Source organism: Buteo buteo, chromosome 8 (genome assembly GCF_964188355.1).
Source record: "Buteo buteo chromosome 8, bButBut1.hap1.1, whole genome shotgun sequence".
Classification (NCBI taxonomy): Eukaryota; Metazoa; Chordata; class Aves; order Accipitriformes; family Accipitridae; genus Buteo; species Buteo buteo.
Window position 1 is genome coordinate 14,789,341 of NC_134178.1, and position 288,358 is coordinate 15,077,698.

Genomic DNA, 288,358 nt, shown 5'->3' on the forward strand with positions numbered 1-288,358 from the left:
AGTAAAGAATACCTTGTATGAGTTTTTTGTTGCATCTTCTGTAATGGCAAATTGTGTTTGCAGCACACATGGCACACACAAATGTTCCTACAGTTTTGTTCCCCGACAGGCTGTTCTTCACTGCGGCTCCGTCGGCCGGCCCCGCCAAGCCCTGACTTCATCTTTCTTGTTTCGTGAATCCAACGAATCGGCTGAAATCAGATGCATCCCTTTGTGCCCGCTTTGCCCTCTGGTGGCTACGCTGGAAAAGGTATGGGACCTGGAGACGGGTGTCTCCGTCTGGTTCTGTGACGGAAGGGATACTGCTCCTCTAGGGTACCGTGGAGCCTGAAAGAAGGTCAGGTGGCAGCGTGGAGCCGTTTCTGAGGAAGATGAGATCCTTCCCTGTTGCTGCATGGGAAAGAGCAATGAATGCTTTGGCTCTCACTGTTTTGCCTACCGGGTATATAGTTTTCTGTGACCCATAGGGGCAGGATCAAATGCAGCTGACGGGATAGCAAACGGGTCTCTGCAGTGGAAACGCGAGCTCAGTTCCCTGCGTTGCATCCACACCGGGACGTACAGAGCTGAAGGGCTGGTCCCACAACCCCTGACCGCAGCACTGAAGGGTGACATTCGTCCAAACCCGTTGTCCACCAGGACAGCGTTGGCTTTGGAGAGCAGAGGCTGCAGGACTCCCTGAGAGGCCGGGTCGCGGTGCCCGGGGCGGGAGGACATAGGCCGCTCCTCCTCAGCGCCCCTCACGCCGAAGCCTGGGGACAACTAACCCGGCGCGAAGAGACAACTCCTCAGGCTGGCCCTTTCTCGTGATTTGTTTGTTTGTTTGTTTTCTCCGCGCGTTGTTTCAAAGCAGAATTCTGTATTTTTTTGCAGCACCGGCCGCTCCTTCGCGTCAGCGGCCACCGACGGCTTGGCTCGCGCCGGCCCCGCCCCGCCCCCCGCGCCGACCAGCGGGGCGCGAGGCCTCTCACGGGCTTTAAAAGGGGCGGGGCGCCGAGCCCGCCAGGCCGCCAGCCAATCAGAGCGGCCGGCCGGCTCGCCCAAACCGGCTCGCCCCTTTCCGTTTGGCGCTAGGCGGGGGGGCGGGGTCCCCCCTCCCCGCGGCCGCTCGGCCGCGCTCTGCCGGCCGTTGGGAGGCCGGGCCGGCGGCGGGGCGGGGCGGGGCGGGGCGGGGAGGGCGCGCGCGCCATGCTGATCACGCTCTGCTACCTCTACCTATGGGCGCGCTGGGGGCCTCGCTCGGCCGCGCTCATCCGCCGCACCGTGCGCCGCCTCCACCGCTCCCGCTGCTCCTTCACCTTCTGCTGCTGCGCCGGCCCCCCGGCGCCCCCGGCTCGGCAGCCGCGCAGGCAGGTGCCGCCGGAGGAGCGAGTGTGCCTCAGGATAGGGAACAAAGTCTTCTTCACGGACGAGGCGCAGGTACCGCCCCGCGCCGTCGGGGCTGAGGCCTGGGAGGCGCTTCGACCGGCGGTGCCCCGGGGGGGGGCGGCCGGGCCGGGCCGGGAGCGGCCTCCCCGTGTTGCCGTGGCGACGGCCGGCCGCCTTCCCCGCGGCGCCCGGGCGCGCCGCCCGCTGTCGGGGGTTCGGCGGGGGCTGAGGTGGCGGAGCCCGGCGGGAGAGGGGAGCGGCGGTTGCGGGGCTGGGGGCTGCGCCGTCCTCCTTCGGCGTCTGACAGCGAGCTCGTCCGTGGGGCTCGCCGTGGCAGAAGTCACTCGGGTAGCTTCCCAGGCCTGTCACAGCCCCCCCTTGCCAAGGGTGAGGGCCGGGGAAGTGCCGTGACAGAAAACCTTAGCGGGGTTGGCCTTCTCTCTCCTCGCTGCTATAGCTTGTTGCCCTAGGGAGTGGGCTGAGGGGTGTTTTTTACTACGTGCGTGTAAAGCGCAGCTTTCTAAGTGCCGCCGCGGCAGTAGGAGCTCCTGGCTACAGAACTTGGTAGTATTTCCCTATCAGTAACGTACTTTGAGCGCATGTAAGGCTTCAGTCCAGAAAGGTGTGCTGTATTTGTGCATTCGAGATGTGTGCCAGGGATTTAAAACGTAGCGGAATCTTTAATGGAGGCTGAATTGAGCTCTGGGTTACGGAGAGCTGCGTGCTTCTCCCGATACAAAACGCTGTTTCAAGTGAGGAAAATGACACGAAAAACACGGTCTGTGAAAATCACTTTTTTTGCAAATGGGCAGTGAGAGAGGAGGGTGGGGTGAGGCTGTCCTGGTCCGTGACAGTGGAAAACACTGTGCCTGAACAATTTTCACTTGTCATCACATGAGGCGAAACTAAAAGTAAGCTCGCTTCTGACTTTCAGGTTTAGAAGTGGAACTGCTCTGGCACTCCCCCCCAAATCATCTGAATTATTTAAATGAATGTTGGCTTTGTCTAAATTTGTCACTAAATACCAGAATTCATGTGGATAAGAATCTTCTTGATCTCTCCTTTTTGCTGATGTTTATATGTGTCTGGAATTTATGTCAGCTGTTACACATTTTACTTAAATGGGCATTACTGAAATGTATTTATGAAGCATGTTGTTGGCCAAGTGCTACTCTTAAAGAAGCAGAGGAGCTTTTCATAAATTCAGTGGGTAAAGAGGATGTTTCAGTGCAGAGAACATAAGATCACAAATGCTAATGGGGTTCGTTCAAAAACAGTCTTTTTGCTATCTGATGAGCAGATTATTTCATACTTGGTGACAACCTCAGAATCTCTAACAGGAAAGTTAAATACTTAATTCACATTTCGATAAAGCTCTTAAAAACAAACCCAAGTAATTGTCCATATGTTTAGAGGAGTTCTGCCTCAATTGGCCTGGATTATTGTTTTGTAAGTCATATTTCAACTAATTTATGCTGTTCTTTGCTCCACTTCTGCTCATTTCTGAAATAGCTTCTCCTCAGTCCTTGCACAGTAAGCACATTTTTTTCTGTCTGCAATGTTATTCATGTAGACTGACTTCACAAGCTTGTCAATTTATTTGTGTTTATTGGGAGTTGGGAAGCCCTCTAGGGAACTGTATTTTGGTTTGAAGTTTGGCATAACGTCAACACTGTTATTCAAAATGTATTTGTCTCTTAAAAATATGTATTGAAAGTTACCAGTTGCATTTGACTCTGAGAATCCCTGTGGAAGATGCCTGCCACGCTGTACCTCGGTAGTGTGGCGTATAAGGGCTCTGATCTGGCTGCATTAAAGGTAGAGGCAGTATCAATGTGGAGCTCTCTAAATCGTCTGTGAACACTGTGAAGAGAAAAAGGTTAACTAGCATGCTTTTTGGCTTCAAGGAAGTTATGTGAGCTACTTTGCTTTCAAGTAGATAAAACTGCCTCTGGACGGCGATCAGTAGCTTCCTTAAAATAAGATAAGATACCAGCAAGTCATAAATTGTAACCTGTAAAGTTTTTGTGTTTGATCTTTAATCAAATTGGATGCTTAAGATAATAAAATAAGCTTCATGAATTCAGTTCACTTTCCTGTGGAAGGTAGCAATGTTTACTCTTGCAGCTTCTGTGCTCAGTAAAGCTGGTTGGATTGGCAAGCTAGCCCCATAGACTTAGTATTGTGCCATTTCATTGTAGATGTAGAGTGATGTACACATTTAGTGTGCTACAGAGAAATTCTCTTACGTTTCCATGTAAAATTACCAAAGGTGTACAGAGCATGTGTTTTTAGTGTAGTAGTAGCAAAATATCTATTTCTAGTGTTTGCCGTCTTTAAAATATGGCAGAAAATTAAGTTCAATGCAGTATCTACATAAAAGTTGATGTAATATAGTATGGGAACAGATTATGTATTGAGAAGCTTTGAAGTTCTTAAAACTGTTCCTTGGTCTACTGATTCCAGCTTTTGACTCCTTTCTGAGGAAGAGAGAAGGAACCGTTTTCGTAATTTAATGAAGAAAATGTTTGTCCAATGGTGTGATAAATGGATAGGCTACCTTATGGACAAATTTAGTTTGAATGAATTATTTCTTTAACTCTAAACTTAGAGTTACATACTGTGTGAGTAATTTTGGTGCAAATGCATGAGGGCGTAATATATTTTTTAAGAAGTACCCTCTCTTTTTATTTCAGGTGATTTTTTTTAAAGGTTTTTCAAATCACTTTTTAAAGAATTTGTCCTGAGGTTGTACATGTCCACAAAATATAACTGTCTTTTTATAACTGGCTTTGCAAAGGAAGTCCTGAAACTTTGTAAATTGGGTCTAAAAGTTAGACCTATGTAGTATATAGTTCTTTGGTCACCTGTGGCTCACAGTTTCATTAGTCTTTTGGCAGTTGGATGTAGAGACAGCATATATGACTGAGCAGTGGGACTGTATGTTACCTGGAGGATTGTTATCCAACTAGAATGAATGCAGCCTGGACTGCTCTCCAGTTAGAGGGGCTGTGGTGACTGACCAGGCAGGTTGTGTGTTGTGACTGCTTTCTCAGTCCCTGCCAAGTAGCAGACATTGTCCTTCAGCCACCAGAACTGGGGCAGCAGGGCCATGGGTTGTGTAGTCAGGGGAGAAGAGGGAAGGAAGGAGGAGGCAGGGTGAACTGCAGTGTGAATGAGAGAGGAGGATCCGGTTGAATGAGGGATGTTGCTGGTGGCAAATGGCCCACAACAGTCACAGTGCCAATGGCATTCGTCTTGTGCCCCACTCACTTTTGCGCTCTTCCTATAAAGCTGAAAGCTGAAGTCTGAATTGACTTAAAAGGTTGGTTGTCACTTTTAGTTTTACTTGTGATGTGTTCCTGCTTAATGGTTCAGACCTTTACCCCCTTTTTTTCCCCTTGTGGGTAGTGTGAAATGGTAGACACCCTTCATGTAAGGCTGAAGGGTCAGATTTGAATTTAGGCTGGGCATAATTTAAAACTGAATGGCTAAATTGGATGCTTGCCATACAGACTTACTTTTCTTTCCTGTTTCTTTCAGTTCCTTGATGACTTAAATAGATGGAGCCTACTTCTCATTTCTCCTTTTATTTATCCCGATAAGTTACTTAAAGCAGAACATATAGCTTTTGTGACAGAAGGCATTTCAGCTCAGACAGATAACTTGCAGAAAGTACCTGGCGCTTCAAAAGAGGTAAATAGTTCTCTTTGTTTCTTGCATAGAAAGTAGTACATATGGGTCATTTGCTGAGTATAAACCTAAACCACTTGAAGGACAAAATCTATCTGCCATTGATTTTTTGTTGTTGTTTATAATGTTTTGGGGAATAAAAAGGTAATATCTTCATTAAAATGAATCACTGTTAATACTGTAGTTCTATTTTATGCTTTAAATAGACCCATAGACGTTTTAACTGCGATTTTTTTTAGTAGCACACTTCTCTGGCTGTGGATGGGAGCTGCAGAATTCCATCGTGACTTTGGGTAAGGCATGTATGGTTAGATACACTGAATAGGAAAAAAATGCTTGAGAGCTGTCATACTAAGGCAGATCAGAAGTCCCTTTACTGCAGTATCCTGTTTCTGACACTACCTGAAACAAATGCCTCAGATACAAAGCAAGAATATGTAATGATTTCTGAAGAGTTCTTCAAGCCTCCAACCAAGTGGTTGTGAAAAGTTGTAATTGAAATAGAAGTCTCTCTTGGAAGCTTCCTTTCATTGTGATTTGTAAGTACAAGTTAAAGTATTATGTGTTTGGATTATTTTGTCAATCTGCAGAAGTAAGGCCAAAATCAAGCTTTTAATCTCTTTGTTTTTCTATAAAATGCACTGGGGGAGAGGCAGTACTTCTTGGTTGGAATTTTATAAATTGTGTTTGCCTTTTAATGCGTTGTTGTGGTTTAAGCCCAGCTGGCAACTAAGTACCACGTGGCCACTCGCTCACTCCTTCCCCCCCCCCGCCCCGCCCTGCCCCACCCCACCCCTGTGGGATGGGCAGGAAAATAAGAAGAAAAAGGTAAAACCTTGTGGGTTGAAATAAGGACAGTTTAATAGGACAGCACAAGGAGAGAAGAAGTAATAATAACAATAATACTAATAAAAGAATGTATAAAGCGAGTAATGCACAATGCAATTGCTCACCACCCAGAATCTGATGCTCAGCCTGTTCCCAAGCCTCAATCCCTCCCCCAGCCAGGCCCTGGCCAGCTCCACCAGTTACATACTGAGTATGATGTCATATGGTATCGAATATCCCCTTGGCTAGTTTGGGTCACCTGTCCTGGCTGTGCCACCTCCTAGCTTCTTCTGAAAATTAATTCTATCCCAGCCGAACCCAGGACATGCATAATTACAAAATGTTTTTGAGGCATCCAAGGATATAAATTAAACTAGTACTGAAATCCTTATGGCAAGCATACTTAGAAACTGTTCATGGCCTAGATACTTAGAAATCTAAAAAGTGCCTTCTCCACTACTATATTGAAATTGCGATGATGTGGATTTAGATTATGTTCTAAAACTTGAACTACTGAATATATAATATCTCTAAACAGATTATGCATAAAAATAGTATCCAGACACTTATCAAAACTTACTATGAACTTGAGATAATGTCTCTCTCTCCCCTAAATTTTGTTGGCTTTATAACTTTTTCCTCACATGAGGAATGCTTGCTGCCTAGGCGTCTCAGCTTGGATGCAGGTCTGAAGGGGGAGAAAGGTTGTAACCCAAAGCAAAAGATAAACTTACCTTACAGGGAGGAAAAATCTTCCAAGCAGTACAGGTTGTCCTAGTTCCTTCCTAAGGCAGTCAGTTGCTACACGTGCTCTGTGCTCTCCTTACTGAAGAGGACAGAACGGACCTCATTCTCTACTGGAAAGAGGAGAAATGGAAAGACGTGCATGCCAGGATGTCTTTGGGTAGGCAGTAATAAAACATCTGGCCTGGTCGCTGGGGTACCATAAAATCGACAGAGCCCTCCCATTAAACAGGCTACGCCACAAACTGGGATCACCACCTGGGGGCAGTGGGTAAGGCGTCTTCCTGAGCGGCCCCTGCCTAGCACCCTAAAGGGCCATCTGTCATCCTAGCTTTCTGGCATCAGGTTTCAAGCTCCTTCTTGGAGTTAAAGGAAACCTGTCACATACACGGGTGCCTGTGGCCTGTCTGTTTCACTGGATAAGGAACATATATTTTCCAGGCAACTTGTTCTGGGAGATGACCCAGGAGTCCTCTGCTGGTGAGAACATTGAGAACAGAGTGGTTGATAAATAGATTTAGCTAACCTGAGTGCAGGAACAGAAGGACAGATTGGGAATGGGCACAATTCCAGATTTGTGCCCGCAATCAAATTTTTAGTACCTTCACCCCCCATGGAGGCCTCTCTAGAACAGAGCATGTTTTTGGAGCATGTTAGTATTTGCCCTCTGGAGGAATGATGTCCAGGTGAAGTGCTGCATCAGGCAAAATCATTATCTCCATGAAGCTCAGTGTGAGGACTGGAGGCACTGAAAGCTTGTTGAGACCTTTTCTGCTGAAGTGTTCTGACCCTCCTTCCACTGGCCTCATGTTTCCTTGAAGCACACAGGAAGTAGCCACGTTAGCTAGATTGTAAATGTTTTTATTGCCTTTGATGTAAGACTGTGGAATCCATTCAGGTTGGGCTGCGCTTCTGGGAGATAAACCAGGTAGGATACCTGCTGTGCTCTCTACGTTATCTCAGAGTGTACCAGGGGAGTGCTGGGCCAACTCAGACAGAAGAAGATTTTTTATTTATTTTTTTTACTTTGTAGCAGAGAGGTCCACAAAAACATCAGCGTTGAAGCTCTTGTTTGTTGTTCTTTTGGGGTTTATTGTTTGGTGGAGTTTTTTAATCTTGTTGGTTTTGTTTGCTTTTTCTTTAGAGTGGAAAATGTTTACATTCTTATGGAGACATTAATAATTAATTTGATTTATTAAGCTCAAAAGTGATAGTCCAGGCAAAAGACCAAAACTAAAGAGGGAAAGGACTGCTGTTTTATTTTGCTTATTGTTCTTCTGTGTACATGTAATGTCTAGCAAAGTGCTCTTAATTCTGCTACCTCTGGCAGGCAGCTGTTGACATAGACAGAGGCTGTAAGAACAGATTGCTCCTGTCATCTGTGAGAATTTCTAGACAGAAAAGCCATTCTTTGTAGAGCTATCAGTGATCTGTGACTGGTTTCTGTTGAAACTGTGGTGGACCCAGAAAACAGGAGTATAAATAATTTCTTATCTCTTGCTAAGAGCTGGCCTTTCATTCTATATTCTAACAGAATTGTCATGATTTCTAGTCATAGCAGGAAAGCTTGGCCTGTTTGAGAATATTCTCTGTGGATTTTTGTTCTGTTGTGAAGCAAATGGATTGTTGCATGAGCAGGTTTATAGGTCATATGTCTTGGCAACAGTCTTTTTTTGGGAGGTTCTTTTGTGTATTCACTTTATTTGCACTAGACAGCAATTACTACTTTTCACTTGTTAGCATGTCTAACGTTTTACTTGGTGCCATGAAAAAAGTTCAAGAGCATCAATATATCTTCCTCACAGTTTCCAGGTGACATGTGTGTTGTACCTGCTTATGTCTGTTCTCTGGGTAAGAAAGCATATCTAAATATGGTGTGAGTCTCTTACCCTCTACCACAGAGAGTAGCCCAGAGTCATATGCTAAGGAAAATAGAGAAGGAAGCTGGTATCCTATATCATAAATGTATCTGCCATGTTTGTCCTTGGTGATTGTGAATTGCCAACAGTTAGCAGCAGGCCCTTAGAGTTTTACACCTTAGGACTACAACCGGACACTTCCATTCCAGCTGTGGATGTTGTACCAGTAGACTAAACACAGTTGTGAATACCTTCCAGCTGGAAAGTGATGATGTTGTCCAGGACATCACTCAAGGTATTGGTTGCGGCAATTCTGACTGACATGGTCACAGACACTTCTCCAGTGACAGTGGGGTGAAGTCTGACTGGTCCAACTACAGTGATTCAAATCTGTCAGGGTCTGGTATGGCCATCTTCCAGAAGGAGATTTTGTTCTGTTTCAGAACTGGTCAATATTAGTGTGCCCAGAAATATATCCTCTAACTTTGGAGCTGGTATTTCTTTGTGTTACAGTCATGGAGGTGACTTTTCAGAAGGTCCTGGAGGTAGAAGCTTGCTGTTGTTGCTTTGACAAGTGAGTGGTTGTTACGTCCAGGAGTTCAGGACCTGAGTGATACATCTGTCATGAATTTGAGGGCTGGCTCTCACCAACTGTGTGTTCTGGTATGGCTGGTTGAAGCTGTTACTTGCTCTTTTGTTACAGAGTTGGAGTTTAACCCATAATTTAAAGCACGTAGCTGACCTTGTGGTAAACATCAACACACGGCCCACACACTGCTATCTTTTTGTCTTTTTGAAACTGAGTTTGTTCACTAAGGATTAGTATAGGTGATGTATCAGAAGAAACCCAGCCAGTTTCCTTGTTAGGTATCCAAGGGCCACCAATATGAATGTAGACTGGATGGTCTCATTTGGGTTGCTCTAATCAGAGACTGTCTTTGAGAATGACTTAGAAAGGAGACGTGACCATTAAGGTTGTATGAAATCTGAGTTTCTTCTTTCTTCTAGTTCCCTTGAGAAATACTGTAAAGTCAAAAGTTGGAAATAGATTCATTGGTTATTATGTAAACCACTTAACTGCAGTAGATAAAACGGTAAATTTATCTGATAGTCTGATAAAGTTATGAACAAGTAAAATATCCAAGAGCTCACCCTCATTTTGTGCATTCAAAAGTGGTTTTTTCTTACTGTGTTTAATCAGTGTGTTACATCTTGTGTGTAGCGATAAAAGGGTGAACTTCATGAAAGTGGTTTTGTGGTGACAGCTTCAAAGTGCTGGAGTTGCTATGTGGGAATTGTGCTTTGTCTCCCAGTATTTGGACCATATTACATGGTGAAAGATATTTTTTTTTCAGTCATGAAAACAAGTGGTGCTTCATTGTCTCTAAAAACACCTTCACAGGAAAAAAATTGGTTTGTGTATCCTAAAAGGATAAAGGCAGTGGTATCATTCACACAACTTTTACTGAAATTGGGTGCCTTATTCGGTTTTTGCTTTCAGAATTGACTCTTAAATCACTGTGTGTGTCAATTGTCTGAATATTGTCTTGTTGGGCACTGTTTTATGAACATAAGATTTAAAAGGGGTCCTTTTCAGTTGTGAGGCAGAAGGCAGATTCGTAGTCTTTATTAATGTGCCCCCCTTTCAGAAGGAAACCAAAACTCTTTCCACTTTTCCTCCACTTGTGGCTTTTATAGTTAAACTTGAAACTTGTTCTCCAAGACACTACAGCTGTATAGCTTGGGTTTAACAAACCTTCTTGAAGAAAACAAACCCAAGTGTGTCACTCTCATAAAGTTCCTTTTCTGGATAATGGAATTTTTGATATAGATAAACAGGTTGAATCTTCTGTGTTTAGTTAATGCTTTTGATGGTCAGTGTGTACTTTTATTAAACCCTAGTAGTTTACTTTTGCTCTTATCAGCATTCTTTTTAGAATTTTTGCTGAAAGCCATGTATTGGAAATTGAGACAAATAGAATTTTACTTATAGAATGTGATAATGCTCTCCTGCCATTTTGTGTGTTACTTGAAGCTTTCATAGCATTGATCTTTGGGAAAGATGCATTTGTGCTCCCAGTTTGCTTTCAACACTCAGTGTGGATGTTGCTTTGTTTACTTCTCTCAGGACTGAATCTTGTAGCAGGTATTGCTTGCTACAAGACCCTTCCTCAATAGGTTCTTTTGGTTGTATTCATTCTCATACATTGACCTTTGTAGTCATAAAGGGTGTGCTTTTGTGTGAAAGGAACTGTTAACTGAAAGCCTTCTCTAGTTGAGACCTGTTGTCTCACCATACTACTAAGTGTAGCAGTTGTTTTAAACACATCAGGCATCATAGAAACAAGTCTTAAAAGTGATTCTGCCAATTTAGTATTCTATAATCCTAGTAGCTACACATTTATGTTTTTTTAAAGTACTTTCTTTAACATTACTTCCAGTCCTTGGGTTTGCCAGTTGTGCATTTTCAAACTGAAAAACATGCATATGCTTTATTCTAGATCGTGAAGTGGTCAGACTATTGTTCACCGTTGGCCTATAAACCTGGTGACCCTTATAAGTTAATTGCTGAAGCAAGTGTGGATAATTTCAGTAGCCTTGGAATAGCATTCATGGAAGACAGGCTTCAAATGGATAATGGAATGGTGCCACACAAGATTGTTTGTAAGTATCTTCACAAATTGTTTTTAATGGTAGAACATGTTTTTTTTTCACGGTTATTTTAGGACTGTGCATATAGTCTTTATACCTACATAAAAAGCCATGCTTTTATTTTGGCACAATGTTTTCTTCCTGTTGTCATTCTAAGCAGTTCATTACTCTGTAGTGCTACAGTATTTTATACTGTATACTGTCAAATACAGAGATCCTTGAAAAGTTAGACCACTTTTTGAGTGAGTTTCTCTCTTTACAGAAAGTCTTACAAGTGCAACGGCAGAAATAACAGAAAAATGTTGCAAAAGATTTTTTTAATAAAACCCCCTCTTTAATACCTCATAAGCCAATAATTAACCTTAGTATGACGAGATCTCTGAGTATCCAAGATGGTGTTTAACCTTTTGCAAATGCATGAATGTAGAAATGTCAGAAAGGTTAGACAAATTGTTTCTATAAGTCTTGTCTGTTAGATTAACTAATCTATTTGAAAAAAAATACAGAAGGTTTTAGGCAAATGTTCTCTCTTCTCAGATTTGAAATAAAACTGTATTCAAAGCTAAACGTTGGTTGAGAACAATTGCTGTAACTTGAGCATCTTAATCCTTTAGATACTGAGAGAAAGGCTCACAGATGCTTTCTAAACAGGGAGAGGGATAACCAGGGGAAGGAGGGTGGTGTCACTGCTAATTGAATTTTGAATTTTTGGTGGATGCTTTATTTCTTTAGGGGGTGATTTTGATGATATCAAAACTATGAGCCATTGTGTCCTCATTAGTTTAATAGTTTCAGCTAAGGCAGGGAGGGAGTTCATGGCTAATTCCAGAGAGAGAGGAAAGAAGTAGTCACGGCTGCACTTACAACACCATTCTTAAATAGAATTGTTGTCTGGGCTGTGGGAAGTCCAAGCTTCACCGCCCTTTGCTGCATGAAGTTTAAACTTCTTTTCTCCAGCACGGTTCTAGAGTGCCATAATATGCAGTCTGTAGGGTATTGTAGAGTAGAGGGCTCTCAGGGATAGGGCCACACTTTTTTTTTTTTTCCATTTTTTGTTTGGCAACAGTCTCATTTCTTCCTGCCTTAGTTGTATCTTCTCAGCTGTGTTGATAAAACTGTAGGTCACCTAGAATAATAAAATAATGATTTGGGCTACCAGAAAAATCCCTCTCCCCAACCCCATGAAAAGGGTGTGTGTGTGTTGGGTTTTTTTGGTTTGGTTTTTTTTTGTGTTTGGTTGCAGGGGTTTTTTGTTCGTTTGTTTGTTTGGTTTTTTTATGTAGCTCATAGGGCATTGGCAGAAGTCAGGGAATGACAAGATTGAGAACAGCTAGCTAGGGTGCAAGAGGGTAGGAATATGCTCACAAATGTATCTGATGTGAAACTCTCTTGGTGCGGTTCTGCAAAAAATATTCACGCAAGGAGGGGATGGAAGCTAAGAGAGTGCCCCAGTCATTTACTTTTCAGAATGTTTTGGGGCTCATTTTGCTTCAGGTACTGTGTGTATGCTAGAACTGCTCCAGGAGAACAGGCTGATGGAGGTTTTTGATGGAATAGCATATAGGCTGGTAGCTGTGAAAATCTGTTGGGATGTGAAAAAATCTTGCTTCAGATTTCTGCTCCAAACTAGGCAAAGGGGATATAGTTTCAAAAGAATGCAAATATTGTTAAGCAAGAAAGTGATTGAACTTGGATCTGGTATATTGTGTGCCAGTTGACTATTTTGTTAATCGAGTTCCTCACTGAATTTCTTTGAGAAATCAGAAACAAAAACATAGTTTATTTGGCCTTACAGGAGCGGAGAGGGATTCAGTAAAATTTTGCACACTTTGATTTGAAATATTTTCATGGCTGAGCAGCTGAAAAAAAAAAAAATCACCTTATTAAGAGTAATTTTTCTCTCCTGTTTCTCATTTAGTTTGCTCTGTGAGTTTCACACTGACAATAATCATCTTTGCCCTTCTTTTCTCACTCGTATTTGCCAGAAATTTTTTATCTTTGCATTTCCATCCTTTTCAGGGGTAGAAAGGGGAAGGTTTAATACTCTTCCTATTTGCTACTTTTCCCTTGGATTCTTAGCTCTCAAGTCTTGCTATGGGTGGGTATATCTGCCTTTATGCAGACTGAAAGCAGTTCAGATTTTTACTCCCTTTTACTTGTGCCAAACCTTTATATGCAGCCTTCAGGACTGCAAGAGACATGGTTCAATGTCTCCATCTTACCCAGTGTCATCACTTTATTAGCTTATTTCAAAATAGTTTATTTTAAAATAGCACCAAGCAATTTTCCACCCTGTCCTCCCTAAAAGACCAGTATTTTTCCGAAGGTACTTCCCTTGCTTTATTTTATCCTTTGCTGGGGACAGAAGGACAGGCAAAATAGCATGCTGATAAGGTGATGCGTTTATGAGAACTTCCTCACCTTCCCACCCATAGACTATTGTTCCATTAAGAACACATCTGCATTGTGTACAGTAGCAGTCACATTTTACTTTTGTGCAAATAGTTTTGCACTCACAATAAAAGTTAGCTTGTTTAAATGTGCCCTGTAAATATTGAATGTTGTGCTCTTGGTCAGACTTTCCTGAAACAAAGAGTCATTAGAGTAAATGACTTGTGTTATGAGTGCAAATTTATTATGTTCTTGGGGAGGGGGTGGTGGTGGTGTTAGGATTTGGTGTGTCAAACAAGTGAAATTCTTGCTATTATAGATTATTTGTACTGAAAATAAATCTAAACCCTGCTGTGATAGTGATATTCGTCATAGCTCTTTTAATATCATTTTTATAACCCCTTTTTTCTTACTCTTTAACTCCTCCAGCTGTCCATTTACAGGAATCTACTCTGAAGGAGTTGGCACAGGTGGCACCATCTGTAAAAGAGCAAAGTGTAAGCAGTACACAAATGGATGAACTAACTCCTGCTGCTACTTTTGGGACTACTGGTATATCAGGATTAGGAGTAGCTGGGTCTGCAGGACAAAGTGAAGAGGAGAAATCCAAGCTAGGGAAAGAAAGTGAGCATGAAGATGACTCTAACAGTCTATCTGACAAAGAGATAGGTGCTGGAGAACATCATCACTTGCATCTCTCCAGCTGTCATGAATGCCTGCAACTCGAAAACAGTACTATTGAATCGGTCAGATTTGCCTCTGCGGAAAACATTCCAGAACTTTCTGATGATTGCAATAGCAAACTGGAAGAGAATAATGATGACTGTCTAGCAAAAGGAATAAAGAGAGTAAACCTTGCTGGAAAGCCCCCTAATGTACTAATTTATCTTGGCTCTGAAACTGCAAAAGTGGAATTTGAGCAGGTAAAATCAATCCTTCAGGAATGCATTGATGCAGACAGCTATACCATCTACCAGCTGCATGAGGAACAAGTACTGAAAGCTCCATGGATTGATAATTCACTGCTGTTGATCATTGCCACAGAGGAGCCTATTTCTGAGGAGAACCACAAACAATTTATGAAGTTTTTATCTAAAGGTGGAAAGATTCTGGGGTTTTCTTCATCTTTTACATTTGATGGCATACAAATAAAGAGAAAAAACAAACTGAAGAAGACTGTTCATGAATTAGTGGTCTCTAAAATGGACAGCACTGAAATTAAGTTAAATCTTTTGGTCAGTGGCTGTATTTTTGAGGAAGTGATGAAGGAAGATACTAGCAAAGTGAAGACATTGAGTCGATTAAATAACGCTGATAAAGATATAGTTATTGTTCATCTGACTTACGGAGACAGTGGAGGAGAAGCCATTCTTTCTCAGGTACTGTGTGTGCAGAAGCATTCATTTGCTTATTGCTACAGGATGATGTGGTATTCTAAAAAAGTTCACTTATTCCCATTGCATGCACTTGGGAATGCTTGTCAAGGGGAGGTATAGTTGGATGTCTCAGTGAATGTACAAGGACTCTGAATGCAGAATGGTTTTCACTTGATCCTCAGGAAGCTTAAAGAATGGTAGAGAATGTCACTGCTGTTCCACTTCCTTGTTCTCACCATGTAGACATGGACATGTAGATCATGCAAGATCACAGTGGGTGGTAGAGGAGAGAACAGGTTTGCATAGTAAGCAAGCCTCTTCACGAGCAGAGCTACCCTTTTCTGCCTGCTAGAAGTTGTGCAGTGATACAACTGCGGATTTTGCAGATTTGGGGAGGTGGGAACAGTATAAGCCTTTACCCTGAGTCCACCAATGAAGGCACTTGCACATTTTGAGTTGGCCTCAGTAGGAGCAGAGGTAAACATTTTCTTTTTAGCGTGGCTGTTCAGCACAGTGGGAACAGGAAGAGCCGAGTTGTTCGTGGACTCGGGGTGAAAGCTTATACTGGCAAGATAAAAAAAGAGACATACTTGCAAAAATATGAAGTATGGTAAAGCAGAGAGTCGGGAGAAGATATAAAATAAACCTTGCAAGAAACTTGAAAGATGTCTTCTCTTAAGGTTAAGGTAGCCAGCACTTCTGGAAATCTGACTAGCAAATGAGAGAGTCCCAGCCTCTATTACTTGTTGCATGCCATGTCTAGAAAAACTACTGCACAATTTTTGCTTGAGCAAGTGACTATGCAATAAAGGTTAGTCTCTGACTGCACTGAAATGCCATTGTTGATTTAGGTCTGTTGGTTCTTTTTTCGCTAGTATTGCTACCATTTTCTCAGTTATGTTCTGTTAGTATCTTAGCGTTGCGAATGAAGTGAACCATTTTGTGGATTCTTTAGCAGTTTTTTGAATAAGGCTAATACCTAGATGGATGTTAGGTTCATGATGTTGGCCTTGCTGTTCCGTGTCGTGGTTTAACCCCAGCCAGCAGCTAAGCATCACGCAGCCGCTCACTCACTTCCCCCCCCACCCAGTGGGATGGGGGAGAATATCAGGAAAAGAAGTAAACCTCCTGGGTTAAGAATGGTTTAATAGAACAGAAAAGAAGAAACTAATAATGATAATGATAACACTAATAAAATGACAACAGCAATAATAAAAGGATTGGAATGTACAAATGATGCGCAGGGCAATTGCTCACCACCCGTCGATCGACACCCAGCTAGTCTCCGAGTGGTGATTCCCTGCCCCCACTTCCCAGTTCCTATACTAGATGTGACGTCCCATGGTATGGAATACACCGTTGGCCAGTTTGGGTCAGCTGCCCTGGCTGTGTCCTGTGCCAACTTCTTGTGTCCCTCCAGCTTTCTTGCTGGCTGGGCATGAGAAGCTGAGAAATCCTTGACTTTAGTCTAAACACTACTGAGCAACAACTGACAACATCAGTGTTATCAACATTCTTCTCATACTGAACTCAAAACATAGCACCTTACCAGCTACTAGGAAGACAACTAACTCTATCCCAGCTGAAACCAGGACATTCCGTCATTTAAAAACCCCCTTTATTCAATTCAAATAATTTTTTCTATTTACAGTCAAAAGTGAAATTCTGAAACTTGTTTTTTTTGTTTTCTAAACCTTAACATGTTTTCAGTCAGTTATATATGCTCCTATTTTTTTTTTGGGGGGGGGGAATCTAGTCTGCTGGAAACCTGCTTTTTTGTTTCTTGAGTCTTCTTTCAGGCTTTAAACTTTTAAATGTTTAACATTCTGCACCTAACAAATAGCTCAGAGCACCTGGGGGATAGAAGTGGGGGAGTCTAAAGTGAGCCAAAATCCTATTCATTCCACTTAAGAATAATAATATCCTAGCAAATAAGTACCTCTCCAGTGTTACGGTATTGTGATCTCTGTTAAAAACAAACAAACAAACAAAACCCCCCAACAACCCAAGAAAACCCACACCCCCTCAAAAAGTTAAACAACTGATAAGTTTAAGTGTTTATAATCTTTTTTGTTATTGTTACTTTCTGTCTTCCTGGATAATGGGTGAGGAAGCTTCCATGGCTGTATTAAAGGTAAATGTTAGTCACTGATTATTTAAATATTCACAATATATCTAGCTAAAGTTTTGAGTGAAAGGCTGATAAGAGGTACCATTAAGTTTAGAAAATAAGTCTATGCCCTGGTAGTATGCGTTTACCTGGGTGTATAACTTGTGCTATTAAATCTAGAGAGATTTCAGCCATTGCATAGTAAAACTTTTGAAGTGAGCCTGAAGACAACTTGCACATTTTGACTTAGCCTCAGTAGGAGCAGAGGTAAATATTTTCTTTTTAGCATGGCTGTTCTCAATTATATCACTTCCCTTACTCTGTGTTTGCTTTCATGCAGCACATTGAGAAAAGCAGAGCAAGATTTATTTACCAGTATTTAAGTAGATGGGGACTATAATGGAGGCATAGCTGAACAAACTTTATGAAAGGTTCTAGGACCTGTTTTTACCAATATTTTAGTTACATGAGAACTTTCTCAGGAGTCCAGAGTACTCAAATTTAACTGCTCACATATCAGGTAGTATACACTCTTCTAGCAATTACATAATTCAGATATATTCATCAGGTTTCTTAGGAGTGTTTTCATCTCTTATCAGTTTATCAGATTAAATCTGCTAGCTTTTTGGAAACTCTGTTATACATAGTAGCATGTTTATAGCTTTATGTAGGAAGCTTTGCCACCCATGTGTTGTACGCTTGTACTAGAAAATTGATTAGATACTGTTGCTATCCGTTTCTGCAAGTTCCATGGTAAAACCTGCTTTGCTGTACCGTTTAAATTGACCCTTCTGCTGTAGTAAAACTTAATACTGCAGAGGTTTTCCCCAGAAAAAGGGCATTACAGTGTAGCTTCAAAAAATCAGATTAAAAGGATTAGTGTGTCATTTTATAATTTTAAATGACTTCCAGTCTGGATTTGAAAAGCCTTATTGTTTTCTCTTCAGGGGACTGACAGTGACATCAGCCATTAAATATTCTGTTGCAGACTTGTTGTTTCCCTTTTTTCTGTACTCTTCTGTTCCCCCCTTCCCCCCCCTCATTTCAGCATATTTCCCTGAATATTGAATATACTTCAATAAAGTAGATCATATATGAAAGATGAAGAACATCATTAAAATGTGCAAAATTGGATAAATGAATGAAGATAATAGCTTGTCATTTTCATTAAATGAATATATATGTAGTAGGGTACAAAGGCTTCTAAATATCTTGGAACGCTTATTTAAAAAACAAACAAAACAAAAAAATCACAAAAACCACCAAACACAAAAACCCTCACAATTTCTTCTGCAGTTCATTTCTACCTTTAAGCATCTGCTTCAGCCTTGAGAAGTGATTCTCTACAAGGTGGTGTTCTGGGGTTCTTCGTTCTCTTTCAGACAGAAGCATTTCTTTATCTGGACTGATTGCAATTTAATTCATGTGACACAGTAAGGACGTGCTCAGCCTGAGTTCTGCATATCTTGTGCAACCTCTGATAAAGCTCTTCCAATTTCAATGTAATTCTGCTCTTGTACAAGCCAGAATATGACCAATGTTGCTGTTTGTTCTAGGTGGTTAGCAGACACGAAAAGCAGAAGGAGAAGTTTAAGTTAGTAAATACAGGTTTGAACAACTCCTCCAGGAGAAGATCAGTTTATTAAGAAGGGATATTTTGTGTAGGCTTCAGAGAAAACTCTCGTGTACTGGCAACTGTGATCCCCGAATCAGAAAATATAAATATATAGGTGTTCCCTAGTTTATAAAGATAATAAAGCCCTACTTTTATAGATATGATGAAGACATGAGAAACTTTTAAATTGCACTAGTAACACTGGATATTTCGGCAACCACAGTCAGGACAAAGCTGCTTTTGGAACTGTTGTGCTTATCTCTCTGCCACATTAAAATGTGTAATACCAACAAAATACTTTTTTTTTATTCCCTTTGCACATATCCTGCCAGGCACACTTGGAACTCGATATTAATTCTATGGATGTCCAAACTGAAGAGGATTTTAATTTGCTTAAGATAAGCAATACTAAGAGATATGAAGTTCTCAAGGAGATCCTGACATCACTTGGCCTGAGTTGTGAATTAAGTGAAATTCCAATGTTAACACCTATTTACCTTCTCTCTTCTGATGAGGTAAGGCTTCTGCTTACGTTTCAGTTGTTTGAGATTTACCCTACAAGACAAATTCAATGTTCACTTAAATATACCTTGTTTCTTATGTGGTATTTTTGTTTGGAGAGGTTTACGTATGACAGGTAAGCAAAAAGTTTAGTTTCTACTCTGTCACTGTTTTGTTACCTGCTAGTAGTCGTTTTGAATTTAACCATGGGGAAATTGTGCAGGGTTAAGTTTTCAGATATATTTGCTATATTTATGTTAAAAACTTATATGCTTATTTGCATGCTTCTGCAACATCAAAACACAAGGCTGTGGTAAGCTACAGAAAGAACAGATTTAAAAGACAGGATTTGTTTCTCTTTTAGAATCATAGAATCGTTTAGGTTGGAAAAGACTTTTAAGATCATAGAGTCCACCTGTCAACCATGCCCACTAAACCATGTCCTGAAGTGCCTTGTCTATGTGCTTTTTGAACACCTACAGGGATGGTGACTCAACCACTTCCCTAGGCAGCCTGTTCCAATGTCTGACAACCCTTTCAGTAAAGAAATTTCTCCTAATATTCAGTCTAAACCTCCCCTGCTGCAACTTGAGGCTGTTTCCTTTTGTCCTATCACTTGTTACCTGGGAGAAGAGAGTAACACCCACCTCGCTACAACCCCCCTTCAGGTAGTTGTAGAGAGCGATAAGGTCTCCCCTCAGCCTCCTTTTCTCCAGACTAAACAACCCCAGCTCCCTCAGTCGCTCCTCACAAGACTTGTGCTCCAGGCCCCTCACCAGCTTCGTTGCCCTTCTCTGGACACACTCCAGCACCTCAATGTATTTCGCATAGTGAGGGGCCCAAAACTGAACACAGGACTCGAGGTGCGGCCTCACCAGTGCCCAGTACAGGGGAACAATCACCTCCCTGCTCCTACTGGCCACACCGTTTCTGATACAGGCCAGGATGCCATTGGCCTTCTTGGCCACCTGGGCACACTGCTGGCTCACATTCAGCCGGCTGTCAGCCAGCACCCCCAGGTCTTTCTCTGCTGGGCAGCTTTCCAGCCACTCTTCCCCAAGCCTGTAGTGCTGCATGGGGTTGTTGTAATCGAAGTGCAGGACCCAGCACTTGGCCTTGTTGTTTTAAACAAGGTAGAAAGTTCTGTATAAGCTGACAACAAAAGATCAAACCCAAACTATGGAGAATGATGTGGCAGACCAAAAGTGGAAGACCTGAGGGAGTAGGGAAGAGTGTGTGTTTACACAAAGAACAACTTTATTCCTGTGAATGTTGTAATATTTCCTGTAAATAGAATAGCTTCTTGTAATTCAAATAGCTGACTGTTGGGGACTTCTCCATTTGAGACGTTGCTTTTTAGTATTGTGAAGAACATATAAAGCATTAATTTTAACTTTTTTTTTTTTAAACATGACTTCAAATACATGATATATTGATCTGAAGGGGTAAAGCAGTAGGTGATTAAAAAGCAATACAGGCTGCTCAGGCTCTTTGAGGTTGTTGTTTCCAAGCCATATAGCGCTGTCACTACTTGCTCTTAGCATGCTTGTCTGATTTCTGCTCCTTTCCTGTACCACCCTTACGTTAGCACAGAAATGAGATACCTGTCTTTAGTGGAACTCAACTATAGAAGCTCCTCCTAGGATGCCTCCTTCCAGCAGTATCATATATAACATCCTTATTTGGCTACAGGATCAGTCAATGAACAAAGTGACATATTACAGCTGAATGTTCTTAAATAACTTGGATAATATTTAGATTTAGATTGTACTTTTCAAAACACTCTTCATTAATCTGGAAGGTGGGCATGATAAGCATTGCACAACTTATAGTTTGGGAATATGTGATATGTGACTTCATTGTATGGCAGGCAAGTCAGTAACAGATCCAGACAAACTGACTGAAATACTATTAATAGGTGTATCTGTAAATTCAAATCTGCATTTGTTTTCTATGTCTCTGAAGATACTGCCTGTCTTGGTTTAACCCCAGCCGGCAACTAGGCACCATGCAGCCGCTCGCTCACTCCCCCCTCACCCAGTGGGGTGGGGAGAGAATTGGGGGAAAAAAAGTAAAACTCCTGTGTTGAGATAAAGACAAGTTAATAGGACAGAAAGGAAGAAAATAATAATGATAGTAATAACAGTAATAAAATGACAATAATAATGATAAAAGAATTGGAATATACAAGAAGCAAGTGATGCACAATGCAGTTGCTCACCACTTGCCGACTGATGCCCAGTTAGTTCCCGAGCAGCGATCCACCCCAGGCCAACTCCCCCCAGTTTATATACTGGGCATGACATCACATGGTATGGAATACCCTGTTGGCCACTTTGGGTCAGCTGTCCTGGCTGTGTCCCCTCCCAACTTCTTGTGCCCCTCCAGCCTTCTTGCTGGCTGGGCATGAGAAGCTGAAAAATCCTTGACTTAGTCTAAACATTACTTAGAAACAACTGACAACATCAGTGTGTTATCAGCATTCTTCTCATACTAAATCCAAAACATAGCACTATACCAGCTACTAGAAAGAAAATGAACGCTATCCCAGCTGAAACCAGAACACTGCCAAAGCTTTATACTGGTGCATTAAGTAATGCCCTCATATAGTAACTCAGATTGGATGTAACAATTGATTAAAAATGCAGAGAGCTTTTTTTTTTTTCCCCCTTGAATGATTGCCCTTTCATGTTTGCCAAACTCTGCCAGATCCATCTCCACTTTACAAAGGTGAAAACACTGTTGGAAGTGCTTCTATCCAGCCTTCTGCTTGGTGCAGGGCTGCTGCCAATGCTAGATCAGGTCAGCCATGACCTTTGTCTGGTCGAATCTTGACAACCTCCAAGGGTGCATGCTACAGCCTGTCTGTGCAACCTATTCCAGTGCTGCTGTACCATTCTAGTGAATTTTTTTTCCTGATGTCCAGCCTGAACCTCCCAAGCTGCAATTTATGGCTGTTGATGCTTTATTATATTGTCTGGCACTACAAAGAAGTATTTGGCTCTGTCGTTCTTTTAACTCTCTTAAGTAGTTACAGGTTGTTATTAAATCACTCCTTAGCCTCCTCTTCACCAAACTGAACAAACCCAGCTTCCTCATCCTCTTCTTATAGATGTGTAGTGTACCCCTAACACCTGTGTGGTTGCTTTCCAAAGAATCCTAACTAGCAATTCCCTGCATAAGCTGAAGTCTGCTTTCCCAAGACCTAACCCTGCTGCTTTCCTTCTCAGTCTTCCTCCAGATCTTGGATTCTCATGGTTGCTACAGCCAATGCTGCTGTCTGTGACCAAACAAGAAACAAGTTCTTCCCACTCTGTGAGCAGTAAATTGTTAAGAACTGATTATCTATTTGTGTGGCAGATGTGGAAACAAAGCTAAAACCATTTAGCCTTTTTTACTAGTATTAAATACATTCTATACAGAAGACTTGTAGTTTATTGAACTCTTCCTTTTTCTTGTTCTCCTCCTTCACTCTTTTTTCACGATTGTGCAATTTTCAAACATGCCATGAATAAAAAGTTAGCTAATTTCTGTCCAAACTTGCCATCTAGTGGCTTATTACAGGGTTGCAGGCTATCTATCAAAAGATATTTTTGCAATGTATGCTGACTGTATCGTTAAAGTTTATACCACAATTAGTTTTTTAAATGGTATTTTTCCACAGTTTGGGTTTGTTTGTTTTTTTAATGGTAGTTTTTCTGTGCTGGTATGTGTAGTCATTGTTTCAATGTCTTTTGCTCTAGCCATGACATACTTCCAGAACACTCTGTGAGAGGAAGTTGCAAGTTGTGTGTAAAAACCACTGTTAATAATTAAGAGATAGCATATTAAAATGAAGAAGGAGTATGTAATATTTCAGCTTTCTAACAAGTTATTTACTTTTCTCCATACATCATGTTCTACATGGGTCTTCCTGCTTTCCTAGAGAGCAAGGAGATACCAGAAATGTACCTGACAGGTGAATAATTTGAGGAAATACTTGAACTTGTTTAAGATCAGAGTGAGTCAGTAGTACTGGAAATAGAGGAAACTGTCTTGCAAGCTCTAGTACTCTTGAACTTCCTTCTTTTTTTTATCACTATTTGTATGGAGAGCTTGTCTAGTACAGGTCACTGGGCATGTACTGGATAGTATATTCCTTCCCTGAGAGATTATCTAATTAATGCTCATTGACAGCAAATGATTTTTGGATTATTTTCTTATGCTTCCCTGCAATAAGAAATGTCATAATGAGTCAACTAATGATCAAGCAAGCTCAGTGTCCTCAAGAGCAAACACTCTTCTCCTTAAGAGTTGGCAGTTCACTAATGATTCCTCACCCGCAAACTGGAGGCTGCATCTGTACTGTTTAAAAACTGCTGCAGACCTAACCTTGTCAGATTTTTCTGATTAATTTTAGAAACTACAAGCTCCTTTTGCTTATGTGGAAGAAATAATAATTGATTTTGCTCTGCATTTTCTACTCTATTAAGGAAAAATGTAAATTTTTTTTTTTTTGTTTTTAAATTCTTTAAATTTAAAGTGCTAGTTTCATTAGGTTTTTTCTTTCTGATTGGTAAGCTTCATTTTACAGTAGAGCTGTACCCTGTTCTGTGGATTTCTGTGATTTCTCTTCCCCATCCCCTTTCCTCCTTTATCACTTCAAAACTTCATCAGACCTATTTTCTACTACATTGTGGACATGAAATAAATCTTTCTACAACTTTATTATATGAACAAATAGCTTCTCTAGTCTTTTCCTCTGCCTGCAATTCCTGAACAATCTGTCTCTTTTTGCATAGTTGTTGCGATGCTGTTAACAACCCCATCAAATCCATTATGCTGATTGGTATACATTTGTTTATCAAGACTTTCAGATCTTCTCATCTACTTTCTGGGTCTTGGATGATGCTTTTTGCAATGTAATTTTTAGCTGTTTCTGAAGGGTGGATGGAATTTTTTTTTTTTCCTCCTTAGAATTCACATTTTGAAGTTTTAGTTTCCAGTTTATATGGTTATCATGTATCTTAAAATCACAGTCTTACTATGTAGATTTAAAAAAGCCAATGAAATATGAGCAGAACTGGCATTAGCTTTCTGAAAATCAGTGTAACTTTAGGATTTGGGGAGACAATTTCTTTAATTCCTTAAAAAAAAAAAAAATAAAAGCAGCTAATTCTGGGGAGAAGAGTTGAATTTTGACTTTAAGTGTCCAGGATTTCATATATGTTATCTATTACTTTTTAAAATTTTATATATAATAAAAACTGGGGGTTATTTTGATGTATGAAAAAATAAACAAAGGTATAATTAATGTTCACATAATTAAAATTGAATGTAGTGTCCTTTCTTGGAAAAAAGACTCAGAAAGGCAGTTGTTAATATTTTGTGAGGAGTTATGAACTTTGTAATGCACTTTTTGCCTTTAGCATATGAAAAGAAAATGTAGGAGACTTGGGAAGAAATATTTAAACCTTGACAGTAGTTACTTTGAAAATTACACAATTCGATTGTATCACTCAAGAAAAATACATTAGGAACAGGATGGTCAAGCTTTTAAAAAAGTGATATATTGACTGCATATGGCTTAGCCAGACTAGATTTATGTTGCTGATACTGTTCTAAAACAGGCAGAGATTTCCAGCTGTGCTATATTCAAGTTGGAGATAGGATGAGTTGGAGGCTGTGCTAAATAAGCACTGAATCTCATTTTAGCTGTTGAATATCTTTCTAAACAGCAGAAATTAGATCCCATTATTACCACTGTTGGGGTAACAATATTTGGGTTACTTGTCAGTAAAGTTAAAACATCAAATTGAGATGTCAAACTAGAAAACATGATTTATTATATTTTTGTATGTATTGCAGTTCTCAAATAATGTTACTGCTGTGATTGATTCCCATATCTTGGAGATTTTCTCTTTTCCTTTCTCTCTTTTCCTTTCTCTCTTTTCCTTTCTCTCTTTTCCTTTCTCTCTTTTCCTTTCTCTCTTTTCCTTTCTCTCTTTTCCTTTCTCTCTTTTCCTTTCTCTCTTTTCCTTTCTCTCTTTTCCTTTCTCTCTTTTCCTTTCTCTCTTTTCCTTTCTCTCTTTTCCTTTCTCTCTTTTCCTTTCTCTCTTTTCCTTTCTCTCTTTTCCTTTCTCTCTTTTCCTTTCTCTCTTTTCCTTTCTCTCTTTTCCTTTCTCTCTTTTCCTTTCTCTCTTTTCCTTTCTCTCTTTTCCTTTCTCTCTTTTCCTTTCTCTCTTTTCCTTTCTCTCTTTTCCTTTCTCTCTTTTCCTTTCTCTCTTTTCCTTTCTCTCTTTTCCTTTCTCTCTTTTCCTTTCTCTCTTTTCTTCACCTGGCTTTTTCTTAAAATGTCTACAGGCTTTACCAGTCTGAGATTTAAATTCTGGTAATATTATGGCTTTGAATTCAAATAAAGGCCCTGGTATCTGAGTAATGGATGATAATGTCCATCTGTTAAGAGGTCTAGGTCTTACCATGTAGAATTATGCTAGTCGATCCTCAGCTAGTGCTTGCTGCTGATGGTGTTGAATGATTGCTGTGATGGTGTGCACTTTTTATTCCTGATCTCCTTTCTTGTAAATAGAGTGTAAAGTAGGGGGCCTGGAAAGTAACAGCACTTGAGGCAACTCTTTCATCACAAGACCTTTTGCACTAAGGCTTGCAAGTATGGTTTGCTTCAGATACACACATACGGACGTTTTTAAATTCGGTTAACTGGGAAAAATCTGTATTATATTGATACAGTGCTACAACAACAATGAAGGCAGTGTTTGAACCAAGAGCAATATAGTATGAAAGACAGGTTACTTGCCTTTAATTAGTTTAGTGCAGTTTAGTTAAATCCACAGAACTTGTTGGTGCTAAATGTAATTTTAGAGACAAGTATTGGTATTGAAACACAGCACCTTTTTCTTTTCTTCTTTCCTCAACCCGGTGTAAAGCAGTTAAGCAAATTGTAGACTTGTACATTTCTGTAAAAAGAAAATTCTGCGTCACTGTGGTGCAGGGTGAACTCAGTGTTGAAACAAATGGTGATCACTCTAAGCCTGTTGTCTGGCACCCATATGTTCAGTGGCAGCTTCAAGCATAGAGATCTGATTTTTTCTGCAGCTTTGCCTTTAAACGCTCGAATATTTACTCTTTCACATTGCCATCTTGAAGGATAATTTTTCAGACATAAATGCTAGGATTGTATTTTATTGCTGTAAGTTTCAGCATAACATCTTCTAGGCTTCAAAACAAGAATTCACTCCTTGAAGAATGAGAGAGATTTGTCAGAAGAGTGATTATTTCCATTAGAAAGTGTATTATACCCATACAGTTGCTGATCTGAAGCCTCATAAACTTGACTACTAACTCCTCAGGCTGTGTTAGGCTGAGTCACTTTTTTCAATATCTTCCAAATGGATGGCGGCCAAATGATGAAATATAATCAGTCTTCATTACTTCGGCTCAGCTAGTAACTGTCTTTTAAACGGTACGTTCTTCCAGAATAATAAACAGTCAATACAAACATATTGGCTGAAGCTTGAAGTTGAGGGGTTTAACTCTTGTTTATTAGAGGTGGAAAGAATAATTAAAAAGTACAATTGAACGTACCTCTTTGAAATTCAAACTTTCCTTTAAAAGGCACTTTGAGATACAGAATACTGCGCTCACAAGGGTAATGCAGTGTGAAGACAACTTTGTGTATTTGAATAACTTGGTACACTACAGCACAATCAGAATTCAGTCGGACCGAATTTACATGTCTTGAGCTGCAGTTTTGATTCTGTGATTGCATCGGCTGTTTTTAAATTCCAAGTCCATTATGTCAGCTAAGAGAGTATGAAGTTACTTTATCCTGAATAAATCTTTCTTTGAGGATGGGAAATTTGAACTCTCAGCTAACACTATAATGAACCTAGATTTCAGGGTACATTTTGAGACAATTGTTTCTGAAATATTTCCGTGCATATTAATGTGTATTGTAGAACTTGAGATTCAACTATGAAACTTCAGAGTTTTAAAAAAAAATTCCAGTGCTAAAATCATGGATAGTTATACTGAAACTCCAAAGCCTTATTTTTATTGCTATCCAAGTTTTCACGCTTAAAAGTGAGCCAAAAATGTATAATCTACAGGACAGGAGACTCCCTTATTTTCTCCTATCATCCTCAAACCATAAGCATCATCCCTGCCTTTTAGGCCATAAGACAAAAGGCAAGAGCCCTTTGGAAGTATTTATTCCAGAAATGAAATTTGCTCTTTGGTCTAGCTCAGAAGTAACCCAAGAGCTGAGGAAAAATGTTGAATGAAAAGCACACCACATGAGAGATCTGAAATGATTCTGTTGATCACTGATAAATAGTCTGTATCTAATTTTTTTTACTTTTGTTGACATATTCTATGTATTATTTCAAACAAACAGTGCATTGTTGCCAGAAATCTTTGTCTGTACTTGAAAGGTTTGCCAGTTTGTCTCTTGGCTAGGAATGAAAATGTCTTTTATGGCAAAGTTGCTTCAGGAAAGAGAAAAAGTAGATACAGCAATGTAAGTGCATCTGTACCAGTAAAAATGTGTATTTGCTGGAGCAGCTTATTCTTTTTGGGAAATGGATTTAATGTATGCCATATGTGGAACTCTTTTTGCTGTTAAAAGCTGTGTTTCTACTAGGCTGGTTAGGCAATGCAGTGCATTTGGCAAACCATTTGAGTTCTGACAGGTAGTATGCTTTTTCTCTTAAGTGGCTTTCTGAAGAATTTGTCTGTAAAACTTAACCCAAGGACTGATAACAAAGTACTATAAATTAAAAAAATATTTGTAATTTAACTCCATGTGTTTAGGGTTTTTTTCCCACAGTAAATGCAAAGTTATTCGTTAGCTTGCAAGGCTTTGAGCTGCATGCGTGTGCAGGGAGAGTGGGTTTGCTTTTGTTTGTTTTGTGTTCTTCCCACTCCCCTCCTCAGATTAACTTTTGTTTCTTTATAACAAAACTTGCAAAGCCAGAAGGGTCACACCAATCATAAACCAAAACTATTTCAGTGTTGTTGTCATTCATTGAAAAACTCTTTGTATCAATGTCTGGATTCTAATAATAGTCCCTACTGTTTGCTGGTATTTAAGTGTGTGGTTCTGGAAGGAATGGCCCTCGAAGAGGGGATGGTTATTTGACAGTCAGTAGCTCCTTCCCCCCCCCGCTCCGTCAGCACTCAAGATAATGAAGGTACATAGGGACTGTCTCCTACTTTGACAGTTCAGAGCCCTCTTGGTCAGAGGAGCGCAGAAAGCCATTCTTCTGAGAGCTAATGCCACCCTGACTGAGGTGTGAGCCCCTCCAGGTTCCTGGTTTGTGCCCACTTCCAGAGGCAAGAAGTTTGCCAGCTAAATCCTCTGCAGGTTCAGCATGGAAAAAGGCCAGTCTCAGAAGTGCTTAGGCTGCATAGGGCTTTTTGGGCACCAGCTCTCTCATAGTGCTGGGCATAAGAAGAGAGAACTCAATGGTATGGTGGAATAAATTGTAGAGATTTAAGATGATGTGTTTTTACTTCACACTTGTGAATGGCTAAGAGAATTATTACGGGAAGTTACTGTGGCTTACTAAGCACAGGGTAATTTCTTGATCTGTGGTAACTTAATAGAGTAACCGAGAGGAGGGATGCTCCTCTGTTTTCTGTCCTTACCCTCTTTAGCATACAGCGGTAGGATGAACTACAGGACTTGAAGGTAGGTGCAGCGTGAGTGAGGATGGATAGAGAGGGGAAGAGAAGGAAATCTGCAGATGGGAACCAAGATACTGGGTTTTGTTTCTTCAGTGATATTTCCTTTTGTACCTCAGTGAACAGTTTTGTAACACTTGTCATACAGTCAAGTAGTAGACGGAGGTGGAATACGTACTGTATATTTTAATGCATCTTTCTTCTTTCTCCTCAGTCTTCTGTTATTCTGTGTATGTTTATTAGTGTAGTTCCCCAATAGATCTGCCAGTTCTTCAGTAAAATTTTTAACCTTTTAGTTCCAGTTTAAATAGTTCCAACTATTTGTTAGAGGTAAAAGCTTAAAAGAAGCTGAGTTTCTGTAGCAAATTTTATGACATACAGTCCAGGGCACGATGCTTTTCAAAGCAAGTTATATGCGAAGGCAGCCTGTCATTCTTGCCTGGCAATAAAGGGATGCTAGTGGGACTGCCAGTCTGCCTAAACACTGCTCTGACAGAAGCACCCACCCTCTTTTGCTCCTCTTCCAGCTGGCAGGGCAAGGGGTAGTAAAGAGGCAGCAACTTGTGAGGGACTGTGTGTGTTGAAGGGAGGAAAGGGGTGTCATGGGGAGTTGAGGTGTGGGAGCTTGGGGATGCAGGGTAGATGTGGTAGAGTGATACCAGGCTTATGTATAACTGCATAGGTGATCTTACGGGGAGCTGCAATGACATGAACAGCAACAGGTAACTACAGATTGACTGCCTCACACCTATATTCTTCCCCATAGCTGAAAGAGGTGATAAGAGCGTGCCAAGGGAAGCAGCACGCTGCTCTCACAGAAAGAACATCGGTGTGATATTGAACTGGCTCCTTCTCCTAACACCTCCCCTTCCCCAAATAAGGGAGGAGCACAGGGAAGGGCAATGCTTTCTGAATTTTCGGGTCTCTGCTGTTGACTGGAGCCTTGCTTGTTTTGTTCTTAAACGTTTTGCCTATGCTGCTGAGAAGCATTTAGCTGACCGTGTTGAGAAAGCATAGAGAGAGAAGAGAAGAGAAGGTGTGGGAGATATTGGAAATAGTAATAGTGACTATATGTAGAAAGCATGGAGAAAAAGACGATGAGGGCTATTGCAGTTGAACTATGAGACACAGTTACAGCAAACTAGGCTTTCCCAGCTCTGTGCTCAGAGGCTGGGTTTTTTTAACCAATCTTACAGAGCAAAATGGCTATGAAAATATAAAAGGTTTTTTACTAACTTCTGAGACAAAATTAGTGTTCAATAGAGATTGTTTTTCCTGGGTCCTAACTCAGTAGCCCAGGCTCAGGATCTGACTGACAGTTGAGCTTTGATCATGCTGGCTCCTGCAAGTATTAGAAGGCTAAATTATCTCTTAATTTGTTCACTCATAAAAGTTTCTTCAGACTTCTCCCTGGAGCTGTTTATTGAAGAAAGGCTAGCATGCTGCAGATATTTTCAGTGCATTCACCAGCACGATGAGACTCCAGTATTGATCAGCGTCTCTGCCCAGCTGAGGTAAATTAATGTTGGTATTATATTGAATCACCAGGAATCTCTATTGTTCTCAAAAGCTGGATGCAGTTGTGGCTTTTAATATAGCTCCTTTAGTGAGGGGAAGGTGTTTTACCACTAGGGGTCACTTATGAGCTGGATTTAGATCACAGTAACGCAAAAATTAAGGAAAGGATGGAAAACATTTTATGCATAGTGTGTTGTATATAGATTTGCATTAAAATATCTTTGCATGTTTGCAGAGACTGTCCTGTATAATATTTCCTCAATTTTAAAACTGCATTTTAAATTCCACAGGAATTGATGGTATGTAGTGTCAAAACACAGTAAACCATTTTCAATTAAGAAGTCTTGATGGGAGGTGAAGGGGATTCCAAATGTGGAACCACGTAATTCCAGGTGGTTGCTAAAGCTACCTTTTGCTTTTCGGTTGTTTATCTTCAGGGAATATTTACCATATATTTGGGGGAGAGGGGAAGAGAAATCTGGCAAACATTGCCTTTCTTTTACATTTTTATAGTTAAAAACGTGTTTTCCTTCTTGCATGATAGCAGCAAGCATGCGGTTTATGTTAAACAACCATGAATCATGTTTGTAGGCACATAATAATGAATAGCATACTTATGTTGCATTATGGTTTGTAAACAACTTTTTGGCTATGTATTGATTCAATAAATGTTTTTGATGATCATTTGGAAAATGCAAGAAGCTTTGAGGAATGAAAGAAAATATCTTGTTTATAGCAATCTCCATAAAAAGGGTCTTCATGCTGCTGTGAGAACTAAAAGTTAATGCTTTTTGTACTGAGTAGGGTTTAATCTTATTGTAAAGCTAACTGTGATATGAAATTATTATGTGCTGGCACCTGACCAAAGTGCCACTCATTGAAGTGTATTCTATCATGTTTCAAGGATTGCTTCAAGTCAGTGTGCATGACACTTCACAACCACTTTCTTCAGTAGGCATGTTCTTTCTGTACTGTAGAGAATGGAAAATTTTATTATCCTTTCAGAATGGCTTACGTAATATATATTTAAAACATTTGTGAGCTTGATGTTCATGTCTTCTGCTAACTTCTTACTCCTGAAATGATAAAGAATAGCATTAGGGTTGAGTACCCTTTCTTGAGTATAGGTCACTCAGCATAAAGGATTGCTAGCCAGTATGTGAGGCTGAGTTTTCTCAGTTTCAGTTTATCTTGGAGTTTGTAATAGGAATCTAAATTAAAAAAAGTAAAATCCACAGTGGCAGACTAATCCAAATTCATGTTGGCTCTGTGTCTAACACAGGCACACATTCTATCTTAATGTGAAGGCAGTAATTAAAGTGACTGGTCTTGGATTTTGTTTCAGCACTCAGAAGTTGTAACCAATAAACCTCTTGCAGTCAGGGTTCAGGGTACTGCCTTTGAGCAGATGGGTGATTTTAGATAGCAAGAATCCATAACTTGTGACAAACGCTCTGGAGATCCGTGGCAATTTGGCATCAATTCATTTACTATGACCTCACTGGTAAAGATCTGACAAAAGTGGAGTATTTCCAAACATAAAAAACTTGAGATTCTCTGACTGTCAGTGGGGCCTGTAGCTAATTTATGTAAGTGAGACTGGGAAAATGAGAACAGGCTTGGCATCAGCTGGAGTCCTGTGAGATGCTATCATGTTACCGTTGCTCAGAAATGACGATACATTTCCACAATGAGAAATCGTTATACTGGTTATCTAACAATTTAATTAGTACTTCTTTTGTATCTTTACTTTTAAACAAGTTATGGGTAGTTGATATAACATTATCTATTTTAATTAAAGGGAAACACTGAATAAAAGTATATAACCAAGAGGAAAAAGAAGTGTCTCCTTATATTGCTCTTCAAAAAAACATAAAACTGCAAACTTTAGCTGTTTTTGAAACAGTGCATTTACTACATTGAGGTCTTCTGAATGTATTTCTTTAACTCCTAACTATTCTTTGACAATTCAGTTACACAATAATGTTATCAGAAAAAAATTGTCCACAACATGAAGCTTATTATTTAAGTTTATCAAGCTGAATTTATTCTGGAAAATTAAGATGGGACTTCAATTACTGTTATTGTTAATTTAAAAGACATTCCAGTATTCTCAGAGTTTGTTGTTAAAGAAGACAAAGACTGCAAAAAAATTATCAAGCACGTCTTATGTCAGCAGTTGATAGGGAAGGGACTGTCTTAGAGATTCTGTTGTATTTATCATTTGATGGTTCATTTTGAGAAATGATTTGGGGTTTCTGACATGTTGAGGAAATCCTGACATTCCAGGTGCAGTGGGAATGGAATTTGGCATGTGACTATCTGGCTGACATTATGCAGTTCTTATAGTGAAAAGCTGATTAAAGAACAGCTGTTAGCTTAAATCAGAAAGTTTGCTGTAGTTTCTACTACAACTTTTATGTGAAAGCTTTTTTTATTTGGGTTGTAGTCAGTCTTCACAACAAGTGGAATGTGTTCCAGTTAAGTAAATCACTGTACTCAGTTACTTGGCAATTGCAGTGGTGACATTAATTACAAAGGATTTACATGTATATTGAAGCAAGGTTTTCTTAGAAGAAAAAATCAGAGTAAATTTGTTCTGTCTGTTCTCATGGTACGTGTATTTTTCTTCTGCCAATAAAAGTATCCTCTGTAAAAGTGCTGTTGTAGCTAAGTCCATCAGGGCAACCTGTATTCTTACAGTTAGATTATAGAAAGCTGTGTTTCACAGGATTACATGATTTAATTTTAAGAATTTCATCTGGTCACCATTTTATCTGTGCCAGTATTTCCTTGTGCAAGCACTAGAGGATCTAAAGCGGTGATGAAGTTCTAGACTTAAGTATGGCACTACGTCTGTATATAATTATATATACAGACTTGTATAAGTCTGTGTATATGTGTAGACGTGTGTTAATATGTATATTTTCAAAAAGTCTGTATATAATCTTATTTTATTAGACATATTGGCAACCTCAAGTTTCAGATATTGTCATCTTCTTTCTTTACCCCTTCATTAATAAATGCATAATATAGTAGAAATTATGAGAGTGACACAGGCCCAGAGAAGATGACTGGCCCTGGAGAAGAACTCCAGCCCTGAGAAGAGTTGAGATGGGAGTTACTCATCTAGTGTGTAAATTGGAGCATGCTCCTTGACTGATGAGGGTAAGAACTTTTTTGAGAGAGAAAAATCTCAGGAGGAAGAGCTAGTGGATCTAGTTTGATACCAGATGAAAGAGAAGACAGACTCTATGTGGGAGGAGGAGAGAGGGGAATGGGGCAACAGCTGAAGAGGCAGAGGTAAGGAGCAAGACTTGACCATACAGAAAACAACTTGCATTACTGCATTTTCTAGCATTCCCTACAGCTGCTAGTTATTATAATGCATATCTAATAATTTTAGCTATAAAATTTGTGCTACTTTGGACTGATCATTTCACTAGGATATAAGATACAGGACAGCATTTGATTTTTACAGCTTGTTTTATTGAGAATCACTTTCCTTATCTAGCGTGGATTGTTTCTCAAGTGTGTACTAAATTGTACTGTTGAACTTAGTTAAGGAATATTTTAAGTACTACTTCAGAAAGCATTTCAAAATACCCTTCTTAATTTGTAAAAACTGAATAAATGTATAATTAAAATAATTGTTAAAGCCAGGCCTTAGCAGGATCAGTTTTGAGGAGACTAATAGTCTGTCTCTACTTGTTTTAACACGGGTGAGAATCTCTACTGCAGTTTAAGAGTACTAGAGGCCATAATAAATTTACAATTTTAGCACATGTTGAAAACTAAGATTTGAAGACAGAACAATAAATAATTTAAAAACTTAAGTCTCTAGAAGTGGGTACACAGACTGCCCAGTCTTAAAACATTCTTCAGACAAACCACCTAGATTTTTGCTCAGCTTCTTGCCCTTCAATATAGACTTAATATAAAGGGAATACCATGCTTTAGCAACTCCAGAGAGAGAATCTAAATAAAGATAAGGTGACTTTTATTTGCTAAGATCCAAATGTGAAGGGAGATTATGGATATAATGTGTATTACTGAATAGTATGTATATGCTTCCTTTTTTCTGTTTGTCATATCTTTTTTGATGTTACACTTGCAACAAAGTAATTAGTCATCATTTCTTTGTAACTTACCTTTCAACTGATTAAGTAGGTCATAACTTCAGTAGAAAAAGTTACATTGTTCTCATTATAAAAATTATTTGAAAGGAAGAGCAATATTCAGTTGGAGAGGGTGTATCACCATCTCTGCTTTAAAGAACTGTGCCTGGATGCTCTCTACTTACTGTGTAAAGACAACTTTTAGGAACTGAAAAACATCTTAACATCCTCTGAATTTTAAGATGGAGAGAACTATGTTGTGGGAGCGTGTCTCAGCATTTCAATGTAGTCAAAATTGACGAAAATTAATTCCAGGAGGTATTTCTGAAATTCTTTTGCAAGATAAGGAAAAATAATTGTGTTTTGATGCATAATCATCAAGATTTAAGTAAAAAATTACATATGGCATGTTTTGACTTTAGAACTCATTACATGAAATAAGCAATTATCCATGCATTTTTCTTGCCTGGAAGATATACTTTTTTTCTTTCCAAAATGGAATTGTTGGTATTACAACTAGTTCATGTACCATAGCTACCTGACAGGAACAGCAGCTGCAGAGATAAAAGTTATCTAATTAGTTTTCCATTTTTTGACTGCATTTTACATATTGGTGTATTAGTACAATGTATTAGCTGATGGAAGAGAAAATACAGTAGCTGAAAGCAAATGCTTACTCTTATGTTTTGCTTCCTATTGAGAGAGGGGCACTTTCCCAAAGTTACCATAAGCAGTATAAGCTGCAAATTACCATAAATATTTGGGCTGCCTGTTTGAATTCCTGAGGTTTTGTTAGAAGTACCTGAAAATATTTAAGCTTGTACTTTTGTCTTTAGAATACTTCTGTCATTATTTTAAATGAGTGTAGTTGATATCAGGAATGTTTTGAACTGAGTTCAAAAGATTACAGTCTTTCATGGTAGAATACTTCATTGGAACTGAGGCATATGCTCTTTGGCTCACAAATCCTTATGATGTAGATTGCTAGAAGATGAGTTAGTTACCTTATGCTTGCTGTGTTTTTCTCTCGTGCATCTGCTGCCGGCCACTGTTGGAAAAAAGGTGCAGATTTAAAGGGGCATATTATATTGATATGGCTGCTGCTTTGTCCTTGTATTCATATTGTTTGAGCAGCAGCGGCTTTTGACATGAGCTGCCCCTTTCTGCCAAGCATTAGTTGCTTTTTCATTTGAAAGAAAAGTTCATCAGCTCTTGCAATTATGGGAAGCTTTTCCTTCTATCTGTTTAGCCATAGGCAACATCTGGAAAGCAACAATGTTTAATTTGGTATTTCAGTCAAATGGTACGTATCAATAGCTAGCAACGATAAGGATATGCTTTTGTTATCTCTGTAGCAACCATTTCCTTTTGGAGGTGGGAGTGGACTTCAGTCTTCTCTAAATATTTTCAAGTTTTTTTTCTATCCTATGCGATCCACTCTGTCTAATCATGGTCTCCAATTAGCAGTCCAGGAATAGCAAATTAGACATTTTTGAACCGCAGTAAACCTTAATATAATTACTGCTATCCCTATTGCTGCATACAAAACAGTTTCTCCATCTTCCAAGGATGTCTCTTCCTCTTAGACGCATGATTATTTGCTGGTAGAATGTTACTTTTGCAGCCACTGTCATATTCCTGATTTATGTAATAACACTAGCTTGACAAACTGAAAGTACACATCAAACTTTAAACTCAAAATTAAATAATAATTGCTTTGTTGTCAGTATCCTGTTTCCCCAGCTATTAAGTTCAAGAAACAGAGACCCAAATTGTCCCTATTTAACCAAGGATAAATTAATCACTAGGTGTCACAGACTGAGTATACAGACTTTGTCTGTAGCTTGAGTTCATTAGTTTGTGTGCAACTATTCTGGAAATGCATTTTAAACTCTTTTTTTGCTTTTTAGTACTGATTGAAGTAATCCCTGAAACTTTTTCCCTCAAGACAATTTGGTTTTAGAAGTTAATCCTCTGGTTTGGGACTATTAATTAAGGGCCTTCAACAAAGGTGGTTCATATTTAATCAGTTAAAAGTTCGTCTTTGGAGTGGATGTGTGCAGAGCTCGTTTTCAGTCTTTTAAAGCTTTTGCTTCATTCTGACCAAGTTCTTGATTTCAGAAGTGTAGTCTGGGTAGGATGTCATAGTCTTAGTCCTCATTTCTGTAAGACTCTCTTGCCCAGACCTTGGCTATTTTTCTTTTTAGCATTCAAAAGTTTAAATTCTACCGCTTTCTATAGTCAGTCAGGGGCTAGGAAATGCACAATATAGCCATATGCCTTGGGAGCTGGAATCCCCTTTCACTCACTAGCTGCTGAGCTGGAATGAAAAATTACATTAAGCTCTACTCTTACTCCACTTAAAAGCTTTTATACCTACCTGGTCAGAAGTTTGAGGCTTGCACTGCAGTCACTAACCTTTGCAATAGACTACATTAGTGCCCATATGCAGCAAGCATTTACCGTTTATATAGTTTTCGGCAAGTATTTCTGTAACGTTGTGTTTTGTTGTACCCTCCAGACTGCTGCCCCTCAAGACATTTCCTTACATGCGTTAATACTAAATTTTAATGGGAAAAGTCTGAAAAATGAAGCCGCCATCTTTTTCAGGTGTACTATTCAGTTGAGCCTTAAAACAGTGCAAGAGCATGTTTTCGAGCATTGTGGTTAGATTTTAGTAAATAAGTTCTCTTTGGACTACATTCTACATGAAGTGTTACCATTTGAATTAACAAATATTGCAAAGTTTTGTTTGACAGATTGGGTCTTCCCTCAACTCTTTTGACAGTAATAGAGCATAAATATCCCAAAGCACAGAAACAGGTGGTTATCCTCAGAGACAAGTCAAGGGAATCCAAAGTCCTTCAGAATAAAGAATGTGCCATTGTCAAAAATGCTTCTGACTGCCTGTATTTGCTTCTGTTGACCGCTTCTCATACACTGCCTTGGTCTCGAGTCTGTTCTCGTTTGCTTCTTTGAGTGCCTTGTTTCCCAAAGTCACTCGTAAACCCCTGAATTTCAGGCATGAGCTTTGACTTCTGGTGTGTTGTCTGCAGTACTCTAAGTTCTGTATGCCAAACGTCGTCTTTTGGAGTAGAAGCTAGTGATGTATATAACTTGACTAAAGTGAACTCAGCCCTGGAGTAGCTAAAGGGTTTGTCTAGATAAATGTTTGGCCTTATCCCTGTGAGGGTTAAGCATGTTGTATGTCCATCTTTAAAGGACAAATTAAATTTGTGGGTTTTTTCCCATTTATCCCTGACAATTGCAGAAATGCTTTCAGATGACTGCTCTTTAAGGAGGCTGGCTCTGAAGTTTGTTCTTGAAGCTGCCTGTGTATGAGGACACTTATAGCTATGGGAAGGTGTATTGTATGATTTGCTTACTATCTTCTTGGTTTTCCTCTGAGGAAAAATTTTTACCTCTTTTGTTCTGAACAAGGTTTCAATCCCAGCAGATGAAAGTAAGTGTTACATCTGAAAGGGCTGAAAAAGGGAGAGAAGAATTACAGTGCATTAGAAAACATACAGCTAGGATAACTGTAAATGTAGTTTGTATCATTCACTCTTACAACCTAGCATTGTAGTACATGGGTATGAATACGGTATTATTTCCCCATGTTTTGTAAGAAAAATATATTAATTTGTGATAAACTGAATGTTATTGAGGCTTCCTTCAGAGTTCTCGATTTGATATCTAAATTTTACATTGCTGTATATGTACGTATATGACGTATTTTTGAAGCATGAACGCTAAATAAAAAGCATTGGTTTACTTTTTTTTTTTTAAATAATCCCATACTGTCATGTTAATATTTTTTAGGATCCTTGATTAGCAAGGAGATCTTAGTTAACAGCGAAAGTTAGTAGTTGTTATCTTAATACTGTTTTTTATCTTCGGAGTAGGTATACTATAAATAACATACCAAGCATGTTCTTGTCATTATAGCATATAATTTCCAAGAAATTCTTCCTTTCTAAGATGTTTCTTTTAGTATCTTTTTTTTTTATATTTATAAACTGTTTTGTCAACATGAATATGTTTTAGAAAGGATTATAAAATACATGATACATGTTGAACAGTAGCTGTGCAACTTTAGAGACATAACTGTATTGTAATCTCTGAGTTGTGGTACATGTGAAAATGTGTTGTGGTTTCACCCTAATATTTCACAGACATTTCTTTAGCTCAAAAACCCCTGCAGTGTGACAGAATTGGGAGTTCTTGCTCAGAAGAAGCAAAAATGAGGTACAGCTGAAATCTTGTCGTTTGAGTTTAATGCATGTTTGCAGTACTAAGAGGAGAATCTTTGGCTCCTGTTCCACTATTTCATATTCATGAACACTAAATTCACTCACATTTTATATATATAAACCTGCCGAAAGGTGAAACAAACCTGATGGAAAACCTTAAACTAAGAATTGTGTATTATCAGTGCTAAGAAAAAATATGTTCTTAGGTTTTATTTACTTAACTCATTCTACTACTAATTCCAAGACTTTCAACAAACAATTTTTACCTCAATTTAAAAAAAAAAAAAAAGAAGAAAAAAGTTTTGGTACCAAATAAAAATACTATTATGTGATAGCTGTTTAACAGAGCCAGTTTTACCAGCTGAATATATTGCATCTAATTTATTGCCCTATTAGCTGAGAACAAAATTCTCCTGTATTTTTTTTCTAGTCAATACGGAATACTTTTGAGAGTAATTTAAAATAAATGTGTACAGCATTTAGGGTTAGATTTATATCTTAATTTATTCTTCTAAACATGAGTTTTGGTTTTGTTTTTTTTTTAAACCCACTTTAATATGCATAATGTTCAGATTTTAGTGCGAAAGTGGAATGTCTTTTCCCTTCTGCCTGGTTTCTCTATACTTATTTTTAGCACAGTTGCACTTATGCTCAATTTACTGTAGACTTTTCTTCAAAAAAATAACAACAGTTTTGTTACAAAGTAGGTGTCATGAAGAATTAAATGGTCAAACCATAATTTATCACGCCTTTTTCTGGTAGGATAAATCAACACCTACTAGTCCTCTGATTTATCAGCCCTTTCATTGCAACGCTCATTTTTGTGAAGTGTTATGTAGTGATGTTATGTCAAAGGTAGACCTTGTTCTTATTGATCCTTTACCCTCAAAGTCAGCTTTATAGTCTGTTGCAGCAAATGTACCCCAATTACTGTGCTATGTTATGATACCAGTTTACCTTGTGTAGGTGGTCATATACTGTTTAATTTCTGAGATTAAGAGCTACAAAATACCAAATGAGATTTCGTCCTGTAATTTTTAGTATCCTTTAGTTTAAACTAAAACTTCATTATGGATGTTATGAAATTATGCTAAATATGAGGGGGTTTTGATGCATACATTCTTTGTTCCTTTCTTTTTGTGTGTGCATTTATGTGCTTAAATGTAGTTTTATGGTAACATGCGATTACAATTTTTAAAGTATGCTTGGCTTAAAACCTGGTTAAATTCAATCCTTTAGTGATTCTTGACAGAGCTGGATGTTCTGGAATAGGTTTTGACATCTGAATATGGGCTGTTACATTCAAAAGTTTTCAAATAAGGTTTGAAACTGACTTGGCAAGTGTTTGCAAAGGATTTAAACATGTGTTTAGTACGTCATCTTGCTCTGCTACCTGCATCATAAAACCTGCAGTTTTGTTTTGGTAAAACTGATACTGAGCCTAAACCTGTTTTTTCAACTTGCATCATGCATTGATGGTGCATTTGTAATTGTTTGAGGAGTACTTATTTTGCTGTTGTTGTATGTGAATATGGAGCTGACTTATTCAGTGTTAATAAAAGTTAATAAAATATTTTAGAATATTTTTAATACAACTCTTTTTTTTTTCACCATAAAACACAGATGGAATTTTAAATAACTTTTTTTTTATTAGAAACGTTGCACGGGTCTCAAAATCAACACAGGCCACAGTAAATTAGTGCAATGTTGTAAAATACTGCTTCATCAAATTAAGGAGTTTTTGTTTAAGTAGACTTTTGGCCTTTCAGAATGGAATATGGTTCGCTTTCATATGTAATGTGCTTTTTTCATATGCATGGATGGCTTCAGGTTTTTTTAAAGATACGCTTTCAGTTCTGGATGACGTTTAGCCTTTGACCCAGCCACTTTTTTACAATAAACAGTTTGTTGATGAGAGCAGCTGCTGGGAAGATTGCTTCCAGACTGTTCTGTTGCAGCTGAGTAAGAAAAGCGAAAGCCAGCATGCACCTTACGGCGTTGCTCTGCTGTCCCCCTGGTTCCTCCGCTCAGCTCTGGTTTGCGTTGAGGACAGTGCAGTGGGGCCTTCTGCAGCAAGCCTGGTCCTGCGGCTGTGAAGGCTGTTCCGTGAGGGACCGTAAATGGTAGTACTTTCTCAAAACTGAGAAATCAAAACAAATGTCTTCTGCTTAGGGCAGTACACATTCACTCGTTTTCATATTGTTCCCTCCTTTTAAGAATTTTTGATGCTTTTTTTGCATGTAACAATAAAGAAAAAATGCGATTGCCTCATTTCCTGTATTTGTTTTGCATGACTGAATGATAGCATGTGCCTTCTAGTAACTTAATACCTAAGCATAACACTGTGCTAAAAACAACAGAGAGATACTGATACAAAAAACTTGACATGAAGACCATTTTCCCTTTTCATTGCTAGTTGATTTCCTTTTATCTTATTTTTAACCTTATTGACAGCATTCTTTTCTCTACAGAAGGTAACATCTGATATATTTTTCATTAGTTGGTGAATTCTGACCTGGGCCCTGCAGCCTGTTTTTAGAATGGACTGCTGCACATTGGATAAATTAATTTTCTGCCTACATACAGTGCTTTTTAAAGCTAAATTTAATTTTGGATTCAAATTTAGGCACAGATTTATGAGCAGTTGCTGGACATGTAGACTGGGAATGGGTTGAAATCTAAGATGCTTCATGTTCAAAGAAACGTAACTGCAATAAAAAGGATAAGGATACCTTGCAACACTTGGTTAAAAATCTTTCCCTTTTTTGGACAAGTTATTCCACGTTATCAGTTGGCAAAACAGACCCACTTCTATATGTGACTGTTTCTACTCCCCATACTGCTGAGATGTTGCACTGTATAACTGTTTATGTAATGTAATACTTGTTTTTAAAAACACACTGAAGCATGGAGACAAAAATAAGGAATGATCTTTCAGAAATGATTAGCTTTTTCTGCCTCTCTTTAGAAAGTATATCATAGATTAAAATAACTACCCAAACCACTAGAGACTCCTAAAAATCTGGCTGGGTGTGAATTTAAAAAGTTACCAAACCCTGCCATCTTTCTAAATGCCCTTCCATATTTTAAACAATCGACTCATGTTTTGCACCGTATCTGGGTTTAGAAAATATAAAAAGATTATTAATAAACTGAAACAGATTTCCTATTTATGTAGTATCCTGAGAACGCATAGCAAATATCAGCCAAGTAACTACAGAAGTTCATGAGAACATGAAATGAGAATGCACCTTGGTTGTACTATAATAAAATCTTTATGAAGTTCTTTGGGGGATGGGGAAAGGAGGGAGTGGAGAACTGGGGAATTCTTTCCTTCCTAAGATTTTTGTGCTATGAACTAAAACACCAATCTTGAAAATAATGGCCCTCTGTGTGCTGAATAGCATAAGAGAGATGCACAGATTCTCCCCTGACTTAGCCTAGAAGAGTGACCTCAGCTAAAATATGTCTTCCTATTAATATAATGTGCAAAACAAATGAAAATATTGTAATTAATCTGAAGATAGATTAAAATCAGCCAGTGGGGCCATGGAGGGAAACATCTAGCTTGCAGAATTTTTATCTATTTCCTTGAACAAGGAGTGAACTTTGAAATTAATTATAAGCAGTTAATATTAAGAGAAAAGTTTTGTATATGCTTTCTGAAAATGAATTTGAATACTTTATATATTTCAAATCATATTTTGAACATGTTGTGAATAGCCTGTGTTTTACAGTTCTGTTTATTCTTTTTGTTTCAGTTGATACAAAAGTCCATCTTCAACTTTACACTTAAGTCTAAAAGGGCAACTATTAAGGACTCCAGGCATTGATGTGTACTTTGGTAATGTTATTATATATTAATGACATCTGAACAGTATTGAAATAATGATTAGGACTATCTAATAAATTAACCTGGTTGTCTGGTTAGAGACGCTGGCTTTGACACACAAACACAAATAATACATCTGCTATCTACAGCTTTCCTAAGTCCTGCTGAACTTTCAGAAGATGGCTGCTGCAGCTTAATTGCCAGTATTGTTTTTCTTGAGATGGAAGAGCAACCTTTCTCCCATCTCTGTGATTGTTTCTGTGGAAGAGGTTACAGCAGGCCTATTCTTCATCCTCTTCCAGTTCCTCTGTAAGACTATGATCGCCAAGAGATTATCCTCTTTCCTCATCTGATCTATCAAGTTTTGGTTTTTTTTTTTTCTCCTTTCTTCAGTCTTTTCCTAAGGATAAAGACATTGTACTGGGTTTCCCTCCCTTGTAAAATAAAGTAATACCTTTTGATGAATGATTGTAGTACTAAACAGTATTTATAAAATGTTTTACAAAGCCTCAGTAAAAGGTAATATATACATGCTAAGGTTTAAAAACAATAAGGATAGTATGTAACTTCACATTTTTTCTGCACCTTCTGTATATTGACAGTAAGGTTTTTTGGTGCAATTTAATATTTATTTATTTATTTATTTATAGCATTTTTCTGTATTGACTAAGTATGAACATGATTTTAAAATGGGGCCATGGTTGTGTTATGAAACTGTCATCAGCTTCAGATCTCAAAGTATGGCATTATTACAGGAAGTAAAAACACAGGCAACATCAGAAAAGCATTTTGTGTGCCTCATTAGTCAGAAATGTCTGCCAAAACCTTGCCCTCTTGTGCTAATAGCTGACTTTTCCTGCTGCTGGCCTCCTAAGTCACTAGCATTCGGGGCTGGAGTTGCCACTGTAGATGTGTTTTTCGCTGGCACCAACCTACTGCTTACTACCACATTGGACTTCAGTTTGTTTCTGTTGGATTCAAGAGATACTATGGAAGCTCTCCAGTGGCTAATTTAACACCTTCAAACTTGTAGGCTTGTTGAGCAAAGCTGTGTAATACAAGGAGGATGTATTTTTTTTGTGTATACGTATATGCATGTGTGTATTTTTATAATCTACAGTTGAAATCAGATTCCAAAGGCCGTGGACTCTTTATTAAAATATGTTCTTTTCTATCAGTGCTGATACAGAATTCATATGAAATATATACATTTGAGATCATACCTGAACCAAATAGCACTTACTTGGAAACAGCCAATTCAGAAAAAAAAGGTTAGCCATATTGAAGGTGTGATGTCTATAAATGTGGTTGTGCTCCAAACGGGCTATTCATGTGCTCCTCTAAAAGATTGGTACTTTATGCTTGTGTGATCTTCACTTGTCTGCAGTTGTTAAATATATATGCATATGTGATATAGTCAGTACATCAACTGGTAATATATGAATCAATGCATCAACTGCAAACTTTTTTAAAGCACAGTGAAGCAAAAATAGAGGTAGTTCATTGGAAATTATTACATTTTATGCAAAGGAAGGAGAAAAATTATTAAATTTTGTTCTACCTATGTATCCAGAAAGTGAATACTTGGCCTCACTTACTCAACAAGCAACAGCTAAAATAGAGTATTATATTACAGTCACAATATTGAGTCACCGGGTAGAGCATCAGTAGTTAAAATTATCTCATTTTTCCTCCCAAGAAAGGAAAGAGCTGACTGATGTATAATGTTTGTTTGGTTTATGGCATTATATTTTTAGCTTTCATTTAGTTTTGCCTCCATGTTTTTAATAGAAACCAAATGAATTTAGGCTGTGACTGAATTTTGTCTTAACAAAGAATTCCATTGATACAGAGTTTAAGACCTATCGTCACAGAGTTTGATAGAAAAGAGCAGCTCCCAAACATGCCCAATGAGAGAGATACTTGCATATATATGTGTGTGTCTATGAGCGTACATATAAAAATAAGAAAATACATCAAAATTCTCTCTCTATATAAATATAATGTACAAATAAAGTCTTGGATTTGGGATTATTTTGAACCATTATAGCTGAAAGTTTATGTGCTTTGTGCATAAGTCTCATTGGTTGATAGAGCCCAGGTGCAAATAAAATCTTCTCCATCAGGAGCTGTAATTTTCTGTTATTTTATACTACAACAGAGAAGGGTCCTTATGCAGCTTTTTTTTGTCTCTTATGTCTCCCTCTTTTCTCCTTTTTGTTCAGTTTCAACCACTAAGTAAGCATTAGGAAAAAGTGAAACTAATTATTACAAAAATAAGAAGAATTTTAAACAGCAAAAGAAAACTTCCGTTACGTAACAGTTTCTTCACACACCTGACCAAACTCTTAAAATCATAGAAAGCAGATGTTAGATCATAAACAAAATACAGCTTTTACTCTTCCTTCTTTACGTTACAATTACCATTTAAACTTTAGTTCAACAACTTGCAATGTCAGACCTCCAGTCCTTGATACAGTGACCCCTAATAAATCTTTGTGCTGATCAGTGGAGGAGCTGAGGGTGTGTAGTATGCAGTAGCTTAACTCTCTATTTCTCTGAATTTTGTGACTTAACATCCACTATATCTCCCTATCCACTCAGAACAGCTTTTCATTCAGTGACACTTTCAGTCTGATAATCAAAATTCTGCTTTTTTGATCTGTTTGTCTGTGGGTACCAGATCAGTGAGGCTGTCACTGCTTTGAAATCTCTCCATGCTTCTGACTGAGAGGATTTAAGTTGTGCTTTGGAGTACTGGGGAAGAATTTGTTAGTGAGAAATGGTGGTAGTTCCTGTTGGTCTAGTGCTTTTGGTAATTGTTTTTTACAATGCATTGAAAATATATTGTGCTTTTACCATTTAAAATCTGTGTAAAAAAATTTTCTCGTTATAAATATTAAATTTATAGTTGATTATTTTAACTGTGAAAAGCCAATTAGCTCTCTTGTTGCCAAGTTGTTTGGTTGATGTGTCAAATTTCATTCTTACTTTAAGAGAGAAGGCAATATCTTTGCCTTAGAGAATGTACATGTAAAATGTCATTTGAAAAATAAAGTTTTAGAGGACGTTAAATTTGGCTTGGCTTCAGTTCTCCTATCCAAAACTGATGCAGTAATGATGAATAACAATTTCAGAATACATTTGTGCTGCCCTGAAACAAGTTATATTTACAAAGCATGTTACTGGTAATATGCGTAATACAGATTTTAGTACAATTATCTGCAGCTACTTACATATATATTGTTGTCTGTGCCTGAATAAGTGACAGCTACAGCTTTTTTGGTGGCATACTCCTTTAAAGCTTGTACCTGCGTGTTTTCGGATTTTGATAATGGTCAGGGTAAGCAGTGGCCAGGAGTTTGGGTATTCCTTACCTTGTGTTGGGTGCCTTGCTTGACACACCTGATCTGGTCCCAGAGGTGTGGAAGGCCAGACAGTTCCTGAACCAACCCTTTTCATTTAAATGGCCACCAGAGGTTGCTGCAGAACGGCAGACGTGGCTGGGGATGGGTTTTGAATTCAAAGCTCAATCCTGAATTTAGCAACAAATCGCACAGTTAGGTTCTGACGTGATTATATTCCTTTTAAATGGAGTTGTTATATTCCTTTTAAATGGAGTTGAAGCAGAGGTTAACCCTGACTTCTTATAAAATGTGATTATTTCATTATACAAAAATGTACTTCTCTGTGTGCTAGTATAATTGTGGGGACCAAAATGCATTGGTTCAGCATCCGTGTTTCTGTAACTTTGTGTGAAGGAGGTTCTTAAAACGAAAATTATTTTTTCTAGCATGAACTTAGACAGCACTTGAAACTTTGCTTTATTAAAAATGTAAAAACATATTTTTTAGGAATTTTTAAAAATCAACTGTTCTTGATTATGTATTACTCATGTTTATATTTTTGATCAGCTCAATAAACGTGTACATTATGGGAAAAATTAGCTTCATAATTATACACATGTAACAATTCTTAAATGGTTCAGTATGTGTTAGAAACAAGAAAATTAAATCAAGAAGTAAACCTAAAAACTATGGGGAAAAACTCACCTGAAAGAATATACTCACGAGGATAAATGGTAGGAATTGTGTGGCATATTTGTAATAATGTAACATCACACATAAATATATCCTATTTCAGTCTTTTCAGAAAGTGTGCTGTGGCAAAAGTACACCAGACATTCTGACACATAGAACTGAGCACTTTCATTGTTTGTTTAGAATGTAATAATACTTTAAGCACCTTTATTTTTTAACTTAATGTCTGTTTTTGTAAGTCTGTAAACCCGTCCTTAAGTGAGTTAAAATTATGTTTTTGTGTCTAGGAATTGCATGCTCAATTATACTAAGTGAATTTCTGTGTTTGGAAAGCAATAGGAAAATGCACTTTCTGATTAAGCACAGTTTTTCCATATACTCCCTGACAAGAATGAAAGCTATAATTTTTCTAAATATCTGTTACAGCTAATACGTTAGTCTGTGTGTGTGTAAAACAAGTAGGATAGTGTGTAAAGAATTTAGCAGCAGTCTTTCAAAGCTATGATATTACGCTAAATGAAGACAGAAGTGCTTCATGCAGATCAGTCAGAGAAATGCTCATAAAACCTTTAATGCCACATCATCATTTACGATGCATACACACACACACAAAAAGGGAAGAAAATACTTAAAGCATATTTTATCCAAGAAGTTAGATAGAAAGAGTTCAGACGGAGTTTTAGAAAACCAAGAAATGAGAAGTAATTTCTCTGTAACTAAAATTTTGCTACTGAGTCACTCTTAGATCATCCTCGGGCTTAGAAGCTAGTGCCTGATTGCATTTGGAAAGAGGCTATTCCTTTCTTCGTGTTATGCTCTGCTGCCCGTACTACAGAGCTGCAAACCAGTAAGTCTGCTGACATTCAAAGAACGTCACACAAGAAGCAGTGTCTGTGTGAAACTTGAGAATGTGTAGTTTCTGAGGATGGAAAAATCTATAAAAAGGTGTTAGGAACAGGACCACTTTTCTCATTCCTTCTTAAGATATAACAATGGGATTTGGAAAATTGGAGCAATTCCTCAGATAGATAACTATTTATATAGGAAGTTTGCTCTTAATTGTGGGTTGTGGGTTTTAAAGGGTTGGGCTGGAGCTCAGAGAGATCTTATTCAAGGGCAAGAGAGCTTAGTCCTGTCTTCAGCACTCACGTAGGAAACACTCATATTCTGGTTCCCAGATATGGCAGTAATGGGAAGGAGGGGCATATATTTGGTCAGAAGTTTTTTATTTAAAAGTCAAATGTCTTCCTCTTAAAAATTTAAAGGCAAGAATCACTAGTACATTATTTTCAGTAGAATAGAAACCACAATTTTTGTAGTTTCATATATTGTATAAAAGACCACTCTGACTCTAGAAGGAGAGCTCTTCGAAATTTAAGCTACACGCTTAGCAAAAAGAAGTCCCAGCATCTGTGTTCGTGGGCTGTTAACTTACGATTTCTAAAGACATGGCAAATGTTTCATATCAAATCTCTCAGAATAGAATTAGATATCTCCAGAAAGAGTTCTATGAATGTGTAACAGTTGTTTCAGGGTGTCACCAGACAGGTAATAATCCTAGTAATTCATCTCTTCATTTCACATTCAAAAAAATGTATTTCTAAATAACCTAAAATAAAGGAGAGAAAAATCAAAGTTTTGCTATGTAGCCATATAAAATTATATATGTATGTACATGTATATTTCACATTTAAAATCTTTTGCACAGAAATGTGTGCTAGCTGTGCCACTGACTGGGACAAGGACAACAGAGCATATATACGACTGCATTTCATACACTAGTAGAATTTTCGTAGTTGTGTGCATTCTTGAGTTACATGCTTCTCTTAGCTAGCTAATTAACAGCCACTTTTGTCTATATTTAAGGTAATAGCAGTGAAGCTTCTGTTAGCTGACGATATGAACACTTTTAGTAGGTATTCTACTGAGAAATCAGTAAATGTTTTTCTTGGCTGCTGCTTTATCCTTCAAATCGAGTCTTAGCAATGGACTAAAGGACTTCCAGCAAAGAAACTTAGCATGTTGAAAAACCTGCATAATACAGATGAATGTGTGCACTCCATGCTTCAGTATCTAGGAGAACCACTACATATGCTGTTACAGGGAAAGATTAAGCCTAATTAATCTGCAAAGGAGCATGGTCTCAAGTCTAGGAAGACAGTACCTAGTAGTCAGGCCAGGCTGGACTAGAACAAGCAGCAGAAGTTGATCTTTGAAGAGGACATTGAGTTAATTTTCCTATTTTGCAGTAGAAGATAATTGCTTGAATAAAAATATTCTCAGAAGAATGTATGTCTTCACATGTGGTGGTCTGTATTTTTATGCCTTATTTTATTTCCCTTGCCCACAGGAAATCCATCTTGCTTTTCTGAAATGGCTCGAGGGAAATGTAGATGCTGAAGGATTAAGAGCATCCAGCAAGGTGTCTCTTAAATTTGTTTCATCCTGTGAATCAAAAATGGAATTAACTCCATCTCTCATGCCAGTCATCACTGAGATGGGAAGGTTCTCATCAGAACATTTCAGCCTGAAGACATATCAACAGAATCTTCAAACAAAGAAACTTGGAAAGATTCTTCTTTTTACTGAAGTTACCACAACAACAATGAATCTTCTAGATGGGTAAGGTAGTGATCTAGACCATCCTGAATAAACTTTCTGATCTGGAATTCACAATTATAGTAACACACAATGTTCAGAAAGAATCTTCTTTCTCTTTGGTTTCTTTTTTGCCTACAAGTTAGCCAAAGGAAAAAAAAAAAGCCGATTATCTTCTAGATAGGACACAAAATAGAGATCTTGGTGTTGACAGAATATTAATGGATAATGTATAAAATACTAAGCCATAAAGGGTAGAAATATGTGAATGTGACAACTTTTTACTTGGTGGTGGATTTTAATCGTTATTCCTCTTGCAAACCATGAACATCACCATAGGAAAGTTTAAGGTAGTAAATATGCACATTTGGGAGATTACATGCATTTTCTAGTACAAGTTATCTTCTAAGCTAGTTGTTTGACAAAAGTAATACCAAGTAGACTGCAGCATTAATTTTAAGATTACTGCGTTCTCTTATTCCCTTTACTGAATATTTCACTAAAATGCTCTTTAGTGGTTTATTTGGGTTTTTTTTAAACATCGATTAGGGTTATGCTAGACGTTCTTTCATCATCACATAGATGACCCTTGTGAATGTGTCGCAGTAGAGACGGACACGACAAGTAATAGATCATGCAAAATGGCTACTTTATTGTTCTAACACACCTTTTTATACCCTTCTTTTGAGTATGTGTTAGTATATGATTGGTTTGGTTAGTAACTAACAACTCATGATTGGTGAGTTCGTTAGGACGGTTCTTCTTATCACTATCTTGTTTTTGTACTGGTCTTCTCGGATCTTTCCAGACTCTCAAGGATACACTACAAGCTGCTCAAGGTCGCACTGTTCTCGAACTGTCAGGAATTCCGTAGGCTCGTTGCATCCCCCGACAATTCCCCCTTTTTGTATTTGTGCTAAAGATATTGTCCTGGCTGCCCTCTGCAGGGCCCTTTGCAGAAGGCTGAAAAGACAGGGTAACATCAGGAGCATAGTTATCACAACCAAGATCACTACCCCCACAGTCTTGAGCAGAGATATCAACCATCCAGACAATCCCCAACCCTCGAACATCTTCGTCAGCCAATCTAATTCATCGCTTTCTGTCAGCTTCCTGACTCCCTTCTTTAATTGTTGAATACTACTGAAAATGGATTCTGAGTGATCGGATAAATTCATACAACACATCCCTTCAAACTCATCACAACCATGTCCTTGTGCTAAAAGCAAGAAATCAATTGTAGCTCTATTTTGTAGTGTAGCATGTCTGACACTATCAAAGTCTAGCAGTAAATCAGATAATACTACACCAGTCTGTATTCAGGGACCCCAGAATTTGTGATTCCTGGGGTGGCAATGAGGGTGAATGCCCGATTCGTGGAAACCAGGCATTCCCATCCATTGAGTCCATGACCTGCTGCACAGGGGTCTCCATCAATAAGTTCTTAAACTCTGTTGATGTCAGTGTAACCCCCTATTAAACCTGCAAAAAAAGGATTGCTTGGTGTTACTGTACTAAGGTATAAGCAATCTTGTCCGGTCACATCAGCCAGGGTCATCCAGATGTTTTCTTTGGTTTGCGGCGGTATCCATGACTACGTCCATCTGAGGACTGTGAGGTAGATGAACCATCTGTACATTCTTGTGCTGTCTTGCTCTGCGAACTCAGCCCAGCAATCGGTAGGTGCCAGCTTTGCGTGGGCGTCCCCACGGAGGCAACGATGGCCTTGCTGTACACCAGCCCGATGCTCTTCGGAAAATCCCGGTATTTATACATTTGCAGAGGAACGGATTTCAACACACGTGGCCAGCGGGTGCCAAAATCCGCCTCAGTTGCAACCTATGACACATGCGCTCGCTGGCCAGGCGCGCTGCACGAGTCATAGCCATCCTGTCTATTGGTTCATGGGCTTTGTGGTGCGGTTGCAATACACAGAGAATCTTGACCTGTTATATTGGCCAAGGTGACCTACACTTAGTTTTTTGGTTGAGGTGGTATTTATATTGCCGCACCCTCTGGGATGTTCCAGATGATGACGGTCGCACAAATCGAGCGGGAGTCCATTGTGGGCCTGTATCTGTGGAAACACAAGCATAACCTCGCCCCCAGGTTAATAGCTCACATGGTCAATTCCACTGACCAGTAACTAAATCTTTAACATGTACTTTGATACCCTTTTGTAAATTCTGTGTTGAAAAGAGAGAAGTGTTGAGAAAGAGGAGGTAGGGAAGAATTGTCCCCATAACGGAGAAAGTTAAGAACATAAACTGCTTTATCTAAGCATGCCTATGGTAGTTCCCCAACCATTCCCCCTTTTTGTTTTTTTGTTTTTTTTTTATTCTGGCATTACCTTCCGTATAAAAACCTGGTGAAGTGGTATGACTCCAGATATGCACGATAAAATAAGGTTCTGTTCGTAGTTGAATACTTTTCCAGAGTTCTAAAAGCACATCAAATAATAATTGATTGTCTGACATGGTCAAAGCCACTTTGTCTAGTCGAGAAACCAAATTAGCTACATACGCTGAGTCAGTTACAATATTTACAGGAGTAGAAAAAATAGAAAAAGCAACAGCCATTGCACGCAGCTCTACCACTTGTGGAGAACCATTTTGATGTACTACTTTGCCGTTCCAGTTGTTGTTTTCATACCATACTACTGCTGCTTTACCCGGTATTCCAGAACCATCTGTGAAGACAGTAGGGCCTTTCACAGGTTCCGGCTGGCTTAAGTTTTTCTGACCAAATGGTATTTCTCGAGCAAATTTCAGGAGCGGGCGCGACGGTAGATGATACGAAATCTGTCCTTGAAAACCCGCCATAGCTGCTTGCAGCTCATAATTGTTTGCCAGACACCATTCAAAGTACCAATTTTGAACAGGTAAAACAATCGTAGCTGGATCACGTCCTATTAGTTCTACACAGCGTTTTCTGGCTTTTATGATTACATCAGCAATAAGTTCAAACAAGCCAGGAGCAGTATTTCATGGCTGGAATGACAAAAACATCCATTCTAAATTACGTAATGGGTCATCCCACTCAGAATTCCACTGCACCAAAGCACCAAATGGCACAGTTTTGGCAATTAGCACAAAGAATTGTACCAATCGAGACAGATCAATTCGAGAAACAAATTTCTAGTATATACATTGTTCCACCATGTGAATTACATTTAACGCTTCCGTATTCAATATTCTGGGTTCTGTTGGATCATTGGAATGTTTTAATAAGTCCAATAGAGGTTGTAACTGCGAATTGGTCAGTCCAAGATAGGGCCTGATCCAGTCCAAGGATCCCATTAATTTCTGTACATCATTGAGTGTCTTAACCGCAAGATTAAGTTTCACAGGTTGGGGCACAACCTGCATGTTTGTAATTGCCATTCCCAAATATTTCAAGGGTGCTATTTCTTGCACTTTTCCAGGGGCAATAACCAACCCATATTGTCGTAGCGAATTTGTGGCCAAATTTTTCATGTCATTCAACTGCTCCTTGTTGTCTGATGCTAACAGAATGTCATCCATATAGTGATAACAATAACTAGTGGGGAATTTTTCCCTTACAGGTGACAGAGCTTGTGCAACAAACCATTGACAAATGGTTGGTGAATTTTTCATGCCCTGCGGCAGAACTCTCCATTGATATCTTTTTGCTTGTTCCGCATGATTGATAGAAGGCACAGAAAATGCAAATTTTTTTTCATCTTGAGAAGCTAATGGAATTGTAAAAAAACAATCCTTAAGGTTCATGACAATGATTTCCCAATCTTGAGGGATCATGGCAGGTGAAGGCATGCCTGGTTGCAGAGCCCCCATCATGGCCATGACAGCATTGACTTACCGCAGGTCATGCAAAAATCACCATTTACCTGATTTCTGTTTTATCACAAACACTGGAGTATTCCATGGGCTGTGAGATGGTTCAATGTGTCAGGCAGCTAGTTGTTCTGCTACCAATTCTTGCAGGGCCTTTAATTTTTCAATTGGTAGGGGCCACTGATCCACCCACACAGGGTTATTTGTTAACCAGGTTAAAACAAGCATGGGTTGTCTAACACCCTGCAGCACAGTGGCCCCCGTTAAAAATCCGTGGTAATCCTCACCCCCCACTGCGACAAGCAATCCCTCCCCCATAAATTGCGGGGAGCTGCCGTCACATATGGTTTAATAACTGCTTGTTGGCCCTCAGGATTGGTAATCAGAACTGGTGTGTCTGCCGTCTTTGCTTGCGCAGAGCCTCCCAGCCCCACTACTCCCATACCAGCCTCCTCTGTGGGCCAGGTGGACAGCCACAGACAATCGGCAGTAATAGTCACATTGGCTCCGGTGTCCAGGAGCCCTGCAAGCCTTACTGTAGTCGGCGATCTTCCGTGATTCGACAGCGTGCACGTCATACATGGTCGGGATGACGAGACAGTCTGAGACCAGCAGAACTGAGGGGGTCCCGTAGAGCCGAAGCCTCCATCGCATCGCAGGTGCTGTCCTGCTCTTGAAATAGAACTCGAAAAAGGAACAAGTTGAGCAATACGAGTACCTTTAGGGATTGTCACTGGTGGGTAGGGGGTTGAAACCATCGCACAAATGTGACCTGGTGATGTTTTGTGTGGAGAAGGTACATTGATGTGCCCTTCACTGCCACACCCACAGCACTTTCCAGAATTTCTCATAGCATTGGCTATGGTGGTCACCGTGTGTTCCAGTGTCCCAGCTTTAGAACATGCAGCTACCATGTCAGGGACAGAAGGATCTCCTGGTAAAGCCTGTATGATCTTTTGACAGTCCTCATCAGCATTATCTCTTGCCAACTGTTTGCATAGAATCTGCCTTAAGACCTCATCTTCTACCTGTTTTTCCAGGGCGGCAGATATTTTTTCTACAAATTGTAAAAAGGGTTCTGTGGGGCCTTGGCAGATAGTGGCATATTTTTGCTTCGGAGCTGCCATGTCCATGGTTCGCTTCATTGCCATAAGGCCTATATTTTGTGCTTGTTCGAGAGCCATCGGAGGCCATGTAGCCTGCAGCTGAGGGCTACTATACTGCCCTGCACCAAGCAAAGCATCCTCTCCAAGGCCTAATCTCACGTCACCCTGTAGCAGTCGTAAATTATGCTGTGCTGCTGTGCGTGCCATCTGCCTCCAAGTAGATTGAAATACGTGCAATTGTACGGGCTGAAACAGCACGAGTGCTAGATGCATAATGTCATAAGGACACAGCAGATCTGTGCTGATTATACGAATAAGTTGCATCACCTCAGGAGAATTGATTCCGTATTTTTGTACTCTATTCTGCAAATCCTGCACTACTCTCCAGCCGATTGGATTGTGCTCATCGTGCCGGTTTGTGCCTGGAGCAGCTCTGAAAACAGGAAATGTAACAGGAGCCTCTGCTGCTTTATCTAGAGGCTTTAGAAACGCCGGTGTTAGAGAGCACGGGCTGAGGCGTTCTACTAGATCCCAGTTGCCAGAGTCGGCAGCATATTTTCTAACTCCCTCCCAGAACTGATCAGGGGATCTCAGGACCACAGTTATTGTGGATGGAGGGAGAGCCCCCAGCAGGGGTTCCTTCGGTATGGTTTTATCTGTGAGCTGCAGAGATCGCATAGTGTCAGTTAGAGATTTTTCTGCCTCAGTTTCATTTTGGCTCTCACTTTCCGTTCGGCCCTCACACTCAGTTTGACTCTCACCGTCCTTTCGGCCCTCAATTTCAGTACGGCCCACACTGTCCGGCTCGGTGTTAATCGCCACATCATTCTCCTCGGCGGGGGCTGATGGAGTCACCCCTTCTGCCGCCGCACCAGTAGGTGAGGAGGGCCCCTCATCGCCCGGTAGAGTAATTAATGGCATAGGAGGAGGAGGAGGTGAATAAGGGTATGATCTGATTTTGCCCATGAGGGGTTTTCTGCCCGCAACTGCTGAGATTGCAGCATTGGCTGCAGCTGTTACTTGAGCAGAAACTTTTTCATTGCTAACATTGTCAGAGTCCTCAGCTTTCTTTTGCTGATCTTTCGCATCACATTCTGCTGTCCATTCCTTCAGGGTCTCGCGTAATAGACGCCATACGATCGCCAACATACACAGCTCTTTCTGTCCTTTAGAGATTTCACCAAACATTTTCCATCCCACTGCTTGCCACACACCCACACTGAATGCAGTAACTGTTGTGGCTTGAAAGCCTTGCATCTTACACCATATTAAAATCCTTTTCAAGCTTTGTTCTGGGGTCTTAACCCCTTTTCTTTTTAATAGGGCTTTCCAGGTAGACAAAATCGTCTCCTTTTCCTGTGTTAATTGCTGCCCCATTCTAACAGTTTTGTCCCCGGTGGCTCACCTTATTAGGTGTCTAGGCTCAGGTCCGGACCAGGCAGATTCCACTGCTCTCAGCTTCACCGGGCTCCGTCTCCGCAGCTTGTCTCGCTGCCCGTATACTCTTTCGCAGCGCTCGTCGCCGCCGGTATACTTCTTGCTAGTGCTGGATTTATTGCCTTTAAATGATCTGTTCGCTCAGACGCATCGGGGTCACCATTTGTCGCAGTAGAGACGGACACGACAAGTAATAGATCATGCAAAATGGCTACTTTATTGTTCTAACACACCTTTTTATACCCTTCTTTTGAGTATGTGTTAGTATATGATTGGTTTGGTTAGTAACTAACAACTCATGATTGGTGAGTTCGTTAGGACGGTTCTTCTTATCACTATCTTGTTTTTGTACTGGTCTTCTCGGATCTTTCCAGACTCTCAAGGATACACTACAAGCTGCTCAAGGTCGCACTGTTCTCGAACTGTCAGGAATTCCGTAGGCTCGTTGCATCCCCCGACATGAATGAGTTGTGGGATACCTTTGAGAAGGTAGTTCATTACAGTTTTGAGTGGGATTAAGCGATATGAAAATCACAGTTACTAAATCTTAGGTTGGAGTCTATGTACAAAGACTATACTGTTTCATGAACAGTCTGATGGAAAAAACTGTCTTTGGGAAGTTGTTGCTCTTCAGGACAGATTATTCTATGTGTGTTTCTACCTGCAGCTATAACTTTTCTTGGCAGCTACTTTTGAGTATCAGTGTTAATTTATCTGCAGAAATTGCAGATGAATTTTACTGTTGAAAATAACCTCAGGAATTTTGGTTTGGATTTTTTTTTTTTAATAAACATCATCAGTTAAATCATCTTGAATGTTATTGTAACTGATTAGTTAACCAGCAATAATAGCTTCAGTTCTCAGCTAGAGAGCCTAAATTGTGAGACTGATATAAGTTACAGAATATGCCTTCTTGCAAGTGATAAAGGTGATTTGTTTTAGAATATACGTGCACAAAATCTGTGAATGAGGATGCATTATAACAGTATTAAAGTAAATCAGTTTGTAGTCTTACAGTTGACACTGATAATTTGTGCTGAAGTATTGCAATTTAGAGACAGTTGGAATCAAATACAAATTTCTTTTAATTCCAAGCTATTCCCTGTGTGTGCATATGTACTCATGCACACACATTAAAAAAATGTTGCTATCTAATTTTGCCACTCCCTTTCCCCCAGATCTACATCCTCATCCTGCAACTGATTTTGTAGTGGCTTTTGGACATAGACAGACATGCTAGTTCAATAAGAAGCCACATAGAAAAGAGTTATTTTATAGAAGCATTTGTAGCATTTGCTTCTTAATTTTTAGTATTCACAGCATGTTCAGCCCACTAGATTGAAAGCAGAAGTACTGTGAAGAAACCGACAAAGTGATAATTTAATAGGTCAAGACCTTTCTTCTCTGACAGTTGTTTTTGGTTGTGGTTCTCAGTAACATTATTCACACATCTCAGTAAGATGAGGTATATAATTCAGAGGTTTGTGAATTTATTTAGATATCACAAGCTAAATAGAATCATGTCTGCCAATTTATATATGTTTATATTATCAAGAAAGGCAAGACAGCTAAGAGAAGTGGTCTTGGTTTTCCAGTGACTGTGGAACCTTTACTCTCTTATCTTTAAAGTGCTGTACCAGCAGAGTGGTCAGCACTCAGGTTGCTTTTTTACATTAAGTAGTCCAAATGTAATGAAGTGTTTACAGATGTAGGTCTTCAAGATTTTCCCCATCATGATGCAGCTTGAGTAGTCAGTTTTCAGGTAAGGTGTAAACTAGAAGTCCTGGCTCTAAGTAGCTTATACTGGGAAGATGATCTCAGTCAGATTACAGTTCAAACAATTAAATTTATCTTACAGAAAGACCTTTGTTTTAGTAAATTAAAATACTTGTCTTAAGTATTATGGTTGATGTTATGGTAAATACTTTGTTGTCATGGATAATAGAATAATGTAGTCCATGTGATTTGCAATTCAGCAAAGTACCTTGAGTGTTCACAGATGATAGCATTCATAAATCTCTAGAAATTGATGCAAATACCTATTAGGTAATTTTTATTGAAGAAAAAAGTTGTCAGGTTTTTAAGGTACTTCCAAATGAACCAATATGAATTTGTTAGGATATGTGTATGACACTTTTTTCTAATTACCAATTCTGAATGAAAGGAAAACATATATCAGGAAAAAAGATTTTCTTTGCTCGAACCAAAAATAGGTATCTATTGTTCATTCGTGATTCCCAGAAAAAAAATTGCAATACTGTGTTTATGTAATCATGTATTGCAATAAGTGCTTGTTATGTGATAGACTCTCTTAGGGTCTCTCAAATTTTACCAAGTTTGTGATGATTGAAAATACCATACAGACACCTCAGGAACTTAATTAGTGTGATTAGTATAAATTTAGTTAGTAAATTATTTAGTTAGTAAATCATAAATAAATTCAGCATTTAACTTTCATGATTTTACATTTTCTTATACCTTGCGCAACAGCTGAATATCAAACTTTTGTCTCTCTTTCTTTCCACTTCCCCAAACCTTCATAACCCCCCCAAAATTAAGATGTGGAAGGAGAAAGTGGGCTGGAACTAATTTAATGGCTGAGCAACCTCACAGTGGAGAAACAGCCGGAGCCTAATAGGGGTCTTTGTCTGCATTTCCACCCTGGCTGGTAACGTGCCAGTCAAAAGTCAAGCAAGAGAAACAGGTGGAAACTATTAGACCTGTCATAAAGTTTGAAAAATTGATTCTGGAGGCTAAGTGAATAGATTGAACTTGACAGTGTTGTCCTAAAGATTCTAAGGGAAAATTCTGTAGTTTAATTTGGGATCTCTTGATTGTTCATTAGCTCTCCAGATGGCAGGTCTTGGCAGTTTCCGTATTAACGTACACACTGTATTATCACTGGTGTCCATTTACGTGTCCTAAGGTAACAAACGAAGTGTGAATTCACCTGTAGGTGTCTAAAACTAAATGGCATTAGTCTAATTGTAAAATAAAGATTTGTTTAAATGTCATGCAGTTTTAAATGATCAATATTGCTTTTATGATTTCCTGTTAAAAGCTTTATTTGAACCATTTGAGGCTATTTTTAAAAGCATTTCCATTTTTATTTCTTAAACTAAGATTTTAAATCCTTACCAAAGATTAGAAGCTTCCTTGTTATTTCTCTAAAAGGAAATTCTTTCTGTAAGTTTCAGTTCAGAAACCTTGTCTTCAAAGACATTTATCCTAATGCCATCTGAACAGGTTAACCTTGCCAGAAGCGGTTCCACTTTCTCTGTCTCCTCTCCTCAGAGCATGCCTGGAATTGCATGATTTAAGATGAAACCATTATTTTTTGAGGATGCATCTGGTATAGTGATATAGGTGTTACATTGTAGAGACATAGTTATTAGACTCACAAGACCTGAGATTGATAAAGAAATATTTCTAGCACATTCTTAATTGGCTGGAATGGTTTGACAAGCATTTCATTAAAAGATAAACTAATTAGATATACATTTCAGTTTTATTCTTTACTGGCACCTTATATCCTGTTTTAATGTTTTAGTTGGCAGAAGATTTGATTTATACATGATTAAGCCAGCATGTGATATATTCTATATGAAATGCCATTGTGGATCCCTTTTCCCCAATATTTAAGAAGCACAAAGTGCCGTTGTTAGGAAGAGTTTGACACAAAAATGGTGAATTTTAGTGGAAATGAAATGTGGGATGAAGTTGCTTTCATAATTGCTGAATAGGATATTTAAATAAAATGTCAGCTTAGAATAAACAATTTCCAAACAGTTAAAAGCTTTGAAAAAGAAAATCCTTTACATCATTGGTACCCCTTTAGTTTTTCTTTATGCTTTTCTAGATTAATATTGTTTAATTTTTTAAAATTGTACTACGGCTCTAATTTTGGAAAGGGAGCATTAGGACTCACTTTAAAACTCTTGTTTTAGTTGTATTCAAAAATGTGTGCTGCTAATGCAGGTATGAGTTAGTGAAAGGTAAGAGCAGCGTGTAGTTGAAGGAGGTCAGAATGGCACTTCAGAGGCACAAGCAGACAAGTTGGGATTGACAAATTATATTTTATTCTTAGTGATTATTTTTTTTCCCAAATCCTTGGGATGTGTTACTCTATGTAAAGACAGTGGCCTCATGTTTAATCATTGCATGCACCTCGGTGATCTCCCTTATTCTCTCTTCAAACTATATATTTTAGAAAACAAATTAAAATCAGGTATGTTGTGGGGAGTGGGTTGAAATGTCATTTGAAGGTAGAAACTTGGCACTAATGTAGCCTTTGCAAAATATGCCATACAGTCACAATGCTTGTTTTCATTTCATCATCAGGCAGGCGTACCTGTTTAAAGCCTCCCTTCTCAGATACTTGTCTCAGAATTCCACTAGGACTGTAACTACAAGTCAGAATCATTCCTCTTACAACTATTGGCTCAACTTGATTGACCATTTTCTTAAAAGCTATGGAAATTGTTTACTACTTTTAATATTATTTTAGCTAGCCATGCCTCATCATCTAGGTTCAGGTGGGTGGAGGAAGCTGTTTTGCTGTAATAGTCAAAACCAACTGCAAGCTGCGTCACAGACCTTGTGGTTTCCTTTCTTGAAGACGTATGTGTTGTTGAACTACAAAGTCTTCAAAGAGTAATCTTTGTCTTTTTAGCATGGTGAGACTATCCTAGTACATTGTCTGCTATAAATAAATGTTTTATCCCCAACATTAACAGTTTGTAAAAATTAACCCCCTACACCCTTGTCCCTCAAGAATGCATGTTGGAGAGCTGGAAAATATCATGGTGGGCAGGAAGGATGCCTTTCTCTCAAGAAAGAGGCATTGATGGTGGATAGTTTAAAAATGTGTGCTGATAAATTGGTCGGTTGCATTTAAATGGTGTATGCATTTTACAGATTATCTTTTCTACAGATACATAACCAAAAATATTTTATCAGTTTGGATAATGAGTACTTCTTTGTGCAGAGAGCTCTCACAATAATTCAGATTGGTTTTAAAAGCTTAGATACCTTGGGTTTGTTTGTTTGTTAAACTGTCATGTGGGATAGGAATGCTTTGCTTGATGAATGTCTAGCTTAAAAACTGAAGTTAAATACTAGTGGCAATAGATCTGCTCTTTAAGGAATTTTATGCTTTTAATCTACATCCCTCCCATTTAACTTAGCCTTGATATAATATCATCTTCCTTTGTTCTTTTTGTCATTGGGCTTACTAACTTTTAAACTTCTGGGTTTTTTATTTGTAGGGTTGAAGGGCTTTTTATTCTCAAAAGACGAAAGTTAGTGCATTGGAATAGCTGCTTCCATGTCTGTTTTCCTTAAGGGTTTTTTTATATTCAATATTTTGTGCCTTCCTTTGGTGATAAAGATTAGCTCAAATAACTGAATATGTTTGTTTCCCTTAAATCAAATCAAATTAATTTCAACAGTAACTTTTGTTAATTTAGTTTGAAATGTATAATATTTCATACTTTATTCTTCCATTCACTTATTGGTAGTGTTTTGCATCATCCAGTGTTGGAGAAAGCTGTCCTTCAGCCTGATAATAAAAGATCACGCAGGAATTTTTGTAATACAGCCAAGAGTCTGTTCCCTTCCTCGCCTGTAGAAAGGGAGGAATTCGGAAGTTTTTGGCACTGATTTGGTTCTGTGCCATTCCCAGACTCTTCTCTGCAATACCATTTTTCATTACATGCTTGCTGAAAGATTTCTGTATTAGGATTTGTCATCTCCTTTGCGTCAATTTTCCGTGCCTTTCTTTCCACCTGTTGTGAACAGTTCTTGAGGGTGCTAAACAATTAGGTCCCTATTTTCCTGTCACGCACCTTGTGTGTCTGATTTTTCATGGAATTGAAGACAAAATATGTTCCTCTTTATTTTTTTGTTACGTAAAATTAGTAGATTTTCTTCCTGTTAATGAAGTGGGCCCCCTGCTTGCACGGTTTCTGTCAGTGCAGGGGGAGGTTTGGCATTCCCGAAGGGGATTGAGTCACAAAAAAAAGATACCCGTTTTGCAGAGCAATTAACCCACGTTGAACTCTTATAGTAAGTATATTGTGTTACCCTGCTGCTGGAAGTTCCTAAACAATTCACATTGTCGTATGAATACACATGTAGCCTTGGAGCACTCCTCATTTGTTAAATATGAGAGGAAACCCTGTAAGACTGCACAGTTAAAATGAGAGCTAAAGAATGGAAATGGAAGGGTTTCAGTAACATCCTACTGTTTTGTTTTACACGGTGCTGTTTTCATACACACATTTTAAAACAGACTTTTTGTGTTAAGATGAAAAAATTGAATGCTGAAGTCACAAATCATCACATTTTTTTGAAGAAGAGGATTAACTTGAAAAAAGTATATAATATAATACATGTAATAGAATACAATATATCATAATAATATATATAATCTATTGTTATATATGTTTATAATGTTAATTACAACATATTACATGTATATTGTTGCTATTTGGTTGCTAACTTTGTGACTGTCAAGTCTGCGTTTGAATTTTAACTTTTATTTAGTAAAAACTGTTGATAAGCTTAAACTACGCAGAAGCACGGATTTATGTTTGCACTTCATTGAGAAAGAGATTTTCATGCTTTTTCAGTTATCGTTTCGTAGCATGTTAAGTATAACGGTGTCAGTTCTGTAGTGTCAGTGTGAACGCATATCAGGTAGGGCTATCCTTGTTCATCAAATGGCTTTCTGTGCACTGGGAAACCTGCCACCTTATTGCCACCGATCTGAGCTCAGATCAGAATACAGCCTCTAATGAAGTCATGTGCTTATAGTAATAAGTTAAAAAACTCAAAGACAGGCATAAGTCGGTGTAGGACATAACCCATTGACTTAAAAAGGGGAGAGTAAGTGTTATAGGAGCTTAAACGTAATCTGTTTTATAGTCACTTCCTAGCTCAAATGAAATTCATTGTATAGCATTAATAGAAAGACTTGCTAAAGCCTTAGGCCACAAGCAGTGAAATTCTACTTAGTTACATGAAGGGGGGCCCTGAGAAGGTGCATCATGGCAAAAATAAGGTAACCACTTCTGTCAGCAGAAGCTGCCTCTTGGAGATAACAAAAGGAATGGCCTGCCTGGAGACAGAAGAAGGATCCAATGAGGAACAAGACCCCAGACCCAAATATTACTACTGGACCAAACCGTCATATGAGGGGAAGGGAACTTAGATTGTAAGGGTATAACTGCCCGGACATTTCTTTGTTCGGGGTCCCTCTCCGGAGGCACCCAGCTCGAGCTGTCCTATACCGCCGTACCGCTCAATAAATTCGTCTGATGTACATCACGTCGAAAACTCTGCTTTACAAAACCTAGGGTTGAGCCTGGGGGAAGAGTGAGCGCCTGAGGGTGAGTGTGTGTGTGAGGAGTCGGAAGGGGCATCCCTCAGCTCCCTGGAGCCGCCCGCTGTGGAGGGACTCCGGTCCGAGCTGTTAAAAGACTCGGGTGGTGTGTGCGCAGCTCCTTGAGTCACCGCTGTGTGAATGCTCGGGCAGTGGCCTCTCCCTTAACAGTAAGGCATAGAAAAACTACATATGTTGATAATGTGGTCAGATGAAACAACCTCCCCGCCTCCCTGATTAACCCCATTGAGTAGCTCGGGGCTTGGACAAGTCACGGATCTGCTTTTCTCCTTCATACCTTTTTACTGTAATTGTTATAATGATCAGACTAGTAAAAGAATAAGTTGAAGATGTTACATTCAAATAAAACAGAATAGCGGTTAGGTATCTAAGTGACTTGATAATGCATTTGATTAACGGGTTGCCCACATTATGTGTGGCTGAGGAAGCCCCAGTTTAGGAACTAGTAAAGAGTCCACTTGGCTGGGCAGTACACGTTTCTTACACTTGACCTATGTTTAAGTTCCAAACAGACTCCCTATTTTTTTCAAAAAATGGGAATCTGGAGAAGAAGGGGAGCCCAGTATGTGTTGCTTTGGCAACTTCTCTGGCCATTACACTTGCTTTAAGTGATGCATAGTGCCTATCTCAGCCTTGGAATTATGTCTACAGAATAAATTTTGTCTGATCGTTTTAGGAAGCTGACGGGAAGAATCACTGTTGTCAGCCATGGAGACAAACATGCTGTGTGCTAGCTTTTGCCTTTAACTACTTTTATTTGAAAAGATCTGAAGGCTGAACTACAACTAAGTGCAGTTGCACAAAGTCTGAATTATTCTCTGGAGGTGCCAGTTTCTCATTCTGACTACATAGGGAGAAGAGAGTAATCAGATTTCTTAGAAACTTGAAGTTGGATCATGGCTTTCAGTTTTCATTTTGCACATCTCCATCTCTTTGCCCTTGTTAGAAAAAAATGAAGAAAAAGAGGTTAGACTTACAACAGTATGGGAGCTAAGGTAGGAGCTAAGAAACTTATGGTATAGCTGTTTAGAGAAGTTTAGACAGCACCTGCTCCAGTGGTGTTAAGAATAAATACACTGATTTTTGTTTGTTCCTATGCTGCCAGTCAGAAGATAGTGATTTAATTTCAGAATAATTCCCTGATTGTTTCCAGAGCCAAAAACTTGCAAAGCTTGTATAATTTCTAACTTAAGTAGTAAACTAAGAAAATCCCACAGAATCTGAATTCTTTAGCTAAATCCCACTGGCCTAATTTATTTTCACTTATACTCCTAGTTAAAATATTTTAAGAATCTGTTTGTATTCAAACGAAGGCTTGCGTTTATCACACCTCATATCATTTAGCCTAAAATGTCATGGCCTGTAGAATGGTGTGTAAAAGAAGCGAGGTTCCCCCACTGCAGTTTTGTGATCCCCAGGATTGCTATAAAATGCTGTACCTCATGTTGCTTTCAAAAGAATTTACTGGCATTGTTCTTGTTGCTTAACTGTTAAATGTGGATGAACTTCCAAATGTTTTTTGTAAACTTGAACTGACACTATTTTTACTGATGATATTATCTTACGTAAAAAACCCAAAAGTATTTTACAGGATTCTTTGCAAACACATATGGCATATTACATTAAGCAGTTGCGGAATACAACTATAAACTGCCCTATAGACATTTTTCATTTGATCTGTATTTGAATGGGTCATCAGTCTGTCCATTCACAGAGGAATATGAAGAGGCATACTGAAGAGAAAACAAGAGGAGAAAAAAAAGTAGGGAGATGGAGGCTGAGACATAGGAAAGAGGAAATAAGAATATGGCATTCAAGCCAAACAAATGTTATCTGTATTTAGTGAATATTTCTTTAGCAAATATGCTAAGCTTCAGGTAAAATAAGTGGGATGTAAGAAGATCACAGTATTAATTGGGGAAAAATCTACATGTTGTCAGCATGCTTAGCAAACCAATTACTGATCAAAACCCCAGTACTCCCTTGTTAAAATGACAAATTATCTACTGAAAGATAATTTACATGGTGTTTGAGTTTGATTTCTTCTGAAGTCATAAAGACTGGTAATAGCTCCACTTAAGCACATGGTGATTCCATTTCTATTTTTTTTTTTGTTTGAAAATTGGAGAGTATCAGGAAAGGGGAGCGCTTTATTTTGTGGAGGCTAAATAATAATTTTGCTTACAGTCATAACTGAATCTTTAAATTATGATGTCCTGGTTTGCTTGTTTATTTTTAGTCATCCTTTTAATCTTTCCTACCATCATAACAATTTTTTAATACCTAATGAGAATCTCACAAATTGCTTATATTTCATGCTTTTAAAAATGCGGCTTACAACATATTACATTGTACTTTTTGGATATCATCTAATTCATTAAATTGCATGTTACATGACAGTAGAAAAGCTTCAGAATTCATTCCACCTGACTGTAATGCTTTCTATCCACTAATTTACTATCTTCATTCAAATCCTTGGATAGGCAGTTAAAATTTCAAAATGGAATTTCATTCACCCGTTTCTAAGCCCCTAAAACTTATTGGTAGACTTAGATAGGCTCTGGGCTTAGTGAAAGAGAACAATATATTTTTATACTGCTGCATCATCTGCTGCTAAAATATTTCACCCATATAATCAGTTGCTTTGTTTAAATGTAAACTTGATTTTCTTGTATGTCAAAATGAGAAACTAATTTGGTCTTGCAAACTAGTTCCTACAGAACCAGCTTCCTTTTAAGGATGTGAATTGCGCAATATGACTGTTGCAGTGAAACTGAGATTTATGAACACTGAAGGAATAACATGCAGATAATGTTTTAGTGGCTAAAAATAATATTTTACTCTTCACTGGAGTAACCAGGGCTTGATGCCCTCGGAAAAAATAGTTGTTTGATATACTGGTGTAAATGCAGGTGTCAGGGGTATCAAACAGGCTTACAAGCTGTTTTAGAACTGTTTATTACTGGCATTGGATATAACTCTCTGATGAAGTACTGATCTTGTACCAAAAAACATTTTCTTTCCTTGTTGAATATAGAAGCTCATCCCAGCCCTAGGAGAAAGAAGAATTTTTCTATTTTATTAGGGTTTTTTAACCTTTTCCCTCCAATAAGCTCTGTGCTACTGGCTTCTGAAACAGAAGTTTTGTCAAGATCATACATTTATGAAGTAATACAGAAGAATGCTCATATAATCTTAGTAAGCCATCTGTCAGGCTTCCCTGAAAGAAGAAAATGGTTTAAAATACTGTCCACAGATGCAGAAAAAAAGAAAGAATATTATTTTACAGCTTTTAAGTTTCAAGACTGGAAATTAGATAAAGAGTTCTCACTCAAGTCTTGATTTATTAGCAAAGGATAATGTGTATACTTTATATGGAGTATGGTTCCAGATGTGAGATATAAAAGAAATTGCTGGTGGCCACCTGCTTTAGTGCACATTTCAAATCTTGTGTGGTAGTTGATGTCATGTAGAATTCACGTGATAGAGAATAATATTGTTAGTAGACCATGTCAGGTTAGCAAGGATCAATGCTTGTGGAATGTTTAATATTTTCCACCACGATTTATCTGTCTGTTTGAAAAAAGTGAAATAATCACCTTTTGCCAAGGTTTTTGAAAAGCAGCTGTGAGTGGCTTGGATATTTCTTGTAGTAGAATTTTTAATGCGAAGGGGTTGGAAAGTCAGTAGAACGCTGTGACTCCAGCTTATTTGCTTGTCATTTCATTTCTATCTTAGCATCAGCATTCTGCTGCCATTCAGTTGTTACGTTTACGTGGTTTTCTTTGGAACTGACTGCAGAGTTCTTCTGGGGCATGTTTTCTCCATCAGAATACTGACTACATGCTGACAGAAAAAATAGACAGAAGATGCCCTTCTGCACCACAGCACCAGCGTGCTATAAAGCCTCAAGTAGGAAAGAATCCTCATCCCAGGAGGCTTCTTGCTTTTAAGAAGTAATGACAATTAAAGATTCTTGGTGTAGCCAGTTGAAATGTCTGCTGTATGGAAACATTCAGCCTAGGAAACCACATTCAGGCACAGGATATCACCTTTGCAGTGAAATTAACTCACTATTCTAATCTTGTCCCTAGGAATTGAAGTTTGTTTGATTAACTCCGATTTCCACAAAGCCATGTGCTGTAGCCACAGAGCTGGAAATTGATTACAGAATATATTGTCATAGGTATTTCACTGCATGCCATGTTCCTGAGGGTTTTTTTAACCCTGCTGACAGAGCAAGAGGAGAAATTATTTTGTTTAACAGCCAAACATGGCCTTCACAGCACCATAAATGGTATTATAAAATGGTCTTAATTTGATCTAGTAATTTATATAAGCAGTTATAACTTTAGGTATACAAACCATATTAAAATCTTCTAGGCAAATTTATTCTATTTCTTAATCTTTGTTATTGACAAGGATTGCAAATTCATGCTTATCCTTTGAGGACAATAAAAGGAAGATTTCTCCTTATATTATGTTTATTTCTATTCCCAGTAGTTTCCTCACACATTTCCAGTATTTTGCTGTTATCAGTAATTTTTATTTCCTTATTTTTTAGGTTTTGGTTCAATTTCATGTTTGAGATGGATAAGATATAACTTCCTGTTACTACAATTTTATTTATTAGTACCAATTATTAAAACTAGAAATTGCAGAACTCGTGTCTTTTTTTTGAAAAGCAATTTCCTGTTAAAATAATTCTGATAGTTGCTGACCGATAAGTATAAAAAAAAAAAAAAAAAAAGGAGAAATCAATCTTATTTCAGTTAGGAGCTCAGATGTTGACCTTGTATATGCTGGAAAAAAAATTGTTTTGTTAAATTGCATTGAATTTAGCTTTTCCTATACTTTGTTGTCTCAAAACTCTTCATTGCTCTGCTTTAAATCCAGCAGTTCTGAACACAGTTTGGAACGAGTAAGTTGTAATGATTAAATAGTTTAAAAAGAATGAGTAATATTCTAAATCACCCCTTCCCTTTTTCTGTAAGTGTCAGCTGACTTGAAATGTGTAAATTGCACATATTTCTGATGTGTGTTGTCAGGAATTTGCATGCTGCCTTCTCTACCTTCTCTGTTACTTTTCATCTGCTTGTTCTTCCTAAAAACAATTAAGACATTTTTTACGCTAAAGAATGGATTCAAACTTCTGACTGTTTTCACAGTATGACTAAAGAGTAGTATCAAGTATGAAATTCAGTGCAATTCCACCTTCTCTTTAACTAACAACATAAATAGTTCAAAAAAGGTAAAACCAAAAGGAAAGAATGAACTTATAAGATTGAACTGTTTTCAGCTATGGCTTGCAGAAATAATTTTTTTATCTAGTGTTTTATGCAGAAATAGGAGTAGACAAGAAGAGATAGACATAAATGTCTTTTTGGGACATCTGCAAGAATAGGTGTAACACATTGTATACTTAATGCTAATTGATACTATTCTGCAAGACTAACCAGAAAGTTCAACCCAGAATTCTATGGAAACCAGCTAGTAAAGGGAACAGAGAAACCATTTACTCTGAAGATTTTAGATACAAGATAGTCAGATTTTTGGGAGGAGGGTGGAAGGAAAAGGGAAGAATAAGTAAACTTAGAGTAAAATTGAAGTTTTCTTTTTTATGAAGTCCAGGTCAATCAATAAGCAGGTCCTGTTACGTGTTGGCTATAATGTAATTCAGTCTGGGAGAATGTCTGCTGGTCATCATTAGCTCCTTGCTGAAGGTATGTTACTGTTCTAGACTTCTGGTTTTTATTTCGACATGGCATGGACATAGAAAGTATGGTAGGTGCTTTTGGGAGTGCAGATAATTGGCACATTAGGATTCTACCTGATAACCCGTTTTTCATCTAGGGTACTATTTGGAGGTTTCAGCATTTGGTGATGATCAGAACAGATAACATTGGTAAGTTATATTTCACTAGTGACTGGGGAACAACTGGACAGAAACTGTAGCCCTTTACCTGTGAAGGAATGAATACTCTCCAGCTGGCTGAAGCTGTAATACAGGGTGTTCATGACAACAGAATTATATTGGTTTAGAGGGAAAATGGTAATTTGCTATGAGGCATTAGCTTAATAAACTGGTGTGCCAACAGGGGAGGTTAAGAAGGGTGAAAATGTTCTATTTTGATGTTTTGCCAAGTTAAGCAGTGAAATATTGCAAACATGAACCAAGTGAAATGGAATGCTTTCTACTTGGATTTGAAACCAAAAATCTCGGTGAGTGACTGATAATTCATAAGTCGTAGAGTGAACAGTAGATAAGTAGATAAGTACTCTTCCTTCCTTGCTTCCTCTCCCACTGGGCAAAAATTGCTGAGCAAAAATCTGAAGTGCTGTTTATTTTAGCACTGGGAAAGACTTTTACTTCAAATATTTGGCTGCTTGTATATCATATCTATTATACCAGATGTGCCACATACAAATTAGACATGGCTCATAAAGCGTGGTAACCCTAGATTTTTCAAGATTTTGGATGTAAATTTTCCTTTTATTTAACTGTTCTCTAACTCATGTCAGGGAGGCTTTCTAATGATGGAGGGCTAGAGCTTTTTAATTAAAATCCCCAGCAGAATTCTTCCCGTACTTTACACTCACACTTTATTCAGTTCTTTAAAAAAAGAAATTTTAGATGGTGTTAAAACAAGAAATGTAGAAATGCAGATTGCATTTACTGGATCCAGAACCAGGTTTTCTTAATTACTTGGCTAGGTCTGCAGCTGCATTTATCTAGTACCTAGCAAAACCTTCTTGGAAATATGGAAGGTTTTTTTAGAGTGATGGTTACTATACAAGGAAAGCCTAAGCTAAATTCAGGTTACGAAGTACTAGGTCAGAGATTAATAAAATACAAAAAACCCCGCCAAGAGTCAGAGATTAATAAAATACAAAAAACCCCACCAAGAGTCAAACTATGCTATAATTTCTTTTTCACTTTTCCTTGTACTGTGAGATAATTCATATGAACATTTTATGTGTGTGATTATCTTGTACTCTATATCTAATGGATGCTGGCATTGGAGAGTACACATATCAATTTGACTGAGGAGAAAGTTGGGGTTTTTTTACAACAATGCTCCAGGCACCCTACTCTGGACTTCACAAAAGAGATTCCAGGCAGCTTTGCAGGCTAGCCTGCTGGGACTGCTCGCCCATTCTAGCTGGTTGTGGAGCCAGCTGGTAGTCACAGCCCGTACAATGCTAGGTGACATGAATGAGCTGCTCTTCAGTAAACTAGGGTGGTTTTTTTCCTGTATTTAACAGAACTGTTAAACACTGAATTCCAAAAAATCATGTTGTGAATGTTTTTACAAGCTTCAACCACATAACTATTAAAAAAACTAAATTTTGAAGGTTGTGTATTACAAACTGTACCTTAGTTTTTTTAAAAAAAATCACAAACTTTGATTGTTTTGTTTTCAATCTGTCATGTACTTCAGTATTTCTAAAGGTCTTTTTTTTATTGTGTGATATTAATATCATCAAGGGAACGAGCTGTAAGGCAGAAGTATTTGCCTAGTCTGTGTTTTCAGTTTTATGTGTTCTAGTAAATCTGAGGTGCTTCGTTCTGGTTTTCAGGTTTCAAAATACATTAACCATCTCTCCATCTTATGCAGTGGCTCATACAGACCTCATTACAAGAAGAGTAGGAATATGATCCCTAGATGTGGTTTTTCCTAAGTAGGTGATTATTGGAGTGTGTGCCATTTTTGTGTAGATTTCTGCACTGGACCATATTATATAGTGTATTAGGTCTTCCTAGCATTAGTTACATTTACATGTAGTTTTTTTTCTGTGTGAACACATTCTGAAGGGTGGTTTTGAAACACTGATATTCATGTTACTAGGATATGTGTGTTGTCTGCATTATTTGCCAGTAATCTGAGTTGGATTTGGTTTCAGAAAACGTGAGCTAGTTTTATGCCCACTCTGATTTTACCTACGTCTGTTTTAAAGCGCCAGCTGTATGGCAGATGCTCACATTAAGGTTTTGTGTTTCAAGCAGAATCAAGAAGTTCTCAGGATACCTTATGTGCTTCTACTACAGATTTTTCTTCTTCAGATTCAGCCAACCCATAATCATGAGTGTATAACTGTTTCAGTCTTTTGTCAAAATCTACTGACTAGAAGCTGTTTCCCTCCTTAAATTTCTCCTCTTCTCTGCACTGCTTCTCTTCTGCCAGGCTGTAATGGGTGAGTATGATTTACAGTGGAAAAGAAATTCTCTTCTGCTTGTTCATCTCTATCAACTCAAAATTTTGTCACTACCTGCAAGAAATGATGATATGTTTATGTTTTGTTTTGCTCCTCATTATATCCATGTCCTTAATTCTTTTGATCGTTCAGGAGTCCAGCCTACTGTTTGTCAGTCTTATGCAGCTTGTATAAGTAAATGGCACAAGTGATTTAATCTCTAACAACAGAGGCTGTTATCCTGTCCTTCTTGGAGAGCAGCTTCTTTTTTTGGTGACTGCGATCAATTTAGTTGACTTTGCATTTTTTGTTTGTTTCTCAAATCAGAATCCCCTTGCCTTGCCCCCCCCCCCTCCTTTTTTCCCCCCAAATAATTGCATATCATAATTTAAAGCCTTCTTTTTAAGGTGGTACAACAGTTCTGCCTGGAAGTGGACTCATAAATTAAGGTCAGAAATAGTACTGGCCATGAAATACTTGGTATAATGTTTTCTCTGCAATATTCCTGCTGCTGCTTCAAGACTGACTTGCTTGTGTTTTTACTTGCATGTCGAATCACATAACTTTTTGTTGAGGCTGTGTGTGGTTTTAAGGATACTTACAAAGTAGAACTTGGTACAGGACTGGGGCTTAAATTTACCTGTCATATTTGAGCCATTTTCTAACTTTGTTTTTTTTCTTTAAATCTACAGTTGTTTTGAGCAGGCTCTAAATATACAAGTTGAGACTACAGGCTCTAACTGAAAGTATAATTTGACCTTCCCTAATGTGGGAATTTAACAGTCCTGGTTGGGTTTTCTTGAGTAATTTCTTCTTTCTTCTCCATGTTGTTCATAATTTTGCTTCCAGAACAAAAAGCACTAGTCCTCTAAATATATTTATTTTCATTTTGTAGGTATTATATTTTTAACAAATATACCTGGTAGAAGAATTTCGGTTTAGAATGTTGTGGTGGTTTGACACTGGCTGGATGCCAGGTGCCCAGCAAGCTGCTCTATCACTCCCCCTTCTCAACTGGACAGGGGAGAGAAAATATAACAAGAGGCTTGTGGGTCAAGATAAGGGCAGGGAGATCACTCAGCAATTACTGTCACGGGCAAAACACACTCAACTTGGGGAAAAATTAATCTAAATTTATTACCAATCAAATCAGAGTAGGATAATGAGAGATAAAAACTAAATCTTAAAGCATCTTCCCCTCACCTCTCCCTTCTTCCCAGCCTTTAGTCCCGAGTTTGCTATGTCCTCCCCACCCAGCAGCACAGGCAGGTGGGGCATGGGGGTTGCGGTCAGTTCATCACACGTTGTCTCTGCCACTCCTTCCTCCTCAGAGGCAGGACTCCTCACACTCTTCCCCTGCTCCAGTGTGGGGTCCCTCCCACGGGAGACAGTCCTTCACAAACTTCTGCAACGTGGGTCCTTCCCAGGGGCTGCAGTTCTTCACGAACTGCTCCAGCATGGGTCCCTTCCACGGTGTGCAGTCCTTCAGGCACAGACTGCTCCAGCGTGGGTGCCCCCGTGGGGTCACAAGTCCTGCCAGAAAACCTGCTCCAGCGTGGGCTCCTCTCTCCACAGATCCGTGGGTCCTGCCAGGAGCCTGCTCCAGCACGGGCTTCCCACAGGGTCACAGCCTCCTTCGGGCACTCACCTGCTCCAGCGTGGGGTCCTCCCCGGGCTGCAGGTGGAGATCTGCTCCACCGTGGACCTCCCTGGGCTGCAGGGGGACAGCCTGCCTCACCATGGTCTTCCCCACGGGCTGCAGGGTAATCTGCTCCAGCGCCTGGAGCATCTCCTCCCCCTCCTTCTTCACTGACCTGGGGGTCTGCAGGGCTGTTTCTCTCACATGTTCTCACTCCTCCCTCCGACTGCAGTTTCTGTACCGCTGCAGCTTTTTTCCCTTCTTAAATACGTTATCCCAGAGGCACCACCACCATCGCTGACTTGGCCAGCAGCAGGTCCATCTTGGAGCCAGCTGGCATTGCCTCTGTGAGACATAGGGGAAGCTTCTGGCATCTTCTCATGTGAGGTACCCCTGTAGCCCCCTCGCTACCAAAACCTTGCCACGCAAACCCAATAGAAATGTACTCATGTACGCTTGAGTATATGAAATGTATTTGCAGTTGCGAGCTTTAATAACGTAAGCATGAGAAGACTTCTGAAGCAATCAAGTATCTACTTCTAGTCTTTTATACGACAAAATTTAATCTTATGAAGTGGTTTTGTGATGTTTTAAGGCATCTCTTTCATACATCTATATGAATAAGTTGATAAAAAAATTGTACTCTAATTTCTTTACGCTTGGGATTTGAGCAGGTTTAGTCGTGTTCTGGAAACTAGCTAGAATACTTTTCAAGGGTCTTCCCCAGCCCTTTTTAACATGTGACTGTTATGCTGTGTGTTTTCAGGGATGAATTACAACTGTCCAGTAAAGTTGGATTATAACGTATTTAAGAAAAATATAATGTAATTTGTTTCTCATCCTTTAGTTCTTATAATTCCATGCTTCTTTGGTTCATAAGGTTTATGATAGGCTAAAATAGGAAAAATTTTGAGGGAGCTGTTTCTTGTTGTGTTGACAGAACATATTTCAGAGAATTACTAAAATTACATTTCATTTCAACACTTAGGAGGATTTGAATTGTTACGTCTCATTTTCAAAATTAGCTAAAAAAATAACTAAAATGAAATTTGCTTCTCAGATTCTAAGTGATATCAGATGAGTTGCTTTGTCTATGGGAGATTTTATAGCTGTATGTGTATTATAGGATGTTGAATAGAAGTTGCAAAATAAGCCTGAGCATAAATGTTTCTGGAAAGAAAAAAAGTAATTTCTTGCATAGTATCATATCACAGAAATAAAAAGCTAGAAAGCCAAAGGTACATCCTTTTGCATTTGAATGTAATGGTCAGCAAGCATTTTTCTAAATTTTATTTATGTTGTTAGGCTGCATGTGTTGAATAGGAATGCCATGAGTAACAGATGTGGTCCCTATGGAAACCAAAAGTTTATGTGAATGTGAAGGGAAGAGCTCTGCAGAAGATGGTGAAAAATGAGTGATACTGAGTTTTTCTTAATAGGACACAGTATGATATGTACTTTCTAGAGCTACAGTACTGTGGATTCTACAAAATAGGACAGAGAGGATGTAAAACACGTGATTTTTTATTTGTAACATAGGAGATTTCTGATTAGCTGCACTTAAGTGACTACAAAAGGATAGCAGCACTGTTGATATAAATGAAATATTTGTGTCATGCACAACAGAAGCATGAGCAAGAAGAAGGCCTTGCAAGCTCAGCTAGGAATACAAATTGCATCCTTTGACCCACTCCCCACCTAATTGAAGTGGGTTTTCTGGTAACAGATTCTAATTTAATTCCACAGCAGTGTCACAGAAAACTGCTGCTGCTGGAACTGTTTCTGCAGTCCTTCTGCATGGTTTTGCAAGCAATAAATGAAGCTTTCTCAAAGTATCCTGGATGTGTCTTCGGTCATTCCAAGTATCTTTTTAAATGTAGAACATCAGTAGGTCTGGTTTCATCAGCTTTAAAATTCTGGTCAGAAATTATCCCCCAAATACCTCATGCATCAAGTCAGGCAAGACAACGCCTTAGACGTACTACTGAGGGAAAGAACAACAGGTCTTCCAGAAAACTCTCTGGGCACTGTGAAATGTGGCCTGAAATTTTCATACCTTGTCGCAATATCCCCTGAAATGTGCTTAAATAGCAGGGATGCCTAGAATTAGGAATATAGTCAGCGGCTACTGTACTTCTGGCAAGTGTAGCTTCCAGCTCCACTTGGATACATCTCTACACATACGAAATTGCTATATAAAATAGATGTCTCTGGAGGCCCAAGTTTCAGAGACTATAGCTTGTAATCTGGTAAGGGTTGCCATTTGTTATGTTTGTATTACAGCTTCTGCCAAGTACTTATGACAGAATTATGGAAGTATGAAGTGCTTAAACAGAGACCTTGAGAAAGAATTCCTCGGAGGAAACAATATTTCCTTACTGTGGTTAGGTGACTGGATGACTATAGACCACTATTTCATTTGCACTGCATTGGGTAAGTGCTGGTTCATGTGGGTGGTTCATTGGTTTATTTTGCTAAAGATGCAGTATTTCCTTTTCAGGCACTGCTGCTCCTGATAGATAATTTAAAGGTTGATGTGTGATAGCTGTTGCTCATTTACTGTGATGTGAACACTACTTGTCCTTTTTAGGAATTAATGTCACAGATGAGGATACAACCAGCATGCCTTTTTTGTGGGCATGTACATTGATGAAATTATGTATGAGAAGAGCTAATTCTGAGAAATTCAGCTACCCTAAGATAGTAGAAGATCAGCCATTTCAAGAGATATAATTAACAGCTAGCTGCACTCCCAATTCAGACTGCTGTAAATAGTTAAAACTCTGTTTTCGTGATCTTAAATTAAGTCTGTTTCTCAGGAGGCGGTTGTCTTCTGTTTGGAAGATGTGATGCCCACTTGCTGATTCTTTCCCAATGGAGATTCGTGGGCTGTAATTTCAATTCAGTTGTTTGAACAGCTAGTCTTTGCATGAGCTTGTGAAAGTGTCTGTATTTCTGGCTGGGAGTCCAGTTGACAAGCTACAGAGACTTTGACCTGCTTGATTTTTAGTCAGCCTCAGCAAAAGTAAAATTTTCAGCTGATGAGAACTCAGTTATCTTGTTCTCAGATGAGTCTGTTCAGGAAATGAACTAGAACTTGAACAGACATCTAACTGAGGTGAGAGTGAAGGACTATGTGCTCTATAGGGACAGGAGAATGAGGGACTGTATGTGTTGTGTATGTGGGGGAAAGCCTGATTATTTTTCCCTTTTCTCCAGCATTCACAAATTTATGTGATTGTTCAAGCACCACACTTTTAGCTGCCATTTGCATCTCTCGTGTTTGTGCAAAGGATTGTATACGATGATAGAAATTTGCCTTCCTTACATTAGTTCCAGATAACTCATAGTTGTGAAGTTTTATTCAAGAAGCTGCCACTCTTGCAACCATGTAATAAGCAGAGGACCAGAGCTGTCAACTGGGATTAGAGCCATGCTATTTTAAAATAACAGTGTTATGATGATGAAAGTCAATAAATTTTCATTAAATATCTCAGTAAGGTGCTCAGTAAACTTGGTAGCTGTGTAGGTGACAGTAGCAGATAACTCAGCAATATTAAAATCTAGTCACTTTATTTCAAAAATTTGAAACAGAGCAAATTTGTATTATTCCTTTATGGTGGACTGTCTATTTTAGAATCTGTTGATTTAGTTCATATTAAATGTGGGCTGATGCAAATGATGCCCTGCTGACATTAGAGGAGAGAAGGGGGAAAAGAAAAGAACTAGATATTTCAAACACATGTATAACAACAAGAGAAGAGCAAATAAAAAGATTCTTGCTAACTTTCCTAGTCAAAATACCAACATGAGGGAATGCTTTATCTGGCAAACTAGTTTCAAACCAGCATATGCAACACTGTTGTATGTGGTTGAGCCTGGATTCCTAACCTGAGTTAGCTTGAGTATTGTGCTTTGCTGCCCTTCTTACTATTTACGATACTTGAGCTCACTAGTGAAAGCAAGTATGGGAATCCCACATGAATCTTGATTGCTGCTTTTAGCTTGCTGTGCACATAAAGTCTTGGAGTACTGACTGCATCAGCTGTAAGGATGTGACTTGATTTTAGGAAATTCACACACCAGAAAAGAAATCTAAAAATTCTACCTAGCCATGATACTTACCAACAGCCTGGTCAGTTATGCCAAGGATATCTTTCCTAATTATAAACAGATGCCTTCCTTTCTGTCTTGTCTTTAGAGCATAGTTTTCCTAAAGTCGAACCTAACAGTACATTAATTTTAACATTAAATGTTCAAGTCGGCCTTTCTAATAACTTGGGGGGGTGAACCTGTGCACTTCTGCAAAAACTTCTATTTGGAGATCGAGAGGAGAAGAAAATCCCACAGATTTCACTGGGTTTAGGTTCTGGTTTAAGTTTGTAAATCACACTTAGAAATATAGTTTCAAACCTGCAAAAGATAATAGTGGAATAGCAAAATCCAAAATATGGAAGATTTTAACTTTAGAAAGTAGTTGTGTGTATGCAGTAGTGTACATACTACACTTGTTAAACAAGAGGTTACATAAATACTTGAGATTTTAAAGATCTATTGCAATCTTTTTTAAAACCAAATGTTGTATTATCCAAATTTGTGTATAATATCTTATTTCAGGAGTGATATTAAGTATGTAAATGGCAGAAATGTGGACTTGTCACATAAGTAGTCATGGTTCTCTCTTGTTTCTTCCTTGGTAAATCCAGCCTTGCCAGGAGACGAGGCCAGATTATTTTTGTGCTATAGAAATCGTTCCAAAACAAACCCTCTCTGTAGTTACATTATCCTTCAATGTAAGGAACATGTTTGGCTTGCATACTGCTGACATCTGCCAAATGTTTCTTTACCAAGTGTTTAGTGTAATTTGCAGTGAGCTGGTGAATACTTAATGGTCTTTGTAGAACTTCATCTTTTATGTCCTCCTCAGCTAAAGCAAATCCTTTCATCATCAGTGTTACCTTTGTGCTGGTTTTTTGCTAGTTAGATCCTTGCAATTCCCACACCCAGTTTCTTTGGGATTTCTGGGATTTGATTTGGAAGTATATAAGCTTTTTTAATTAAGTGGTCCTGAATAATATCCAACAAATATAAGTGGTATAATGAAGGGACACATTTTTCATTTAACTCCTAGTAAAATGTAAGGATTTTACCTTCTTTGGCATCCCATTTTAAGTTGCATAGGTGAAGTTGGATCAGTATTGAAATGGGAAATTTAAAAAGTTGCTGGATGTGGTAATGGTAGCTTTTCTTCTCTTCTAAGTCTTTATTTGTAGGTGCCCCTAGTTCTGTTTTTATTAGGAAATGTTATTCCTTTCCCTCTCTTCTCTCTCCTTCCTCACTTCCCCAGGCAAGAAAAATATCGCAATCAGTTCAGTAAAAGCAGGATAGGCCACTAAAATTAGCTTTGCACTGTGAATCCAAACCATTTTTTAAATGGTTTGAGTTCTGAGGGGAAAGTTGGAGGTGGGGTAATTTATGGCACTAAACTTTTCCCTTTCTGGTATGAAAGGTACCTGGAGTCTCTGGAATTGCCACAATGGGGTTGTGGATTTTTAAAAACAAAGAATAATGTTAATTCTATTACCTACTCAATCTCAAGTATATCATTAATGACATTCTGCTCAGCTAAATTTAATGTGAAGATTAAAAACACAGGAATCAAAAAGCTTAGTTTACAGATTATCAGTGGTAATCTCCAGACTTCTCAGCCCTACCAAATTAAGCTACCCACTTCCTTTACAAGAAATAAAGAAATCCACAGTCCATTTAGACTCTTCTAAATGCTAGATGAAGGAAAAATGGCTTGGAAGAAAATTTGTGAGACATTGAAAATATCCTTTCTAGTAAGTCAGAGAGAAGATGGATAGGGTGATAAGTTTTTAAAGCAGGCAATATTGGGCCAAGCTGAGTAAAGACAAGTCTTTATTGATGGGAATGTTTTCTGAAAGCTCTGATGTTTGCTTTCAGATTTAGCTGTTGTTTGGACAAGAAGGACTCATATTACTTTTTCAGATCTATATGAGCACAGCTTCAAGGTTGCAGCTATAAAGAACTTTTACAAATTTTACACTTTCGTCTATACTATGCTTAATTTATTTTTAATCATTTCAACTGTGTACTACTACTAATAGTAGAAGGTGCTGTTTAGTGTTTATTTCCTGAGCTGGGTTTGCTGTAAAATGTGAAGAGTACTTAAAGTGGAATCTTCTTCACATTTGGTGCAAGCCACAAAATTCAGAAGCTTTCAAATGCAGTTTTACTGGAGAATCATTAATTTTGCTGTAGTGAATTATAACAGGTAGTAATAGAATTGTCTTTTTTAATTGCTTGTAAGGTTTTTTTACAAAATAATTATTCTTGCTTTTTAATAGATCAGCACTTGCCATCAGATTTATGAACTTTCATTATAAGGATCCAGGCTGTGATTTTAATAGTGGCTGACCTCTACATCAGAGCATTTTTCCTCCTCCTTTTCATAAATGTCTTCTCTATGTTAAAATCTTTAAAGGTTTGTGTGTTACAAAGAGTACTTCCCATGTATAACCAATATAGTTCCAGGTGGCAAATGGGTTCTTGGGAATGTAACCAAACTGGTTCAGGAAGCCTTTTAGCTGCAGGTTGCTATTCACAATTGGGCCCATTTCACAGAATGTCCCACTACTGCAGATCTGGTTTAGTGCAAAGTCACCTGGTTAGTTCAAGCTGTAACTCAAGAAGTTCACTGGATGTCTTCTCAAAGAACCAGTCTTGGAAATTCCTGTGCAAGTTTGTGTTTCTGAATTTTGGAGTACTAATTAACAGCTGCAATGGAAACATTGTGGCTCCTTGCCGCTGTTGCTGGGACTATGGTCAAGGGATTATGTCTTGAGCAGTTCATCAGAAAATGGTGTTACTGGGTTGTTCCAGTTTGAGGAAGACTGATGAAGAGTATTTCCGGTCAATAACATGTTTTAGACCTACTGAACATCTGTGTTCTTGTTCTGACACTTAAAGGGGCTACTGACTCCAGTTGTTAAGAATAATTTGCATATCATAACCATGCGCTGTAATCAAACCCCATTTGTCTTTGGTCCAACAAATGAAGATTTCCTAACAAGATTCATAATTGGTGTTTAAAAGTAAAATCAATCATTTCTATATAATTGCCCAATTTATAACCTTTCCTTTACCTCGTGCTTCACCTTGTAGAACCATGGCAGTGTGCTGTAGGTAGAGAGGAAAAAGAGGAAGGAAAATGGGTTATTTGGTGAAGCATAGGGCATGCAATTGTTGTTTGTTGTTGTATGAAATCACAATCAAAATTGACACAAGTTGCTATTAAACTCTATTTCCTGTGTTAAAAAAAATCAGTATTAGCTAAAAAGAAACCTGCAGCAGTAGATTTGCACATAGACCTTAATGAGCCCAATTGACCTTCTGTGCTGTATTTACAATTGCCTTAAAATTGTAAGCAGATGTTTGAAAAACTTTTGTTAATAGGTCCCTAACATCTGTTTCACCAATGATATTGCCCACCAAAGCAGTTGTAATTAGTAGAGCACCTAGTGCATGCATCTTTTTCTTATTGGTGCAGATGATCGTATTTCTCCCTCGGGTATTAAAGTAAAATCTTATTGGCACTATTGTTTTAATAAATTCTACAACATTTCTTCTGTAAAGAGTAAAGTTTTTCCACCAAATGCAGAGCAATGTAATAGTTTTTCCCTATGAAGTCTTAAAAAATGCAGTACAGTACCGATACATCCACTAACACTAGACAAAATGCAGTGGATGGTGAAAAAACAGAATATGAAATACTGTGTGCAACTGAAACTTTTGATAGCATTTGTCCATTTGTGCTGCTCATATGCATGATAGAATGTGTGTTTCAAGTGGAAAAAAAAGGAAAAATGAAAGGAAGAAAATCTTAAACTCTCTTGCAAAAAAAAGCCAATGTCATTTGCCCATTAAAGTTCTTTTTTATGACATAGTTTCCATTTATGTGAGAACACAAAAACCTGTCTGCTTGTTCAGTTTATATAGCACTCCTTTCAAAGAAATTGTTATGACAGTCTGCAAGGGTAAAGGTTCAGCTTTATCCTTGTATTGGTTGCCAGCCTTCATAGCTCTGACGGCTTCATTTTTTAAAAAAACCTACAATTTGAAAGTTATTCTTTAACTCCTACTTTATAAAATGTAATATGGAAAATGCAACTTGGGGAGAGCTGTGCAAAGCTGCCAATAAAGTTTCCACTCCAGTTGTTTCCATGTGGACCTCATTGGAGATAAGTCAGTGACAGAGGAATAGTCCCTTTTCCAAAGAGAAGAATCTTTTTGGAAATGTTCTGCTAGCTCCCAAAGCAGCTGCTAGCCTTTACAATTATAGGAGCTTTCTACAACATCCCCCATGTCTTGTCAAACCTGTGAAATGAAGACTGCATTATGCATCAGTCAGAGTTTGTCTAAATAGAATGGATTTTAGCTACATCATTTGGACAATACCATAGGTACAGGCTGTATAGCATTGTAAACTCTCGCTTCCTGAGAGTAAGGGAGGGAAGAATTTTAGGAAAAGGGATTCTTACGAAGTGTCACATCCCCTGATGGTGCTACGGTTGAGTTGTGGAATATAACTTGAGGTGCAGGACTACATTATTACAGAGAGGTATCCAAGTGTCTTTTGCTAGCTTACCTGTATGTTGAATTAATGCTTAGATCAACATTATCAAACTTACTGAGGCACTAGTCTTATTCGTATAGAAGCTATATTACTAAGGAGTATTATTTTGACCATGATTTTCGGTGCTTGTAAGGAGCAGCAAGACTAGTAGAGAGAGACTTTTTAGACAGATAAGTTAGAAAAAGATTTGGGGCTCACAGTCCCACAATACATGGTGATTTCTACCAGATGTAGAAAGAGTCTGGGGTCTGTTGCCTTCTCCATCCAAGGAAATATCCAGGGCTGCCATTAATGATAGTCCTTTACTTTTCAGCTTGTGTTATGGCTTTCTGGATTTAAAAAAAAAAAATTAAAGGAATTTTTTCCATCTTCCCTTCCCTGTAGTCTTTGTTCACAAAACGAATTAAGATGAGAGTACAAGAATGTGTTAATTATTTTCTGCTAGCAACACCATTCTCCAGAATGTTCCAGTGTGTTGTTTATTACAAAAGCTCATTTTCCACAATTTTAAGTTCAGTTTCTGTAATGACTGTGCAGATGTACTGTTACTTTTTTAAAGAACTTGAATAATCTCTCAAGTCCTGTTTTTCTTCCAAGGATGAAATGTAAACCAGCTTATTTCCTATTCTTTATGTGGACCTGAAATCATGTGGATAGTAATGAAACAGGTTTTGTCTCAAGACACCAAAAAGAAACATATTTGACTTATCGCAAGAGAGACATTTGTTCATTGTTTATATAGACAAATGTAAAAATAGAGAACTTCATTATGAAAACCAGCTGATACAGAGAGGCACTTTTGCAATACACTTCTTTTTTTATGTGGTGAAGATTCTTTCATTGATGCTTAGACTTATGAAATGGAGGCACTGCACATTTACTACTGTAAGTAATTTCCAATGTCTCTCCTTTCTAATTAAAATATTTTTTTCAAAATAAGTGGTAGAGTTAGTACTCTATAGGTAAATGGTATGTGCAGTTCAGCTTTTAGAACAATTTTTTCACTGTTTTATTGGAAAAAGCGTCACTTTTTACTTGCTTGGTTTTGTCAGCCTTCTCTTTTGAAGTAGGCTAATCTAAATTTAATCGAAATTGTCAAGTAAAAACATTCTTATACCTAAAATAAGACTAGAAAGATTTCTGTTGTGAAAACCCCAAAGACTTTTTGCCAAGTTTGAATTCAGTGTGGTGTTTATGTAGTGCTTCTTAGCTTTTAGAGGTAGCCTTTAAGGGGGAAGGATGCATGGATGTGCCCAGGGAGTGTAAGAGCCTAAATCCTCAGTAAATGCAGACAGACTTGCTCATAGGAATTATTGGGAAACTGTTTTGCAGTTGATATTTTGCGTTCATTTGAGTGTCCTTGGCACCTGTGACTTTGTAATGGAACTCATTCTGAATGTCAGTCTTCTGTAAAGATCATCAGATTTTAAAACAATGAACAATACACAGAAATATTCTTTAGAATTCCACTAAGATTTATCAAATGTTTCCTTGTTTAGTTTTCACAAATATCATCAATAAATGGAAGCTTGTGCTGTGTTAGTATCAAAGGAATACATTCCTGGAGCAAACTCCTCCTCCCCCCCCCCCCCCTTTTTTTTTCCCCCCTTTTTTTTTTCTTTTTTTTTTTTTTGAAGGTAATATAGTATCTGTGAATATTAAACTCATTTGATACACATTATCAATAAGTGATCACACTCCATATATGTAACAGATTGTAATTCAAAAATTGCATATTTTTTCTTGATGTCAACAGATACATAAAATCCTGTAGATATGCTTTAGATCAAATATTCATCCATTTAACTTTTCCTCCATTAAACCTGAAGGAGAATCAGATTTTTTTATATTTAAGCTTTATTTTTTAGATTACAGATAAGTCATCTGAAATTACTTTTGCTCTCAGACAGCTCATTGTACAGCCTGGAGAAACAGTGAGAACATCTTCTGTGAACATTGTATAGGTCACTAAAGATTCCACCAGGGCCATTGTTTTTTTTTTTCCCCACCTCTAGTTTTTGTGGACACTGAAGATGCATGTAACATGTTTCTTATTTTAAGGAAAAACTGCTGGATGCAGACTTGAGAGTTCTAAAATTATTTGGTGTGTAGAAAGTGTAGAGCTGTTTTAATGTTCAAAATTAGAGTTCTTGCCAGAAAACAGAAACAGGAACCTGCCAAATTTGAAATAATTTAGGACTGTAGTCTAGTCTGGTAGATTTTTTTTTAGAGAAGACTGTGTACAAGTTTCCTTTACAGTAGCAGTGTTATTGACGATATATATTTCCAGTACCAAGTCTCAATACTCAGCTCCCTGTGGGAGTCGGTAGGAGGTAAAAGAGTGGACACTTTGGGGGAGCTGGGCATTGCAACCATGGTGGCCTTCCCTTATCTATCAAATGTTCATCTAATGAATGATAGAGACATTTATTCACATACAGGTATTGTGCAGCCACCACAATCATGTTTTACAGTTTTATAATTGAATCAGTTGTCCTGTCTATCTTAAAGTAATGGCAGTGTTCAGCCTACAGTTAACAAGTGCTAAATCCATTCCAACTGTAGCTTTTGAGTACACATTGTACTGTGCTAGCTATTCTGCACTTTGTGACATGAGCTACTTTAGTGATGTACAAATTATTAAACCACTTCATTTGGTGATAATGCCAGTTCTCCCTTTCTCCCTTTATGTTTTGCTGCCTTTCCTCTATGTCATTTCAGCACTTGCGCTTCTAGAGGGCAAAAAATTACCCACATAGCCAATCTTGAACTATACTTGTACAATTCATGACTTCACTTAAGAATTTTGGCAATAAGGAACAGCTGAAAAAAAACCCAAAGCAAACAAACAATCAAAACAGAATAAGGTTAGGACAGCTTTAAAGCTATTCCTATTCTTACTTATCTGATAGGCAAGATGTTGAGCACTGGACACTTAGATTTATTCTGAGATATTGAAGTTTAAAAAATATTACAAGGGTTCTTATGAAATCATTGGTGTTGCTAACACTGTAGTACATCCTGGTGAAGGCATCAATGTTCCAATGCATTTACATGTTCTTAGAGCCAAATGGGCTGCGTAAGGAAAAACAGATAAGCTACTTGGAGAAAATTTGTCTTTATTCTTCACAAACATTTTTTTATTATGAAGCTTTTTGAGATGAAGATGGGCTCAAGTCCCATTGCAATCAACTTTCCTTTGTAGATTTACAAATACATCAAATCAGATGGCATGAACTAAGAACCTGAACTTTCTTTTCCTCCGAAGTCATACATACGGGAGATGGTTAAGTACATCAATAACCACTGTATATGTATTATGGCTAAAGATAGCTTTTGGGTTTTTTAGGAGATAACCTAACTTTTTATTTTCCTAATTTATATGCTGCTTTTTTTTAAAATAAAAAAATAAAAAAATAAAAAAAAAGGGAAATGCTGTAGAGGGAATAACCAGCAATTTTGAGTGTACAGAGTATAAAGTCTGACTGAATGTATAGAATTTCATGGTTTCATGTGGGCTGTATGGAAAACAGTAGCATTCATTATATAGTTTGACAAAACGTTCATGATTGCAGTTGACTTGCAAATTTCTCTAAAATTACACTTCTGTGAGAAAACAGCTCTTTCAATGTGTAAAAATTACCATTTGTTTCTTTAGTTTTGACCTCTGTTGATCTTACTAATTCTTAGTTATTCTCATATGTTCTAGTTTTGCTGGGAGGAATAATGGGACTTTAAAATATATTATATTCTGTTAGAGATTTGGGGAGATTGTTTCAGAGAGTTATAGCAGCACTCATTAGCTAAGGTAAGATTCAGTTCCAGTTTCTATTACAAATCTTTGAGAAAACTCTGAAACTCGGTTACCTGAATTCCATTTAAAATTGAATGTGCCCACCATGAGGCTTTTTTGTACATCTTTAAAAATTAACCCAAAATTTGCTTAAACATTTAAAAAATTACATGTTTGAAAATTCAGAAAACACACTGTTGTATTCATGCTTAATTGTTATCATAATATAGCAGTTCTAAAAATCTTAATATGAAAATGATATTCTCTAAAGGACTAAAGCAAGATACAGTTGTTTCTACATTTTTAATGATACCTGAACTTTTTAACATTTAACGTCTTGTAGTTGACAGGTTATTTGGGGAGATACTGGTGCATACAGCTAAAAACTCTGAACTGGTCAGAAGAATTCTGTATAAAATCTGGTTTGCCTCCACTTGCTTGTTTCATGAGCCAGTGGAGTCTTGATTTGAAAGAGCCATGCCCTGGGAAGGCAGTGGGTGCATCTGTGTTACCTGTTTAGATCAGGAATGAGCTTCCGAAAGAAAAGCAATTACCCTCACTTACTGCACTTTGGTTCACGTTCCAGTGTTCCCATAGTGTGAACTGGATTCCTCTCAGGTTAAACATAACCAGATGATGTGCTCCAGAAGTGCAGCTAGGACGTTTCAACCAGTCCTTGGCATTTAGTCCCTGGAAGCAGGCTGGAGTTGCTGCAAAATCCACCCCCCAACCCCTTTATAGTGCGGACGTTGCATCCTCATCACCAGCTGTTCTGCTCCACAGATCTGCTCGTACTGTGTGGCACTACTTGCTGTTTACACGTAGCCAGTGTTACCTACAATGACAGAGAGACCACGCAGTTTTAAGAGAAGCGCAGTGTTATCAGACTGACTGATACACCTCAGAGGTTCATTCCTCTGGAGCTGGACTACAACAAAACCTACTGGTGTCTTACAGGTGTGGTTGACTAAGTGACTTCCCTTACTGCAGGTGGCTGGTGGAGCAGACCTAATTTTTAGAGACTTCAGCTGCCTTTTGGAGGGTCTGTAGATTGAGTTAAAGCTGGATGAATAAATATTTAGCAGTTTGAATATTGAATTTATCTATGTCAGTTTGTGTTAAGTTTTGATATCGTAACTGGTTTCTTTTCTTGAAGTGAATGATAAAGGATCTTTTATCCATTTATTCATGTTTTCCACTATGTATGAGGATCTCAAATGTCATGACAGGGTTTTTTTCTGGATTTTGATAATGCAGGTTCTGTTGTATCTCAAAGCCTGTCAGTTCCATTATTTAGGGGTTTGTAGCAATGACTACATAGAAAAATCAAGTTGTGTTTTCTCCCAGCTGACTTAAGAAGAGAACAAAATAATTGGAAAGAATTCTGCATTTCCATGTGAAGTGCATTGAGTTGTCCTAAATTTCTGTACATTAGTGCCCATAATTTATCTGCCTTCACTACAGCTATTATTTCCATAAGTTTTGAAGTGCAACAATTTCAACTTGACCCATCACAAAACTTAGAATTACAGATAAAAATGAAAGTCTGTATGCCTTTTAACTTCTCAGTAAAATGTCATTACCTACAACTAGAAAACAGTTCACTTTATTCTTAATTGAATGTAATTTCTTTTTTTCTTTTTTTAAATTAAATACCATATCTCACTAACTGTCATTTTCATGCTTCAATTATTGTCAATTAGCAGCACTTACCTACTCAGTTTAAAGTCTCATATTCAATACTAAGGTTTGATCTGAACAATTTTGTACTATTTAAACCTGTCAGTCAGAAGTGTGATTTTTTTTTTTAACCAATGTAGTTGTATTGATACAATTCCTAGAATAAATATAGTTATATAGGTATGAGGATGTATTTCCGCCAGTTTTTCTTATTTGCCTTTCCTGTCTAGCAGTATAGTTGCAAAGCAGTACAACTTCGTGTACGGGCAAACTCTTAGGAAAAAAAAATCAACAACAAAAAAAACCAAACAGAAGAGCTTATTGCCCTGTTACATATTTCTTATTTCACTGGCCAACCTCATTGTGTGTCAGTCCCATTTCTGTAGTATCAAGAGGACATTTCTTGATTTGTGTATTGTCAGCACTGCGCCAGTGAAGTTTCGGTATCTCTGTAGGAATACATTCTTGAATGAGAAAATCTTGTTTTTCCATTCCTGTCTAAACACAGATATGATAGTTTTGAATTTTTTTTTAGTAAGAGCTGGATTTTCATCTTCTTGTATTTGTAAATTATGCTTATAGAATACTTTAGTAAACAGGATTTACTCAATTAATCAAATTTACAGATTAGCTTATTGATCACAACTATTTCATGCTGGAGATCAATGCTAATGTACTTCAAATCTTTTAATTGTTAATCCATTTTTGAATTAATATTGATGTTTGTTGGTATAATCCCTGCTCATTTGATTTTTGGGGGGATGCACAAAAATACTTTCTTATCCATTAAGGCATTTATGGGAAGAAAAGGACAAAAAGCAAACAATTCATTTTCTGCATATAATTGAAGATGTCGCTGTTAGCTAAAGAATTAATGTTTGACATAATAGTTGTTAGACATATATTAGGATGTCATCTATTACATTTTATACAGAGAGATATAGAAGGTATGGGAAAGGTAATAAAATCTTTACTGTTTAAGACTGGGACTTTATTCTCATTTTAATCAAGGAGATGGGTATTGTTCTGATTCCTGCAAGCCATTGCTGCAGTTCTATAATGTTCCAGTGTGAATTGCTAGCTATGTCTGGATGGTATTAAATGTAATACTGGACAAAATGATTGTAGATTTTGTATCCCTACTTTGTGTACTGTCTTGCTCTTAACTGGGACAGTGGATAAGAAACGATGTTGACAAACGGGATGAACAGCAGCCTTAATAGTGACTTACGGGACCTCTTCCAGTCAGTGTCCAATACAAGGTTACTGGTTTCATCCACAGTTGACTAGAGGCACCAGTTTCTTGGTGTGTTTGGAGAGTGGGTTGAGAATAACAGGAAGGAAGCACCTCAGTGTGCTGATTTCCCAGTTCCTCACCTGTCTCTCCCCCCAGCTAAAGGTCTGCCAAACCCACACTCCATGATTTATTATTGGCTGATCTTCTTTGGCCAGTTTTTCTATTCCAGAATGATGCTGGAAGGAGGTGGGAGAAAAATGGAAACATCCCTCCAGCTTAGATCAGCCTGACCTGCTGGATCAAGCAGGCAGGCAGCAAATCCTCAGCACAGCAAAACATATGGTAGCAACACAGAAAAGGAGAGAGAGGGTAAGTTAGAAAGGCCTTTAAGCTGCCTTGCCCACATAAGCTAGAAATAAATTGTGCAGGAGCTTCAGACAGGTTCCTGCTTTATCTGGCAATTAATCTGGTGACATTATCTCATTCTACCAGTAATTTTTCTGAGGGTGGGAAAATGAACTTTCAGGGGATCAAAAGTTAGACCAGTATTGCCACCGAATCCTCAGGAGCAGCACATGCTATTAGATCCACAGTCTTTTTTTTTTTTTTTAATAAATAAACTTTCTTAGCAATCATTTATATATAAACTTTTAAATCTGAAACTCTAAAAGGGGATTATTTAGATGGTAGAGTCAAGCACTTAGGTTAATAGATCCCACATACACCATTTATTGCATACTTCTGTTTATTGCTTAAGGCACTAATTCCCTCAAGTGAAACACAGTATTTTATAGAATTAAATAAAATAATATAAATTGTTTCTTTACCCACTTTTAATGTGTTAAACAGAAAGTCTCTCTAGCTGATGAACATTAAAGACACAGCAAAGTCTACTGTCGTCATTGGTATTGTTATTGCTAAAAACGTAACCATAAGTTAAGTTAGCTAGAAAGCAAGCATCATAGTAAAGGCAAGGTAGTTCTACATTTTCACATGATTTAGCAGATGAATTGAATGCCTGTCGAGTCAAGGAAACAAACAGCATCCTTTGTCAGCATGCTAACTTGAGGTATGCACATGCTGGGCTTTCATAGTCAAGGGGAAGCCTTCACTGGGCCCTGGTTCACTTGTAGACTCCTCTCTTGGCATATGCCATGCTGTATGGACGGAGGGTTTGCCCAGCTCTGTTTTGTCCATCAAGCGTAGTCTTCAGCATATAAGAAAGAGCAACGAGCCTGCATTTGTGGCTTTGACAGAAGGACTGTCAGGTGCATGCAGAGCGCGCTTTAGCTGCTGAAGCCTCTGCAGATAGACTCATTGCTGTACCCATGGAAGAATTTGCTATTTTACAGGACTGGGTGCTAAACCAAATAGGTTTTGCTCTGTTGTAAGAGCTGGAGTTGTAGGATGGATTTAAGTCAGTGAAAGTGTCCGGCACTTGAACTGGATACATTTTGCTAGATAAAGCTGCTTGTTGATACTCAATTATTGAAAAGCAGCATTGGCCAAGCAGTAAAAATCTGATACCATTTTAATATGGTTTATGCTATCGTGTGGAAAAAAAGCCTTTTATGATTGTTGTTTAAAGTAGATAAGAATTGAATGTGCTAAACACATGGTCAGAACAATCTCTCTAAAACAGCTTAACTGGTGATCAGGAGCAGATTCTCACTGAAGTGTCTGCTGTTTTTTAATGACATACTTGTCAACATGTAACCTTAGAATATAGACACCATGGTAACAGTTTTAACACTGTCTTTTTAAAGTGCATAATTGTGTGGAGCACAAATAGAAACATCTTGACTCTTGTAGTCTTTTAATCCACTTAGAGAAATGCTTTTCAATCCATCAAGCAACATTTTCTGGATCTTGTTGAACATCTGTCTGTCTTGAAATGACTTGGAATAAAAGTCTAAGCAGGTCCTCCCATGCTGTGTTTGCTGTAGACCTTAAAATGAGCATTTAGACAATGTTAGTATTTTGATATTAGATTTGAGCTGAAGAACACTAAACAGAAAGAATTATTAAATTCACTTGGCTATATTATAATAAAAACATGCTTGTAACTGTTCCCATACACTGAAATGCTTAAGCGTGTGCATTCTTTTAAGCATGTGAGTGGCTCAGATGCCTGGTATCTTGTAAAATTCATACACTTAGGTACTTACATGCATTCTAACACACCTTTGCTGTGTTAGAGTCATGGTGGCTAATAACTGTCTGGGCAGGTTTTGGGCAGTAAAGCCAGTAGGATAACTTTTTCTGACACAGTGTGAATGCAGAAGTGGCTGCGTGTGTTGGCAGCTGTGTATTGCTGGATGTTTTGCATAGAACCTGTCTTTCTGTTAAATATCAGAATACCATAGCCATGTGGGTGTCTTTGGGAAGAAGCAGTCCACTGCTGTGCTCAGGGCCATCTGAAGGATAAGCACCGAGGTTCCTGCCTTTGGGAGATTTTCAGGACTGATTATGGAAGAGCCCTACAGGAAGGTATTCAGAGTCTGCACTGGTTATACTGCCCTTTGGAGAGCTTTCAGGTTTGCCTGTGAACAGGCTCTGGTATGCAGTTATCAAAATGCAACAGAAATGAGTAACATTTCTGCTAGGCATGGCATAAACAGAGTGCCTTGATATGGTCTCATCTGATATCTTCTGTAATTGTGAGCATGCTTTTACCAAATGCAGTTCAATAACTTACGCTTTCTAGAATGTGATGACCCTCTTCTTTAGGGTGATAGTAGTAGTTTATTTCCTATAACTGGCTTATCTTCATAACCTGATAATAATTGATATTCTAGTATGGGAAAGTAAGTGCAAAATGGCAGGCAATGCAAAAAGATAAGTCTTGAAAATTACGATATCACTATCGTCTGCATACTTTTTTAAGTATAGACTTAAATTTCCCCGAAATATTAGATATGTAAAAAAAAAAAAAAAAGAAATTATGTTGGATTTCTATATCTATGTATATGTCTTTTTTGTGTGACAATAACATTGCCTGAAAAACATTTGCTATAAAAGATCAGAGTCTTTCTGTATATATGTGACTTTTTCCATGGTGGATTACTGTGGGCAGTATCTTCTAGACTCACTATATATTGTTGGTCAGTGTAGTCTTTACTTACACAATAGCAGCATAACCTTTTCATTCCTAATGGAATTTAATTTCACTCCCTAGTTTAACAGTTAGGACCTAAAAACACATTGTCAGTTTAGCAAGTGGAAGTGCTGTCAGGTTCCCAGCAGCAGGAACATTCCTTCAAAATCTGATTTTCAGTCCAGTTGTACAAAATCACTGACTTTTCTACAGCACAAAGTTATTCTATAACTACAGCAACATTTTCAAGTGTTGTGTGCGTCTTTTAGGTTAAGGGAAAATGAGGCATTTCCCATGAGCTGCCTTTCCAAGCACATGGCATAGTTTTGGTGTAGTATCAGACTTAACACAAGTGCATGATGTAACTCCTCCCATCTTATTACTTGATTCAAAATACTGTACCCTTCCTACTTCTTTGCCTCTCCCCTAGAAAAATCAAGTTCAGAATACACAGCGTTTTATTAGAAGGTATAGTTTCTTGTTCCTTTCTCTTTACTTCAAACTAGAGAATAAAAGGCTCGTAATCAGTTATTATCTTCTTACTTCAGCTTTATTTCATACTAGGAGTTGTATTGTGCAGCTTCAGTGCTGTCCTGAAGAAAACTCTTACGTCTTTTCTTTATGCATATTTGTGCAGGTTTTCTCACAATATTCTTTCACAAATATATTTACATCTCATAAAGTGTTAGTTTCCAGCTTTGTATCTTTTATGGAAAGAAATTGATATAAAAAGTTTTGCAGAGCCAAATTCTTACCAACTTCCTTTTTTAGCAGTATTTTAGGTAAAACCAATTCATGTTTGCTATGCTGTACAAATTAGTTACATTTATTGCTTCCATCTACTTTTGGTCAATAATACCTTTTCGGAATTCTTCTGACAAAATATTAAGGATGGAATCTGGAAATTGTGGAAGACTGAGACACATTAAGTTTCTGCAGAAATTTTTATAAACCTACATGAAGATAAATACTGTCACAATAATATGAGAAAGCCATTACCATATTTTCTGGATGGAAGTGTGTGTCAAGAGCTATTCAGCTATAGGATTTTCAGTGAAAAGTCAGTCCTTAGTTTTTAATTGCAACACTGAGTACTAAATTAACTTTTAATTTAGTTTTCATTTTTTACTTGATTGTTCCTAATGGCCTTTTTTTGTAGCTGTTTCTCGTGATTCAGTTATTTTTGGAGCAGAGACTTTATCCCATTAAGCTTAGGTGAACTTATGCCAGGCCATTGTATTGTGGAAACTATGTGTTTGGTTCATTTCCTGTGATTTTAGAGTGTGAAACATTTTAATGTCAACATTGCAATCTTTCACTGGCCCTTCAGTTCCCTTTTTGAAAGACTAAATGGACATCATTTTTGTTGAGGGGAAAAAATGCGTTAAAACTTTTTTTTTTTCCTTCTTCGTCTTTAAGTAGGTCAGTTTGTGGTAGTCAGAAATAGTGGAAAATATTGGTTTGGATTTTTCATCTTCTCTTAAAGTATCTTCAAGATGGTGCTTGTGTGCTGATTGTGGGATTATATCACAAAAGCAGACCCAACCAAAAGTTGTGTGACGGCTTAGCAAAATGTGGTGGTACAAATCCCTTCCCCCTGCTTAGAGTGAGAATTGCTCGCTGCTGAATTGCTTGCTTGTCTTGCATGTTATATTCTGAGTTTGTTTACATGTAGATGTCTGCAAGGCATTTTAATGAATACTGTTGACTAAAAAACAGCTAGATGAAGTATGATCTCAAGCAGCCATAAAATTCTTTTTGCCAGAGTCTTTTGGCCTAAAAAACTGAATTCCATTCCTTTTCTCAATTGAAGGCGGTTGAACTCTTGATCAGTTGTGCTAGCAAAATCACAGCACATTTTAATCACCGTGCTAGACAGCGTATATGTGTGATGAGAGGATCACAAATGAGTTTGTGGAAATGACACTCAGCTCTATTGGTTTTTCTTCATTTACCCTGTATCAGATTTTATCAGGTTACAAATGAGGTGGGACCTTTCTTACCGTAAAATTTATTCTGGGATCTGATAATCAAGAAATATTCTGTGAAGTACAGTTCACTATTATTGATAAGTTTTATGAGATATGTAGTCTTTAATTAGGAGCAATGGGCATGTGTTTCACTTTCTAAACTTTGAGGAGTAGAAAATAATAGAAAAATATATTTTTAATGCAGTTTTCTAAAATGTTTTGTGCCTAATGTGCTTTTTGTCAGGACACCTGCTTAATTCAGTTTTGGTGCACACTTCTTAACCTGCTTCTATTATATTTTATGTGCTGAAAACACCAAAAGATTCTAGGTGTACAGAAGGCAAAGGGTTTGCTTTGTCGTTCTCCCAATCTCAGTTCAACCTCAAGACAGCAATAGTAAACAAGTTTGTAATGCCTTTTGGTATCCACTTCATCTGGAAATGGATAATTTTGTTTCACAAAGATTAATATAATCTATATTCAGATAATATGGTTCCACTACCCTCTCATAATTACTAAGAAAATTTGCCTCATGATATGAACTACATCCATTTTCTCTTTGTCCCCATCTTCCTTTATTCTCTGTCTTTACTGATGAATAAGGATTCTGGTTTTGACCTTTCAAACTTTTGATGTTGCTGCCTGCAGAGCAGAAGGTATCCAGATGATATTTAGCCTGCTCAGGGGTTTCCTTGCTTTGTATTGCTCATGGATGCTTAAATTGCTGACTTGGATACAATATTGAGTTAAAAATTCTAAAAATTGTCTAACTGTATCATGGCATACAGACTGAACGTGCATTTGACAATGTTATTGGCATTTGTAAAACTCAACATTGGTGTATTAGAAGCGCCACTGTGTCAGGTAGTAACTTGATAATTTACTTTTAGTTCTTTTTGAAGTACGAGCAAACATACCTAAACATATTTGCATATGCTGTATCGCTGTAACAGATACTAAGTAAGTTTTGTACATAAATATTTGCTTGAAGGAGTCTTGACTGTCCTCTTTTGTAGGGGATTTGCAATGTCATGGAAACTGTGACAATTTCTATTTAGAGTGGTAACATTAATATGTTTATTTATTTGAATTTTTAACAGTTTTAACTGAGATGATGCAGGGATAAAGATGCGTTGAATGTTTTCTATCCAACATATTGTAACAAAAGTCGGTTCTTTAAGACCTTGCACTTTTAATGAACCATCTTATTGTCAACTCTCAGAATCTACTAGTGTGCCTTTTGGTGACGTTGTTGAGAATTTTAATGCATTTTAGTTCTCATTCGGCACGGCCTATGTGCTCCTCACGGGAGGGTCTTTAGAAATAGGATTAACTTCTAGAGGAATGCATTAGCCATGCCACAGAAGTAGGCAAAGCTCTAACTAGCCTGATAGATTGCTCCACGCTTCAAATCCTTCTAGCTACCCCCTCCCTCTTTTTATTGACAGCTTCTCATTGAGCGGCTAGAAGCATTAGTGTATTTAGGAGTTAGATGTTTTGTATGATCCCAGGCTGATCTCATATTCGCTTTCTGAAATTAATTCGACACTGCTTTACATGTTAATCCGCAAAGGATTGATTTTGGGAAGGTCAGAGCAGTGCAGCCTCAGAAAATGGAAGAAAAGCTCCACTTAAAACAGCTCATTTCAGTTCCCAGAAATAAGTATAGATGCCTTTTCATTGTGACACTTAGCCAGCTGTAGGAGACTTGGTCATCTTACAGAATACATCAAATAATGGCGTTTGATGGGATCTGCAAGGAAGTTGAGCTAATTAAATTTAGCTTCATTAACCAATTGCAGCTTGCAAATGGCACAACTATACTTTGAAAACCTGAGATATAACAAAAAGTTCCTGTCTTCATTAATCACCAACGTAACTGCATAGTAAGAGCAATCAGGAACACAGCTTACCATAATTTGATGTCTTGTATTTATTTTTTCTCTTTCTGACTGCATATTTATAGAGTTTTCAGAGTTTCTAAAACTAGAAATAAATACACATGGAAAAAACCCTTTGTTGTGGGATATGCTGGTGTTGGACCATTACGGATAAATAGTATGTTTTATTTGGAGCTACACAAAAGAGCAGGCGACTTGAATGGCAAAGTATTGTAGCAAGAGCAGGATAAAGACATCTAATAAAAGAAAGTATTACAAATATTGAGAAAGTGTAACTGAGTTGCAGCTGCAACTTGCTGTAATGATTCTTTTCATTTGAAAGCAAATGTCTCTGACGGGGTAGTAATAGCTTTGGTATTTAACAACGTAGTATATTTGTATGAATTCAAAAGGCAAGCACAAAAACGGATTGTTCGTTACTGTGTGAAGTAGTTTAAAAATAAATACTGTCTATTTTATATTAAAATGCAAGAGAAGTTTTAATTATAATTCACTTTTTACTTGTAGATTCATTAAACCATCACAATTAAAAATACCAGGAAATTAAACATTTTACAGTTTGTATTTTCACCTTTTCTACTTTAACTTTCATGAGTGCAATGTACATATAACTATTTTACAAGAAAAAAATTTGGATTCACATTTGGTTTGCAAGAGTTCAAACTGTTTCAGGTAAAATCTGTCCCCAAAAGCCTATAAATATCTAAATTTGACTGCATTGCTCCCTGAAAGAGTAGTGAAGTCTTTTATGGAGTTCAGATGTGCTCCATTTTTGTTTTCTTTTTCTTTTAATTTTTTTTTCTGTTATAGTGAACTGAACTTCATTCACGTACATCTTTTTGTTAAGGTCAGAGATGATTAAAGGTCCTTGTACCCCTCCCCACCAAATATGCCAAATCAGCTTAGTCATTGTGAATATTACTGTACAAGGATACACACACCATGGGTCAAATTTGGCACTGAATCTGTGGGCCTTTTCTAGCTTCAGTAAAAGGTGATGCTTTTTTATTTTTCATGATCTATGGGCTGTACCGGTGCTTCCTTTATCCAAGAAAGGACTGTTATTTGATGGTTTCCTTTCAGAAAACTTGCCTTATGCAGAACCTTATGATTCCAACTATGTATAGGTATAATTTGCATTTAGGTGTTTGGGCTGTCAGGAATGAATGCAGTGTCCATATTCACCTGATAATATATTTGGTCTGAAAGTATAAGCTGCTTAATCCCATAATAGCTTAGTATAAAGAGAAAAAATAAATTCAGATTTAAAATCACTTCAGATCATCAACTTTTGTGATTTTTATAGCCTAATTTATTGGCTAGTTTTCTGAGTAATTGGTGACAGTAAGGCCATTGATAACGGGAGCATGTAGAATAACAATGACCGTGCTGTAGCTCATGTATTGATAAAATAGTTTAGGCCAAACCTCAGGTGAAGTGTTTATAGTGGGGAATCAAAGCCTTTTTCTTTAGACTCCTGTAGCATAGGACGTTAATCTAGGAAATTGTATTTATTGTTGAGAGTTATTTTTGCAGTTTAGCATTTCACAGAACAAAAAGTCCGCAATTAATACATAACTTGCTTTGCAAAGTTTGACAACCGCAGGCCTGAGTGCAGGCAGAGTGAGGGTTAGCTTGTAAAACACCAAGTTCGGTCACTGGAGTCTGTTCAACACTGTGTCAGTCCCAAAATGGCACAAAACGTTAATGATAAAGTTAGGACTGTAATTCAGATCTGATAAATCTTGTTCTGAGAGTAAACATTCTAAATTAGCATTTGTAAAAACAAAAAAAAAGTGGAAATGTCAGCCCAAAACATCTAACTTTTTTCAGTGTTATTTGAGAATAAAAGTTTTGCATCGAAACTATAGCAGAAAAGGTCTTGCAATATTAAATGGGGAACTTGTGTCAAGATATAAAAGGTATAGTGCTGTTAAGTCTGTCATGGTGTTGCCTCTTGCTTGGTTTTTAGTGTAGCTCCAAACTAAGTATGTTCTTTCTTCATAGAAGTGCTAGCAAAATCCATGGTATGATACTTCCAAAAATATAAGTTGAAACCTCAAGCAGCAAATAATGCATTCAGGGATGCTAATGGAAATTACTTATCAAGACCTGATTTTAAGAATTTTTGAATTAAGAGTCTGTATGAAAATGAAGGAAGAAAGAACAGAGTAAATAAATTCTTTTTTTCCTGACTTGTCTATTATTATTTATCCTTTAAAGGTGATTCTCCCCAAGTACATATAAGTGTACCATCAGTTTCAGATCATGTTTCTTTGTTGAAATAATGAATGGGCTACAAAACTTGTTTTGCATGAGAATATTGTAGTAGGTTTCCTATGCAACACTTTAATGTAAAAGTCCTCTACTATTGCAAAATACTTCACTTTGATAGTGTGAGAGATCACAATGTGAAATTGGGCAATCTGATGTTATCATCCATCCTTTAGAAAATGCAAGTAAGTAAATATTAATATGACAAAAATTAATTTTGCTATCAATTTATTTCAGTAGCAGAAGGCTAGCAGTGCAGATTAGCAAACTTTCAAATGTCTTTTTTAACTGGAGTATTCCATTTGAGTGTAAAAATAAAAAATCCTCATCTACAAGAAGAAAGGTAAATCTTACTTATGACAGATTCATGCCTTGATATTGTATCCTTGTTTTCAAGAAAGGAACAGTTATGGGGTTTTTTTTGTTTGTTTAAGAAATTGTTTTGAGCTGTACCCCACATCAATAGAAGTTACAGGGTTTTGGCTGTGAAGCTCAGTATAAAAGATTTATTCTTGAATACAACTTGTAAATACACACACAGTAGTTCTTGGCCACTTCTTAGGATGCTATAAATTCATTGAACACATCTTACTGTAATTGATATTTATATACACCTGCATAAATACAGAGAACAGTGATGGCAGGATGGTTAGATCATTTGTGATGGCAAGACTGCTGGTGCATGGTAAGATGTAGAATTAATTATAAAGTTATGTAATATGCCTCCTTATTTTTTAAAAGAAAAGATTTGGGGACTCCCTTTTTTGATTTGGGAATCTAGTAATATTGAATCTTCATTTCTTTGTCTAAAACAAAAGCAAACTTTAAAAAAGCAAATGGAAACATTAAGCAGACCTAAGCAGTCTTCTGAGTTTGGGGCTTTTTCCTTCCTTTATTTCTCATGTAGTGCTCAGTGACATGAAATAAAGAATAAAAATTGAGACTGACAAGCCAAAACGCACAACTGAATGCTTTGATTTTAAATATTCATTTGTATTTACAGGAAATTTCAGTAATATTGACTAACATTGAAGTCAGTAGTGTGAATCTTTATTGAGTACTTCGTTTTAGAAAATATACTTCTGGATTCATTTGAGAAAAAAATGAAGAAAAACCGTCACATAGAAAATACTGGTCTGGACTGACTCTGAAAATCCCATGAAAAGCGTGGAGCATTTCAGCCTAGTATAACTATTTGGGTTGCATTGCAAAAATCAGAATTGTGTGCCACATCTCCCAACTAAATGTTTTGAGAGAATTTAGGAGTGTGGCTTAAGAGAAACGGACTGTCAGTGTGTGAAAGAAACCAGCTTCAAATGAGAAAGATGTGTAATGAGCAGTGTGTGCATATAAAGTATACCTTTTCCAGTGACAAAGTATATAAAGACATAAAAATCATTCCTTAAATGCAAATAAAATCACTGCACAGATGAGTTCATAGAAAAGAAATCCATTGGGGCTTGTTACATGGAAAGATACTGCCTTTGGCTCAGGAAGCCTCTGAGCTGCAAATTGTTAAAAGCAGGGAGACTCTCCTGGAAAGGTGTGGCGTTGTGCTTGCTCCGGTCATTTATTCTACCCTGGCTGTGCTTTGGGTCATTGTCGTGGTTGGGACACTAACCCAGCTGAAGCTTTGCTCTGATATGCGTCATTTGCAGCATCATCTTTCTTATGGTACTGACTCACCAAGCAGTGTGGCCAGGTTCGAAAGAATTATTCTACAGCACGTGGCACAGTTTAGCGTAGCTCTTGGTGGATGTTTACATGAAAGTTGAAGATGAAATGCTGCCTGAAGGAGGTCTTTCTGATGTGGGAAGGAATTAAACTTTCTCTCTCCAGAAGAAATGAACCTTTAATCAGTCAGACCAGAACCTGATCCTTTAACTACAGTGTTGCCTCTGTGCAACAAGATTTAGTATGAAAATTTTCCCTCAGAGTTTCTTTTATATTTTTTCCCTATAAATTATTCAAGAAAAATATCTCCCTGAATTTGAGAGAGATAATTTTGAAAGTATGTATGCAGTTATCTACATTAAATTTGCCCACTTGCTATTAAGAGCCGTTGTTTTTGCATTTGTTTTGTAGGCTGTCGATTCTGGTAGAAATTCATTGATGAACTAACTGAGACTAATTATTACTTTAAATAGTGTTTTGACTGTGTAAAGTAGTATATGTGCCAAGTACACAGTACAATGGTCTAACATATGGCATGATATGGAGTGCCATAGTTTTATCTGGAATGCTTTTTGGAATAAGAGGCATTTTTCAATCCCCTCCTTGAGCCCTGGGCTGTACTTTTGATGTCTGCCACCCTAGCCAGATTCTGAATTTTTTCCTTTCACAATTCCCTGCCTCTTATATTTGTTCAGAAATCTTGTTTTAAGTCTGTTCTTTCTTTTAACAGTTCCAGGTTGTGGAATATACCTTCTTTTAGCCTGGATGCAGCTGTTTCCCATCGCAAAAAGAATTACTGGTTGTATGGGGAGACTTGAATCGCCTTCTTCCCAAAACTAACAGATGGCTTAAAGATACCTTTAATTGAGGCTGTGTTGCCTTTGAGCACTTACCAATGGGTGATTTTGGAAAAAGGGCTTGTGTGAGGAAATCTGAAGCCCACTACAACACATAATTATGCTCCTAACTGAGGCCTGAGATTCAGTATGCAATTTTCCCTTCCCCCTTTGCCCTCATCCAGAAAAGGTAGAGAGATCGTTTGACAGAACAGGAGTCATAACGAATAGGAAACTTTTCTAAAGCTGTGGTGGAAATGTGGAAAGGGTATGAATGGAAGTTACTTGTTAAAAGGTGATTTATGTGCAATCTTAAACTACCATTACTCAGGACTTTAATAATAATTACTATCCCTCCTATAAACTAAAGAGGTTTATTGGGAAACTGAGGTAAAAATCCTCCATGTCATCTTCTATTGCTGCCCTTAAACAATGTCCATTAGAGTTTAGTTTGGGATATGAATGTGAGAGAGAACACTTACTTATTCCGGTGGAAAACCTTGTACTGAAAGATGGCCATCATAGGCTGTTTCCATTCTTTATGCTGTATTTCACAGTTGAAAATGGTCAGTGGAAACTTACTGTGCTTCTGTGCACCCCTCCCATAGAGGCAGCTATTAACAACGGCTCATGTTTTTCCTTTCTGATTCAACTGATTCATAGGTACTTGCTCTTTGCCCTCCAGCCCTCCTCCTGGGGCTCCACAATGCTTGGTTCCACATACGAGAAAGTTTTTGAAAAAGCTGGAAGGAGAGAGTTGAAACTATGCAATTAGAAAAAGAGAGTCAGTTCTCTCCTGTTTTTTACCAACATATAAGGAAAAGAAATTATGTTGGTACTAGCTCTGTACATTCACTGATACTCAGATTAAGAAAAATAGCTATGGGAGTACTTATTTGGACTTTTGGGTCGTGTTTTTCCCCCTAACCTATGGACCCATCATGGCTGGTGTTTTGATTTTTAAACTGAAGTATATATTTGCAGGGTTTCAGAAGCTGAGGCACCTTAAAAAATACACACATACCACCACTGTGTGAGGTTTGCAGTAACATCTTACCACCACTAAACTATTGTGATTAACCTGAATCCTCTCCAAGTATGCTGACCACTGAGGCATCTTTTATTCTAGTTGAGGTTGAATGTTTGGTTACTTTTTTGCAGTAAGAATCATCTCAGAAGGAAAATAACCCAAATAATAATCAAGTGAGGGTATGTATTACAAACTTTTCAGTCATACAAAACATGCAGTTCACATCTCATGTATATGTGTCCAAGTATTTGTTTCTGGTGTTTTTTTTCATGCCAGTGAAACACATGTGAAGATGTCTTTCCTTAGGCACTTTATGGAAAGATTGGCTTACTGTTCTGATTATATTCTCACTTCTTTTTTTTAAAGTGAGCAAATCTGTATTGCCTGCTCTCAGATTTTTGTTAACATCAGCTACCATGAAATTAAGGCTTCATACAAGATGTAACCAAAGGGGGGGAGAGAAGAGAAATACAAGGACTGAATTGTTTTAAAATGTATTTTTTAGCTGAGGGAAATGATTGTTTCCAATCATTATAGCTTTTTGTGTTCTTTTGTCATATCTGCTTGATAGTGTCTAGCACAGAAGGGTGTAGTCAAGCACTTTGCAGATGTAATTATTTCTATATGTAATTATTTCTAATCACTACTTAATATAATAGGCCATACTCATGTAAATATTTTAAAATAGTAATAATTATTCTTACAGCTCCATAAGCCATAACCCAAGTTAAGGCTGACAGACACATCGGATCTTTGTACAAAGATCAGATTCTGAAGCAATACAAAGGAACAAAAAATCACCGGTTTGTGACTGTGGTGTTTTAGTATATTAATACACAGTACTTCTGCTACTTAATTATCAGCTTGCTATCCATTCTAGTTTTATCTGGAAGTAGACTTCACTTTATGAATTTGATTTGGATGTAGTGTTAAGTAAGCTGTCCTGGAGTCTGAAATCCCATGCAGAGTAGGTACAGCAAAGGTAATGTCGAGCTTCCTGCCATTCCTCTTCTAGTGTGTTCCATGCCAAGTCTTCAGGGAACGCCTCTTCAGATGGGCAAAATCCTGCTAACCTGCGGGAGTGTCAGCAGACATGCCGGTAATTTGTCAGTTGGTGCTGTATGCTGCGATAGTAACATTGAACGGGAGTGGGTTGTATTTTGTGGAGAATTTAGCTCTGTGTGTGTTTTATAGGGTAACCTGTGCTATTTATACATGTGGAACGCCCCTTTTGAATATTACAAAGCTGCACTTCTGAATGCATCCTAGAGATTTAGAAATGAAATATCAAATCAGTTTTAATACTATGCTTTTTTTCACAAAACCTTCTACTGTGTCATCTTCAGCTTTTGTTGTGAAACTTGCTTTTTGTAGCCTGATTACTGAATATTATTTATTAATTTTGAAAGCTCTGTGAACAAATTATATTTTAGCTTACCTAATAAAATATTTCTTACAAAATTATTCACTATCACCTCCTGTGATTTTTTAGTTCTGTTCACACAGTTCCCAGCTGCATTATCTACCCCCAATATAGAAAATTAAGTCAATGTAAAAGTATACTCTGCTTTTTAAAAAGAGGTCACGAATAGCCTTTCTCCCCTCGGTAGTCACCAGTGTTCTTATTACACTTCATTTATATAGTTGGAGGATTTGGGAGAACCAGCTGGGCCCCCTGTCTGCACTCATCAAGAGTTAATTTCTGAAAGAGGTGCTGTTGTCATGAACAAGTGCAGAAGGTACTCTGGTGGTCCTGCCAAACAACAAGAGCTCTTAATTAGCAGCAATGTTCAATCAGACTGCTTAACCTGCCACAGAGCGGAGGAGGTCATGTTCCTTCCTGATGCACTGCCAGCCTAAAAAGCACCCAAGAACCGATCCCAAATGTTTTTTTTTGAAAGCATGTACTTGGTTCCTAGAGGCAAGGAAGGCAAGGCATGATCTGTTCTTGAAAATTGTCATCAGTAGAGGGAAATTTTATTTCTTTGAAGGGTGTAGGGATTTCTTCTTCTGTATAGAATGCTCTGTGGTTTTTGAGGGAAAAATATTTTTTGTCATAGTACTGAAGAATATGAAAATTCATAGAGTTTCTGTGGCTTGATTCTGGTCCGGGAGGGATTGCCCTGGACTCTAGTTATTTTGTAGAAGGTTTGCTAGTCTACAAAAATAAAAGTGGAGGCCAGTGATGCTTTGCAGTGCATCCTTTGTTCTCATCAGCAGATCTTGTGATACTTGAATGCTTAACTGCTAATGATGTACAATGCAGGTCTCTGGGTTGTCGGAGGGAAGTTTCTGAGAGCGGTATGGCTGCCTTGGAGGCCATTAGCTGTAATGTACAGCTCAGGATGCAAAGTGCTAGCTGATGTATTCCTTTAAAAGTCAAATTCTTGAGTTACTACTTATTGTATATAAATGATGAGTGCTAGATGTCTCCATATGTAGTGAAGTATTTTGTAGAATGCGGATAGATAGCACATGAACAAGGAGCCCAAAGTAAATAGTTTGTTGCTGTATGAGCAACTCCAAGTGAAGAGGTCCATTAAATAGACAAAATTTTTTAAAACAAAACGCAGCAAATGCCAGAATATCAGTAATGATAAAGTTTCAGGAAAATTTAGCACCTGAACCAGTGAAACTACTTTTTCGCCCTTTTCAGTGGCAATCAGTAGTTGAAATAAGAATAAATAAAACAAGCAAACAAACAAAGTTACTCCTGAGCCAGATCCCAAGGATCCATATCTTTTGGTTTATATTGATTATTTCAGTTGCTGGTCCTCTTCCACTGGAAGGATTTTGATTAATGTTGGGGGGGTTGAGGGGGAGGTGTGCATTTCCAGTTTTTTATGCATTCACTAATTTTCCATTTTAGTGTTCAAAAACTGAAAACTGACATATATGATACTGTATTGATGAATGCTCATTACCAATAAAAAAGGAAATAAAAAGCTGAGGCCCCATCTTAAAGTGAAAGAGTGTCATTTTTTAAATTAAAGATCTCATTATACTGCTTACATGGAAAAATATCCTGCTATTCTAATAGTACAATTCCAGTCAGTTGGAAAAGATGCAAAGTTAAGGTTACGTTCAGCAGGAATAAAAGTTGCAGTTGCAAATGGTTAACAGGAAAATCACCAGCAGGAGGAAACTGAAACTGTAACTACTGTTTGTATAGGTGTGCACAAAACTTGTTAATAAGTTTGTGTGAAACATTTCAGTTCTATACTTATTCCAACCCTCCCTTCTTTTTGTTTTAAATATATGAGGACTTTTGAATATGGGAAGAAAAGATCCCAGAAAGTTTTTTTTAGTTTGTTATAGCACGGGAAGATGCTGTACATCACCGAGCTAAAAGAAACTAACTACTTGTAAGCTGAATTTAATAAGGAGCAGGCTTAATAGTGTAGAGATCTTTTTTCCTAAAGAATAGTATTTTTTTGTTTCTCAAAATTCCCTATTTTAAATGATTGAGATAATTGTTGAAGTAATTCATTAAAACAAGAAAAAGATTTGCAAGACATGATAGTACAATTTATTTAAAGATAGGAAAGATTTTAGTGAAAATTTAACCTCAATAGGATGTGAAGCAACTAATAAGTGAAATGGCAGCAGATGAACTGTGTATTTTTGTGGTTCAACAATGATGGGAATTTAAGAGAATTAATACCAGGGACACGTATTGCTCTTTGGGAAGAATGAACTGCAAATATGGAATTCTTATTTAATACATATTTCAGAGTTTTAAATGCATGATTCCTTTTTTATTCTTAAATTTGGAAATAACCATACGTGCACATATAGGGGTATATGCATACAAACACAATGGGACTGTTTTTTTGGCTTTCTGGGAAGTCTCTTGTGCTGAGAAGACTCTTTGATTTGAAAGTATAAATGATTACTGTTTACAGTAGTAACATTCGGGACCAAAATGAGTACCTGGGCTGAGATGAGCTAAGTAATTTCTCCAGTGTTGCTGCTTTGATGTTAACAAAGTCTCAAAATACAAAAAAAAGTTCATTATTGCTAAAATAGTTATCTTACAAAACTGTAGCTGTCTGACAGCTGTTTTCTACCTGTGTAAGAAAAGGTTGTTTCAGCGCTTGCATTGCATGATTACTCTCCCAGATTAACTCCCGAGATTGATGCATATACTGTGTGCTATACCATGTCTTACAACATAGCAGTGCTATGCACAGGTGAAATAGAAAGGACTGTTATGCTTATAGAGGTGCTTTTTTTTTGCCCCTCCCCCCCGCCCCTTTTTTTTTTTCTTTTAACTTAAAGCCTTGGAGTTTTAGGACAGCTGCCTGCAGTGGTGATCATCCAACTACTTTATGAGAACATTAAATTAAAAGAACCTTTTAATACATTTCCAGTGCAGATAGTTGTATATGTACTAGCATAAGTCCTAACTGTATCAAAAATAACTTTTTAAAAAATTGGTTACATTTAGAGTAAAGTGAAATTACAATATGAACAAAGGAGTCACTCTCTTTGGGGAAGAAAAGACAGGTGGTTGCCACAAGCCCCTTTTATAAGATCTTTGCTTTGAGGGGAAAAACCTGGCCCAAAGAGGCTTCTTATACTGAAGATGTGTAGATGAAGTAGAGTTTAGTGTATGTACCATTTTTTAGTCTTTTTTTCATCTAATTTACATCTGTTGAAAATAGGACCTTTAATGTCACTAAAAGCAAGAATGACTTACATAAATGTAAATAAATGCAACCTTTCATTTTTAAGTTTGTATGTAGGACTGAATCCACAGCATTCAGAGAGTAAGGTTTTTTCTTTTTACTTTTTAATGATTTGTGAGATTAAGTAGATCAGAAGTGTGCTTGGACATGTTATTCAGTATGTCTTTTTCAGCAAGATTTGTAGGTGCATGCGCTCTTAAAATAGAAATAAATAACTATATATCTGCCATCACTGCTGAAGAAATGTCTAATTACAAAAGGTGGCTGACTGTTAAGACTCTTGCACTAATATAATGCTGTGTGATGGCAAAAGGAGACCATCTATTTTCATAGTGGAAAAACCTGTTGGAAGTCTTTTTGTCTTACTGTGTAAGTGAAGATGTTGCATTAATGTTTTCGTACATGTATGTTTATCATGATGCATACATTGTTCTGATGGCTTTCTACAGCTCAGAAGAGTGCAGTGGATGTCCTGAGTAAGGATTTGAGACAAGAATGTCTGCTGTCTTCCTGAGAAGTGTGAGTGCTGGGCTCTTCGTGAAGCCAGTCAGCTTGTTACTTGTAGGATGCCAGTTATTAACTTCTGGGGTTTGTTTTTCCCCTCTAGTTGCCATTTTGTCTAATGGTATGTTTTTATAAGCTCAAATTCTGAAAGATAAGGATGGGAAGATGTAGGTAGAACTGAAAATAATTTCACTGCTGAACTAAGAAATTTTGTAAAAAAACTTTTAAACTTAAGTCCTACTTTTAACCTAGTTGCATGTACACGAATCTTAAAATGATTGTGTGCATTTTGTTTGCTCTTTTCATAACTGTCATTGTAAGCTAGGACAGTTAGATTAGGATAATAATTCTTCGTGAAAGACTGGATTTCAGATGTCAAGCCCATGAAGTGAAACCTAGATTCAGTGGAAGGTGACAAGAAAAAGAGCATATGAATCCCTGAGGCAGTATAGTTTTCTTAATTATGCTAAATGTTGTGTGGGTTAACCAGACTACCAAAAAAAGGGAAGGAGAAGGAAAAAAAGTCTTTTTAGAGTGCATCTTATGAGCCTAAATATACATGTAATATTTTGAGTATTCAGATTGGACATGATGTTGAGGTTTTGACCACCTTTTCCTCTCAAGGTCTTGGGAAGTCTCTTCTAGCCTTGAAATCTTTAAGAAAAAAGTTAATCCTTGTCAGCATTGTTGCCCATCATCTTATTCTTGTTCTAACTTCTCATCTTATTCTTAAACTGTAGTCTCTGTGAGACAGAGACCGATTTTACTGTATAATGAGTTCCATAATGAGGTCTCCTTCATAACTGAGAGAGGGTAATTACTTTCTGCCTGAACTTCTACTGCATTTTTCAACTGGAAAATATTTTCCAAATTCCTTACTGTGAAGTGCAAGGTAATACTGTGTTTTGCTGACAAACAGCTGCTGTAGTTTGCTATTGAGGTGATTTCATATAATGAGTAGAAGTATGATGTTTCGCATTGAGCTTTGTTTCCTAGTTTCTGAATTCCAGTATTTGCATGGTTTTAAATACACACCAAAAAATGTACCTTTAAAAATTAAGGTGTTGCATGTGCAAATTTCTCAATATATTCTCTTCAATAAAGTGAGATGCCTACATTTCTAAAATGAAGGAGGGTATTCCTTAAGCAGAAGTGGAGCCAAGCAAACATTCAGGATGGAACATGCCAATTACCATCACTAAATGCAACTGCACTGGAATTTTCGATAGGCAGAAAGTAATTGCACAGTTGGCATTTAGCCAGGGACCTAATATTACTATTCTGTAATATCATGCATCAATTATTTCATAGAATAAAACCAGAATATTCTGCATATGGCAATGCAGTTAACAGTAATGGCTTCAAAGGATATTTGCACTGAATTGTCCCCATGATTCACAAATAATTAAAACTTCAAGACCTGAAAGTATCTTACAGCTCTGCTCAGAGAGGAACCTCTGTTCAGTTGTGTCTGTAACTTCACAGTGAGATTTAAGCATTTTTTGCTGTGGCTGTACATGGTTTTTGCATCAGTATATTGGGACTGGGTTGTGCGCCTTGGAATGCACTTGAAATATCTTGGGTGGTTCCAGATGTACTTGATCTCATTTGCGTCATTACAAGCAGAAGTTATCAAAATAATTTTTTCAAACTTGATTTGATGAGCATCAAATGCATATTTAAGAAAAGGAAAAAATGTCATGAAAGTTCAGTTTTGATTTTTCAGCTTGAAGAAAATGATTGAACATTTGATTAGCTACCAAAGACCACAGGCTTTTTAAAGGTGGGAAGGCATGACAAAGTCAATAATTTCTTTTGTGCTTGTATATCATTCAATGTAGTTTAGCTTAAGCTGTTTTGCTGTAATCAATCTTGGATCTCTACTGCATGCATATGAGATCTGGATGTTGTATAAACACCACCTCCAGGAGTCCGAGAGCCTTCTAAAATTTCCTGTGTACCTTGCCTTGGATTATTGGACATAATAGATGTTGTGGTTTTACTGTGCATCTGTTGCATGACTACTGAAATATTAGTTGGCTTTGACAGTCAGTAGGTGGATGGAAAATGAAAGTCCAGGTGACTGCTATACAGAAGCCTAGAACTAGACCTGGTAATTTGTGAGTGCCCTGAAGCTGTTTCAACAGTGCTTTTCAATGCGTAGCAGTAGATGAGTTTATGGTTAGAACCACTGTCAAACATTCATTGTACTCTAAGGCAAAAGCACAGCATATTTGAGCGCATGCAGATATCTTGCACTTTATGCCTGTGGCTGTGGGAGAATAAGAGGTTTTACATAAAACCTTTTCCTATAATAATTTTGCAGTCATTTGCACATCCACCGTTTGATTTGTTTCTCTGACTCCCAAGTGCTTTCGTCCCCAGCCATGGGGCATGTGATAAACATGATAGTTACAGCTCATAGACTGTCGTGCTGTTGTCTGATTTTTAGAAATACACGTTACTGATCCGTGTCACCTATGGGATTAGAAACAGTACGCACAGGCCTTCACTGCCTGTGCAGTCAGAAGTTCAGAGCCCAAACAAAGCACATCCTTCAAGTTGCTCCAGACGAGGGACTTTGGTGAACATGCAAAGCTCCTCATAACATTACTTAGGCAGAATAATAACATAGAGCAGTAGAACAGTAGTGCCCAACGTATCTAAGTCACTAAGCATATCGTTTTTCAGAAACGGCGCTATGCTTCTTGTGCTTTTATAGCATCATCCATCTCTGGGTTTTGAAATGCTTTGCCAATAGTTATCATTTAGCTTTCCAAGATCTCTTAGAAACACTGTAGATAAATAGTGATTAAGTGCATACTAACATGGGGAAACAGAACCACAAAAAATTATGATTTTGCTTTGGATCCTACAAAGGCATACATGAAAAATTGTTTATGGGAAGATCCCATACTGTCAAAGTAGGATTGAATAGCAAAGACTGAAACCAAAGTTTTAACCATTCCTTGCATGCAATCTTGAATATTCAAACCTACTAGAAGGGGGGACCTTGATCAAAATTTCAGTGTTATTTTCCCCCCACTCTGAGTGACATAAAGTTTTTCTTACAAAGTGCAGACTGGTACTGATAGTTTATCCTATTCAGCTTCTTGTTTATTTTCTGGGATTAAAAAAAATTAATAAAAATATATATATATTATTTTCTTTGCTTATGTAAGTGATGTCATAGCCCAATACACAGCTCTAACACTGAAGTAGAAGAATGCTTGTCAGGACTGCAGTGTTTTTGTGGCAACAGAAACTTAATCCGTTTGTCTGGGAAAGAGGCAGCCATGCGAACAGCTGCATTTCATGAGGCCTCATGGCAAACTGCCTTGCAGATAATGTTTTCACTGAGTTGCAAGACAATCAAAACCATCAAAATATAGTCCAGAGATGTTAGTCAGCCATGCAAATAACTTTGTGTTCACATGTGAAGGCACATCTATAATTATGTATTACTTCTTTCAAGTCCTTCGATTTACAGTGAATGCTGTTTAACTGGATTATCAAAAATTCTTCACTAGAAAAGGCCTGTGGGATTTTATTGATGTGCATGTGCACTGGGAACAAAAGGGGGGCTAAGGGAGTAACTTAGTTTTAACTGCAAACATTTTTTTTTCAGTTGCTAAAAGGAGTTCATTTTTGTGTGTTTATGTACACCTATAGGATATTAAAAGCACTGTTTGGACTTACTCCTCACAGTGTCTGTTCCACCTGGAAAGAACTGCTGAAGTTATAGTGAGTTTTGCTTAATGGACAGATAAATAAAGTGTTCTTCTGCTGTCACATTTTATATTTTATGATATCCTTTCTAAAATTCAGTCATCTTTTCTTTGTGGAAGTATCCTAAAAGCTAATGAATGCAGGGAAATTCAATTATAGGAACTCTTCAATAACAAAAGTAAATGTTCATGTTAGAGGAGGGATAGAGTGTGATAAATAATCAAAGACATATTTTATGTTAACTTGCAAGAAATTTTTTTGACAGTAGAGTTTAAAAAAAGCATTTGAAATTGAGAACTTGACAATGCGTTTAATGATTTTAGAAGCCACCTTACTTTATCTGATATTGGAACAGCTAATATAAGTTTTATCACTTGAAATATGTAACTTGAGGGAAGAATTTTTTTGCTATAAAAAAGATTTTATAGTAGCTTTTAAAAATACATAATTTATTTAAAAATAAAAAAGCACTAATAGGCAATAAGCAAATGTAACTTGACAATATCCAACCATTCAGTTGCTGCATTAGATGCAAAGATTTTGGTTTATTAAAAAAAAATCTTTTTGTCTGTTGTTGTTGCTAAACCACTGAGAATTTCCAGGTAGTGTCACACTGTAAATATGTGCCTCATACTTTCAGTTTGAGAGTTAGGCTCATTTTGTTGTATTTGGCTTGCATCGCTGCATGTCTCAGCTTTCAGGATCTGTAGAATAAAAAACCCCACTGGAGAATTAGGTTCTGCCCTGCGTATTGACAGAGGTCTATTTGATCATGTCTGCATTTGATTTTGGAATGAATGTTCCATTTCTTGCTGCATAAGAGTATCTGATACGTAAAAGTATTCTGCCCAAGTTGAGCACTTAGCATATATCTTGCCTGTTAGTAAACTTCAGCCTCTGCTTATGTTCTGATGTATAGCCATGGAATTAATGTAACACTTCTGCAACTCGATACGTGAAACAGTTTAGTCTCTATACATGGGAAGTGCCCCTAGAATTCCAGAAAACCTGTGTGTTTATGATCTGAACATGTTCATGATAAGAACCCATATGTTGCGTGATAGTCAATTCATTTACTGCTCTCAAAAGTCAGTTCTTTCTGTCTGTTCTGCTAATACTAGTGGGAATTTTGTATGTAAGAGAGAATCATTTCCCCATGGTGGATGGACTGCAAAGATAAAAGATGTGCCACTCCAGCCCCACTTGAATTTCTCTTGGTGAATCATTTGAGCCACCCTAGTGATGGCTCAGAGGCCAGAAGTTATACAAACACAAAATGATGGTTCCTGACCCAGAGCTTACAAATTGTGAATGATAAAAAGACCTACAGGGACAGGATGACAATGGGATGTTAGATTGAATGATAGTGAAAAGGGTCTCAAAAGTGAACACAAGGAGCTTATATTTGCTGCAATAGAGAAGTTATCCCATAAAAGGAAACAAGGGTGATAGGAAGATGAATTTTACAGGTTTATTCTGGATGGATAGGAATATAGTTTTCTGTTATGTTAGTCTGGTATGTCCATGGTTGAAAAGTCAAAATTATTTATGGAGTACTTGTTGAAAAAGCCACTTTTAAAAAAACACCTGAAAGGAAAAGTATTTCCTCACCTTATTCTTTCTCAGTTATATTCAACACTAAATATATTGTGAAAGGTGGAGGAGGGAGACAGCTGCAAACACTTGGCATTTACAACTGCAACTTTATTAATTCTGTGAAGAGTTTCTTGTTAAAATTCTGTTAGTGGAGAAAGGGAAAGGTGATCATTTTTTCTTCAGTCATCTTTCTCCTTTTAGATGCTTAACTCACAGCTGAAGTGTTTAAACACCCTTCTTAAAACTAAGACCCATGTGGAGTGTGCATTACCAAAGATCTTCCAACTCTTAAAGTGGGTTATGACCTATTGGATCTTGTTTTATCCAAATCCATGATCATTTACAGAATCGGGTTGCCTGTTGCATTAGAGATTCTTGTTCTTGGAAAATAGCTCTGACTTTTCCCAAAATCCAAATGCTTCTCCTAGGAATGGTATGTTTACCATAGGCACTCAGAAAGAGTGAAAAGCAGTTCCCTAAAATCACTTTTATCTGGGCCAATATACCAGTTATGCAATTGCTTTATACTTTTTCTTGGAATAAAGGAATTTAAGGTGCTACAGCTAAGGCTCCTGTTTTAACTAGAGCACAAAGACCCATTTAACTTGCTCACTTGTTTCTGTTTCTACTGTATTTGTAGTTGTTCCTTTCTTAGTCATGGTTTAGTTTAATGTGCTTTGGGCAAAGTGGGTGGCATCCTGGGTTGTTGAAGATTGCAGTTATTGATCTCCCTGCTTGGAGCTTCAGCATCACAGATCATATTTTCATTATCAGATGTATGCATTTGAGAAGATTCCTTGTGTTTTTCTGATTTCACTTAAGCAATGCTCATATTTGTTCATGTTGCATGTGACTTTAGTGGTTCTAGGCCAGATTGCTGAGGCTTCATATCTGCCGATGCTTCAGCACTACTCAGTCATTTTCATTAATAATTTGGATGACAGAGTTGAGGGCATGCTTATCAAAAAGTGTAGGGAGGAGCTATAAGGTTGTAGGAGGGTAGGTTTCAAACACTAAATAATCTTAATGAATTAAAGAATGACCTAGAATAAATAGGATGCAGCTCTTTATGGATAAGTGTGACATAGAGTAATAATCAGATGCAAATCATTAAATGAACATAGGGAGGTTAGATATCAGTTTTCAAGAGAGGTTCTGGAAGTTTAAGTCAGCAATTGAATATAGGTTTTAAAGAAAAGTCTTACTGTTGTAACAAAGGAGGTGAGGACTGAGACTGAAATTCATACAAAAGTGCTTAAAAATAAAAAGTGCTACACGTAAAATGTACAGAGTAATCCTTCCAGTTCTACTCAACACTGGGAGTGCTTAACTGGAGTTATTGGTCCAGTTTTCAGCACCAGGCTTCAAAAGGTGTGGATTTGCTGGGCATAGTAGAAAGCAGAGAAAAGGGAATAGTTCAAGGTCTAGGAAACATGACTCCTTAGATGGGGAGAGTGGGTTAGAAAAGAACTATGTTTCTTTCATCAAAAGAAGACAAGAGTGGTGTAAAGAAACCTTTACTCAAGTCAGTGGTCTCTTATGGGAAGAAAATGAATAAGCATTTCTCTCCATTTTTGGTGGGTATGGGACAATATTTTAATGCAGAAATGCAGGTATAGTAATTTTTCCTTTAAAGTTGCTAAAGAAAGGTAGTTTGCTTAAGTAAGCTGTCATTTCTCCTTCGTTGTAAGTTTTTATGAATAGTCTAGAGAATGTTTTACCAGACATAGAAGAGGAAGGGATAAAGACTTAGATGGTGCTTGAGGTTGCTTCCAACCCTCTGTGACTGTGGTGTAAAATTGTATCTTAGACTTACACTGTAGCTGTCAGCATTGACCTGTTGTCAGAGTAGTGTTTCAGCTTGCTACCACACAGCTGTGGCTCATTTTGCTATGATTACAAATCTGAGTACTGGGACATAGCCTTCTGCTTGTGGGGTGGATTTTTACTTTGCACAAATCTGCTAACTACTGATTTTTTTTTCTTCCACATATTTATTAATTTTATTAATCTCTGACTATTTCTGAGTGGTTTTGCATAGTACCGTATATATGTCTGTGCTGATGCTTCCCATTTAAGACATTCTTCCCAGTCCATTTTTCTCCTTCTCCAGAACAAAAGGAATTATTTACTACAGACCACCCTAACCTTGGATAAAACCTTACTGTTTCACTTAAAATAAAATACCACCATGTCTGTCTCACAATTTTGGCTTGCTTAGTGTTAAGTACCACTAAGAGTCGTAGTATCATATAACTAATCCTCCAAGTCTTCCTCCTTCTCTTTGATGCTTGCTTCTGTTGCATGTGATCCGAATGGTTCTGCTGATTCACTTATGAGCCCAGAACACCTCTGCTAAGGCTTCACATCTGACTAAGCTTTAGTACAACTCAATTCAAGTGTCAGGGTCTACTGAACACCTGTTTTGTAGAAATGTATCAGTAAAGCTGAACAAGAATGTTTCTTTGCTATGCCTGTATTTTGCTTTTGCTCTACAGCTAAAGAATGCACAAAAATATTAGGCAAAGGAGGACCCAGAGGTCTGTCAGGAGGTTCAGAAATTATTTATGACAGATTTCGTCTATTACTGTATGAATACTGACTGCATATCTGATGAGCAAATGCAAGAATGGCATGTCATCAAACACATCCACTGAGAGCTAGTAACAGACCACAGGACTCACCACCAGATCCTGGCTGTTGAGATACTACAACAGAGTAACGCTGCAGCAGCGATGGGGGAGAGGGAGAAATGGCAGGGGGTGAGCCATCCTACAGTTTTCTTTGGTTTTCATACAAGAAAGTTGAAATACCATTCATAGTGATATACAGTTAGAATTTGATGCCTTATATTCGTCAGTATTTGCAAGTAATTCCTGAGTTTACTAAGGTAATGTGAGAGTGAAAGGCATTTTTTCTTTGACGATATTTGGTATATTCAGACTTCATCCACTACGTGCAAATGTTAGCGGTCATTGCTGAGAAAAGTGGCAAGATGCCAAGATCCAAGTATAGCTTTACCTGGGGACCTATATGGTTTCTTGCCCCCTAGCAATTGCTGCTTAAGCAGCAGGCGTGATCCAGGTACGTGATTCAGGATGGCTGTGCAGCCCTCCCCACTTGGATGTCAGTTCTCTCCCGTTCAGGGCTTTACCCATCCATCCACCTCTCATGGTAAGAGGCATTTGTATGTATTTTATTGTCTTAAACTGGGCATTCCTTTGAACTTTACAGAAGTAGGAAGTTACTGTTTTTCTTGCATTTGAAGAACTTGAAGTAACGAGGCTAGGTGGGGACCTTTGGGTTTTCTCCTACCCACCCTGACAAAGAGAATCCACTGTTTCGGGATTTGAATATCAGCTACATTTCGTGTTGAGTCTGTGGTTAAAGTCTACATTATGATGGCTGTTTCTGGAGTCTACAGAGGATGCTGTGGCCAGCATAAAGTAACTTCCTTATTTTGAAATCCATTCTTAATCACCCATGAAATTAACTATTGGAGTCTGCCTTCAAGTTGGCACAGTCTAATAGTAGGGGTTTTAAAAATATTTAACAACATATTTGGAAACAGAACTTTTCTGTTCTTTATTTATATGTTTTTGGATGTTGGCTCTTGCATGAGAAAAGTGCTGTATGCTTTAATACTGAATTTAGAAATCTTGTGGTTTCTGTTGGCACTGTGAGGGAGCAGCTAGCATAAGACTCCAGTACTTGATGAGAGCATTTTTGCGTTTTAATTATTAGACACATGAATACAGATCCAACTCAGTTCAGCTATTGTGTTTATTGCCTTTTTTTATTCACAAAAAAAAAAAAGCAATAATTTTTCTGGATTACTATCTCTAACATGATCTGCAACTTGAAATCAGAAAAAAGCTGAGGTATCGTCAGTTCTTACTCAACACAGGGAACAAGAAATTGCAGGGAAATTTTAGTTTGGGATGTTGAAGTGTAATGTTCAGGATTTATAATCCAGCTCAATGCTTCGTTTCAAGTCAGGTCAACAATGAATTAGAAGTGCATATAGGACTTTTATGCCTTGTAGAGGTTCTAGTTAGGATAGCCCATGTTGCTACTCTGGCCAGTAGGCCAGACTCCTCACCCAAAAGTCTGTCACCTGTGCAGCACCACATGGCTTAACAAAGAGGAACCACAAGTTGGATGGGAAATGTAGCTTCTTAACGGAACCTGAGGCTTCAGGGGGAAACTGAGGCCTGTGAAAGCTCGGTTGTGGTACTGTGGGTAGATACATTTCAAAATTTAAATAATTCAAAACTTTAGCATTTCCATATATTTGAAGCAACTTTTTTACTTCACTAGGCTGAAAATACCCTAAAAAAGTGTTAAGTGTTTTAAAGGAAAAATGGCATTGTTTCAGACAAATTGATTCCTCCTTCTCTTAGAGAATAGTAGCTTTTCTGAACTGTATTTTCTATGAAAATTATGTATGTGGAAAATGTCTGATCAGGTCTAATAATGCCTTTTAAAAAATAATATTCTAAACTTTACTTGCTAAACAAAGTATTTCAAATTATAACTAAAATCTTAGAGCTAAATTGCCATTTTCTAAGAATTTCTTTAAAAAATGGCTCTCACTGGAACAGTTTTTATTTAAACAAAAAAATGCCTTTTTTCCCAGGTTCACATTAAATTTATCCTTTTGCATTAATCTCTTACATTATACTCAAGAAATTTCTAGGTGCTACACATCTAGGTTTTTTTAATACAGAAGGAGAAAAAACCTGACATTTTTGCCTGTTGGAGTTTTGAAATTAAATTCTGGGCTTATTGACATAGAGGGAATGTCCAAAGCTTTGGATTGCTTTTGCACAGCAAAAACATGTTAGTAATACTTTTTTCAAAGATTTCATATTTCACAGTGCTTAATGGAAAAAAAGACATGCAAGTAAAATAATTGTGCTTTACCTGCCAGTTTATGAAGCCATAGTTGTTTTTATAATAGTTGTAACACCTGGGCAAAATTATAAAAATTTGATTTAATGCCAAGTAACGAGTCAAATTACCATCTTCATGACGGTGCTTGTAATATACATTGTATAGTGTACCCCATATCATAGAAATAAGAATATGTATAAACTTTTAGAACTTACAAGAAGTTCTGTGTGTATTTTTAAATTACATGGTGAGAGAGGCACATGGAAATTTTAAAATTGAGACTCAGATGCTTTTGGCCAAGGAAAACAGTGGTAACAAAGAAATTTGTGTGAAATTTTAGTTAATTGTTTTTTGTGTTAAAAATATTTTTCAGAAAGAATATTAAACTAACTAACAAGTCCCCCAAAGGTAAAATCTAATCTATAGACCAGAAGAAATGTCAAACGATGTAAAAATATGCTACCTCTTGTTTTAATGTAGGAAAACTATTGAGTGTACCTTTAGAAAGAGGAGAAAAAATAAAATTATTTTTCAGTTAGCATTGGATTAGGAAGACTAGAAATTTACTACATCCTTAGGTTTATAGCAACCACCACATTACCATTGGCGTAAACCGCCAGGATCTAAATTTGGAGCACAATGTGTTGCAGGCATAAAATAAAAGAAACAAAAGCAAATGAAAGAAGAAAATTTAAAGCCTTTTAGAGTATTCTCTTAACTATAAATTACTTCTGTGATTTTAAGTATGATTGGTTTTGATGAAACTTTTGATAATAAAAGGATAAAAGAAAAATTATGAATCTAAGGAAAATAAGTGTTATTGCTAATTTTTTAGGTCTTCTACAGTTACTTAGCAAGGAATGGATGTTTTTTTGTTGAAATGCTTTGATTTTTCCCAGTTTGCAATGGAAGCCTCTGTGAAGGGTCTGGGGAGGGCAGCTAGTTTCTGCTCACATAGAATTCTTTTCCATGCTCACTTTAATTTACACGGTATGTCCAGTGTCTTTTGTTCTCCATTAACCCTAACTGTTTGAGTAGCTACTTGGGAACAACTTCATCACTTCTCTGGTGGAATGTGGCAACTGTTTAACACCCTGTGTGATTTAAGACAGGAAATGAAGTGCTGTCTTAGTAAATTGCAGAGAAATTTTCATAAGGAAATGTAATTACCCAGACTAGAAGTTGGCCGGAATATCAAGTTAGAATCACTGCGTATGCAAAAATTTCTTGGTTTGCTATTTTATCTGAGAGGTGACTTTAAGTAATATTGTACGAATTCAGAATCACGATGGATTACTTTTGAGATCCTAATGTTTGAGATGCCTCACACTATAAGTTAGTGAATCCAATGCTGATTTAAAATAGATTTGCCACCTTACTGAAATGCTGTTGTTGCTTGCCGTACTGTATGGGTTTACTTTAAGGTTTCCCTCCAAGACAGTGACCAAACTTGTACACTCTTACAGAATCATAGAATAGTTTGGGTCAGAAGGGACCTTTAAAGGTCATCTAGTCCAAGCCCCCTGCAATAAGCAGGGACATCTTCAACTAGATCAGGTTGCTCAGAGCCCGTCCAACCTGGCCTTGAAGGTTTCCAGGGATGGGGCATCTACCACCTCTCTGGACAACCTGTGCCAGTGTTTCACCACTCTCAGTGCAAAAAATGTCTTCCTTATATCTTGTCTAAATCTACCTTCTTTTAGTTTAAAACCATTACCCCTTGTCCTATCGCAACAGGCCCTGCTATAAAGTTTGTCTCCACCTTTCTTATAGGCCCCCCCCTTAAGTACTGAAGTGCCGCAGTAAGGTCTCCTCGGAGCCTTCTTTTCCCCAGGCTGACCCCCAACTCTCTCAGCCTGTCCTCAAAGGGGAGGTGTTCCATCCCTCTGATCATTTTTGTGGCCCTCCCCTGGACCCACCCCAACAGGTCCATATCCTTCTTATGTTGGGGGCCCCAGAGCTGGACGCAGTACTACAGGTGGGGTCTCACCAGAGCAGAGCAGAGGGGCAGAATCCCCTCCCTCAACCTGCTGGTCACGCTGCTTTTGGTGCAGCCCAGGGTACGGTTGGCTTTCTGGGCTGCAAGCGCACATTGCCGGCTCACGTCCAACTTTTCATCCACCAGTACCCCAAGTCCTTCTCCGCAGGGCTGCTCTCAATCCCTTCATCCCCCAGCCTCTATTGATTCGGGGGTTGCCCCGACCCAGGTGCAGGACCTTGCACGTGGCCTTGTTGGACTTCATGAGGTTCACACGGGCCCACTTCTCGAGCTTGTGAATCTAATGAAGTGTGATGAAATTACTGTTAAAAGTGACATCACTACAGGCTGCATTGATCTGTATGTTTTAAATTTTGTATAGCATCCATACTGTGCTTTACTTTGGACAAGAGTGGTTAGATCTGGTTTTGATCAATATGTTTATAACTTTTTATTCCAGTCTGAAGATTCTATTCTTAACATGTTATGATAAATATGTTTTACTGCATTGCAGTAACTATTCTGTTTCTTAAATCTTGGCACTGGAGTTCATTTTTTTTAATGAAACCTGTTTCATTTCCATTTGTCCTATGTTAACTTTTCAGTATGCTTCAGGTAGCGTTTTCAAATGGAGAAAGGTCATGAATTGAAAATATTACTTATTAAAGGAAAAAAAATTAAATAAATTGTTCAAAACAGTAGAGGTTTTTGCTTTTCAAATTAAAAATTGAAACAACTTAAACTCCTAAACTCTCCTCACATCTCCCTTGGAAACTCCCTCCTTTACTGTAACTTTGTGGTCTTGATGATATTCACAGAGAAGCTGATTTACTGAATAAAGAAGTTCTTTAAGTTTTCAGTTTTGGAACATTACCAGTGTGTCTGAACCCAGGTTTCAAATTTTACTGGCATTTTGTTGGCAAACCAATTTTTTGGAGTCCTTTCTTATTTGGGTATGTTTCCTGACACCTTTGGCTGTATGGTACTGTGTTTTAAAATTCTCTTTTTCTTTTTTTAAGAGGAAAAGCCTATAAACATATACAAAGGACTAATTATAAAATATCTGGTATAAAAATAGAGAGACAAGAAAATTACCAGCTGAAAAATGCAGTGAGCAGAAAAAATGAGCGTTTAATGGTAGAGTTTTACCCTGCCTGTTCAGCAGGCCTGATTCTCAAAGCAATTCCACAAGCAAAGCATGCACTATTCTGAGGCCATAATACAGTAATTTAAATCAAGCCTAAGTACATAGGTGGTAAGAAAGAGGTGGCTTAGTCTTCCCTTCTATCCACTGGCCTTTTTTACTGTTGCTTCCCTTTTGCCAACAGCAGTGTTCATTTATGGTAAGCCAGATTAGAACATTGATCCAGCTGAAAAATAACTCACATGACTGCCCTACTTACAGTCTTCCTATATACTGCAGTTTTATTGAAACTATATTGTTATTAGTACACTGCTCTCAAAGACTAACCAACTAGCCAAAGTATATATAAGTTGCTAGCCTGTGTCATTCATAGTATCAATAGATTATTCCTTGCTGAAAATGTCGTGACTAGTATCGGACAATCTTCTTTTTGTAGTATTTGTTGAAGTAAGGTACAATAAACTAGCAGACCAAGGTTCCAGTACTTTTTTAGTTTCCCACAAGTCTGGGACATTGTAATCCCTTAATGCTTTTCCTCATTGATGTAGGACTTTAATGTATCTAAGGAGTTCAAAGAGAATTTGACACTAAATGGTCTTTTCTGTACTAACATTGCTATAGGGAAACCCACTATAAAGTGAAAGAAGCTATGAATTTTTGCAATAGAACAGAAGAGCACATTCATGTAATAGTGTATTCTGGCACATATTTTGCCTGCTGGATATAGGCAAAGTTATAACAGTGCAGAGCGGCAAGATTCCTATCATTTAAATAAGCCTCAGTAGGATTAACAGTTTAGGTGTTCTTCTACCCGTCTCAACTGTGGGAGTCAATCTTCCAGGAGCATGCATATTGCACCTGGTCATGTATAAAATACTGCATGGAAAGTGGAAGATTGATAAAATTAAATATTTAGGCTAGAAAGAGAGTGTGAAAATGCCTTTAATGTAGGATCCTACTTGGGATAGGGGATTCCAGTGAACAGCCTTTGGGCTAAGTTGCTAATTTAGTAATTAGTAGCTAATGGCTAGTTTCTGACTGATTTCAACCAAACTTAAAGGACAGCTGGAAACACCAGAGATACCAAGTTTCTGTACATTTCCTGGAGTCAAAGAATCACTCAGATTGGAAGGGATCCCTGAAGGTCTCTAGTCCAACCTTCTTCTTTTAAGCAGGGTCAACAACAAATTCAGACCACCTTGCTCAGGCCTTTTGCCAGTCAGATCTTGAACACCTCCAAGGACAGAAATACTCCACAGCCTCTCTGAGCATCCTGTTCCAATGCTTAGTTATCCTCATAGTTCAATGTTATCCCCAAACTTGATTAATGTGCATGCCATTTCCTCCTACAGGTCATTGGTAAAGATATTAAGATATTAAATAGGATAGGTCTCAGGATAAACCGCTGAGGAACTGCGGTTGTATCCAGTCTACCGGTAGCGTACAAACCATTACTTTTCAATCTCAAGATCCAGACACTTTTTGCTCATCTGGTAGTGCATCCATCTAGACCACAATGGCCAAACTTAGATACAAGGATGCTGTGAAAGACCATCTTGAAGATGGTTGCAACATTTGCCCTTCTCCATTCATCTGGGACTTCCCCTGATCTCCATGACCATGATGACAGAAGACAGCCTTGATGTGCCATCAGCCAGCTCTCCCAGCACTCTCAGATGCATCCTATCTGCTCTCATGGACTTGTACAAGTCAAGTTTTCTCAAGAGATTTATGAGATCAATCCTATTCTACTGTTGGTATTTCCTCTTCTTGAACCCTGTCTATATCTCTAAAGGCCTGGGAGACCTTGTTGGTGAAGACCAGGGCAAAGAATGCATTAGCTCAGCCTTATGTGTGTCCGCGGTGCTTTTGTCTCAGTCAGCTGCGAGCCCACATTTTCCTTGTTTATTCTTACCGTGTAGCAGTAGAAGTTCTTGTTGCCATGTTTCTTGCCAATCTCTACTACAGTTGAGCTTCAGCTTTCCTAACGTTAGCCTTGCTTGTCTGGACAGTGTTTCTGCGTTTCTCCTTCGTAGCATTTCTCCTTGCTTCCATCTCTTTTCTACATTCTTTTTACAGTCATGAATTCCCTTTTTAGCCAAACCAGACTACTTGTTCATCTACTTATTTTCCTCAGTATTGTGATGGACCGTTATTTTGTCTGTGGGAGGCTGTCTTTAAAGACCAGGTCTGTTGAGCTCCCTTGCCCTTCAGAGCTGCCTCTCATAAGATCCCATCTATCAGGTCCCTGGAGAAACTAAATTCTGCTCTTGTAAAATCCAGGGTTTGTACTCTGTTACTTGCCTTCCTCATTCCTCTCAGGATCCTGAACAGCGTTGGTTCATGGTTGCTATGGCCAGAGCTGCCCCAGTTTACAACCTCCCCAGTCAGCTCTCCCTTGTTTGTAGCAGGTCAAGTCGATCTCTCCAGTTGATAATCTGATGTTTGTGTTAAGAGCTTGTCCCTAGCATCCCCCACAAGTCAGCTGGATTGCTTGCATCCCACTTTGCCTTTTAGCAGATATTGGGAGATGGGAGTCTCCCATAGGAATCAGCAGGGTCTGTGATCTGCAGATGTCCTCAAGTTGCTCAGAAAGACTTCCACTTCCTCCTCCTGATGAGGTGGTCTGTAACAGACTCCCACCATGATGTCATTCTTGGTGGCTTCTCCTCTGACGATGGCCCAGCAGCTCTCAGTCAGTATACTGCCTGTTTTACAGAAGACCTCCATATCTCTGAGCTCCCCCAGGTATTCAAGTTCTCATGAAAACAAGCTTCCAGGTAGGAGAGAGAGACCCAGATCAGTGCTGCCAGCAAGCAGTCTGCAGTGTGGACTCGAGAGTTACCTATTCTGCTTGGCCAGCACGGCTTCTGGCAGGCCATTCAGCACAGAGCTTGGATTCAGACACAGCGTCATGCAGTTGAGGGCTATGAAAAGGAGATGGAGGGCAGCGGAGGAGAGTTTAGGAAAAATATTAGTCGGCACACTGCTTGTTTTCAAATTGGACATAATGGACAGAAACAGTGAATATAAAGTAGTAAAGCAAGTGCTCAGGGCACTTTTTTGTCCAAAATAATACAAGAAACTGGTCAAAAGGCATGTTCCTTTCCATTCGACTAAAAATTGAAAGGGTTTTTTATGTTGCTTTTATAATACTCTATAAACAAGCTATTTGAGAGTGAGATTTTCAGACAAGAAACTTGAAGTGAAGGGAGAAATCTGTTCATAACTTACCCTCTTGTGCCCAGGTATTTTAACATCTGGAATGTAATGCTGCCTGTTGTAATACCTCTGCAATACTGTAACACAGCAGGATGCATTAATGAGAGTTTCAACCTTAAACCCACAACATCAATGAAATTTATAGTTGTCAGGCCGTTAACATTATTCAAACATAGTTTTTGTGGTTTCAATTCCCATTTTACATTCATGTAGGAAGAAAAGTCATTGTGTTGACTAGCCGTGAAGACAGAGTTCTCCTTAGACTTGAAATTTCTATAAAGCAATTAAGTATTGTTTATTACTCTTGACAGCATTCATAGTATGCACTACAGGGTGGGAGGAGGGTATTTGTATAAAAAATTGTGCTAGAATCTCTCTCTTAATATTTCAGCTGGTTTAATATTCTTGAATACCAAAAGTGTCTTGCTCACGTTTTGGAATATACCACAAAAATGTTCAAAGCAGAAAAAAAAAAATACATAAAATTCTAGTATCATCTTCTATGGTCATATAGGTGCCGTCTGATATTCTTCCTGATGGGTAAATTTGTCTTCAGATGTTTCATGTTACCCTACTCTTGTATCTCAGTGTGGTCTTTTGACTTAATATGTAGAGCAAGTTAGTTAAAGAGTACAAAAAAGAACAGAAAATTTCTTGAAGGAAAAAATTTCGGGGGGAAAATGTGGTGAGCACTGTGATTAAGTTACTCTGCAGAAAAATGAAATCATTAAATCTGCAACTGATTAAGTTGAAAGAAAAGAAGGGAAGTCAATATGTTAAAAAGTGCACGTACGGTTACACTTTCTGGTAAGGAAAATCCAAATTGTTTCTCCCAGAAAAAAAACTAACAAGCACACACAATTTACAAAGCTCTGAAGTTTAGGGGGGTGGTTATGTGGGGTTTTTTATTATCATAGGCTTCATGGTAGTTCCAGCACAATCTCAGGAAGTAGTAAAAAAATAAATCTATCTGTCTCTTGCTGTATCAGTCTGGGTATTAACAACTTCCCCATGTTGTGTCCATTAAAGAATTTCTTCATGGCCCTTAAAAGTACAAACTCGGTCTCTGCATTTAATATGTTGTTACCTGCTGCCAAGCCTCTAATAGCTACATTCGTATGTTCTGTTAATCATATCTCTTTGTTCTAGAAGCCTGTGTTTTGGATTCATGATTAACTTTTTTTCCTGCTCTGATTATTTTCCTCCCATCATGGCAGCACATGACTTTTTTTTTTTTTCCTATTTAAAAACAAATATGTGAATGGAAAAGTAACAGAAATCAGTGTATTTCAACAAAGCCTGTAATCTCTTCCTAACTGTCCTTCCAAATTTAAATTAGATTTTCATGTTGCAAAACCATGAACTTGGTCTTGTAACTGAAATCACACTGCTCCCAGAAGCCAGGGCTGAAGCCTCATGGGCTATGGAGGATTTTCCCCTAGGTCCCAGCATAAGAAGAGGTATATTTTTAATGTTAAAGTTTGGTGAGGATAGGTGAGCCTGGTCTCCGTGTGCAATCTATAGGGTCCAAAGGAAAGAATTATCAAGCTGTATTTCACATGAACTGGAAGGGGACTGGCAAAGAGATCTTCTGGCCGTTGCTCTTTGACAATGTCTCACCGATTCACGAGTAATGTGGGAAAACCTTGTGGAGCCTGTTACTGCTTCTGTCAGTTTGGGTTCAAGTATTTCCAATTAACGAAGGCATTTGTGGTGCAGACTTTGCTTGGGCCCTCCAATAACCTCCCATTTTGATCTTTATGAAAGCAAGTCAGCCATTTGAAAGATATTGTGAAACCTTGGGGATCCTACTTGCATTTTGCTACTGATACAGCCCCAAGAGTTACTGAAGCCCTGCTTTTCAACCTGCGAAGCAGGAATGGATCGGTCCTTAGCTTGTCACCTGCCTAAAAACGGGTGTCTGTGGGTGATGGGGGGACACTTCTGCTTGCAGCTGGTCCCTGCTGCCCTGGGACACTTGCCTGATTGCAGAACTTGAAACATCTTTCATATGTATCTGAAATTCAGATGAAATAATTTTGAATGGTACCCTTTGCTGATTTGGACTGCACTTATCTCCAAGACAAGATTGCTTTTATATGAATGAACACGATATTTGTGCCCATATTAGAAGTAGATTTGTAGGCTATACATCACTTTCTGGGTTTACCTTGCTGGCAACGTCTTGAATATCTGTTTTATCTCTTAAATAACTCTTCCTGAAAATGTGAAATGGAGGAGGATAGTAGTACACTTCAGATCTGTTTTAAACTGGCTTGAACGAAGTTCTCACAGTAGGGTTTTTTCCTTCTTTTTTTAAGTCCAGCATTGACTCATTTGGTGGTGTTAAAGTGCACTTTCTACTTATCCCCAGAGGAAAGTTAGTATTCTTTTAAGTGAAACTATTTTAAAAGCAGAACACAAGCCTAAAATAAGCCAGTGTTCTCTAGAGTTCTCAGAAGGTGTAGATTTATTTACTGTAGTTAAATCATAATTAGTTCTCAGGGGATAGTGTATCTTTTAAACTGGCTTTATTGCCACCATATTGGTTTTCTAAATAATCAGAAACTGCTGCTTTTATATTCTGTAGTATGAACAAAAATTTGCTGTAAGTAGAAACAAATGTCTAGAATTGCTAGTTGTCACTTACTGAAGATAGTGACATGCAAAAAATAAGCACTTCAAGAAAACGTGAAGAAATACAAAACGTATGTTATCAGATGGCACCTTAAATGAACTATAGCTATAACTTTTTCCAGCATAATAGATATAGTAATGTTTTACATTATCATTTTTCAGTTAATCTTTTTCTAATATTCTAATGCTTTTTGGTCAAAAATAAATGTTAACTGAAAAAGGAGAAATTGTAGTGCAATGTTAACATAAAATATTACCTGATATTTAAGCCTAGATTTTCATGAATGTAGCTTAGTGTTCCAGCTGATAAGCATGGGGTTTTTTTTTCCTAATTGGCAGGTTAATGTTCGAGTTGCCTGAGGAGATGGGTTTAATAGCAATTGCTGTTCGACAAACACAAGGGAAAGGTGAGTAAGTTTCCTTCTAGTGCTAATATATGTGCATTAAACATATGAAATAGGACACTTTTATGTCACCTAGCTGCCTTAAAGATACATTATAAGTATTTTTGATAATATAATCTATATTCATGTCGTCTTCTCCTCCCACTTGAACTGTGGATTCAAACTCAAAACCTAAGTTAATAGAGAACAAAGTAAACACTTTCAGGATGTTTGGTGGCTTTTGCAGAAATGATTTAGTGGTCTTCTAGTTTCTGCCAAAACGTCTCCCCAGTCATGGAAACTGCCATCACTACATTTAGTGTAATACAAGTCAGACTTCCAAATCAGAACTCCTTTTTGACTTAACTGGAACAAGACCGGGTCTTGACTTGCTCTGGGATAGAGGGTTTTTGAGTCTGCAGGACCTGCCTGAACTGTCATGTGGGCTTTCACAATCTTTTGCAGATAAATATAAGCAAGTTCTGTCTCTTTCCCAGTGTTGTGGTTTAACCCCAGCCAGCAACTAAGCACCACACAGCTGCTCACTCACTCCCCACCCCCCCCACAGTGGGATGGGGGAGAGAATCAGAAGGAAAAAGGTAAAACTCATGGGTTGAGATAAGAACAGTTTAATAGAACGGAAAGGAAGAAAATAATAATGATAATAAGAACAATAATAAAATGACAATAATAATCAAAGGATTGGAATATACAAAACCAGTGCACAATGCAATTGCTCATGACTCGCTGACTAATGCCCAGTTAGTTCCTGAGCAGCAATCCCCTCCAGGCCAACTCCCCCCAGTTTATATACTGGGCATGACATCACATGGTATGGAATACCCTGTTGGCCAGTTTGGGTCAGCTGCCCTGGCTGTGTCCCCTCCCAACTTCTTGTGCCCCTCCAGCCTTCTTGCTGGCTGGGCATGAGAAGCTGAAAAATCCTTGACTTTATAGTATAAACACTACTTAGCAACAACTGAAAATGTCAGTGTGTTATCAACGTTCTTCTCATACTAAATCCAAACCACAACACTATACCAGCTACTAGAAAGAAAATTAACTCTATCCCAGCCAAAACCAGGACACCCAGGAAGCTGCTAGCACTGATTTAAAAGCCACATTCATTTTATTAGAAGAACACAGTGCCCAGCCTAATAAGCTCTTTTGAGCACAGCTCTACATGAAGATGGTTACCTGGCTTTGGGTACAGATCTAGCTTCTGTCAAGTTGATTCCCAATGTGGACGGTTTTCTAGATGCACACAGAACATGTTCACAAACACTTCTTCACTTAAACAAAGCAAGAACTTTTGAAATGTGTATGTTACTAGATACCAGGAAAATCCTGGAAGCAAGTCATTTAGGACATTCTAGGAAATCGAGTAGCAGCATGCACATTAAGCAACCTGCTGTCTTTTTAAAGGAAAAGCTTTGCACTTTAACCATTTTTCTTTCAAAATTAGTTTGGAAACTCCATTACAGGACTTACGGTAGATTCTTGGATGGATACTATTGAATCTTTCTCTTTTGTAGTTGTCTACATTAACAAAGTGATCTTTTTTATAACTATTTTTTTCTTGAGTTGAAGTTAAATTTTTTTCTCTACCTCCACAGGTCGTGGTGGAAATGTTTGGCTCAGTCCCATGGGCTGTGCACTAGCCACTTTACATATCACCATTCCTCTACATTCCAACCTGGGCCAGAGAATTCCTTTTATTCAACACCTGGTGTCCTTGGCAGTGGTAGAGTCAGTTAGATCAGTACCAGGATATGAGGTATGTCATTCTAATTTATCTCAAAATTCCTGTTTCCATTTTCATTAAATTCAGATTTTAACTATGTCTTCTATGTGTAGAATGACTGAATGCATAATATAGTTCTTCAGCACCAATATAGTGGTAAACTTAGCCTCCATACATGCTTGATTATTTATATGTTTTAAGAAATCTAGTATACATATGATGAATACTGTCTTTTACTGAGCTGATTAAGTATACTACACTCAGTTCACTCATAATCTTATGAAACTTAAGACTCAGTCTTCAGCAGTAAAGAAAACGTCAATTTTGTTTGTCTAACAATCGAGTTAATTTGTTTTGATTTTGAAGGAGTTGGGGAAGAGGGAGGAGGGAGAAATGAATAAAACTGACAAATCCTTTTCTACTTTTTTTGTTGGTGCTGTTTCAGTGGTCACTTTATCCCTTTTAAAGGATTTTTCCAACCCTTGTTTAAGGTTGAAAACTGATTTCTAAAGTAAGAACTTAGGAGTATTGCTCTCAAGAGGGAATCAAGTGTCCTGTCATCAGTATTAAAATGAAGAACCAGTCTTCTTCATCACCTCATATATCTCCTTTTTAATGTTACCATTTCCTAATATTTGCTAACTATAAAACTTTGGTATTTTACAGAAGTAGTTAACTAAAGCATATGTTTCCTATATTACAGAAAATCAATGACTTATACACATTTACACATGAACTTTATTATAGTGGCACCCAGTAGCTTTGCTGTAGTTTAGGGTCTGTCAGCCTTTCTATTAAAACCTTCTAACTTCAGTGCTTCATAACTTGACTATAAAAACAAAATGCTTCAGGCTAAAATTTGCAATATAAAATATTTGGCTAGAGTGAATAATTTAACCATTTAAAATAGAAGGGACAAGAGTTAGTTTTATAAAATATGAGTCTGACTGGGGAAGGAGTTAATTTATGAATGGAGGTGGTTTTGCTTCTGTATGCCTACTCTGGTATACATTGGCATTTTTTATTTTATTCCATTCAAGAGGTAAAAGGTGACTGAAGTACTAAATATTAATATAAAAATAGTATGTATCAATAATGCATGTACTGTACATAGCACATATACAATACATAGCTTGCTATGACCAAGACAAAGCTACTGAATCTCTTTGATAGTACATCCACTCTAGACAATGGATGAAACCAATGTTAAGGGACTGGACTCAGATACGTTAAAGCAAGAAATTAAAAGATTTATCGGAAACTCAATGCTTAAATTTCCCCTTTAGACTTAGGTAACACAGGGCTTTTCTTTATGTTGGATGAACATCCATGCCATGCAAACTGTAGTAGCTGCAAACAGTGGGCTAATCTGTAGATGAGGCTTCATTCTCTTCTCCAAATTTCCACACCTCTGTGGGGCTATGTCAGAATCTTAGTAATACTTTAACACACTTTAATGTCGTTCGCTATGCTCAAAGTCCATTTCAGGATTTCCATTCAAAAAACTGAAATACCTGTGTCTCAGTTTATCAGCCAGTCATCATTTTTAGGATTGCCATGAATGTTGACTATGCTAAATAGGCAGCAACTGAGGCCTTTGTTCTGGGTCTTCCCGGAGAAAATCTGACCACTCAGTTGGAAGTTTTACTGTCAGATGTTAGTGCTGCAAATGCAAATGGGCCTTATATCCAGAGAACGCTTTACTTTCCCATTCTGAGAACAGCAGACATCTCTAGTAAGTGAAGATAAGAAGGTGCTCCATTTCCAGCATATTTTGTGACACCCATCATTTCTTTAATACGGGGATAATTGTGCAGTACCTTGTAACCCTGTTTTGTGGCAAAGTCTCTGCTGTGTAGTTTATGTCATGAGAATACCCAGTTGACCTGGTTGTTCTTCATGGTTGCTGTTACTTCAGTTGCAGAGCTAGTCTCTGGTGTCTTACAGGTGTATGTTTTCCCTAAGTAAGATCTACTGAGTTTCTCTTCGGAAGATTTCTTAGCTCTGATAATACTGTTTAACAACTGTGTCATACTTTGCATGTCTCAAGAGTCTTCTATAAATCTTTTCCCAGTGCGAAGAGTCGTTTTCCATAATGAATACGAATTGGTGATACTCTCTCTTAGAATGCTTTGATAGCAAAATCAGGTAGTATTTCCTGTCAATGTACGTGTAATGGACTCCTCTCTGGCCTTTAAATCTGTCAGGAAAGTAGACACGGACCCAGGTGCAGTTTTCACACATCCTGTAAAGGGATTTCATAATCTACAATAGGAGGGAATGCGACTCTTGTAGTCCTGGAGCACCTCCCATAATTTGCCTCTGGGGATACAGTCATATGCAGTTTTTCAAACTACAGGAAGCACATTTGCTTTCTTTTTGTGTTTAAGTAGCTGGTGCAAAGTTCAGTTCAGTTCTGTGGTTTCAACAAAAACTTCTCTATTGCGCTGGAACGGTGTCATACAGCACAGTTTGTGTTTCCAGCTCCATGGTGTTGCTTGAGCATAGCTGCCGAAAGCGTGAATATATTTAGGACATTACTGAAGTATTTACATAGTTGTGAACTGGAATTTCTCCTGTCTGCTAAATTTCCTTTCTGAAATTCAAGATGTCATTGTCTCCTTGTCTGGTTTCTGCAAGGATCCTCAAATAGTGTTGATGTTACTGTGGGCTTACCCTGACTGTTTATCAGCAGTGAGCCAGAGCAGCTGCCACAGTTTGCATCTTTCTTGAACAGATCTTTTAAATCTTTAATGGGCACTTGTGAATGAAGGAAATGAATTCTATAAAACCTCACAATTTGAGACTGAAAATCTCTAGTATCTTTAGTCCCCCTTTTGGTCGCCCTAAGCCTTTATTTTCTGCCATAACTTTTGGGGCGTTTTTAATAAATAGATACTTTTCTCTGACAGCTGCCAACCTCCTTAGTAAACCACGTAACCATGTTACTATGACTTTTTCAGTAACATTTGTGAAGCACTTAAGTTCTCTTTATGAAGAGCAGTTGACAGTATCACATTTGGTGTGGCAAAGAGGTACAGAAAATACAGAATATGGAGTGATAAATGAGCCATGTTCTTATAATCAGTATCGAAGGGCAAAGTGTTTCTAAATGTATGTTTTTGTTTCTTTAGGATATTGATCTGCGAGTAAAATGGCCAAATGATATTTACTACAGCGATCTTATGAAGCTTGGTGGAGTTCTGGTAAACTCTACGCTTATTGAAACAACATTTCATATACTTATTGGTAAATGTCTATTTTCAAGTTTTTCTATACTGTTTTTTTCTGAAGAAATTTGTTATTAATGTCTCTATGAGTTCAAATGATAAGGACAAGAACAAATAACGACAGCAGGCATAAGGAAATAAAGCACAATATTAAATCAAAAGGAAGCACAAAAAGTAAATGTTTTCATTCTTCTTAATAATTCCATATGCTTGACAAGAAAAATGTAAATGGAAGCATCTGGGCCGATGTAGTGGAGTTCAAAGAAAGAGCATTACAGGAGAGAGGGAAAATGTCCTACTTAATCTATTGCAAAACTAGTAGAATGTACTCAAAAATGTATCAATTTTTTCAATTTTCTTTTTCTTTTCAACATGACAAATAGTTAAATAAGAACATGCCTTTTAAATCAGGACAAAAATTGCTACGTACACATAGTAATGTTTAATTTCTCCTTTCATCCTTTTAAAATTTATTCATAACTTGTTTCTGTTGGTACCTTTCTAGAAACTGGAATATTGCTAGTGAAGCAGCAGTGAAGTAATGATTTGATTAATTAATCATTTTCTTTAGTTCTCTCAAAAAGTAAAATTTGCAAAGTAGTTGGGAAGGCTGGGTCAGGGAGCAAAGCGTGACAATCTGCTTGTTCATTGTGAAGACAAACAGTCTACCTGGAAAGCTGGTTCCAAAAAGGTAGCACAGCCAATCTCATAAAGACTGTATATGTATTTTCCAGCGAGTCTCAGTGCTGTAACAGGGGGAGATATTTAGGTCCACAAATAAGTATTGAGATGTTTTTATCATTTCAAGTCTGATAACCATCCTGCTATTTGTTAAGGAAAATTTTTCTCCTAACCAGCAGCAGCACAGATCTGTCAGACAGGCTTAGAGACCTGCCAGCAGAGTTCTAGGTTCTGGTTCCAAAAATAATTCTCTCTGCTATGTCTAAAAAATTAAATGAAAATTCCTTAGCAAGTCTAAAAGGTTAAAGAAGAAGAAGATAATATTTGGTTTGTATTTGAATGTAGCACAGTAGATAAGTAAAGTATCTTGCAAAGAGAGTGTGGGCATGATATCGTTTCTGTCAAGGTGCTGTAAATTTTAAGGCGCGAACAAGCAAAACAGTTGAAGTAGTCATCACCTCCTTCTGTGAAACATGCCCAACCATTAAATTTTCTGTTCAATTGTTATATCCTCATTTTGTAAATAATCTACATGTACAGAATGGAAGTTGCACCGAGACACTTAAAAAGTCTCTCTGTGCCCCATCAACCATTTACTGCTTCCATATGTTTTTCCAGAGCCTGTTCTGGTTAACACAAGAAAAGCAAAAATGGCTCCAAAAATAGTTCCTCTTATCAAATATCTCTTTGCACATTACATATTTGGTTTGGACCTTGTGTTTCTTACCCTAAACACAAAACCATTCAAATTCAAATGGAAACTTTCTGTATGCATTCTCTCTGATGTCCATAGGAGTCATCTTGGTGGCGATAGGTCTGAGGTATATACAATGATGTACATTTTCATCAACTTTCTTTCACCTGGAAGCTTCTAATATTGAAATTTACTTGCCACATACTAGTCCAAGGATCTTTTCCATCATTTCAGTGATGTATGTCACTGAGTAGTAGGGGTGACTCGTGACATCTAACTTCTTGTATTAGTAGTAGCAATGAGATCGAACTTCCACAACAGGAAAGGTAAGCCAGATGCATCATCCCCTTTCTACAGCCATGTAGATTCCTTACCTCCCTGTTTACATGGCACTCATGAAGAGTATCCCATATATGAGGATAGTGATCAAAATCAAAGATCATTTACATGGCTTCATTGCTCTGAGAAGTACCTCAGAAGAATATGGCAAAAGACAAACCAGCCTTTTCACCTGTACCGTGTGCTCAAGGCCTCACAGACAACGCAGTTCATGTTTATACTTTTAAACATCTTTTTTTAAAATTTTTTTTTTTAATTTTTTTTTTTTTTTTTTTAAGAACTTAACTGTTGTGGGACTTTTGGAAGAAGAGTCCTGTAGAAGAATATACTTCATTAATGTAAGGGCCAGACTCGGAACAGACATAGGTAGCCAAACACAAGTGGAATGCAAGGGACAGCCAACGTGCTTGACCTGCAAAAGCTCTGTCTGCCTCTGTGTGCAGCTAAGGCATGTCCAAACAGTGCGCAGATGCTGAAGGCAGGACTAGCTCTAGAACTGGAAGATATATTAGCCACATCAGCACACTGCAAGATCAGTGCTAAATGTTTATTTTTCTCTCTTCTCACACAGGCAATGCAGAGATGCCCTAAGAGTCATGAGCACCTAATAATTTTCAAATTAGCTGGCTACATTTTTGCCACTGCATTTATTCCCAGGTTCTTCTGCCTCAGCTGAGCTCATCATCTCAGTATGTCTCTTGTGTCTGCTTCAATTTTTGGATTGCTAAGTAGTGATGTCCATACATAGAAGCCTGAGTGCCCTGAGCTCCAAGGCCCCGTGACACACCCTGACAGTACCACTCACAGCTTAACGGCCACAGCCACTCTCTCTTCACTTGTACTGTATTTGGGTGTAAACAGCTGAGTCGGGATTTGCTGGCATGGCACGTTATATTTTCCAGTTCATTTTCCTTTGTACCTTTCCAATAATACATTTCACTTCATTTGCATGGGATCGATGCATTGGTACTGGTATCACTGTGGCTTTCTTTGCATGCATTCTCTGACTAGTTAAAAGTCAAAACCTCCTTTTCACTGAAGAGATCCTTCTCCTCACAGTTAATACAAATTAATTCCATACATAAATAGTCTCATTAGTAGCAAATTTACAAAACAGTGTATCTGGACCTTGTTGCACATGGAGGTGTATCATGTCTAAACCCGACTGATAGACAGGGGTTTTATCCTAAATGTCTGAGGAAAGAAAAATCCAAATTATTGAGAGAAAAAAATAAACAGGTAATACAATATATTTCTTTACATCCCTCGAAGCCTGTTTCAGCAGGCTGCAAAAAAGGCCCCAAGAGCCATATTTAAATAAGAAAGGCGTTCTGCCAACGTTATGGAGAAATCTCAGTGAGAGACTTGAGGCTTCTAAAGGATATGCTGTGGTAAGACAGATTAAGCAAACTGGAGTCTTACACAGCAAAGTTAAATCTTCTGGGCTTTTCAGAGCATGCCAAACAAGGCTTATCAGCTGAGTAAAAAGGCTTAATTTTCAGAAAATACAATCAGCTAACTGGAGTAAACAGAGAGGTCTCTGAATTAAATTTTAGACTGAAAAATAAAACTCCATCTTAGAGTATGATCAGTGATTTACTCTCAATTAGCTAATGACCTGTCAGCTTTTAGGGAGTAAAAAAATTTCTCACTTTGATGTTACTGTAAGCAACGTGCAAGTTACCACTTACCATCTTCCTAACTGTCATTGATAGGGTGGTCTGTTTTGAAAGACTGCACTGGATTTGCTTCTACAATTCTGAGGAGGCCCTTTAAGGGCAAGGAACAAGTAAAATCTGGACTGAGATTTGTAATTACACAAGTAGGAATATTTAAAGGTGTAAGAGACTGAAGAAAAACAGCTACTGGAAACATCCTTAGAGATAATAGTATCAAGTGGTTGAATAAAGTACTGACTTTCTGGTGGTAACAAAGTGTTGGTATTTACAGATCCTGTTCTCTTCTTTTGGTTTGTCTTCTTCAGGCTTTGGAATTAATGTAAATAACAGCAACCCCACCATATGCATCAATGATCTCATCACAAAATTTAATAAGGAAGAGGGTACAAAGCTGAAGCCTTTAACTGCAGACTGTCTTATTGCAAGAACTGTAACTGTGCTAGAGAGGCTTATAGATATTTTTCAGGAGAAAGGGCCCAATGGAGTTCTTCCCTGTTACTACAAGTACTGGGTACACAGGTAAGTATAATGTTCTTCTCAAACTTTCTTTTAAGAAAGTTGGAAAGAACTCATGGATATTTTGTCTTTTTCAACTAGATTGCCTTTAATACCAGTGACTTAGTTAAAATATACTCCCAAATAGGATGTAATTTTTTAAGGGATAATAAAAACAGCACATAGTAAAATCAATGGACTAGCTTGAGTTAAAGAATGATTCTAGGTATTTTACATGTATCAGCTCAAAACAAAGGGAACTGGGAATGATTTGTTTAGCTAGTGATGAAACTGGTGTACTCATGTCTTTCATTAAACAAAAAAACCTCTTTGGGTTGATTCCAACTCTCTTAATTCTACAGAAAGAAATTAAAGCATGTAGAAAATGGTGCTGAAAATCATTCTCTGTAAAGAACCAGTGAAGTGGGAAATAAAAATATTCTGCTAGACATTAGTCCTCTAAGTTATTTTTAATTGTTTGTGCAGTGTCCACTAATTAATTCCTAACCGTCTGGTTCTCTTTATTTTCAGTGGTAAGCAAGTCCGTCTCCACAATGAGGAGGGCCCGATTGCATGGATAGTCGGGATAGATGATTATGGATTCCTTCAAGTTCATGAAGAAGGCAAGGGTGTAGAGTCTGTGCACCCAGACGGCAACTCTTTTGACATGCTGAGAAACCTCATAGTCCCAAAGCATTAACAGTCCTCGGAGCTCACAGCGCGGAGGGAGGCTTTTTAGTATTTGGCATCAAGCAGCTAAACTTGCTTAAAGGTGGGAAGGGTGGTGGATAGCTTGATTTTTTTTCTTCTGATTTTCTGATATCTTTGTTCTTTGACACGGATAACTTCAACAGTTATGAAGAGGTAATTCTCTCATTGCCGAAGGCTTTTATTCCTTCATATTAACTTTAAAACACATCTATGTTGCCATTCTTTGTAAGCATCTGTTCTTTCAAAGGAACCTGATTGCAAAGGAATACTTTGCAATGAACAGAACTTTCTCTTCATTTACACACTGTATTTGAGAAACTGAAGTGGCTAAATATTTCCTTTTTGTGTCTCTGTGGTTTTGTTGTACTTTAGCACAATGCACTACAATATTTACATTTTTACTGTGGTTTTTTAAACTAAATTCTGGTTTATGCATTGTCTGCAGTGGAAACAGCTGGAAGAGCTCATCATATATTTCTGAATTACTGGGATTACCACTGTGTTTAAGTTCAGGTCTAAATGTAGAGCCTTACTGATTTGGTTCTTCTCCATGTGGGCCTGTACAACAGTTTTATCATCCTGTGCTTTGGTCTCAGGTCTGCAACTCTCTCATGGCTACCTTAAGTTTTTGGAGAGTTTTCCATCAGCACTTAAGAACTGTGGCTGGTTATCCAAATTATTTGTACGCTGCTCTTCTTAGACAGTTGGATCCGAGTAAATCATCTCATATCTCCTTTGAATCATAGTCTTCCAAGACACTTTAGGCCCCATAAGAATAGCCCACCGGAGTAGTGTATCACCTAGTTGCAATCTTCTTATCCAGGTTATTATAGAATCCCATGTCAGGAGAGGGAAGTCCTAGTAGTTTAGAATTTAATAGCAATTCTATGTAATAGCAATGAAGTTAAGCGAATAAATAAGAGAAAATGCCCAGCTCTTAAAATCCCTGCCATAAACAACTACTGTAGTGAAAAAGAGAAAACATGCAGCTAACCTGTGTACAAATTCTGCTCCATTGTTTCTGTTGTCACCCCCTTTCCCCAAGCAGGGCATCTGGTTTTGCTGCTAACCATTAAAAGCAAGAAGTTTAACATCTGCTGACCTGAAAGTAGCTTGCTTTGGGGGCTGGCTGCACAGTTCCAGGTTAGGTGTAACAGCTTGGTCATGACTGGAAAGCCTGCGGGATCCTCCGTGTGATGGCAGCTTGTCGGGTTTTTCTCCCGGGCAAGGCAAATTTGCACCAGGAGGCTTGGCCACCACAGCACTTCAAACAGTTCTCTGCAAATGAAAAGTTTGTCGTAGGTGTGATGTGGCCAGCTTCATTTCCTCAATAGGCAGCACTGCTTATTACGTTACCTTGTCCCTACTGAAGGTGGATCAGCCAAATTGGTTTCCACAAAGGACTTCTGTCTGCTAGCCAGAAAAGGGTTTTTTAGGTTAAAGTTCACCTCATAAACAATCTGAACATGTTAGTAGATTGTTTCAGTTACAAAGCCAAGAAGTCTTAAAACAAGGAAACTAGTCTGTAATGGTAATTTAGAGTAATCCTCACATATTAGGGTTTAGGTGGTTTGGCAGCAAGTGCTAGAAATTAAGTTGTCCCTATTACATTTAGGATTTTATGCTCCATATCATAGTAGATTTGTCTGTGTGCCTGGTTGTCCGTACCCTGCTGTTTTGTTTTCCCCCATGATCCACATCATATGAGACTGCACACCAATATTTCATAGAACTGTACAGTGGAGTGTAGACAGCTGTTAATTGGCATCGTTAAAATGATACACATGAACACCAGTTTTTGCTTTTTCCCACCAGATGCTTTCCAAACTGCTTTGGGCTGTTAATTTTTGGCAACTACATTTATTTCATAATCAAATATTGATGCATGTTATAATCAAATGAAACTTGAGTCCGAGTTTAAAAAGTTTAAATAAAAAAAAGAGACCATTTATATATACATAATATGAAAAAATGTGTGTGTGTGCATACCATTCCTTGTGCATCTTCACTTTTTTTCTTCAAGCAGCTTATGAGCAATGTATGCTGCTGCAGGTCAGCTGTGGAAAGCATAGCTCTGGTACTGTTTTTCCAGACACAGAGTTTTACAAAACTTTAGATCTGTACCTCAATCCGATATTTGTAGCTAAAACACTGTCTCTGTTTTGGTACTGTAGGGTGTGCCTGTAGGAAGCACCTTTGATTTCGCTCATATTCCACATAGACCGATGAGTGCCTGTAGAGATTTCTTTTAATGACCAGTTCATGCATCCCTCAGGTTTTGACTTGAATTGCTTCCTTAAACATGTTCTCCCGTAGCTAGGGACAAAGAATGATGGAGGGGAAATGATAAAACATGCCCCTTTGTGAAGGGCAGGATGGATCTGCAAACCTTCACCCCGCTACGCTACCACAGTGTCTGAGCAGCAGGCAGATGAGTTTTTAATAGTAAAATGCTGCAATATTTCCTGGTTGCTGTTGTTACTTTTGGATTTTTTCATAGCTTTCTTAATGAAAAGCTTGTTCTATTCTCACTTTGAGTTGTAAGATTATTCTGAAAATTTTTTCATTGGAAAGAAACTTAGCATTGAACTTCCTTTCTGCAAATGAGAACTAACCGGGTGTGGACGTGTTGTAGCGTAGGTGGGTGCTGTGGGAACGTGTCGCTTTGCCTCTACTTTTTAGGGTCCTGTTCTGTGTGTACAAAACTACCTGTTGTCTTGAGGAAACAGCCTTGAGTTGGATGAAGCGTATGTTACAAACCTGACCTTTCCTTCAGAAGAACCAAAGAACATCACAAAGAAAATTCCCATTGTATTGTGAGCAGCTGCCTAAGGTCCTTCTGACTGGCAGCTGTTCCTGTGGAGAAAGGCAGTGAACCTTCCTGTACCACGCTCACCTTAGGGTAAACGGGGAGCACAGCCAGCAGTCTGACTCTTTTTATGCCAAACTTGGCACACCCAGAAAGCCACAACATTTTTGTATGAAAATCATTGTTGTTATTGTTCTTTGTGTCGGACAGACAAATGTGGTGTAGAGTGTCTCTGGACATAGGTATGGAGAGAATCAGACAACTCCAGATCCAGAAGTAATGCACTGAAAATGTTTAATTTCATTCACTGTCTAGATTAGTAAAACACCTCTTTCATTGTGAGGCTGATGTCATATCTTAAACTATTTTCTTGATGAAGTGCTTTCAAAAAACATTTATTGCAGTGTCCATATTTCTGTGACTTCATTTTTTTCCTCCTGGACTCTGTTATAACATTTCTCATTACACATTGTGAAAATATTTGTCGAGGTTGTTTATTGATAGGAAAACTTCTGCTGAGCAGGCTGGGTGTGTTGGCACATGTCTGTGTTCAGAAAGAGTAAGCAGGTTGTGTCCAGTCAGCACCGATGCTGTTTCCAAAGATTTGAAAAAGTAATAATGTACTTAACATTTAAGAGTTCAAGCAGTACATCTCACTTCTAGTAAAAGGTTTTATAAGACTTCAGAGCATTTTTAAAATACATCCAACAGAAATAATCTACTTCAAGGGCTATTACCTAGAAATAATATTAAAGCATTTAATTCTTTATGATGCTGCTTCATTGTACAACAATTTTTTTTATTTCTTTGCTTTTTCTGATACAGCTACAAGACATCAGCAGTCTAAAAAATTACTCTCTGCAACTACTTTGGAATATACAGTAGCTATATTTAAAAAAAAAAATTAAGTACAGCTTAATATCTGTCATGAAAAAAGATTTGTGCCACAAAGAGCTGATTCCTGGGGGTAACTGGTTTGATAAAAGCATTTGCATGCATAAGTTACTGCAGTGATGCACCACACTGATCAGACACCAAAGAAATTAAATCTGGACTGAGGAAAGAACAGAGGTCAAAAAATGCTGGCGTGCCACAGGCTGCAGTCATGTATCACACACTTGAGAAAAAAGAACTACAGGGAAGAATTGTAAACTGATGTCATGTTTGAGTATCTTGCATTAGTGCATTTCATTAGTGATTCTGTGTTATTTTCAGTTCTCCAAGAGTCTTCCTTTAAAATGCAACGTGGCTAAAATACAGTAAATAAAAAGAATCCTTGTATTTTATAGTACATTAACTGTCAAATATAGTACAGATGACAATTGAAATAAATTTTCAAATATGCAACATTATTCCTTGTGAAACCCTGTGTTTTGTAGTAAAAGAGAAATCCAACTCACTTTTCCTTTGGCTACAGGATTTTATTAACATTTTAACAGTTTAGTTTTACATAATAAATAAGCAAAAATGCTTTACATTTTTAGGGAATACATATATAATTCTGAGCATTAATAGGTTGTTTGTTTTGCTTGCTTTTTCACCTACATTTGCCAAATAGCTTTTATCTGCATCATATAAAAAAAGCAAAATCTAATGTTCAGGAAAAAAAATGGAATAATAAAATTTTCTCTCTTTGAAGTATGACTGAAATGTTGAAAAAATACTTGGTGTCCTGTTTTGTGATTTTTTAGAGAAATACTGGTATTCTGGCAGGTTTCCCATTCATTTGCACTTTCTCTCAGTGATATATTCTCCAATTTTACATCTATTGTCCACTGTGCTTAATTTCATTAAATTATTTTAATACCCTTCTTCAAATTACAGGGCTACTGCGACTGGGAGAGAAGTCTGTTCCCTTATCACCTTATTTACATTGCAGTGTTTCTGTTAATAGGATAAAAACTTTGAAACCTCAATATGGGATTAACATGTCCAACTTTACATTTCTGTAAAATATTCCCCCTCTCACTCTCTTTCTCTCTCTTATTCTCCATATCATTTACTTGCTAGATCTGAACTCCCCTAAGAGTTAAAATCCTACCAAGTCGCATGACAAAGGTATCTGTAGTGGCTCAAACAAGTACAGTAGAGAGAAATGAGGTTATTTTTCATAATGTATTCCAATTGATACTCCATTTCTGTGACGCAATTTTTTCCAATTATTAAAAACATTGCCACTGTAAGTGGCTGTGCCGCATTCTGCAGTATGATTGTGCTATGAACATCTGTAGTTTAACTGACTAGAAGTCGTATTTTTCTCTCAATATAATTCACGCACATTCCAGATGTGAACATGCAATTGCTGTTTCTATTTTGGAATGGCAGGAAAAATGTTTCACACATTTGCTTTTTTAATCACAGGTCTTTTCTAAAGCCTACCCTGTATTATCATATGTGAATGCATAATTGATTCATTATTGCCTAACAGGGAGAGTTCATGTACCTGAATATCACATACTGTAAAACATCTGTGGGAGAATGATGGAACACCTCCTCTGCTCGGGCTCATTGAATAAAGCCTGAAGTGTGAATAACAAGGTAGACGCTGGAAAAATATTTTGTGGTATTTTACTGAAAAATATCAATGGCATTTTTTAACTGAAGCCTAATTTGTACATTCCTGAAAACATGTTTTTATAGTGACAAGTACTTACAAGAACAGAAAAATACACCAGATTGACTTTGTGTGCAGCAATGTCACTAATGAGGTATAGAGAAAAGTGTAGCATAAGAGTTGTGCATCAGGTTTCTTTTTAATGATGCAAACAATGTCAGTTACTCCTTTATAGGGCATGGTTTTAATTTAACAAAATTAACATACAAGTCAGCATAATTGCATCTTCTAAGGAGTTGGGCCCATTTATTAGTAACGCTGGCTGGGAAGGCTATTAACCAAAGCTACTGTAAAACCAACTTGTGTCTGATCGCTTCAATTTATGAAGTCAGAATGACAATAATATTCATTCATAACATTTCTATAGGCTTGCTAACTTCTCTAGCGTTAGACAAACCGAGGAGCACAGTTAGACTGAGTGAGTGAATATGCTGGTTTGGTTCTGCTTTTGTTTTTTAAGGCAGTATTCCGGTAATGGCTGATCAGGTATTTTTTATTTATCATGACATATATTTTTCATACTTTTTTAGCAAATGAAAAAGTCAGACAACTGTGAGCTTCCAAGTCAAAATCAATTTAAATTCATAATAAAGCCTTCTCTGTTAAGCCTTTAATAGGAAGCAATAAAAATACCGAAAATGGTTTTGAAACATATGGTTTAAAAGTATTTTTGTGTACTCATAGCAATAAATATTCATACATACAAGGACGTGACTGAATATTATTGCTGCATATAAAAGATGGAGAACATGTAATTTTAAAAAGTATATTTCATTACATTTGTATCTGACAAGGTGCAATCCATGAGCAACTGTTTTTCCATATTGCACAAGCCAGGTAAGCATTTTCTTCAGCGAAGGTCTCTATAGAGAGAGTCTGATAAAAGAGAGAAAGTTTTAAAAGTGTAAATTAGCCTTGAGTTGGGCCAAGAAATACAGCAAAGTATAGCTGACTCAGATCTACAACAACCTTCACTGTTGGTATTTAGAGCTATTATTTAGGGAGTCATTCGTTGTTTCATCAAGAGCACACAGTGTTTGGGGAAGTGGTCAAAAAACAAAGTGGACTGCCTGTTATCAATTAAACACACAGAGATCCATATGTCTCCTTGTTTGTAAACTTTACAAAGAAGTGAAAAAAGTGGGGAATTCTATTCCTAATAGGCTAGACAAAATGTCAATGTCTGCTGTATGCCTTTCTCTTGCTACAGTTTATTAGCACAAATTGAGATGTGTGCAAGGCATTCAGTTCCCGATGTACTCAAACTCTGCTTTACTTCAAGTGCAACTTTGGGTTTTGTGGTTGTGCAATGACTTTTGACTTTCCGTATTCGGATTGTCCACTGACATTATTTGTGAAGTGCATGAATCAGTCAAATATTAATCTTACCTTTGTGTTGTCAATGAGATTTATGCTTAAGGAAGTTCAGTGCATTAAAAGGTGAACGTTTCAAACTTCAGAAGTCTACTGGTAAGTTTAAAATAAAGCATAAATGATCATTATTCCCTTGACTATAAAGAAAACATTTCTGGTGCTATTATTAAGATGTATTTTTGACTAGCTGGTTTGAAAATCTGCACAGCCTTCTCCCAGAATACTTAGTGAAACACACAGCTTAGAAGCTTCTTTTTCTTATTACAACATTTTATGGGGAATAGTGTCTAGTTCCTGCTATGGGATTTGTCCCAATTTGCCATGACAAGACCTGTAACCCTTTAATACGTATCTTTGTATGTATTAATTTGTCGTATCGTTCTTTGTCAAGATAAATGGTGGTGGTAACAATCTCAGAACACTGAAATCTATGTTAAATAAATCAAATTTAGGTTTGATTTATTTAGTTTAAAAACTTTTGGATAATTAATAAATAAGCTTTTTCCAAACTGAGTTCTGCTTAGTTAGTACAGCTGCATTATGGATGCTAAAAATCACCACTCTTTAAACAAAGTTCATTTGTCAGGGTGTTTAACACATAGGTGGAGAGTTGATGTGAGGGTTCACACAGTTTGTCAAAAATACCTAAACTAGACTGTGTAGTTAATGATAAAAAAATCTTGAATGTATTTTGAGAAGGAGGGGTTGAGGAAAAAAATGTTCTTCATATAAATCTCTGCATATAACACCTATCATTTAATTTTGTTGCACACTATAAAATAACAAAAATAAGATCTGTAACATGTCTTCTCAGTGGCACCAGAGCTTAATCTGTGACAACAAAGCACGGAAGCTAGATGTAGGGTTTTTTTCCTGACCTTAAAGGTACCGTTACACATGGCTTGCCAGGAACACACAAGTCTGTCCCTCATTGACCTTCAGCTATGCTCAGTACATGTAACCATGTTTTCTCATGCTTTTTGCAAATCATTACAGTTTGGCTTCTTAATTAAATGTAAATACTCCTCTATTACTGTCACCTTCCATTGGCTATTATTACAGAAGTTCCAATATAATGGGGTAGTGTAGATTCCTTGTGGGTTTCTGGAGAAGCTGATGAGGGGCTTTGGGTTTTGTAAATAAATGTATTTACTTCCTCAGAATTGTATCCATAATTTTCTCCTACATGTCCTGTTGCTGTACATGATGAAGTTTGAAATGTGCCATGTTTGGCTAAAACATGGTGATAATTTAGAAGCACAAATGGAACTTGTCCAGAGGGTCTCACATCCATCACACGTTCACTTTCAGAGTCATGATCAAGCTTTACAGTCATTCTATCATCACTGTCCGGTTCATCTAGATTTGTAGCGTGGTGACTAATATGCCCATATTTGGGTTCTTTCATACAAATCCTTCTTGTTTGCTCATATACTGAGGGCACTGGCAGGAGATGACTTAATTGTCCTATAGATTTAGACTGGAAACATTCTGATTTTGGCAGCAAGGAGTTAGCTATTGAATTTGAAAAAGAACTTTCATTAATGCTCATTTTTTCTTGTAGGTCTCTGTTAAAAGCTAATTTGTTTTCTTCTTTAATGAGGTGGTGAGGTGGCTGAATCCTGGTTTCTATTTTGTTGGGTTTCATGATGCCGGAATCATAAATCTCTTCTTTGTATCTGCTGCCTGGCATGGGTGCTGTGCAGCTTGTAAAGTTGTCAGACAGAGTATCTTGGCTGTATCTTCTGTTTGATATGGGCACTTGCAGGAAAGAGAAGACATGTTAATTTCTGACAATAAGCTCATATAATAGTTAGACTCTAACACTTTTTATGACTGAACTTTAACACCCATTTGGTTTGGGCCAGATCCAAGTCCCAGTGAAGACATCAGAGACATTCCCATTTGCCTCAGTGGCTTTGGATAAGTCTTTTTAAGACAGTGCTGAAAAGTAAAAAAAAAAAAAAAAAAAAACCCAACCCATTCAGGAGGACCAACAGTGTTGAACAATTCTGAAAAGCTTTTCCATGTGAAATGCCCATTTGTTTATTTGACTGAATAATTGTAAATCACTGTCATTATTAATATGGTTAAATCAGGGAAATTAAACCAAAGAAATATTTGGAAATGTGACCTGCTATCAAAACCCTTGACCTTAAGTAAGCTCATTTCAGAGATTTATCAAATGATTTACCAAAGGATGGATAACATTTATTACATATCAGTGATTCAATGATTAGAGTAAAACAGAATTTATTCTTCCTGTCACTGTGGAAGTGTATTGGACATGTGCCCTTGTAAGGAAAGAAGAGAGTGAGTAGTATTAGATACTGATGTGTTGGTATCTAATTCATGATATCTATTTGTGATATATGTAATATCTGGATTGTGCCACGTTAAAGGCTTTGCTTTTTCTCTTTGAAAACTAGCATCAGATATTAAAAACTTCTATTGAAAAGCAACATAAATACTTCTTGAGTAATGCTGTATCTCTGCTGCTAAGGTACTATCATGTAATAAAACTATATGTATAATATAAATGTAATTTACAACGCATACTGAGAATGTTTGTTTGAATGTGGGAGTACTAAACTGGGTGTGAGTGGAGAATTAGAAGCTAGATTCTTAAATTTTCAGAAGAGTATGAACCTAGGATTTCTCTTCAGGCTCTTCCTCTAAAATATATTGAGTAATCTTAGTTTTCTCTTAAGTTTCTACATGGTAGTTGAACTCTTGAAACAATTTGAATTGGTTTTATGATTTTCTGCTTGGCTTACGCAGCTTTTCCTTTTTGTACATACCTATCTACAAATGGTAAGAGAAAAAAACACTGGTTTACTCCTATACAGTATGGCCAAAATTAGACAAGTACTAATTTTTTTTTCATTGTCTTGTGTGAACAGTTTGACAGTTATACTACTCCTCCAAGGCATATTTGAAAGTTTTATGTTAAAGGTTGAATAAGGCACTTAGCAAATTAAACCTGAACTCTATTTTGTGTTATGCTCACTGAAAGCCCTGGACACCTAAGTGCTTTTTGTAAAAGGGATTTTCTGTTTTTCTAAAAATCTCATTCAACATCTTAAAAGTTTTGGAGTTCCCCTGTAGTGGTTGCTGACGTAACTGTACCTGCTAATAATTAAATATTCCCTGTGCTATAGTAGACTGGCAAAGCCTTCATGTATAACAGAGGAAGCAGAAATAGCTCAATTGTACCTTTTTTTATATGCAGAGCTTCATTAATTTCAGAGGGAGTTGCACCACATAATTACCAGAATTTAAACAGGAATCTGGATCCAATTTCTTCTTGATCAACCCACCACCCTCCTAGAAACAACAACCTTTCAAGTTATTCATTTTAATTTCCATGTGTATATTTTGTACAAAGTATATGCAGTTCTAAGTAAAATGAATTCTCATCAGCTGTTGAAAAATGGCCCTCTTAGATCACAAATCAAAACAGGGATTCAGCCACATGCTTGAGTATAACTTGGAAATTTTACCAGTGTAATTATACTATGATAATTTTAACTTTATGTTTGTCATTTTTACTATGAAATAACTATACATGCTGCAAGCTACTGACATGTAACTAATATGGTTTGACTAATCTGGTATACTGGTTTTAGTGTTTTTCCCACTTGAGACATCCACAGGAGTGATGGGCTTGTTCTCTTACTGCACCATGGAGTATTGTTAGTTTATGGCTCTACTCTAATCTCGGAACAAAAGATTGTCCTCTTTCATTTTCAGAGCCCACACTTGTAAGAAGCTGAAGCATCACAGCAACCAGTTGGCCCCTGTCTTATTATCTTCATTTTTGTAAACTCGAATTCTGCTGGGCTGATGGATGCCTTCTTGGTACCAAGAAGTAATTTGCATACTTGGGAGATTTATAGGATATTATCCATTTTGTGCTATCCTGTTTCTCAAACATGGTTTTCATCTCTTTTGTTGATGAACAAGGTAAGCGTCTGGTTAATTGTTTGCAGGCTTCCATTGAAGTTGTCAGCACATTTGTGGAGTTACACCAGACAGTTAAGCAAGTCTCATCTGCAGTGTAACAAAGCACAGTCATTCTTGTCCACTCACATTCAGAACAGTTACTGGAGCTAGACTTAAATCTTCTGTTGTCTTCCTTTGCAGACAGAAGCACAAGAATGCCCTGGGACAGGCTCCTCCTGGGGAGTTTTTCATACAGAAGTTAATAGAAAGCTGACCAGCAGCTTTGTATTGCTGTAGAAGGGCAGCACCCTAGGATTGCTTCCACCCATCTGGTGTGTGGGCAGTTGCCAGAGTACCTGCCTCAGCAGGTGCACAGGGATCCCATGCATTCTGCACTTCCCCAGCTCTGAAAACACTTTACAGCCATTGAAGTCAGTGCATCAATTTGGGATACTTTCCTGACCACTATTCTGCCAGAGCAACTCAGCTATGCCAAGCGAGGTGGACACAGTGCACATGCAAGGTTGCGTATCACACCAGAGTGATAGCAGCTTTCTAGAAGGCCCTTTATACTTACTTACACTGCCTCCATTCATAGCAGCCTACAACTGCAACAGTGAACTTGGTCCTTCAGGCATCATGTCTCTGGTGATTCTTGCCAAGTAGCTCTGCTTTCCTGCTGGCACACAGGGTACAGTTCGGGCAAGTTGAGGGAAAACCTGGAGATAAGATCCCCATCACCTGGCAGCCTGCTCAGATTTAGCATCCAACTATCCAAGTGGGAACAGGAAAGCTACTCTAGCAGGGATTGGTCTTTGTTTAAAACATATCATGTCTATTCATAGATCACTCAGTATACTAGAGGAATCTTTCCCCTGTCATAGTGCTGCAGCAAGGAGCATTCCCTCCTTACCTTTAAGTAGTGCAGTCAAAGATCAGATGGTGCTCATCAGGGAAAGATGCTTGCAGAAAAGGTATTATTTCATTCACAAACATGCCTTTCTGTACCAAGATATTAATGGGTAGAGCTGGTCCTCATTCTCCCATTGCCCCTGTCTACTTCAGTAAAAATGAAAGGCAGGCATCTTGGAACCAGGTTAAAACAAAGCAAGACTGGTACTCAGCATTGATCTTCATACAATGGTATGCAGTCCTTATCAGCAGAGTTTTGCATCCTGTCTGTGAAAAACCTTGTCTGTTTTTAGGGCCCAGCTGAAGCCCTCTTCATGCACGCTTTGTCTTGCATAATTTTTCTTGGGCTTTCTGATCTCCACTAATCTCAGAAGAGTGTACTCCTGACACTACATGTTTTGAAAAGACAACATGCCAACACTTGAATGTCGACATGTAGCCCATGATGTTTCAGTATGTTTCCTAATCCTTTGTAAAAGAGGACCTTCAGAGAAGAGGAGCAATTAGTCAATTGCTCTGAGTTTTGTTGAAAACCCTAACTGCAAATCATCTGAGGCATGGGGTGATGTTGTAATTACTATGTTCTGCATTATTGTCCCTCCAAAAACAATAGTAAGACAACATGATCTTCAAGACCTCTTTGTCCTAGTGGAATACACTTTTCAAAGAAGATGTCATGTATTTCTTCTAGTAGTCCCAGGCTAAAACTGGGGAGTTGGTTTGTGGAAGGAAGATAGATCAGAGCTTTTTCACAGATTTTCTTAACACTCTTCATCATTTCCTGAGTTTTGGCATAATTAGTGACACTAAGCTTCACACAGATAGTACAGACGGGGCAACAGCATAATTTAATGAGAAGTAGGTACTGTGGTACTTACAGTAGTAATGTATCCATTCAAGTGTACAAAGGAAACTTCCCTGACTAAGAATATGGTTGCCTTCTCTGAAGTGAGTTTCTTTTCTGATGACTAGGACAGCTGGAAAAAAGTGGAAGAAGCTTCAAAACCAGATTCTGAGGCAGCAGCATCTGATTGGCAGGCAGTTTTATCTGCTACGTGCTTTTCCAGAGCTTTGATGGCTTGGCATGATCATCTTAAAATCTCTGATCTCTCCAAAAGAAGCTATTTTCCATAGAGAAAAATGTCTCTGGCCTACGGCATTTTTGGCAGATGCTTCTATGGATGTGATGTGGAATAGCCCTTGCATCCAACCCGGTTGCCAGATGTCATATTTGGCATCGCCTTTGGATTTAAGATAATGACGCTAAGCAGATCCTCTCTGCTTTGAAGCTTACTGGCTGTCAGTTTTTCAGTGAACTACTGGAAAAAGCAGCAGTTGACAATGTAAGGAAGATCAGATGCCCCTTTCAATTCAAAGAAAAAAGTTGCTTCCAAAGGTTCAGATTTCTCTTCTGCCACAAGCCTCGGCAAAAGTACAACAGGGCTAATTCTACCTCAGGAGGAAACAAACTCTGGAACAATTAAATATAAATCTTCTTTACAGTGGACGTTATGTTTTTCTTTCCCCCTTTATAACACTGTGTGTGAACTCAAGCAATGATCTCTGACAAGGCCCGAGTTTGACCATATTCTTTTTTCCTTCCTAAATAGTACAACTGTAAGTGCTTTTGCAGAGAATTAATTGTACCAACTCAGTTTTAATGAAATGCCCAATAGCTAAACATCCATTAAAATACATCTGTGCTTAAAAGAGAACCCACATATTCCAACTTAAGCAACAAAATCTTAAGTAGACGTAGAAACAGAAGTAAGAACTGCTGGTATCACAGCTCCATTTTCCTGTTCATGAGGAAATGGTGAAGGTATGCATGCATGATGAAATTTAAAAATACCAGCAGTTGCTTGCAATTTTTTGTAGAGATATTTTTTTACCCTAACATATTTAACAGTATTCCTGTGGAATCCTTCTGACTTAATATATTTACTAGGAGTTATCTGCCCATATCAACCGACTGATGGTAAATTGCTTGTCTGCTGCTATGCTTACTGGGCTTTTCTGGCAAATGTTATGGCCACAATCAATTTTACAGACTGTTCTCTGAACAGGCTGTTCTTTCCACATCCATTCTCAGTGTATCTGATGGCACCCTCAGACCAGCAAGGGGTGGATCTACTTTCTCAGTCAGTCTCACAGCATCTGTTAGTCTGGAAGCAGAGGAGAAAAGCTGGGCTGACTTCTGGACACCTAGAATAGCTTTGTTCCTCCAGATTTACTGGGGATCTGCAAGACTTACTTCAACCCTTATACTTATCCTCAAAAGATGTAGGGTTTTTGCTTTTCCACAAAGATACAGCATCTTTAGAAAGGACAAAAACATTTCTTATTTTTGGTCTAAAGCTACTCCTTTTCACACCCAATCCACAACAGCAACAGAAGCAAGCCAGCACATTAGAGGTGCATGAGCTCAGAAAAAGCACTTAACCTGCACTAGACTGTAAGAAGAGCTTCAGTCTTGCTCATTTTCAACATAAACATAGAACCATAAAATAAAATGCTGTAGTCAGCTAGGTGAAGTCAATCAGCTAGGTGAGGTCAAATAGTCCTATGAAGGACAAAACCCTGGGCAGAAGTTATTTGCTTCTCTGTGGGGGACACATTCAATGTCTGATACCATCTTCTGTCTGATGTAGCAAGCTCAGCTTTTAACATCTGTGGATATTACCTTCAGAACTAGGATTTCTAACGTTATGTCCCTAAGTGAATAAATGCTAGTTTCTGGTACTCAAGAATCTTAAGCCTATCTTTTCTAGCTCTTTTATTTTAAACTTCCACTACTGCTTCCTCTGTCCCATCCTCAATGAAGCTAAAAGAAAGGAGTGTTTCCATCTAACTTTATAAAAGTATGTCAACCAGTCAGTCTTCATCAGTGATTTTTAACTAATCAGAATGGTGTATGCAGGTAGGTGTGATCTACATGAGATCTAAGGATTAGAGTGTATCTTGAGCTTGTTTACATTTAGTTACTTTATAGCTTTGCAACGTTATTTCTTATAGGTTGCCACCTCAGAGAAGTCAATGTCTTCAGTGCTTCCTTCAAAGTATTTGAGCTGACCATCTGTACAGAGAGATAATGCAGTTGATCGGGGAGGAGCACTGGAGATATTTTCAAATAAAGCAGAAGACAGTGCATTTCATTTACTCATTCACTGTAGTAACTGTAAGGTAAAGACATTCAGAATGGCTTCATACTCAGAAAGGACAACCTTCAATTTTTATGGAAATAGATCGCGTTTATTTTAATTTCTGTATGTGAGCTGAAGTACATTTGTTTCTGACTTCAGCAATGACTTACCTGAGCAATTCCACTAAATAACTCTGATAGTGCAAGACATGAAGGTAAACAGTGTTAAAGGAGGTGGTATCTCTGCCCTGTTCTAAAAGTGATTCTGGTGAATACATTTTTGCAACAGATGCTTTGATAATATTCCTAAACAAGTGCTGATGGTAATGGGACAAGGGATGAACATGTAAATACTATAAACATAGTGGTTGTTACACTTCACTGTTTCTGATTTTCTGTATTTCCTAAACACCTTGTATTCCCTGTTTTCAAACTACAATTACAAATCTTACCCAGACACCCCACAGCTTTGCTTTTCTTTTTTTTCTTTTTTTTAAAGTGACACCCACCTTCATAAGTCTGTGCAAGATTATGTCGGATGATGTTCACTGGTTGATCAGGAAGATTTTTGGATGGTGACTGGCTGTTGGGTACCAAGGAGTTGGCATAATGCCACTGGCATTCTCCATTTGTCTGCAGCGTACTCAAGAAAAATCGAGCCACTTCACAAGGTGCTCCTTGAGACTGCCCAAACTTTGAAGGCAGCATTTGCTTTTTGCTACTGAAGACATGAGAATCTACAGGGAAGTGTCCATAATGGTAAGAAAAAGGCAAGCTATATGACGGGGCATATAAAAGTTCACTGTTTTCTGAATGGAAGTTTTGTTCTTGAATGGTGGCAGCATTCACTGCAGGGCTGGATCGCCAGTTTCCCACCTGGCTGCATTCCAGTTTGTCTGTTTGGAATGAGCTGTATTGCTGGGGGAAAGAAAAAAAAGGGGGGGAGGGAAGAGAGTTAAATGACTAACTTTTATATGAAACCACATAACATATCATACAGGCGCCCAGAGCTGGGCCTCCCTGAACTGCGATCTCACTGGCTAAAGGGACCAGTGCATTTAAAGTTCTTTGTCTTCATGGTAACTTTACCTTCACTTAACATGGGAACAAAAGCCTATTTTGTCATCCTAATGTTAAAGGTTTATTTGATAATTTTGCCAGTTGGATTTTAGCTAGTAAGTGTAGGCAGTTGTAAATACCAGAGGGCAGAAGTTTGCTGCAAAGCACTGGAAGTCACTGATAAATGGAGTAGCAGACCATGAATATGATTTTGCGTATGTTGGCTTGTCAAGCTTTAGAATGGTAGGAAGACAAAATTTGTCCTTTGCATCAGCTTCTCCTCCCACTCTCTCCCACCCTCCTCTCCAGACTCCAAAGGCTTTTTGGGCTCTCACTGTTTTGAACGCAGTATATGTGCTAGCTGCATTCACTGCTGTTTAAGGTAACAGTAGCCCCTTCCAGCAATATTCATTGCAAAGTCTCAGAATGTCTCATGGTGGGTGTCAGTCACACCAACTCAGTTTTATGGATAGTCTCCATAGTTTCCCTTCACACCTTGTTCTAGCTTACCCAGTGACAGCAAGAGATATTCCAAATCCCACTCCAATGCTCTGTTTGCTAGGATTCATTCTTATGATGCATTCTCCAGCATAAGGAAACTGCTAATACCTATGTGACATTAAGAACTCTGCATAACAGTGACTGAGATGCATTCTACACCAGCCAAATTTTCACAACACAGCTATTCTTAGTAATTGTTTTTCTTCTTTTTACCAAGAAAGCACATTGTTTTTGAAGTACTTTACATACTTCATATCCAAATGTTTTTGTGTTTGCATCACTCGCCAGAGTAGGTTTGTACTACTTGTGCTGTCCACCCCAAGAACAAAAAGGTCTAATTGTATTCTGGCCTACAAGGGAGTTCCTGCAGCAGAGCATACTATAGTCAGTCTTACAGTAAGTTCAGTTCTGGATGATCTCTATCCTGTCCCAAGCACTCTATGATAACAATTCTTAAATAAATATTGCTGAAAAAATTACCTGTTGTGGGTAAGGCGTTGTTCTGAGTTTTGCCTTCATTTTATTACTTTTGGGTTTTACTATTTTCCTTGTTTCCTGTGAGGTAGATACTGAGTTTCTGCATGAAAACTGTGACTTAGAAATGGTAACCTGGTCCAGTGACAACTGAAGTTCCTTATACTCAATATCTCTGCAAAAGAACAGGCCAATAAATTACATACTCAAACATACCACACAAATCCAAAATAGCTCCTTTGAAAATATATGTTAGCTTTCACACTGTTTTCATTTTCATTCTTCCAAGATTTTCACTGAGTCTGCAGTGCAAGTCTGGGGATGTCAGCAGGCAGTGAATTTTATGGTCTGATCCCGTCCCCACGCAAGTCTATCACAAATGTTCCACTGGGAACCGCGTTAACATCTGTACTAAGTATCCCCACTCTCTGAAGCTAAGCTCTGCCAACTTCTTCTCAGCAATCCGTGGCACCCTGCAGTTTGGAATCAGTCATGTCAGCTGATAGAAAGACACAGATCAATTCATCTGTCTCCTCCTCAACCAGGAATTGGTCTCTACCTTGGCTGTCACAATTATGCCCGAGGAAAGGAAAAGGAGCGATGTTCCTCTCCTGTCAGCACAATTGCCTTGTAGCTAGACCACAGGAGCTGCATGTAGTTTTTCTAACAGTCTCTAGACTTACATTTCTGCTCTGTTATCTTCAGTTTTATCTGCCCCACAGACAGGGCAGATTTTTTTACAAAAGAGGCTAAAAAATCAAGATCAGACTATGGAACATATTTTGAAACATCAGTTGATACAGTTCTGATGATTAAATGGTCTCCCCTGCTTTTGTCAGTAGCAACAGTGGAGCACATTTTTTAAAGGATAACTAGAAAAAAACCTACTTCTCTCTCAATTTCTATCTAGAACTCATTTCCATCACTTTTTGTTGGTGAGTAACCTGGAAGTAAATTCAACTCCAAGAATATGCTATTATATCCCTGGCACAGTGTCCTCTTTTTCACTCAAATCACTTGCCCCAACTCATGGGACTCAAGCAGGTGGCAAGACTGAGTCCTTCCCTCATGCTGCTAGCTCTCACATCTGTACAGGAATGAGGGCAGCATTAGCCAGTGTGTCTAGGGCTGAGTACCTGCTTCAGGTAGTTTAAGGAAACACCCTATGGTTTCTCAACTCATCCACTTTAACTCCGCAAAGTCAGATATCAGAGACAACATTGTAATATGCAAACACACATGATCCTACCACACACATCATGCAAACACATCTTACTTTCAAGTCGGATAGAAAATGGACCAGTCTAGACAAAAGAGTGTATAGATCCCTTCTTTTTTTACACTATTCAACACAAAGGGTGCCCGCTATCCCTTCCCCCCCCCGATAGTCTCTTCAGTCACAGTCTGTTTCACTATTACTTATCCTTCTTATTCAAAATAGATTTCTGTCTCTCTCAGATTTATATCAAGATAGGAATTTTGTAATGCCTTCACGACTTGAACTAGAATTCATAAACTACAGGTCCAAACCACTGTACATTCACCAGCTCAGTGGGAGTGACTTGCCATTGTGAGAATGTAGTTTTGCCCTGAGTGTCTGTGCAACCCAAGGCAAGTGAGGGAATCCTTGGTGATTCACCCATCCCTGAAAGGAATAATGCTTCCTACCATGTCTCTGTCTCCCAAATTCACACCGTGATCTCTTCTGGGTCGCAGTGTCTTTCACTGTGTCTGGACAGCCCCAGCACAGTTCTGATGCCAGTTACGGAACTGGGGTCCAGGTCTAACACAAATGGCTACAAGTGGTATTACATTCAAGCATGTAGTGTACGAGGTAATCATCAGGAATACCAGCTATTTTTAGCTCAACATAACTAAAAGAGGAAGGATATGAGGAGAGAAAAGTGGCTGTAACATGCAATACCAGAATGATACTGGAAGACACAGGTAAAGCAAACTTAAAGGATTTAATTAGTAATGAATCAATTACTGATAACATGCAAAATGAATCGATTACTGATAACACGTAATGGTACAAAGTATTTTGACTTACGTAAGGACATAATTGACACTCACTATGCAGTGAGGCCGTGATGAACGGCTGTTATGCACAATAGTAGCGTAGCTCTGTACCCAAACCCAGCCTCCATGCTTGGACAGTAGTCGATAGTACTTGGTTGTGACTTGGCCTTTCACCAGCACTGTGAATGCAATAAAGAAAAGCATTTTGCATTGCTTGGACTTGTGACCACTTCCTGGAGAGATTTATTTGCAAGGCAGGGACTTTTCTCCCTCATTCCCCTCCCTTAAACCTCCTTCTTCTCCCACCAAACTTTAAGTAGCTCCCCTGCAAAGGTATCTGTCCTGCCCCTTTACGTAGTTTCACAAGGTCACGTTATTGTTTACAAATAGTATGTTGCAAACTATTAAGGTTTGTCTTCCTTATTTTCCAGTTTACCCTGCTCTCTGCTTACATTCTGCAAAAACACTTACTGTTTCTAATCTTCTAACTGAAAAAGAAAAGTTCAAGGCAGCAGAAGTATTTTGAAGCCGACACAACTAGCTTAAATTTTTCCAATGTGTTTGGAAGCACTTTTGTCATTCATAGCTTGATTGATTATTGTGTATTTTGCAATGTATTTTATGCTATAATGCTTTTTCCTCTGTAAGCTCTATATTGTGAAGATTGATTTAAAAGGGTAAAATTAAACTGCTATTTGGTTCTTAAGCACACAAATAAAGACAAGGACAGAGAGGTGAATCAGTTGCCTGATAGATTTCACTAGAAATGTAATCCTCTATACACCAGTTTGGATTCTCTGAACAAAGATATTTTGGCGTAAGGCTATGCTACATTAGGAGTTGTGCAGCATCTCTAAATATTTAATCTACCCACAGATATTTCTGGTTCAGTGCCAATAATTGATCTAATGATTCACTGGAAGATAATGCCCAGCCTTCGAAGGTGGTTCTTCTGTTGTGTGACCCTGGAACATTCCTCTAGGAAACTCCATCTTCTTACTTTTCTGTACAATCAGTTATTTCTTTTAAATAGGAAATAAAGGACTGAGCTTGCTACACAAACAATGTCCAAAAAAAGTGATCAATAGCAGCAATTCTTTTATTTGATACATGATTAAGAAATGGAATTACTGCTTGCAAATGTAGGTCTTGTACTAGGCTGAACTTAGTAGCAAAGTTCACTGTAATTTTGTTCTCTCACTGTACATACTTGGTGCAGAAGCAGATACATAATAAAGAAATCAAACAACAGCTTTTTCTTTCAGCCAACTCTAGTAGGGCAAATGACCACTTGAAAAGAAAATATATGATCTTGTAATTAGTATTCATAGAAGATTTTTCTGACAGGGAGGACATCCAATATTAAATTGGGAACTAAAGAGTGCATAATCTTTGGGGGTTTGGTTACTGTTTGGTAATTAACTATATGGTTATCAATCATCACTGGGGTTGGCTTTTTTTGTTCAGTTGTTACTTGGAGGAATAAGGGTTTGTAATTTCAATAGTAGTCAGAGACGGCAATAATGTGAATAATGTGAATAGCCCAAGGTAAGACTGACAGAAATAGAAGAGCAAGAGTTCTTGTTCTTGCTAAACAGTCCTCTAAGTCTGCAACATATAGGTCATCTCTCTGGACTGCTTACTCTCCAATCTATCTGCACACATCACATGTTTAAAATTTTCTTCAAATCCACTTAATCTCCTAAAGAAAATCAGGCTCTTACAAAATGGGTATAGACAGGTCTTTCTGAAAGTGTCAGTTCTTCTTCTTCCATTACAGGATATGGTATCCATTTGTTCAGAAAGCAACAAGATAAACAACAACATCTTGCAGGACATTCAAAAACCCACCCTTGCTGACACCAAGCCACTGCTATTTAGAGTTTGAAGTCTCTCTTAGATATCAGCTTTTTGCCTCATACTTGCTGGTGTACTTTTTTCATGCCTACATTTCTACTATGGGGTGCAGGTGGTGTGCATATGTACAGATATTTAATAAAATCTTGAGGAATATGTGCGTAAGTATGTAAACACACCTACAAAATATAAAGGCATGTGTACTCTTTAAATGCAATATATCACTCCAAGGTAAATGTCTTGTAGCTGCTACTCAAAGATTCAGCATAACAATGCAAATAGGAGTGTTCTAAAAATATTTGTTAATAATCAGCTATATTCCATGGAATCACTATGTTTCTTTGTGTTCCACAATCCAAATGGTCCAATTCTAGGAAATGATGGTTACATTTTGGCCTAGATCATCTAACAGATATTTTTTGCAATGTGGTCTAGGCTTTTCAGAACTAAGTCTTCCTGCTATCTTAATGGTCACGTTTTCCTTGAATTCAAAATGCCTCGCTACTCAGTCTTCCAAAACAGAAATTAATGCTGTAATGGATCGCTAGCTATAACAAAGTTCTTCTGTGTGTTTTGGGACTAGTTTTGACTTTCTCTCTTTCTCACTCATTGTTTTTTTAAATCCCTGTTTTAGCTCTCCAGTTAAGACAGTATTTTAAAAGATGTGAAAACCACTGAGGACTATAGTGTTCAGCTTTCCTTCCTAATTATATGGATAAACCAATATTTCTCCTGGGATGGGGGAGGACTCCGTGTCTCCTGCATTTTTAGCAATCTGGGGAAAGCCTGACCTTGGCTAGGGGACAGTAACTGTGCTTCCAATACAGTAAATGAGGTCAATTTCCATTTGGCCCTGTGTTAAATTACCCTGTTTGATGCTGACTGAGAAACCTCAGAAATGGGAGTGAGGTAAATCCACTACCAAGACAATCTGTGCAGTCTCAGACTTCTTGGTGGCCTCTGCTGCAATCAAACAGGGAGGATTCAGTGGCTTTAGCCTTAGCTCTTAGATGAGCCATTTTTAACTGGGTGTTCCGCTGTTGTGGTTCCCTCCTGGTTTAGCAGGCAAGCTGAAAAAGGCACTGGGCTGGCTGGGCTGGTCCTTTTAGTCTGTCATAGATGGCTATTTTAAAAGGCTCCAGCAGACTCACGGACATGTGGCTGGAATTCCTAGCCTGCACTTAAGGATACCACTAAGAGAAATGGACTTCTTGGTTCCACGCTTGCAGCAGTTATTGTTTTAACTTCCCTGGTGCACACAACCTGGCATGTCATTGGTCCAGCCCTTGAACAGCATGGTCAGTGGATTGTGCCCTAGCAGGCTCTACAGTTCTTTTGCTCTCTTAAAAACTAGTACAGCTCTGCCAGAAGGCTTGATTGCTGGGGCAGCAAAAGTAGACTCAATGCCACGGACAGAGTGTAAATTATAAATACATAGGTTGACTTCCGGGAAGCAGCAAAACTGGTGATGACATCAGCTGGGGCTGGGGCTTGCCCTGCCAAGGCACAGAGATGTGACTCTTGTAAAAGTTTATGTGGGAAGAGCAATGATGTTACAACATGTGGGATGCACAAAATCCTTCTCATGGAGAGTTGATGGTACAAATGAAGTGTTTTCTCTGAGGCCAGAAAAATATTTTGTCTATACTGGAACAGTGGAATATTTTGTCTGTACTGGAACAGCTTCTTTATCCTGTCTTTCAGAATGCAAGATCCTTAGGCAGCGACTCATTATTTGTGTGGCCACATTTCCCCAGTTGCAGAGCAAACAGTGTGTATATTGATGGTGCCATAGAAATAAATAACACTAGTTCAAATGCCAGAAGCTTTTTCATATAACTGGAAGCTAATCAAATGTTTAAAACAGGAAATACTGTTTGCTGCCAGCACACCTTAGGCAAATATTCACATCTACATTTTCCTCATAGTCGGATGTTCTTGTTATATCCCTTCTAACTTGTTCTCCTTACTGTTTCCTTTGTTTTGTTCTCTGTGCTGCCTAACCTAAAGTTCATTTGCTTTAGATCTTCAGTTTGGGAATTTTTTTTCCTCTTTGAAAAAGCAATTTGTTAGCCTAGTTTAGGGCTGCCTTTTTTTTTTTCTTTACTTTTTTTTTCTTAATACCCTTATTAGGTGTAAGATGTTTCTCTCCAGATTTTTTCATCAGATGACACTTAATCACCAGATTACTTTATAGAATGCTATGTCAAACTTGCCAACCTTTTACTGTTCATGTTTCTAAGACATTTACTGATGGATGGTGGGGGAGTTATAACAGTGCTCCCCAGAGGAAGCTTGTACACTTTACATCTGTTTTAATAATTCCTATTACTTGGTATTCTAACCATGATTCTGCACTGTTCCCACTGTTGCCCAAGCGTAAGCCATTACTTTTTGTTTTGTGGCATTTATTTGCTTTGAAACTTTCAAAAATTTCTATGTATATATGTGTCTTGCATTTTTTTCTGGTTTTAAACTTTACAATAATTAATCTTCGTAATTCAGATACAGTATCTAGAGAACTGCTTTTAGTTCTTCTGTTTGTTTGAGGTTTTGTTTCTTGTGGGAGGAGCGGGGGGGAGTTATTCAGCAAACATGATTTGTCTGTTTATTTGAAACTCCAGTATACATAGATCAAACTGACAGCCAAAGTACAAGTCTTTTACCACGCACACAGAATTATACATTGCTCTGCTCTGAAATGGAAAACTGTTTTCCAGAGATGATTGTGGCTATAATGGAATAATCTCCATACTGGTTGACACAGGTATTTCAAATAGTCTTGTGAAAATAATGAGTGATATTTTTTACAAGTCAACAGTCACATCCAGATGCAGATGTTAACACTACAAAGAGGATGCCCCCGACAGGACATTACCATGTACCTTAGTCATTCTAGTTTTTAGTTTGGAATGGCCCAGAATATGCAATGGTGTTTTGGTAAATATGAACTTGCTGTAAAGATCAGTTTCTGCTCTTCCAGGTGTAGCACACACTGCCATCAGCATTCAGCACTTGGAATTTCAGCACTGACTTGCCAAATGCAGTTACATCCTCCTTTATATTCCAGATCCTCATCCATGAATAGCTCATATTAAGGTGAAGAACTGACTGCTTTCTCCTTCAGGAAGCCTAAGAGAAGGATTTGACTCTGGCTGCTTTCAGCCCACAGGAGCAATCTGGAAAAAAAATTCACTGACATTGTTTTTTGGATGTCATCTTTGCATCGTATGGGCTGCGGCAGACTGAGCCAAATCCAGAGTTCAGCTATTCCCTCAATTTGCTTCTCAAATTAATGTGCTACTGAATGAACTACTTCCCAAATCCAGATGTTTGAAGATATGATTAGTGTCTCTGTTGGCAGATGGGGAATTATTAAATGTGTAATTTTTTTTCCTGACACTCCATTCTCCAAACCTCATCCACATGCTATTAATGAACATTCATCTAAGGATCTTTTGGGTCTGCATTCACTTCAAACATGGGATGGTTATTACTAACATATTTCAGAGGAATGGGGAACTATTGCATAATTTTTCTTTTAACAACAGAGGCTAGTAAAGTTCAGATTTTCCCCTCTCACTCACTCACTTGCTCTTTTGGTTTTTTTCCTTCAAGAGTTCACCACCCAGAATCATGTCCAAATTTTCAAAAGAGCCTAGATCCTTTAAGTAGAAAGATAAAAGTGGTCAGATATGTTTTTTTCAGAAGCACAGGATATTGAGTATCTAGCTTATTTGCAGAACTAATGGTTTCCTTAAGTGATAGCCAAGCACTTTTGAAAATCTAGCTCCAGTCAAGATTTGGAAAGCTTTCTCTACTTGCCAGCATAGCGCCTGTTGTCTGCAAAACTTCTCACTCTACTTAATAAGTTTCAGTCTAGCATTCTTTTTACTTACACAGATGATGAGCATATCGCAAATGGAACACATCACAGCCATGAACATGGTGGTAGAGGGTTTTTTCTATCAGATCTTGGGGCTCATATCCAGTTAATTCAGTCACCCTGGAAAAGGAAGAATCCATAATAAGCAAAATCTCTAGGAATATTCAGTTTCATTAACCTAATATTTGACTGTGCCAACAAATCAGGTGCCTAAAAACTGCAGGACAAAATATTAGTTTTGGAAACAGAATCTTCATCTTTATAAGAAAATAAACCCTCTCAACCCAGCCAAAGCAAGGTGCAGCTATTTCCTGGCCAGCCTTACACACAGGCAGGAAAGAGTTCTTTTACTTATTTCCACTTTGGCTTTTGCCACTGCCAATGCATGATCCTTTGCACAAAGATCCAGCTGAGGAGCCTTTTACAAAACAATAAAACTGGTCTTGTGGACTGATGACACATTGTCATTTGCTTGTACAAACATACAAGTGTAGCATGTATGTCAGTCCGTAGAAGCTGTGATCATGGTCTATAAATAAATTCAGGCTAACACCTAACAGAAGAAGGACGCAGGAGCTTATGGAAAGACAAGGAGCTATGAAGATCACAAGCTAAGAAAAGGAAGGCTGAAGCTAGACTTCAGAAAAATATCCTTACATGATGATAAGTAGAATAATGGAACAAATTTGAAACAGCAGCATCTCTGCAGATGTTAAAGAACCTAACTACACTGGTCAGACTTACACTGCGTCAGACCTGAAGAGTCAAACTTCATGGTTCAAAATGGACTTTTGTTTATTTAGCACTGTTGCTTGAGAACAACAATCCTTAAAGTACATCGTGCAACTCAGTCATAATGATGTGGCTTGTTTACCTAGTGTTGCTGGGGGTGTTTTATGCTGTCCTAGGCTTTCATCACCTAAAAAGGCAGAACAGAGGTACCATACAAAGGCACATCTACATGAACAAGCAACACAGTCCATTAGCAGGCAATCTGTAGAGTAAAATTGTTACTGCTGAGGATCTACTTCTGCAGCAGCAGATGCATCTGCATATTTAAATTTGGGGACTTTAACTTGGGACTAGCTCTAATCTAGGCCTGTGGACTGGCAGCTTTATAATAGTTGGAGTGCCTTAGACATGCTCTTGGAGGTTGTCTTCCAGTTTAAATTCATCCAGGAGTAATCCAATTCACATGCCTAAGGCCTCTTCATGACATGAACTGCAGTGCAATGAGTGGGGACAGTCAGGACATTCACTTCAAAAGGATGCTTCTGGTCTGAGCTTAAACACTAATGAGGATACACTGTATCAGAGAGTAACACAGTAGTATCTACAGAAATTAATACAGGGGTCTCAAGCAAGATGTGTCATTGGGGGTTGCAGATAATGTAAACTTTGATTACTTTTTTTTTACTTTTGTAACTTATGCATCTTCTTTACTCTTATCCTAATGCTAAGCAATCATGTGGACCCCACAGACTGGGGACTTTACATTCTACTTGAAAGAGAGTGTTGGGGGGGGTGGGATCCTTCTGAAGAAAATCAGAAAAACAAACCAAAAAAAAGGCCTTTGTTGTGTGATTTGTTATAAATACAGTACAAATACATCCATACCTTCCCTAGCTATGCCTTCATCTGGGAAAATCCTGAATGCCTTTTCCTCAGTCAGGGATTGCCAACATGGAGTGAGCACATGTGGTCTCTTTCTGCAGGAGGATATGTGAATATATGCTTGTTTCTTCTTGGCACTGTGTGCTGTCCCTCCTGGCTTACAAGTCTATGGGCCCAAATTCTCACTTAAGCCTATAGCATGGTGAAACACTGGTGAAAGGTCCTGTTCAGGTTTCAGTGCTCCTTCTGACTTCAGTGCAATTAAAACAAGGGTCGCAGTTTCATCCTGCCCACTTAATTGGTCAGTACAGAAACAGCTAATCCAAAACCAAACAAAATGCCACAAACCTAAGCCAGGTATTAATTTTTCTGGAGTTGCAGCCTCCCTTTGATGCTGGTCTTCCCATGGGCCAAAAAAACATCGTTAACAGTTACGAGGACACCCAAACTTTTGAAAAGTTTGAATCTGGAAATAAACTCAGCTGCTTAGCTTCCTTAACACAAACCCAAACCCTCAATAAGCCACTGTAGGGACCCCGGGCTCTGAAGATTGTTCTTTGCATGTGACAGGGCACACAGAAGGAAACAGAGCTTGCCCCAATGATCAGTTCTGCCCTCTAGAGTTCTTTAAAGCCTTTATAAACCACATAGTAATGGATGCATAGGCTGCAGTACGAAAATCGGAAACAGCAGATCACTTTGGAGGTAAGTAAGGGTCTGTTTTTTCCACTGACCTTGATAAATGAACTCTGGTGTGTTTTACATTGTATCAAGTGCCTAGAAAGGCTTATTTAACTGCTGCTTCCTACGGCTTTCATACTGGCCTGCCTGCTGAGACTGTTACCTCTAAAGATCTAGCAACACTTTTCCTTGTATGGATACCAGAAACAAGCCTGAAAACAGTTTTGTCTTATTCCTAATATGTCCCTGCTCTGAGCAAATATAATTTGGTTTGCTCAGCTGGGAGAGCAAAGGGCTTTGGTAATGCTTAATACCCCTGATGTCCTGTGAGTGGAGGACACTCATCTGCTCATTGGTAAACACAGCTATGCAACAGTACTGGTTCTATCTGTGCTCCTGTCAACACCTCTGGTTATGCTGTCTCCTTTGAAGACACTTATGTCTCCAGGCAGTTCCTTTTAGGCACATCATTTCCGTTTTTCCACATGCAAAGACATGTTGCTAAACCCCTTGTGCTTCTTTGTATCTGTTACATTAAGTAAAGCATGCCAAAAAAAAAAAAAAAAAGAAAAAAAAAAAGGAAGGATTCCAGAAACAACTAGTTCTTTGTATTTTAGCAGCTGATGGCCCACTATCTCACTGACTTAGCATGGAAAAGTAGCATGTTCTTGCATGGTTGACCTGCCATGCAAAACTTCCCCACTGTCTTTGATACAGACTCTTTTTCACTGCTACACGTGAATATCATTTCTGCTTCTTGCAAATTCAGCATGCCAGGAAAATGAGAGAGTATGTGACATACTGCTCCGCATGCAGGGATTTTAGAAGAATGATCATCTTGACAATAGTAAAATCTGTTATATAGCCTGGGAATTGGGCTTTTCCCCTCAAGGTATCTTGAAGTGCACTGTACAAAGTATCATTGTATACTAAAAGAACTCCTTCAGTTCTGGTTTTGTGCTCTTCTGTTCTTAACTGGCATGTGAGTGTATCAGCTGAGAGTGGAGGCAGGGTTCTCCTTCCTCAGCAATAGCTGTTTTCCCAAGTTTTGTTTAAGAAGGCTGTGTTTTCATGTAGTAGCCAATTGAATTCATTTTCATTCTAACAACCCCATTAGGAGGGCCGGTTTCATTGTTAAGGCATTAGACTAAAGCGCAGAAGACTATGTTTTCTTACTACTCTGTCAAAAGCTTTCTGGATGACCCCAGCAAGTCATTTGGCCTCAGTGTTTCCGTTGTGTTTTTTTTTAAATTATGGATGGTGGTACATCCTCATTCCTTTCACTAGCTTTGTATGTTAAAATTTATGTCCTTTAAGGTAAAAATGTACTACTGGCTCATCTGCCAATTACTCACAGCAAGGAAGCTTTAGTTGACTCTCTGAAACTATAGGTAACTATAGGTTAAATGGTACAGGCTCTTATATGTTGGCATTCAAGATAAAGTATGGTCTATCCAGCTACCTGAAGGGCTTTGAAGACCCATATGGTCTTTGTGTTCCAGATCTATTTTGGATCGCTTTATTCTTTCACAGATATTTTGATCTGTTTGGAAACCACTGTAACTTATGATAACACTTGACTTTGAAAACATTTTATGCTAGAAATTAAATAGCTGCTTACCTGGAATCTAGGAATATTAATTTTAAGTCCAAACTTGCTCTGAACATAAACATGTTACTGTGAAGTTTGATCTCAGTGATTGCACTGGGAGGTAAAGATTGACCTACAGCCACCAGTCCAACGATTTGGTAACAGGAATCATACAAAGACATATCTAGCATATACTGCCGTATCTTCAAATAGCCACTGCAATGGATCACCTGGCATGAGAAGAAAACACACTCAATATCTGATGGCAATGGAAGACGCTGCAAGTCAGCTGACCACCTGGTTTCAATGAGGTTATAAAGCAATACACACTTATAACACAAAATACTACATAGTCTGTTAAGGCTTCAGAAGTGTGGTTAATTTATAAACAGAGATTAAAACACAGTAAATGCAGTTGTTGTGTTTACTGCCAACATGATTAAGCCAGTATTAAAGCACATACTCTTTGGGGACTGCTTTCTAGTTAATACTTTAAACTCTTTTTGATACAGATTTCTTGTAGGTACAATCAGAATTCCTGTCCATTAATCAAAAAAATCTGGAAGTTGCTTTTTTAAATTACTCTCTCTCACACACTCATTATTCTGATGAAAAACAGACACTTTAAAAGTCCAGTGGAGATTAATGCATCACATTTATAAAGATTAACTGCTGTATATGTAAATGCACTAGAAATGAGTTTTAAGTTCTCCAGTCAAGTTCAGGTGATGTTCTTTTGACATGTGACCTAGCCCAGGGTCTTGAGACCAGATTCCTGAATCCCCATATACAATTCCTAATCACAGGAATGCTAACTTCAGTGTTAGACTGTAAAAATTCACAATGTCAGCTAGAGTGGGGAAAACTGTAACCTGGGGATGACTCCAGAACATAAAATTTATTTAATGTAGTGCTGGTGTTTGGAAATCCATTTGTGCTCCTGCCAATTTTCTAGTCCAAACAGCAGACATACTACACATCCTTCCACTTAATTTCTGTATTTGTTTGACTTTTAACTGTATCCAGTGGAAAGAAATTAATTTCCACTGCATTTAGTACTCCTGAACAACCTACTAAACAGTTACCTATAAACAAGCTCCTCCTGTAAACCTTCCTTCCTCCTTTCCAATCACCAAGTGATAGTACGTTTAGCAAAAGTACAGTAGCAAGTAAAACTTATTTAAGATCTCTCAGCAGATCCTACTAATTCCCATACTATTTGATTAATGAGTTTTTCCTGTGCTTCAGCTAATCAGGTGATATTTTCAAAATTATTAAGTCCTGACTCTAAGTATAATCAAAGAGAATAAATTTAGGCCATCATCTCTCTAGTTGAATACATCCTTAAATGTTTCACTGCGTAAACTGTCAATAGTGAGCAAAAGAAAGAAGGTGATCCCTCTGATTAGCAGTCATAAATGGGGAGGGGAAAAAACATACAGAGATACCACCACTACAAGCTCTACTCTTTTACCTGATTTCAGATTCAGCTTTGGAACAGAATCATTTTTGCTGGGAAGCAGCTGAGCAAACAGGGCTCCATGTAATTAAGAATTATCAGTCTAACCAGGTAGATAGCAGTGTAAATAGATATATGTCTGGACCTTGAACACATTCCTTAAAAGAGCTCTGCTTCTCTTGCATCCTTTTCTTTTTATTTTTGCATGACTCAGACAAAATGAATCCTCACCAGACTGTATGTGAAGTACCCTTCTCTCCTGATGTTTAAGTGATAGAATTATACTGTGTAGCTCAAAGAGCAGCAAATGCACACTGCAGAGCTGAAAATAAGAACTACCTGAATGGCAGGTATTATTATAGAATCTCAGCATTTGCTGTGGCTTCTGATTTCATGTAATAAATAGAAAATTAATATAAATTATAAGATTCATAAACAGACTTGGTGGTTTAGTACAATTCAACCCTGACTTGATAGTAATGACTGTTTAGGATAACATTATGGTCTCATATGTTGAGACCTCATAATGTTGAGGTAATTCTGGTCAGGCCAATGAGGTGACTTGTGCAACTGGGTGGCCACTCAGCCAGAGCACAGTAACACCAGGGCAGAGGGATGCAGGAAGACTTCCAAGTTACTGTCTCTGGGTTCCTGCCTCACCTGCCTCCAGTTCCACAGGGGAATGAGACCTAGCTGTGTGCTCTCCTTGAACCTCCATGGCTGTGCTCCAGCCAATTCCCCAGTCTGGAAGATCAGGGATCAGGATGCAGGAATGTGCCACAAAGCAAACTCCAACTCACTGTGAGTCTAGACTTGCATTACTAAGGGAAACTGCAATCAGCAGTGGCATTTGTTGCATCTGTTCTGATTCTTTCCATCACAGACTTTGCTTTCAGCTACACATATGTAAAAAAACCCTAAATAAATAAACTTGTTGCTTGTTGAATACTTGGAGGCAGGGGTGGGGGGTGCAGCACAAGCTTATATACATTACCTTGTAGCCACTGCATGTCAATCCTGCATTCCTCTTGGCTAGGACACACTTCATTCTCAGGAAAAATGACCTCTCAATTTCATATTCTGAAAGCATAAACCATATTGCTTATTTATTACTGAAGATTTCAAAACTGTCCATAACATTGCCTCTCATGATTTAACAGATGTGTTTATGTCTCAGCCTTAGGCAGCAATAGAAGCCAGCCATTCTAATTTCCCACTCAATGTCTGCCCTCAGGATTTATTTCACCTTCATGTTAGGATTCCCTGTGAAATTTCCCTGACAAATCAGCATGACTAGGTCTCCAAATTTATGTTTTTACCACCCTTCACAAGGCAATCACCTTGTTTCTGAACAGCTAGCTACCTGCCCATATTGGTAAAGGGAAGGAAACATGTCTTTTGGAACATAGGTAAATGAAGGTACTCTCCAAAATAATAGCAGAATGGGAAACAAGAAAATTAATTGGTTTTGTAATAATTTGAGTATACACAGCTAGTCATGCCCAGACTGGTGAACTTCTGGCCTCCATATGCAATATTATTACCTGTTTTACTGACTTCCAAAACCATCTTGGTAGAGGGTTTTTAAACAAATGTCTTCATGGATAACCTCCAGAAATGTTTTAAAGTTAAATATTGCTCAGGTACAGACATATTTTCTGCTAGGAATAAGTTACTATTATCTTTAACATTAATTACTCCTAATAACAGTTCAGACAACATTAATATTTCTGACTTTTTTTACTGAAAGCTGCAGTTTGGCAGAACACAGCTATATTAGGAAAAGAAAACTCATTTGGTACATTTGTGAATAGGAAAATCAGGGAAGCAGAAGCATTTTTTGATTTGTTGCAATGTATATTACCTCCTAACTCCCCGTAGGGTTTGATCCAAAGTCCACTGTAATCATTTGGTGTCTTGCTTTAATTTGATTTAACTGTTGAGTTGTATTCTTGATTTTTGTGCATCCACCACTCAATTAACACCTCTTAGCCACACACCTGCAGTGGTTGGAACCTCAGACCACTACCTGGAAACCAATAAACTCTCTATATAAAGTTCTGAGTTTAAAGGTCTGAAGATACAACCACAGAAAAAGGATTTAGCGAGGAGGGAAAAGAAATGCAATATGTAGTGCATCTCAACTAGTTCCTGAGTATTTGAATTTTCCATCTATCTTCCTAATGTAAATTAGATCCATATGGGGAAAAAGGCACTTAAATAAACTGGCACATCTACTATAGAGTTTTAAATACAAATGTATACGATTTGGTGGGAGAAGGCATACAGTACAGATTGCTATTGCTGAAGCATGACCTCATGAGTAAAGAATGGATCTGGGAGTTGCGAACATCAGTGCAAGTCATGGCTTCAATATAGATTTTCTGTGTGACCTAACACTAGTGCTTGCTCTCTTTCTGCTGCAGTCCCATGCACACAAAATGAAGGTAACTTTCTCCCTTCAAAAAGGCAAGGGAGAAAAATAATTAATGCACAGTAATGAGGGTACAAAGACCATCTTTGGACATGGACTGAGTTGCTAGCAATTTTAGTGACATATTCTTCTATAAAAAGAGATGATTAGTGGAATTGGAAGCAATGCCTTAAACTTCTCAAATGTCCTGCCACAAGACCTAAAAGAGTCTCTTTCAGTAACAAGCTCCTTCCAGGCACCTTATTTGTTAGCCCTCTGTTTGCTGCTTCCTTCATTTTTAAATGTTACTGCAGACTAGTGCACTGCTACAGAAACACTCAGTCAGCTCTAACGTCACTCTTCCACCAGGACTAGGTTATGATGCACAGTGTGGTCTTTAGCTGTCTATAAAACTAGAGTAGAACCCAGACTGTATGATAACATTTTTTTCTTTATTATTTAAAATTGGTAATTATTTCATTATTTATGAAGAGGTCTTGTCTCCCTGATTTCATGATGGTAGATTGTAAGCAAGAGGTCCCCCTGGAACACCAGTCCTTGTAACTAGCTACAGGGTCTCTAGGAAGGAGGGTGATTAAAACAATTCAAGGGCAAACATGCTGTGTAGTATAGGAGGACAGAGCAAAGAGGGATAGAGCTGCACCTTAGTGATAAGTGGCATGGGGAGGGAAGGGTGATAGAATTGTAATTCAATAGTAGCTGCATGTGATTTGTGAGACTGAAGAGTAATAATTAGTGGTTTTGTCATGTGTAATCAAGTGCAAAATTATAACTGTAATTTAATAATGATGTGCTTATTAATTATTGATCATTGAATTATTAGGTTTTTAGTAGTGTGTTGCTGAAGCAAAAAACACTAGTCTCTTAAATCAGTTACATCTCATGCCTGCAATCTAGAGGGAAGAGTTACCCACAAGGAGCTCATCTGTGAGCTTCCATTTTTAAGGCTTGAGCTAGATGATATTAAGATGCCTTCAGTAAGCAAAAGGAGAGAGATGGTCCATGTGGCCAAACAGAATCTGGGCCCTGAGTGACATACTGCCTTTTTACCTGAAGAGGTCAAAGTAGTATATACATGATGATACTCCTCCTGTGTGTATTAAGAATGAGTGTTTGTGTGTGTTTGCGTTTGTGTAGGAGCCCAGCATTGCTGTAAGAGTTGCCATTTTGGGGTGGAGGGAAAGCAGAATAAGTCTAAAGGAGAAAAAGAGAGCCTGACCATTCTTGGATGGTCTGGGGCTGTAACAACTGTTAATGCAGTTATTTAGTAATGCAGCGTGTCCCATAGCACAGGTGGATGCAGAATGCCACAGCATTTTTAACCAGCAAGCTGGGATTGTTACATGGCTGGTTAAGGCTAATGGTTGTGTCAAGGTGCCCAGTGAATAATGTGCAGGTGCTACATGGCATCTGGCATCTTTTTTGCAGGATTGGAGCTGGAGAACACAAAAGCTACCAGAGGGAGATCTTTGTGAGTGTGTGTGTGAGTATAAAATCTACTAGCAAGCTTTGAGACTGACTCACTGGCAAGGAGAAGCAGGACCAGGCCATTCATATTGTTTATGCTTATGTGAGTGCTATTAGTGTGTATGTGGTGCCAGTAGAAGCCCTGTTCTGCTGTTCGTGTTGATCTGTCATTGGTGGACTCTGTGCATGTATGTGTGTTTGTGTGTGCCTACTGGGAATAAAACCATCTCCAGACCTGATCAAGAGACTGCAAAACAGAAAGGAGCAGTAAGACCACAACCCTCACATAAAGAACCTAGATGTGCAAGACCGTGAACAGTGAGAATTAGTATTCATATTAACTGATACCTCTGCCAGTGTGACTCCCCAATACCCTTGAAAGTAACAGAAGGGGGTAGCAAAGCAAAAAAGAACTAAAGTATATTTGTAATTGTAAAGCTGACTGGGAAATAAAGAGGACAGATATCCTGCTGGATGCTAACACTCTCATCAATATAATGCAAAACTTAAAATGTCACATCCAGGCTGTACCTGATGCAATTAAGATAGTCTCCTCTGATGAAGAAAATGTAGAAAGAAAACGAGACACTTAAAGGTTTAGCAAGCAAAGAGGGAGACACTGAATATTCAAATAGGAGAAATCAGATGAGCTGTGAGAAGAGTGATTACTAATGCAGGTTGTCCTGCTGCAGAGGTTAATCACAAAATTGTGGGGAGATAGTAGGCGAGAAAGCTCAGTTATAAAGCAGGAAAAAAGCCTGTAGCATAAAGATCCAGCACCTGCTGTAAAAGCAGAATGACTGGAGATGTCCAGGGATGTAGCAAAAATCTCGAATTAGGGAAGACAGAAAAACAGCAAATGTAAAATAAGCACTCCAGACTTGAGTAAGAGGTGAATGTAACCAATTGTTCTTAAGAGCTAAGTGATTTTATCAAACAGAATTGTTTTGAAAAACTGCAAAAATATAACAACATAAAGCATCTAGACCTAGTAATGTAAATATTAATATCACTAGTGTTCTTTCAAGCAAACATGTAAGAACAGCACATATAAATAACAGAAAGAATCTTAGGCTATCAAGAAGGTAAAAGCAGTTTGAAACAGAGAAGAAATCAATCAAGTGCTACCAGTTCTTAAGTAGTTAAAAGTTGAGAGAACTGTGAGTTAAGCACATATATATGAAACATAAGAGAGAGAATAATGAATATTAAAATGTTATGACTGAACCAGAATATAAGCAACACTGACGGAAAATAACCTTCTTAATTATAAGAGCATCTTCATACCATCTAACAACCGAAGCTTAACCACTGTATTTAATTATTCTGAAATGTTAACTATAGAAAGGCATCACTGTAAGTGATGTTAACACCCGCCCTTTAAGTGTTAAGAAAATAATAAAAATCTATGTATATACTATGTCTGTTTGTTATAGAGAAAAGAGGAAACCAATAGGTTGCAGACATCAGCCAATGAAGGATGAGAAACGAAATGCTACTGAGTAGTCCAGGAAGTCTTATGGAGATGTTCCAGCTGAGTTAACACCAAAACCCAAACTATTAATAACAATCTTTGGGTTTTTTTGTCTTCCATATGTATCACAGAAGAAAAAGTAATCCATTCAAACTCATGGATATTGATAACTACATATTGCTCAGCTTTGCTTTTTTTTTTTCTTTTATGAAAACGGAGAAAAAGAAATAAAACCAGATCCAATGTGAGGATATTTTCATCTCTAACAAAAGAAACCCCATTTCTCTGGATAAGGATGTACTTCATATTATTATCAGTAATAATGATTAAAAGAACACTATTATTGTAATCTCTGCATATGTATGTACTCTGTGTGTGTTTGTATGGACGTAACTTGATGTATTTACAAAATAGCATTTTTAGAGCTGCAATAAACAAAGGATATTTCATTAAATATAGCAGTGGCTCCCATGGTGAACTGTACTTTCCAACTACGCCTTCACAGCGCCTGGAACTGAGACAACTGTATCTTCACACAATGTGGTATTGGGGATATTTTAGGTTGCAGTAAAACAATCTCATATGTAAATTCACATTTGTCACTGCAGAAGGTATTATATATTATACTGCCCCATTGACTACAGCTTCAGAAGCAAGCTGAAAAACTGGAAAACTGACAACAAGCTGAGCAGAGTAGAGTAGAGTAGTTCAGTTGGAAGGGACATACAACAACCATCTAGTCCAACTGCCTGACCAATTCAGGGCTGACCAAAGGTTAAAGCATGTTGTTACGGTCACTGTCCAAATGCCTCTTAAAAAGTGACAGGCTTGGGGCGTAGACCACCTCTCTAGGAAGCCTGTTCCAGTGTTTGACCACCCTCTTGGTAAAGAAATGCTTCCTAATGTCCAGTCTAGACCTCCCCTGGTGCAGCTTTGAACAATTCCCATGTGTCCTATCACTGGATACCAGGAAGAAGAGATCAGCACCTCCCTCCACTTCCCCTCCTCATGAAGCTGTAGAGAGCAGCAGAGTCACCCCTCAAACTCCTTTTCTCCAAACTAGACAAACCCAGGTTCCTTAGCCGCTCCTCCCAGGACACGCCTTCCAGCCCTTTCAAGAGCTTTGTTGCCCTCCTCTGAGTGCATTCAAGGACCTTCACATCCTTCTGAAATTGTGGGGTCCAGAACTGCACACAGTACTCAAGGTGAGACTGCATCAATGCTAAATGCAGTGGGATAAACACCTTTTTTGACCGGCTGGTTGGTTTGCCCTCTTGGCTGCCAGGGCCATATTCAGTTTAGTGTCAACCAGCACCCCCATACCCCTTTCTGCAGAGCTGGTCTCCAGCCACTCCTCTCCCAGCCACTTGAGGTTTCAAAAAAGTGAGCAGTCACCACATGGAGATGGCAAATTTTGCTGCAACTCATGCTAAATTTCACTGTTGTTATATCTCTTACTTAGCACCATTTCCTTCAAATACCTACTATTCTAGCAAGTCCACCACATATGATGAAATTTGTTTAATTGCACCTTCTCTAGCATTTGCCATAGTCATCTGTAATTCTGACAAACAGCTGTGTATTGCTATGAAAGGTTTTAACAGTTTTCCTTTATGGGTGTAAGTATTGCAGCATGGGTTTGCTTTTCCATCTTTGCCTTTACTGTGTATGTCAGCATCTATTTTCCCTTTTTACCTGAATGTGACTTGCTTCCCTCTCCCAAACAATTTTAAAGTAATCAGGAAATTGATCCTTCTTTTCATATGTGAGTTAAATAATTTTCAAAGTTTGTACATTCTTCTGTTCAAGTTTTTTTCAGAAGATGAGTCCACAAAATGTCTCAATCACTGCTATAGCTAAAAAGAAACCTCCGTCCCTACTCCTAAATTGCTAAGTATCTTGAAAGGCTCTGATGATAGCCTCCTGAACAGTAGACCAACCCTCTTAGTACAGCTTTTAACATTTCCCAGATCTTATTGACATTGTGTTTATCTTCTACAGGAATTAAAGATGAAAAGCAGAGCTTTAGGGTTCTTTCTAAATGTTTACCCTCCCATTTTTGGCGTAGTGCTTTTTTTTATCCAGTTACGTGGAGCATGATCAGAGGCACTATTTTTCTGTTCCAGCCACTTCCCATATTCATTGTAACTTGGATTTACTTTTGATAGCAAATTTCTGATTTTGTTTGTCCTGTATCAATGTTTAACATTTGAAAGCGATTGTCCTCTCCCCACTGCTTCACAAACTTTTATTGAAATGTTTTTAAGGATGACCTGTGAGACTCAGTTTTTATCCTGGAATTCCAATTTTCCATTTTTCCCTAACTGGGTGATTGGTAATAGCTGGAAATGAAAACTGATGCAAGTAAAATACTGATTTTGATCAACATGTTTATATACTTCAAGCAGATTTCTCTACCTTTCCTGCTTCTTTGGAAGGGTATATCTGAGGTTACTGAGATCCTGACTTTTTCAATATGCCTGCTAGCAGATATTTTGATAAAATTGAGGTATCACTTATAATGAGTTTTATAGGGGGAGGCACTGCAAGTCAGAGTCCATATCCACATCCAAAATGTCCATTTCAAATGCATCACTATTTATTTTTTAGCCAAACTCCAAGTTTCCCTGATCACAAAGTTTTTCTATTCTACTAATATATTACTATATTGCCTGGTCACCTTACAGAGGCTCCCTCCCTGAAGCACTGCTACAATGTAGTTGAGTAGGTTCAGTAAAAGCTAGAAATGAGGCAGAGAGTAAATGGCTTCATTCAAATCCCAGCCCAAACTTATCCATATGTTAACAACCTCACAGAGCTGAAACACAGCAACCTGTGAATGAGAACATAGAAAAACATTGCTGTCCATGGACATACAGAAGAAGCATTTCTTTCTCGTAGCACTGAGTACCATTTCTACAAAGTATGCCTTCTCCGTTAATCTCTTCTCTTTTCGTAGCTTAGTATACCATGCAATACAGTTTGACTGCAAGAACTAGCCAAGAATAAAACAGCCTGTTTATATTTTACAGATTTGTATTTTCTTACTCTTGTAAACAGAATAAATGTCATGGTAAAGAACATGAGTCTTGCTATTTTGGATAAAGAATTTGTTCATTTGTTCACTTATATTGCACATGGCTGCCAAACAGGATTCTCCAAGCATTTCTGTGAAATTATGTTTAGCTTTATGGAAGCCAGAATTGTCCATCCCTGGGGGTGCAACTATGAAATCCATCTTTGCTTTCCACTCCATCTTTCATCTCCTTTGAAAGAAAACAGTCACAAAGTTCTGTGGTTTGCATGCTGCTTGCACAGTGGACTGAGAAAAAAGATCATCATAGTTTTTTTCCACAGCTTCACCTCTCATACCTTTATTTTCTCTAAGGTAAAAAGTACTATTTTATATCTCTTTCCCAAAGCTCCCAAGTCTTGATATTAGCAAAATATGGCATTGTTTTGTTGTAGAACCACTTTGTAAATTAATATACATCAGCATGCAAACTGCACACTGCTGCACCATGTGCTGTTTTTAGAATGTACGTCTCATCTGTCACTACAAAAGATATGAAGCAGCATTAAAACCAGGAGCTCTTAACACAGCTAAAGATTCATGTTCCTTCTACATGGCAGCTTGGATGCAATGTAAAATTTCAGCTATAGTGTAGGAGATGAAAACTATTCTCAAAGGGCACATTTAGACCAAAGCACTGTGCAAGTGGTCACCTGCTTCTAACTTCCCTCACATCCAACTTGTGCAGATACACACACCTGCCTCAAGCTAGTGCATTCCTCTGGAGACAAGGCATGCATGTGTGATACGCTGCACTCCATGTCCCTGCTGGACTGTTTTACAGGGTGGAAACACAGATACCACAAGTTCATGTCTGGATAACACTTTGCTGCCCATCCCCCAAGCACTCTGCATATTTTTGCCCTTTCAGTTAGTTATTTTCATCTTACGTCCTCTATATGATAAAGTTGCACATGTTCTACTCTTATTCTTGTGTAATCTGCAAAGCATCTGGGTCCCACACAGCACATTGCTGACTAAAAGAGCATGCAAGTATCTTGGCTAGTCTCTTGTGCACATAACAAGGCTATAGCTTTTGTGAGACACAGCAAAGAGAATATCACAACTTCTATCCTTCAATTCTGAATGAAGGTGACACCAACTTCTAGAACAAAAAAGAGGTGAAAGCACTGTAGGGTGCATACAAAAGAGATGCTTGCATAATAGCACACAGAGTTTTAAGGTAGTCCTTGAAGCTGGGAATCCAGGATTGACCAACGGGACCAGCGTGAAAAGGGGCTTGCAAATGCCTTTGGTGGACTTTCCTCATGACAAGTTCAGAAGTGGGCCTGGAGATGAGTTAGTGGAAAATGAGGAGTCAGACCTGCATGCCTGGTGCATACTGACCACCTTTATTATTGCTATGCCAGAAAGAACAGCGCAAAAGTGAGGTTGTGACTAAAACTATTCTGCAAAATTAAATACTGCAAGCAAAGGGATTTATGAAAACAGCATTTCCCTGTCCTTCCCTGATACATGTGGCCAAAACTGATTCCAAGTAAGAGAGAAGAAAAAAAACAGTTAGACATACTTTCCCTCCTCCCTAACACTGCAGCCTCATATATACACATGCAGGTTACAGGCTTAAGTATTTGAGAATACTTATCTTTTTAGCAAATGAGTGGCACCAGTTGAATGATAAAATATAAAAGCCTTGCATGGCAAAATTGCAAATTATATGTATAGAGAGAGCAAGTTCCTATGTACATACTAAGTTGAAAACTGTAGTTTGTGGGCTGACTTGGTTTGCCCTGATAATGCTCTTGTTGTGGTAGAGAAGCAGTCAGTTCTGTTGTTAGCCTCTGTTGTAGAGTTCAAAGCTTGCACAAGCTGCCCAAATTTCCTCCCCATTTGCACAGTTTGTTCTGTGTCCTGACTGTGTTCAGAATCCTGTCAGTGCTGCAGAGGGTAAATTGTCTCCATTATCATTCCTGTCATCCAAACTCAGCTGTTTGCTAGGATTTGCCCAAATTCTCCTTTGGTCCTGTAAGTGATGCTTCCAAACTTTTCCTAGAGAAGAAACTCAACAGGGCACTAGGCAGAGAGGAGACAAATAGCTTTTGCAGTCTGAGACACTCTACTCTTTTTGGTATACTTTACTGTTAATCACCAATGAAGATTTTTTAATGGGGTGACAGCAGTCTGCCCTGTTTTCCACTTTAGTACATCCAAAATAATAATATTTTCTAGGTTTCTCAAGTTTAAAATAACACTAACGAACAGTGGTAACAGGATCATCATGTTAAACCATTATCATTCAATAACAGTTCTCCTATAAAATATTTTTTAATTAATTAAAGCAAAAATTCCTATCAACATTTGTCTTTTGCATATGTACTACTAGCAAAATTTCTGTAAAACTTAGTGTAAAAAAGATCTTTCCAGATGTAAAATTCTCTATTCCCTTCTTTTAATATCAAACAAAATGTATGTAGGGAAGATGTTCTTCCTTGAGAGGAAAAGTATGCACTGGCATTTACTTCTTAGCTGACTGAAACGGTGCCCTCTAAAGCATCATCCAGAGTGGAGAAAGCCTGACACAATGTATTCGACATTCCTTGTGCAACTTAAATTAGGCTTATAACTAATCATATAAGAATTATCCAGTTATTAGCAGACAACTGGAATGTCTACAATAACTACAGTATTCCTTTTTCTCTTTGTCTGCTCTGGGGAATGTTAATATACTGTTTTTTTTATACCATGCCTTGGTGTGCAAGTCAGCAAAAGTTGGGAAGCTATAGACATTTTAAAGGATTAAAATCTCAGAAAAAGCATATGAAACCAATAAAAGACACACAATGTCTGACTCCAAAAACACACATGGAAGAGCAGCACACAATGCTGAATACCTCTCAGCATTGCTTAATTGCTTGTCTCAGTTAACCTGCAGTGCAAATATCTCTTATTTTGCTTGCTTGCTTGCATATATTCAGCTGCAATGATGACAGATGGACTGACTAGTCATACCCAGCTTGCACTACCCTGATATTTCATGCAAAAATTTCCTTTTTTATTCTTATAGATATGGTTCAGGAGGTACAACATCTCCCCAAAAAACTCCAGATGGTTTAGTAAGTGTTACTATTGTGCTACAAGCCTACCCCTCTATGCTGCTAATTGTTAAAGAAAACTTTCTACAAAAATGGTTGGTGCAGACACACTTTTGACAGCAACATCATTTGAGGGCTTAAGGTCCCAACATTGTAGTATGTGCATCCCAGCTTGTGTCAGTATGTTGTTTCCTCTAAAGAGCATGCTAGAGGGGAGTGGGGTATAGTCAATAATCCTTGTGTAATCCTCAATATTCAGTCCCTGAAAGCCAGCCTCTATTTCAGACACATTCAGAATGCTTATCACCTCTGGACAAGGAACTTTGTAACAGTCACTTCACAAACTTCTGTCAGCATTGTACCCCCCACCATGCTAGTACCAAGATGCTGTGCTGCTGAGCTGTAGCAGCTTAGACTTACTAGCCTGACAAACATTTAGTTTTATGCTATATGTAAGGTGAGGAAAGGGGCAAACTCCTCACATGGCTCCATGAAGTTCTGGAGCTATTGTTGGCTAGGCAGAACTTTGCATGGCACCACAACCTGCTAGGTCTCCTGCACTAAGCAAGGGAGATATGCAGCATGCACTGAGTCTTGACATAGTCATAAACATAACCTTGCAGTCTTCCAAGATTCAGAAACAACTGTTACCTCACCATCCCCACATTTTGGAGCCCAACTGCCCTGCTGGATGACTACCTTCTGCCCCAGCAGGAGAATCTCATCCACTGAATCCAGTTTGTTAGTTCCACAAGTTGAAGCAACAGAAAAGAAAAGCTTTCAGAGGTGTGAATGCTTAAGAAAAGACAGCATGTATCAAAACAACTTCTCTACATCCTAAGAAATCAGTTTCTCAGCCCTACACCATGAAACAATTCCCACTTCCCTGTTAGTGAAGTGTTCCATATCTTAGGATCGAGACCCATGAATCTTGATATCAGTCTATGCAACAGATACAGGTGGTATAGGGAGTGCAAAACCGAGGTTTAAGGCTTCGCAGGTACAAAACTAAGCCAGAACACAATAAAATGCTGCAGACCAGAAATACATTAAGCAATGTTTGAAAAGGCGTGAAAGGCCAGTGGAGTCATCTGAGATCTGAACACAGCCAGTACATGTCATTTGGAAAAGATATCAAATTATTCTCTTTTTTCTTTTTTTTTTTCTTTTTTTTTCTTTTTCTGCTAACCCATGCCAGTTGAATATAATGGATTCATTTTGCTACAATTGGTGCAAAGTTGGCCTAAAGACTCATGCGAGGTGATTTGCTGAGGTATACCCTACCTTTAATGTGTATGTGAGAGAAATTACTCTTTTTCGCCACCCCAGCTACCATCAGAAAAAGAGTCCAGCTGTTGGCTTCTTTCATAGCAAGGGATCAGTACATATTGCTTTACATTTTCAATGTTGGTCATGCAAGTAAAAAGGCAGCTTAAAGACTTTGTAAATTAAAGCTGAAATTCTCCAAAGCCTCCACAGATCATGGGGCTTATGGCTTTCATTGAGTCATAGTTTGAAGACTTTAAAGGCCAGAAAGGAGCATTAGATCATAGGTGTAACCTGTACATTGTAGTTCATTAAACTTCAGTCAGTTACTCCTGTGGTGAGCTCAGTAACTTCTGGTTGCCTAAAGCATATCTTCTATAAAGGCATACAGCCTTGATCTGAAGACATCAAAAGAGGAAGAAACCACTGCTTCCCTCAGTATTTTGTTCCTGTGGTTAATCAAACTCCTAGTTATAAATGTATGCATTATTCTAATTTGAGCTTTTGTGGTTTCAGTTCACAGACATTGGTCCTTGATATGTTTTTTCTTCTAAAACAGTCCTTTAGTTCCCAGTATTTTTCTCCCTTGAAAATATGCACACACAGTAATCAAGTCACCTCCCAATCTTCTTACTGATAAACAGATAGTGTTGTTTCATCTCTCATTGTAAGCCTTTCCAGTCCTTTGATCATTTTTGTGGCTCTTTTCTGTACTTTCTCCAATTTGACACTTTTTTTTAAAAGTGGACAACAGAATTATACAGAAAAATCCAATGTCCATTTCACTAGTATTGTATAAAGAACACAGTTATTCATCCCTGCTATTCCTATTCACTATTCCTGTGCTTATATGCACAAGGATTTTCCATTACTCCTTTTTGCCACAGCTTCATCACAGGAGCTCACACTGAGCTGTTTGTCCTTTATGACTTTTAAATGCTTCTCAGAGCTCTGCCTTCCAGGTTCTTGCCCCAAAAGCTTTCCTTACCATAACTTACTGTAGCACCACGTTGGACTTATCTAAAGAGTAATAACACAACAGCTAGTTCACCAACATCCATTTTCTCAAATTTTATTACATTTAATATGGCTGTGAAGTCCCAGCTTCTGGAAGCAAGTGATTATTCAAGAATTTTCACTGTCTTTTAAAAAACAAAGTATCTGCCCTCTATGTTTGAAGATGTGCCTTGTTGTACCTAAAATATTAGGAAGCCCAGGGCAAATTTAAAAAAAATTTAAAAGTTATAATTTAAGAAGGCTTATGCCTTTAAAACTAGTATGTCATTTTTTGAGTACCAGGCTAAGTTATCTGAAGAAAAACAATGTGACAGTGAGCATGATATAAAGAAATCCACACTATATCTGATTTTATGCAGTGAGCAATAATTTGCATTTCCCTGGGAAATAAAACTCATGCAAATAAGATTTCTAGAGCTCAACAGCTGTAAGACCTCTACATTTGTCATGTTGTTTGGTCTTTCAGAAAAGCTTTTATGGAATTGATGAAGCACTGGAAATACAAGAGAAGGTTTGAAGAGAATAATGAAGGACAATGAGGAAGATTAAAAGCAAATGAAGATATAAATAAAGGGATAGCAAAAAAATTTACGAAGACTGTAAATCTAGAAGTCAAAAATAATCTGTACTCTGGGTTATTCAATACCAGTAACAGAAACCACAAAGTATAGATATGTATGTTCACATTTGTGACTTTATTTCTATCATAACAGACCTTATCCAGCTACAACTGCAGAAATAGCAACTGATCTAAAAATGTATATGCATATCTGAGAATTAGCTGAAGAACACATCTTGAGCAAGTAAAGTTACATGAGCCAAGAGCTAACTGTGTTATAAATGTCTATGTCTGCAGTGCAATATTGATTTTACTCCTGAGTAATACCACAGATTGGAGAGATCTATAACGTAATAAAGTTATAAAAGGAAAGTTTTTATTTGACCCAGTGACCTGATGATTCGAACATGTTTTAAAAGATTAAAAGAGATAAAATCAAACCGAAATGACAAAAAAATGGTCTTTAAAAAGTCTATTTTCCTTTTTATTGGAAAATAAAGCCACTTTTACTCAACTTCCCTCAGTCCTAAGTTATTTGTAGAACTCCATGTTTTATTTAAATATTCAAAATACCTTCTAAGATACAGATAGAAGTTGCTCCATTCTTGTCATTTATTAAATAGGTTTCAGAGCTTCACTGAAGGAAAACAGGAAACCTATTTTGATTTCTGTAGGCCAGGTGGTTTCAGGTTATACCTCAAGATATAAATGTATAAAATGTATACACTGCAGAAAAGGGAACTACTGGCACAGGGAAGACAAATATAAATAAATATTTGGTCACTCTGTTAATTTTTAAAAGATTTAGCTATGTATTCCGGATATTTTAATATACCCACTCCATGCATTTTATGGGGAAGAGACACACAGAAGTAAGATTTGCATAAAATAATCCCTATACAAACCAGAACACAGCCTAACTCCTTTATTTATGTTCTCCAAGTCTAGGAATCCAAATAAGATGCTGTTGTTTTGAGGTTTTTATCAATTTTCTCTGCTACACAAAATTTTACACAAAATAAAACATATGTAAATGGCTCACATTTCAAAGTAAATTTTCCTTTACCTTTGCAGTACTGAGAAACCAGAGCTTGATGCTAATAACAAACAGCATCTATGTAGAATGAAGTAAAGAAAGCTACAGAGAATAAGGCATATATCTGTGGCTAATTATACCATCAGCAGAATTTCAGACTGAAATAGTTGCAAGTAAACTGAAATCAACAGTTTCAATTGTGTGTAAAGTCTTTTCAAACACAACCAGAACAGAATTACACTTCGCAGTGATGAGAATTTGTTAAGGAAATAAAGAATTTGACCGTAAGTAGCTAAAATGAAAGAGACCTGATTGTTTCAGAAAACAAATGCTAACAGGCAAGATAAGCATCCAGAGACATCTACATGTAAGCAAGAAACAGACCTAGTTCTGAACAAAAAACCCCCCACCCTTCTGGAATTGCAGTACTAGTATGCTGTCTCACTGCTTTTAGTAAACCAGAGTCATGACACTAAACAAAGAATAGGAAAAGCTGGGGGCTTATTTGCATTTGACATAGAAATTAATACCAATCAGTTGTCCATAACTTTAAATTTGTAAAAAATCTTTGACTAACAAATATTGTAACAAAAACAGGAGGCTATTGCCATTGACCAGACAGTGGGTATAAAAATGTTTTACTACCAACTTGGATACCAGCAGAACTGCATGAAAAGCCATGCATTTATACCAGAGGTATCCCCTCTGCTTATCAGTAAGGTAGAAAAAAGAAAAAAAAAGTGGGGGTTTTTTTGAAAGTCAACATTAAAAAAAAAATCCCTGGCAGAGGAATGAGCAAACTGTGAAATTGTCAAGTAACAACTAGAATCAGAAGAGTCCAAGAAAAATAAGAGTTTGTTTTTCAAGACACCAAGGGATACTCAAGACAACCTGTTTAGGGAGGAAGAAGAGAGAAGGAGGCTAAGATAATTCTTCCATTTACACCACTCAGACAAGTAGATATACTTCCAGGCACATTAAACTTCCTTGCATGCAGAGGGTACATGGTTCTGCGCTGATGGAATCACAGCAGTCAGAACTGTGGTGAGATCACCAAGTACAGAAAATGCACAGGCACCACAACTGTGAAAAAAATGCCTGATCCTAAACAGAATTGTAGTGCAAACCCAAAGCTCCTCATGCTTTTAGGAGCTGTGCCTTAAGAAGGCCAGTAAAAGCTAGCAGGATGTGAGCTCCAACTGATTAAGCAATTATGAAATATATGTGAAAGCACATTGTACATGGTGGAGCCAGATTACTTCTGATATTTTAAAGTTCAAAGAATTGCCCCTGAGGAAATGAGCTACTGAAGAAGATAGTGCAAATGTGAGCATATCTTTGTTAGTTATATAGTAGTTACAACACTGAAGTAACAACTTAATACACAAAGGGTTATGTTAATATTTATGTGTGGTGGCTGAGCTCAGCCAGGGTGGACAGTCTGATCCAGGCGTTCACATAATCAATAAGAGTTCTGCTGTCTTCCCTGACACTCCATCCAGCTTAGCATCATGCTGTATGGGTACGCGTGGGTGAATCATCTGCAGCACCTGAACAGGATGTGTGGAGAGTCTTGGTGAATCGGTGATCCAGTATCAAGGCAAGAGGACATTATTTTCCTGGAGAGATCACTTTTTTTATGAGAGTTTCTAAATCTAGGTCATTTACAAAACCCATTCTTGCTCTTCCTACAGTGGAGGGTATAGGTCTGGCTTTTTGTCCAAGCTTCAAATTTAACAGTTGTTTTTAAAACATTAAAAGTGCCCTTCTATTTCCCAATTGCTTAATGTATTATTCTTTTTTTTTTCCCCTGCTAAGATCGCATAGCTGCAGCTGTGCACAGCTACACCATTGCAACATTCCTGCAACATTCCTGCAACACCAGCAGTGATGACAAAATAAAAGAGATGAAACGGCCACTGGGCAAAATCTAAAAACCTGTTTAAAACTGCATGGACTCCATGGCATGAAAAGCATTATTTAATCTAGGGTACCTTACTCGCTTTACTACAACAAACCAAGATCACGGGTCACAGTTTCAAGTTCACGCTCCTCCTCCATTCACATACATAGCTTCATATCAGTTAAATATGAATGTGTCACATTTCAGCCTAGGGTTGGTACTTTTTTTAGTTTTTCAATGGTAGTTTGATCACAGATCACACAAGTACCTTGTAAGAGGTGAGGATGAAGAGGCTGGTGAGCAGTAAGAACAGCTGTCATCTCATCATGATCAGAAGGATGTATGTACTCATAAATGCTATTACCAGTAAGCTCCACCTGTGAAGAGACATGTAACACATGAAGGAGTGCAGCTGGCTATTTTTTTTTCCTATCCCAAAAGTGCTCTGAAGTAACCTGCATACACTGCATCTGGGTAACTACACACCACTTTTAAAACATAAGTTGAATGTATCAAAACCGTGTTCCAAATTATACCCATTAAATTGAATTAATTCTTTCTTCAGCGGTAACTAATATTATAGGGACTTTGTGGGAATTTCTGGTGATGATGTGGGTACAGAAGAGCTGCTATTAGAGAGAGCTGGCAAATGAAGTGATAAACTAGAGCAGCTGTAGAAATGTTAGATTGCCACAAAATGGGATAAAATCTCTGTGAACTGTATTAATGTCTCTCAAGAAGACAGATATCCAAAAAAATAATGTTTCTACAGGTTCCCAGAAACTGTCACCTGCATTCAGCTGGCAGCTGAGCCTTCAGAGCCAAATCACTAGATTTACACAATTCCTTTGTGTCTTTTCAAAGAGAATCCACCACACTCAATCCACAGTAGTGCGAAGGGCTCAGAACAGTAGCCAGCAAATTCAAAATGCAGACTTCCATAGATTTTCATGGGCACTGGATTGAGCCTTCCCTGCTTTAAGTAAACATACACAATAAAGACTAGATCTATCTTAAATATCTGTGTATTCCCTCTTCTCACTTGAACTTTGCTTGCAGAAGAATGTATTTCTGTCTTTCCCACTGTTGTACCCATAATAACTGTTGCACAAAAAAATGAATGGTGTGCACCGTATGTCCTTTTTGCTAACTCTATCTGCCACATATAAAACTCACCAACAAAAGTCTCCAGATAGATGCAGTAATTGATTTAAGGAGTGAACCAATACTTTGAGCCTGTGTTTTAAATTAGTGTCAGGCTGCCCAATTGTTCAGTGTGGCCTGATGTGCCTTGGGCCCCCAAGATCAGAGACAGCTGAGAAGTGAAGTAATTTAACCTATTATTCTGAGCCAATCCTACTGATTTGCTAAGATGTGTGAGTTGCCTTTTCTTTGGAATAAATGAAGTTGTCTACCCCACAAAGCAATCTTTTTCCGAAAATGTTTCTCATCGTTCCATTTTCTGCATTATTCATGGAATGTCTCTTCCCAAGACTATGCAAACTAACTTTTTTTCTAACCATCTATTCCCCACTGCCTATTTCCAACAACCCCTCCCTGCAAAAACAAAACCACCAACACTGATCTGATATTCTAAACAGAATAAAATTTCACTGAATAAGGAAAAAAAGAGTGAAAGAAAGAGAAAAAAGGAAAGGAGAGATGGAAAGAGAGAAAAAGAGAGAAAGAAAAGCAGAGAAAGAGGTGGGGAGAGAGAGAAAGAGGAAGAAAAGAAAGGAAGAGAGAGAGGACAAGGGGGAGAGGGAGAGAAGGGGAAAGGAAAGGAAAGGAAAGGAAAGGAAAGGAAAGGAAAGGAAAGGAAAGGAAAGGAAAGGAAAGGAAAGGAAAGGAAAGGAAAGGAAAGGAAAGGAAAGGAAAGGAAAGGAAAGGAAAGGAAAGGAAAGGAAAGGAAAGGAAAGGAAAGGAAAGGAAAGGAAAGGAAAGGAAAGGAGATTATTTACACTGCTTCATTTATATAATTTTGTCTAAAAGTTCTCCTTAAAAAGCACTGGCTGTTCCTTTTTAGGATTGTAACAGATGGGGGACCTGTATAGTAACACCCCATATTCAAGCTTTAGTGGTGGGGGAGGAAGGAGAATATACAATCTCACTGTGAGACATGCTTCTCAATGCTTCTGTTTGTTTTTAATTACATGCGGGAAAACATATCGTGAATGTCCATAGCTATCTCTGTAAATACCATAATCATCTACAGACATGTAAAACTAATTTTTAAAAAATTCTAATAATTCTTATGCTGATGAGCATTTCATTGGCCTATATGCTTAGTAGCAGAACATGAAAAAAATTATCATTGCAAAAATGCCCAGCTGTGGTCAGTGTTCAAACCAAACCAAGTATCACTTATGACCCTGTTCTTACTATTTTATCTTTGGCTAATAGTGATTTTGCTGAAGAGTATGTTTTGCCTTCGAAATTAAAACAATTGTATCAGAGAAAACAGCTTCCAAAAAAGAATCATTCATGGGTGGCTATGTGCAAATAATCTCTCCCTTCAATATAAAGACTTTCTTACAAAAACACCACCAACCAATCTGACTATCAACATCTACTGTAGTAATCCAAAAGATCTTGTTGCATGTCTGGTATTACCGAGTATAATCATAAACACGTCAACATGCATCTACTCTCTTACAAAATATAACTCATGGGTATCTCTTGCTTTTCCAAAAGTCACTACCTACTTCAAAAAGACTACTCACAGAAATACACATTCGTTCACAGGATTCACAGGACTGGACCCAAGATCACAGTTTTACCCAAACCGTAATTCGTACCCAGGGGCTTATATCTAAAATTCAAAACTAAAGTGCTTTGTCAAACTAATGACTAGTTTTTCTCATTATACACATAGGAATATTTTCTACTCTGATGTATGCATTTGCAATTCCAGCAAAATCAGCGGGAGGTGAACATACAACACTGAAACCAAAATTGACTGTAAAAATGCAAGTGGAAACATAAAGCCGTCAGCAAAGAGATGGGGACTATGTAAGAGTCAAATAACCAAAATATGTATACATAATTTTGAAACTGACCACAGTCTCCTGCTACGCATAGTCCATGCATGCTATTTTAAAGCCTACAATGAAACACTGAAAACCTAAAAAAATAAATTATATGGTTCAATTCATAAACCTTCTAAAATCCCATGCCTCAGGATTATTAAACCAGCTTCCTCGATGCAGCTTTTTAATATCTGTAAATACCTGCTTACTACCAAATATCACTGTTTCCTGCTAAGAGGGTTTTTTTGTGTAACTCAGCTGCACGGGTTTTTTTCCTGCCAAGAAACAATTCATAATAAACACAGAGGACTAAGTAGATGGATTCTAGAGCAAATAATTACATATTTTGCCTTTCATATACTTATTTGATGAAAGTAAAATAAACTCTTAGAAAAGTTCAGATGTTTGTGGTTAAATATTTCAAGACTTATCAAAAGTCAAAGATAAGCTTGGCTCCCTCATGGATGCAGAAAATAGCTGGAGTAAGCTCCAGACTTTCAAAATTTCAAAAAAATATATCTTTCACCACTGTTTCCTAAGAGGATTTTCCTACCCATTCTGTGTCTTTGGACTCTAAGGGGAAAAAACATTTGGGGAATATGAACCTATTTGTTACCCATGGTAAAAAAGAGGCGAGGAATTGTCTCTCTCAGCTAGCAGAAGTCAGTTCAACACTGATCTGAGGCCAATTGAAATTATACGGAGAAGGGGGTCCTAACCATCAGTATTTACAATATTTAGTGTTACAGTTGAGAGCAAAGGCAGATCAAAATCCAAAGCCACAAATTAAGTGATAGGTCCACAAATGAAGATACAGCCTTTTCAGAAATACTGTTTCTGATTCTCTGATGCCGCAGACAGAAGTGAGTGAAGTAGTGCTGAAAAACAATCCATAATGTCATTTTTAAATTTTAAAAAAGCTTAACTACACCAGCCAGCGAAGGGTTATTCAGAAGTTCTAATTTCTTTCTGTCAAAGTTAAATTCAAGATCAGCTAGAAGATAAAGGCTACTGTAGTAGGTCTCCAAGAATATCCTGCAAAATATTTTTAAATGGACTTTTTATTTAGTTTAAATATATATTTTTAAACAAATTGCACTTTAACTGGAAATTGATGTGTGGACTAGTTAATTGTCAAATTATTTAATAAAAAGACCTTTCTATGCACACTCTAAAAGATTTTCTACAATCATCATCACTCTGGTCTCAGCTTGTATTGGCTGGAGCTCTATGAGAGCACTTGTTGAAAATATAGTGTGGGATTATGACTTGGTGAGGGAGACTTGCACAATTTACTTCTACAGACCAATCTCATTCTTGTTCATGTCAGTGGCAAAACTCCCAGTGATTTCCAGAGAAGCAGGAACAAGAACTCATTTAGAGCCCTGGGAAGCTTACAGGAATATCCTAGTGTTAATGTATTAATATCCTAGTATGTAGGAGTAGCCTAGTAGTAACGCTAGTACTACTTAAAGCAAAATTGTCCTCTCAAAAACAGAACATTGAGAAAAAGCAAGAACAGACTAGATGATAAAACCAAATGAGGAAGGAGGGGAAAAAATCACTGCCTTGTTTAGCTGGGGTTTTGTATTTGTAAATCAAAAACTGTGTGCTGTGAAACTGCTGGAGCACTTCATGTTTTGAGAGTCTAAAACATGCCCTTAAATTTCACATCCCTCTGTCCTCTCTGACCTGTAGCTTTCTGGGGAGTTCAAGGATACAGCCCATTCATTTACAAATCTCTGCTAAAGTGAAATATTTGTGATTTTGCTTATTAAACAGACTTCAATAAGCAATATGACCAAATCCTCTAGTTTTCCTCAGCACCTCTTGCACTAAGGGTTTATAGATATTTACATGTGCAATGCACATGGAATTCAGTCTCTGCCGATGGCTGTAAGGGCATGAGGGCTAAATATGACTAAAGCCTGTATGACACTTTCAGTCCCCTCTCCTTGAATGTGGTAAAGTCTATTTAGTGCCCTACTGATCCCGTAGTTCTTTAATTTCACCAGATGACTGGATAATACTGAGACCTATGAGATCTGATGACTTGATATTGCTCAAAAAGAAAGAAAAGAAAGAAACAATTTCTGGACAAAACGTGGAAGATTGGTTAGCACTTATTAATCAGCAAGCAGCACAGGACAATGAGACTCTACTTCAGCAAGGACAGATGGGAACACTCAGTGCTTTGGAATAATTGTACTGACTAAATGAATCTATTTAAGCAGTCAGCAACGTGGTGGATCTTTTCAAAAAGTTAAGGCAAGAAAAACTTTTAATAAGGCTGTTGATTCAGGGTAGAAAATATGGCCATTCTGTAGGAAAGTTTATTCTAAAACAAAGCAATTTTAAAGTAATTTGAACATGCATTAAATGTTATGAAACAACTAATAGTATACTGTAACAGACTCAATTGAACAAACGGCTTGAACCAAGAATGTTCCCTGGACACATTTTTAAAAGTTGGCAGAAAAAAAGTATCCACACAGAATATTGATTCTCAAAACTAGTTTTTCTAAAAGAGATTACAAAAACAGGGATTGTAGTTGCCTCTGGATTTCGAAGTGGTGTTTATTAGATTATATACTAGCTTTTTCTAGCTATTTAGAATTCTTTTTTTTTTCACAGCTACTAATTCTAATATCACTATTATCAACACACTTCCAAAGAACTTCACAGTTTTTCAATCAAAGTTATTAGTTACTACCAAAGTTGAAGTACACATATAATCTCCACAACTCAGCCCTTCCTCTGTTTATTGACTATTGGAATAGCCACAAGGCATATTCCCCAGACATTTTCAGAACATCCTGCTCTCTCTCACCTTCATCTCCTCCTTCTTCTTCCCTCTACTATTAAGTCTTTTTTTTTTCACTTTATTTAACTTTGAGAAGTGTTTGAGCTGCAACTGGTTCTGAAGAAACACTTCTGTTTCTTGCAAGTCTCATTCAGGGCCCAGTGAAATTAATTAGGAGTTTTTCTATTGGACTTCGGCAAGCTTTAGGTCAGGTGCTACCAATGAGTTTGTGTAATACATTTACACACAAAGATATGGAAACTTGCACTCTGCAATAAATTCAGGCTATTTGCCCTTGTGCCTATCCCAAGAAGGCAAAAAATTAGAAATGTCCTTCTAAGAAAAAAAAAAAACAATAAAAACCCCTTATACTTCTTGTGCAGAACAGTAGTAAACTGAGTTTTATGAGTTCTATCACAACCATATAAAACGCTTTACTGAAAAGACCACTGAGCTGGAAAAACTCAGGAAAAACTACCCTGAATTCCATGTGAACACTCATAAATCTGCCCCCTTTTTCTTTTTTTCCTAAAGCACATTTGCCATAAAACTCATGTTCCACATCAGATTTCCTCTCTATTTCATAGCAAGTCTCAATATCTTACACAATCTAAAACATATAGACTTGAATTCTAAACTTTATTTCAGACGTATAGCATTACCACACAGGCAATAGGTTTGGGTTTCAAGCTCTGTATATATCTGCAATTTGCAATATCATATTATTTATTACCCTTCTTAAAGGTAATGAGGAGTAAAATACAATGAACAAGAAAAGATATAAAGACAGTCACGATGTGGTTGTAAGTAAAGGGAACTTGAATATTTAAGTAAGGTCATTTATCAGAGAACAAAGTTGAAGCTTCAAATACTCCTAAAAAACAATGGCATTATATCCATGGCAAGATACCAGTATTAGGTTCCAAATCTAGTATCTGTATTTAACAGATGGACAGAATAAATCACTCATACCTGAGATAAGCCAAGATGTACAGATGCTGTTTCTGAGATGTACATTATTTTGCCATCTGATGCTACCACGAAAACAAAGCCATCCAAAGTCTGAAAAAGAGAAATACGTAAGGTAAAAAGCAAGCACTCTGTTTAAACCATTTACAGTGAAAAATTTCTGAAGTCTTTTGGAGGAAGATTGCTATCCAACTTCAACAGCAGCAAATAGCAGCAAAATTTAAGGAACGGAAACCTTCATCCGATGCTGTTCTTGCAAACTCAATGACACACACATACATTGTGAAATCCAATTCATTCCCTCTACAGATGCTAGCTTTACTGCTTCACTTTAAGTTAACATTCTCCTGTTGATTCTGGTTATTTTAGTACTTAGTACAAATCCTGAGCTATGTGGTACTTAGGGGAAAGTCTAGCACTACGCAAGCCATTTTTTATGGTATAATTGGCAGACACAGCTTACCGCTATTTGCAATATATTTAATGAAACTGTAAGCAATGCTTTAAATTTCTTTGACTATATTTTTAATAATGTCTTTCTGAACAGAGGGTCGTCTGCTATGTAGCTATGTGAACTTAGTAAAAGAAAGAAAAATAAATCACCATTCAAAACTCTACCACACTTGAAGAGAGATATTTATGCTCATTAAGCTATATCTCTACAGTCTGTGAATCTCGATAATGGTAATATGCAATACAAACTTGAGATCCAATCCTACAAATTCTTATTGACAGGATGCTGACTGCAAGGTAGATATTACTTGTGTGAGTAAAAAATGAAGTTTAATTTAGCCATGTGTCATTCATATGAGAAAAAGAAATACGATGCAAATGGTACAGGTTAGCCAAAACTGGCCATGATTTGGACATACAAACTGTAAGTATGCGGGTGCCTTGATTCTTCAGTGCTCAATTTGAGGCATTTTTTCAAAAGTATCTGATATCCTCAGTCAAAAAGTATCCATTCTCTCTAAGCAGTTTAGGACGCTCTGATTAACACATACATACTAACATCATTGGAAAATATATTTGGAAGAGAAAAATAATTTTTACAGTATACAGATAAAACAAATGCTTATTTTATTTCATCTTTTAAGTTACTGAACCAGGAGAGGAGCAATAAAATCCTGTGTGCTTCATGGTCTTACAGTGCTGCCCCAATAAGAAAATATTCCAAATTATTCTCTGGCCTACTAACGATTCTAGAGCATGTAATTGAAACCAGATTACTCTTTGCCTTTACTTTTTTTTTCTTTTTTGGAACATAAATTAAATTTTGTAGAAGTATTATAATGGGAAATAAAATGTTGTGCCCTTAGCCATAACTTTGCTTTTAAACACTGTCATCTTGCAATTGCTTTACCCAGTATCATAACTAAAGCCGTGTCAATACTTCCATTACTGCATTATATGGTGCAGTAGGTCTCTAACTTTCATGTACAGAAAAGCATACTGAAGCTGAAACTTTACATGTAAGGTTTCAGTCTAAGAACCCTTAAAAAAAGTTTACAGTAAATGTGGGTTTATTAAAATGTTAAGCATTCATCATTCAGGAATAACTGAACTGTAAAATGAGTATTACAGGTGATTAGCATATAATGTTACTTAAGTTCATTTAATGCCAGACAAAATGTGAAATGGCTAACAGGGAGGAGGAGCAAGAGTAACAACAATGATGTTTATGATATAACTAGACATGCACTTTCTAGGTAGACTAGAGATTCTGAAACAGCTGGCAGGGTATCAGCTACTTGGAACAAATTTTTCAGGGCTAGAAATACCTCCACGTGAGGTAATTTTGAAATTCGTCCGTTTCCATTGACTGCATGCGGTCGGTAACGCACGCTTCGAATGACCCTACCGAAAGCCTGCTCCCTCTTTACCTCAGGAGAACGGGTGACATTTTGCAGGGCTGCGGGAGCAAATAAAGAACCGCGCGCGTCATTCCCAACGCCGGACAGCTTTCCCAGCTTTCCCACCCTGCCGCCTCCTCACCTCCCCCGGCGCAGGCGGCTTGCTTCAGCCTGGGGAGAACGGCAAATACCTGAGGGGGGACGGGGGGGACGGGGGCTACACAGGGCCCTCCGGCCGCCGCCCCCCCCTGCCAACGGCCGGGGCGCGAGGCCCAACGGCCGGGGCGCGAGGCGGGCGCGGGGCCCAGCAACGGCCGGGGCTGGTCCCCCCCCCCAACGCCACCGGCTGGCGGGGAGGGCGGTGGGCGAGCGAGCCCTCCTGGCGGCTCGGCGGGGGGAAGCGGCCACCGACCCCGAACAGTTTCTGCTGAGGTTGTTATCCCCAGCCGAGCGAACAGTTAAAACAGCTCCAGCGCTGTGACCAGGAATTAACCTCCCACAGTAAAAACGGCCGTTAAATGATTACGGTTTACTAGGTCTTTAAATTCGGGGGAGAAAAACCCTTGCTGTATTAAGTTCACGTATTAAAAAAAATGGAGCTAAACGTAATTTTTTTTTTTTTTCCCCCTCCGGCTGGCACACACGCCCCGGCTACGACTTCCTAAACTCTCCTACGCGGGGGGAATTCAGAGGAATTCCAGAGCAGAATCAACGGGATTGTGAACAACGGTATTTTCAGGTGCTAACGTCCAGGGGAGATCTACTCCAGATGTTCACCCCCCGCCTTGGGAGCCCTGCGCTCCCTTACAGGTTTCCTTTCCCGAGTCACCGGCGGAGAACGACGCTCCCCGATGTCCGGCACCCCTCCAGCCTAAACGCGCTCCCCGTTGCCGCTCGCCGGGGGGCTACCTGCGGGACAGCCCCAGCAGCTCTGGGGCGTTCGATTATCGCTTTTACGGCTGGGAGACACTTGGCGTGCACAGAGAGCCGATTAGCGCCATGGTAAGCTGTTACTTCTACTAGTATAAAAGGCGAAAAGGAAAGAAAAAATAATTGAAGTGGCTGATGTCTCGGGTTTTCTCCCCTCCCAGCCCGTGTGAGGGTCGGGAGTAAGAGGAAGGCTTCACCCAGGCTCCTCTCGCGGTGCGGGGGAGATGAGGAAGAGGAGGAGGAGGAGGAGGAGGAGGAGAGGCGGGAGGTTGATCACAGCGCAACACCGCACTTGGGATGCGCAGTGTGTACGAGAGGAGGAAGGCGTCCGCTACCTGAAGCAAATGGGATCCGAGCTCCTTGGCCACGTTATCCAAGGGCCCTATCCTGCTCGGCTGTCCCCAGGCGTCGCCCAGACCTGCAAGGGAACCAAGGAGCTGGTTAGAGCGGGAAGCGGAGCCCGGCCCGCCCTGCCTCCCCGGCGGGACACGGGCTGCCCGCAACCCGCCCGCTCCCCCCCCTTCTCCCGCGGGGAGCGGGCCGGGCCCCGACGTGGGGGCTCGGGAGGTGGGAAAGGCCGAGTCCCTTCCACACACACTCCTGGGAAGGGAATTGCTCTTTTTCTGGGGGTCCCGACCAGCGCACTCCCGCGGACCCGCTTTCTCCCTCCCCGGAGAGCCGCCCGCCCTCCAGCGCGCCCCCAGGGAGCCGCCTGCCCCAACCGCTTCCCCTCGCCCGCCATGCCGGCACCGTCCTGCCAGCAGCATCGTGCCCGTCCTCCCCCTTCCCCCGCGGCCGGGGTGAGGGAAGACCGGCCACACACTAAGGACCCGAGGGACGAGCCTGCCGTTGGAGGCAGGCGGGGAGCACCCGGCCTGCCCGCAGCCTCGCCAGGCACAGCCCAGGGCACTTGGCGCCCAGTGGGGCGTTCCCACACGGAAGGCACAAGGAGCGGCGAGACACTCGCCTGTCTTCAATTACCGCCCCGGCCACGCGTGCTTCCCCGCGGGAGGTGCGGCAGGACGGCCCCCGACACCCGGCCGCGGGCCTGCCCGGCGCGGTCCCCCCGCCCCGCTCCCCTCCACCCCTGCCGCCGGCCGGAGTGCTGGGCCGGTGGGTGGCTTGCGCGGGGGTGCCGGTGCCGACGACCCCCACGCCGGCCAAGGCGGGTCCCGGCTGGGGAGGGGGCTGAGGAGGTTAAAGAGGGCCGGAGCTCAGTCGAGGAGAAACTGCCCCGACGGCCTCTTCACCTGCGCACGGACGGGACCGAGAAATTTGCCGGCGCGACGGCACAGCTTCGCATCCCCCCCGCCCCTTCCCCGCCCCTGGCCGCGGCCAGCCCGGCCCCGGCCGAGCACCGGCCCCGCTGACCCGACAGGCCCGACCCGGTCCCGCCGCTCCGCCACATAGCGCTGCCCGGCGGGCTGGGGGCAGCCCGTGCGCCCGGCATTGCTTTGGTGACAGCGAAAGGTTATTGATGGAGCTGTGTTGGTGGGGGGGAGCTGGTCTGGGGTTTGTTGGTTTGGTTGTTTTTCATTTCCTCCATGCAAAGAAGGCTTGCACCAGCTCCGCGGTGGAGCCGAGACCACTACCCGTGCCAGCCGAAGAGCTGGGGACTCATGTCGGCACCTGACGGCAGGCTCTGCAGCGTGCCATTGCCCGCAAGAGCGCACAGATGGGGAGATGGGGGGGGGGGGGGGGGACCGCGTCCGTTCAATGCCTCCTTTTTGGAGAGAAAGGACAGCCCTCGGGGCTACAGCGCCGCTTCTGAGAGACCACGGAGCCCTAAAGGCGTTCCTGCCCGTGCTGCCCTGCAGCCAAGGGGCGCCGCGGAAGGCCCTTCCCGGTGCCGGGTGAAAGGCGGGGATGCTCGGTGCTGCCAGCCCGGCGGTGCTGGCGGCCGGGGCGCGGCGCCGCGGGCTCCACAAGTGCCCTGGCTCGCTGCCGCCGGGGGCCCCGTGGGTCCCGTCTGAAGCGTGGGCGCACACGCGTGTGATGGATGCACAGCCCGGGCATCCTTCAGTGTCGCTGCAAACTGGTGCGCCGCCATGAAACCGAGCGCCGCGTTTTCCGCCGGCGCCCTCTCACCGACCAGGTGCTCTCAAAGAAACCTCCCGCCGCAAGCTTGCAGGGGCAAAGGCCACTGCAGCTGGAGCCCCGCTCGGCTCCCTTACGGGAGGAAGAAGAAGCTGGCACCCAGGCGGAAAGCCCTGCCCTAAGCTCCAGCTCTGGAGCGTGTTTCTAAACGTCCCGCCTGAAGCCCTCCCGGATCCACGTATCTTTCAGCCGGGTGTCCGCAGGTAGCCCTGGTCTAGAAACGATGGAAGCCTTTCTCCCCGCTCTTGGGGCGTCCCTTGAGGTGGACAGGATCTCCCACTGGAGCAAGGCGGGCCGGCGGAGAGGACGCGTGGCGAAGCGCGGCTGCCCGCCCTGCCTGCCCCCGAGTTTCACCTCCTCCCGGTGCCCCGGTGTCGGCGGAGCTTGGCCCCACGCCCCGCTCCAGCCGGGCAAGCACAAAGGAACCTCGGGCTCCCAGCGCCAGGCAGGGTAGCCCGAGGACCTTGGCCGGCCCTGACGCCTCCTTTCCGCCGTGGCAAGGCAGTAGCAGCACCCGAGGCCAATCCCAAGAAGAGGCGTCTGTCTCCCCACCCCGTGTCCGTCGCTCCGGCTGCCCCAGCGGGTCTCTCCAAACGGCGCCGCAGAAGGGCACGGCGTGCGGCTGCGCTTTCTTGGGGGTAGGGGAAGGACACTTCTCTTCGCCGAGAGAGAAGTGTTTGGCCACGCATCGGGAAATTTGCTTTGAAGAGCCAAACGAAAAGTCGCACTTTTCTACCGCCGTTTCCCGGTTCGCAGTTTGCAGAAGGCTCCTAAACTTCCAGGGACCCGTCAAAATGTTCTTTCTGCTGAAACGCTGCTTCCTCTGGGGCGGAAGGTTTGAGGATCGCAGAGACATCCTGCAGTCTCTTTCCCCAGACGGTAACAAATGCAAACGACAGAGTCAGTCCTGGTGCTGCGCGGCTTGCCCTTTTTTCGATTTACTAATTGCAAATCTCGAAACTCCGCGAAGGGGGTTACACATAGCGGTGTAAAAACTGCCCTGAAACGAGCCCTGACTTCCCGATGGACGAAGCAGATTTACTCTTTGAGCCACTCACGAAGAAGCTCTTCAAGAACGAACCGTGTCTCTGCCGCACCCGTGCGTGGCAATCTGCTCCGTCCTGTCCGTTACGGTTGGCCAGGTACGGTTTCACAGCATCCCTAAAATCTCCACTATTTTTGAGGTTCTTTCCTAACCCGGACTAAAAAAGTCACTTCCGCAGATTTGTTCCCTTTGAAATTTTAAATTGGAGTTGCAATTGCGAACTCTCATCAAACGTAAACGCATTTGGTGGATCAGCCTGGCATTCGTCTAAGCTCGTTTTAAAGCCGATGATTTTATCATTTAATCCACCACCAGATCGCTTTAAAGATGGAAACGAAACGAATGAAACCTTACATTCAGATAAAGGACTAACGCCTATTAACTTGTCTTCCGAGAGATTTGCAAACGCGCAGCGTACGTCCTGTAAACATATGGATGCAATAGACTCAGCCGAGCTGCTCCTGCCCAGCCAGTAAATAACGCACATTTTCACTCACTGGACTGGAGCGAGGCCAAAAGAGCTGCCGATACAAAGCGAGCGTTTCCCACACCGCCTGAACGCGGTGGGAGTTTGCCGGGGTGGCCCCGGCCGGGGATGGGTCTCTGGTGGGGGAGGCTGCCGGGTCTCCGACACGGGCGTGCAGCCGGTGCCGTGCCGGACGGGTAATTTCGAAGGAAACGATTAAAAATGCCCCATTGCAGCGCGAATCACCTGCGACGCTGGCCCAGAGAGCCGTTTCCCTGCGAGCGAGCGAACAGCTGGCGCATCATCCTTCCTGCAAATGCTGGGGACACCCGTGGGGGTGGCCTGTCCCCCGAGCGCAGCCCCTTTGCCGTGCTAGAGGGCAGGGGATCGTCTACAGCCACCGGCTTGGGGCGACTCCGGGCGCTGCCGGTAACGTAAAGCCCGGAGAGCCGGAGCCGGGCTCAGCGGCAGAGCCCGTCGCGGCGGGCAGGAGCTGGCACGGCGAAGCGCTCCCTGCGGGGGGGGGGGGGGTGACCCGCCGGTCCCAGGCGCAGCCTCCTCTTTCCTGGCATCCCGCCGTCGGCAAACATGGATGAGTTGAGCCCCTTTCCTTGTTTGCCCTCCACTTACTAGTGTCTGTAACGACCGCCGGTGCCGTCCCCATGGGGACCGGGACAGGGACCGGGACCGTGCGGCGGGGAGGGGCGGGGGACGGGGGGCAGGACGGGCACAACGGGATGCTTGGCAAGAAACGCTAAGGGGGAAATAACCGGCCCGAACCACAGTGGTGCCCGCCAGCCCCCCCCTCCCGCCGGGCACCGGGCGGTAGGTTCGGCTCCCACAACGGCGTCCCAGGGACAGAGAGAGGGGGTTTGCACAGACAGCCCACAGTACGTGCTACTTTTGCCCTTGAAATGCGTGGGCGTTCTCATATGAACGCGTCCCGCTCCCTTCGGCAGACCCGGGCACGATTTCCCCCCTGCCGTCTTTTGACATCTCTGGCTGTTTTTCAAAGTACCTCAACATCCACTTTGTACCATTTCCCAGTTTCCAGGGAGGGGGGTGAGTTAAACTGTAATAAGATCTAGAAATATTTGGGAACAACTCCCACCTTTGCTCTCCAAATATATAAATTCGTACACACACACCTTTGAAAGCCCGGTAGCTTTTCTGCTTGGGATTCTGCTAAAAGAATTATTTAGCGATGTATTATGTTAAGTATCGGATTGCCCTGTAACTTGGAGTATTTCCTTTGTGTCTACTGTATTGTTCCCCGGCTCCCCCGGAGCGCATGGTCCCCCCGCGTTATTCAATCGCCATCCTTCACAAGGAACCTGGGTCAACTACAAGCGCCAGGATTTTCAGCGCCGCCTCTCCTGGGGGATTTTTCCCCAGCGCGGTTGTGCCTCCCTCGGCCGGGAGAGCAACGGAGAAATTACCGGGGGGGGGGAGCTGCCAGCTCCTGCCCTCCGACTAGCTGTGTCTCCCTCGTTTAGGGGAGGCCCAGGGCTGGATAGGGAGGGGGTGACCTGTCAGCCCATGAGGTGGGGGAGACAGCGGGGCTCTGGGCGAGGGGCAGAGATGACACCTTGCCCCAAGCCCCGTCTGCAGCGAGGGGCGAGGTATCTCAGCCCCGACGGCAACGAGGATCGCACCGCTTGACAGGCGGGTCCGAGGGGCCGAGCCGGGTCTGGAGCCGACGGGGACCCCCCGCCCCGGCGGCGATAACCTCCGCTCGGCGGGGGGAGGCTCCCCCGCCGGGGTCGCTTTGAGAAGGAGCAGGGCTGCGTTAGCTTAACTTTGGCAGGGATGTGCCGGGCCCGCTTTGAGAAGGAGCAGGGCTGCGTTAGCTTAACTTTGGCAGGGATGTGCCGGGCCGCCCGCCTGCTCTCTGCGGGCTCCAGCGTCACCAGCTGGACAGGCGGCCGAGGGCTGGGCGATGGGAACGGCGGACATAAAGATCAAGACTTTAGTTAAAAAACAAAAAAAAAAGGAAAAAGAAAAAAAGAAAAAAGCCAAGTCCCAGAGAAGAAAAAAAAAGCAACAAAAACGCCCTCCAGAACACCCGGACAAACCCAAACCCGGCTCTTCCCGGAGAGCCAGAAACAGCAGATCATGTTAACAGGCCCGAAAGCGGGCGCACGACAAACAGCGAGGTCCCGGGCAGAGCCACGGCTACCACGGCAGTGACCCCCTCCTTCCCTCCCGCCGGGCGGGAGAGACCGGAGCGACCCCGCCGCCGCCCCCCGTCCCCGCAGCGCACGGCTGCCGGCTCCCGCCGCCTGGGAACGGCCGCGCAGCTCCAGGGAAGCCCTAATGGCACTTTTTGTTTTAGTAAGACCTTTAATGCCACTATTAGCGGTTAGTACAATAGAGGCACGTTTTCGAAGAGGGATTACTCACGCTGTCGGCTCGGGCTTTATTTATTTATTTAATTCATTAATGAACCTCTTGCGAGTGCGCATGAAAATTAGATGAAATAGCTGCAATTCGCCTTGATTTTCTTAAAATATACATTCACGGACACGTTTAAATAGGGACCGAAAACTCTATATGGTCCTAGTAATTTCTGTTGTCTGCGCCTCGGAATAAGGAAGAGGTCTAAGATCTACAGCTCAGTCATTTTATTCAGATTATTTTGTGTAGCGCGCATTATCTTTTGGGTCACTTATTAATTAGCTCGCTCCCATCCAGTTTAAACATCCATAAATATGCAATTTTATAGTCAGTTTTGGAAACTGCGTCGGGGATGGGGGAGGAAGAGTGTCACAATTTAACCAAGTCTGCCATAACCGGGGGGCAGAGAATTGCGGTTTTAAAAGGCGATTTATTCTCGCGTCTTTTTCTTTCATTACCTCATGTTCAGAAAAAAAAAAAATATACCGACAGTCAAGACAGAGGAAGTCCCGTGGTGTATTTTTGTTCTACAGTAATAAATGCCTTGGCAAAAAATCAAAACACAAGAGAAGACGATCTTACAGAGCGGGAGCGCGGGGGAGGCTGTAGGTTGCTGTCTCCTGGACTTTAATTCATGAACCTGAAGGTCAGAGCGAAACCGCACGGCAAAATCTGTGATATCGGAGCACGGAATTGTGCCTTCCAGGGCTTGCACTTTGAGGGGAGAAAGGAGCCGGAATATAAATCTCCTTTCACTCTCACTTCTTGGAGCTGGGTCAGGCGCCTCGGTGGGGGGATCTGTGACTTCAGTCCAAAATGTGCATCTTCGGGAAAACCCTGCCCGGGTGAGCAGGGGGAGACTTGTCTGAACCCCCTTACAAGCCTTGTCGAAGCGCTGGAACCAGACACTTAAGTGAGGGTCTCAAACTTTGCATAAACTATGTGTCAGCTCGCTCTGGAAATAAAGTGGTGGGGGCTGGGGGGGAACCATCCACCGGAGTTTTTAAAAACACAGACCTCTCTCTCTCTTCCCCTCCAGTCTAGACAGAGCTGGAAGCCAGTTTTATAGCTGGACAACGTTTCTGATCACGCTGGCTGCAGCTACCCCGGGCCTATCACTCATGCTGGAGGTGTCTCAGGCCTGTGTGTCGTGTCGCCCCCCCCCGCCATCTCGGGCTGGAAGAAGTAAACTTCCTTGAGCCTTACGGGGATGATGCCACGGGGCCAGCCCGGGGCGCTGGACCCGTGGCGGCCGCCTCTTCGGGGCCGACTCCCGGGGGAGGGCGGGCGGCGCAGCTCCCACTGCCCCGGGAGCAGAGACCGGCGGATGGTGAGGGGGCCTGTTACATGCCCACCTTTATTTCAAGGCCCAGAACCTCGGACGTGGGTCCTCCGCACCCATTGGGTGCAACATGCTCGAAGGGGTGCTTTCCCCAAATCTCGCTGCCCCAGAATTTAAGATGCCGTGCCGGGCAGCCCTCTCAAGCTGTTGGGCTTCCCCTCCTCCCCTCCCAGTAAAGCCAACTGGAAACCACCAGCCGGATTTGGGGGAACGGGACGGGACACACACACTCCCCCTCCCCTCCTTTCGCAGGCAAATCCCGAAGGAAAGGGCAGTTAGGGTAATGCGGGACCGTGTGCCGTCAGGCAGCAACCCCCGCCCGGCACCGAACGCCCTACTGCAGCCAGCGGGGAGCGGGCACTGCCCGCGGCCGCCTCTCTCCAGCTCTCCCCTCTATCCTCCACCCTCCCAGGCACGAAGCGCACGGCTCAGGGCCGGAGGAGGTTGCTCTCTCGGCTTGTCATCCCTGGATGCTAAGCTTTGGTTTTAAATGTATTTCCACCCGTACTTCAGACGATGAAAGATCAGGAATTCGCTGTATGCATTTAAACGTTGCTCCTAATAAGCAGAGTGTGCGGAAACGCACGCCCGGCCTGTTTAAGGAAGACAGACACATAAAACACACCCGAGCTGTGGGTATAAACCTGCTCTCGGGGTCGTCTTGTTGCTCTTGAGGATCCATAGGGCTAGAAAAGCAAGGACCCATCCAGCAGCATCTCGGAACGTGCCACTTTTCCTCCCTCCTAAATCAAAGACATTCGGGGGTACGCTCCCCAGCCAGGGCCGGCGAGCGGCCCCCCGAAATTGAGACGCGCTATTTCTCATCGGGAAATTTCCCGATGGGGGATAACGGCTGGAAATTGCAGCGGAGCAGCGCCTCGCTTCCCCTTGCTCCTCTAACTCGGCGTGCTTCGGAAGCGCACGCTAAAGGAGCCCTGGCTTCCCGTAGCACTGCTAGTACTTGCTCTCGAAATTACTGAATTAGATGGCCATAACGGTAAGCTTTTCTCGGTTTGGGAGTGGGTTTTTTTCCGCCCCTCCCCCCTTACATATATAAATTATTTTTTTTTAATTTGCAGCCTTTTAATAAAGCTCCTTAGAAACCGCGACGGAGAGCAGACCTTCCACTCCGGAATCTGCTAATTCCTTCACCACCACCACCACCCCCCCCCGTCCGGAGAGGCACAAACAAATGACAAAGGGGGGAGCTGGGCTTTATTTAGCCACCCGCAGACACTAACCAGCGTTTCATTTCACGTCTCCCACCAGCTCAGCGGCGGCACGGAAAGGACGGGCGGCCGACGGCTCCCCACGGGTGCCGGCCGGCTGCCTCCCCTCGCCCAAAGCGGCCCCAGCCGTCCGCCCTCTCGGCGCTCGGGGGGTGGGTGCCAGGCTGACCGGGGGGGAGTTTTTTCACCAAACCCTGGGGGACGGAGAGAAGGGTGTCAGGCCTCGCTGCTGCGTGTCTCCGAGAAGAGCTGCAGGAGCCACCGGCTCTCGCCGCCCCGCACGGCCCCGGCCGGGGAGCAGCGGGGTCCCGGCCCCGCTCGGGGGCAGGTTGGGCTCGGTCCGGCCCTCCCCGCTCTCCCCGGCCCCCGGAGAAGGCGGAGGGCCTCGCTGCGAAGCCTCGGCGCCTTATTTCCCAGCCTGCTTCCCTGCCTCCAGAAAACTCCAACCAAAACAAAATAATAATAACACCCATGCTATTTTTCTTTCCCCGAGGCCGTGCCTGGGCACCAGCAGGAGCGCCGTGCCGAGGGGCCTCCCCCGGGGGCCGGGCCGGCTGCCTCCCCGGGCCGCAGATGCCGGGCTCGGCGGAGCCGAGCGGAGCTCGCTCTCTTCGGGACGGTCCCCCCGAGCATACGGAGCTGAACCGGCAGCAACGGAGGAGGGGGGAGAAGGGGACATTAACCAGACGCTCTGCCCCCCCCCCCGCCGCCGCCAGCCGGGCTGCCCACCCCCGCTCCGCTGCCAGCCCGGCCGGGCTCCCCGCGCACCCCGTGCCCACGGGCGCGGCTCCCGGGGGGGGGCTCCTTTTCCTACGTGCGGCCGCGGCGAGACTTTTTCGGGTTTAGGCCTCACAGGACCAGAGCTGCTACTTGCAGCCCGCCCTCCGCACACCACCCCCCCGGCAAGCCTCTGCTTTTGGGCAGCGCAGGCGCTGCCTCCTCTTCCCAGGCAAGAAGGCTCCTTTCCACCCGCGGTCCCGTGCTGGGACCCCTGCAACCCACCCCACCCCCCTCCTCAGAACGTAAGGACGATGCGGGCTTGTCCTGGGGTATGTTCTCCCCCCCCCCCCGCCACCTTTCGGGCCGCAGTGCTGCCCCGTCCCTCCCGGACGGGCCGGGCGGGAGGCGGACGGCCGCTCCCGGGGAGTCCCGGGATGGTTACCTTCGGGGAAGACGGCTCGCATTTTCAGGTAGCTGGTGGTGAGGCGGATGATGGACGCCTTGTCCAGCTGGGAGGTGATGGCCGAGGGCAGGGGCAGGAGTTTGGCCAGTTCGTAGAATTCTCCATTTTCTTTTTCCCGTCTAGTCTTTGCCGCGTTCTTGGATTTTTCCTTCATCGCGACTACTGCAAGGCGAAGATGACACTGGCATATTAGACCCGATTCTTCCGAATTGCAGGGAGCATGGATTTCGGCTTCAGAGTTAGTATTTTCGTTTAAGGAAGGGAGGGAGGGAATTCACCCAAATAAAATAAAATAATAATAATAATAAAAAAAAAGGGGGGGGGAGAAAAAAGGGGGAAAGGGGAGGGAAAAAAAGCCAAACCAACCAAACAAAAACAACACCAACAGAAATGGTGCGAGGAGGGGGGAGGTGATCTCTGAGCCACAACCACGACTGGCAAGCCGCTCGGGAGAAGGCAGTTCTGCTCTGACCCTGCAATATCTAGCGCTTCGAAACCAAGACTGAAAGACCTACACGAACCACGGTCCTCTGCCTGCAGCTGGAATCGGATCTTCTCAACGGGGAGCAAATCACTGGGTTCCCTTCACTGAAGGATTTCTTCTGCTCAATCCTTCCCCGTCCAAAAGTAATAATAATAAAAAATATTAAAAATAGAGCGTCCACGGAAGAAATCGTTGGGCTAAGCAGGCTGAAACATTTTTGGACACTTTGTCTCTTAAAAAAAAAAAAAAAGAGAGAGAAAAGGAAACACCGCGCTGCTCGTTTAACGAAGTGCAAAGTGATCTGGTCCCGGAGCCCGAGATGCCGAGGAGACGACGAGCCGGCAAGGCAGCAGCCCCCCCCCCCCAGCTAAACGAAAGTCAAAGCCGGTGCGGAGGGAGCTGATGGCTGGAGTCCTCCGAAATCGCAAGCTCGCATTTCCTTCAGACGCTTCCCTCTCGGCCAGCTCTCGGCGGGCGGCGGCTAGTCTTGCTGCAGAAAGACGCTTTCCCCCGTCCCCGAGGGGCTGCTTCAGCGCCTGGGCGCGGGGGGCGCCGAGCCCCGCGGGGCGGCGGCGGCGGCGGGGCTGGGCTGGCGGCGGGGCTGCGGGAACGGGGGGCTGCTGGCGGCGGGGCTGCTCCCGCCGCTCCGGCCGCTGCGCCCAGCTCCAAATGTGGTTCTCATGCGGAGTCAAATTAAAGGATCCGTTTTCCTCGGGACCAGTGCCACTTCAGCGTTGTCTCTTTCCAAACAAGTCCGAGCGCTGGCAAAGGCGCGGGATTGATTTTGTTGGATTTATTTATTGGTTGGTTTTTTTTTCCCCTCCTTTTAAAGAAAAAGAATTTGCAATATCAGGAATTGTTTCTTTCTTTCTTTCTTTTTTTTTTTTTTTAATTTGTCACGTATTTAAAGAGCAAAGCGGTGGCTCTTTCGCATAGACATGCCTTTCAAAGGCTAAAGGGAGGGTTTGCTACCTTCACCTCCCGCAAGGAGCGGCGATCCTCACCATACGGCAAGGCTCGAAAGTAAAATTTCCCTCCTCTCAGAAATCCTAGCCGGCACGCTCCTCGCCTGAAAGCACCGATATCTCCGCTTTTTTTTTTTTCCCTTTCCCTTTTTCTTTTTTTTTTTTTCCTATTTTTTTTTTTTTCCAGGGGCAGAAGGAGCTCTGAAGTGGACCCCTCCGTTAATTCTTTAGCAAAGGCTGCAGAAAGCCAGGAGAGCCTCAAGAGGGGAGGGGATAATGTATCCGTGACGTGTCCTCCCGCGCAGCGCCCTCCGAGGGACCCAAATACAGAGGAGCCAGAAAAGAGCCGCAATTAGCACTTGCGATGGGACGGGAGGCCGGGGCGGGGGGAGCCGGGGGCGGAGGCCGTTTGCTGTGGCAGCCCGAGCCCGCTCCCCCCGACCTCCCTAAGCAGCCGCGGAGCGCCGGCGGAGACCCGCGGCCCCCTTGACCCGTAACCTGCCGTCCCTCACGTACGCGCTTGGTGCACCGGCCGTGACCCCGCGGCGCTGGGGGGGGGGGGGGGCCTCGTACCCCGGGGGGGCCGGGGCACGGGCATGCGTGGGGCCGCGACCCGCGCGGGCCCTCCTTCAGCAGCCCCACTGCACCGCCATTTAAGTCACCCGAGCACTTTCCCCTGTTGTTTTGGCGCTGGGTAAAAGGGGCAAAATGTACCCGCATACACATACATACATACGGGCTTACCATGTATACACACGCATACGTATATATAGCACACGTCTGTACAGTATATACACATTATATACGTTTTGCATATACATTACACGCGTGCGTATGTATGTACATATACATGTACGCACATAAGTCCGTTTACAGACGCACACATACTTATTTATACACGGACCCTCGCACTGCTGCCTGCGGGGAGAGGGGACGCGCGGGGCCGAGCACCGGCGGAGGCGGCGGGCGCTGCCGAGGGGTCCCGCTGCCCCGCAGACCTCCCCGCCGGTGCCGTACCGGCAGCCGCTGCTCATCAGCCCCCGACGTGACTCTCCGCTGCCCGGCGGGCCGCCGAGGACCAGGGCTGAACCCCGCAGCAGCTGAAGCGGCTCTCCGGGGGAGAATGGAAAAAAGGCCCCGAGGGCCCGGGCTTTGCCGGACCCCCCTCCCTCCGGGCGGCGGAGACCCGGCGGCGGCCCCGCTCACCGCGGCGTGGGCAGAGCCGGGCGACGCGGTTGCTCACGGGGCTGTAACCGCAAGGCCCGGAGCCACCTTCGCAGAGGTTGTCACAGCGGCCGCTAGAACCAGAGCGATGCCCGGGTCCCCCCTCCCCGCCAGCGTCAGGACTAGCCCCGTCCCGGACAGGACCGCGCCGTGCCCGGCCTGGCTTCGCCCTCCGAGGGTCCCGCCGCGCTGCTGCGAGGGGCACAGGCGTGGGGACACACGCGCGCACGTGCACGCACCCACTCCCACGGGGGACCGGCCCTACCCAACGCCCCTTGCAGATAGCCGTCCCGCGGGCCTGCTGCGCACCGACACGCGTGGCTCCAGCACCCTCCCGGCCGTGCGGGGGGAGCCGGGCTGCCGCCGGCCATTCAAGCGGCCGGGAGAAAACCCTGGGTGCGAAGAAAAGGAGGGACCGGGCGGAGCGGCGGGCAGAGCCCGGCGAGAGGCGGCTCCGCAACCGCGGACACGGGGAGGGCGCCGAGGGGAACGGGATCGCCCGTTTGCAAAACACAATGCCCCGACCCTTAATATTAATCCCCGGGAGAGGCCTGGCCGGCGGGCGAGTGTGTTTGCTTAAGCTCGCCCGCCCCTCTGTAATTATCCTATTACACCAGAAAGGGCCCGGCCCGGCGTTGTCGAGGGAAAGGCCACGCTCTTTAACCTCCCCGCCGCCGGCGGAGGCCCCCGTCTCCGCGGGCGGGACTTGCGCGGCCCCCCGCGCCGGCACCGCTGCCCCAGCTCCCCGCTCCCCGGCCGCCCCCGCGGGGACGCGCCACCCGGGGAAGCCGGTTTCCTCACCGCGCCCGGAGGGGCGGCGAGTAGGGAGGCCGGGGCACCTTCTGCATCTGCTGCTTGAACCGTGGGGCGAGGCGGGGCGGGGGGGGAGTGCTGCCCCGACGGGTCCCGGGCCCTGCCCGCACGGCCTCTTGCCCCGTCCCGTCCCAAATCCGCCCCCCTCCCGGCTCAGGTACCCGGCACCGCGCCCGTCCCTTGGCTGGCGCGTCTCGGGGAAAGCGGCTTTTGCAGGGGAGGACCGCGGGGATGGGGAACAGGCTCTTTGCCCCGCCGTCCTGGGTGGGATTTAGGCTAGAGCCGGCTTCCAGGTCAAGGAAACCCGAGGGAAACGGTTGCACAGGGAAGCCCGGGCGGTGTGACCCGTTTTACCCTCCTGCACTGCCCCTTTTTACGGCCAGAATAGGAGCAGCCCCGTACCCCTCTCTCACGGGGACACTTGGCGCAGGCTTGGGGACGGCAGACGTAGTCGGCGATTAAACCCGCCGCTGTATTTTTCTTTTTACGGAAGCACGCTCCGGCTGGGACCTTTTCGCGGAGCAAATCGAACCCAAATTAATCTAGAAAAAACACCAGTCGAAAAGAAACTTCAGCCTTTCGGGGAAATTCTCAAAAGTCAATACAACCTCCGCCCGCCGCCGAAACTGGACTCATTAGCAGAGGTAAAAAAAAAAATTATACGGGGGAAAAAAATTATATATCTATGCGGAAAAGTAGCTGTATTTCAAGGCAGGTCCTAACGGGTCCGACCCACCAAGCTCTGCGATCGCTAACCCCGGGAAGGAAACGGTGTGGGACATTTCTGTGTCCCGTAAACAATATACAGGGACGAGCGACCGGGTCTCAAAGGAAAGAGAGAGGGGGGCGCGTTACCTTTCTAACAAATTGCGGTGGTTTGGGGAAAGGGCAGGGTCGCGAATGTTTGCAACATAATCCCGACAGAAAAAGAAAAATCACGTTGCTACAAGGGTGGCCCAAACCTATCGAGGTGGATTCGCAATATTCAACTCGGTGAGTCCGAGGTGGCTGCAGGGACCTTCGGGGAAGGGCTTCCCTCCGGCCGTTTTAATAATAAACTCCACGCCAGGGACGAAAATAAGTAATGAGACTAAATAAAACAATTAATTATTTGAATATTCGGATCATATTTTCACTGATACGTTATTGTTGAACCATAAATGGGGCGCACTCAGGAAGCCTTGTTATTTAACAACATTTTTTCCTTGGTCCGAGGGGGAAACTCTTCACCGGGTGGGAGGTAAAGGCAGAGCGTTTCTTTCCCAGGTGAGCTGTATGGCAGAAGAATATTTCTCCTCCCCCCCCCCCCCCCCGCCCCCCGCAAGGGTTTAAACTAAAAGTGAAAAATAAAGAGGAAAACATCTGGCGAAAGAAAAGAAAAAAAACCCCTCCACCTCCCCCCAGAAAAACTCTTATCAGCGGCTCCTTCGCCGCGGGTCACGCACTGCCCGGCTGCAGCGCTCCGGGAAGCACCGGGGGGGCTTGCGTGGAGGGGCCGAGCGCTTGCACGCCCCACGGCGTGGGGAGGGGGAGTGGGTGTTACGCGGGTGGGCGACGGCGGGGCATTTCCCCGTGGCCCGCCGCGGAGGAGGGGGGGGGCGTGTGGCGGGGGGGCTGCCGGGCGCGCAGCCCACGCGTGTCCGCGTGGCGCTGGGGGCGAGGCCGAGGGGCTTATTTTACACCAGGGCGCGGAGGGGAGATCCCGGCGAAGGAGAAGCTCGAAACGAGGGGGTTTAACGCCTTTTTTTGGTAATCCTGAAGGAGATGCAAATAGCGTCTTGCAGACAGAGTGGGTCCCCGCACAGGCGAGACATCCCCCACCCCCCTCCACCTGCCCCGCCACCCGTGGGCAGCAGGAACCGGGCAGCGGCAGCGGCTGCCCCGGCCGGGAACCGGGAGGGATTTCCCGGGTCGCTTCGGCGAGAGGTTGGAGTGTTTTGGTGGGGACGGTGGCAGGGAAGAAGGGCCCAGGCAGGGGCAGGTGGCAGGCCGGTGCTTGCCATCCACCCGTGTCCGTGAAATGGGTGCTGGTGCCGCCCGATCAACTCTTGCGACAGGCACCTTTGCAGGGTCGCGGCTTTGGTCTTTCTTTCACGTTTGTGCGGTTTTCTTGCGTTTCTCGGTCTCGCACGCTCGTGTAATACACGCGATACTAGACGGGTCCAGGCTGGGGAAAACAGGGCTGCAGGGCCAAGCACAGTGCGGGTCTTAACTTTTGTCTGATGTGCTTAGCTAACGTATTAACTGTGAGAAATACCACCAAGTTCCTCAGGAAAGAAAATACCGTCAGATATTTTAACATTTACAGGCTGCAACATCAGCATTGGTATGAGCTCAAGAACTAGCAGCGCTTTTCGTCCCCGGAGGAATCCCTTATATTTTTTTTTCCTGTAACTACTGTTCCCAAGTGTGGATGTATACACACACACGCTCAGACACACAAATCCTATAAATGCTAATAAAACAGATTCCTCAGGATTTGTTTAACTTTCCCTGGCACCACAATCTTATATTGATATTCAATGGGGTTACTAGTGTGCATGAGGATTACTAGTTAAGTATAGACCGCAGGATCAACCTTCTAGTATGCCACTTGAACATGTCCTTACAAATAAGTAAGGTACGAAACGTAAGCATTGACAATACGATTAATTTGCACTGAATACTTGAAAGGGAAAAAGGAAGTTAAATCATGGTGCTAGAATTATTAAACTATGCAGAATTGAGGCCTCTGGTTGCAGGGGATCGTTTTCAGCTTTTTACTTGAAGCTGTATTACTGCTATTGTCCAAGCTTTGCTGGCCACATGGGACAACATTTGGCAATCGGACAGAAAATTATTTCTACTGGGCATGAACTGGAAATATCCAGCTGGGGCATGGATCCCATTTCTAATCAGAATGGAGGGAAGGAAAACTCAATGCTCTTTCTCGTTACTCAGGATAGCATTTTTAGAGTTTGTCAAAAGTGGCTTGAGCTAACTATTCAGTAAAAATACCTGCTGTTTGAAAATGAAATAAGGGTGGGTTTTTTCCTTAGAGCTAGTAAATTTGTTTAATTTTTTTCTGTACATGATGTAGAATAGGGTACCTGGTGTACATAATGTACAGTGCCTTTACATAACTTACAGTGATAATATAGGCATGCAACACTGCAGGAGCTGTCAGAGTTGATGGACTGATCCAAATGGATGACATTTGCAAAAAATATGTCTAAGTTAAAAACACTGAATGCTCATGTTTGGGTCAGGTTTTCAATTTCAGTTTTCTAAGGAGAATAAAGTTATTTTGTTAAGGCCAAATTATTATTAATTTTTTTCCAACTGGACCTGGAATTTGATGAATTTTCTGAAAGTATTTTCATAAAACTCAGATAATTGATATTAATTATGATGCCCAAACTTTCATGACCAAACATTTGCTTCCTCTAATATAAGCTGCAAACCATATTTCTTTTAACTACAGTAGGTAGTTTAAAAGGTGAAAGCTGGCCTTGGGAACAGGAGAGGGAATGTATCAATCACAGAGAGGAAGCTTCTAGGCTGAAGAGATAGGAAAAACCTAGTAGGAAAAGCACACAGAGGAGCATTTTTGCTCTATCTGTCGGAAATCCTTTGAACAGTATGAAAATCAATGCAAGTATTTTTATTTACTTTTAAAGTTATGTTCAGTGACTTGAACTTGTTTTCTCAGTGGCCCTCAGCTTATATGAATAGTATGACTAATCTAGTGGAGATGAGTAATGGATCTGTGAGGAATAGAGGAATTCTGATGCAAAAATATCTCTCTGTTTTTTGGTGGTATTTTATGCTGCTCGGCATTCAATATATTATATAATGGCTGTCAGAAGAACTTTGGTAATATACTTTATGGTAAAGTTTATAAATAGTTCAGTCATGATTCAGAAATGATGAATGAAAAATGTTATTTATACATAATTATGTGATGTTTTACTATGTTCTAAGCACATGCATAAGCAAATGTATACGCTTTCATTAACTACTGTACCTTTGATTTGTTGTAACATCCTGATTCAATATTTTTGCGTTTGTCCATTGAACACTTTGTAACACATATAATAGCTTATTTCTAAATAAGTATTTTAGCATGCACTGGCAGAGAAATTTAAGTCAAGAATAATCTATTCACATTGGACTGGGGGATTATTGCAAGATAGAGGGGATGGAGAAGGGAAGCAGAGGTTCTAGTGAAGGTCACTTTTGTGAACTTAAGACCTCAGCCTACAAATGAACGTGTATCAGCCAACTCTCCAAGCCATTAGCTTAGAACAGCATGGAATACTCACAGCAGTGCAGCCTCAGCAAGGCATGACACGCCACTGCGAAGTGTGGGAAAAGGGGGTCTGTCTCCTTGCTAGTGTGGTCGAGCTGATTGGGAATGTCTAGCAGGGGCATGGGAAAAGCAAGGATTCACAAGCTCAGCTCTTGGGGAACTGGTGGGGTGGTTTCAATGGACGTGATCCCTTTCAGTTCACAAGGTAGAGCAGAGAACGGCCTCATACCATGGTGTCTTGTTTGAAATGGGTTGCAAGTCTCCCAAACTTCATCCTTGCAGAGTCAAGGCTTTGCAAGTGTGTTATGAGTCCACGTGAGCTGACCTCAGCAAAGGCAGAACACAAGAGGTGTTCCTCGCCACTGCTCATGTCTTTCCAATATAAAAACAGACAGTTGTTTTCTTCTGGTCACCACGAGCTTCCCCAGTAGCAGTGAGATTAAAAAGTTATGCCATTTGGATAGTAATTGCCAATGAAACATTTCAAAAACGTTGCATGGGCACACAAGGCATTTGCTTGTATTGGTAACTCACCCCTCAACAAACTCACACCAGCAGGTTTTGTAGCTGAACTGCTAGTCAGTCAGCAAATGTATCTGAAAGTGGAGATACTTTCAGTACAGGAACTTGCTGCTATTTCTCATTATTGTTTCCAGCTTTGGCTATAACTTTGCATGCCTTCTTCCTTTTGTCAGGGTTCGTATTATCAAGGTTTCCATGCTTTTATTACAGGAACTTGGGATATGTTCAATCTCAACTGAACAAAGATGACCTAAGTTCAGTCTCTGTTAACATCAGAAAGATACTTAGAAGATACTGCCCTCTAAAATGATCTGTTTGACCTTTAGACACTGATCCTGAAATTTGACCCCCAAGACCCACCAATTCCAAAGAATTAGACACTTCAGTCACTGGATGCCATTTGAATGTACTCTTAGTTTTGGAGCTCAAGGCCAGATCCAGAAAGGGACTCAGGAAGAATGCAGATGCAGAAGTCTAAAATGGGAATGCTGAGCACTTCTACTCAGTTGCTGGCTAATTACTGATACATCTAAAGCCCAAGTTTCACCACTTCATCTCCCCAGTCACAGCCCCAGTTGCGCATCAGCCTCAGCATGGGTAGAGCTAGCATGGTACCTAATGCAGACCTAGGAAGCAAGTATTTATCTGCTTCTCTTCTTTGATCTGTGCCCAATACAGTCAATAAATACATTGTGAAAATGAAAAGCTTCCTCCTCTCCATCCAGGAGAAGATGTCCTCATTTTATACACAAGATAGATCAGTCAGATATGATGGTGAATATCCAGACTCAGTTCCCATCTTTGTCCAAAGGTATTCAACCACAGTGTTGTAGTGGGTTGACCCTGCCTGGGCAACAGGTGCCCACCAAACCACTCTATCACTCCTCCTCCTCAACTGGACAGGGGAGAGAAAATATAACAAAAGACTTGTAGGTCGAGATAAGGGCAGGGACATCACTCAGCAATTACTGTCACAGGCAAAACAGACTCAACTCGGAGAAAAAATAATTTAATAAAATAAAAAAATATTTAATAAAATTATTTAATAAAAGATTATTTAATAAAATAATCAAATCAGAGTAGGGTAATGAGAAATAAAACCTAAAACTTAAAGCATCTTTCCCCCCTGCTCCCTTCTTCCCAGCCTTTACTCCTGAGTGCCCTACCTTGTCCCCTCCAGCAGCACAGGGGGATGGGGAATGGGGGTTTACGGTCAGTTCATCACATGTTGTCTCTGCCGCTCCTTCCTCCTCAGGGGGAGAACTCTTCACACTCTTCCCCTGCTCCAGTGTGGGGTCCCTCCCACAGGAGACAGTTCTCCATGAACTTCTCCAACATGAGTCCTTCCCATGGGCTGCAGTTCTTCACGAACTTCCCTGGTGTGGGTCCCTCCCACGGGCTGCAGTCCTTCAGGCACAGACTGCTCCAGTGTGGGTACCCCATGGGGTCACAAGTCCTGCCAGAAAACCTGCTCCAGCGTGGGCTCCTCTCTCTACAGGTCCTGCCAGGAGCCTGCTCCAGCACAGGCTTCCCACGGGGTCACAGCCTCCTTCGGGCACCCACCTGCTCCAGCGTGGGGTCCTCCAAAGGCTGCAGGTGGAGATCTGCTCCACTGTGGACCTCCATGGGCTGCGGGGGGACAGCCTGGTTCACCATGGCCTTCCCCATGGGCTGCAGGGGAATCTCTGCTCCGGCGCCTGGAGCATCTCCTCCCCCTCCTTTTTCACTGACCTGGGGGTCTGCAGAGTGTTTCTCTCACATATTCTCACTCTTTTCTTTGCTGCTGCTGTTCCACACAGTTTTCCCCCCCTTCTTAAATATTTTATCCTAGAGGCACTACCACTGTTGCTGATGGGCTTGGCCTTGGCCAGCAGCGGGTCCGTCTTGGAGCCAGCTGGCATTGGCTCTATCAGACATAGGGGAAGCTTCTGGCATCTTCTCATGGTAGCTACCCCTGTAGCACCCCCCTACCAAAACCTTGCCATGCAAACCCAGTACACTTGTCTATGAAGAGTACGTTCGAGGTATCAGACCATTGTCCACCTGAGTGTGTGTGGGGGGTACTCTCCTACTGACTTGACACCATTGTGCATAGAAGAATCAAGATTTACTGGGGAAGGGACAAACCTTTGATGTCTTTTCAAAGGGTTTTTAATATGTTTGTTTTAAGTGTGTATTATTTGGGAACAGACATTGCACAGAAATGAATTACAAGTCTTTGGAATAGGATGAGATGCAGGACTCCCTTCTCCCAGCCACCTGCCCTGCCAAGCAGACTAGAATCACATTATTTTTTCTCCTTTCCTTTAGTTTTTCCAGGCAGAGCAGCCCAGAGTGAACAGGCGAGACTGCGAGTCTCAGCCCCATTTATATCCTGATGTTGTTGAAAAGATGGAGATAAAAGTTTAAACTTCCTCAAAGGCAATTGAGCTTCCCCCTTATTTCATGAATTCCTGACCACTCTGTGGTATGACAGGAAGATGAGGAAAACTGATGTTCTGCCTCCAGTCTTAGAGCTTAAACAATATTTTCTTTTGCTTTTTCTCTTAAACCCCCAAACCCAATCAAACAAACAAACTGTTGTGCTTTAACCCCAGTCGGCAGCTAAGCACCATGCAGCCACTCACTAGCTCCCCGCCCCCACCCAGTGGGATGGGGAAGAGAATCAGAAGAAAAAATGTAAAACTTGTGGGTTGAGATAAGAACAGTTTAATAGAACAGAAAGGAAGAAACTAATAATGATAATAACAATAATAAAATGACAATACTAATAATAGCATTAGAATATACAAAACAAGTGATGCACAATGCAATTGCTCATGACTTGCCAACTGATGCCCAGTTAGATCCCAAGCAGTGATCCCCCCCCAGGCCAACTCCCCCCAGTTTATATACTGGGCATGACATCACATGGTATGGAATATCCCTTTGGCCAGTTTGGGTCAACTCTTCTGGCTGTGTCCTGTGCCAGCTTCTTGTGCCCCTCCAGCCTTCTCGCTGGCTGGGCATGAGAAGCTGAAAAATCCTTGACTTAGTATAAACATTACTTAGCAACAACTGAAAACATCAGTGTGTTATCAGCATTTTTCTCATACTGAATCCAAGACATAACACTACCAGCTACTAGAAAGAAAATTAACTCTATCCCAGCAGAAACCAGAACACAAACAAACAAACAAACCAAATGAAAAAGTTAGAAGAAAATCCCAGTCAGGGAACCTCATGATGAGGAAGATGCCTGAGGTGGAAAGAAGGCTCTAAGAACCAGCCCACTCACTTAGCGTCTCCCTGTGGCTAGCTTACATGTTTCACTACTCAACTTTTTAATGCATTTTCTTTGGAAGAACCCAATCCCACAGCAGTTTAGGTAGCTAACACTGAGTTTGGAAATGATGCTAAGATTTGGATTATTTATGAGGAGCTGCAACACCTAACTTTATGTCTCCAAAGTAATTTTTTGGATATTTTCCTATCTAAAAAACCCAAGAGAGATCTGTTTTCACATTGCTATGGAGCAATACATGAAATCATTCCACTGGTTTCTGGTGTTACTTATTAGGAGTTTCTGAACATTCCTGAGATCATCTATTCTCTTATAACCATCCATACAGCCAACCTCAGCCAAATAAGATTCTTGGGCTTAAATCTCCCAGATGGTGGCCACCATGCTGCAATGGAAAGACACCTCCTCTCCACCCCTCCTTCCCCCCAAACCTGTGTAGAATTTTCTTGCATTTCCAGAAATGCAATGTACTTCTTTTCTGAGAGGAGAAAACAGCAGATTCCCTCTGTCAACAGAAACTGGTACATACTGTTGTCTTCAAACACTCCTTTTATCACTTGAATGGTTTCAGAAAGGCTTTTATTTCTTCACCTCCTGCTACCCAATATATAAGTCAAATTCTGAATGTGCTTTTCTCCTCTTTCCTCCCTTCTGAACTCAGAGCGTTTTCTGTGATTATTTTTTTCCAAGCTTTCTCTTCTTCAGGGTTTCTCCAGCACTGGAGACATGCTATTAGCATACCTTGGGAAACCTTCCTGCAGTGGGGATTGGCAGACAGCTGTTTACCCTGAATAGATTACAAGCATTGGACAGTGCAAATACTCACAGTGGGATTGATTACACCGATGTCTCTAATGCTCTGAACACATGCAGCGTGGACTAGATAGTTCAAAAAAAACAGAAGGGATCTTAGACTGAGCTGAATATTTGTGCAATTAATACGAGATAAATATTCTCCCAACTGCCTACTCTGTGCTTTACTGACTGTTAGAGACCCATCACTGAGGAAGTTTGTACTCTGATTCCATAAACACATGGGATTTCAGGCAGGTCAGTAGAACAGACTTTAAACCGAGACATATAAAAGCAAAATGAGGGGAAATAGGAGCATGAAGAACACAGGCAATATTATTTCTCATGAATGCCTGAGAGAATCAGCTAGAGAGCTGAAATGAATTTAGGGGAGATAAACCTGACAGATAAATCTTAGCCAAATCTGAGATGAGAGAACAGCATGATTGGAGAAATAAAATAGATGTGGTGATGATAGCTGCTGTAAGAGGAGTGAAGCTCTGCAGAAGTTCAAACCCATTTTCAATAAGATGTTTTATCTCTGGAGATTACTGAACCAGAAACTACAACTCCTCTGAGATTTGTCTCAACACCAGTAAAAATGCACAGGCCTGATACTGCAAACAGGATTCCTGTGAAAAGGCTAAACTCCTCATGAATCAACATCATGGTCTTCAGTATTAACATGGCTTTCAGTCAGTGGAGGCTTTTTCAAATGATGTAATGTTTGTAACTTGATATCCTACTCCGTAATCCTAGCAAGGACAGAGATGTTGTGGAACCAGGCCATACTGGAATGATCTTTGCTTCCCTATGAGCTTTTGGTTAAATGCTTTAATAATTTCTTAGGTTCAGCACCTAGGACACATAACTTGTCTCAAGAGCCTGATGTTTACTATTTAGTGACATCAGACCAGATACTGAAATATTAAAAAGGAGAACTTCAACCCTGCCTGCCTCTGTTCTGGTCCACCACAGGTGTACTCTTTCAGTTTTGAAGTCCTCTAATTTTTGTAAACTAAATGAAGAAAATATTCAGACTGTTTGTGTATGCACATCTATATATGCATATGCATAATGTAGGACTTTTGATAACTTGATTTTAACAATAAGGCAAGTTAAAGAAGGAGTTTCAACTCTTAACTCTAAGTTTCCTGGGGTTTGACAGATTAAATCAAATCCTTAAGGCCATTTTACCATAGCTTTTTCTGCACAAGTGTGTGATTTATATCCTCTTTTTATTGCATGAACCTTTGTCTCAGTACTATTTGATTTAGTCTACTAATGGCTCTCAGCTGATTTTATTTTAGTATCTGCAAATTTTTGCACACAAAGCTAGACAAATGCAGTGCAGGAGTAAATTAAGTTGTGCAATTTAGTGAAAAAGCAAGTTAGTAAGAGAACAAGATTTTAACTGTTGATCCAAAGCAGCTCTGCATGTAAACAATGGATCCTTGGTGTTTACTGTATACTATCTGTCTAAATACAAGGATTACTGTTTCCTCTGGTGTAGCAACTGGCTGGAGGTTCTCACTAGTAGCTGTTATTAGTAGCAATGACACATTAATTGAACTTCACTGCTTCCAGGTGTGTGGCACACTCCAGGGTCACCCAGTGCACTACAGTTTCATGTGTATTCAATTACTGTAGCGTTATGAAAGAATGCAACATGTCATGCATTAAAATGTCAATTACCACTTTTTATGGGATAGTCGGTAAAATAAACCAATCAGCTTTTCCTAGCATCCATTTTGTCTACTTGGTTGCTGTAAGCATCCAACAGAGCACACTTTTACCCCCTCCCTCATCTATGCAACCAGAAGAGAAAGAGAAACGTATTTAGAAATAGCTGCTCACTGTTAGAAATGGTTAGATTACTTGTGTATGAACGAGTGGCTTGGATGGATCATGCGGTGTTGTTATTAGTGATACATCATAAATTCATAGAATCATAGAATAGTTTGGGTTGGAAGGACCTTTCAAGGTCATCTAGCCCTATGCCCCTGCAATGCGCAGGGACATCTTCAATTAGACCAGGTTGCTCAAAGCCCCATCCAACCTGACCTTGAATGTTTCCAGGGATGGGACATCTTGTTATGAAAGACTCAGTAACGGTTTGCCTCGGTGATTTGGTCTGAGATACTCAAGGTCATGGGCGCAAACTCTCAAGTGTTTTCAGGGACAGAAAACATCTGACACTCTGCCCTCTACCCAAGTCAGTGATAGCATCTTTGCTAGAGGAGATCCGGTTGTGTTTCATAGGCTTTTCCAGCAATTTTTACAGTGTAAATGTTCAGACCCCCCCATATACCCTAGGAATTGTCCCCCTCTAAAGAGAAATGCCTTCTTTTATCAAGGTGTTTGTTCTCCCCAAGAAGGTCTCCTTCCTGCTGCCCCTTTAGACACATTGTTGCTGTTGGGAAATCACTTAAAATCCAACTTTTTGGACTAGACAGAAAGTGGAATCTTTGGAAGCAAATTTTAGCTAAAGAAGATGGAATAAAAAAATATTCCTTGCAATATTTTTATTGTGGAATATTTTTACATCTCTAATTATATTCCATGATATTTCAATGCTCACGGTTTTTACTGGTAAACTATTTTTAAGAACTGTTTTAAAATTATTTGTTGGCTGTGAAGTTGAGTTTAAGGAGTGAATGATTACCAAGCCGCATGGGCCCTGCCATAGTCAGCTGAATATTTATCAGCAGCATTTTTTTGTGTTGTTGCTTAAGCCACAAGTTGTTGCTTAAGCCTTACATGAGTAAGATTTGTGTATAGATCCTCATAAGGATCAAGATAAGTAAATTACAAATTGAAGGTAGAGATTTATTTTAGAATTTAAACTGTGGAGCTTTTTAGTCCGTTTCCATGGACCTTCCTGACCTTGGAAGCTGGCAGGGGTAGAAACTTCTGCAGTGCTGGTAAGGACACTGGACCAAGCTCCTACATCAACAACATCCCAAAGAAGTGTTATAACTGCTTCTAACCAGATCTTTCAAAAGCTATTGTAAACTGTGAATTAAGAGAGCAAACATTTTCTATGAAAGCCTGGGAACAGTGGAAAATAATGTGGTCTAAAGTAGTCCTGCATTCATGCATTATATATTTTGTACTCCATTAAATTTCAATTGAATATGTTTCCTACAAGTACAGAAGATTTTACATGTGATTTTGAAAGTCCTTCTTGAGAAAAAAAGCATGAGGCTAGGGTCACAGACATGCAGCAGACCCAAGGCTAGGAATAATAACTGAATTCCTGGAGTCCCTTAGTTTCCCCATTTCTCTGCTGGAAATGGGCTGTGAGAAAGTATCGTCCCAGGAAGGCTCCTTGTCCATCATACTGAAGGCTCGTGGTATCCAGCTGGGAGATGTAGAGTTTGACCTAGGAATAAGACAATTTTTACTAAGGAATATGATACATTTCCTGTAACTTGAGGCTTTTAAAATTAACTTGGGTGTGTAGATACATAACATGTTGATTCAAAAGCCCCAAGTCTTATTTCTAGCTCTTCAAATTTTATACCACTCCCATGAGGCTAAATGCACACAAGTCACATTGGGTAGCATCTTGTGGCTGGAGGTCCAGAGACATTTCTGTGAAAGAGAAGAGAAAATTGTAATGATCCCTTCTGATCTTAAAATCTACAAAATTGTCCTGGATCACGCAGGAAGATGCTTAAAAAATTCCAGAAGTGCTCTTGTTTCCCAGTCCTCTCTTACTTGCCTATTGGGAGAGTATGTATAAGTTAAATAAATACATCTTGCCAATTTTAGGCCAAAAAAAAGTTAAAAAAAGACCCCAAAACACACTACCAGTTCTTTAAGTCCCTGAGTGTCAGAAGTAAATTTATTTTAATGGGTTCTTCAAAAGAATGCAGACGCCTGAAGAATTGTGTAAATCCTTTCTGTTGCGAGCAACCTTTTTAAAGATAGAAGGATAAACAGATATTCACAGTATATAAAAATATCTCTACACATACACACATATACAAATACATATATGCATGGTTATGCAGGACATTAAGTGGCACATCATTACTTTAGAAACAGCATAAATGGCTCCTTCTGATCTCTGTGAAAAAAACCCAAACCCCATCAAATTCTAGATCACACAGCATTTAAAAATGAAAGTGCAAAATATGGACTGTGACCATGACCATGTCTTATTTATAAATATGTGCTATAAAAAGCCAGAATGTACACTTTATTTTTAAATTCAATACACAAAGGGATATTGTTTTAAGTAGACATTCAAGTAGCTCCCTTGAAAGATTAATTCTTAAAATGAAGAATAATACAGATAATTTAACTAGTGCCATTGAAAGGAAGGTGGTTCTGAAGCAGCCTTTGGCTTTGCACAGTTGCGATGAATTCTTTGATGCAATTATTTGTTGCTGGCACAGATGAATGATATGACATAACGCCTACGCCCTAGGGGGTAGCAGAAGACAGATAAACCTCTCTGGAAAGTGTTCATGGCCTCTTTAGGTGTTTAGCCTAGATAGTTAAGTTAGGAGTGTGGGTACCCAGTATGAGCCATCAAGAGCCCTACGCTTGATTCCTCAGAGCACCTCATTAGGGATTTTACCTGAGCTTCTGTCTTATTCCCTGTAAAATATATGCCTCTCAAAGGATGAGACACTCTCTCCCCTCAGTGAAATCTCACTATGTCATTTCACTCGCTTCAGCAGAGAAGTTTTCCTGCTCCTTTAAATATCTATTCTGTCATTGTGTTTTGGGAGAAGACCATCCATCCATTAAGAACTGGGCACAGGCAATTTGGACAAGAAATGGTAATGTATTTTGTACTCTGTTGACTGAGGCTTCTGTGCAGGCAGAATACGTCTAATTTTAAGTGGTCTCACTGACTGCTGGGACTGCTGACATGATTAAAATTAAGCGCATGTTTCAGTCCCTTCCTGAATCAAAGTTTAAATGAGATTCGAAATGGTTGCTTGACTTTACATCACATTAACATTAGCAATTTCCTGGCTATTGTTTTTCTTCCCCCACAGTGGTGACTTTTCCAAAATAGATCCCTCATCTGACTGTAAAGGTAAATGAAAATGAGGCCCATTAAATTTACTGTCTGTAAAACACTAATGCCTAACAAACAGTATCTTTACATTTAGATGGCATTTTTATCCTGAGGAATCTCAAATCACTCTATAAACCCTGACCTTGATCCTGAAGTCACTTACATACGTGAGCAACTTTATATTGCATATCGAACAGGATTACACATAAATGTAAAATTACTCATAACCTTAAGTGTGTGCATATTGAAGACCTTAATGTATAAGTGTCACTCTGGAAAAATGTTATTAAGATTGTACTTTATGCACAAACAATTGATACGCTGCATTAAGGATTCAACCAGTTTTCAGAACTGCATGCTGTTTACCATATGCTAAATACGGTTTCTTGTCTGCATCTTCACAGCTGTTGCCTTTGTCCTTTTAAAGGAATGCAAGTAATTCCAGGATTTATTGGCAATTGTCACAAGAAAAGTGTTAATGAAAATCAGAACCGCAAGTCACATAAACTAGGCATCATTTAGGGTTTTTCACATTATGTTCTCAAATACTGTAAATGCCAGGTTAAAATTCACTAAGCATGTGATGACATCTGGTTGTTTTGCCAGATTTCATAGTCCTGTTATACTGACTAATCTGGTGAAAAGGTAAGTTGACCAAATCCATAACAATATCACTCATAACTGTAACTCCCATAAATTCTCTTTGACTGCAGGCTCTACTTAATATCCAGACAAAGCATTCTGATTTAGAAAGAAGCGCCTCTCAGGGTGTCTGAAAATTACTATTTTTTAAAGTTTTACTGCATTCATCACCCTCTTGGCAGTTGCTCTTGCCCTCATCTTATAAATAAACTACTAAGTAACCCACCATTTTTTTTTAATTCAAAGTTATAAAAGCACAGTATTGAAAAGAATCTCTTGTATCAGAAGGCTGACCCTTTTTTGCTGCAGACACTTACATTACATAGCCTTTTCACAGACTGACCACACTGCAGCTTAAATGCAGCCAGGTAACTTTTCAGCCCATTTATAATGTCCCAATCCTTTTGCCAGTAAATGCCTATCACCTTCCAGGTACAAGGTGACAGCGTATTTACAAGGGAAACAGTGGTTCTTACACGCCAGGCTCAGAGGGAATTGCCTTGTAGGCTACTCCTTAAATAAACCTTTAAGGGACAGATTTCTACATACTGTCTTCAGGGTCCTTTCAAATTAGCAAAGTATCACAACATTGTACCCATCTGTTAAAAGTCCTGAACATGCAGTAAAATACTTGTTGACATACTGAAAAGAAGTATCCTGATGAAGGTTGACTTAATCATTTTAAAGCAAGATATAAAAGACAGATTCTTCTCTCTTATTTCTTTCATTCGTCTTGACACTTGACAATCCTGCCTCTGCTAGGGTCAGCATGGGATTTGCTGTTTTACTCTTGTTGGACAACATTGCTCATGGTGGGAAAGATTCTGAGATTAGAGCCGCCTTTGAAAAACAAATACCCTTCCCTCCCTCTCCTTCACTATGTCAGTCAGTCTTTTGTTCAATTCCACGTAGAACCAAAACAATATGACAATAGCAGAAAATATTCTGTATCAAATGTTTGTCATATAGAAATTCAGTGGAATAGAATTTGGTCATTATTTAGCTTGTATAACTTAGGATGCAATGAACAACAAGTGCAGTCATACTTTTATTTTATTAAGCTGTTTAAAAAAATCTATTTTCATCCATGAGAAAATACTTGATGTGATTGTATTTCCTCTATTTACCTTAGCAGAAAAAAATTATTTGTCAAAATCACCCAGATAAAGTGTCTTCTTCATTTTTCTTATATTACATATTATTTCACACAACACATAAAATACATTCATATATCTGGAGGGCTCTGTCTATATTCAGAACTGATACATGTGCTAGATGCTGATTATTCAACTCAAGCACTTCTCATTATTCTATTTAAGTACTGATCACTCAGCATGGTCTGAAGATAAGATAAAAATCAGCTTTATTTCTTATTCTGAGAAAAGCTGACATCAGGATCAATAAATCCTGACAGAAGCTATTAACATTTTAATGAGTTACTCAATAATATTCTAAAGATGTGCTGGCAAGTCAAGCCTCCTTTGATTAAGGACAAATTTCTTAGACTACTGTAAATATATATTTCAAGGTCCAGAATGCAAAGCTGTCACTTATCAATCAAGAAGAAAGGGCAAAAGTCATGACTAAAGAAGCTAAGGAAGGGGCTGTCCACATGATTATAATGATTACTGTACATGATGGAACTTTTTAAGATGCCATTCATCTTAACCAAACAGAGCCAAATATTAGTCGTGGGGTTGTGTGTTTGGTTGTCATACAACTGAAGAAGTGTCCATGACTTCCTCCTACAACGTATAGAAACCCCACAATGCTGGGAGCAGTTGGACCCGTCTATACATGATTGAGTGGAACAGCAAATACAGGCAGTAAGCCAGGTGAATGGGAAAGCAAGTGTCTGTGCAAACTTTGCTGAGCCCCAAGAAAAAGGCACAAGGGGCCAACAGGGTGAAATATACTTCTCTAAGGGCAAATTTTGCCCTTCAGACCATGCGATTTAATTGCACTAAAATGAATCAGGATTTGACCTAAGGGAGAGATGTTACCTGACATAGTGTTAACCATTGCAATAAATCTGTTGTCAGGATCATGCTATTGAACATAATGCCAATAGGTTACAGGAAAATCCTGGCTGGGTTGCCATGCTTACAGAATATTGACTTGAATGCAACATTTTTATAAACAAATATGAGTCTTTGAACACAAAGTCAGACGTGACTTTTCTAATGGAGGCAGTCCAAGAGAACCCAAAGTACTGCAATAAAGCTGGGCACAGCAAAGGGCTGTAGGGCCTCTCCATCAAGACACAGGAGAAAGCTGGGTAGGTCACGTAAAATCACATTAGCAAGGCTTCCCTCTAAGTATGAACATACGGAAACATGAATCATGAAACCAGCCAAAAAGAAACTCGGGTTATTAGATAAGCTCCTCCATGGGCCTGCCTTACTCACAATGAAAGCATTCATTGATTTCAGGAGGTATTGCTCTGAACATAAGATGAAACTCTAATCAAAATACAAAAGAAAAAGGCTGCAATCACAGAAAGGGCAGCAAAATGCTTTCAGATATTTTGTGTCATTGATGATAAACTCCTTGAAGATGGCTCATGATGTTCTAACACCTGAGTTTCCAGTTCATAATGTAAGAAATACACATTTGTGATGGAGAGCTGCCAAAAAATCCAAGACACTCTTTCTACACCAGTAGAGGATGCCCAAAACATGGAATTGAAGCTCTGTAGTTTAATAGCCAGAATACTTACTGTTCCTAAAAAATAAATTTAGATGAAGAGTCAGAACTGTCTCATCCAGTGTGGAGCACACTGATGCTTTATAATGAAAAAAACTTCCTGTAAATGAGAACAAGGATAAAGGAAGAAAAATGAAAAAAGGAACAAAAAATTTGGATATGCTACCTATTCTACACAAGATCCTCTTTTATAATTGCCCTTATTTATGGATTTAAAATGCTACTATATGAAAATGCTCTATTAATTCATCTTTTGATAACTACTCACAGGCAATCCTGCTCAGAAATGAGGAGCGCTAGGACTTCACAAGCAAGCAGGTCATGCGACCGTTGAGTAAGTTGAACTCCAGCACACTGCAGAGGGAAATATCACAGATTTCTTCTCTTCGTGCTTTCTGTATATATTATATATATAATATGTGTGCATGTGCATGTGCATAAACAAAACAGAAGAGATTCCAGGATTCCAGGAGCAAAATGAATAACGTTGGTATTCATAAAAACATTCAACAACTGAGGCTTTGTTGCAATCAAGTTTCTGTTGGCACTTTCTAATAGACATGACATTTATTTACCTCTCTGACAGCCTCAGTGCCTCATGACATAAAACAGCATTTACGGGACTAAGCCTTGAAAACAAAACCCCTAGGAGAGTCATGAATGCCACTTCAGTATATTGGGCAGGTGGCAAAGGGATGGATGTCGCTCACAAATATCAACAGTCAGGAATAACTTCATACACAGCTGTATTTTTTAATTACTATTTTGTCTGAAATGATTGTCTTGCAGTCTATGCATGGGCAATGCCAAAGATTTGCGTGGTGGAGCAGAATGTGTTGTGAGGATTGTTTACTCTTTTTTTCTATTGCAGTTCTTGCACTGAATGGGATCACCTATGTCATCCAAAGGTGAGAACCTAGTCCACGTTCATGTAGAGACTGGATAATATAAAGTTCCTCCCCACATAATTTTTTAGGTGCATAAAGTCTTTGAGACCCCTAAATCCCTTCTTCTGCAAATGGCCAGAATGGCTGCAGTCCCCACAGTGCTGTGTAGGTTGGGTTCAGGCCCTTCTTAGGAGCTACTGAATAATTTTACCCAGCGCAGACGTCATGTATAATGCATAAGCAAGCCTAAGAGCTGGGCTAAGTCCCTGTCTCTGTCTTCCCACGTGAGGAGCCCATCCACCTGATTAGAACATCACGGTCCTTCTTAACACAATGACTCTTGAAGGCTTTTTGTGTGTGTGTGACCCAGCAAACAGAGGAGTGCCCAGCCTTACCAGTAGCTCTGTCACCAGGGTACCGTCTTGCGAGAGCCTTGAACAACCTGTGTCCTGAGAAGTGCTTTAGCTGCTGAATCAGAGGACAAAAGGTTATTGTGACGACCGCAACCTCTTGCTCTTTTTTAGCCTGGATGATAAAAGAGGAGGGTGACCTCTTGCTACATTGGTGAAAGGAACAACAGCTTGGGTTAAGAGCCTAACCTCCAAAAGAAGCAAAATGCATGGCACGCTACTCTTTAAAGCATTCTTCACTAGCTGATTTGTGCAGCTCCCCCTCCGCATGCTGGCTGAGGCGAGTCCCAGACAGCACACAGGGGAGCCAAGCGCAGAACCAGGGCTGGACCGGAGCCACGCGGCAGGGGAGACAAGAGCATCTACATCCCTCTGTGGACCTAATCTGATGTCATTTGAGACCTGTGGGGTAGATTCAGTTTTGATGCAAATGGATTCTGGTGACTTCACTGTAGCTGCACAGATATGACTAAGATCTCTTTTCCCTTCACAGCTGTAGAGACTCTTGTGAAAGGCACATTTTTCAAAAACATCTCATTTTCTTCTGAGGAACTTTCAAAGGAGATGAAACAAAATTTTCCTCTCAAATTTTTCAAAACTTTCTCAATCAGATAGGTCTAATTTATCTGTTAAAAGTAAAAAAAAAAGTAATTGGAAATGAAAAAAAAAATTCCTATTAATGTTATCAGGCCCTGTACAAAGGACTTTAAAGCTCTGAAATATTTATCAGATTATTATGTTTATTTCTAGTTTTTTTTTTTCTCTAGGTATTCTTTCCAGTTTTTTTTCTCCTGTTTATTCAAATTTTTCTTCACAGACCCTGCTTTCTATATCTCTGGTTACTGATGTTTCTGTTTTCTGAATTCCCGCTAATTGACTCCTTCTGTGGTTGAGAGGATGGATCACCTCCGCTACCCTGCGGGCTCTGCTCCTGTCCAACCCATGGATGGCATTCACCCTTAGCAGATGGACCACGTCTCATCTAATGACCTACTATAACAACTAGGTCTGGTTTTACAGAGCTGTCATCTATCAACTTGTTCCCTGTCCTATGTCTATGCTATCCCCTAAATAGCACTTTACCCTCATTCCTACTGAATTAAATATTTTTTAATGCTATTTCTCAGTTTCATAGCCATCACGTGGAATTTAATTTCATTCTTTCACTACTTATGGGTCTTCCCAAACTGGTGTCATCTGCAAATGTGATCAGCACGTTGCTTATTCAAGTCAGTAATGAAAATAATGACTAGTACCAGATCTCAGGGCAGACTGCTGCTCAGCACAGCCTTCCATGCCATTAGTGACTACTGACAACTGCTGCCCAGGTACACCACTCCGAACACCTTTGCATGCACGTCATAAGAGCCCCTACTATGTTTTCTCCTTCTCCAGTTTTCCAGTATATCAATGGTCTTCTCCAATGTCCCCTGTCAATAGCTTTCCCATTCTGTTCTGTGGTCTTTCTTTTGCTATTCATGTAGCAAGTAGCACTCTTGCTGTCTACCACCCCCTACTCGCACCCTCACTGCCAGGTTTGGGTTGGAAGGGGCATTTCCCTCCCAGAGATCAGACTGCCCAGGACCATTTCTTCTCTGCTTTCGACAGCATGAAGCATTTTTGTACAATGTTCTGGGAGCTAGGAGACATTTTGTGCTATTACAGGGTCCTGGGGCAGAGGCAGTATGCTTGGTCCTCTTCTGCCCTCTTCCTGCGGCACAGAAATAACGGCGAGTTTTTGGCAGGAGGATGTAGATTTTTTTACAGCATTTCAGGTAGAGTTTATTGGCTTAAGGTTAGTGCATGGAATCAATGCTCTATGTGTTCTTTCAGACTGGACATCTGTCGCAGGACAGGGAGCCAAATGATCCTTCCCTGCCTGTGTTTTTTTCTGCATCAGATATTCTTGGTGCCCCATGTGAACTGCATTCATTTTATGCCTTGGCCTTTCTGACTTTGTCACTACATGCTCCTGCTGTGTTTCTGTGCTCATCTGGAAGTACCTGATTTAGTTCTATCTCCTGTACACTCTCTCCTTGTGTTTCAGGCCTGTGAAAAAACCTCACAATTTAGCCATCTTGGTCTTTTCTACTACACTGTTTTTCCATTTCTTTCACAATGAGATAATTTGCTGATGTGTATGTAATACCATTTCCTTAAGAATCCTTTCCACTCCCTTGAACCAATTTCCTGGGAGATCGGTCCTGCAAGGTCTCTGACTTTGCCAAAATCTACTTTCTTGAATGGATTAATGGTTTCTATTTTGTTGTTCTTCCTCCTCCTTGACTGTGAGTGCTGTCGTTACAGTCATCTTTACTCAAGTTACCCTCTGCATGAACCAGCTCCTCCCCAGCAGTTAGAATGGCATCAGAAAAAATCTTCTTCTCTAATACCTTTCCTTGCTCTTAGAATAGACAGGTTAAAAAGAAAGTGGACAACACTGCATCCCCCAAGTTTTCTGGGCAATCAATTTGCCTTTCTCTCCCAGAAGTCTGGATAATTAAAATCTGTACAAATCACCAAACTTTGTGCCCTGAATGATTGTCTTAGCTACTCAACAAAATACTTATCCACCTGACCTCCTTAATTTGGCAGCCTAGGTTGGATCTGTAGATCAATTACTAAGACCAGTTCTTTTCTTGTTTTGTAATTACCTCTCTCATCCTCTGCTCTGCTGGTCACATTAATTCATACTTCTTAGGATGCTCTCTTTCATTCTTTTGTCCCCATTTAGGCCTCTCTTCATTCAAGTAACAGATTGGTGTATGAAGATGCTCTTCTCCTTTCTCATCATATTAACTCCATCCATGATCAACATCATCCCATGGGATGGGATGGCCCCTGGCAATGTCATCTATGCAGCCACACACAAACACCAGCTCCTGGCAGGGGAGCTGCAGGGACACACTGAGAGCAACACCTGAACCCCTAATCCTTTATTCTCCCTATACTCTTGGGAATATTCTGATATGCTCAGGGTGACTCCTGGTAGTGTCATTACTAGTCAGAAAAATGGGAGGCAGAGATGCCACAGAGATGCCTGATGACATCACAACTTTTGCACAACTGTTTCAGATTTGAGCGTTTTGCACATTGCATACCTCCCTGAATGTGAAGCTTGGTCCACTAGTGTCTATCTTTGTTGCCTCCTTCCTCAGAGCAATGACTGCCATCACCTTGTGCTTCTTTTTGAGAGTGCTAGTGATGAGTCCCATGGTCTTTATGGCACATGAATTTTGCTTTTCCACTGCCTTGTCCTCTAGCAGGTTCATTTCCTATTGGAACAAGGGAATAACCTCCACATCCAGGGGACACTTGCCTCCAGGACAATCTCAATCCTTTGAGATTTCCTAATTCATATTAATTACACACACACACATTTACACACACACACATGCTCTTATATAATACACACATAAATTCTGTTATGAAATAACTTCATCCATTGCTGGGGCCACTGCAGATGTCACTCACTGCCTTTGGGATATAATCTTCTACATTGTGCTGCTAATGCTCTCATGATTGTAATTAACTCTCAGCCTGCTTCTTCCTCCTACTGCTCTCTTATTTGCCTTCAGAGATATTTCCCCAGCAAGCATCTCCTATGCCAGGTATCATTCCCAGCCTCATTTCACTGCAGTGAATTTGAACAATCCGAGCTCACCATCTGAGTCCTGTCTCTGGCTCTCAGAGGTGCAGGAGAACAAGACTTCCAAAATACAATTCTCTACTTAGACTGAAGCCATTGTGAACCGTCCCTTAAAAACATCAGTTGTAAGCCAGCCAAATAATATGTGATCATTAAAACAGTGTCTGCAGAGGTACCAGGACATTGCCCAATAGTGTTTGTGAAGATTTGGGCCAGCTACTGTGCATCAGCATCTTATTACATAACATGTAATAAATAAATGGCCTATGCTTGGGCATCAAAGACATGGCTATCACAGTTTCAAGGATTAACAGCAGCTCACAAAATACCTAAATCTTTTGCTGTCTCCATTTTGCAGACAGGCTTTGGTGGGCTGTAATTATATTTCACCTACTCTAGCCACTGCTCTCCGAGTCTCCCTCCCTGCTACCCTCCAGAAGAGCTCTTTGCTGTTTTTTAATGAAATAGCCTGAACAAACATAAAGCTTCCAGTGAGGCAATGCGACGTTGGTTACTAAGCAGCCTTGGTAAAGAGTGTGCACTGCTTAAGCCCCCTCCCCCTTTTATCACTTGGATGTTGTCTGCACAACAGGCCCAGTTGTAAGTAAATGCTGACAGTATAATATGAGCAAGCTTTAGCTTTCTGCTCCCATATTATGCTTTTGACATGCTACTTATTTTGAGGGAACTGAACAAAATGATGGTGATGATTCTTAGCTAAAATTACCTGGTGCATACTATCCAAGAAATCTAACAAAAACATTAAATATGCCCCAGGAAATCAAATTTATAGTGCAGGAAAAGCTTAGTGACTTCATTGCTCAGATTACCTGTTGGATATCAGTTTCATCATCAGCAACCTCCAATTTCCTGTTTTGCTTATCGTAGAATTACTGTTTTCTTTTTTTAATGTTTGCACAGCCCATATGGCAACAGCTACACCAAAATTAGATACAGGATTTTTTTTATGATGGATTAAAGACTATGTTTGTTTTATGATATTTTAAGAAATAATAATAAAAAAAATCAGGAACTGAATGTATATAAAACACTAATAGTGCTTCTATGCTTTTCTTTTTTACTATTGGAAAAAGTATGATTCATGGCAGTATGTGCATTAGTACTCTGTAACCATTGCTGATTTGTGTCCTGCTTTGGAACTGTTCCTTCTTACTGACTAATAAGTGCCACTAGACCTCTGGCAGTTCATAATAATGTTATATATTTCTAGTCTTTACAGAAACTTTTTTGCCTCTTTTGTCTTTACCTGTATGAATCAGACACTGTGTCATCTCTTTGTGCTTAAAAAGCTTTCCTATTAATCTTACAAGTTGCCTGATCTTGCAAAAGCCTGACCCACTACACTGTTTCACACACCCATGAATGTCCCTTATTGCAGAATGAATTTTTTTTTTCAAGGGTAAATGTATTTCTTTGTCATTTCCAATCACTCTGTGGAACTGTAGCTTTCTCCTCTAATGCAGGGCTTCAAACCCAGTTGATAAGTCTCGAAACTCCTTTCAAGCTGTAACATCTCATTGGCCTCTCTCAAGTTCCTCAGGAGGTTCTTGAGCAAAAGCTTTGATGCTGCCTGGAGATTTTCCAGCCAGACTCACAATGGTTGCTGCCAGGGACATTTGGGTTGCCCAGGAAAGGACTTTTACCTAGGACCTTTTACCTAGGAACTTCCAAGTGACTAAAATCACACTTATGAGGTCTCTATAGTAAAGGAAGAAGAGAGGAAAAATAAGTGATCAATTTGTGGGTCACCAGGTGGTGACAGTGTGGAGTTATTAGGTAATGCATATTCACCAAGTGTGCATATTCACTGTACCGGGGGAATAAACATATTTTCAGTTGTTATTTAGGATTAAAAATAGGAGCATAATAGAAGTAAAACTGCTTATTGAAGCAATATGAACTTGACTTAAAGAAAACAAATCTTTTAGTCACCTTTAGCAATTGATTGGCAAATTTTTTAATCCTGTATTTTTCACTTGGAAAAAAAATTGTAAGACATGCTGAGATGCAAAAACAATGTTATTGCACAAAATAAATTCAGCTTTCTGACTATATCAAGAAGTTGTAAAAATGCAGTAGATTTATAAATCCAGAAGCCTACAGAAAATTTCTCTTGTTCTCTTGCAAGCATCAGAATCTCCTGGTTGAAAAGTAAACATTAGCTAACAGACATTTAAACTAAAACAATAATTACTTGTGCAAGTAATTATTTCCTATTTGCAAGATCTGACTTGTTGTCTACTTCAGCAGTTACAATACAGTTTTGAGGCTATCTTCGGCTGCTTTTCCTTGAAGAACAATGTGGCAGTATTCAGAAAATTTTCCCCTCTGGTGTAGGTGAAGTTTAGTTCACAAGCCCATGTGTGCACATAAAACTTCCACATTCATCAGTTCAGGAAACCAGACTACCCTTTTGGGCGCTTGAACTCAGATAGCCAGGATCAAGAAATTTTCAGCAGAAGTTCAATTAATATCAGTGCAAATCAGTCTCCCGCATCTCCTTTGCCTTTGTGAAAAGATGGACTTCCCAGTGGGCATTTTGCAGGCAATTCTGCCAGTTGGATCAATAGGGGAAAATAGTAGCAATATTTGAAAATCTGTCACCTAGGGTCCCCAAAAAGGCCATCTCTGCAGCTTTTATTGCCAGCACCAAATAATGCATTTCATAAAAGAGGGAAAAGAGATCGCATGTGTACACATGTCCACAGTTTTCTCTGTCTTCCCTCATTCAGACATACTTCTCTACCCTGTCTCTCATGTGAATGTGGCTGGTACTTGCATTTACACAAGTAGGAGGGACTTGAGCCACAGGTCATCCCAATGAGGATGCTGTTAGCGTGTATGACAGAAAAAGGATTAGAAATAGACTGCTCTACATAAGAGGGCTTCCCTTCCCTTCCCTTCCCTTCCCTTCCCTTCCCTTCCCTTCCCTTCCCTTCCCTTCCCTTCCCTTCCCTTCCCTTCCCTTCCCTTCCCTTCCCTTCCCTTCCCTTCCCTTCCCTTCCCTTCCCTTCCCTTCCCTTCCCTTCCCTTCCCTTCCCTTCCCTTCCCTTCCCTTCCCTTCCCTTCCCTTCCCTTCCCTTCCCTTCCCTTCCCTTCCCTTCCCTTCCCTTCCCTTCCCTTCCCTTCCCTTCCCTTCCCTTCCCTTCCCTTCCCTTCCCTTCCCTTCCCTTCCCTTCCCTTCCCTTCCCTTCCCTTCCCTTCCCTTCCCTTCCCTTCCCTTCCCTTCCCTTCCCTTCCCTTCCCTTCCCTTCCCCATTAAATGAGCAACAGAGCACTAAAGCCTTGTGATATATTAAGTTGTTGCCCTGGAGTGGGTTTAGACCAGGCAAGGAAGAGGTTTTGACACACCATTTGTGGGATTAGCCTGTTTTGACACCAACAATTGCTATATATGTAATATCACTGTGACTCTAGCAATGTTTTATTTGTCTAAGTGAATAATGTTTAATTTACGGAATAAAGTACTCTAAATACATTGTAAATTTGTGCATTGTAAATATAGATCTAATATATGGCTATAAATGGGTATGACAGTAAGTTGCTTTGAGTTATCAATGGTGTCCCTGACAATCAGTTCTTAAAAAATTTTTCCATAAAGAAATTGTAAAAGTCCAGGGACAATAAACTGCTGTCAAGATTTGGCTTTTCTGGGTGGTCCTCTGATTTTAGCAATTAAGATTATTAAAGAGAAATCAAATGACATGGTGACCTTAAGTTTCTGACCCTCTGCATAAAAAATATTGCCCACAAATCACACTTTAGTGCCCAGCAGATGTTTGTCGCCTCTGCTGTCTGCCCTGATAAGCAAGGTCCACGGGCTGTGCGTGGTTTTTCAGTTTCAGTCTTTCATCAGGAGTAAGATTAACACTAAGAAGTGAAAAACTTGCATTCATAGCTTAGCACTCACTTCTTTTTTATTCTGCTTCACCCTTTTACTAAGTGGTACCTGCTTAATTCCAGATAATCTATTTTCCTGAACCTTTTAGTGAGTTTGAAGTGTCCAGTGTTAATGCATAGCCAGTGGGGGAGGAAGAAAAGGTGGTTCTGGTGCAAAACCAGAATCCGCAATGATTACAGGGCCATGAAACTCACGTTCAGTGCAAGCCACTGGTGGGAGACTCTTCCTTTTAAGCAGTGCTGAATCACCCTCAGAAGCCTATGCTCTACTTATTAGGCAGAGAAGAATAAAATCATATGCCCCCCTACTGTATAAGTGCACTACAGGTGCACAGGTCTTTCACAGGCTCTGTAAATTTTCCACCGATAAGCGGAAGAGGAGATGCCAAAACGACTGCGCTGAGGTTTCCGTGAGGTACCAAATACCTCATGAAAAAGCTTGCTTGCCCATTCAAATAATTTGAAACGAGATCAATGCATTGAAACACTGCTTTTAGTATACACTAGCCCAGCCATTTATTCAGTAGCGTTTGGATAATTCAGATTCTGTTGGATCTGCCTATTGTCTCGGACCCTCTCCTCCCTCAGCCCTGGGCTCTCGGTGGGGACCCAACTGCCCCCTCAGCTTGCGTGGAAAGAAAATGATTCCCGTTTTCACGTGCTAAACACGTGCGCACGCTCAGACGTGTATGTGGTCTTGCCTCCCCATTGCTACTAAGGATCGCCACTGCAACATAGTCTCTTTTGCTCTTTAACTGTATTTTATTTCAACAGGTGCCTTTTCAGCGGAGCAGCAATTCAGCTAGCACTCACCTCCCGTCATGGCACACGTCTGCAGACCTGCAGCTGCTTATGCCAAGCCACATTTGTCCTACTCACTGTATATTCAGATTGCGTTTCTGGTAGGACTTACTACTGAAGAAATGGGTCAAGCATGCAGGAATTTTTGACAAAGACTTCTTTAAAACAGCCCTATCAATCTATTGTGTACTGTATTTCACTCACACGTTATGAAATAAGACTAGGGAAAATGTTCATCTGTGAAAAATTCCCCAAAGAGAGGCACATCAAGACCACTAGTCTTTCCATATTGTTATGAATGAAACTCAAAGTTTCAAGTATCAACCCTCAAAAGAAATCACTAGGGATTTCCACTGATTTCCACCCCCTCTCAATTTTAAAGTAACTGCATTAAAAGTATGTGTATTTATACAGTAAGGCATAATGCACACACACACAGAGAACAGCGACTGCTGCTCCTGATGCAATCAATGACAAAAAAATTGGCTGTGGTTCAGAGAATACTCCATGTTTTGGAGACTATCATGACAGGCAGGGATTAGATTTTACATGAGTGGTGATGAGGATACTTCTACTGACATGTGGGGGCTGTATGTTTTCTTGCCAACGATGCTGAGCCACATAATTCATCTTTCTCACTAAGAAAGGAGCACATCGGCTACAGAGACTGCCTATTTACACAGGGAGGACTACTCCGTGCACAAATGGAGCATAGCTATATAATGAATCCAGCAAAAGAGATTATTAAGGTTGATTTTCTTCCTGTTAATTATTTAGAATTTCTTACCTTTTGTAGCTGGGACTGGCATCACTACAGAGCAACTGTGCTAGCTTGTTACTAAGAACAAATAGCAGAAAAATCAACCCCTGCAGATGTAGAAATATACTGTTTTGAGACATTTTAAATGCATATTTTCTTTCAAGATTCCTCACTTCTTATTTAGTCACACTGCTGTGTTATAAGCAGTCCTGTACAGGGCTTGTTTCCTTAGTTTTCCTATAATCACTCAAAAATATATATATTTTTAAATTTCTACTTTTCATACCTTGAGAATGAACAGTTGTGGGATACAGACCGCCCAGATAAGTGTGGGAGAAGCTGCAGCACCAAATATCCCAACAGAGCTTGGTTATCACCAGTCAGTAAGTACAGGTTTATGGTGAATGCTTACTTTTAGCTACCTCATCTACAGAACAGTAAAAATATGAAAAGTAAAATGTTTCTATTCTGTATTATATCTGGTATACTGCTTTACCTTTAATATTTTTAAAGACTTTATTTCAAGGCAGTTACTGGCAGTATGTTGTTTTTGTAGAGTGTAGATTGAGTGGACTAGACATCTTTTTATTTTAAATCAGTGTATTTTTTTAACTGATCAGCACTTACTATTTTTGTTGCTTACACGTGTAGCGCAATACTTAATGAAGCTGGCAAGCAGTTAAAAACCCCTGGTAAGCATGTTTCAGCTCTGTCAGAGTCACTGTATGACCAGGTGGGTTTATGTTTTGGAACCTTCCCCTGAGCCATGCAAGCCATGATGGGACTTTCTGTCTGTGCAGTATATAGGTATGGTCATGAGCAATTTCCGCGCTACCCTCTTTTTTTAAACGACCTCAGATAAAATAAGACTGAACCTAGACACTATGCCAAACAATAAAAACTTGAGATTAGCGGGCTTTAAAAATGTTACCTGCCATTCCAGCCCGGCAATTTTGGATTTCCGGGTTTGAGTAATCACGAGTGATAAAACAGGTACAATAAAAGACACTGTTCTCATGATATTTCCAGAATGACCAGACAGTAAATCTCACTAGGCAAATAGATTTCCAGCATACCTCTGATGTCCAAAGGTCTGAATAAACAGAATTAATTTATTAGGATTCACTCATCATTTGGTTGGAGTGTGATGCAGTGCTTGTGTAGCAAACGCAGGCATGGCTTTTAAATGATCTTGTAATCTTCAGTTTTGAGTTTGTGGTTCAAATGAAACTGAAACCTGAAAATCAGAAACTCAGCTATTATCTTGTTTTGTTCCAGTTTCCACCTCAGGTAATAATTTAACTCATGCTTCCCTGAACCTTAGCCTATGTTTACCAACAACTTGTCAAACCTAACTCAAATGTGGGGTTCAGCAGCATCATCGTGGTGGTAACCAGAGTCAGGATGCAGTGCCATGGTATTAAGCACTATAAACTAAAGAATCCCAATGCAAAGAATTTTAAAATTACTGCTAAGCTTCATTTATTAGAAATGGCACAAAGCTACAACAGGAGGAGGACTGAATTCTTGGGAAGTACAGGAGACCTGAAATATTTTCTAAGACAGCAAGAGGATGTTTTGGGAGCATAGATGCGCATATGGAACACTTTCCTCTGGCTCTGGTAGCCAGATTTTAAAAGGAGTGAGGTTCATTTAATATACCCTGTAAAAGCATCAAAAAGGGAAGACTGACCTGTAACAATAAGGGCACGTCTGCACTGGAAACTGGCTGTAGATTTGGTGCATTAAAAGGTCCACAGCAGCTGCTGTGCACGCAGTACAGTAACACACCACCTATTCCCATCCTTACGGGAAGAGTGCTTCTTGCACTAGGTCTTTGAGCGTCTCAACAGAGAAAGGGGTATTTCTCCCCACTGCAGCAAAGTCTGGATAATCACCATAGAAAATGTCCCCAGGCAGGGTTTTTGGGAGGATACCACCATCCTTAGAAGGCTGAATTGCTTTCTGTCATGAGAAACAGGTCTGCTATTTCTCCAGTCCTTTGGGTGAATCCCATTTAACCCTTGCTGTGGTGTCCTGAGGAGCTCTTTATTGGACTCTCAGGCAGAAGAAAGGAGTGAACAGTACCTTGGGGAGCTGCAGATTTCCCATGGGATGTATGTGTGGAGCCTGAAAGGTTTGCTTTTGAGGTCTGAGTTGGAGGCCAATAAATCTTTGCCTGTTACTGCAGCTGCTTCAAAAGGAGAAAAGACCATGGGGTAATCAACAGGAAAAAGGGACTTTGGTATGTAAACTGACAGAAAATAGTGCCCTAAGAGCTACTGCCATCAACTTAGGACCCAAGACACTGCAAACATGTAGCTTGATACATGTGCAATCTGAAATCAACAATTGTCCAGTCTATGAGACTAACAGCCACTGGGTCTAGCTGAGACCAAGCACTGCTGGTCACAACACTGTTGGCTGCAGTAGAAATGGTTAGTAGAAGATGGTTACGCTCTCAAGGGGAACCAACAAAGGAGACAAAACATGCTAGAAAAAAACCCAAATGCCAGTGTTCTTGTTGCCCCCACTTTACAACTGGAAACTTGAGGCAGAGAAAGGTTAGTTTGATTCATATCACCTACAGAATCTGCTGCAGACTTGAGAACCATGTCTGGTGTCTAAAGTCTGGGTCCAGGTCCTTTAATATAATCCCACTTTCCTGCTTCCTGCTTCATTAAAATTGCTTGGTGAAGTCTAAAGTACCATTGCCAAAACAGCTGCCTCACTATGTGTTTTTTATTCATTCATATTTCATGTCTGATTTTCACTAGAAACCACAACTTCTCCAGCTTGGGCATTCCTTTTGACACTGCAATAACAAAAAAACATTTCGCTCATCACTTTCTCCCAATGGGAATATCATGTACTCTGCTTGTATCTTCTGCGTGCTGGAAACACTCTGCTAGAGATTCAGAACTCACAGCTCTAATGCACACTTCTTATCTGTGTCAGACTGGGTAGACAAGAGCTTAAGAGGGAAGAGATGCAACTTTTTTTTCATCTTCTCTGCCTCCAGATCTCACCTCCTTGTTCTTACAGTCCCTGTGGTAGTAGCAGGAGAAAAAGAGAGGGAGGCTTGGGATGGCTATTGTGATAAAAATTAGGTGTCTCTAAAAGGAAGCCCTTTTCACCTTACAGTATTTGCTGATTTTCTTCACTAAATGTATGGATGCCACTGAGAAAAATGCCAAAATATATTAGAGCAGCCACAGACATCAGACTGTAAGGCAAACTAACTGGGAGTAAGGATCCTGTTGAGTTCAACGAGTCTTTTGTGATTTTCAATGCACTATGAAAAAATGCCTTCAAATTACCCAAGAAGTATGTTAATAGCTGACTAATGCACAAGCTGGCAGGAATCATTGCTGCTTGAGCACGGCTCATTAATCTTACTGTTCATTAAAAAAATTCCAAACTTTTTAATAAACAATTTTTATTTAAGATGTAAAGAACAGCAGAGTGTGCTTTTTGCTAGGCAAGTGAGGTCCCTGTGAAAATAAAACACTTCTTTACATTTTTTTGTGTGTAAAGCCATCTTTCTTCCATCACTAGGTTTGGAAACGCACAGACTCTCAGGGCTAATTTTTTAACTGTAAACTCTCAGGGCTAATTTTTTAATCTATCTTTTCGCCTTTGCAAGCTTGTACTTCCTAAGCTGAAAACCTCTTGCTGCTGATACCCAGCCTGTTTCTGCACGAGGCAGGCAGCGTTTCTCTCTGGTGAGGAGCTGTGGGGCCTTTGGGGAGCAGAAATGAGAGGGGACAGCTTCTTGCTCACAGCTGGACAACATGTTGCGTGCTGGCTCGCAGCACTTGAAGTACCACTTCACATCAGTTCAGACCCAGTTGTGGTCGCGTTTCAACAGGAGAAGACACCTCTGGGGCTTCCCATTTCCCTGCCCTCCTGGGAAATACTGCACTCCACCTTTGTGAAACGGATACCCAGGCCAATTTTTTATACTGGGCAATTGCCTTCATGTTCCTTTTGCCTGTGCTTGTGGTCTGAAATGTTGCAGTGGAATAGACAGCTCTGTCCAGGCTTATTCTTTGGGATCCCTTTATCTGTACAACATGACTTATTCAATGCAGTAGTGAAAATGAAAAATAAACTGCGTTATCACTAGGAGTTACAGAAACATAACTGGGTTTGGTGATGTTTTGTCAAGAAACAGTAGGGCAGAACAACTTAACATCAGATGTTGCAAAGTCCTGATTGCACAGAGCAGAGAGGTAGAAAAAACCCCACAAAACCCCATCTGATCAGTGTTATCACTGATATTTTACGTTCACGTACATCTCAGTACAGACATATGCTAACTTTTCTAAGTAAATGCTCTTCAAGGTTTCTACAATAATTTTATTTGCCTTTCAAAACAACCCAGGCTTCAGGATTTATTAATGCAGCAATTAGTATGCTGATCATGCCCAGCATGCTTAAATCTTTATTGGCTGTATGCACCACCGAAAGTTTTAGTTTTATTAAACCTGAGCCTCCTACATACTGCTGTTTAGTGTGTGTTACAAAACTAAGATCAGCTCTGAATGTAATGTAACCCACATGTTGGATTGCTTGCTTCAGTGACTTACAGAAATATTTCAGGTAGCAAGTATTTTCTTAGTACTCTGTTATAAAAATATGTCAGGCACACAATGTTTGCATTATATGTTCCTTTTCTGTTATAGAAACAGAATTCTGCACCAAACCCCCGTGATCCATTCTGAACAGTCATTTGCACCAACTGTGTATCAAACTACTGTGAATTATCATGTTTCACTGAAGATTTTGCAGTGAGATAGACAAGGGTTAAATTAAGGTACAGTTATATTCATCATAATTAGATCAATAGATAACTACACAGAGTGCATACTGTATTGACAAAGCAAAAACTAGACATAGGTTGTAGGTTTTATTCACATGAAGGAAGGGGCAAGTGCAGCTGAGATGTTTTTTTTCCCCCAACAAGTGCCAGAGGCTGTAGGAAATCTGTCAGGCATGGTACGAAGCATATTGATCTTTGCAGAATTGTCTGTCTTTCATACCCTGAAGACAAAAATGTCAGCATGATGGAGCAGCCTCCTGAGAAGCCCTGGTCTGAGCCCCTCAAGGCAGCGCTGTCCTGCCCCCTGACTTGCAGGCACCAACGGGGCTGTTCCTACAAGCACACCTATTCTCACGCCACAGCATCCAGCTGCAATACTGGTGTTTACAGCATCTACAGGAAAAAGAAGAGCCAGGGCTGATATGATCTGTAAAAATAATTGCAACAGGTGATGCAGAGGCTTGGCCAGGTGGTTGAAAAGGTTTATTGCCTTTCACCATACAAAGAAGAGGCAGTTTGCCAAGTTTGTTTCAGATTCAGTCTGTGGCGATTTATAAAATTAATCTGACTAATGGACCTAGTCTAAAGAGATGTCTAACAGTACATAAATTGCCCCCTGTAATGTGCAGTTTAGTTTTGGTTCCAGCAGATGAACCTTCAGACTGTAGCTGCAGGTGACATCCCCAGCCATCGATCCGCTTTCCATCCCAGGTTATCATCTTCTGTAAAAGTGGCAGTGGAAATGGATTTGCTGTTGTGCTTACACTGTTGGCTGCCTGGCACACTGATCTGATACAACGTGTAGGCACTCTGCTCTCTTCTGCCACCTCTGCTATGGCAAGAGTCTCCCACCTGGGTCTTGTCAACGCTAACATCCAAGGGGCCCTGGCTAATATCTTAAATTTCTGTGGCGGGATTTGCCGAAGCATCTCTGTCAGAGCCCCCCTTGAGTGCAGGATTTAGCACTGAGGGCAGATGGAGAGCTCTGCATTTGCAGAGCAAGAACAGCGCAGACAATCCAGGATTCACCAAATTACACCAGCAACAAGAATCTGAAGCCTGGTAGAGGAACCCCACCACCCCATCACTCTGTAGCCAAAATTCTGTGTTTAAACATATTACACTTATTCTGTTATACTGAGATAGCTGGCAAAAATGTTCTCGGGGGGGGGGGGGGCATTAAAAAAATAGATAACTCTTGAAGCTAGCCAACAAATTTCTGCTCCATCAGCTGAATACATTTGAAAGTCAACACACTCAGGCTTTGTTGGAGCTAATTCCAGCACTTAGGATTTAAGTGCGAATCCCCCTCCCTTACCATAAATACACACATTTAAATGTGTTTGAGTGTTTCAAGTCATCTCAAATTCCATGGCATCCACAGAAAAAAAGCCAGTCTAAAGTCAACAAAGCCCACAATGACGTTGTAAAAAGAGGTGCTATTGGGAATTAATTTCTGTTTTCTATGCTATATCCACGGCTGTTTGCACAATTGCTAGCCCTGAAAACACAGTCTTAAAGTTAAATTGGGTTTATCTTTGTTAATCATCATAAGCAGGAATACAGTTTTTCAGATTTAGTAGAGATCTAGTCAGGCTAAGCAGATTATGAAAAACTCTAAAAGTGTTAAATTTGATGTAAAACAAGTGTTTTGGGCATTTAAGCATGCTTTTTTTCTCAAAATTTACAATGATTGAAATCCAGATAGTAGCAACAGACAACATGAATGAAACCCCAGAACTGCTAAAACCAATGGTAATTTGGCTATCAACTGGAGCAGCATTTTATATGCTGTATCTGTTCCTGTTTCAACATCTTCCATCCAGCCTACTAGATTTATTTCAGTCATATCCGTATTGAATCTGGGCCAGTTAGCCCACCTCTTTTTCTCTTATAAAGCACATGCACAACCTTTACTACCACAGAATAAGTAATTCATAGATCAGGGCTACTTTCCCAGCCTCCTTCCAACCTTCACACAGAGCGACAAGGCTCCGAATGGCTTGGTGGCTTTCCAAAAACTGCAGAGGGTGACTAAAGGAGCAAGAAGGTAAACCTAAGCGCCTCCAAAACATACGCTAGTGCCTGAAACCCCTTTCTTGCGGATCCAGTTCTTCATGGTGGCTGCACCATGGTGAATACGTGCCTCAGCTACTGCAGGGATGGTGTCTGGACCTGAGCCAGGTGGCACCCAGTTGGAGATGCAGCGACCAAGCGTGGGCGTCCCAGGGATGTGGGCATGCTGCAGAGCCCAGCCTTGGAGCAGCCTACCCGAAGAGGTATGGGACCAACACGGGTGGGGAGGCGGAGGAGTACAGCTGGATGTGACTGGAAGAGTTCAAAACACGAACCCCCACAACTGCATTGCTGTTCCTGAGAGCATTTACTATGGGAGGAGCAGAGGACCCACCAAAATGCACAGTGTCCCCTACAGTCCCTTTGGTAAAGGTTATGGAATTCTTCAGTTTGATGTTTTGGGGACTCTGATAACCACACATGCATATTTAGGTGGAAAATAACCCTCTTCACTTTATCTCCCGGTATAATTAAACAGCACTCATCTCCAACAGACTCGAACAACTTTACCTACCCTTTCCTTCCTTCTCCATCTCCTCCCCTTGATACAAGGGAGTCCAGTTCCACCTGTGTACACAGTTGTATAATTTTTCCTAGGTTAAAGATCCTGGAGTTTTACTTCTGTTCCTGACATTCCCAGTACTGGGCACTGGCAGAGAGAATACTGGGATGGCTAATGATCACTCCTTCAGACATTTTATTAGATCCTTTTGAGTGTAATACTGAGATTATACTTTCAAGCCAAGTACTCTGCTGCTTTTAATAGCTTGCCTCATACAGTCCAAACAAGTTTAGTATTAAAATAAAGTAATAATAAAAAGAAGCATAGAGGTGTTGCCACAAAACCATCTGTTCAAACATCATCAAGAGGGGAAATCCTGCATTTAAAATAATAATTTCTACAGCCTGGCATTACTGAACAGTCAGGCTTGCCTGCTGAAGCAGGTAGGGCTATTGTTAGAGAATTTTCTTTAAATAAATAAAGATTTTTTTTCAGCCTGTGTGAATGAGCTGAGTCATATTTAATGGCTTATCCGGTTTATGCCTGAGTTCTTTCAGGACCCAGGTAGAGGCCGAAAGAGAAACGGAGTTATGCCACACTCCTATTTTGTTCAATGTGGCTTTTGTCTAACAATTCTCCACCCTTCTCAGTAAGCACTAAAATTTTAAATTGTTGTCTTTACATCTTTCATCAAACTTTCATTGTATAGTCGTATGAAAGCTGAGCTGAAAGAGCGCTTCTTCAAAGAGATGCTACTAAGAATCCAATGTTGTCTGCAGTTTGCATTAAAGCCAAACACTTCGTTTTATTTTCAGTTACCATGCAGAACCATACATACTCTGCCCTTTTTTATCATCAGAGCTGAAGAAGAAAATCAGAGGTGAAACTGTGTTGGCAGCTATAGGATGCCCAAAATGCTTGACTGCTCCTGCAGAAGGGTGCCACTTAAGTCCTGCTTAATAACAGACAAGCAAGTTCCTTGCTGGCGTGACCCGTCCAGCTGAATTCAGCCTCTCTTGTCTTTGTCAGCACTGGGAAAATAATTCAGATTAAGCAGAGTGTGACTCTGAAATAGAGTAGCCAGGCTGGTGCGTATTGCCTTGTGTGTACATGGGTAGGTCTATCTTGGGTTGGAAGCAAACGGCCGAGCCCAAGGCAGAGGCGAGGGCCAGTGTCTGCAGCCCAACAGCTGGGCAGGACAGACCTCGGCAGCGGGAACCTCCTCCAGTGGTTTCTGTTAGCTTTTGGGAGATCTGCCCCGCAGTTGGGTCCTCGCAGAGAGCCACCTGCAGAGCGCCCACCCCTTGCCCTCCGTCACCAGGTGAGGAAGAAGAGGGTGGCCGCAGAAAGCAGGCAAGAGTCTTCCCACCACCGGGTGACAGGCATTAAACACCCCGCACTGCTGGTTTGACCCTTCAGGACAGGCTACAGGAGCACAGCTTGCCGTGTGCTTCAGTCTAGCCTGGCCCAAAACATTAGCTAAATTATAAGCATCAATCCTCTTTGATATTTTTTTTTAAAGAAAATAAAAGTGTTTTTGTCCAATGTATGAGATACTTTTTTTCCTCCTACTGAGGAGGAGTAGAATTTGTAATCACAAAAATACTTAAACATGCTCCAAGCTTTAAATGCCACAGGGGATTTATTCAGCACTCCGATGTGTTAATAGATGAGTTTAAGTACGTGCCTAAACACGTTGCTGAATTGGGGCCTAAACCAGCATATTTTCATTTTATTTTTATTATTATGAAATTTCTTTAAATACTCATGCAAATAACTTGGTGAAACTTGACTTCACTGGAAAAACATTTACTGGAAATTATTTCTTAATTAAAATCTGAAACCATAATTTTTCATCTACAGATGATGTGCAAGATTTTTCCAGTGTGAATTTGATGTGGTACAGAATTTCAGGTACAGGGAAGAGAAGGAGGGGGAAGAGGTGGGCAGTCATCTGGAAACTGTAGGGAAATATGGCAGAGGCAAGGGAAACCAGCAGGCATGTATAACAAATGCTATAAAAATATATCCACAGGTTTTAATCAACAATTTCTGGGAAGAAAATTCCTTGGGAAAAAACTCGTTTCGTTGCTTCACACTGAAATTTCTGAACAGATTCAGCAAGGGGGTTTTTAATATAAACTGTCCTTGGAAATTAGAGTTTCGAAATAGATACAGCACAGCGAGCAGCTGGGAAGAAACTCGGTTGACTTCTGTGAGGTGCAGAGCTTGAAATGCTGACTCTGTTTCAACGTCTTGCAGCCCCTGCCTCCCCCACCCTGCCCGGCTATTTCCTGGCTGCCGCTCTCCTGCTCGAATTGGAGCCCAACGAAGCAAACTGTCACAACAATTGTAACTCAAAACCTATGTTTTTCTCAAAACTGTATCGCACTCTTCCAGGTAACCGGCTTCTTTACTGCCCCGAGCTGCAAATGCTGAAGTAGATGTGAAGTATAATTTGATTGCCAGTCTACAAGAGAGATATGAGGAGGTGCAGCTTTCTGCATGTCTAAAAGAAGACTCAGAGCAAAGAGTTCCTATCTGTACACTGGGGAAACACCCATGTCACAGCTGAAAAAGAAAAATAAAATTACAGGATGAAATCTCCTCATGTGCAGACAGCAGAGTGCCAACATCTGACATACCCCCGGATGAGTGTTTTGCAGCATTTAAAAGTGCGAGAGATCAGCACCAACTGCCACATTCCTGCTACTGGTGACATGCTACTTACAGAAAGTATTTAACCCTCCCCTCCAGCACTCACCTTCAACGGTACAGCAGCAAAAAGGTACCTGCCTTTACAGATTTTATTACCACAACTGCCCTGACCTCTGCCAGGAGCATCAGCGGCCACTGGCGTTTGCGGCTGCCGACGTTCGGCATGAGCAGAGCCTCACGGCAGCACCGCAGCCAGCGCGGGACGACAAAACTCACGTACAAGCTCTGTTTAATGCTTCTCCAACAGAGTCACTGCAGGGCTGAACCTAGATCCATAAACACACTTCAAGGGTTAACATTGCAGAAAACCGAGAGTTTATGGTTAGAGGTGTTTTGGGGTAGGTTACTGCTTGCCGCTTCACAAAATCCTCACGCTGCCCTTTTTGAAGCTCGGTGACGGAGCTGTCATCGACCACAAAAACCAGGCAAAGCGCCCCGGTGCTGAGGATACGTTTGTGTGCATGGTTTTCCTATGCTCAGGGAATCTGCGGGGCGGGGGAAGGACGGAATTGCGCATGCCAGTACCAAACATGATGGACACTGTCCCTGGGGCAGCAATTGCAGCTGAATGTACCCCGGTTTTGGGCCGGTGCCTCTGAGCTTGGAGGGTCCTTCCTCCTGAAAAGTGAGAGCCATACCTACCCCACAGGAGGATGTGTGAGGATTAGCTCTCTGTAAAAACAGACGTCTCCTCTGTGGATCGCAATTTATATTGTGCGAGAGGCCTCGCCCAGGACTGGGTAGCGCTGCCTCCAGCCCTGTGCAAACACGGGGGCTGACAGACGGTCTGTGACAAAGGGCTCCTGGCCCGAAAGTGTTGGGACAGGTGATGGAGACAAACATGCGGATGGGAGAGGGGGAGGAGGAAGGTGATGGATGGAAATACAAAAGTAGCAGGATGTCTTTGTGCTTAATAGCTGCCAAGTGCTCCACTAGGGCTATTTGGCTGAAATAAAAAGCATGTGAACTCTGCAAAAATAAAAGCACAATATTGTAATTGCAATACAAGAAGCCAGAGATACATACTTATAAAAGAAAATAATATTTAAAGCTATTTTTAAGCTTTAAGCTATTTTAAAATAACATTTAAACCTTTTAATTTAAAGACAGACTTCTTGGGGAAAAAAAAAAATCCATGTGGACTTTAGCAAATCCTGGGAACTTGCCCTCTACTCTTCTGTCTCCTGGTGGGAGAGCAGAAACTTTGTGAGGACAAAGATCAAACTGTCTGTGAGAGGGCAGCAAACCCCATATAGAAACATCTTCCTCCTTCCCTGAGGGTACAGATACCTCTCCTTTATCTTTCTGGACAGGATGTGTCCTGGGGCCAAATGAGGCCAAGGAAGAAACTGGCCTCTCCACATGGCACCGTGGCCCAGGAGCAGCACACCACAGGATTTTTCTAGCAGAAAATACCAATAGCGTTAGCACAGAATTGCCAACTCCCACAGCCTTTTGGGGGAGCCAAGGATATTGTGATTTTTAAAGGAAGTTTGCAGCAAGGAGGAAAGTAGGGTTATGGAAGATGGCCAAGGGAGCAACCTTACATAGCATCCCCTCCAAGGGATTGATTTGAGAGCTGTGGGGTTTATGACGGATTTCCCCATGAATCCTTATTCTCCACATGGCTGGAGGGACAGATCCAGGCCCTGCACAGTCCATTTCTAGTCCATGTAGAGGGAGCTGTTAACTGAGAAACTGAGCATTCAATGGGGAAAAAGTTACTTAGAAAGTTTCTTGTGAGAAACAGCAGTGAGACCAAGTAGTAGAGGGATGTGTTACAGTTAAAATAATACAATTAATCCCTTTCTTCTTTCATTCTACCATTTATTAATCCTTTCTTTCTCCAGTCCCACAGGCCAGTTCTCCTCTTGTGTAGGAAATGAAAGTCAGGAAGGGCGCCACTGAATTTGGTAATTCGTCTGGACTCCATGCAGTAAATGCTGTATTTTATAATTTCCCTTTCAATGAATTTCTGTGCAGGAGAAAGTAATAATCTCTTTCGTCTTCTGAAAAAGTACTTGAATTAATAGTTCATTTATCTTAATTAGTTTTAAAAAAATCTTTCCAGAAGAGAGCTTACTTACAAAAATATTTCTTTTACTTCTTACCTGTGATCATTACTTACATTTAATACAACAGCTAATCCCCCATGCCTAATAATTTATGTTCAGTCAAGTTGCCTTTATAGTCATAAGAAAGATTTCTATTGAGTCCAGTGAGAAAAGGCATTGGGCCCCTAATCTACTGGCAGAGACCCCAGCCAAATTGCTGCACCCTCTGCAAAGGCCAGAAACGAGGCGAAGAAGATGGGACATAAAGAAAAAGAGGGAGAGCGAGCGAGAGAGCGGTGGAAGGAGGGATGAAGAGAAACTTCGAATGGCCTTTCTGTGGAAGTCAATGGCAATTCTCATACTGGCTCTGTTTGCAGGAACATGCCTTTAAGCAATTGAGCTGAGCCCTGCCTTGGCGTAGGATCAAGCCTCACAGACCCCCATCCAAATCTCCCATCCTATTCTGTGCTAAGCCTGATCTGACAGCAGGTGAGATCCTAGTGTTAACAGTCCACTTCCCCTGCCGTTTCTATCTCCATGGTGAGTGACTCGCAAGTTGTCCCAGTGGTCTTTGCAAGTAGAAGAAAATAAAGGCAGGGTTTTTTTTAATGGAATAATTTTAAAATAACAGGTACTTAAATCAAAGGCTACAGCTGTGCATAAAACTGCTACTTGTAAGCATTTTCATTCACCATCTAAGTGAATCTAACTATATAGGGCCATTAAAACATTTTCCTCTTTTGCCTTGTGCAAAGAGGAATTTTGGGTGGGTTTGCAGTTTTAAATCAAACTGGACTTTTTCACAATTGTGAAATGGGAGGAAGGAAGAAGAGATGCAAGACAAAGGAAAAAACCCCAAACCCCAGAGTCGTTGACCTTGTTCTAAACTGCTCAAAATCACATTCACTCAGAATAATTTCACAGAGGAGCCCCTGGGTGGTCTTGCTTCCAAAGACACAGCGAGATCTCTGCCTGATGCATTTTACTTTATTAAACTTGGGGAAATGAAATATACCTGGAGGTGGGAAGTTGCTTTGCTTGCAGCCATATCCATTGGGCTTTAGGAGCGCTTGGGACTGCCACTTGGGAGTTTTGAGTCTTAAACTGTCAAGGCAAAGGTCCACCACTAATTCCAGGGGGTTAACTTCATGATTTCACACATTAGGCCAGTCTCCATAAAAGCAAATTCCCTTGCATGGGGGGCTATGTGAGCTTGCATGTTGCGAGTCTTTTACAGGAGGGTTGGGTTGCATATCTTGCACATAATTCAAGAAGAAACAGAATCTAACTGATCTAGGCATGCAATTTCTGCTGCCTAAGGCCTATTGAAGTGCAAAACTGGAACACGGAAATCCCTGGGGGAACTTGCACACTGATCTATGGTCCCCACTAATATCGTAAGTGCTGCTGTTTTCCTTCTTGCCAGAGATCTGTTTCTGAAATGAAAAACAGCATTCTGGAAAGCAAGCATCACTATCTTGGGAGCAGAGCTTTGCATACAGAAACCCCGTATTTTGGGGATCAGCTCTTCTACAAACACAAATGCAAAGTGTTTTAATAGAAAAAAAGAATACTTAATATGCTATTCACTTATTAGAAACGTAGACAGTTATGTCTCTAGTAGTACACTTAATTCCAGATATGCAAACCAGTTACTTTCAAAATAGCAGGTGGCAGGACGAGCCACAGTCCTGTTGTAATAGTTATCACCAGCTTATGGGTACATCACCTCCCTTTTGCCCACGTACATTCCAGATCTTCAAGTGCAAGTGAATTAACATTTTAAAACAACTACGTGATCTTGTCTGGTGTGATGTTACCCTTCATGAGCTTAATTTCCCAAGAACAGGAAGGACAAGCATTGGTCAGTTTGGAAAAGGCAATGGATTTTACGTCCAGTGCTGCCTGAGCAAGAAGGCAGTGTTCATTCATCACACTGTAAGTTTCTTCTTCCAACAAGCTGAGGAAAAAAACCATAGTGATGGCAAATCAAAAGGATCCGATTTACATTACTAGAAAATTTCTGGTGTATTTTGCACTAAAAATCAGTGGTGACTTTGGTTCAGTAGCTTTTTACATCTTGCAAGCACTTCAGATACCAAAAATTCTTGCTTAGCAGAGCTCTAAAAAGACAAAAAGTTCTCCTCTCTTTCATACATTTTAGCAACTAAGCAGGTCAGACTGCAAACCAACAGCAATGCATGGGGGAACAGCTCTGTGCTCTCACAAGTCTCGTGCAAAGAAAAGAAGTATTTTTTCTTCCCATGAAAGTTCACTAAAATGCAAGCCAAAAGCTATTGGTTTCCATTAAACTACATCTTTGGGTTATGTGTTTATATGAACAGGCTGCCCCTTTTGCAATACCCTCTTTCTCACCTTCTCTGTTTGTTATCTTGATTTTTCTTGCCCCCACTTTGGTCATCCCTGTTGGCTGCAACTGCAGTCTCTCGCTGTTCCTGGTCTTGGGGTACAGGGCAACACTAGCCAGGGTGAGATGGACGAGCTCTGTGTTTCCCAGACCAGTGGTTGTCTGCAAGACATCCCAATGTGGCAGATGCCAGCAGACCCTCTCTCCTGCCACAGCACAGCCTTCCCACACTAGCAAGTGAAATAGGGCTGAGACGGAGAAACACTGAAAGCGGTGTCCTTCTGACAGCTTTTCCAGCCTTGTATTTGACCAGTTGGTCAAAATAATAATTCGAAAGCGGGAAGTTACTGAAATATTGCCTACAAAGGTTAGGACACACTGAAGTCCACTGCTTGGTTTCCCGAAAGGATGAAGCAAATGTGTATTTGGTGTCACGGCTCCTGCTCTGAAGGAAAAGGCAAGGAAGACAAGAGGTTGTGCCAGAGCCAGGCGGAGAGGCTCGACGTTAAGCTCTCAGCCCGTTCAGACTTTCGGCATTGCACTGCCTCTTCATGGTGAAAACTTTCACATTTAAACCAGGAACCTTTTATCTGGAGAGCTAATTTCTTTTGTTTGAAATGCCCAGGAAGCCTTGTAGCCCAGCGTTTTCACAGGGTTCCCTCCAAGTTTTCACTTTGGTCTTAAGAAGATTTCACCTACAAGTGCTTTCCTTTTCTGATAGATCCAAACAAGGCTCCCCACTTTCTATGAAGATTAATTTAGATTTTCTATTGCGGAGGTATCCACCCCCCAGCCACGTGACTCCCCTCCTTTTGAAAACTAGGTAAAGCCTGTAAAGAGGCAGCTGTGTTTCAAGCTCTTTGAACAGTGTCTCTTATAGAAGAGGAGAATAGATAAGCCGTCTTGCAAACACTGTTAGTAGAGACCAGTAATCAGTGTAGAAGAAGTCTGCACTGGGAATGAATGTATCAATTTACCTCAGGCTGTGCACTTCAGAGATGGGCTTTGCCCTAGATTGGGTACATTTTAAGCTTGGCCTGTAACTAAAATTAAACCACTTTGTTATGACAGGGGTTTGTTTCTAAATTGCAGATTTTCCCCTTTGTATGAAAAGGCACGCTGATGACACTCTAAACCTGCCTCTTTGGGGGTTTTGCTTTGTGAATACATACATTATGCACACGAGCACTCATTGTTTATATATGTGTGCGCGTGTAAATCTATCTGTCTATCTATAAATAACTTAAACGAAATGCAATTCAAAACTTCCCTTCTCCCCATGCACATAAGCTGGCTATAAAACAGTGGTTAAAAATCACACATTGTACAGTACATTGATTTCTTAATTTGCACGTTTCCTATCAGCACTAAGGAAGGGATTCCTGGGAACTGTAAAGCATCATTATTTGCCTTACACAAACGTTTGCATCTTTTTGGTTTTTCACTCCAGTGCTTGTCAGGTTAAAACCTTACCTCTGTTATACATAAAGCTAAAAGCAGAAGATTGAAAAGTGCTCCCTGCTAATCTAACCCTGTGCAGACTGAGGTGAGATGAACGCTCTAAGAAAGTCAACTGAAAAAATTAAATTCCTGTGATTCCTGCAGAATTAGTGCTTCAGCCACTAGCTGGGAACAAAGTCAAGTTATGTGTAGTTGACTTTCAGAAGAAAGTTTTCACATCCTGGAGGAAGATAAGCACATCCAGTTCTCAGAGTGCATGGCGAGACACTGAGATGGGGGAACAACTCCATGTGCTTCTTATTCCCTAAAAGGAGGGAAAGCTGAAATATAGGATAGAAACCTTCAGGACAATAACAGATCTCTGCTACTTAAAAGATCAATGATTCAAAGCGACTAGCCTGAGACTATACAGTGAAACTACTTCAGTTGAAGATCTCTGGAACATCAGTACGGAGGAGGCTTTACATGTCTTTAAATTAAAGGTACAAAAATAATGCCCCAAGTCTATCCTAGTGAAAGGGAAAATATTAATAAGGAAGAACTTCAAACCAAATGGATAAATAAAAAAATTGCTTTACAAAATTAGAATAGATGCAAATGGCTGCAAGGATGGAGAGTAAAGAGCAGGAAAAAAAAGCTGAGTACTGTGTTCTAAGTAGGAAAGTGTAAGTATAAAGTGAGAATTTCCAAGAGTCAAGTTGAGGTAAATTTTTGGGGGAAAAAAAGCAAGTAGCAAAAGATTCATCCAGAATATCTATTAAAAAGATCTCACATCCAGTGAGAATAAGTCAGCTATTAAAGGTCGTTCGTCTGAGATTCAGATGAACTCAAATATCTTGCCTCATCTTCTGAGAAACATGCTGTTGTTGATAATGAGAGGCCACAATGGAAGGTGACTATAGAAATGGAAATGACCATGGCATTGAAAAGGACATTGCAATTCCAGTGGAAAAAATTTTATCAAAGTGATCAAATGAAGAAGTGGGACCGCAAAACAGGGTTGTATTAGTGGCATATGTATTTTAGAAGAGGTAGCAGAACAGGGCATCTTTGAGCCCACTGGTCTAATCTCAGTAACACATAAGAGAACAAATGTTGAAAAAAAAAAGAATATTTAAAAGGAAAGTGCAACAAGATATAAAAATGTGACAGAAGTTTATTGAAGAGATCATGTCAGCCATTTTAAACTCTTTGATAACTGATTTTCTAGACAAAGGAAATCTATTGTATCTACTCTGTCTGACCTTTGTAAGGTATCAAACATGCTGACACATGGGTAATCTTTAGAAAGGAGAAAAGAAGGGGATGAATTCAACTATTGAAAGGAAGTAAAGAACTACCTGCCAGAGAGGCAAAATCAGATTGTAAAGAAAGCAAGTATCAAGCCAGAGGGAAACTACTAGAACAATTCTTCAAAGATGGATCTAATAATCATGCAAATAACTATCTCACAGAAAGTATGAACTTCACCAAAATGTCAGTATGCATTGCCAATACATAGGAGGGGCAGAATATTCATGAAGAAATAGAGCAATAAAACTGGGTTAGTAGTACAGAGCAAAACACCCTGTATTTTGGGAGCAGTAAGTGCTAAGGGTTCTTTTTATTGAATACTGACAGATAAAGTTACTGTTGCTGAGCAATAGAGAGAGAAAAAAGTTAATATTAGTCTAATGACAGAGTTTTATAACAAAATTACGCTGATGGTATGTCGGATGTCTAAAGCATCTTCTAGGAAATAGGCAAGCTGCTGGGAAAGATTTGACATATTTAGTTTCACAGCACTCCGGAGAGCTAAGGAAAATATTCCCAACTTCCACAGCAGGACCTGAGGGACATTCAGCAAGTTCAGGTTCTATCACTGCAAACAACCAAGGCCTGTATGTGCTGCTTGTGTGATGTAGCCTAGAGCGGTACTTCAGATTTAAGAGCTATTAACAGCCATACAATTGTCCATCACTATCACTGTCATTCCAACGGGGAACTGGGATAAGACTTCTAGAGGAAGAGAGACTTTATTTTTATTTTTTTCCCCTGAGTGTATGTTTTGGAAAGGCAGTGTGCAACTACTGAAGCAGATAATCCCCCACCCGAGCAGCAAAGCTGAGCAGGTTCCTCATATCATAGGAGAAGGATCTGCTGCAGTTGTGGGTTGAAGAGACACCCAGTGCTCAGGAAGGCCCCCACCTCCACTAAATCTGTGCTTGCAGTTCTGTACCATTTCAGTAGATGAGGACACAGCTTAGTGATTCAAGCAGTTTAGCAGATTTAGGATCCTTCTGGATCAGATTGGAACTGGGACCATCTCATCCCCATGAGGAGGAACCTGTCGAGATCTACAGAAATAAACATAGATAGTTTGATAGAGGCATGGGTAGAAAAACCCTCTCCTATTCCATGTTCCAGGAGAGAAGAAAGATCTCTGATCTAAGTGATCTCTGTTTTTCAGAGAGGTTTTTGCTTTCCACCACAAACACTTCAGTGATACAGTCTGGTGTGGAATCTTTCAGGATTTAAAAATACACCCTTTAAATGCTATTTTTAGAGTGTGAAACAGTCTTTGCTCTTAGTACTTTCCACATGCCAGAGAAATCACTAATTGCAAAAAAAGAGCAGACCTATGTGCAAATCTCGCAATGCAGTACGGGAAAGATCATCAAGGTGACTCAGAATTGGTCCTTCTCTGCCTCTGTTAAGTTTACATTTACCACTGGTTTAAAGAGACGCATTCAGACTACTGCTTTCACTTCTGAAAAATCCAACTCTCCCTCTGTGTATTAGACCTGATTGCAATGTCTTATGCTAGACTGGTAAAGAGTTTCATGGCAGACAGCCTAAATATCTTGTAGGCTTAGACTATGGAGCCCTACCAATCCATAATGGTGTTCCAGCTATGCTAATTAGTGCATTAATACCATGCCTTGATAGGGACAACTTGGACTCATGCCAGAGTAATTACTCTTATGTATAAACTTCAGAGTGATTAAAAGATTACACATCTATTTGAAATAATTGTTTGAGAGTGCTCTTTGTAAGGGCTATAGTCAGCACAAGGATCATTTGTATTTATGTTGCTGAAAATGGTGTCTTAAAAGGACCAGCACTTCATTTAAACACTTCATTACAATAACAGCAATAATGAAGCCTCTAAACTGCTCTCTCTTTCATCCCTTCCACCACGAAATAAAATAGAATGGTACAACTAGGGAGATAAATAAGCTGACCTGGTATACAAGTTTTAGCAGAAAATACATAATAATGAGATTGCAGCAGTGGTCCCAAAGAAAACAAAGTTACAGCTTTTTCCAGAAATGTCCCCCGGCCATATCCACATTTAAGCCCTCAGTTTTCCATGCTTGGTCTGGAAAGGTTCAAAACCACACAAAAAAAGATGTACTTTACTGGAATATAACAAAAATGTAAAAGTGAATGATGAGTAGATTTATTGCAAGACAAGAAATACTGAAAACATTTGGCACGCTTTTCAATTCAATTGAAAAGGGAGGTGTTTTTGATAAACCTGACATTTACCACTTTCACATTGCATCCCTTAAGACAGAGCTCCAAAATTGCTGAAAACATTGACTTTCTTCCAGAAATCAAGTAACTTGAAATAAATGAAAATGGAAGGTACTAGCAACCACAAATAATTAAAAAGTGCTTTGGAAATATACTGATAAGAAATGTTGCTAGTGAAATAAAGGAGGAGTTGAACAAGAAGAGAACAGCATAGCCGTAGGTGATGAAAATATTTGCAAATGACATCCCACTGATAGAAGTCTGTGCAAACAGTGGCCATTTTTATCCCACCAAAGTTTTGCTCACTTCTTTAGCATCTACCACCACAACCTGAGAGTCCTACTTCGGTTACTTGTAGTGAATACCACAGCATACCAGAATGGATCCTGGACATTCTCTAGTTTGTTTTGAAAGTGTGATCTCCCAGCTCAAGTTGAAACATCGTTCCTTCTAACTTAGGTGATCAGCTGTATTTATAGGGCCAAAACATTGAAACATAAATAAACCCCTCCTTTTTTTGTTGCAAATATTTGTTTAAGATTAAAAAATAAAAAATCCATTGAGAAACCATTGAGGTTGCTTTAAGAATTTTTGCCATCTTCAAAATGTCTGGAAGGGCTTTTGAATTGTAGACTGTATACTTTCAAGATCTTCCTTGCATGCTTGTGCTTCAAGTCACTTTTAATGTCACAGTGATGACCATCTGCAACTTCAAAATCCAAGGCCTTTACAAGTTATTTTTATATTTCATTTGCTTATTGTGGTTTTTGTCAAGTGTTGTTTCTAAAGAGTAACCCAAAAGTGAAACTAAAGCAATTTTCAGATTGCTGCTCATTCCTACCAGAATTGGCTCTATGAATTAAATCCTTTGGGCTTTAACGTTATTCCATATGCCCTCTGGAATTGCTAGAGGAGCATAATTTAATGAGGTAGAAGATTGTTTCATTTAGATTGAAAATTTCATTGCTCCAGAAGAGGAAACACTAGTCAAACAATGTACTTTAATACTAGAATCATGAAAACACGACCTGTAGCATTACTATTACCTAAGGATGTCAGCTAGGCTCACTGGGGAGAACAACTCTAAGATACAGTTGTACGAACCTGCTTTTTGTTATCATTGTACACAGTGATACACTAAGAGCTTAAACAAAAACCAGCTTTAGCATGGTAGAATCAAATGACACAGTAAATTTATTTCCATAAAAACTATACTTACTAATCAATTGTGATTCAATGTTGGCATTTAAAAAGTGCAGTCATGCAAATTATCATGTGTATTTTGAAGCAGCAGCTGGAATCAAACAGTAGAATCTATCACCACAGAGAGTGCAATCTGAGAAAACTCAGAAGTATAGAGCTTTTTTCAATAGAAGTTTTACCACAATTTCAAAGTAAGCAAGGTTAGGCTCTAAATAACGTCCCTTGGATTTGTCCCATGATCCTGCCATTTATAAATGACTATTTTCTCGAGGCTATGCTAGTTACATCACATTACATCTTAAAGTCTCCTCCCCTCTTTCCACTGAATCCAGTTATGATTCTTCAACTTGTATTCAAACAGCTTCATTGTACGGATCCTTGATACTCCAGGTGTGACTTACTTACTATTCCTCCCCTCTGTCCAGGGCTCTGATGTTGACTCTGCATCTCACAAGAGGTCTATATATATAGTAATGCTAATCCAGAGGTGTGTAGTAGTAGTTGGGAACAGTTTTGCAAGATCACCCTGCCACCCTACGTGAAATCTGATTAATTGGCAATAAGCTATGTAGTAGAAGAGGAGCACTCAATTCAAAACGAGCATGCCTGACAAAGACATAATCTATTTAGATTGCAAAATGCATTTTTTTGATCACCCCATGACTACTGCTGGCATGTTAAACCTTATCTTCCCCATGCCCCTTTTCTAGTTTTCTCTTTTTTCTAATTGAACTTAAGCTAGGAGCACTTTCTTTCGTGTTTTGCACTATTGCTAGTAGAATCACAGAATAGTTTGGGTTGGAAGGGACATTTAAAGGTCATCTAGCCCAATGCCCCTGCAATAAGCAGGGACATCTTCAACTAGATCAGGTTGCTCAGAGCCCCGTCCAACCTGGCCTTGAGTGTTTCCAGGGATGGGGCATCTACCACCTCTCTGGGCAACTTGTGCCAGTGTTTCACCACCCTCACTGTAAAATTTCCATCTTTGAAGGGAAACTTGTTGTCACTGACATTGCTGCAAATAAAAGAGAACAGACTGCACATAGTCATCATGTTGCACTAGTCAATCAGGCCCCTGAATTTTGGCTGTGAAAGATAATTCCCCATTTTACTTTCTTTCTCCACCCCCGACCAAGTACCCTTTCAGCACAGTGAACTCAGTAATTTCTGACTGGAGAAATCCAATGCCGCAATAAAACTCGATAAAACAACTGAAGCATAGAAGTATGGATATTGGACACATTACTTCTTAGATGTTAAACTGGGAAGGAAATTTCATGGGCGCAAATTCAAATAAAATTCTAATTTAATTTCTTAAGGCTAGTTCAGCAACATATACTTGGTTGCGAGTCTAGATATACCCAGTGGAGGAAAAGGAAATATGTCCAGCACTCCTTTGATTTTAACAGCTTTTTGCATACGTACCTCAATGTAGCTTCAACAGAGAAGGAAAGCCAATGTTTTCAATTGGTCATGTAAATTCCTATGAGAGGTATATTAGACACAGCCTATGTGGAACGGAGTTCATATTTCTTCTTCAATTTACAGAAACTAGGAGTTTCAGTGAGAAACAGAAGATGATAAATTGTCCTGCAGAGTTTTGGTCAGAAATGGGAGTTGCTATCAACTTTGCATCAAAACATTAAACTAAAAGAAAAGAATTAGTGGATACACGCATAAATGGTCAAATGGATAACTGATTTCTTAGGAAAGAGTCAACATGGCTTTTATAGTGAGAAGTCATGCCCTTGCAGATCTCTTAGAATTACCTGAGACAACAAATGTGGGCAAGGGAGACATGGTTGCTATAGACCGTCTGGATTTTCAAAAGGTTTTCAACAATATTTTTCCCTAAGTATTCTTAGGGAAAATCAAATTGCCATGGGACAGGAGGGAAGGTCGTGACATGTTTACATTGCTGATGAAAAGGTGAGGAGCACAGACTAAAAATAAATTGACTTTTTTTTCAGAGAAGGAAGGTCAAGCGTGGATTTCCTCTGATTTCTCTGGTAGGGCCTGTGCTCTTCAGAAATCAGCTGAAAGAGGGGATGAAGAGTAAGGTGACAAAACTGGCATCAAAGCTAAATTATTCAGAATATTAACAAGCAAAGTCAATCGCAGAGCTCCAGAAGGACCTCGCTATATTGAATAACTGGGCAATAAAATGGCAGATTAAATTTGATGCAGAGAAGTGTAAAGTAATATTCTTGGAGAAAAAAGCCATGCAAGATTTGCATATAAAATGATAATTTTCAGACTGTCCACTACTATTCAGGGAAAAGATTTCTGAGCTGTGGTAGACAGTCAGCTCAGTGCTCAGTAGTGGTCAAAAAGCAAGTAGTATAGGAAAGGAGTATCATGACAGAATACCATGTCTCTAGATAAACCCACAACACACCTGCACCTTGATTACAGGGGTAGTGTTGGTTTCTAGCCTCTATTTCTAGGCAGATATTTCAGAATGAGAGATGGTTTGGAGAAGGTCAAGGTGACATAGGAGAGTCTCCACATGAGGAGTGACCATAATCTAGTTTCAAGGAGCAAGGAATGGAGAGTAGGGGAGAAAATAAAAGAGTTAACTTCTCACAAATCATATATAAAATTGTAGGTGATGTGGAGATAGTGAATATGGAACTTTATTGATTGCCACTGCAATGCAAGAAAAAGGGGTAAAACCAGCCAGGGTTATAATCACAACAAAGGAGGTATTTTTTCACATGACCTGCAGACAAGCTGTGAAACATGCTGCCATGCAGATTTGTGGAAGCTTGCAAACTAACGTGGTTTCAGCAATCTGTTAGGCAAATTAGTGGAAGGGAAGTTCATCAAGCCCAATGCTGGTGCTACCTTTGACTCAAAAAGTCTCTGAGGTGGAGACTTTGTCAGGCTGTGAGGATGGCCTCGGTATGGATACCCCTGGGACTACCCCTCTGCGCTGCACTCCTGGGCATCTGCTAATGGCCATTGACAGAGGTGGGAAAGCGGGCTAGACAGATCTCCAGTCTGCAGTGGCTCTTATGTGCAAATAAACAGGTTTCCTTCTGCACATAAACAGGTTGCCTTGTAAGAAGGTACATACATTTGATAAACAACCATGTGTCCTCCAGGTTGCAAAACCACTTGGTCAGATCAGTGAGAGAAGATTCTGGTTTCCAGAACTGAATGGGAATTGTTTTTCTCTTCGGCTTAAGCTTCATCTATAGGAATGTTTTTCCTATTGCTTATAAATTTACTAACTAAATGGACAGCATTGATAATGTCAGAGAAAGTTCTTTGATGTGTACTGTTTACACTGTGCAACTTCAAATAACAAGAATTTCACCCATTATACTGAAAATTAGAATGACGCCCTGGTTAAAGTTAAAAATGAAGGCTTAAGTCAGACTCGGTAGGAACTAAAAAAGGTATTAAATTTTCACGGAAATGTAGCTCAGTAAATAATGTCGCGTTATTTCAAATTGACACGCAGAATATGTGCAGATGTGTGTATATACATTATGCAGGTATAAAGTTAACAGATTTACATGTGTGAATACCAAGAAAATAATTAAAAGCAAAACAACTAAGAATAGATTAAAACTTGCCTCTAACTTCCTTATGATTTGGGAATTACCATTAGATAACGGATTCATAACACCTGAAAATACACGAATTGCCATTCCTGTATTTTGAAGCAGCATATTTTTTTTTTTTTTTTTAATACCCATTGATCTGGCACTGGTGGCTCTTCAAAGAGGTACAGGATGCCATAAGGGATTCTGTATCTCATCAAAACTGTTTTTCTAAGGGAATTATTGTTAAAAGATGATTTAGGAAAAGAAACCTTCTCCCTTTCCTTCAGAACAAAGATTATAAATTCTGTTGCAATAGGTATGCGTCTGAATGCAAATCAGAAGATTTGTAATACGCACTTACTACAGAAGCAGAGCCACTCCCTGGGTTTAGCGGAGAGCAGCCACTTCAGGCTGTCTCCCCTGCTCCCCTGTCCTTTTCCGTGAGCGCGTTGAAGATGAGGTATTACATCTGATGAAATCCAGGACTGCAGATCAATACACCATGGAATCAAGATATGCTCTGGAAAATGTAGTTCCTGCATCTTTAATATTCTCCATTTCCTTTTATCCTAACCTTCACACTCCCAGGAGCTTAATAGCTCTTACTCAGCTTGGTGGTTCCAATGCCCCTCTTCTTCCTGCTGGCAGACACATGCCTTCCGGCTCGAAATGCTGATGCATGTCAGACAATCTAATTTATAATCCTAAATCTTCTGGAAAGAACTGCAGAGGCCAGGCCATACAGGGCTTTCCAAATTAATTCTGAAAGTAAAACAGTATATGCAGCAGGAGGGTAACTTTATCTAGATTTCAGAGATTTAGTTACATGAAAGTGAGAATATAAAAATGCTTTCGCATGTAGCAGAATACTGTTGAACACATTTGGAAAGGATCAAGTCAAGACTACCTAAATCATTCAATAAAATCTGCTACATAAAACATCTAATAAATTGTAATGGCAAGGACTTGTGCAGAGAGGCTGAAATTCCAGCTATGTGCTGAAAATAAAAGTTTGGTCACATAGTCACTCTCTTTTCTTTTCTTTGCTGACTTTACTAGCCATTGGGCTGGAAGTGTCCAGTTTCACTGGAACACCACAGAAAATGTTTGGCAACGGTCTCAAAGGAGAAATGATTTGGTATGCTGTGATTTGCTTTATGATTTTGGGGATACTTTATTAATCCCTGAAGTTTCAAATCTCTTAAGACCATGATTAAATAAAAAAACCCCTCCCTTGGTGCAAAGGCAACTCCTATCATTAAGAAAGACGATCATAAAACTCCTGTGACAAAGCAATAAGGATTTCATAGTAAATTACAGAGTTAAATAATGATAGTATCTCACATGAAAATAAAATTTACTAATTCAGTTAAGCACTCTGTAAGTAAAACTGGAATGCTGCTAATACAATAAGATTTTTGTAATCATGTTAGTAAGAATGATAGCCTTATGTTCCATATCCTTTTCCTCAAGTTCAGTACCTATAAGATGCAGTGCAAGAAAAAAACTCACAGAATACATATGAGGAATCTGGAAGCATCTGTTTCAGTTTCTCTCTGTTCTAGCCAACAGGTACGTTGATTAAATTGCATTTATCTGCATTTTTGCTGCTGAACTGCCTTAAAGACATAACAACCAAGAATAGGAAGCTATTCAACATAAGCAATAGCATGTATTATGTATTGTCTAAACCAAGGTCTCTTAGAGACAGGATATAAGATACGTGTTACTAGTTTCTAGTTGTCGTGATCCAGGTATTAAGTTCAGTTTGAGTGGGTTTTAGAAATTGGACATGTTTTCTCTTAGTAATTTTTTTTTAAAAGTAACATTGCCCAATATGTTCTCCTCATTTTAAATGTGACTTGTGAGGTGTCCATAATTTTAACTACTAATTTAAACTAGTTTCAACAAGCACTGCAGAGGTCAGCATGGAGGGACCTGGAAAAATCTTTGACACATCAGTTAGCCCTAAGCAAGGCCAAAGGTTTCCTCAGAAACAGCTTCCTCTTCATTACTTTCCAGACTATTTTTGCCTACACTTTTTCATTTTAATGTAGATGATGGCCTTGTGCTGCATCTGGACCTGTTAATTTTTGGCTTATTAATGGCTAATGAACCCAGTGAGGCAACATGTCTGCACGGTCCATGCAAAAGGTGGCACGTGAGTTCAGTTCAGGTATTATGAGTAAGCTAGCTCTGCCTGGGCTTGAGCTTCCCGGGTACGGCTGCAGTGTGAACCATTTCTTTTCTCTGCAGTTTCCCTCCCTCAAGGCAAGCCAGTGACTTAGCTTAAAAATAGGGGTCAGATTGTAGCTGTACAGTGGTAGAAACTATACAATGTAAAAGGACTACACACCAGGTCTCCAGCTTGCTGTTTACACTTGCTCCTCCAAATAAGATGAGAGTGGTATGAAGGTATGACCACAACTGGGTGAAGTTTCAAGTAAAACCAGCTGCCCAACATGGAGGGGAATGTAAAATACGCATTTAAAAAAAACCAACCCCAAACAGGTGGCGTGACTACTGCAGCACAAAAAGCTAAGGAGCTGAGAGCTACAAACCCATTCTTTCTGGGTTGTTCTTGCAGTAAAACTGTGACTTCCATGAGCCAACATTTGACTTAGTTTTTAGCTCACTAACGTATGCTTCTTTTTCAATTGGGGCTCAATTCCAAGCGTTCTGATATTACTGAAAATACTTATATTGGCTGTAATGGGGATTTGATTGGAACCAGAAGTAATAGATAACAAGTAGGCGTTTGGAGAGCCCTTTAATGCAGTACGAGTACCTGAACAGAGGGGAACAAAACAAAAAAAAAGTGATAATAAATTACCACAGGGTCAGAATACCAATCTAATGACATCTATATAAAGAAGACAGTAATAGACAAAGTCTTGCCCTGAGTTTTAAAAAATGCATCTGACATAGAGAATTATATGAAAAAAATCTGCATCACGGGTAACAAAAGTTGAGTCATAATTACCCGGACACAACTGCACATGCAAATCCTACATATTTCCAATACACAGATGATCTTGTGCATATTACTTGAAATATTCTTTACAACTGTAATTGTAAAGTATGTCCCAAGCTCACTCCCACCCTCTTGCACTAGATATGGCAGCAAAATTTACGAACAGCACAGGATAGGAAGGGTGCAGCCTAAAAAGTACCAGTAATTTACAACTTTCCTCCACTGAAGAAGAACAGACAGAAAACAGCAACATCCCAGATCCCAGTGACCACGAAATGCTGCAGTGAGACACCCACAGGGCTGCCGTCCAAGGAGGTCAGCTTTCTCCTTCCATCGCTGGTGGCAATGCAGCAGGGCACAACCAACAGTCAGGGAAGAAAAAAGTGCTTATGGTACAAAGTCTGGACGGGAGTCTGACATTCTTGAGAGAGCAATAGTGAGGGGAAGGAAGGAGAAAGAAGGTGTAATTGAGTGGGGAAAGGGATGAGTGATGTCCAATGTGTGGGGTAGCAAACCTTTTCAGGAAGCCAAGACATACCAGACATGAGTCACAAAAAGGAAAGAGGAGGAAGAAAAATGTGTTTAACTCAAAGACCACCATTTGTGGAGAGTCTTGCAATAAACCCCAACTGACTATTCTCTCTCCTAGGACAAGCCTTCAGGTTCTGGCACCTCATTCTTGTGATAAATATTCCAGCAAGAGCAGGAAGAGACACAACCTGAGTATGGTTTAACAGCAACTTGTAGACAATAAAATAGGAAATGGTGCATACATGAGATATTTTTATTATGGTCTTAGTTTTTGTAACTTTGCAGTCTTCCTTGGATGGCTTATTACTTAGTTGAAACCTATTCCCATACCTCTGTATTATTATTGTTGTTGTTGTTATTGTTGTTATTATTGCACTGATAACAACAACAAAAACAACAACAACAATAAAGTATTTTTCTCAGCACATGTTTCAGAAGTACCTTCAATTTTTTCTACATTTGGCACAATACAGCAAGTTGCTTACAAGGAACCTCACAACTCCCAGCCAAGTTTTGAAATATATAATCAGTTGCAAATGTTTTGGGGTGGTTGACTGATGAATGCAGTAACTTTACCATTTATCCCATTTTTTACCATTAACAAATCTTAGATATTTTTTGGACAGCCGCACTTTTCCTTTTTTAAGATTAAAAAAACTCAAAAACTTTTGAAAACTATCAAAATAGCTGTTTAACACATTGATTGGTCTGCTCCTTGTAATAAAAAATACAGTAGCGGTATAACAGTGATGAACTTTTGTAAGAACTAATGTGATTGATAGGATAATTTCTACTATAATAAAACACAGTGTCAAAATATAGTTACCTGCCATTCTTTATACTTCATAAAAACCACTTTCTTTCCTGTATTCTTTTTAGCTTCTTCCCCTCATAATGATACACTTCATCGTTTCAGGAAAAAATCAGCAACTTGCAGAACAGTCCCTACGCTGCCCTGGGCCAGAAGGCTTTTCATTCATTCACCCTCTTTTCAGTTCCAAACTTGTTTATCATTTAGAGTTGGTCATTTTTTTTTCCTTCAGCCTGTCACCTGTGATTTACATGAATAATAAAAACAGTCAGAGGTGCATTGGTGAGGACTTGCATATTTTGGAAGGTATATAAAGCCTTGTATGTCAGGACATAAGCCAAGGTTTAAGTAATAAGGAGCTGTTATTACATCAACAGCTTGAGTTAGGGTATTTTGCAACTCCTTCATGCTGTTGGCCCCTGACCACTCTCAGGATGGATATGGACAAGGAGGACCACTGGTCTGCTCTGACATAGAAGTTCCACAAGAGATTATTCAGACGGTTACAATTTATTTAGGGGTGTGGGTGTCGGTGTGTGTGCATGGGGATGTGTGCGTGTGTGTGTGTTTTCAATAATTTCTTTCTCAGCTTGCCAATAAGGAGTGAAAACCAAAATGACTTTGAAGAACAAATACATATTGTCGCATCAATGACGCTGGTGAGTGTGTTGTGAGACTGCTTCCACATCAGGGAAGGAAACTCCTGGCAGAATACCCGCAGGAATCATTTATCGGGGACCTACCCCTCCAGTTAGTAAAATTATCTCACCCTACTTTGAGGACTGGAAGTCAGAGATTTTTTTCCTCTCTTCATATTTCAACACCAAATACATCTTTCTCATTTTGCAACATTTAAAATACAATTCCACCACTTTGGGATCTGAACATGTTCACAATGCATTAACCTGTATTTCCAGAATTATTAAACACTGCAGTAATAAAGCAAAACAAAACTATCCTTCAGGCATATAATTTTGATTCTCTGTTCCCTCATGTCCTCAGATAATGTCATTTTAATGATGTAAATGATCTAAAATACAACTATCTGAACATTTTTTCATTTATATGACTTTGAAGCTGGCATTGGCACTACACAACCTTAGTCCACAGCATGACATGTGAGCGCACCAGCAGCCTAAAGACCAGGTTCCACTTTTGGTGTTGATGCTGATCTGCTGCAAAAAAAGGGGGGAAATCACTGTGCTTCTCTATGTGTCTGTATCTTTCCCATCTTTCATCTTATATTTAGACTGCACACTCTTTGGGGCAAAGGCTGTTTCTTTGAGAAACTACAGATACAGGATAGAAAGAGGGACCTTGGTCTGTTTGAGTTTTTGCGTACTACCACAATTTAAAAATAGAAAGCATCTATTTCTGAGCCCGGATGAATTTTGCAACAAGTTGCTGTAAACAGATTCCATCATCTTCCTGACTTCTGCTCTTTGGCATTCCCAAATTTTATACCTCAAAATAGAAGTTTGAACTCAGCTAATATGGGCTGTCAAAACTTTATTTATTTCACTGGCACCATGACAGTTCACACCAGCTGAAAATCTGCTTTGCACATTCGAGCTTCCATCCTGGAGATGATGTTCCATAACTTGCATAGCCAAGATAGGATTTTCGAAGTTATGCGTCTCAATCAGGGCAGGGACAAGCCAGAAACCGTGTGATTATTCTTACCACGTTCTTTTTCCCTGTAAATGTCCTGAAACTCCATGCTTTTAGCCAACAAATGTTACAGTGACTTTTGTAACTAAATCTCTGAAAGGTGTAGAAGGAAATAGTTTGTTCTTTTAATTTTTAAGTCTAGATTAGTACATGCCGATCTCAGTTTTTTTGCTACTTATTCTTAAAAAAAGGAAAAAAAATTCTTTACTTGGGGAAAAAAAAACCTTCAGAGGCTTCAGGTTCTTCATTCACCACCCCAACCAGAAAAATCTGCACTTGCTTAGTGACGTAACAGAGAATACACATTAATATAAGTGCTACAGAACGTGTTCAAATTTTGAATATGAAGTACTGAAAGTCTATAGCAAACTCTTCAAGAAACCCCATGACTGCAAGAAATACTGAAATATTTGTTGAGTAAATTAGAACAAGTCAGTGTTAAGTAATTGCAAATTGCTAATAGGCATTCAGGAACTAGGAAAGCTAATAAACTGAATACATTTTTCATCAAGTTTTATTTGGTTGTTTTTAATAAAGAACCAAGATATCAGTACTCCTGTTGGGTACAGCACTGCATGTCTTGTAGCATTAAAAATCTTTCACCAGCCACACTGCATTGCAAACATCTAGAAAAAAAGGGGTTCCGGTAGTTTGGGTGCCTAAATAAATGCAATTCAGGGGCAGTGGTGGTGGGGGAAGAGCTGACAAAAAGCCCATCCCAGGGAGCCCCCTGCAAGAAAATGGCAAATCTGCACATCATCCTAGGCTCTGTGTGCATTATAAAGGCTGTAGAGAAAATATTTACTGCTGTGCTTTGAGGATATATTATAATAATGGTCTCTCTCCCCACAGACTGAAATATATGTGGACAGAGTTAGCGATAAAGGCTACAGTAATAAGACAAATATGAGAACACTTGTTTGGGTGAGTGCCACTATTCTAGGATGTCACTGGCATCCTATAGAGTATCTGTTGGTCTGTGTGGTCTCATCTCTGCTCCTTCAGATACTCTTCCTGCTGCCGCACGATTTTAGAGATACTGCCTTTTCCTCTTCCTCCAGCCTTCGCCTGTCTCCCTCAGCCACATCCAGGGACTCTTCCTTCCGGCTGTATCTCCGGAGCCTCCCCATTTCCACTGCCACGCACAGTGCTCGGTAGCTGCTTCTGGAGCCTTGCCTTCCCTCCTTCGTCTACGGCTCAGATCTCCACAGGAGAGCAGTTAAAATGACCATCCATTACTGCAAAATCCCTGGACACCATCTGGGAAACCAAACTTTCCATCTGCTCTCTCATATGGAGAAGATGCTTTGTAGTGGAGATGGTTGAATTTTCTTCAACTGACAAAAACAAAAACCAAGCCCTAAACATTTTTATTAAAACCAGAAGCATGTTCAGGTCCTGGTATTTCACCAAGACACAAAACATATTTCCACAGGAAATTAATTTTTTTCAAAGTTTCCAGCACCCCCCTCCCTTAAATCAGCCCTAAACTTCTTTAGCAGCCACATGAACTCTCTGATAACCTCAATGTGCCGTCACTGTGGAAAAGGCAGATGGAAAAAATTCTGACCGACACAAAGAGGAAAGGATGCCTCTCTACCAGGGGCGTCCAACAGTAATTGTCTGATTAATCCTCTTCTGTGCCTCTGGAAAGCTCCCGCCTGCTCACCGCAGAGCTACACAGAGGCTCTACAGCCGTCCTGCTTTGCTTGGAGCTACACTACAGAGTGGGTAAAGACAGCAAAGACACTGCGCGTCTCCGAACGATGGCTATCAAGCCCTTGCAATTTTCTCACGTCAAAATAAATTTTTACCAACACTTCTCAGTGTGTGCAACGGGATCTTTGCTGAAGCTTTTACGATCACAGTGAAGTTGGGCTTGCAAAGGAACTAGCAGTCAGGAGTGTTATATGTAGCAGTGGTTCTCTACCTCTTTTTACAGCCTAAAACTCACTTGAAAGAGTTGGAAACACTCTGAGCCCCGCCGAGCTCAGCTTTTTTCCATTCTCTGCCATCTCCCTCGGTTTCCATTGCCCTGCTTTGCCTCCCACTTCTTCTGCAAAAGCTGGTTTTCATGCAGGGATAACTCACAGGACCAGCACGGATCTGGAGTCCACCTCTCACCTACAGTTTATCCTGTCTTATTTGTTTGAAACTACAGTCCCTCTTAATAAGGCTATTTTTTTTTTTTCCATGGCTTAGATCATTATAACTAATGTTTGTAACTTCTATTTGGAAAGTTAGGTTCAGGCTTTGATCTTCTTTAAGCATATAACTTAGACAAAGTTGTTCTATTGAACTGAAAGACTTACATTCCTGAAGTCAAGCATATGCACAAGCGTTTTAAGAATTATGGCTTCAACCTAAGTCAATCCTAAACCTTACATGAATTTTGGATATTAAAAAGAAAAATGTTTTAAAACCCAAGTCTCTAAGGAAAGAAATAAATACTTATATATGTCCACTATATTATGAAAACTACTGTACTTGAATAAGACAGTCATGAATGTTTTTTAGATTTAAGAAAATAATTTTGAAATAAAATATATCCATACATACATGATTAATGTGGCTTCTCTGTTCTCTTCTCAAGAATTATTTATATTCCTAGTGAGAGGGGAAAAATTCTTTCCAGCTAAAGAAGCAGCCTCTTTTATGAATAAAAATGAGCTTTTTTTTTTTTTTTTTTTACAGAAAAGTGGAAAAAGGGTCTTTCAGTTTGATTTTCTGACATCAAAATAATATGGTGCAACTCTGAATATGATCTTCTCCTCTCTTTGCTTTCTACCATGTCAAATATTCATAACAGACTTCAGCAGCACTTAGAGACTCCAATGAGGCATTTGGTAAAGTACACACAATAAGTAGGTAGTCATGGCCCAAAGAGCCTACAATGAGAAGACAGGGATGGAGATAACACAGACGGAAACAATAAAGTAGCACAATTCAAATAGTAAGCAGCAGTTATCCCACACCCATTTCCTTGCCATCACAACAGAATGATTTCCCAGCATATACATTTATCATGAAGACTACTACAGATAGCTGTGTTCAGCAAGATCGCAAAGATTCAAGTCAAGAAAACTCTATGAGGCCAGATGCTTAATGAGCAAAGAAAGAAAACTGGATAGAAGTGTAATCCACATGTCAAGTAGCCACATTGCAAAGCAGACATTAGCCAGGGAAGAAATGTTAGAACAAAAGGTTTCTGTAGGATCAGGTTACTAAAAAGTGGAGAGCTCTGGAGACAACCCAGCCATTTGGACAAGTTCCAGAAAGTGAGGAAGGCTACCTCCTGTAGAGTTCTCTCCCTCACCAGCTCAATAGATGGTCCACTTCTTCAGACTATGGAAGTTTTTTCACTTAAAGCAATGTCTTGAGCCATTGGTGACGTCCTCATTCTCTTCTTGGGACACACTGTAATACCTGAAGTTGCTACAGGTCTCTTGTATTTACATACAAAGTTTGCTAAAGGGTCCTGAAGAGCATTTGGGGGCTTGCAGTAATTATTTTTGGCTCTCCAGACCAAGTGTCTATTTTGTGCTTGTTTGTAGCTGCGGGAGATTGGGCTCTGTGATCCCAGGGGTCCAGCCCAGGTTCCTTTCCACTAGCCAGTCCTCAGAGCTGTGACCAACAGATCAAAGGCTACTGATGGCTGCAATAGCATGCATCTTCACTTTGCCAAGGAATGGAGGTCAAAAAGGAAAGACAAGAATTTGCAAAACTAGACTGGTATAGAACAAACATGGGTATATGAGCCTTCAACCAATGTGAACAGCCCAGAGATGAGAAAACAAGGTCAAACTGGAAATGGCATAGAGACAGAAAAGGAAGAAGATAGACGAGTGCAGATTCAAAGGAGAATAACAAGAATGGCAGGAAAAGAAAACTAGTCTTTTTGTTTGCCTACATATCCAGCTCCCGGCGTGCAACTTCCAACAGCACACAGGCAAGATTATGTTTTGAAACAGCAGTTTGCTGAATGTCTTCTCAGAAGCAGCCTTTTCCCGCTACCTGATCCATGCTGAAGATCTTTGGTGACAAATAAAATACCGATAGGTTATCAGACACAAGGACAGCATGTATCCAAAAGGTCCATTTGTAAAAGCAGCAGAATGAAACTCTCCAATAAAAATAAACTGTGAAAAACCCCCTGCCTAAATGCTGCCCAGCGGACACAAAGAGAAGTTTGGATTGTGTGCAACCCCTGCCCCAAAAGCACTAGAGGCTCTCTCGTGACCTCTGTTCCCGGCTGTCTCCCAGCAGCTGAGGGTACAGAGCGGTGGTGCCTCCCCGCTGCGGGCAATGCCCCGAGGAGGCTCTTGCTTTCCAGGAGGCTGCCTTGCAGTGGCTGAAACAACACAGATGCTGTCAGGAAAGCCAAAGGAGAGTGGAGAGAGGTGCCCTGATGGTCAAGAATTGAACAAATAGTACATTTTTCAGAAACGAAGGTCAGCTATTTGTGGCCTCACTGTTACCTACTACTACTTGTTCTCCACCTGCAGAGCCAGAGGTTTAAAAGCAGTTTCAAATCACATTCACCATGAATTTTTTAAAAATCACTCTCAGGGTGATACCCAGCTGCCTTATTTGCCAAACCATCTCAGGAAAAGCCTTATAAAGCCCAGTTTGTTCTTAAACGATAAAAAAGAGAGCGAGTTATTTGCTTCAATATTGTAGATGTCAGTACTGATCCCACTCAAGGTAATAGCAAACTCCCTTTCAATTTAACCTCACTGGGACACTTGGCCACGATTCTTTAGTACAGGTACACAAGTGAGTCAGTCATAAGTTAAGCTGAACAGCGAATCAATTTGTATCATTTTCCATTAGTGAGTAATAGACGGGAAATGTGAAATGTCATTACAGGGCTGGTTAACCATCTGGTAAAAGCTTCTGTATGAACAGTGCAGATGAACTACATTGAAATATTAAGGAAACATCAACTGAAGCTATTTAGCCCCTCCAGAGACCTATAGTTCACGCATGGTGGGCAGGTAATAATGTTCAATTATTCTGGAAACAACTAAACAAGTCACTGTAAAATTATCTCATTTGCACTGGATCCAACGTTAAGTATTTTTTAAAATATTCATCATTCATTCCAGGTAACAAAACAAAACAACTAATCAATCTCTGAGGAACTGCCCATAAATCAAAAAGCCATACTGAGAAGCTGGCAATTTTTCATTATTCCAGGAGTAATATTTTAAAACTGACAAGCTGACAGGGTGGTCCAAGTCTGTGACATTATCACATCTGTGATGAACAACCAAGCTTTACACAATTACAGGAGGAACTGTTAAGAGTTACTCTAACAAGTTATCACAGAACTCGTGGAAAAAGAAAGACTTTTTTTTTTTTTTAAATCTGAACTGAATTTACTTAGTAGACAAGTTATTAAAATCAAGTCTTGGCCAAATTAAAGGCATCTTGTTATTACTATGCAGAGAAAAAGATTTGGTTTTGCAGCGCCTTATGGCGATCAGCCACAGCCTTTCACAAAAGACTCATCTGAACCGAAGTGTACATTCAGCCTCTATTTATTTCAGAGCAAGTTGACGTGACAAGGTTAAAAATACTTCAGTGAATGGCAAATCGGGTAGTAAATTTGAGGCTATCCTGCTTGCAAGTGGTGCACATTGATTGATCACCTGATGGTGGTGACAGCACATAAAAATAAAGTTGTCCATTGCTTTACATCCATGTCTGCTGCTGATGTATTTCAAGACCCTACCAATGTCACCAAACTGCTGAAACAGGTAAAACCAGGGTCGGTAGAGCTTCTGGTGAGTCATGTTGGATGCTCATCTTGCCTCTTAAGCCACTCCTAACTGCTGCCATAACTTAAGGTACGAGTGAGCAAATCCTGAAAGTCCTTTAAACGCACGGCCCAATTCTGCACAGTCAGGCAGTGATTGGTTACATGCGCATGAGGAAGATTTGAAAGAGAGCAGGCAAGGAAAAAGGACAGAGCCTAAAAGCCTGGTTTAGCAGAGCAATGGTATTCAAGCATATGGGTCTTATGATAGACATGCAATTTATCACCTTTTTTTTTAATAAATTTTTTTTTTTTTTTTGTAACTCAGAGCAAACACCAGCTGCATATACAGATGGTTTGGGAATGGCTTCTGTTTTGGATAGTTCAGTTTAGGAGAAAACTTCATCCAGGCTTGTGCTGCAGCATAGTTTGCTGTTTTGGGACTCGGCACAGCAGAGTGAGGAACTGCAGAAAGGAGGTTTTGAACGTGGACCCTGAGTACATACAGCATCATACACATGCACAAGCATCCCACAAGACAAGCCAGTTCCCAGCAGGCATGCAGTACCTCCATAGAGCGCGTATTAACCAGGGTATAGTAACAATGTGTTTAGGAAACACCCTTTACACTTTCTTGGCAAATGGCTTGACTATAGCTAAGTATGGAATGGGGAGGCCACAAAAATTTTGGGTGATATGAAGTGAAGGATGGAATGTCTGAACTACCTGCTGTTTTACCCAGTTTGCTTAGTTCATAAAGCAGGGGATGTCACATGTATAAGAGCTCAAGATGACATCGAGTCATATGGGCAGAAAGACGTCACTGACTGATGTGTCTGAAAGGTTCTGTACCCAGTGCCATGCTCAGATTTTACTCTTAACTAGCTCAAGTATTTGTTAACAAAAACTGGGGACAGGGCAAGGAGCGTTACTTCTGTTTGCATTCAGATGCACACAAAAAACCAGCAAAGTGCTGGTTTTGCCTCTGGTCTTTTTATTTTGCCCCAGTTCTTTTCACTTTGGCAAGTATACCATAAGATACAAGTGCTTACTTCCCTCATTTTTGTCCTCTTTCTTCCCCTGCTTCTCTCTTTTCTCATCCATTAAAAAACAAAGGATTCATATGTTTTTAAAAATTATCACTCTTAAAATTTTGATGATACAAGAACACGAGAAGTTTTAGAATCAAATTGCTATATATTCAGACGTGGCCACTTGCATAACACAGCCTCTATTTTTGGACGTTTATCCTCTCTATCCGAGCCTTTAAGCTTTGTTTACATATTCAAATCCTGTTGTGCTTCTCAGGTGCCAGGGGCAAAGCAGAAATCATTAGGTGGTAATATATCATCAATAGTAAAAAGAGACAACTTGCAAATTCACACATTCAAACTTCAGATCTGGTTCCTTCAATCTTCAGCAAATTCTAAGAACAAACACCACAGCACAAGTCTAAGTATTTTAAACACAGCTTTTAAATTGCAAAATGCTCACAAAGGCATATGGTTCCATTGCCAAGAGCTGTGTACTGCTGAATCTGAGGACCTCTCAGAAATATTCTTCAAGCGATTTTTGTTAAACTCTCAAACTGCAAATCTAAGGCTACACCTACATTAGCAAGCATGCGGCCTGATAAGAGTGAATTTATAGAGTGAAAAAATGGTGTTGAGTATCTGATGTGCAGATGATACATGTTTCAAGGGAATTTACTTCGGGCTAGTTTTAGTCTGGGCCTGTGGATTGAATATGTAGAAATAATTGGAGAGCATTAAGAACAACACTGGAACACATTGTCTGGTTTCATTTAATCGAAAAGGAAACCCGTTTGTGTACTCAGAGACTGCTCTGTGCTGTGAGCCAAAGCGTGGTAAGTGGCAATGATCAGGAGATCACTAATGTAGCTGACCCTAATTAAGTGTCAGTCTGATCTACCAGGAAGGTTCAAATTCACATTTCCTAAGACAATTATTAGCAAATTTAATTGGAATAGTTATATTTATGGTGCTAAAGAAATCTCAGTGATAACAGAACTTGTCTCAGAATTGCCAAAACTTTCCTGTCCCATTCTAAGGATACTTTGATCAAAAATACATTGGAAATTCCAGTGTGTCCTTGCGAAATTCCTGTACATATCAAACCTAATGACTGAGGACTAGGGAGAGAATTTGAGCCAAGTCATGGTTCATAACTTGATTTTGAGCCTGTTGCAGTAACACCACCCTGCCTCACGCCAGTTTGATTTAGAGATAGGCTTTGTGCCCAGCATCTAATTTTGTATATAATTACAGATTTGATGTTTGTAATATGGTCTTTGTAAAAGAAGGAACCCTCTGAGGAACCTTCAAACTACACCAACAGTCTGAATAGCTGCTTAGGTTGAGACTCAAATGCTTAAAAAAAAAGACAGAAGTTAAGAGAATAGATTAATACAGCTCAAGCATGCTCATGCTCCTTATCTGCTGCAGCACTGGCCCTTGGTCAGTGCAGGAAGCTGTCCTCTATACAGACGTGCATACAATGTTTAGATGTGGAAGTGGTGGACTGAGATTAGGATCACAATAAACCAGGCTTGATTTCAGCATGTAATGTGAGGATTATTGGCTATACCTCCGAGATGTGTTTTCTTTTTGCGACTCCTCCTCCATTGGCATATAAACTGCTGAAAAGCAGGAATTAGACCCTGCTAGTCAGCAGGACTGATTCTGCAGCTACTTTTGCTCCCTTGCTTCTTTCATCCTCAGCAATCTTTAGCCATGCTGCGTAGGCTTGTCCTCAATAACAAAGCGATATGACCGGCAAGATTCTGTACAAGATCCACAGAAAATGGACAAGTAACTATCAATTTTAGACATGGCAATGCAATGATTGCAGCATTACACTTTCACATGTCTCTACATCCCTTTGTGGAAGATTAGTCTGATGATAAAGCTGGCACTACATTTCAAAATTACTCAATAACCCTTAAGAATAACTCAGACAAGAACTGAATTTTTTCCTCAGAAATTACTCACTGAGGAGACTTCTGCATAATCCTGATCACAAACTGTAACCAGATTGGTATCTGTTAAGATAATATAAAGACCGTAGAGCTGCAATTCTTAGAACTGAAATTGAGACCAGTGCCAACTTTATTCTCTCATATTTCTGGGTCATACAGCTTGACTGGTTGAGTATTTAACAGGCAGTGCCAACCTTAACAGGCATATTGACTTCTGGGACTGGTAATATACTTTATTGACTGGGTACTATTCAGAAAGTAAATCAGAAGCTCTTGGTTTTACTTTTCAAGTAACCTGCAAGGAGATTAAATTATTAAAAAAAAATATAAGATCTTCACCTACAGATTTCTTCCTAGTTTTGATACCCTGAGGCAACTCCTGTTGATATAAAAGCCATTTTGCTAATAATTAGCTACTAGTCAGTTTGCTACCTCTTGTGGAGGCAGGAAATCAGTGACTTAGTTACCACATGACTAAATATGTACCACAGTCTGTAAACCTGCGTTGCATTCCAGAACTCATAATTGTCACTATTAGCATATTGTTCAGTTTAGCTGCAAATTATATTCCTCCCTGTTCTTCAAAGTGCCATTTTTTAAGAAATTATGTTCTATAGCAAAGCCAACATTCAGATATTCTCATCCAAGCCGATTTTTAAGATTGATGCTCTGCTCTGATTAGGAAAAGAAGATGGATTTTTCTTTAAAATGAAGCATTTTTCGTGAAGTCCTTCACTTCAGGCTGTTGCTAAGACAAAAAAATCGACCTCTTTCACACAAGGTCTTTTAGAGAGAATTGTTGGTGCACTGTACAAGCACAGGGAAACAGGCCATGCAGCTGAGAACAGGTTTTGAACTGAGCCACGTGAGCTGTTTCTCAGCTGCAGGACTTGGGATTGCTCCTAACTTCTGAGTCCAGGGAGCTTCTTGGCTAGGCTTTTACACCACCCAGAATCAGGTGAGTCCAACGTATACGTCAGCTTGCCCCACACCCCACTTCTAGAAGAAAACCTGGCTATGTCAGCCAAAGGAGAGCTGAGGTGCAGTGCGGCCAGGTCACTGGATTAAGTTAGGGTGCCAGGCACTCCACGATGGCACACAGTCTAAACACAATGTGAAAACCATTTTAGGAGTTGTACCTAATAGGAATGTGATAACTGGGTGGAGAGATGTCCATGTACAACTCTAACTTGTCCCTGAGGAAAAAGAGCCTATGGAGAACAAGCGCAGGCAGGTAAAACCAGAAGAAATATCAAGCAATATTTACCTCCCAGAGCAGTAAATGCTTGAAGCATATGAGATTGGGCAAAAGGGCTGGGCAAACTAAGTCAGTGAGATGCTTCATGCCAGTAGTCTTCTGAATGAAAAGTCACCTCCTTGTGCCACTCTCCTGGTTTCTGGCCATCCTCCTGACAAGCACCCACTCTCCCAGATGCGAAGCAGCTACCGTCCGTGCTCCCCAGCAGCTGCCTCGCAGGACCCTCCGCAGGACTGCGTGTCGCTGAGGCCCCGGCAGCTGCTTTGCCCCACTCCCTTCTGATGCTGTTTCCAGCCCCCAAACCACAAGGAACCACTTTACACAAACCGCAAGCAAGGAGAAGACTGTACTGCAAAGACAGCGCTCCTTATTCTGCAAGAGTAAGAGCAGAAGGAGAGATTGCAGAATCAGAGCGACTTTGGCACTTCGCAGGTGGAAAAGGACCTCTACCACTCACTCCCTTTGTGGAAATGTTGATGGAAGGTTTGATGTTCTCCCTCTCCATCTCTGTTACCAATAAATAAATAAATGTTCTGGGGAAAAACCTGGGCGAGGTTTTCCTGTTCTTCTTTGGAAGACCTCAACCTTTCTAATTTCAAAAGTTTATTCAAAGCATCTGACCAGCTCAACTACTTGACTACTGTCACCCATATGGTGGTGACAATGCAGCATGACCAAAGACAGCTGTGGTCACAGGCCACTAATGGTATATTATAAAAATCCATTTTTGCAACAAATATATCTCGTAGCAAAGCGTTCAGAGTTTATTACATATATGTGGAATATAAGAGCTTAAGCAATACCCCAAAGGAGTTCTACAAAAGGTTAAATACTGTTTATTGGGGAAGATGAGCAAGTCTGCAACAAACCAGGGATCTGAAAGGACATAAAAGTTCACACATTAGCTGGTATTATAGAAAAATTCACCTAACTAGCAGAATGGCATTTTTTCCTTTTGTTTTCTCTGTCACAAGACCCTTTTCTTTTACCTAACTAAAAGTAGCTCACTATTAATAACTTGATAAAATGCAGGTCAGAGGTGACATTAGGAGATCATTTGCAAGTAATGCCTGGAGCTAGTAGAAAAAAAAAAAGGATTTGGAATGAGTTTTAAAAATTTTACCTCAATCAACAGACATCTGTGAAGATTATTTGGCTGTTTTAAAGCAACAGAGATGTCTCAGCCATTTCTATTCCTCATTAACTGATCTGCTACAAACCTCACTGAGCTCGCCTGCTTTATATCTGGATACAGCATTAAAAACTCAAACAAAACCAAAAAAGGCCCTCCCTCCCATTTTTCTGTACACATGTGAGAGATTGCATTTCTTCACCTGGGATTCACGTAAACAAAGATTTTTTTTAAATCTTCTTGAATAACTGAAGTGGTGGTTGACAAGAGCAGATTAAAATAGGGTGCTGCACAAGGCTTGTCAAACGTGTCCTTTCTAAGTGCAACATGGTCGTTCCAAGGAGCATTTCAGGGAGAGCATAAGGTGAGGTTAGTCATGATTCATCAGCTGTCCATTTTAAAGTAAATTACTTCAAACCAGAGGGTGGAAAACCTGGGGGAAGTAAAGATCTCTTAGCTCCTTACAGGGAGTTAGATCCTGGATGAACATCTGAGAACATGAGTAGGGAGCTTATGGGCGAGATCTGCTCCATTTCTCACTTCTTCCCTGCTGATGGCATTCAACGTATTATATGTCTCTCCCATACACAATTACTTCAGAGATTTTTAAGAGCAGCTGTTTCCATGTGCATGTACCCTCTCCCTTCCCAAATTCCACAGGCACAGGTGGCACAGTGACAGAGAAAGCACTCAACTGGAGCTCCCTGGCAAGCCTACCAGGTAAGGAGGAATAGCCCTCTGTCCCAGCCATTGTCCTCAGGCAATGGATCCCACTGCAAACCTCTTGGTTTCAGCTGATTTCGATTTTTCTGGGCTATCATTAAGATTCAAAACAAATAAACTGAATGTATAATGGGAGCATACTGCTCTCTTGCAACATCTAAGTTCCTCCAGGAGAACGCTTCCTCTAGCAAGTCGTCCAGTCAAAGATGCAGGCCAAATTGTTTCTAATAAAGTTTCTTCAAACCCAGAATCCACATTTTTTGTGCTTCAGCCATTACAAGAGCCACTGCCCTCTAGTAGCTTTCCTGAGCAGCTCCATCACTGGCTGACTTGGCACTTCACAGGGCTGTGAAATTCCTCCATTCTCCATTTCAACCTCCATTCTTGGCAATAGCTGGAATTGGTTTTCAGAAGCAGAAAATTTCATTTTGGCAGCAACCCAAGGGCAATTCATGAGAAGTCGGCTGAGCTTGGGGCTCAATGCTATCATCACTTACCAGGGTTTAGTGAGTCCGAGCAGGCAATTTGCCTTGGGTCACAAAAGTATTAGTCCTTTCACACAGTGAAAAATACTACTATGCTTTCTCCCACTTGACTTTGTCCATTCTTGACCTTACTAACAATTATGATTTATTGTTATAATTATTCATAATTATTCCAATATCTGCTGTTTTACAGACACTGTATGTCAACATCTGTAGCCTACATAGTTCATAAGATTCCCTTGCTTGAAAATCCTCCCAAAGGAAAATCATGGCACAGCAACACTAGGAACAAGAAATATTATTGTATTGTATTAATTGTACAGCAATATGGCTGTGCATTGCTGTGGCTAGTAACACACGTGTACAAAGGGTTTCAAAAAAAAATGAGCATATCAGTATTATGATGGGCAGAAGAAGGTTTCTATGCCTCATGGAAGGAACAAGTTTTAATGATATATGTTAAGGAATTATTCTTTCCTATTGTCCTATATGTTTCAGCGTACAGTAAACTGTATATTTCTAGAAATAGTTGGTAATTTACCTCTGCTGTTTGCTGAAACAGAAAGCTTTTAAATCCAAATTTAGAGACATAAAAAAAAAAAAAAAAAAGACTGTTAGATCATCTCGTCCATCCTCTGCCAACCCAGAACTGTTCCCCAAGTTTGCTAGTGGTTTGTCCGATGCACTACTCAGTGAGTCAGGCAGTGAGACCTAGTGCAGCACCTTGGGGACACTCTTGCACAGTTCAGTAAGACTAGTCAGCTAAGAGATTTTTCCTAGTATTGTTTTATGTAATGATGAGATCAATAGGGTGGATATCTGGCTTACCCTAGTCAGAGCTGTTGCTGGGTTCCCTGCTGCATTTCAGTTTTAATTTACATCCTCTAATCCGCTTTACATTGAACAGCACCGTGCTTCCCTTAAAAAAAAATCTCATGCTAACCCTGTACATCCATCACAGAATAAATAAAATAGATAAATGCTCAAATACCTGACCTACTTGTTCAGGCTTTGTGAAGGTTCTGCCAAAATTTGCTGTATATCAAACATCTGAAGGAGGCATTCTCTCTTGCCTCATTGCCTAGAACGGTTTGTCCCAGATTTTTTTCTTAAATACCAAACCTCAGGAATATTAATATTCTTTGCAAGACACAGTGCCTTGAAACAGTATAACAAGTAGATTTTTATAAATCTGCCAAGACTTGATGATGTAGTGGCAGTAGGATTTTTTTTTATTTTTAAAAAATAAATCAAGAGTGTAACGTCTGTGATCGAGATAGGCCCAGAACATGGGATCAGGAAAGCTCCAACAGCTGTGAGCACGGACGGAGAGGCTGGGTGACTCTGAACCCACATCTGGATTCAATGTTGGGCCGGTTCCTCTCTTTGGAATGATTTGCACCAAACGCATCAGGCTGAAACATCTATGACCTTTCCAGGGAGGCAAGGATAGGGGAGCTTAATGGCTAATGCAAAGATCTGCCTTTTGCAGACTTGGCACTTCCTAAAGGATCTTTCCTGGTGACAGCATTCACAAAGCAGAGTGAAAATTTATAGCCTCGTGTTCAAGAAGGATATTGGATAAGTCATTTAATAAATGCTTCACGATGATGCGACCTGGCGGTAAACAAGCAAGTTTCCAGTTCTGATACTGATGTCTGCAATATGCCCAAGGCAATTTAACATTTCAACCCCATTTTCTTTAGGAAGGAGTGCGCATCTACGAGACTCAACCAGCCAAAGGCATCGCCAAGCCCTTACGCGTCCACCCGACGGCTCCGGCCGGATTCCCGAAGGCGCGAACGCATCGACCGCCCAAGTTTCTTTCCTTGAAAATCGGAGGAGCTTCGCGGCCGGAGAGCTCAGCTCTGGGGCATCGCCCCGCCGCCGGGGGCGGCCCGGTCCCGGTCCCGGTCCCGGTGGCGGTGGCGGTGGCGGTGGCGGTGGCGGTGAGCGGCGCCCGGGGTCGCTGCCGGTGCGGGCCCGGAGAGGGGCAGGCGGCGGCGGGCTGGACGGCGGGAGCGGGGGCACTCGAACCGGCAGAGCACACTGACATCTAGTGGGGGTTTGGGAAAGTACCGGGTTGACGTCTGAGTTTGCAACACTCAAAAAAAAAAAAAAAAAAAAAAAAAAAAAAAGCATCGTTATACAGGCCACTCGTTTTCAACCATCAGGCAGATAGATGCCCAACTTCACATGGGTTTGGGGCCAAAAGAAATTCTCATTGCATTTCCCTCCTCACCAGTTTGCCTTCCAAGCCCCAATGAGCAGAAGTTGCAAGGTATTCCATGTGGGAAGGGAAAGTGTAGTTTTCATTTTTTCGAGGGGATAAAGTGTTTTCTGAGACGGGATTTGTTAACCATGTCTACAAGGAACCATAGCTCCTGAGAGCCTTCCAACGCTTTTTGGGTTGGGAGCTGTTACGTTTACCATGGTCCAATCCAACAACACAGACCATTTTGTCTTCTCCCATTGAGAGTACCTATTTAAGAATTAGGGGTTAGAAGAAAAGAAAACCTTTATTCCTCAAGGACATTCATCACTAGACCCATAGTGTTTCCTAAGTGCCGATGTGGGATTGACCTTCACTGCAGATTTCTGCAGAAGCAGCTCTCAAAGGGAGGAAAATTGCCCTATACCACCAAATTATTTTGCAGCCTTTTATCCTCCTCCCACTCCATCCCCATCACGTCCAGCTCTCAGAAGACCAAGACAAATGGAGGGTCTGGAGAAGAATATTTATACTTGGCCAGGGTGTACTATTTCTGAAACAGCTCTGGCATTAGCACAGAGAAAGATGATCCTCTTCCTTGCCCCAGCTCTATTTTGGCCACAGTTCCCACTTACTTTCCAGGTGCAGTTGACAAGTCCCCTTTTGGGGTCTGAGAGGGAAAAGACAACTGCAAAGGCTATAGCCAACACAAGACACCTTCCTGCAAAGGGAAGTAGCTCCCTGTAGAGGAATGTAGCAAGAGAAAGGGACAAAGAACACTAGAGGTAAAATACTTTCAGTTACATACTCCTAATATGACTTTCTTCCTTAGTTTAGCTACGTCCCTCCAAGTTCACAAGACCAGGGGCTCTGGTTTTGGGTTTGAGGGGGAGTGGGCTAGCAAAACCGATTACCCATTCTGGTCTGACACTGAAGGCTGAACTCACACTGAAAGCATGCTGCTGTAGGTAAAAAAGGGAGTTAATGATGTATAGTAGACTGAAGGGACCCCATATTAGCCAGTCATGCCCAGCTGCACTGCCATCTCCATCTCAGTGACCACCGCTCCAAAACTCACAGGCTCCTTGTCTCCAGGAGACTGTAAATAGTCAGCTGAACTTGATGCTCCCATTCCAGCATTGCATCCTCCACCAAACAGTTAGGCACGCACTGTTTTCTGACACCTCTCCTCCCATGACAAATTTAGACAGCTTGGGTCATGTACTACCAGCTGGTTACTGACACAAGACTCCTCCTAAGCAAAGGATCTGCCTGCAGCATTTGTAAGTGGGAAGATGTGTTTTCTAATTCCTGCTCTCAAGGTCTCCTTGAGCACTGTCCTCTGGTAGTTATTGGGCTTGTCCTCCGCAGCATCTCCTAGTTATCCATGTCAGACAATATGAGGGAAGCCTGGAGGAAATCAGCTGATGCAGAAAGCAGATCAGCTCTTCACTTAGCATGCAGCAGGACAGCCCTACTGGGTGAGCATGTCACTCACTGCCTGTGGCTTCCCAGCAGCGGGTATACCGTTTCCCTTCGCGACGCGGTACGGCTCAGCTCTAATCAAGTGTGTGATGGTGTTACCCTTTAGCACTTGTAGCCCACCAGGGATTATCACCACAAGCTTCTGTGCTGGTGTTTCTGAAGCACGTAGAGGCAAGTTGCTGGGATGTCAGAGAGCTGTACAGAGAGCGTAAGTCACTGCGGTGGGAAACAGGCACTTCTTGTCTTTCCTATTAAATACGCGGATGAGAGGGAATGAATAACAAAGCCTGCTTGTTGTATTTTCCTAAGCAAGGCATGTAAAGCTGATTATTTGTAGAATGAAATACGTAAGCTTAACCTATGTATCTGCCAAAACTTTTTTAATCAGCCAGGGTTTTGAAAAATTCCAGCTCCTGCACCAATTGTGTTTATAAGCGTAGTATGTTTATTTAGTACTGTGCCATATGAAGATTCCTCTCCCCCCACGTTGTTAATAAGTGGGAACAAAGTTGGGGCAACATCATGTTTTTAGAAGGTATGAGACTTCAGGGAGGGGGAGGAGAGTGACTTTAGGATGTTTTATTTTCACCTAAGGAAAACCAGAGTCTATTCTAGCCTGCTATGAACACAGAGGGTTGTTTTAACTGTTTGTTGTTGTTCCTGTTGTTTGTGACTAAATAGCACTAGCAGATGAAATTTTTTGATACGTTACTGATTGCTTCTAAACAGCTTCCCTTCCATGACTGCAGAAGTCAACATCAGAAGTTTACACTGAATTTTAAGTCCAGCTGTAAAAGGCTTAGACTTTTTAAAGAACGAAAAAATAAAGCACACTGTCCTCTACATCAAAATGAAAATCAGGCTAAAGCTGCACAGATGTGCAAAGTTTCATTTTGCAGTAATTGTCACGTAGTATTTACATTATTTCTGTACAAACTTCAGGTTTTGGAGAGTATTTTCTTGTTCACCTCACATCATACATTGCTAAAGGGCCATGGAGCCTTCCTAGCTTTTGAATGTGTGCAGACAGTTCTGACTCGCAGAAACCATTTGAAAGGAGCCAGAAAAATGGTTCACACACTTCTTCTGAATACATATTGAACAAATCTTTCCCAAGCACTAACCTAAACAGAGCCAGCCTGTAATAAAGCCCAAGAACTTATTAATTCACAGAGTGCAGAAGCAGGTGCTATGAGTCTGCTACTTCTGTAGTTTTGGTCTGTGCTTCTCCTGTGATAGTTTTTCCTACTCTCATTTAACTGTTAGGGTAAAACTTACCTTTCCAATATACAGTGATGAAGTGAGCTGTAATTAGCAAGGGAACTCAAGAACTGGGGATATAAAATTCACACTCTCGAGCCACAAAAAAACTGCCTACCTTTCTACAGTTATTACAGAAGCCAGTAAAGGGGAAAAGGGACATCTACCTTATTAAGATCCAGTGGCCTACATTTTTGCTTGAGAGAAGTGCTGATGCAGTAACCTGAACCCCATCCCATTATTTTCCTAGCTCTCTGCCAGTGCAGTCTGTTCAACATAACATCTTGCTGGTGCAGATTGCCCAGCTCACTGCTTGCATTCATGCAGCAATGCACCTCAGAGCAGTGGTGGCACAGCGAGACATGCACAAACCCTTCTCCATTAGGAGAAGTTTCCATTTTTCCTGCCCAGATGAAATTCCAGTCACAGGTGTGGGATGTTTATTTGTGAGAGAGAGCTAGAGGGTAGTAATGTATACTGTATAAAAAGTCAGGCAAAAAGTCTCTTATAAGAAGCAAGCAGGATGAGGGGGGATTTAGATACAGGATGAAAACTGTAAAACTGGTTTTAATATTGCTATTATGCTTCCATGGGAGGGAGAGAATATGTTAACAATTTTATATTAGAGGTAAACACAATACAAAAGTAAGCCTCTGAGAGATCACCAAGCCTCTCCTCCGTACTCAGGCTATATTTCTTTTTAAAGTAATAACTGAACTTCCTTTACAAGGAAAGTCCTCAATACTTAAAGAAAATCCGTACACAACGGCATCTCAGTTCCTGAGTCGTATACATAATTATATGATTGAAATAGCAAATGTCATCAATAAGGCTGCATTTGTCTGTTACAATCATTGTCTGTTAGATCGTTGTTCAGTATAAACCTATGACCTGGATGTTACTTCTCCCATATAGTAACACAGAGCAATCGGGACTGTGTTTGAAATACACACTGAAGGTTTGTTCCCCTGAGGGTTACACCGTCATTTTGCTTATCCACTTCCTCCACAATAATTCTGAATTTATCAGCCAACTTCAACCAGACTTGAGAGAGCAGAAGCTTCTGAGATATTAGGTTCCTAAGCATTTTCTGAAAATAAGCAGCTAGGCAGAGAAAACTGTCCCTACGAATGCTTCCAAGGTAAGAAAGGCAGCAGCAGAACTGCATTTACTAAACAGCCCAGAGACACCACAGGGATGCTCACTGCTGCACAGGAAACAAGGTTTTTTTGGCCCACTTCTTACTAAAATACAAATACTTGTGGCTTACCCTGTTACAGGCCAGGTGTCCTCTGTAATGTCAGGGCTGGGACCATCCTGGGAGACAGGGAGTTGTGAGGGGTGCAGAAATCCAGCTTCACAGGAGCCCACCTAGAGCCGTACAGGATATTCAAAGGGAGACGGGTTCTGAACGTAGGTGCCAACTCATACATCAGTTACTCAAAAGACCCTCAGCTTCCTAAGAAACAAAAGTACCACAGGTTACTACGTACAACACCCTGCCCCCAAATTTCCTTGGACTTAACTTGCTTAATTGCCCCAAAAGACATGAGCTTTTGGGCAGAGCAGAGAAAAATCTTTTCTGTTTCAGGTTCTTCTGGGAAGAACAAAAAGCAAACATTATCCAGCATAAAAGGACCTGAGAACGAAAACCATACTCACATGAGCTTTCACTCCAGCTACAAAGCAGCTTGGCTACACTCAGCTAAGGCAGCCACAGCTGGAAGACTGGGGAACTTCAAAAGTCCTGCTTTAATCAGAGCCCTTACAAGGAGAAGTAAGTAAATTGTGTAATTTTTCACATGTGCGACACTCTCCATCTGCTAACCCTCCCTCCCCCAAATGCAGAAAGACTAAGTCTCAACCTGCTTCTCCCCACTCTCTTCTGCATTTCAATTCCCAGTGAGGCAGAGCTGGGGACTGTCCTTTCCAGCTTAGCAACTCAAACAGGTCAGGCACCTCTCTTTTCCTGCTTGTAGCCTTGACCTTAAACCTTTGAAGGGTATAAGGTCTGTAACAAAATTAATAACATTTGAACTTGATTTCTGGTGTCTCCCATGCTGCACCTAATATTCCTGCAATATTTAACTATTGAAATTCTTGGTGTGGGCTAAAAACACCTGCTGCAAAACTTGATGTTTTCTGTTTGGTATCAAATTTTCAAGATTGTGCTAAATTTTGAAGCAGCAGAACATTTGTTCTTCACTGTACTTACTTATGCACACACATAAAATCAATATATGTGATTCAAAATGTGTGTGGTTAATGTTATTCACAAAGATAATGCTAACTAATTTAACTGGCTATCGCTACATACCTGGATAAAGGGTGCAAGAGGAAAAAGACTTGTACCAGTTACATCTTGCACAGAAGACTTTAATCCCTTTCACTGTTAGTGTCAGAAGAAAGTAAGGGGAAATAAAACTGAAATCACTATTTCTGTTCACCTCCCAAAATATAACACATCATGAGCCTGAGTGAGAGCTATTATTCCCCACCCCTCCTTTTGCAGGCAGTAGGTGCTGCTGTAAATCCCTGTGGCTGACTGATGAGGTAAAGACAGCTTTTCAACCTTCATTCCATATTGCTTGACTTTTACAGCTTTAAAAATTATGTCAATATTGCCTTTGTAGTGCAATATTTTTGTAGTTCTCCTTGGCTCTATTCTAAGTTTGCTTAAAGATAAAAGAGGCGATAATTAATTTGTGCAAAAGAAAAGGCAGATCCTTAAATCCTTTCCTGTTGGAAAGCAAACTGAAGTGTGTGCTTAGTAGTGGTGGTAGTTAAGGGGTTTCTCATATTCCTCCTTTTCCCAAGAGGAAGAAGGTGATTTGTAAAAGCCCTTATTATATAGGAGGATCCACTTACAGTGTTTGAAGACATGAATTCAATCCCAGCATTCTTGTAGACATTCCCTTATTAGCACTACTTACAAGCACCATGCTGATGGAATAAGCTGTTTGTAAAGAACTGGCTCGAAGCCTCCATTTGCAATACTCAACAACCAAAAAAGCATTGCTCTTAGTCATGCAAAACCCAGAATGATGTTAAATATTCTTCTGCTGGAACATTATCCTTTTGCTATCCTTTAAGCCAGACAGAGAGGCAGACCTCATAGCAAATTGCCCAGTGCTCTTTCCTATGGCTTGTTTTTGGATGCCATGCAAATGCCAGTCATTGAGAAGTGGAGCTTTCCAAAATTGTTCTGAACAAGAAAATTAGATGCTGAAGGCAATAGTACCTTTCCCATTGGCTTCAGCAAGGATGGACTATATGAAAAAGCTGCTGCTGGAATCTCGCTGGAAACAGTCCAATTCTATTACCCCCAACTGGTGTGTGTCCAGCAGACTCCAGTTTGTGCCATGGTCCTTAGACACGTGCAGTGGTGTGCTGTGCCTATCCCAGCCTTACGCTTAGCATTTTTGTTTTGTCGGCAGTGAGGCATTTCTTATAACTGTAATAATCTTTTCTGGTCATTGCATTCAAAGTGATGTTCATTATGAAGCAACAGGATTTGCACCTATTCTCACCAGGTGAGATTCTGCCCATCTTCAGAGTGAGCAGCATTTTTATTGGAGAATTCACCACATGCTGCTGTTTCACTTAGTTTTGGCTTAGTGTACCAGCTCTGCACTGTCTTTAAAGAAAAGCTCTGCAGTTGTTTGTTTGGTGATATAGTTGTCCTTTGGGAGAGCTCTTTCAAAAAGCAAGGGGTCATGTCTTCTGCCTCAGTCTCTTGAGTTAAATGTTGGGCAGATCCTAACTTGGTATTTGGGCTGAATATAGTACAACAGAATTGCCTGTAATCTATTTGTAACCATTTCTAGTCACAAAATGAAGTTTACAGCTTATACGAAACAAGCTGTAGAAAGAAAATACACAGGTTCTGTGCCACTGGATGCCCTCCTTGTTCCCCTCCCACCACCATCACATCCCCTGAAGAAAGCCAAACTAGTCACGGAGTAACTGCAAGAAAGATACCATGAGTTTCCACCAGCTGGGAACTGAACGTGGGTCAACTGCTTGTAAGGCAGCTCTGCTCACCTCTGGAACATCAATGTGCACTCCTTGATGGGAAACTAACCCAGAAGGTCCCAGCTTTTGGTACGTTACTGTACTAGTTTCAGTTTGCTGTTTGTATAGTGAAGTATCAGTCAGAAACAATAAATGTGGTAGAAGAAATTTTGTCTGCTCCTCATTGAATTAAAATGAGTTTTTTGAATGGACAGCAAAAGATGGGTTTAGGACAAACGTGGAACATGACAACATGCAGTGTAGGCCATGAAGATCAATTCAGTCAGTCACAGGGCTTACATTAAAGAGTAAAACTGCTTTCTTGGACTGCAGGGTGGGTCCCTTTGACTATTCACATAAGTAAGACAAGAAGACTTGACTCTCAAAACAAATGAATTGCTTAGATCCAAACCACTTCTTAGAAGATTCTTGAAAGGTTTTTTGAACAAGTTGTTAAGAAAGGTACAGTGTAAAATCAGAAGACAACAGTTATACAGCAGAAGAAATATGCTGGATTTGATCTTTTCTATCACACCAGTCTTATCTAAGAGAGATTAGCACTTACTATTTCTTCCTTGCCATTTTGCAGGATGGTAAAACCCTGTTTTTCAGGTTCATACTAGTGCCTAATCAAAACACCTTTCTGATAGGAACCCTGGAAATGTATTGTGTTGATTTTGAAGTCTGTCCTTCACATTTTTCTCTACTTAGTTTGAGCTATGGCAATGGTGATACTTTTGGCTCTGTTGGTTTTCAAGATGTTTCAAATTCAGCAAGTTATATGAGGAAAAGGCCCTGATAGAGAGGCAAAAAGAGACGTATGAGTCATGGGGAACAACTACAAAAAGGAACTGGGGGAGAGGGAGAACATCTTTGCAGGCCAAATGGGTTTCACACTTCTTGAGCTCTTGCCCTCCATTCCCTCTATTGCTGCACTTCTCCCTTCTCCACCTCTCTGCTTCAGGAACTTCATCCTCTTCCCTTGTGTCAAGGGCTCGCTATGTCCTATCACGTTCCCTTTTCACTCACATACAGTAGCTTTCATTATTCCTTATCCCAGCACTGTTTGCTTCATATCTGAGTTCTACAGTCCTCACCTACAAGGAGCCTTATTTTCTTTTCATCGCTTCTCAATACGAGGAGTTGTGTATCTCTATGTGTTCATCCACAACTCCTTCAGTCGAATCTCCAGATAATTGAAAAGGAAAAAAAAAAAAAAAAAAGCTTGAATTTAAGCAAAACAAGAATAGAGTTTCCTGTGTGTACTGGAGTTTTTATGGAATATTTGCTGCTTAAATATACAGTGAGAGGCACATTGTGAATATTTCTGCTGAATACTGTGGTATGGACTATTATGGAAAGGATGTAGCTCCTACAGTACTTAACTGTTTTGGAAAAAGTTACCCCCTGTCTTCTGGGTACTTCCACACACAAAGGACTTTTTGTTTTTTTTTCTCGGCATGAAGCAGAGAAGCCAAGTAAACTACTGAACCCTCCACAGTGGGGCTATGAGTCAGCTCCAGGGAGAATCTAGTCAACAACCTGTCACCTTGTCTGAGCTTTAGGAGGATGGGGGAGGTTTCAATTACTTTTTATCTTCTCAGAGAAAGTGCCTATCACCTGGTTTCTGATGCCAAGTACATCACGGGGACATGGGATACCAAGTTCTTGCTTTCAGTTAAACCACATTCCTTTTTGAAGTTGGGCTCAGCAATTGGGAACGCCTCTTCCCTGCATGTAAGATCTGTGCACTTTAGACTCCCAGACTCCTTGCACGTATAAAATTTTCAAAAATATCCAAGAGATGTAGGAGCTCAAACCACTGCAATTTAAAAAGATAAAGGCTCCTAAGTCTCTTCTGGTGCTCTGGAAAATGTTAACTGATGTCCCTACTGATCATTGCAAGAGGAAGAAGGAAGAAAGATGGACTGTGAGCCATGCCTGGGCCATTTCAAGATTTTACAGCTGAAAGACAAGATCGTTGAAGCCAGTTGTTTAACTGGACCAGGAGTCCAGAGGGAGTGCAGAGCACTGGTGTGAAGTGCTTTCTTTGGCATGTCTGACTCAGGAGACAAGTCTCATGAACCAGTTACGGGTTCTGAGTGCCTTTTTGTGGTTAACTCCAGTTTGAGAACGTATTGCTTGCAATAGTCTAACTTGAAGGTGATGAAAGCATAATTTGCTCAGCCAAGTTACACATCCGAATATGAGGGGCACAATTTCCTGGCTAGTTTCAGATGAAATTAGGTGTTCCTGTTGTTATTTTGGTTTCCTGAAACAGAAAGAGCAATGGGAATCTTAGGTCCACATCCATCTTAGCTGCAGGAGGACAGTCCTTCCAACAGAGATGAAACCACAGCTCTTGCAGATCTGTTGGTTTCTCCATTTTTGCTATCCCCAATTGCTTTCTCCCAGTTATTCTCCAGAAGAGAGTTCTTTGTATCCGGTTTTCAACCATCTTCAGACTGCAGACAGCTAGGAAAAAAGTTGCCAGGGCATGGGAAAGGGGGGGGATGAAGGCTGCTGGGATAGTGATGGCCCATAATTCATGGGGTCTTGTTGTCCTGGCTCATGGTCTGACACAACCAACAAATGGGAGGAGGGTGATGAGACTCTGAAAAATCTCTCAGCTAAAGGTCTGGGAGAAAATCAAGAGGCATAGGAACTGCTTTGCCTGACTATTTCTTGTGAGAGCTCTGAAATGGGTTATGCGGTCAGCCCCTGGAGTCAGATTGCCCCATTCTGGAAAAGGCACCTGTTTCTCTGGACGGAGTCACTCCCACCAGCTCATTTTCTTCTAGTGCCGGAGTCGATCTCTTGCTTGCTGCTGCGGTGCTGCCAGCTGCTGCAGGCTGCATGTCATGGATCCTTGATAATGCAGCACATTTCAGCGGCTTTTCAAATTGTTGACTGCAAATTGGTTTTGGCAGTTTTTCTCTGAAATGAGCCTTACATGGGTTTTGACACTTTTGGAAACAGTCATTACTCAGACAGTTGAGAGTCACTGCAAGGCAGTAGTGATGGATTTGAAATCTGGCCTATTTCTGGCATTTCAGAGTATTTTGTAACGCCTTTCACTCAGACCATACGAAATATGGTATATCTTATCTCCAACAACACTGAGCTCTTGTGCTGGAGATTCAAATGATATCCCTTTCTGGGTTCAGAAGACCTGCCATGTTGAAAAGACAGGTAATGTAGACTAAACACAAGTGAGTAGGTGATTAGTACATATCTGTGTTGTGTGTATTAGAAGAGAATGCAATTTGGAAATGTTAGTTCAAGTATTATTAACTTGGTTATTTTCAATTCTGAGCTCTTGCTGGAAAGATGTTTATTGAATGGGTCATAAGAGTGGTTTTGTTCTCCATTTTTTTTCATGTCTGTAAAATTTGCAAATGCTGTATGCACCCTTATTTACTTTGCAATTATCCTGCAAGAGCAGTGCTTGCTCTCTTGGCCACATTTTTCAATTACTGTAATTCTCTTTTGGTAGGCTTCCCAGATAGTGAAAGATGCAGCCGCACAGTCTCAGAATGCAACGGGCAGCCACTGTCACAGTACAAAGCCTTGCTTTCCTCATATTTGCTCACTTTGCTGATATTTGAGACCACATCACGGAGCCTGTCCTGAAGACTTGCTGCTAGGGTGGGGCCAAGAAGATTTGGGTTTAAATTCATGCCTTTAGAAGGGAACTCAGCTCTGTCTGGAGAAGTTTTCTCCGC

General features: G+C 40.1%; 2 protein-coding genes and 1 long non-coding RNA gene across 4 annotated transcripts in view; 2 read left to right on the forward strand and 1 right to left on the reverse strand.

Annotated features, from left to right (window-relative positions):
- The first annotated feature begins 1,178 nt into the window (after positions 1 to 1,178).
- HLCS (holocarboxylase synthetase) lies at positions 1,179 to 139,335 on the forward strand. 2 transcript variants are annotated; one of them, XM_075033706.1, is made up of 11 exons: positions 1,179 to 1,419; positions 4,912 to 5,064; positions 10,994 to 11,156; positions 13,965 to 14,914; positions 18,969 to 19,151; positions 48,933 to 49,204; positions 125,666 to 125,733; positions 127,326 to 127,486; positions 130,588 to 130,702; positions 134,382 to 134,595; positions 135,103 to 139,335. In XM_075033706.1, the coding sequence occupies exons 1-11, from the start codon at positions 1,189 to 1,191 to the stop codon at positions 135,269 to 135,271; spliced, it is 2,679 nt and encodes an 892-aa protein (XP_074889807.1). In that variant the 5' UTR covers positions 1,179 to 1,188; the 3' UTR covers positions 135,272 to 139,335. The 2 variants fall into 2 exon arrangements, with proteins under 2 accessions (XP_074889807.1, XP_074889809.1); XM_075033708.1 differs by lacking the exon at positions 4,912 to 5,064.
- A 582-nt stretch (positions 139,336 to 139,917) lies between these two features.
- On the reverse strand, positions 139,918 to 203,709 carry SIM2 (SIM bHLH transcription factor 2). Its single transcript, XM_075033709.1, has 11 exons — positions 201,827 to 203,709; positions 192,424 to 192,506; positions 189,309 to 189,398; positions 182,773 to 182,881; positions 166,217 to 166,302; positions 163,794 to 163,993; positions 159,891 to 159,997; positions 154,166 to 154,313; positions 152,119 to 152,287; positions 150,588 to 150,996; positions 139,918 to 143,840 (listed from the first exon to the last, which is right to left on the reverse strand). Exons 1-11 carry the CDS (start codon positions 201,999 to 202,001, stop codon positions 143,116 to 143,118), a joined length of 2,301 nt encoding a protein of 766 aa, XP_074889810.1. The 5' UTR covers positions 202,002 to 203,709; the 3' UTR covers positions 139,918 to 143,115.
- Positions 203,710 to 279,226: 75,517 nt separating this feature from the next.
- Positions 279,227 to 288,358, forward strand: part of LOC142034012 (uncharacterized) — a 10,251-nt gene continuing 1,119 nt past the window's right edge. The window contains exons 1-3 of the long non-coding RNA XR_012651427.1: positions 279,227 to 279,355; positions 279,466 to 279,567; positions 282,211 to 282,396. This is a non-coding gene — a long non-coding RNA (uncharacterized LOC142034012). The remainder of the gene's footprint in view (positions 279,356 to 279,465; positions 279,568 to 282,210; positions 282,397 to 288,358) is intronic.

Coding starts and splice junctions, on each gene's coding strand:
- HLCS (XM_075033706.1), top strand. CDS start 1,189: ATGCTGATCACGCTCTGCTACCTCTACCTATGGGCGCGCTGGGGGCCT. Junction 1,420..4,911: donor TCTTCACGGACGAGGCGCAG/GTACCGCCCCGC, acceptor TGTTTCTTTCAG/TTCCTTGATGACTTAAATAG. Junction 11,157..13,964: donor GGTGCCACACAAGATTGTTT/GTAAGTATCTTC, acceptor TAACTCCTCCAG/CTGTCCATTTACAGGAATCT.
- SIM2 (XM_075033709.1), bottom strand. CDS start 202,001: ATGAAGGAAAAATCCAAGAACGCGGCAAAGACTAGACGGGAAAAAGAA. Junction 163,994..166,216: donor TGACATGCAGTGGCTACAAG/GTAATGTATATA, acceptor TTCTCATGCCAG/GTGATCCATTGCAGTGGCTA. Junction 150,997..152,118: donor CAACGCCTTACCCACAACAG/GTAATTTTTTCA, acceptor TCTTTCCCCCAG/CAATACAGCTCATTCCAAAC.